At 37.3% G+C, this 237,063-nt stretch overlaps 10 protein-coding genes, 2 long non-coding RNA genes and 1 pseudogene across 32 annotated transcripts; 12 read left to right on the top strand and 1 right to left on the bottom strand.

The window, feature by feature from the left end:
- Positions 1 to 1,563: 1,563 nt before the first annotated feature.
- Positions 1,564 to 12,744, top strand: LOC109057132 (coiled-coil domain-containing protein 92-like). 2 transcript variants are annotated; one of them, XM_019074344.2, is made up of 5 exons: positions 1,564 to 2,093; positions 3,673 to 3,805; positions 4,716 to 4,763; positions 7,584 to 7,631; positions 9,943 to 12,744. In XM_019074344.2, the coding sequence occupies exons 1-5, from the start codon at positions 2,082 to 2,084 to the stop codon at positions 10,563 to 10,565; spliced, it is 864 nt and encodes a 287-aa protein (XP_018929889.2). In that variant the 5' UTR covers positions 1,564 to 2,081; the 3' UTR covers positions 10,566 to 12,744. The 2 variants fall into 2 exon arrangements, with proteins under 2 accessions (XP_018929889.2, XP_042627163.1); XM_042771229.1 differs by lacking the exon at positions 7,584 to 7,631 and having other exon boundaries at positions 1,565 to 2,093.
- Positions 12,745 to 17,360: 4,616 nt separating this feature from the next.
- Positions 17,361 to 37,038, top strand: LOC109067072 (clustered mitochondria protein homolog). Of its 4 annotated transcripts, XM_042771225.1 has the most exons (27): positions 17,365 to 17,511; positions 17,546 to 17,717; positions 23,580 to 23,764; positions 23,839 to 24,010; positions 24,481 to 24,624; positions 24,714 to 24,841; positions 24,919 to 25,073; positions 25,491 to 25,616; positions 26,252 to 26,399; positions 26,496 to 26,588; positions 26,675 to 27,369; positions 28,493 to 28,935; positions 29,778 to 29,879; positions 29,974 to 30,062; positions 30,262 to 30,414; positions 30,513 to 30,575; positions 31,123 to 31,367; positions 31,454 to 31,538; positions 31,627 to 31,780; positions 31,863 to 32,002; positions 32,777 to 32,857; positions 32,976 to 33,101; positions 33,299 to 33,420; positions 33,502 to 33,595; positions 33,947 to 34,081; positions 34,167 to 34,240; positions 35,459 to 37,038. In XM_042771225.1, the coding sequence occupies exons 2-27, from the start codon at positions 17,588 to 17,590 to the stop codon at positions 35,583 to 35,585; spliced, it is 4,209 nt and encodes a 1,402-aa protein (XP_042627159.1). In that variant the 5' UTR covers positions 17,365 to 17,511; positions 17,546 to 17,587; the 3' UTR covers positions 35,586 to 37,038. The 4 variants fall into 4 exon arrangements, with proteins under 4 accessions (XP_042627160.1, XP_042627158.1, XP_042627159.1 ...); XM_042771226.1 differs by having other exon boundaries at positions 17,361 to 17,717; positions 28,493 to 28,848; XM_042771224.1 differs by having other exon boundaries at positions 17,361 to 17,717.
- Positions 37,039 to 38,963: 1,925 nt separating this feature from the next.
- On the top strand, positions 38,964 to 70,141 carry LOC122133924 (lissencephaly-1 homolog A-like). The gene is made up of 11 exons (XM_042771228.1): positions 38,964 to 39,143; positions 46,175 to 46,416; positions 55,029 to 55,113; positions 56,811 to 56,885; positions 57,093 to 57,299; positions 59,744 to 59,912; positions 62,771 to 62,873; positions 64,222 to 64,450; positions 66,042 to 66,143; positions 66,249 to 66,405; positions 67,306 to 70,141. Exons 2-11 carry the CDS (start codon positions 46,385 to 46,387, stop codon positions 67,377 to 67,379), a joined length of 1,233 nt encoding a protein of 410 aa, XP_042627162.1. The 5' UTR covers positions 38,964 to 39,143; positions 46,175 to 46,384; the 3' UTR covers positions 67,380 to 70,141.
- Positions 70,142 to 70,911: 770 nt separating this feature from the next.
- Positions 70,912 to 95,437, top strand: LOC109067099 (RNA N6-adenosine-methyltransferase mettl16-like). 4 transcript variants are annotated; one of them, XM_019084105.2, is made up of 10 exons: positions 70,912 to 71,052; positions 71,631 to 71,763; positions 82,768 to 82,955; positions 84,734 to 84,874; positions 84,985 to 85,097; positions 85,252 to 85,394; positions 88,581 to 88,650; positions 90,383 to 90,472; positions 93,965 to 94,138; positions 94,669 to 95,437. In XM_019084105.2, the coding sequence occupies exons 1-10, from the start codon at positions 71,001 to 71,003 to the stop codon at positions 95,173 to 95,175; spliced, it is 1,611 nt and encodes a 536-aa protein (XP_018939650.2). In that variant the 5' UTR covers positions 70,912 to 71,000; the 3' UTR covers positions 95,176 to 95,437. The 4 variants fall into 4 exon arrangements, with proteins under 4 accessions (XP_018939650.2, XP_042627156.1, XP_042627155.1 ...); XM_042771222.1 differs by having other exon boundaries at positions 70,939 to 71,143; XM_042771221.1 differs by having other exon boundaries at positions 70,939 to 71,161.
- A 1,914-nt stretch (positions 95,438 to 97,351) lies between these two features.
- On the top strand, positions 97,352 to 114,795 carry LOC109067100 (max-binding protein MNT-like). The gene is made up of 6 exons (XM_019084107.2): positions 97,352 to 97,596; positions 101,490 to 102,048; positions 102,198 to 102,239; positions 102,709 to 102,820; positions 110,486 to 110,678; positions 111,528 to 114,795. Exons 1-6 carry the CDS (start codon positions 97,524 to 97,526, stop codon positions 112,304 to 112,306), a joined length of 1,758 nt encoding a protein of 585 aa, XP_018939652.1. The 5' UTR covers positions 97,352 to 97,523; the 3' UTR covers positions 112,307 to 114,795.
- A 1,777-nt stretch (positions 114,796 to 116,572) lies between these two features.
- On the bottom strand, positions 116,573 to 120,447 carry slc35f2l (info solute carrier family 35 member F2, like). Its single transcript, XM_042771220.1, has 8 exons — positions 119,987 to 120,447; positions 119,135 to 119,310; positions 118,896 to 119,023; positions 118,408 to 118,567; positions 118,166 to 118,322; positions 118,021 to 118,073; positions 117,781 to 117,935; positions 116,573 to 117,134 (listed from the first exon to the last, which is right to left on the bottom strand). The coding sequence occupies exons 1-8, from the start codon at positions 120,061 to 120,063 to the stop codon at positions 116,874 to 116,876; spliced, it is 1,167 nt and encodes a 388-aa protein (XP_042627154.1). The 5' UTR covers positions 120,064 to 120,447; the 3' UTR covers positions 116,573 to 116,873.
- Positions 120,448 to 120,482: 35 nt separating this feature from the next.
- LOC109067074 (vacuolar protein sorting-associated protein 53 homolog) lies at positions 120,483 to 144,512 on the top strand. Of its 3 annotated transcripts, XM_042771215.1 has the most exons (23): positions 120,483 to 120,642; positions 121,581 to 121,661; positions 122,058 to 122,107; positions 122,213 to 122,279; positions 127,001 to 127,087; positions 128,227 to 128,342; positions 128,434 to 128,553; positions 130,668 to 130,746; positions 130,856 to 130,999; positions 131,089 to 131,231; positions 133,366 to 133,507; positions 133,637 to 133,735; positions 135,408 to 135,502; positions 136,318 to 136,560; positions 136,941 to 137,088; positions 137,178 to 137,260; positions 137,361 to 137,439; positions 138,731 to 138,879; positions 138,984 to 139,053; positions 139,136 to 139,273; positions 142,369 to 142,473; positions 143,116 to 143,324; positions 143,446 to 144,512. In XM_042771215.1, the coding sequence occupies exons 1-22, from the start codon at positions 120,556 to 120,558 to the stop codon at positions 143,287 to 143,289; spliced, it is 2,499 nt and encodes an 832-aa protein (XP_042627149.1). In that variant the 5' UTR covers positions 120,483 to 120,555; the 3' UTR covers positions 143,290 to 143,324; positions 143,446 to 144,512. The 3 variants fall into 3 exon arrangements, with proteins under 3 accessions (XP_042627149.1, XP_042627150.1, XP_042627148.1); XM_042771216.1 differs by having other exon boundaries at positions 133,640 to 133,735; positions 143,116 to 144,512; XM_042771214.1 differs by having other exon boundaries at positions 143,116 to 144,512.
- A 149-nt stretch (positions 144,513 to 144,661) lies between these two features.
- LOC109071146 (refilin-B-like) lies at positions 144,662 to 147,261 on the top strand. Its single transcript, XM_019087617.2, has 3 exons — positions 144,662 to 145,406; positions 145,648 to 145,727; positions 145,857 to 147,261. Exons 1-3 carry the CDS (start codon positions 145,218 to 145,220, stop codon positions 146,170 to 146,172), a joined length of 585 nt encoding a protein of 194 aa, XP_018943162.2. The 5' UTR covers positions 144,662 to 145,217; the 3' UTR covers positions 146,173 to 147,261.
- A 124-nt stretch (positions 147,262 to 147,385) lies between these two features.
- On the top strand, positions 147,386 to 177,148 carry LOC109071148 (protein ABHD15). Of its 4 annotated transcripts, none has more exons than XM_042771218.1 (7): positions 147,386 to 148,582; positions 148,791 to 148,878; positions 149,015 to 149,265; positions 149,359 to 149,463; positions 149,539 to 149,711; positions 174,399 to 174,751; positions 175,920 to 177,143. In XM_042771218.1, the coding sequence occupies exons 1-7, from the start codon at positions 148,489 to 148,491 to the stop codon at positions 176,473 to 176,475; spliced, it is 1,620 nt and encodes a 539-aa protein (XP_042627152.1). In that variant the 5' UTR covers positions 147,386 to 148,488; the 3' UTR covers positions 176,476 to 177,143. The 4 variants fall into 4 exon arrangements, with proteins under 4 accessions (XP_042627152.1, XP_042627151.1, XP_042627153.1 ...); XM_042771217.1 differs by having other exon boundaries at positions 149,012 to 149,265; XM_042771219.1 differs by having other exon boundaries at positions 148,478 to 148,582; positions 148,799 to 148,878; positions 149,012 to 149,265.
- A 14,581-nt stretch (positions 177,149 to 191,729) lies between these two features.
- Positions 191,730 to 204,665, top strand: LOC109103253. 9 transcript variants are annotated; one of them, XR_006161762.1, is made up of 5 exons: positions 191,958 to 193,640; positions 193,771 to 193,856; positions 195,683 to 196,092; positions 196,290 to 196,499; positions 203,247 to 204,665. It is a non-coding gene; the product is annotated as an uncharacterized LOC109103253 (long non-coding RNA). The 9 variants fall into 9 exon arrangements; XR_006161761.1 differs by having other exon boundaries at positions 191,730 to 192,101; positions 195,683 to 196,499; XR_006161766.1 differs by lacking the exon at positions 195,683 to 196,092 and having other exon boundaries at positions 191,731 to 192,101.
- Positions 204,666 to 208,011: 3,346 nt separating this feature from the next.
- Positions 208,012 to 216,677, top strand: LOC122147707. The gene is made up of 3 exons (XR_006161758.1): positions 208,012 to 208,200; positions 215,666 to 215,733; positions 216,427 to 216,677. It is a non-coding gene; the product is annotated as an uncharacterized LOC122147707 (long non-coding RNA).
- Positions 216,678 to 217,867: 1,190 nt separating this feature from the next.
- On the top strand, positions 217,868 to 223,727 carry LOC109103557 (annotated as a pseudogene).
- A 1,534-nt stretch (positions 223,728 to 225,261) lies between these two features.
- LOC109103252 (trafficking regulator of GLUT4 1-like) lies at positions 225,262 to 234,903 on the top strand. Its single transcript, XM_019116628.2, has 3 exons — positions 225,262 to 226,199; positions 234,484 to 234,610; positions 234,848 to 234,903. The coding sequence occupies exons 1-3, from the start codon at positions 225,816 to 225,818 to the stop codon at positions 234,856 to 234,858; spliced, it is 522 nt and encodes a 173-aa protein (XP_018972173.1). The 5' UTR covers positions 225,262 to 225,815; the 3' UTR covers positions 234,859 to 234,903.
- Positions 234,904 to 237,063: the final 2,160 nt, after the last annotated feature.

Here is a 237,063-nt window from a genome sequence, read left to right as displayed (position 1 = left end):
GGGACGGTACCTTTACAAACGGTACACTTTTGTAGCTATTAGGTTCTAATATGTACCTTTAAGGTACCAAAATGGACCCTTTAGGTACCTTTTGAAAAGGTAACGTTACTGCCCCAGTGACAGCTGTTGTACCTTTATTTCTGAGAGTGAAAGTGACGTGACATACAGCCAAGTATGGTGACCCATATACAAAGAATTTGTGCTCTGCATTTAACCCATCCAAAGTGTACACACACACACCGTGAACACACACCCGGAGCAGTGGGCAGCCATTTATGCTGCGGCACCCGGGGAGCAGTTGGGGGTTTGGTGCCTTGCTCAAGGGCACCTCAGTCGTGGTATTGTCGGCCCGAGACTCGAACCCACAGCCATAGGGTTAGGAGTTAAACTCTCTAACCCTTAAGGCCACGACTTCCCCACGAGTGTATATGACTTAAAGGGATAGTCCATCCCAAAATGAAAATTTTGTCATTAATCACTTACCCCCATGTCGTTCCAAACCCATAAAAGCTTCGTTCATCTTCAGAACACAATTTAATATATTTTGGATGAAAACCGGGAGGCTTGTGACTGTCCCATAGACTGCCAAGTAAATTACACTGTCAAGGTCCAGAAAAGAATTAAAAGCATCGTCAGAATACTCCATCTGCCATCAGTAGATCAACCATAATGTTATGAAGCGATAAGAATACTTTTTTGTACATGAAGAAAACTAAAATAATGACTTTATTCAACAATTCCTGTCCTCTGTCTCTCCCCACATCAGCGTAGCGCCATTTTGGAGAATTTTTTTTTTTACCGCTCACTTCAACTGAGGAAATTAAAGTGATAGTTCACCCAAAAATGAAAATTCTGTCATCATTTACTCACCCTCATGTCGTTCTAAACCTGGATTGCTGGTAATCAAACAGTTGGCGGTTCCCATTGACTTCCATAGTATTTCTTTTCCTACTATGAAAGTCAATGGGAACCACCAACTGTTTAATTACCAATCTTCAAAATATCTTCTTTTATGTTCAACATAAGAAACAACTCATACAGGTTTGGAACAACATGAGGGTGAGTAAATGATGACAGAATTTTCATTTTTGGGTGTACTATCCCTTTAACAAGCTACGAAAATCGTCTTCGGCCCTTGTGTCCACAATAGTGCGTCAGACATTTGGTTTCTAAAACCATATCGATTATTCCACGTGCATTAAATGACCCGAGAAAACCCATAATACAATAACAGGTTTATTATCACTCCTTTCACGTGTAGTGGAGTATATAGGGGAATAGTAAACAGTTAAATGAGGGGGAGCGATTCCAGACATTCTGGCACGAGACAAACCACCAAACACTCACGCTTTGCTCACGTACAGTACTAGGGTAGAAAAAAATAAAAAAAAAAATAAAAATAACAATTCATTTAAAATAAATTAAGTGAAAACACATACTTTTGGTTCGAGTTATACAAACAGAGAACAGTCCATATGTTAATTAAATATTCTTGGAACGCCGCTCGGCCAATCAAATACGAGGACTGGGACTAAACGTTCTATAATTCAGCTGTACTTCAACTCAGTTTATTGTAATACATGACGCGCCTAAGCTTAATGTAAGACTGCAAAGAAGCACTAGAGATGCATGAATGAGCTGGGATGTGCAGTGGAGAGTTCCTCAGAGCATCGATGTTTCTCCAGCAGTCGCATCATTGCCCTGGTGCTAAAGGAGCCGCTTCCTGCCGTCTGTCATCGCGATGATGAGGATGATGCCGTTCAGCAGACGCAGGACGCACGAGCACTCTTGTGCCAACTAAAACGTCGGGATCACTTTAATCGATCGTGACATTGTGGGATACAACAATTGTACGCTGGCCAAGATAACGAAGGATTGAAATCTGAAATTTCTCGCGAAACCTCTCCCGTTATTCTGGGGCAGTCTCCCTTTGAGATGCGTATTGATCTTTTTTAAAGATGTCGTCATCCTATATGTTCATGGGTCGGTTCTTTGAAGGGCAGAGATGTGGAAGTGAAGGAGCACCTTCATTCTCTTCATTATAACGCCTCATTTCTTGGATACCAATATAAGCCACGCTAATGGAAAATTCGGTGAGTGCTGGATAATATGTGCAGTGTTATCAAAGGCTTTTATGGCCATGTTATATGGGAAAGAGTGACTAATCAGGAGCTTACTTATTACATTTAAATGTTTTACAATGGGATGTAGCAGTAGCTATTACACAACGTGTCTGTTTCACATCAGTTTTACATCTGTGGGTGTTTATAATAAGCACAATAACGCTGAGAAGTTTCGTTTAACATTTTATCACTTAAGATCACGCTAAAATAAAAAGGAATCCATAAAAATACAAAAATGTTTTAAATGATATTGTGAAAATCATAAAATTAATATAATTTGTTAAAAAAAAAAAAAAAAAAAGTACAGATATCTAAAATGTGTTTAACACCAAAATAATTGGTTTTATTCAAGTAAAAAATATTATTTATTATGAATGAATCAATGTGACTCACACCAACGAATTGTCAACAGAACTACGCAAAAATGACGTTTTTTTTAAAGATAAATTCTTTGATCTTTGATGTAAAATTCTTAAATTTAAAGAATTTATCCAAACAAATTCTCTATTGAGTCATACTGTTACCTATAAAATTAAATTGCTTCAACTCACATGTGATTATTTGTTTAACCGACTTGGGCCTAGAATAATATAATAGGGTTATTGGAATATATTATTAGATACTGTAAAATAAAATAAAATAAATAAAATAAAACAAACAAATATATAAATAAATAAAAGCAGAATTGTTGCACCACAATTTATAATTTTAGTAATATTTAGTAATAGTAATATTACATTTATGTACCAAATGAGAAGGTTCCCATAGTTTACAGCATTAGATGATTTTTTCCCATTTTTTTCCCACTGAGATTTTTCCTAGAAAAACTGACGTGCACCTGAAATATTTACACATTTATCAAAATCAGATTACATTTTATGATACCATATACCGTAAAACTGTGATATTTTCTGAGATGGTTATCATACAGTGAAAATATTTTATCACATGTATAGATCAGTGGTTGAAATGGTATAATATTTTCACTGTATGATAACCATCTCAGAAAATATCACAATATTATGATCATAATTCACACAAGGTATTTTTTCATAAGAACTTGTCTTCATGAATGATAGCATTCATAAATAATGAACAGGTTAAGCAAATAAGCTACTTTCTAGTGTTCTTTCTTGCTAACTAACAAACTATGAACATCGGTCATCTTTCCTGAGGTACATATAACATTAAGTCTTTTATTAAATGTTTTATTCATACCTTAACTGAAACTGTAGCGGGTTGATGCATGGAAGAGGAGAGGCAGGATCCAAATGCTAGCAGTGTGAGGTTTAATAAAACAAGAGGTAATCCATCCAGGGCACAAATAGGAAACAAGAACACAGGAAGAACAAGGCAAAGGAAAACACGCTACAACATAGCAAAGACAACAACTGACAAAGACTAAGGCCAACACGGGGGTATATATACACACAGGTTAACAAGATAACAAAGGGATGGAGCTAATCTATTACCTAGACATCTAACAAGGGGGAACAATGGAGACCAACGGTTATATACTGTAAATATCCCTGTGTTTCGTTTGGTGAAGGGCTCACAGGTGGTCTCGCTGGAGCAGCAGGTGGAGAGTGTGGAGAGGAGCATTGTGTTCCTTAGACAGGAGCAGCTGTCTCTGCTGCATGGACTACATCTGGAGATCCTGTCCCTCCAGAAACGCTGTACAGGTTTGTGTCATGACCATTCACAGTCACCTGCATTTGAATTTTGAGTAGTTGCACACACATTAAACAACGCACATAATTGAATTTAGAAGCATTTCATTTATCATAAATCACATCTATTTGGATGTCATTCCAAATATAATGTTAGCACGCAATTTAATTGTGTTGCCATGCCCTAGATGCACAGATCCAGTGCAGAGGAGAGCAGGGTTATGTTGCTCTTGTTGGTGGCACAGGCTCCACAGAGAGAACCATGGGTCAATATCTTCCTGTCAGTGCAGGGTTTGTGTTTTCCCTCTCAGTAATATAGGACATGGCCTTTCTACCTGAACATCGCTGGAAATGTGCTGAGCCAGCTAGCGCAGAAAAACCAGCACACTGCATATTCATCTATTTGCTCTTTTGCCCTGTAGAGCAACCAGTCATGCTACAGGAAATCATTTTTTTGTTTGCAACCCTTTGACATATTCTTATTTGACATAAGAAAACAGCATTTATTTGAAAGAACATTTTTGCATCATTATAAGTATATTTAATGTCAGTTTTGATCAATTGAATGCATAATTGCTAAATAAAAGTATTAATTTCTTTAAAAAAAAATTCTGCCCCCAAACTTTTGAATGGTATGGTAAATTATATTGTTTAATTTAAATGAATTGGCTTTGTTATTGCTTTATTTTACTTTTTATTGCTTTTACCTCCGTAATCTGACCCATGTCCAAATGAAATATAAAATGTAAGGCGGGACATTTTATGCACTAAACAATTAATTGAATCATATAAATGCTGAATCGAATCAGTACTAATTTAGAACTTATGGCATGATCTATAATGATTCTGGAATGTATCATTTTTAAAATGTAAAAAAAAAAAAAAACTCAGAAATAAGAGTGTATCTGTGTGTTACTTACAGAACTTACACAGGAACTCAACATGAAGCCCCCAGGCAGGAGTGAAGCAGGTGAGCACTGTTGCTGTCCAAAAAATGTTGTTTCATTTTCATGTGTTTGTGAATGGAGTTTTTGTATTTTTAGCACAGGTGTTCAGTTGAGTGCACGGCAACAAGAACAACAGCTGTAGGTCTGTTTAATACAACAGCATCTAGTATTAAGGTTATATGCAGGTAGATATTGATATTTGTTACTATATCACATTTGAAAGACTTTGGCAAACATGAAAACATATTGACTCTGATAATAAATAAAATTATCCACTAGACACTTCTTTCGTTGTAACAATTCCATATAATCAGCTAAATTCTAGTGATTAAATTCAATGCAAAAATAGTGTTTTTAATGACCATGTCTTATTAATGTAATAATAATTTATCTAAAATGCAAACCAATCGTACATTAAGAGGCCACACAATGTACAAGCAGGAGACGACTTCTCTCCGTACTGCAGGTCATCCCTCTCTCCTCCAGCCTGACGCAGCCTCATCCTCCCACAAATTGATCCTGCCTGCATTTTTGTCTACTCTTGCCACACGTTCCCAGTGGGGGTGTCCAATTGCAGCTTGTTTTTTGCTGAGACAAAGTTGGGCAAGGAGACAGAGAGGAATAGCACAAGAAAACTGAGAATAGGAAAGAAAATTATTAGTCATTTGTATCTTTTTGTACAAATGACTAATAATTTAGTAATCATGGAATAAATACCTTTATTTTAATGTCTTCTCTACTGCAACAAAGCTGTGGCCTTATTGCAAAGTTTCCAGAATCAAGGTTGTTAGAGTGATATTTCTGTATTTCTGATATTTGTGTAACGTATATTTAATCTCATGTTGATAAAGTTCCCAGAATTCTGCAATGTCTATTTTAAAATCATATAACGTAATGAATTAGGTCTCTGCATTATTCCAGAGATGGCTCTAGGATAACTGGAGAATTAGCCTACTTCTAATTTGGCCAAAGAAAACTTGTGCATTTTGAAAATGTTTGTTAAAGGTGCTAAAAGTCATAAACAAAAAACTAAAAAGAAGTCAATATTTTACTTTTTACAGGCAGCATTTTGTGTGTACGGTTCTAATTTTGGTTAAAAAAAACCCCGAATGGACACAAAAGTACACGGACCCAGTGATTTACTTATGTCGCCACCTACTGACCTAACAATGTATCCTACAGTCACTGTAAAATACACATTGCCAGTGCACGTAATAATAGTAAGTTCAGAACGCGGATACACAGACAAATGTGAAAGAGTGAAAGATTTAATGCTGAAAAAATAAATAAAATAATTTTATTTCTCACGGAGAGGAAAAATAAACTCCTGAAGTAATTCTGCGGTGCATCAAAAATAGAAACAGGGCGTGTTAACTGATGCTGCGTTGTGACTACCGAAGCCTGTTTACAATGTAATACTTCTTTGCTGTGAATGATTATTCATCTGAGATCAAACATCAGCATGTTGTGGATGTGTTAGTTTAGTCTTCAAAGAAACCCAAAGGAAAAAACACTGTTTGATGATGGAAATGATTTAATAATTTACAAGCATATTGCTTGCACAATGTGAATATTAAATGAACAATAGTTTTCTTTTTTGGATGTCTGTCACTTCTTATCTGCATAAATGCCTTTGTCAACTGATTGTTGTCGACGTCTCAGTTTCATTACACATTCTATTAAAGAGTTTTGAGGCAGCAAAAAGTGAACTCAATGAGGAACAGTGGCGAGATCAGATTTAGGGATCAGATAACACAGCATTTTCTGTAGTCACATCATGAGTTCATCTCAGTCTGGATGCATGGGGTGGGACTAATAGGCTGGCTGTGAAATCAGGACAATCTGGATAAACTGATGTGCTAGTATAGTGCAATAAAATAGAAGAAAAAAAAACACAAGCGAGACAAAAAATAGGGAAAGATGTTGAGCTCACAGCAAAAGGTGATCAGGTTCATGTGGATCAGGTGTAGAATGTCTGACACTGATTCCAATAACTCATTTTTGGTTTACTTATCCTGTCATTTTATCTGAAAGATATTACATTAATGTGAGGATAAAGACGCCTTCAACTGGAAAATCCCTGTTTTATCCTTCATTTGTTTATTTATAGTTAAATGACATCAAACTAATTCTATGACACATTTTCTCACTCATAATTTACAGTATATAGTGTCAGATACATGGAATTTACAGTAATATGAGTGACATAAGATTTGTTAATAGTGCAGTATACTTTTACTTTTATCAATTTAGCACAAACCTTTTTCCAAGGTGACTTTCTAAAGAGAATAAAATGATTTACTTCACATTTGCTCTATGCTTTGAGGGCACAGTAGTCAAGCACGCTTAGGGAGGTCTTGTCCTAGACATTTAATGTGTCTGATAACCCTGAACAGATGGCACAGCATGCCAGTAGCCAGACCAGAGTTGGGATTAGTTGATTTGGATTTGGTCAGTGAGTCCCGTAATCCTTGGGCACAGAAGAGCCTTTTGTCTACTTTCCTCTCCCACATCCACTTACCTTTAAGATCGCAGATTATTTAGGAATTTGGTTTTAAGGTTAAATCTGATTTTATACTGAGGGCTTGTTCATATTATCCATGCCTGTTTCAAATCACAAGGTAGTGTATACATGATACTTCTGAGTCTTCACTTTTTTTTGGTTTATGTTTACGCTGCATGTAAAACATGGGCTAAACTCTACATGTGAATTACAGGGGGTTTGATTCCCCTGCTTAAGGCTTTCATGTCAGGAAATATACACTAAACAGAGAATATATGAATCCAGAAACAACTTTTTGGAGTATTGATGACGAATGGAACAGTCCTGCTTTGTCTTACAGATGGCGATAGAGACGGACAAGCACACACCTCAACAATGGTACCCGCAGGTAAATAGTAACTTGAGATATCGTCGAGAACAGACATAGGAGTACCGGGAATCTTCACAGGTAAGTGCAGAGTATATGTTGGTGAGTGTTTATTTGTTTAAGGAAACAATTTGGTAAGGGCTGAGGTGTTTGCTTTAATAGTGTGCTGATGACATTGTAATTGTTGACAGGTGCGGGTAGTTAATGTTCGGGTGATTGTGAGCACTGGGTAGTGGAGGTGAGAGAGTCTGGTCGATCTGTGACATTACCCCCCTCTCCATGATCCGCTCCAGCGGACCGAGGACCCCGACGTCATGGTGGCCGACCCCATACTCGAGGAGCTGGACGATGAGGATGTTGTTGATGGAATTCTGTGAGAAGAGCCGGATCTAGAATGTCATCTCGAGGTACCCAGCATCTTTCCTCTGGGCCATAATTCTCCCAGTCAACCAGATATTCCAAATGGCCACCATGGGGTCGGGAGTCCAGAATTTCCTTGACGGGATCCTCGCTGATCTGAGGCGCAGGGGGCTCGTCACTGGGGCCAGGCTCTGTGGAAGAAGCAGATTCAGGTGGATGGTAAGGTTTTATCAGGGAGACATGAAAGAATGGATGAATCTTATACTATTAGGGGAGCTTGAGTTCATATGTGACAGGATTATTGGAATGGACCAATGTATTTGTGACTTAGCTTACGACAAGGTGGGCGCAGACTAATGGTACCTCCGATGGTTCACTTGACCACAGGAACAACAGGGGCTGGTTGCCAAGTATACACTGGAATGGTGTAAGGCCGTTGAAGGTTGTCATCAATTTACACATTCGCAAATTGTTTCAGGAAGTGCCGGAGTACCTTGTTCATGAAATTCTGGAATACAATGGGGCTGTTGATCAGGCCATACAGCATAACCCGGTTTCATAGTGTCCAGCTGGAGTAATAAAGGCAGCCTTCCACTCGTCCTCCTCATGTATCCGAATGAGGTTATAGGTGCTTCGGAGCTCCAACTTGGTGTAAATGGAGGCACCCCAAAGTTGCTCCAAAGCAGCTGGGATGAGGGGAAGAGGATATTGGAACTTTGGGGTGATCTTGTTGAGTGCCCGGTAGTCAATGTTAAGCTTCAAGCCTCCATCCTTTTTGCCACAAAGAAGAAACTGGAAGCAGCAGGAGAAGTGGAAGGACATATGTGACCTTGCATGAGAGCCTCGTCTATGTATCCCTCCATGGCCTTCTGTTCGGGTATGGATAGGGGATAGACACATCCACGGGGTACTGACTCACCTGGTTCCAGGTCGATGGCACAGTCCCATGGTCGATGAGGTGGTAACTTGGTGGTTTGCTTCAGGTAGAAGACATCTGCGAATGGGGCATAACAGGTAGGGATATCCACGGATTGTTTATCTACTGGACTCTCAGTGGACGTGGTGTTCACAGGGACAATCAAGGGTGACTGAAGAAGTCATGGGAAACAGGTAGGAAAGCATGTTGGACCATACACAGGTTCAAAAATGTAAGAGTTTTTAAAAGTACATATTCCAAATGTTTTAATCACACATATCACACATGTTTGTATTTTCAGCAATTTACTTTACATTTGCTCTATGCTTTGTGGGCACAGTAGTCAGGGAGGTCTTGTCCTAGACATTTAATGTGTCTGATAACCCTGAACAAATAAATTAATACTTTTATTCAGCACGAGTGCATTAAATTAATCAAAAGTGACAGTAAAGACGTTTATAATGTTACAAGATTTCCATTTAAAATAAATGTTGTTCTTTTGATCTTAATATGCATCACAGAATCCTGATGAAGAAAAAAAAGTATCAGTTTCCACAAAAATATTAAGCAGCACAACTGTTTTCAATATTAATAATAAAAACAATAAATGTTTGGAGTAATGATGCTGAACATTCAGCTTGGCCATCACAGGAATAAATTACATTTTAAAATATATTAAAATAAAAAACAGTTACTATTTCACAATATTACTTTGTGTGAATAATAGACCACTTTCAAAAACATGTACAAATCTTACAGACAGTATTTAATGAACAGTTCAACAATGTATTTAAAGTTACAAGTGAAGTTTACAAGTCAAATTGTTGTAGAATAAACTTGACAAAATGGTCATAAAACATTGATTACAGATCACAAGTATGTCACAATATTTTAATATAATTTAAAAAAAAAGTATGTTTATAAAATATGATATATTGTATTATACTCCAATATATTTGTACAATAAATTATTGATACAATATAATATACTTTTATTCAGAATGTCTTACATCACATTTTATTACAATAAACGTTTCTGTTCTATATGTCTTCCAGAGGTGAAGGAGGAAGAGGAGCAGCTGGAAGCCCGTTGTCAGGAGGTGGAGGGGCATCTGCAGGAGCAGCAGCAGATCCAGAGTGATCTCCGATGGGAGCTGAGTCAGAAGTCCGTCCTAGTGGGTACTTTCCGCACCAGTCTGAAGGAAAAGGAGCGCCGTTTCCTGGAGGAATTAAAACACCGCAGCCACAGGACCACTGTGCTCAACACCGAGCTGCAGAAGCAGACAGAGGCGGCTGCGTACCTGTCCTTCCAGCTGCATTCAGCCAAGCAGAAACTCCATCAGCAGAGGCAGCAGCAGCACAGAAGGCCGGCCCAGTCTGGGCGACGGAGCTCAAGCCGGCCTTCCTCGCACATCCACACCGAACGCGCCAGGGAGTGCGTGCCGCGCGAGAGGGTGATGGGCCCCGAGGAGCCTATGGCTATGCCTGACCCCGCCGTCTTCTTCTACCCCTACAGACACAGATCCCGGCTCCGCCCACCACACAGACATGCCCTGCAGGAGGCGGAGGGGGAGGAGTCAGAGGAGCTCGATCAGGGAGCTTCTGTGAGCAGACTGGCAACAACAGTAGCTAAAGCCACCGCGACCACTGCATCCACCACAGAGAACAACGCTGAATGAGCGTTTCTTTTACAGTTCAACCTGCTTGTTTTTATGATATTTCAACCTGAATTGCACCTTGAGCCCCTTGGGAGAACCTTTGCATTGTGACAGTGACAGAAATGTTTATATTTGCAATACGGTTTGCTTTTTTTACAGTTTGCACATGCAGTGATTATTAGACTGAGAAGGGATTTTTGCTTACGTTCTTGTTGAACCAAAATCGACTCATGTTTATGTTACTGTAAAGCATTTTTATAATCAAAAATTACCCTGAGGGCCTCAATACATGAACATTAAGTGCTTCATAAGGCCTGTTTTATGCGTCCTGTATCTGAGGTGTGTAGTTTGTTCTCTTGCTGTATTAACAGGTTACAGCATTCACACTGACATTTGTGCTGCTCATACATTAACTGCTGTTCTTTTTATACTATACAACTGTCTGTTGTCGCTGATATCATTTCTATTCAAAATACATTTCACTCTGCAAGAGACAGGTATAGATAGGGGACAGATATGGTAACCTAGTGTAATGAGTTATTGAAATAGAAAAAAATGTAGGGCGGGGACTTGGTTCTAGTGGTCAGTTGCTGATTGGATTTTAAAATGTGGGCGTTGCACTCAAAAATAAATGCAAGCTTGCAGTCAGTTTTGGATAGGCGGCATTTAAATGGATGAAATGAATGGAGAAGTCTGTCGTTTTCAAAAAAAAAAATCATAAGAAAAATCATTCACACTATAACATGCATTTACAAAAAAAAAAAAAAAAAAGAAAATAAAAAAAAAAAAATACCAAGAGATGATTTTTCTTTATCTGATACTTATTCATCTTAATATCTCTTGGACATCTGCACACCACTGGGATTGTGTATTTGAAAATTCAAGGATGGAGATTGTCACTTCTAACATCGATCGGATTTTGGCAATCTCAACAAGATCCCATTAGAAAAGGGAACTGATTTGCATTTTGTGCGTGTAAATGCAATCGGAACCCTGATCACACTGGACACACACTCAAATGAAGGTGTAAATGCAATTTAGTTTAGATCCGGATACGAAACATGTTCATGCCAGATCACACAGCACAAAACATATTTAAAATGCAGGATGAATATTTTTACTGACACAATATTTAGCAGTATAGCCATTTATAAAGCATCATAATAATGTTTTTTATGTATAAAAGATGTCTGGCATTGTTTATGTTCAGTGAATCTGAATCAGAACAGTTACACTTCAAAGGTATTTTTGTTTCATGCAAATTACCGTTTGTATGTAAATGCAGTCACCTCTTCATTTAAAGTAATAATACTCAATTGCACACTTCCAATAACCATTTCAAATGTTTTAGTCTTAATTAAAAGTTACCCAGAAATCACTTTTCGAGCTGCCGAAGTGCTGTCAGTGTGAAAGCACGACACTGCTGTTTACTTGCTGCAGACTCAGGATGTGCATAACAGGCTGAAGTCAGTGTCCTTGTGAACTTGTTACTGCTGAGTATTGTTTTACTGGTTTATTTTATTTTTTGTTGTCGTTTTTAAATCTGTGTGCCCTTATTGAGGAATAGCTCATCTCAGATATTTCTGAATGATCAGGTTGTCTGTCTGGTGTCACCATAAGTGCACTCTTTCAGCCCTCCAGATATGATGGAGATTTTATCACCTAAATACTCATTTAGTCAGATGAGATCTATACAGCCTGAATCATTTGCTCAAGTGCTTTATCTGGTGTACAGTGTGTTTATGTGTGGGCTTGTTGATTAGAAGAGAGTGGGTTCAAGGGTCAACGCACCATTGTTCTGCCATCATTAATTGAGCCAGTGATGCCCAAAGGACGGATTAGTTTTAAGATGCTTATGCTGTAATGCTTTAGTCTGATGTTGCAGATAACATGTTTGCATATGTGCCATTAGAATCAGAATGCTGTTTGTTTTATAATTCTATGTGGCCAGGTATGTGTGCATATACCTTGAGCTTTAGTGATTTGATGACTAATAGCAATGTGATACATATTGCAAACATATTAAGTGTTTGAATAGCAAAAGCTTACCTTTCTTGACAACTAACAGACACGTTTAAAGGAATAGTTCTCTCAAAAATGAAAATTTGCTGATATTGTTCTCAACCTCAGGCCATCCAAGATGTAGATTGTTTCTTCATCAAAACAGATTTGGAGAAATTTAGCATTACATCACTTTCAAACAGATGGATACTCTGAAGTGAATGGGTGCCATCAGAATGAGAGTCCAAACAGCTGATAAAAACACCACAATAATCCACAAGTGATCCACATGAATCCAGCCCATCAATTAACATCCATCATCCATTCACTGCAGAGGATCCATTGGTGAGCAAGTTAAGTAGTGCTAGATTTCTCTCAAATTTTTCTCAGATTTTTGGGTGAACTATTCCTTTAATAACAGGGTCTAATAAGAGGACCGCAGTGCCACAGGGCTAAGGACAATATTCCTGCTTTTAAGCCTGTGACAACATCATTTTGCAAAATAACGTGACAGTAAAAGATTTAGTAGCAGCAGCTATTTACAAACTTTTCTAAAGATATTTACAATTGTATATGTGGTATTTCTCTTTGCTTTATTAGATCAGATGATAATTTTGCTTTGAATATTGAATATAAGGTTGTTAAAAATCCAAATATGAAAAGCAGCCCTCACAGGGTTGTTACTGAATGCATAAAATGTTTTCCTTTCATCTTAAAATTGTGTCTAATTTGACACAGCCCTAACAAAGTGATATTTGCTTCACTCAGGGTCTGAAACCTTATTTTGTAAATGTATACGCATATGCCTGACACTATTAAAAAGGCCTATAACCAGTTTTTGTATTGTATCAGTGTAGAAATAGGGAGGATTTAGAGTGCAGGTATGTTGAATTAGTTTGTGTGATACATCATATAATCACGTCCACTAGTTAATTAATAGATTTCTGTTTTCAATTTAATGATTCATCTTGGAATATTTTTGCTTATGAAATGCTTAAGTGCTTTATAATTGTGATGTTAAAGAGATAAGCAATACTGCCTCACAAGATGACTTCTACATAATCATATTTACAACATACATTTTTGAACATTGTGGTGAATTTGAAACAATTATCCATAGATACAGTACATGCAATATCTGTTTTGTTTTCTGTCTGATGTAATTTTGTAGTCCCCATTCCATGAGATGAACAGTGTGCTAAATAAGGGTCTTATGTTGATTTCATTTGAATTTTTTTGTCCTTTAATATGGAATAATCTGTCTTCCCTTAAACTGACTGTTATGTGGTAGAGGTTTTAAAACCACTATTTGGTTGTCTCGTTTTTAAAGGAGAGGGATGAGACAAGTGATTTGAACTAAATTTCATGGGAAACTACAGTAATGTTAACACACTGTATGCGCATATTTGGCCAATACCAGACATCAGTGTCCTGTTTCACAAACATTTGGAATGTTTTGAAATGTACACAGTGATTCAAATCTCTGACGACCCACATAATAATGTGTCGCAATAAATAATCCACTGTGTACTCTATATTATATGATTAAAGGGGTTTATTAAATCACTGTGTCAGTCCTTGTTCATGGTTAGTCAACATGTCAACATCATTGACTTTAGAGAATAAAAATGTATTGTTGCTAATGTTATTGAGTTCCTCAACTCTACAAATGTGTCCTATACAATATTTCAGGGGGACAAAATTCTAATCACTCAGATATGTAAACCCATACTCTAAATTACATCTAAAACAATTTTATAACCAAATAGCAGAGAAAATACTGGAAATACTGTATGTTGATGACTCATGTTGATTTCTTTGTATTCATTTGTGAAATTTACTAGAAATTTCCTAGTGATTTTTTTAAATACTTTTTTTTAAAGGCAATATATTTCCAAAATGACTCAATCATAGTTGCAACAAACCAAAATAAACACCCTTATTAGTAAAACTCTTTAAAAAAAAAAAAAAAAAATTGATAGACAGAGATATGTTCCTATAAATAACTTCAAGGTTAGAATATGCCACGCTGAGATTTCAGGAACAGATGGCACAATCACAACATAGTTTTTTTTGTTTGTTTTTGTTTTGTTTTGTTTTTAAATTAAACATGAAAAAGCAAAATAAACATTAATAATTGAATTCATAAGTGTGAATAAATAATTAATAAAGCAAGGCATACCAATAAAATTTGGGAGAAAATGTACAAATGAACAAAGATGGATCTTTTCAGTCATCTTCCAGTAAATTAAAGTCTCTAATCATTCTAGAATATGTGCAGGCCTGTTTACTCTTAGACTGGAATTAATTCACAATAGTTACACATAAAATACAGAGGTTTTATCATCATACACTTACATTTATAAAGAATTTACCTAGAATCAACATTAAATTAACAAAATAAATCTGACATCCAACAAACGGTATCCAAATACAATAGAGTGCCGAAGTTATGACGTCACTTTGTAGGACAACCCGGAAGTTAGCGGCGCATGGGTTCCCTCGTCGAAAAGCCTATGCATTTTCCCCATAGACTTTTGGAAAATCGCAAAAAATAAGATCTGTGTTCAACAAAGAGTTAGTGACCCTTACACGTTTTGTCTATCAAGATAATCTTTACAAGTTAATCCAAAATGTATACATTTTGAAGCCTAAATAAAGCCGTCAGATATAAAATGCTAACGGTAGGCTATAAACGGACTACAGCACACCATGGTCGCGGATCAACGTCATCATCAAACTTTATTTAAAAAACACGCTCGCTCATTATGATCTGCGCTGTGTATTAACACTTATCCACTTTTTCATGAGAAATATTGCCCATTCGTTTTTTCAAAAAATGTTAGAAACTAATTTTGTTTATGCGTGCCTCTCTGATATTTTTGATCTTGTGTTAATGTTTTATTAATTCGTTTATTTTGTTAGTTTATATAAACCTTAATATTATTTTCTTTGTGATAAAGATCATTATGCCTGATCATTGTGCCCCAAATAAACTTTAAAGATTATCTTTCACTGTATTATGTTTGATTGTATGTTTGCATACCATTTGCTAATTCGCCAGAAAAAAAACCGCGCTAGTGTTCTATGTATAAAGATAACTATACAAACAATCTCTGAACAAGCATAACACAGTTTAATTCCAAACATTTAATATAATAGTTGTATATAATTATATATGTTGAATTTAAAGAGAATTGTCCAATAGCATCAACAAATGCTTATTATAATATATTATAATTAAACCATATATGTTCCTTAAATAAACCATGTATACACATTTTGTTCACATTTTCTATATATTTTTACCTGGTAATCCACAAACCCCAATGTGAGAGCCAGTGTAGTAAATTTTATCTCACATTCAAGTTACAATAAGAGTCAATAAATTCTCTTATTATTTTGAATATTTTAATTAAACACATTTCTCGACGTAACGTTAGCCTTTAATAAAACTGCAGCGGATCTAATCTATTAAACAGTGGCAAAGTAAACAAGCTTTTAGATATTTTAAGAGAAAGACAAAGGTATTTAATCTGTTGATTTGGTTATGAAAAACATTTATTCTTTTCTAGCCTTTTCAACTCCATCTGACCGTCAAAGTAACATTAGCGTGTTAAGAAACATGCACCATTAAAGTTTCGTCGTGGCCAAATTAAGGCAGTAAATACGGTGTTCACATGGAAATCATCGATGTGTGAGCTTACTTTACCGCACGAACCCAGAGTCTCCGCTGGGTAACATCGGACGGAAAACGGTAAAACGAGCATCTTTCATTCGGCGACTTGAACACCATTGTCGACCTACAGTCTCTCCACAGAAATAAAGAACTGGTAATCGGTTACCTTAATATCACAGAATTCTGTGTACAGCAATATTTGGAAAAACTACAGTTAGACTAAATATAATATATAATTATTTATTATAATAATAATAATAATAATAATATATATATATATATATATATATATATATATATATATATATATATATATATATATATATATATATATATATATATATATATATATATATTAACGTTATGTATATTAACTGAAAGGTAGACTTCTAAGAACGTGAGGCTGAAACGCAGGCTAGTGAGAGATTTCATGTTTGTCATGATGACGTCTAAAGTCCCCGCCAAAGGATGTAGTCCCTTTTAGCAACTTGTTAGCAACCACCGTTTTTAAGACACAATAAAGTTTTAAAAAATCACAAACAGGTTATAACTGGTTTGTTTTATGTTATAGATCAAAACGTGAAAATATTTAGAGGCTCTGTTAACCACAGACCTTATTTCAGGCGATTTAGCAAAAACCCATTCAAAAAACCCATAGACTTTAGGGCGAGGGAACCGGAGGTGCTAAAATGCTAACTCACTTCCGCGTTTTGGCCTACAAAGTGACGTCATAACTTCGGCACTCTATATGGATAAAAAATAAATAAATAAAATAAATAAAAATCAAATTGCTGCTTTCAAACTCAATTCACTTAAAGGATATATAGGTCTGCCATTAATATTTTAAAATGAGTTTAATTTTTGTAAAAATTATTACTAAATCGTTTTAAACCGGATCTTTGAAAAGAATTGCTCGAAAGAACCGAATTTCAGAAGTGAGTCGGACCTCCCATTTTTATATGCAGATCCTTTTATGCACAGCCAGGAATTTCAAATCTGGTTCACATAACATATTTTAATAAACTGTGTTAAATAAAGAATAATAATAATAATAAAAATAAATCAAAAAGAATCCAACGTTAAATCGAGTCAGTAAAATGCGCTTCTCCGAATGGAGCTATCGGGTTGCCGTAGCCGTGTGTTTGGTGGGTGGGACAAATACAAAGGCAAGCAGGTCAAGAGGAGGATAAACCACGTGTGACATCCAGGCTGAGAACTGTCCTTTGCAAGTTAAGTTGTTTTTTTGTAATATCTTTGCATGTAACCAGGCAGCCATCCCGTCTGACGTAGAAGGCCATTCAGCAGCGGACTGAAGGTTGCTTAACTCCGAAACCAAAAAAGTCTTCTGGGAAACAAACGAATCATGGTTAGCAAGACGGATGACATCCCAGGATCAGTTCCGAGCTGTAACCCCGTTGATCTTACCCGGGAAGGCGAGATCGCAAACAGCAAAGACACCAGCAAGACAGCCTCGAAGGATCCATGTGCCTGCGGTAAGAGAGCTTTACACTGTAGCATGCAGAAGTCATTCTGCTCTTACTGATCCTGATGTGTTTCAACAAAAGCCCATTGCAGTAAATCAGTGTTGAGGTCTGTTGTGTGATTGACAGGATAGAGGTCTAAGTGAAGTAGGTATCAAAGGACATAAACAGGCAAAGTGCTGCAGGGGTGTCTGCTTAACACCCATAAACAACATTATGTTTCTGAAAGGGAAGTTGGTGCACAACCTTGTACAGGCCATTCATTTTTATATCTTGCCTAATGCATTTCTTGATCTGGATCTTAGATAAACTCATTCACATGGTATTTCTCAGGAGATTAATTTCTAAAAGAAGGTGTGATTAGGCTTCTCTTTCTGATTTTTTCAGTCATTCGTTATTACTGGAGGAGAAATATTTAAATGATCTTGTAGTGGTTGAAGCATTCCTATCAAATGTTTTTGTGTGATTTTAATACTTATTTATGGTAATGGGATGGTAAACAATAGCAAAGGTGAATGTAAGCAGATGTTTGTTTACTCATGCATTATTATTTTGCATGAATTACACACATAGCAGTGACAAAAATAAAATTAAAAAGTGTTTATTGTAATTTCATGTGTCCCAGTTCAGTTTTTTCCAGTCATTGAGGACTGTAGCCTAATTTGCAATTTCATGAAACAATACTACAATCAATTTGAATATTATGTTTGAATTAGAAAACGTTAATTGCAATATAACACAAAACAGAAGACAACAGAATGACAAATATTTACTGGATGCGTGCTGTAGCAAATTAAACAAGTGCAGATCTGGGACAACCACCTAAAGCTCTTAAATATGAACGTTAGAGATCAACCGGGACGGTTTAGTTGTTAGTTACAGGGTAACTTTCATTATCAACAGTGTAAAGTGTTGTCAGTAGCCTAGCTGTGTGTGAAATCCTGACGCACATGTTGCGCGTGAGCACCGATGAACTGAAGGTCACCTTCAGTAGGACGGAACTATTGAGCGAGAGAAGGGAGAGCGTGCTTTTACTACGGTCTGATCTTTAGGTGACTCTGGATTGAATCGTTTAAATGGCCAAAAGAGCCTATTACATCGAAAGACTTATATAAATTACTTTAAAAAATATATCGTATTAGTAATGAATAGCTTGTTTAAACGCGCGCCTGTCAATCGGCCCCCCTCTTGTTTTCATTCAGGAAAAGTGTTGCGCTCCTCGACCAGGAAGCGGAAGTAGCCACACATGGAAAGTCATGGTGCATGTATGCCGATAGAAGGTTATTGCTACCAGTTAAATATAGAGGGATCTGTTTGGTAAGTGCTGGGGTTACACAGTTTGCCTACCACGTAGGAGTGATCCTGTAATTTGCGAATCATTGTCGAGCTACAAGCTGTCATTAGATCCGTTTTAAAGCACATAGCCGGGTGTTGTGCGCACTGTTAGTTGGCGAGCTGCTGCAATTCGTGTAACATTTATGGAGACCTTGGAAGAGACTGAATGGGTCACTCTCTGACAGCCTTTGACTGTGTTTAATATGCTGGATCTGATGCTTGAGATGATGACTGATGTGATCTCTTCATGAGCTGTGAAAGTAGATGTCTTTGTGCGTTTGACATGATTTGTATGCAGTTGCATTATGATTATATACGTAATAAATGTTTAATAAAGCTATGTAGGAAGCTGGTTAGACCGTTTTTGTTGCACAGAAATTATACTGTAATATTTATTGCCAGTTATTCTGTTTAATCATGGCTGACTGTGAAAAAAAAATGTGCACCTTTTGCACAGCTTAAATTACAAGAATCTGTTCCTGCAGCTTTTGTATTACTAGTGCCAAATGTTCAACACCATGCACTGTTGTCCCAACACAGGGGACCTGTAGAAGCTGCAGACTCGTTTGCATCTCATGTAGGCCACCATGATCTCAGCTGTGATAAAGTTTGGCAAGGGACTAAAGGTTGAACTGCCAAGTTTACTTGGTTTTTCAGATTTGTTGTTGAAGCATTATTTTTTTCACAATGGGACTTTGCACTTGCCTTTTATCATTGATAAAATTCACTTTATTGTAGGGAAAACAATAAGTTTGCCTGGTTAAGAGTGTAAAAGTGTAATATTTCTGTACTGAACACTGAATGATTTACCTGCATAAGGTTGCAAATTAACTGTTAGGGTTTTATTTTTTATTCTGAACTGTTCTGAACTTCTGCAGCAGTGCCAAATGTGATGCTTGTGTTAATTTATTAAATTCACACTGTGTTAACACACTTTATAGATTGCGATGGGCTTAAAGGATAAAGGTTGGAGTAAAGTCTTAGAACATGCTCGGCTTTACTGTCATAGGGAGATTAGCATATCAGTATAGTTTAATTTAAACTGGTTTCATCTGATCCTCCAGCTTTCAGATTCACTAAATGTGGCGTATCTGGACTTCACCCAGATGAGAGAGCACTGAAGGACATGGGGATTGACTTTAGGGTCGTGCAATGCCGAGGCAGAAACCTCATACACCCTTTGATCTATTTAAAAGCCAGCCGTTGTTGTGATGCAATTCAATGGAATGGCTGGTTTGAAATTGTTTTAGAGAAGTGGTTCTCAACAGGTGGCCTCAGCAAACTTGCATAGGGAACTTAAGATGACTTGAAATGATTTTAAAAGAAACAAAAATGACTAATATACAGGTGCATCACAATAAATTAGAATACTTCATAAGACCAAAAAAAAAAACATTTTTAGTGAATTGTTGGCCTTCTGGAAGGTATGTTAACTTACTGTACATGTCATGTACTCAATACTTGGTAGGGGCTCCTTTTACTTTAATTACTGCCTCAATTCGGCGTGGCATGGAGGTGATCAGTTTGTGGCACTGCTGAGGTGGTGTGGAAGCCCAGGTTTCTTTGACAGTGGCCTTCAGCTCATCTGCATTGTTTGGTCTCTTGTTTCTTATTTTCCTCTTGACAATACCCCATAGATTCTCTTTCCTGGCCAGTCAAGCACACCAACACCATGGTCATTTAACCAACTTTTGGTGCTTTTGGCAGTGTGGACAGGTGCCAAATCCTGCTGGAAAATGAAATCAGCATCTTCAAAAAGCTGGTCAGCAGAAGGAAGCATGAAGTGCTCCAAAATTTCTTGGTAAACGGGTGCAGTGACTTTGGTTTTCAAAAAACACAATGGACCACCACCAGCAGATGACATTGCACCCCAAATCATCACAGAGTGTGGAGACTTGGACTTCAAGCAACTTTGGCTATGAGCTTCTCCACCCTTCCTCCAGACTCTAGGACCTTGGTTTCCAAATTAAATACAAAACTTGCCCTCATCTGAAAAGAGGACTTTGGCAACTTTGGGCAACAGTCCAGTTCTTTTTCTCCTTAGCCCAGGTAAGATGTCTCTGACGTTGTCTGTGGTTCAGGAGTGGCTTAACAAGAGGAATACGACAACTGTAGCCAAATTCAGCCTCAGTCCATTCCATGTGAAGTTCACTCAAATTCTTGAATCGATTTTGATTGACAGTCCTCATAAGGCTGCAGTTCTCTCAGTTGGTTGTGCATCTTTTTCTTCCACACTTTTTCCTTCCACTCAACTTTCTATTAACATGCTTGGATACAGCACTCTGTGAACAGCCAGCTTTTTTGGCAATGAATGTTTGTGGCTTACCCTCCTTGTGAATACTGTAGCAGGCAGAACAAGATCACTGTTCATGATGTGCGAAATGTAGGAAGAAAATCCAAATATTGAATTTTATATGACTGTGTTTCTGAAGGGAACGGAACTGACTGTTTTCAGAAAAGGCATTTTCTTTTTATTTTGTCTAGGTATAATGCATTTAAATGAGTATTAATAAGCTCAGGGCTGCTGTGTTTACAGCGGTAACCAAGGAAACGCTGTATTACTGTTCCATAAGCGCCGCCTGCTGGCAGAGAGTGAATCTTCAGTTCATCTGCTGTTTCTGTTTCATACAGATGTTTCATGTAGCAGAATATCGCAAAGCTGAAGTCAGGTTATTCTGTTTTTGCTTCAGATTTTGAAATTATACAGTCTAATATAAATCAAACATTGCACTTTTTTTTCCAATTCATCATTAAAATGCAGTGGTTGCCTCTAATTTCAAACGGCAAACAAAAAATCAAGGTGCAACCCAGTGGAGAATATGCAAATGTTATTTTATGTTATTTTTCAATTTCTGTACCTAAACATCTACAAACATAACCTAAAGCATCATTTCATTTCTATTTTTGTGCTATAGGCCTATATGCTATTAATTGTTAATTGTTCTATTACTTGTGATTTGCTCATTTGTTCTTATTTACTGACTGTCACTTGTCTTTAATGATGTTTAAACTTTATTTTTGGCTAGTGATTTTTGCTCTGGTATCGAAATTGAAATAGAGAATTGTAAAATTTAATTAGTATCTAAAATATTGGTGTCTCATAAGCTTATTTATTAGAATACAAGATAATAGATCAAAAACAATGATAACAGCAACTATTTTATTTTTTTGTGGCAGGGCCAGTGAAAATGTTGGCAGGGCAAGTAGAAAAAAATAATCCTTAGCATTGATCCCTGCATATGGTGCCGCTAGGTCTGAAGAAACACATCAGTTTCACTTTAAACTAATGATGGCTGCTGTAACTGACTGAAGGGGAGCTCAACCTCCACATTCCTTTTACACAGTGACAATAAGTTATGCATTACATGCCATTTACTGTGTATAATACTTAAATCATGCTTTTAAGTGATTTTATATGGGGATTGGGGTTTTTGTATCCTCTGTTGTGAAATCAGTTTGATCTGCCTCCCCTGTGGCCCTCGGTGTCTGTAGTGTGAGACCAGCTTCTTGTTGCTATAGCCGTGACCATTGAGGAGAGCCAAGGACATGCTCCAGTTGTCTAAAGCAAACAGTGTATTTTAGCTGAGAGTTACAGCCGAGACAGCTGTGGACTCTGAAAACATGCCTGCCTTAGCAGGGATTTCAAGTCTTTGTCTTCTTATTCAATTCAGTGTGTAGCAAAACATGCAGCCTCAGCAGATCTGTGTGAGTGATCACTCCGTAAGGCAGATGGGACCTCCTCAGACAATTGAGTCAGATGATATTGCACCCGCATTGGTCTGGCAGCATTCATTCGGAGAACTTGTCGGGAATGATTGCCCCCCCGAGACCCAGGACTTAAACTGTTGCCGTGGAGATCTCCATGGCAGCTCGGCATTGCGCTGTGGGAGCTGTATTGTGTACAGTGTGTGAAGTGTCACAGGCCCTCAGAAGCTGACCTAGTTGTAAAAATACACTAACTCCTTCAGGCTAAGCAGTGCCTGATAAATGACAAGCTAAGTGATTAGTGAGGTCTGTATTGTGAGTAGAGATCAACTAATACAACTTTTATTGAAACAATGTTATTTATATACTATTATATTATTATTATTATTACTAAAATGCTATTATTTTTATATTTTAAGTTTTAATTTAAATTTTAGGTTTAGTTATTATTATTTTTTTTGTAGTTTTAATTTATTTTTGTTTCAGTCTTAGTAATTCAGTAACTTATTTCAGTTGCCAGTTTTTGTCTTTAAATTCCTAAAGTTTTTCATCTAAAATTTATATTTTGTTTCAGCTTTAAATTACTGAAAACTTTAATTTTATGTTCAGTTAACTCTAACAACACTGTATTGGAATGTTTAATTTGACTGTACAAACCAATTAATCAGTGCTTTGGGTTCAACAAAATTACTAGGAAGCCATTGGCTTCCTAAAATTAAACATTTCAGATCCAGGAATCTTTTTAAAAGTCAGACATAAATGACTCTTGAGCTCTGTAACTGCTGTGAGTAGTTTAAATTAATGTCACATTTATTTATTTTTTTCTACCCACAGGGCACCGTGGTGAGACCGCAGTGATGAATGGTGTAGCAGGTCATGATCAGGCTGAGGAGGCCGACTCCAAGCAGGACGGCAGTGCCGACGCAGAAGATGCTAACGAACAGGAAGTGATTGTAATTCAAGACACTGGCTTCACTGTGAAGATCCAAGCACCAGGAACTGAACCCTTTGACCTTCAGGTGAGTCTTGATCTTGCACTGACTTCTCATTACACAGACAAAATATAGTAACAAAATCTGTGGTTCCTACTCAGGTGTCACCACAAGAGATGGTGCAAGAGATCCACCAAGTTCTGATGGACCGCGAGGACACCTGCCACCGCACCTGCTTCTCCTTGCAGCTCGACGGCAATGTACTCGACAACTTTGCCGAGCTCAAGTCCATTGAAGGCCTGCAGGAAGGCTCCCTTCTCAAAGTGGTCGAAGGTACAATTTAACACCTTCCATCTTAAGTAGGGATGTCAACAATTAATTGACGATTGATTAACTGTTGAAAAAAGTTTAATATTTCGCAATTCTGAGAAAAAAGAAAGGTTCAATAAGTGTGCGGCACAGTCCCACATGTCATTTGGGATCATTTTATTTTAAATGGCTATAATGTCAATTGCAAACATTGAGATTGTGTTGTAAAATACAACAACGAGCACCATGAAACCATTTTATCAAATAATCGTAATCGCATCTATTCATTTTACAATTCTGCTACCAGCCTTTTATTTAGACTAAAAACGTTTTACGCATTTTGCAGTATTATGGTTAACGATTAATCAATTAATTGATCGTTAATTTAAACGACGATCGATCATGGAAATGATCGAAAATGGTCATCCCTAGTCTCAAGTATACGTCTCAGTTGAAGGTACTGAGCATTTAATGTTTTTGTTTTCTTCCTGTAGAGCCCTACACAGTACGTGAAGCTCGCATTCACGTCCGTCACATCAGAGACCTGCTGAAGAGCCTAGATCCATCAGACGCTTATAATGGAGTGGACTGCAACTCCCTCTCGTTCCTCAGTGTCTTCACAGATGGAGACCTTGGAGGTCTGTGACCGGAAGGTTTAGAGGTCTTGAGTTGTTTCTAGCAGGTTGATGGCTAGTATTCATTGACCTGTTTGTTCTTACCTACGCAGATACTGGAAAACGCAAAAAGAAGGGCAATGAACTTGAGCAGATTGATTGCACACCGCCTGAACACATTCTGCCAGGCAGCAAAGAGCGTCCTTTAGTTCCCCTTCAGCCACAGAACAAAGATTGGAAGGTGGGAGCAGATTACAGATTTTGACTCTTTAGTGATGTTTTGCTTTTGTTTACTTTCGTCTTGTCCTCTGTCTGCAGCCAATGCAGTGCTTGAAGGTCTTGACCATGAGTGGCTGGAACCCACCGCCTGGCAACAGGAAGATGCACGGAGACCTCATGTATCTGTACATTGTGACCGTTGAGGACAGACACGTCAGCATCACTGCCTCCACCCGTGGATTCTACCTCAATCAGTAAGTGATTGCACTGCTCTCTAGAGTACTTGATTCTGATTTCTCAGGCTGGCATTCTGCGGTCAGTGATAGAGCGCACCATTTCTGGAAATAAAAATCCTGTTCAATTTGCCCATAAGGGAATTGATTTTTAATGAAAAATGCTAAAGCTTTAAAGACTGCCCTATTGTGAGCTTGGTTGTTCGGGTTCGGTACTCCAGTGTGCACCCACGTTCACATGACCGCTTTCACACTAGCCAAATGTACCGAACTCTGACGTCAGTCGAACCCAGGTGCGCACCAAACAATTTCAGTTGTAAAAAGAGTAATAATTTAACAATGCTCTTAAAAGTAATGTTTAGCAAATCTCTAAATAGTACAGAAATGTATTGCTGGCCTTTTCTGCAATTGGTCATAACATGAAAATAATCATTGCAGGTCCACTACTTATACCTTCAACCCCAAGCCAGCCAACCCCAGCTTCCTCAGCCACTCTCTAGTGGAGCTACTGAGCCAGATTAGTGCTGCCTTCAAGAAGAACTTCACCACTCTGCAAAAGAAGAGGTAATATACTATTATTATTAATACATATTTAAAGAACTCTTTGAAGCAGTCTGCTCTAGCCTGCTTTAGGAATCGTGGCCCATTTTATCTCCGCTAGGCCACATTTGCATTTAGTATTAACATTCTACTCAGGAGTGAGATAAGAGGATATCTAGGAGCAGCAGTATGCCAACTTACTTTTTTGTAAGTTGGCCTGCAAGGAAATCTTCTGTAATTATAACAAAGCTGCTGGCTTTAAAAAAAAATTATTAGCAGAAACTGGGAGTATTTATGTTTTAAATTTATTTTGTAATTCCAGACGGTTCAAGAACTGTATGTTCGTCCAAAAAAAAAAAAAAAAACTGCTGGGGGGGAAAAGAAATATGTATTGTTTAAATCTTAATTGTATGTTTTTAAAAAAAAAAAAAAACTGCTGGGGGGGAAAAAGAAATAAAAAAAAAATATATATATATATATATATAATATATATATATATATATATATATATATATATATATATATATATATATATATATATATATATATATATATATTAATTTAAATACTTGTTAATTATTTACATTTTTGTGTGTGACAGTTTTAGAAACATTTTCTGGTTGTATCATTTTATTTTATTGATAATGATCTTGCATCAGGGTTCAAAGACATCCATTTGAGAGAATAGCCACTCCCTTCCAAGTGTACAGCTGGACTGCACCACAGATTGATCATGCCATGGACTGTGTGAGAGCAGAGGATGCCTACACCTCCCGTCTGGGCTACGAGGAGCATATACCTGGCCAAGTATGTCCTAAAGTCATTCTTTCTTCAATTTTCAGTGGACTTTTTGTTTTGTTTTTTTAAATAGTGCTATTAAAGTTTCTTTGTATTCTGTGATAGACTAGAGACTGGAACGAGGAGCTTCAGACAACCAGAGAACTTTCTCGTAAGAACCTCCCTGAGCGCCTGCTGAGAGAACGAGCCATATTCAAGGTGAACATACCAACACTGGCTTTAGAACATTTACGGTTTCATTTGATCAGCAATGTGAAGCTCACAAACTCACTTCTGTTTCTTAGGTTCATAGTGACTTTGCCGGTGCGGCGACGCGTGGCTCAATGGCGGTGATCGATGGCAATGTAATGGCGATCAACCCTGGAGAAGAGACGCGCATGCAGATGTTCATCTGGAACAACATTTTCTTCAGCTTGGGTTTTGATGTACGTGACCACTACAGGGAGCTGGGCGGAGACGCTGCTGCTCATGTGGCCCCCACTAACGACCTGAATGGGGTGAGGGCATACAGTGCCGTGGACGTGGAGGGGCTCTACACCCTGGGCACGGTGGTGGTGGACTACAGAGGTTACCGTGTAACCGCACAGTCCATCATTCCTGGAATCTTGGAGCGGGAACAGGAACAGAGCGTTATCTATGGCTCCATTGACTTTGGGAAGACCGTAGTCTCCCACCCCAAGTATCTGGAGCTTCTGGAGAAGACCAGCCGCCCGCTGAAGGTGCAGCGCCATGCTGTGCTCAATGAGAAAGATACCGCTGTAGAGCTTTGCTCCTCTGTGGAGTGTAAGGGTATCATTGGCAATGACGGCCGCCATTACATCCTGGACCTTTTGCGCACCTTCCCTCCTGACCTCAATTTCCTGCCGGTGGAGGGCGAAGAGCTCGCCCCCGAGAGCCAGAAGCTGGGTTTCCCCCGCCAGCATCGCCATCGCCTGGCCTGCTTGCGCCAGGAGCTTATTGAGGCCTTTGTAGAGCACAGGTGAGTTCATGCTACTTAGTAAACATGCTCATTCAAATCTGAGTAAAGTTACTCTCCCTTTTGTTGTCTAATGAAGGATTTACTAGCAGTGGACTTCAGGTTCCAAAAAGACACCATGAAAGTAGCTCATATGACTGAATGTGTATATTGAAAGTCTTCTGAAGCCATATGACAGCTTTGTAAAAGAAACAAACCAGAATTTTAGGATGTTATCATAGCTGTCCATCACAAGTAGGTCTTTGTTTAAATCGCAAGCAGTTCTTTGAATATATACGAGGGCAATGTGTTTACAAAATTAGTCAAGGTCTTTTTGCACTCCATAAGGTTGTTGTTGATTATGAGATGTATATCTGAAATATTTTTTTATAATAATAATTATAATAATAATAATAATAAAAATAATAGTAATAATAATTGTAATTTTTCATTTTATTGTCATAATTGTTAATATTATTTGTAATTTTTTGATTCTGTAAACTTGAATAATATTTGCATATTTTACTTTTGTACTAATTACTATTTCTACTACTACTACTACTTTTTATTCTTAATGCTATTACTTTTACTTTTAAATATTGTTAATATTTGTATTTTTTAGTAATTATTACAAAAATGTAAGTTATATATACATACATGTATATAATATTTATTTAAAATAAATATTTACATAATTAAATTTGTACTTCTTTATTAATAAATAGTAATAATAATATTACCTAGACAAAAAAAGTTAATTAAGACAACCTTTAGATTGTTAATGTTTTTATTAATTTTATTATTACAATTATTTTATTTATTTATTTTTATGTATTTAAAATTATGTAAATAAAAATAATTATTATAACATAATTATTATTGTTGTAATTATTATTTTGTTAATATTAGTAATATTTTTATTATTTGTAATTATTACAAAAAATAACATAACGTATATGTAAATAACAAACAATTAAATATATATTTAAAACTAATATTTACATGTATTTTAGTTTTGTTTTTGTTTAGTTACTACAAATAAAATACTACTACTTATTAGTAGTAGTAGTAACTATTACTTCTCTTAAATTATATTAATCTTCTCTGAAAGTCCTGAAGGCTAGTTTGTCATCCTCTTGTGCCTCAGATATCTCCTCTTCATGAAGATGGCAGCACTCCAGCTAATGCAGCAGAAAGCAAGCAAAGACAAGACTGCAGCCCTGCATGACACAAACACTGCAGATGCGGAGTCTGAAAGCAAACCTCAGGCTCTTGAAGCATCTGAGCAGGTTCCTGATGGCATGCCAACCTCTCCAACATCCTCTGAATCTACTCTAACCCCTGATGACTTGGAGGCAACGACTATGTCTGAAAAGTCTGTTCCTGAAAACCAGGAAGCCCCAGCAGATCTGAAATCTGAGGTTCCTACGGCAAACACCAATGGTACTCATGAGCCTTCAGCTGCAGAGAGGCAGAATGGAGGGTGTGATAGTCCCTTGGAGGGTAAGGAAGCTGATGAAAATATTCCTGGACTTGCCCAAGCTAAAGAGCTGGCTGAGTCTTTAGCAGCAGAAGATGGATCCGGGATTGGTACGTCCTGTGAGCGACCGAAAAGAGCATCAGAGGAAACAAGAGCAAGAGCTGGCAGAGACATGCACACATACTTTTTTTTTTTTTTTTTGCTTTTTGCTTTTTGCTTTTTCTTATCTTAGCGCCATCTGAGTTCAACTCATTAGATGTCCTGCTGTTGTCTTTTTCACTTGCTCTCTGTGTTCTTTCAGTGCATCTCTCCTCTGTGCTGTTTGCTCCTGTTCTCTCTGAGGCTCACTGAAGGAGACCTGGATCTCCTAGATTGGCTTTGTGATAATCTGGCTCCACTGGGTGGAGATTTTAGGTTTTAATAATAATTAACAATTAAACCCAGGGTTTTTCAAACTTTTTCATGTGAAGGACTCGAAAATATGAAATTATTTAATTTTGTACAAAGTGTATATATATATATATATATATATATATATATATATATATATATATATATATATATAAATAATATTTTAAAAAAATATATATAATATTTTTAATATTGTTGTTATTTGTATTTTTATTGTCACTATTACATCAAAAATAAAATATAAGTAATATTTGTTTAAAATAAATATTTTCATATTTTACTTTTTATTTGTACTAGTTACCAATATTATTATTGTTATTTTTAAAATTATAAGTATTATTTTTTTATTGGTAGTAACTGTTCCCTGGACCCAGTTTGAAAACCCCTGACTCAACCAAACACCATATCATAAAATTTTATTTTTTTTTTTTTTGTTTTTAGTTTGTTTTTTTTTTTTTTTATTATACATTTTTTTTTTTGTGGTTTATTTTGTTGTTTTTTTGTTGAATTCATTTTGACATTTTGTGGAACATTTTCACAGACCCCAAAAGTCGAGAGGTGGTCCTCAACGCCTGTAAAGCTGTGGGCTCCATCAGCAACACCTCGTTCGACATCCGCTTCAACCCAGATATCTTCTCTCCAGGTATGATATATATTATATTTTGTATGTGGATAGTGATTAGCCTTTTTGATAATATAGGCAGTGTTGGTCACATGACCTCATCCATCACTTACAGGCGTACGCTTCCCTGATGACATCCAGAAACAGAAGCAGCTCCTCAAAGATGCTGCAGCCTTCCTAGTGTCCTGCCAGATCCCCTCTTTTGTGAGTCACTAAACACCTGCCTTCTCACATAGGTTTATTAACCATTAGAAAATTTAATAATCCATGAGAGGCTGTGGTAGAGTTATTCTAATGCACTGCCTTGTGGTTTATCGCTATTATAAAATGACGGCTACAGAAAAATGATAATAGATAAACCAGCTTTTCAATAAATATTTAAATTTATGAATAATATTCACAGGTAAAAGACTGTTTAGATCACAGCTCTTTGCCTATGGATGGAGCAACGATGACAGAAGCCCTTCATCAGCGTGGCATTAATGTGCGTTATCTTGGAAATGTGCTGGAGTTTGTGGACAACATGCCTGCAAAAGCACAACTTGAACATATCTACGTAAGTAAAGAATCAATTTATATATTACAAAAATCATATTTTTTGAACATTACAATAATAAAGACTATGCATTTAATTTGTTGTGTTTGTACATGTAGAGAATTGGAATCGGAGAGCTGATCACCAGATGTGCAAAGCATATCTTCAAAACATATCTTCAGGTAAGTTACTGCTGTGGTACATTGAGAGTTATGCAATGGTACATACACACAACCAATCAAAGGTCAGTATTAGGGTCAGTAAGATTTGTTCTTGTTGTTTTTGAAAGAAACTTCAAGAAACATTTCTTATTATTATCAATGTTTAAAACCATTGTGCTGCTTAATATGTGGAAACTGTGAAACAGTATTTTCAGGGTCCTTTAATGGATAGGAAGTTCAAAAGAACAGCATTCATATTAAATAAATATTATAATGTTTTTTTAAATATTATAAATGTGTTTACTGTCACTTTTGATCAATTTAATGCATCCTTGCTGAATAAAAAATGATTTTCTTTCTTACTGACCCAAACTTATTGTACCTTTCTATGGAAATGAATGGTTCCCATATCTATTTACCATGGTATTATTTAGATGGTTGTATAGCCATTAAACATTTCCAAAAAGAAAACATTTGGCAATACCTTTATACTTTTACTTTTTAGTAGCTGTTGATAGTTTTAATAGAGGCATTAACATTTGTTAATGATTGTGCTTGTGATTTGCAGGGTGTGGAGCTCTCTGCTTTATCCGCTGCCGTGAGCCACTTCCTGAACTGCCTCTTGAGCTCTTTCCCAGATGCCGTGGCTCACCTCCCTGTGGATGAGCTGGTGTCCCGCAGAAAGAACCGCAAGAGACGTAACCGGGTCCCAGGTGGAGGGGACAACACAGCATGGGCCAGTCTGACACCTAGTGAGCTGTGGAAGAACATTAACTCTGAGGCACAGAGCTACTATCACTTCAGTCTACAATGGTGAGAACCAGTTCAAACAAGCTCCAAGCATTTCATTAACCTGGTGTGTCTGGGGACTAATGGTGTTGTGCTTTTATGTTTCACAGTGAAAGTGTGGACCAAGCAGTGGAGAAGTACGGCTTGCAGAAGATCACCCTGCTGAGGGAGATCTCAATCAAGACGGGTGTTCAGGTAGTGCTCTTATCGATCTCGCTTCTCGTCACTGAGGTGCTTTGTAAGGCCTGTATCGACAAGGCTTTCCTTTCTGCTTCCCCTGCAGATCTTGATAAAGGAGTACAACTTCGATAGCCGCCATAAGCCGGCTTTCACCGAGGAGGACATCCTGAACATCTTCCCCGTCGTTAAGCACGTCAACCCCAAAGCCTCTGATGCCTTCCATTTCTTCCAAAGCGGGCAGGCCAAGGTTCAGCAAGGTACATTTAAAACACATCCCTATCAATGAATTTTCAAATATGATGGTTTTGGAATGCTGATTGATGTGTGCTCCGTTCAAAGGCTTTCTAAAGGAGGGCTGTGAGCTCATCAACGAGGCCTTGAACCTCTTCAACAATGTGTATGGAGCCATGCATGTGGAGATCTGTGCCTGTCTGCGGCTTCTTGCCCGGCTCAACTACATCATGGGTGATCATCCTGAGGTACATCCTAAAAACTGTCAAATGTTTGGATACAAGTGACTAAATTTGTTTCTAATTATTTTAAAAACCTTTTGATCCTTACGCTTTAGTTAAATTATTGGTTTGACGAATATATGCTATTGTCCAGAAGTCTGGCGCCAGTAAGATTTTTTTTTTTTTTTCAAGAAATCAATACATTTTTATTCAGCACAGAAATTGATTAAAAGTGATAGTAAAGACATTTATAATGTTACAAAAGATTTCCTTTTCAAATTTCCTTTTTCTAAATGCTCTTCTCTTCTCTTTGTATTCAAAGAATTAAAAAAAAAAAAAAAAAAAAAGTCACAGCTTCCACAAAAATATTAAGCAGCACAACAAATTTCAACATTGATAATAATTAATAATGTTTCTTGAGTACTCAATCAGCATATTAGAATGATGTCTGAAGGATCATGTGACACTTAAGACTGGAGTTATGGCTGATGAAAATTCAGGGTTTCATCATAGGAATAAATTACATTTTAAAAATATATTAAAATAGAAAAAAAAAACGTTATTTTAAATAACTATTTTACAGTATTACTGTTTTACTGTATATTTAACTGTATTTTTTGATCAAATAAATATCCTTGAGACTAGTTGCTAAAACATTAAAGCATATTTTTAAAAAAATGTAAACCACAAAACTAAATGTAATTATTTTGAAATATGTGAACTACTTTTTTTCTCCTCACTGTATAATTTTCATACTACTTCCATTTATTTCATCACAAGATTTTTTCCCCCTCTTTTCAAGCTCTGAGCAATCAGCAGAAGGCTGTCCTGATGAGTGAGAGAGTGCTGGGTATTGAACACCCCAACACTATTCAAGAATATGTAAGCATCTACATCATTTTCTGCTGCCTGCTCAGAAAATGTACAAAAATTCCACTATAAATGAAAATACTAAATGAACTTCAAACTAGTTTCTATGAACTGTAAATCTTCTCTACAGATGCACTTGGCTCTGTACTGCTTTGCCAATGGCCACCTGTCCACTGCCCTGAAACTGCTGTACCGCGCTCGCTACCTCCTGCTCGTGGTGTGTGGGGAGGACCATCCAGAAATGGCTCTGCTCGATGTAAGTCTTTGATGCACAGCCTACACTCATCCTTAGTTTTGGAAATAACTAAACACTGTGTATCTGAGTATCACTGATTATCACGTTGATGTAAACCCTGAAAGGCTGACGAGAGGAAATTGAATTCCTGTAGTCACTTAAGTTGAGGTTTGTGGAGTAAAGCCAACCTCTCACTGTGATCTTTCTCTCTGACGTAGAGCAATATTGGTCTGGTGCTTCATGGTGTGATGGAGTATGACCTGTCTCTGCGGTTCCTGGAAAACGCCCTGGCCATCAATTCCAAATACCATGGGCCACGATCCCTGAAAGTAGCTCTCAGGTACATACCCCTGACTACACACTAATCATTGGTGTCGTATGCAGTCAAAATAAGTAGTAACATTCATCTGTTCTTCTGCAGTCATCACCTGGTGGCCAGAGTATATGAGAGCAAGGCTGAGTTCCGCTCTGCCCTGCATCATGAGAAGGAGGGTTATACCATATACAAGAACCAGGTACAGCCAACCCTTCTTGTATATCGGATTTGCTATTCAATATAGATTGAACCTGGTAAAATGTTAAATGATACATTAAGTTACTGTCGTCAATAGTGCAACGTTGTATGAAGTCACTTTCAAATTGAAAAGCTTCTGTTGGTCAGTGTGGCAAATTCATGTGATCAGCTTGAACCCCATGCGAAATCCCTCACACAAAATTTCGGATTGCATGTAGTCCCGTGAAATATACAAATACAAAGGCTTTATATATAAATACAAGGCTGATTTTAATAATGAGATTGTAGTACACTAATGTATAGAATAGTATTATAATAAGTGTTAATGCAAACAAAATGTACTTGTGTTCAAGTTGGTGAAGCTCATGAGAAGACGAAGGAGAGCTCAGAGTACCTGAAGTACCTCACGCAGCAGGCTGTGGCTCTACAGAGAACCATGAATGAGATCTACAAGAACGGATCCAACGCTAGCATAATGCCCCTCAAGGTCAGTCACACCTCAGCTGTCCTGAAGATGTTGTTACATGATCTCGCCAGGATGTGTGTTGATGGCTTATTTTGTTTGTCTCTAGTTTACGGCACCAAGCATGGCCAGTGTTCTGGAACAGCTTAATATCATCAATGGCATCATCTTTATTCCCCTCAGGTGAGCAAAGGTTTACACCAATTTGTTTTAGCCAAAATGATATTTTTTGTCTTTTGGTTAAATATTTTGTCATGTCAGTTCTTTAATTGAATGTTTTATTTTACCAGGATTGGCATGGCATGTCATTTTATTTGACAAAAACCTTTGAACTTTAACTAACCATTTTTTTCCCCCTTTTAAATAAGTAAACATAAAATATTCACCAGTATAACTAAAGCACGATATGTGAATTAACTGTCCTTGTTAAGCAATTAATGTGAAAACCTGGGCTTACTAAATAAATATAAGTATAGATAATGAAGAATTAGCTACTTTAAAAAAAAAAATAAAATAATAATAATATTAGATTAGATTTTGTACGTAGTATAATATGCAAAAATATAGCATTGCATATTACATAAATAGGTTACTCTGCTTATGTGTCTTACAAACTCTTGCAATTAAAGACAAAATAATATTTATGTAAAAATACAAGCCTGATTTATTAATAAGACATGTGGTTAATACTTTATATACTTATAATGAAGTATTACCTACATATATTGTATTATATATATATATATAAACAGACATATACATATGTCTGTATATATATATATGTATATGTATATGTATGTATATATGTATATATATGTATATGTATATGTATGTGTATGTGTATATATATATGTATGTGTATGTATATGTATATATATATATGTATGTATGTGTATATGGTGTGTGTATATATATGTGCGTGTGTATATATATATATATATATATATATATATATATATATATATATATATATATATATATATATATATGTATATATATAATATGTATGTATGTATATATATGTGTGTGTGAGTACAGACCAAAAGTTTGGAAACATTACTATTTTTAATGTTTTTGAAAGAAGTTTCTTCTGCTCATCAAGCCTGCATTTATTTGATCAAAAATACAGAAAAAAAATGTAATATTGTGATATATTATTATATATATATGATAGGTAAAAATTTATAGCCCGAATGCACTGTAAGTCGCTTTGTGTAATTGAGTATGGTAAATATTTTATTTTAATTGTGGACTTCAATAGGGGCCATAGTGTAAGTCGCTTTTGATTATATATTTTTATATATATATATAATATTTATTATGTGTTTGTGTATAACAATTATGATATGATTCGGCTGTAAGTTGTAAAAACTAAATTCACACTATTGATTCTTCACACAGCCAAAAGGACCTGGAGAATCTGAAGGCCGAGGTGCAGAGACGGCAGCTGATGCAGAATACTGGGAAACTGGAGGAACAGCAGGCCGGTCAGTTAGAGCTGGATGACAACCTGCCTGTGGATGATTAACAACTCCATCCATGCAGCCCCTCTCCAAACGAGGAGGACACAATGCAGCTGCCTTCTGTTTGAACCTGTGGACCTGAGAACTGAGCTGTCTGATCTAACCAGTTCACTTTGAATATAATGCGGAGGGGAGAACCAGGAACAGGGGACAGTACAGAGTGTAGTTTGTAGCTATAAAGAGAATGAAAGCAGTTTTACATGTGCTATTCAACAACACGACTCCTCGAGGTCTACCAGAGGAAGCAGATAGAATGTGAGTTTGCACAGATGAGGCTGGAGATGACCATGACATTTTATACCAGAGCCTTATCCATCCATCATCCCCATCTGTTTCCTTCTCATCTGAGCCCAGGCTAACCACAATCCGTCCCAAACCAACCCACGTGTGTCGAGAGATCCTAAAAACACACCTCCCTATCTGAAACTCAGGTGATTTCTACACTGCGCACCAGAAGAGAAATGTTCACCGTTCAGTTCAACAGAGATAGACATATAAGAATCTTGGGCTTAAGAATGTAAACTCTAAAGGTCTAGTCTCAGGACCGAATGTTAGTATTGTGTCCCATACGTTTTTTTCTGTGCTCGCCGTGGCTGCTGCCTTTAGACAAAACCAGATTGATGCAACTTCACAGATGCGAGTTCTCAACCAATCATTTTAGATCGGTGGCGTCTGTAAAACAAGGAATCTTTTTGTAAAAGAACATGAGAAGCCATTTGATCTTTCATGTAAACGTTAATTTAAGCCATGTCTGTTTTATAGAAATACATTGGGAAGCTGTATAAAGCTTTGTCACTGGGGTTACACAGGTAGTTGATTAATTTTGATTGAAATACTGATTTGAATTAGACTGTTGTGTTAACTCTTTTTCACTTTAAAAGTGTGTATGTGTGCGTGTTTATGTATGTATGTCTCTTTATGGTTGTCCATGCTAGTGCAGAAATGCATTCAGAGGTTTCCTCTAAAGCTGCTGTAACAGAACAATATCATAATGATATTTTTATACATCATCATCGATAACAGATGGACTCGTACAACCTGTTAGGATGATGATGGTGAAAATGTGCTACTTATATTGTGCTTTTCAAGACCTGATTGATACTTTCTCCAGAATATTTTAGCACAAGGTTCAGAAACTCGTGAGACTTGTGTTTTGTTCCTCTCTAGCTGTATTTTTTTTTTTTTGCACTTCCCAGTGCCGGGTTTTTGTATGGGCTCATATAGGACCACCAAAAGAGAAATAAGATGGGCTGCTTCGCTGTAACTTACCAAAAAAAAAAAAAAAAGGTCAAGGATGATGTGTTTGCTTGTGTACATGCTTTGTGTGTCCTGCAAATGTTGTGCTCAAACTGTATGAAGCCATATACTGAAACTAAGTGCACCTTGGATTATGAACATGGATGCAACAAAACTGCAAGCCTGGCTGTATTTCCCTATAAAACAAAAACTTTTTGAAAATTGGTTTGTCTATGAAAATTGGTGGGTAAAAAGCGATGCAACCGGTAATTGATATTTATGAACAAGAATATGTAATTATGTGTGAGATTTGTGCCTATTTAAGCTTATGTAAGTCATAAGATTGGGCAACTGTATTTCTTTTATATCTGCGTAATCACTTCTTGATGGATTTTGCAATCAGAAAGCTTGGATGTTGGACAGAAGTCCTTGAATATCTACTTCAGTACCCTTAGGTGCCACGTGGGTGTGCTGTAGTCAATATATTAACAAATTGAAAATGGACATTTTTGCGTTCGAATATATGAACTAGGTTTGAATCAAAACATTGAAACTGGAGTTCAATAGGATATTAAGTATTTACCAACAGGATGCCATAGTAACTTATTAGGAATATGCCTAATATGCTGGTGGTAGCTTAATGGTTAAATAACGGATAACAGATGCATCACAAGTTCAATGTCAAGTAAGCGTGACCTTTGGACTGAAGGGTTAATGAGAAAAGCCTGTCTCTAGTTTGTCCTTGAGCCAGACACTTAACCTCAGGTTTCTCCTGGGCTGTGATATATAAATATATATATATATATATATATATATATATATATATATATATATATATATATATATATATAAAAATAAGTAACCAATCTGCAGTTAAGAATGTTAAATATGATCTCAATTGAATATATTCAAGCTTTCATAGTTGCACATCTCATAGTGAACAAACCAGTGGATTCAAACAGTGTTTTAAATTTAACCACAAAAGGTCATTTTCATAATTAATAACGTTCACCAAATCTGTGACGTGTTCATGTTATGTAGCAAAGGAACACGTCAATTCAAGATTTCAATAACTGCATGATGAACCAATTTGATGTAATCTAGATGTGTAGTATTTTAGAAAGGTTTGGGTTTTATTGACAACAGAGACAAATAAATTAGCAGATATTTTTGTTAATTTTTTTCTTTTTTTGGATTATAATCTTTAATTTGAAGTGTCTTGAATGTCTTCCTGGGTATACTATTCTTCAAATCACAGTTTAATCGCCAATGTGAATGTTTCTGTGTAAAAAGACAAAGAAATTGATTTTTTTAATTTTAAAATTGTCAGGAAAAAAAAGCGAGTGGACATATAAAAAAGTAATTTTGCCCATTTAAACACACTCGTAATTTAAATATCACAATTAAGACACCCGTTACCTTCAGTTTGCAGCACATTGTTACATTTGCTCTAATATATACATAGAGCAATATACAGTGCTCAGTCTCAGTGTCATAAACATATAACTTTGCATATCTGTAGATTTCTTCTTTCATTTTTTGTGATTATTCTGTTTTTGACATGAATACTTGTTATGCCCTTTGTGAGTCTGTTTTTGTTTCTTTAATGAGTGGAACCTTAATGTAAATTCTTCTAAACAGTCTAATTATTTTTGGTCCGAGTATCCTTTTTTATTAAAATGAATAAAGAAACTAGAAAACAACATGTGATTACGTTCATTTAAATAGTGTCTACACTATGTCTAAACAGAACATTTACACTTTGTTTTCAAAAAGTAAACAAATGTACTCATTATCTACAGTTTTAGAGGAGCTAAAGTTTTTAATTATGTGTAATAAACTTGATGAAGACTATAACAACCTATAGATTTAATTATTTAGCTTCAGGTTAATAAAAAGTTACACTCAGAGCCTGAAAATGTAAACTGATTTGTGCACCTGGCATTGTTTTGATTCTAGCTGAGACTCTCACAAATAGAGGTCACGCGCTCTGGTTGTACCCACATTAAAGTCATTGATATGGCTCTTGTTCGAAATAATTTTTCACGGTCCGTTTTTGTAGTTAACCGCGATACTAGGTGTTGAGGTGAATATTTATTCAAGGAACGCCCACAGTATTTGAAAGGAGGGCGTGAGATTGAAGGGCGTGCGCGCCTCCGCCTGCTGAAGTCAGCTCATGCGCGCTCCCGTGCCGTGTAGAGGCGAATGCGGCGCTGCAAGGAGGCAGACCCCGAGACTTCAGCCCCCCTTTTCAACTCGAAAATAACACTTATTTAGTTCCTTACCAGCGTCTTCTGAGGAATAACATACAGTGCTGACTCTGTAGGGTAAGAACAGCCCACTTGTGTCTCTCTTTTCGGTTATGTTAGATAAAAATCGCCGGTCGAAGTGTTGCTGTAGCTGTAATTTTTGCGCCTCCGTTTCTCCGTGTCTCAAAATGGCGGACGCGGCCGTTGGAGAAATACTTCAGCTTGTTTTCTCTCCTTTAGTCGTTAATATGTCGACGGCACCACGGGTGTGTACTCTGTGAACGCCATCTCTATAAATACGCGAAACGACCCCGCTCCGGTCTGTAGTTTTCGCGGTTCGTTAGAGGTGTATGTTGTCGGCGATTCAACACGTCGTTTCGTCAGTGTCTCGTTAGCTAGCAACAGTTGGCTAACGCCCGTGTCAACACATACCTCTATTTAACCACATGTAGTTAACGTTACATGTTATATCCAAGGCTGACCTTGCCGTGTGCAGTTCCTTTTGGGTAAATACAGAATAATTAAACCATTCAAATGGTCGTTTTTGCAGCATACCGGTTTAGAATAAGGCTAATGATGGCTGTGTTTCAAAACCTAACGTTAGTGAACTTCCTAACTTTCCTAGACAGCATATTCTGAGTTAAATATAATCGATAACTAGTAATCGGACATGTTTAGTATTTAAACGAGCTTCAGAATAGTCAGACAACTTGGTTGTTTCTCAAAAACACGATGATGGCTAGACCTGGACAGCGTATTTTGTTCGTTTACGTCAAGGTTATGAAACATAACCGAGGTTTTTGACAGTTATAAAGCTCGTTTGCATATAAAACACGATGTCATAAGCGACGAGGTGAAGATTTGGAGCAGTCGGGCAGGTACCTGTGCCGAGCTGGTCTCAGATGTAACGTTAGGTCAGCTGATTGTTTGCATGCAGACCCGATCCTTCTCTGATCGTTGGACTCTGTGATGATCTGTCATGATGTGATTATCACTGCAGTAAATGTGGCCGTCTATTTCCAGCCCAACGACGTAGCCAGCAATTAATGCATTAATTTAATGACTGCTCACTGCATAACTAACAGCATCGTGCATGTAAATGTTTTGAAAAGGCAAGCGCGTGCATGTTGCTTATCAAGGTGCGAATGCTTTGAATAAATGTGGTACCTTGTGTGCTTTGGACGTTCTCTAATCGTTATGGTTTAAGGTATTGTGCCAAGTTTGCTGTACACTCCCTCTCTAGTTTGACAGGCTTCATGGATGGTTGCTGATGATTGCAAGCATGTTATAGATGGGATTCAGTGAACAGCATAATTTATCTACATTAAGACTTTTGAATGCTGGTAACATTAAAATCTCTTATGCCAAATTTAAATTGCAAAGATAAAAGTGCATCCGAAGTGGCATTTAGGTGTCTTTACACAGACTGTGTAATGCTGCTTGGAGGTGGCTTAAATGCATTCGCACACCAATTACAACTGCGTACTTTGTCACTGGGAGCTGAGGTGTGTCTGAGCAGGCATAATTTAGTCTGGCATTAATGCAGTGTTTTGAGAAGGCATAGAGCAGTCAGCTGTGTAAAGATGCCTTAATTCTCATAAGGTCTGCATTTGTTTGATCGAAATACAGTAAAGATGATGATGATGATGCAGGTTAAAATACCAGTTTTCTATTTGAATCTATTTTTAAAATGTACTTTATTCCTGTGTTGCCATAGTTTCATTTTCAGCAGTCACATGATCCTTCAGAAATCCTTCTAATGTGTGGTTTTGGTGGTCAGGAAACCATTATTATCAATGTTGAAAACGGTTGTGCTGCTTAATATTTATGTGGAAACCATGATACATTTTTTTTCTGAACTCTCTGAATAGGACATTAGAAATAAACAACATTTGTTTGAAAATTAAATATCTTTTTTTTTTTAAATGACACATTTTACATGGCATAACACATCATGCTTTTTAATAATGTGCTGCTACATTGTGATCTCAAGTTAGTGAAATGCAGCTCACCTCTTCTGATCTTTTAAACTCTCTGCCATTCAGATGAGCTGCTACTCAGCGTTCTTGAGGTGGAAATGTACCGCGATGGTATTCTTGGCAATTCCATCAAGGGAATGAGAAAAGTGATTTTTAGTCCAAGCTTTATTGGCCGGCTGTCTTTACCAGCTTGCACAATTCCACAAAGAGGGATGTTTCCTTTTGCCATCTTTCTTAAACTAAAGAAACTATTAAAATGGCTGGACTGTTTTTGGGTTTGAGGTGCATGGGGAATGCTGGAAACACTTCAATCAACATTCTATAATTATCAGTCTAGGTCCTTGTTGAATATCTCTCATTATCTTTATAATGATAAACAAACAGTGAAGACCACCAGAATACAGCAGTTGATGCTAGATTTCTTTGTTTCATTCTTTGTCTTAATCACATGCTCTTGTTAGTGCTCAGCGTTGGTCTTTTTATAGCAGTAACAGATAATCACTACTGGACTGTTTTTGCCTCAGTTGTGTGGTTCAGCTGCACACAGACGGTTGCTAGACCCCTCCAAACCTTTGGCTGAAATAACGCAGGATAATTGTGTGTTTGTGGAGTTCCAGCAGGCAGTTTGTGATGACTGGGATAGAGGTGGTTTGGTTTGCGCACTGGATGTGTGTCTGCAGAGAAGAGGTCATAATGTGTTTCAGTGCCAGTGGGGATCAGTAATGCTTTCACCATGGCAACTAAAAGCTCTGATGTTTTGATGTGTGAAATGTAGATTTCAAGATGGTGGATCAATAACATCTTGTCATTGTTTTTGATTCGTTTTGTTTACATGCTTAAATGGCCAGGATTATACGTTACAGCTCAGTTTGGTACGAACTTCTAAGTGACTTAGGCCTGCATGTTTGAGAAGGCATATAAATGCAAGAGCTCATTATGCTCTTTGTGGTCTGAACTCGCTTTTTTGACTATAATCTAATTTTCAAAGATTCCAGTTAGTGTTGCAGAAGTCCCAAAGCACATTCTCATATGAAATTGTAACTTGAAGCAACAAATATAGTGGCATTGGTAAATTGGGTCTGCTTGAATTGGATTCCCTCAGCAGCTGTTAATGTTTTGCATGGCAAAGACTGAAAGAGCTACATTGCTGTCATTATAGGTCCCATTTCAATAAAACCTTCAAAAGCAAAGAAGGAATGAGATGGAGGGTAAAGAGCTCTTCTTGCTCTTTGCATATCATTCACATTCCTGGCATTGTCTCCTGCTGCCCTTGCTGTTAAAACATCCAGTTAAAAGGGGAAAAGAGGTCTGGTGCACATCACATGTAACGCTGCTGGGATTGGCAAGCCTACTGAGGATGTCATGACATGGTCGTACAGATGACGGAATGTATCATTTGCACGTGCTTTTGAGTCTTACAGTTTTAAACATTCAAGTGCTCAATTCAGTACTTGCACGCTCTGTGACTGTGACTGTGAGCCGCCTCACACCCAAAGCATGCACACATAGAGACGCATCGGCCAAATACATACAAAAATATGTCAAAGTGCCCGTCTTGATGAGTATTCATGTAAACAGTCGATTTATACTAAACATTGTCGGTATACAGGATATTAAGGGAATGTAAACAGTTGAGAAACAAAACATATGTGTAACAGTTTGATCCGTGCATGAGGTCTTAAAGACACAACAACCTAGATAAACCTGCTGCTGTCTGTCAGCAATGTTTATTTATACGTGGAAGACTAACCAGTGTTTTTTTTTAAATAGATGATTTTGTTTCTGTGGTATTTCTGTACCTGAATATTACTGTTAAACCTTCCTGAAAAACTTAAAGCACAGTTAATTTTAGTTGTATCTTGTTATTGTATTTGTTTGTGCCATTGCTTTTCATTAATCTATTTTTATTTTATTAATGACTGTTTACTTGTCTTTTTTAGTTAAAATAAATTTGATTCCGAGTGTGAATGTTTTTTTTATTTTTTTTTTTTTTTTAAGTTTCTTCCTCACAATATAAATATGAATCAACAACATTGTAAATTATAAAACACAAATACACTGGGTGACGAAACATTTTGGTTGGATGTAGTTTAAAAATATGCATAAAAAATACCCTAACTCCCCCCTCAAATTAACCCCCCCTCCAATAAGAGCCACCTAAAAGGGGAATTTCCCCCCATTTTCCAAAACGACATTCAGGCCCTGTGCTGCTCCATCTGAAACCATGTGAAAATACCACATTTAATAACATGTTTTTACTCCAAACTCACTTCATAACGTCAGACGAGTGTTTGACAAATCCTGCTGTGAGATGATGTGGCTTCTTACACAGAATAAGGCACACAACATATTTCATAGTATTCTAAGCAGTGATAAAGGCTATGTTGATTAGCATTGCATTATTATATACTTTATTTATAAGAAAAAGTATAATAAGACGAATTTCGATAAACCATATATTGTCGTAGTCGTGTGTTTATTAGTCGCGTTGAATCAATGAAAGCAGTTAAATCTTCTGTTTATTCAGCTGTATGGATTTCTTCTGCAGAGTGTATTTGGGGTTTCTGTGTGAGAGCGCCATCTGGCTTTTGGATGGAGATTTACTACTGATCACAGAACAGTGCTTCCCTGACAAGATGCGCATGACAATCACATTTTTTTGCGATTTAAACTCGATTAATCGTGCAGCCCTAAATTCTATCTAATTAATATTAGGGCCTTATTGTTCCATCATATTTATTTTTCCGCGGTTTTACAGTGTTTTGTGTTATAACCAAACACACGATTCCGTTGAGTTTATGAATGCAATGGCCTTTGAGGCGTTCAGTCATTGCTGAAACACTGGAGTTTTGTTGTCCAGTGCATGCACTCGCTGACTGAATTCTGCTCGCTCACAAATTCTTTCATCATTTACAAAAAAGTGCAGATGTACGTGTGATGTAATTATAAGAGATTTAATCATCATACCGCTTCACTGCTTATAACGGGAGTGTTTTTTACAGTGCATAAACTCGCGCTAGACTGAAGTCATGTTCTTTTTGATAATGTAAATGTTCTCTGTAGTAACTGTGGGAATGTAAGCATTATAATTATTAACTTACAATGCTTAAATAAAAAATTAAGTCATATTAATATATTTTATGACATGACGTCCTAACATTAGGCTGCTTTTAGCCTTACCCTGTAAATAATTAAGTGAATTAGCATGATATTGTGTATCAGCGATCTTCCTAATGATGGGATGATATGACTATGGAGCAGATTGCTCAACACTACAGGCCTGTCAGCATATCAGAGCCTCTCTGGTTGTTCATAGTTCAAGTGGTGCTCATGATCTGGCAATTTACAGATAAACGTCTTAACCAGCAGGTCAATTGCTGATAAAGGTTGTTCTGATTCTTATTAATAATATCTGGTTTGAAAGCACGTTAACTCACTTAACTGCTGTTTTTGGTCTCCTTGTCCTGTGGGTCAGTGCTGAACCTGTCAGATTTATGTGTGGGTAAATATGTGGAGTGCTCAAAGCTCGGGTGAGGAATGTGGTATGCTTACCTCTTGTTCTTCATGAGTAGTGCCAAAGACCCCCATAGCAAGATGCAGGTCTCTAAGAGGCTTATAGTGTTTCCCCTCACACGTCTCAGAGAGCACTGATTCTAATGGCTGGATTAGTTGCTTATTAGTCAGGCTGTTTGTTTCCTGGATGATATTCTTAATTCCACAATGTGATTTCCTGAACAGCGTAGAGTAATGCTGTATCATAAAGCTACCCACTATGGTCGTCTCAATACCAAAATTTTAGTAATTTGTATCAGTGCCAATTAATTTACTGATTCTTGATACTGATTTTAAACGACATGTAATAGCAACTTATATAATTTTGAACACACAACTTTATTTATTTAAAGATATATATATATATTAAGCTAAGTATTAACAAATTAAATGAGAATAATGGCACGTAGCTTTGAAGTAATTCTTAATTAAGTGAACAGTCAATAAAGAAGCAAATTAGCAGTAAGTGGTTTTCTGTTTTTCTTTTTTAATACTGTCATTTAAATAACATCTGGCTGCATTTACACTGGAAGGTGTAGGACGTGTTCACCCAAAACTGAAAATTTGCTGAAAATGTACTCACCCTCATGCCATCCAAGATTTAGATGCATTTGTTTCTTCATCTGAACAGATTGGGAGAAATTTAGCTTTACATCACTTGATCCTCTGCAGTGAATGGGTGCCTTCAGAATGAGAGTCTAAACAGCTGATTAAAAACATCCCAATAACCCACAAGTGATCCACGTGAATCCAGCCCATCAGTTCACATCTTAAGTGAAAAGCTGCATGCTTGTAAGAAACAAATCCATCATGAGACGTTTTTAAACATGTCATATTAGCTTCCAGCTAAAATACAAGTCCTACGAGTAAGTGAAATAAGATTTTGGCTGTATCGTCCACCCCTTGCCCAATCCGTTTATATTTTACTCAAAGAAAATGGACTGTTTACACTTTAATACATCAATACATTAATCGTACTGTTAGATATGTATCATGTAGCAGGTAGCGGATGATACCCAGCCCTGGATGGGGATGGGGATGACCTGTGGTTGTGATGCTTGTGGTTTTTGTTTGTGTTTGGTTTTATTGTAATATGGCCTCTCTCTCTCTAGCCTATATATATAGTCTTGTTGTAAAGTAGCAGTACTTTTGCCATCCCGACTACATAGTGATCTTTCTTTTAGCAGAGAGAAATTCAGAGTTCTGCTTGTTGCCTTCAAACTGTGTATCTCACTGGAGTGCAGAAGTAGGTTGATGCTAAAATCTGGGTCATCGGTCCCTTTTACCCATGTTCAGAGCTCCCGACAGGGGCAGCAGGAGTCTGTAACAAAACTGAATACAGGACTGAATACAGGCTAGAATGAGATGTGTGCTGGGGGAAATAGAGCAGATGGAGCACCTGATGAAATGTGTGTTAGCCCCCAAAGCTACTGTCAGAGGAACGGGGTCAGTTGCATATTTCCACTGTTGCCTTAAGCCTGTGTGACCACTACTCATCTGCACTGGGATATTTTGCATTCCGATTCCATCCAGGTGGTCTGTTATTGTAAATGACGAATGTGTCCTTTTCCTCCACAGATGCAGGGACTGTCTGGCTGGTAGATGCCTGCAGGCTGTCGATGTGTGGTGTTCCTGGAGACAGTCGTTAAGGAGAAGTGTTTGGGGTGAGCTGCTGACCGCCCTGCAAGCCGGACCCGGTGTCCTATCTCTGATCTCCTGCCAAGGAGATAGCAGTTGCTGCACACTCTACACCTGACCCCCAGCCCCGCCCCGCCCCGTCCCGTCACCATGGTGCTGTCACAGAGACAACGTGACGAGCTGTAAGTTCGCAAATCCACATAGCGCTGTGTAAGGCAAACAATAGAAAATATATTGGTGAATCTGTATGTGTAATAGACATAATCATAATCTCATCCCTCATTAAACCTTTGACCACAGTGAAGTACAGTATGGGTTTATCAGGGAGTTTGACAGCTGAAAAGATCACTGGTTCTCTCTCATGAGTAATCAATGGGGAGATGTCTACAGGAGGTCTAGACAAAGCCTAGACATAAACAACCCTTTTGTGTCCCGTCAGGATAGATGTCATTGTAATGGGCTCAAGAGTGTTTATAGCCACTGTGCAAAATTTTTTAACTGTACTAAATGACATCTTTGCACTTGATTTATAAATGCTTTGTTTTGTGAATTTTCTGTTGGAAAGTTGAATGTTACTTGAAAAATGACTGTTGGTAATGTTGAAAGGATGTTAACTTCCCACTCCACATAGATTCACTAACATGAATGTGAATTGTCCTGCTAGACTGGCAGCAAATGCTGGGCAGTTTTTGTGAATACTGGTAGAATACCAGGGGGCATCTTGAAGCATAACTACTGGATTCATTAGGACAATAGTAGAGGAAGATTGGAGGCAGTGACAAGCTGACCGCCTGCCTCAACAGTTTATTTTCCTCTTTGGCAGATTTTGTACAGAGGACATGAATTGAATCTGTGTTGTTTTGAGTTATTCAGGCTTTTCTCAATGCATAGAGCTCAGCTGCTGGCCATACAGAAATGATACTAAAATCTTTTCTGGGGCACGTAAAGAGGTTTTGCTCTCTTTGGCCCGCTCTTTGTGTTTGATTTATTCATGAACTTTAAAATTTACTTTGTCTTGCCTGGCTAGTTTTTTTTTTTTTAAATTGATTATATTTATTTTAGATTAATTTTGTTAATTTACAGCACAGTGTAACTAACCTTCATCACACGTCTAAGAGTAATGCCTGTTTCATTTATTTAAAAAAACTGTGTCAGGATTCCTGGTGATGTTTATCTTGGTCACATGGTTGCACAGCATCTTACAAAGGCTATATATAGTTACAAAGGCATAATAGATTCACTCATACAAGAGCACATTGTGTTTATGCACTGAACGCTTGGCAGATTGAAGTCTGCGAGGGTTTTTTGTAAAAATAAACACACGGCATATTACACAGAACGAGCTGTTCTTCTTGGTGAATAAAGTGTCATAAATAAGTGTCCCGTTATTATAAAACTCCCCTTTCACTCAGCGTCTGTGAAGTGGAGCAGTACAACGTCCCACCAGTCCTTGTTTAAGATTATCATCCACAGATGACCGGTTTTTGTTTTTTGTTTATGAAGTAAGCAGCACAGCACAACAGTTCATGTGCTAGTCGTCACCTAATTAGGACACGAAGTAGATAAATATCAAGTGTGCTTTTTAAAATGGTATGTGACAACAGCGGGAAGCTCTGTATATTCATGCAGCCTGCGCATGTCAAAAGAGTAAATCCGATCAGAAGCTTGTGACATATCAACCTGATAACTTTATTTAGCGTTCATGTAAACACTACGTTTGGATTCGTCAATCAGAATGAATTAATTCAAATGGAAGCAAAAAGTGTCCATGTAAACGTACCTAGTGTGAGCTCATAGGTCAGGTAGCTCTTCCTATATAGGAGCTAAATATTGCTGTTGACTCTGCAGTTGAGATAAAATGTGCTCTCAGCTTGCTGTAGGCTGTCTATATTTGATTGTAGGGCTTGTATCTCTTTATAGATCTTACCTTCTTTGGCTTTAGGATTTTATTCTAATTAAACAGATTTGCAAGTTAATTGAGAAATGCATTATCTACACGTAGCTGATGTCTAAATATTGCTCATTCTTAGCTTGGACAGCAACTTCAAAATCACCTTAGCACTGTAATCTATCTCTCAAACAAGGTTCAGCAGGGCCTTAAGCGATTACTTGAATGTGTCCATGTAATTTGCATATCATGCATTATGAATGTAATGCATTCTCTGTTCACTTTTTTACATTCAAGTAATTCCAAACATTTTTGGTAATTACAGTAGGAGATGACAGCATTTATCTGTGTTTGAAATATTAAAAAACAACAATAATAAAAATATAATACTTTAGAATTTGGTCAAAAAAGCTTTTAGTGATTAAAGTTTTACCTTTTATATTATTTCTATTATTATTATTATTATTATTTTTATTATTATTTTTATTGCTGTTATTAATTTATTCCAAAAAATAAACTGTCTGCACACTTGAATCCTTAAAGTAAATTTAATCACCAAGCTTTCGGTCAAACGACCATCCTCAGGGCATGTTATTAATTTATTGAAATAGTATATTCAGTTTAGCTGGGTTTTACGCAATTTGAATAAAACACCTACTTATACATACATCATTCTGCCCTGTGAATAACACCTGACTTTCAGTCGTCATCTGATATTTCATCATGACAGCTGTGGTTTAGCGTTGTGCTGTAGGTGTGGCAGGTGTGTGCAGGCCTGGGCTCTGGAGACCACCTCTCTGCCTCATTCTAAAACGTAACTGCTTTGCCAGCCCCTGGTGAGCTCTGATGGAGCTGCCGCCAGCCAGTCAGCAGGAATCCCATCAGCAGTATGGATTTAATCTGCAGACTGGCACACGGAGGAGGTGACGGCCCTTCTGCTGCTTTTAGGGGCCTCAATCCTTTGACTTAGATGCTATCTCAGCATCCCTAGAATCAGTCTAGACTTCAGCCTGAGATTTATTCTATTATTGTGGAGGGCTGAAATAGGGTAATTGAAATTGCAGAAATTTGACATGTTATGAAAAGTTTCCAACATTAGGTGGCATTTGAATGGTAATTTTGTGGTTGTGTAGTTGTTTATGCTTAAGAGGTTCCCGAGGAGGAGCTGAGCAAAGCTTTACACGCATAATACTTGCATTAGTGCCACATGCAGTCAGAGATTACTGTGCCAGCTGCCACTCCTTCATACCGGCGAGGGAATGTGAATGTGTAATCTAAAATTCCCCTCAAAAGAGTGTGGGATCCCTTTGCTCCTGCCTGCTTGTCGTGTGTGTGTGCTTGTGCATACATGAGATTGCGCCATGGCTCAGGACCTTAGTCAAATGACTGTAAACAAAAACATAGCATTAGTGCTAAGAACCCGCTCTGCTAGTCGTCTTAAGGGGTGTGGCCTCTGAGGAGCAGCCCAAATCTCATTAACTCTTCTGTCAAAGGGACTACGCGTGTGTATGTGAGACAGCTGGCTCAACACTCCCATGCTGTGCACACACACGCACATCCAATTGCATGTGCCCTTTACACACACAAACTCAAGGTCTGCTGTCTCTGAACTGCCAGAACACAGAGCATTTGCAATTAACCTACATTCATCATATCACTAAAATAAGATCTGTATGCTTCACTTAACTATTTGGGTGGCTTTCTTTCTGTAGTGTCAAATTTTTCAGGGTGTTGCAATTTAGTTTTCTTGTGCCTGAACTGTCTAGCATTGAATGATTTTAGAATAGACTAACATTCAAGGTGTTCTGAGTGCTTTAGCATGTTCCTATGCAGCTGCGTGAGTGATTTAGTTTGTGGCAAAAACATTGCTAGGTGGTTGCTAGGGTGTTATTATAAATTATTTTATAGTCATATTGATATATTCACCTTTTATGGTAAAATTGTGCAGCCCTACAATCAAGCACAGCACACCTGCAGATTTTATTTATTTTAAAAATCATGTAAAATAGCAATCAGAATTTTTATCAGGAAAAATCTCAATAAATAGATTGCTATTTCTTTGCTTTGATCATCATGGAGTCATTACATGCTCTCTTTTTCATTTAGAACGTTCCCTTTCATATTACATGCATTGTTGACCTATGCAGTGTGCTGTAGTGAGGATGTGAAATAATGAGGCTCTTTGAGAACTGATAAGGTCAGAGTGCTAGATATGCTGTGGTTTCTGCATTATTTCAGTGGGTTCACTAGTTTTAGAGTCATCAGTTTTGAGAACTCATTTGTTCTGTTTGGACATTGAGTGAAAAGGTATGTCTAACTGGTTCTTACTGGAAACTAGTGTAAAGTCCACTTGGATGCTCAGAGAACACATCGTGTGCGCTTAGTCAGCAGAACTGCAGCAACCTCTGCTCAGGTGCCTTTTGTCAGGGAATAATCAGCTTTCCTGTAGAATCCCTGGATAGAGGCGCAAAGAGAGAGTGCTGGCTTTGATGAAAGCCTCTTTCTGTTGGCCGTGTTGTTTTATGTACAGGCTAGCTGCAGGGAATATCAGTTTGTACAAAGGTTACCATCTCCCAAAGCCTGGAAAGGGACTCATTCTGCAGTCCTGTGATGCCATGTTCTGATTCATGATGGCAGCTGGATAATAAGCAAAGCAAATCCACATGCCAGAGGCAGTCAGACAAGATATACCCACAGGGGCTCATCGCAGTCTGATAAGACAGTGTTTGTTTACTGAGAAGAGATGCACAGGGTTTGTGGGTCGAGGTGGGAGGGGTGCGGGATGCTGTCTGGCTGGCAGTGGTGATGTGGATCCGGAAGCAAGCACTTAGCGGAAATGATGTTAGAGCGAGATGAGTCTCCTCCAGAAAGAATGAGGTAATGCTCCTCATCTCTTCTACTGCAGCCACTCTCATGAGCACACATCGCACACACATACTGCCACCACCCTGCTTTAGTGCTTTAGATTTAGTTTGACATGCTCTTCAGCTGCAGATTCAGTCATGTGGTCCTGAAGCATACTGTAATTAAAAATCAAATTCTTGATTAAATTAACTATTAGATATGTTATGAAACCCATTTTATTTTTCCCAGATTCCATTTGATCTTTTCCCAAATTCTGTTTTCTGTTTAAATTTTTAACATTTCAGTTAAAAATAATTTAAGATTTGCAGTTTGAATTGCAACATGGGTGAAAAATTGTGATATTGTAAGATGTTTTAATAAGCTTTATTATTATTGTTAACAAATACATTCTACTGTACAATATATTTCTGTCAATCCTTTTTTTATTTTGGTGGGTTGTAGTGAAGACCTTTGTTTCAGAGTGTAACTGATGGTGGTTTTATTAAATTAAATGGTGAAATGTCTTTAAAGTGAACTTTTAGAGCATCTTAAGATAAAGCTCTTGTTGAGCGTCCTTGTGTAGTTGACAAATGCAGTTAACACCAAAAGCGGACCTTCATCTCATTCTAAATAAACCTAAATTATTTTTCCTTACTATTACCTTATTATATCTAGCTGATATTGTTAAATTAATCAAAAAGCTTTATACAGATCTTGGGATAAGTGGATTTCCTTGTTGAAGTCAAGTGCAAGTGTAGATGAGACACATGCAGACTTCATATTTAAATTGCAGTCATTTTGCTGTTTAATGTTCATAGACACTAGTCTGTGAATTAAAGTGTATGGCCTATTTTTGATTTTGTTCATCTACTTTTTGCCAAATTCCGCAACATTCCACGTTAAACAGTAAATTGCATTTTAATGACTGAATTCCGTAATTCTGTCCACATTTTCTGCATTATGAAAATCTTATGGCCTTATGTACCTGGCAGGTGTCAGATATTATGAAGACTCATTTTCTCAGATGAATGGGTTTACATCTACGTTTAATAAACAAAATATGTTACCAGGTTGTTGCAAAAACATATTTCCAGCGTATCATCATAGACTCCCTTGGTGCTCACTGTGTTTGCACATTCAGATGTTCCCATGTTGCCCACAAATGCTGTCTAGAAAGGCAGCTCTGCTGATTTTGAGACAGTCTCTGGTTCGTTTGAGGAAGCCCTTCCTTAATGAAGAGTTTCTTTTGTTTCTTGTTTTCAGCATCTCTGCCCACTCAGGTTCATTGCAGCTTCGCTTCCCTGCCTGCTCCATGGTTTCCATGGAGACCAGCCCAAAGCTATGAGCACTCATTTGTTTGTTCACAATGTTTTCTTTTCCTTGCCATCTTTGCTACTGCATGTCCTTTCTTAGAAAACAGTTTTGGAGAGCTGGAAGGGTTTTTATAGCTTGCAGAGTTTTCCACTTTTTATTATTTGGATTGTGACTGCAGCTAGCAATATCACAAAAAATAGCAATTGTGGCTGGCTGTAATTGTGATCTGGGTTTTGGTGAATTCAGCAGTGGGTGTGCAGGGCTAGCATGAGGGGGAGATGCATCTGAAGGTCTAAATGTCATGGCACTTTACCTCATAATGGGAACTAATTGAAGGTGATTTGTTATTGTTGGGAGACACTGCTTGCTTGTTTGCTTGTGCCAACACTGATCTTTGGTCTTTGTCAACACATCATCCAGGATGAATCGCTGGAACATCATCTTGATGGTAATCTGAAGGTAGATTCAAAAAGGACTCTGATTTCTGCCCTGAGATTAAATTCACTGTTGTCACATACACACTACAGTTAAATATAGTTGTCATTTGTCTTTGTAGTTGGTAATCTCGTGGTTTTCTTTAAGCTTTTTATTAAATGTTTCTAAGAAGCTCATATGCACTGTTTCATGTGGACTGCGTTTGTTTTTTTCGACAGGTTTCATTTGCTGTTTAATCTTCACAATTTTTTTTTTCTACAGCACATAACTTGCATTTCACGGTTATATTCTTGTCTGTAAATTATGAATTGTTATGAGTTTCTGTTCTGCAGACAGGCTTTTTCTAACAGCAAGCAAGTTGCTTTAAACTTTCAAAGACTTCACTGAGTGAACAAGCTTGCATGCATGCCAGCCAGAGTGTGATAATTGTGATTAAAATATTCATTATAATACAATATTTGTTGTTGGGCATTACATTTAACCAACCAAAAATTACAAAATGCCTTCATTTCTTACCCTCATGCCATTCCAAACCCGTGTAGTTTATTTTGTGAAGCATAAAATAAGATATTTTGAAAAACGTTTGGAACCAGACTCCATTGATGTCCAATTGTATAGAAAAATACAAAAGACAGATTTTTATAAATATACTCTGTGTTCTGCAAAAGAAAGAAGCTCATAATTTTGGATATGAGAGTGAGAATTTTTGTTTTTGGATGAATTAAAAATTTACCTCATTTAATTGCAATCTAAAATATAACAGTAGTAATAATAATGTTTTAATGCTACATATAGACTGAGGAAATAATTAATTACTCCGATTTTTGGTTATTACTGAATGCATTTAAAGATTTTGAACTGTTGTCGTTCACATTTATTGTTAACAGCAGTGCAATAGCAAAATGTGACTTTGCTTATCATCATTAAACAAATGTGAGTCCTGTATACAATATGCACACAGAATGCTTCAGAATTCAAGGTATTTCCAGGATGTACATTGCCATAATATCAGAGTTTTGTTTTGCTGAACTGCTCTGTTTGACTCATAAAGAAGCATTGTTATTGAGCTGTATCTTCAGTAAGGTATCTGTCGAGCATGTCCCACTCAAAGCAGAGTAGAGTCACACACATATGTTCCCTCCAGCATGAAGCAGTGTGTAGTTCATTCCTGTCGCCTGTCACATGAGAGATAGCCTCGTGCTGACCTTGACTTTAAACAGAGCACCCTCACTGTCACAGGCTGCAGTAGATATGGTGCCAGAGCTTGGTCACTTCATTGTCTGCTCCTTGGTGAACTGGCCCATCCACAAAAGACACACTGTATATATAATCATATCATTTATCTCTAACCATGCCACACCCAGAGTTTTTCCTCTCCCTGTGTGTGCTGTTAGACTCTTTGTTGTCTGGTCTATAGATATTTAAATTCTTTTTATCTATCTTGATTTTGATCTTGATTTAAGAGTATATGTGAACAATGTGGCTGTCTCGCTGAAATAGCATTTCCATATTGGGCTCCTTGTTTCCTCGCGGCTGTGGATCCTTCTGCCATCACAATGCCAGGAAGAGTTTGGACAGCAGAGCGGCGTCTCTGACAGCCTTCTTTGTCTTCACTATCAATGAATATCTTCCGCTCACCACAGTCTTGCTGACTTCTCAGCAGCTCAAAATGTGTTGAAAACAGAGGTGGAGGCTTCCTTCAAAGAACTGACATATTCCTTCCCTATTTAAGCAGAAAGCATTTGTAAAATTGTTCTTTGTGAATGTGCACACATTTTATTTTAGCTTTAAATTATTTTTTTTCCCTAGCACACTTTGAAATAGCAAGGCTTTGGTTCTGTCATTGACATGGAAATAAAACCGTGGAGCATTATTATTATTATTATTACTATTATTATTGTCTTTCTTTAAAATACATATGCTTGTCTAATATTATTACTATTATTGGTACAAAATGCATTATAAAAACTCATCCTTTACTAGTAGATATATCTAAGATACTTGTACACTAATGATTACTTTCAGGTTTTCCTGCTAATCTAATAAACTACCTTCATGGATTGGATTTTTTTTTCACACCCTCTTTTTATCAGGCCTGATTCTCTATGTATGCTTAAGCAGTTTTACATGATTAACTGTTTTGTCTACTAGAATGAAATACCAGTACCAAAGCATACCAGTGTCTGAATATGTATTCAAGACACACATGTTCTTTCAGTTGTGTCAAAAGCTCTTACCACAGCTCTTTTCTTAATCCACAATCATAAAGCCTGGTTATCAAGAGAACTAATTAGGCTTTTCTTTGTTTTTCAGAAACCGAGCGATAGCTGATTACCTTCGTTCCAACGGATATGAAGAGGCATATTCAGTTTTCAAAAAGGAGGCGGAATTAGACGTGGTGAGTGTGGGAACCCCCCTCCATTCATACCCCAGTCAAACCAATATTTCTTAATTTGAAGTATTCCCCATTTAATTGGCGCCTCTGTATGAGGTTGTGACTGACGGCACACGTGCTGAATTAAGGCAGTGCAGAGATAATTATGATGTGTGGCAGATGTAAAGCCCGACGCTCCCTGTTGTCTCAGCGATGGTTCACATTGATAAAGGGACATACTAAATTGTGTCTCTCCATTATCACAGGGTAGACCAGGAGAATTACTCCCAATTCAGCAGAAAATGCCTTGCCGTAATGTGTCGTCTGGAAATGTGAGAGATCTTGGCACATGCAGAAGCTCTTGTTTAAGAACACTCCTGGTTGGACAGAATATAAACTGTTTATTTCCTTTGTACAGGGAAGAAAGAGCATGAATTATCGCTCAGATTTGTGAACAGAGAGGTTTTCTAAGGTGCTAAAAGCACTCTTTAATTAAACAAAATGGTATTAACACAGCTTCATTTAGGAGAAGAGATTTCATCATTGATCCTTCCTGCTGTTAAGATATTCTGAGAGGGGGCAGGGGTTTGTGACTTTAGGCATAACTGTAGGGAGGGAGCTGATGGACTGTCAGACGTCAGTCCAGAGGCTGGCACGGCTAATGGGACTGGTATTTAGCCATTGGCCAACACACATAGCAGAGGGTCCAAGCAGATGGTGGATCAGTCCTCTGTAGAGGCTTTAAATGCCCCTCTCCCTCAGAGACGCATGACACGACCTCTCTTACTCCACTTCTCATCACACAGACAGCACCTGTTCTGCTGGACATCTCTGATATTACTGCAGAAGAGCCTCTCTCCTTTTCTTCTCTTTGTCTGCCACATCCTTTTTTTTCCATTACCCATAGATCTGGAAGCTGTTGTTATGCTTTTGCATTTTTGATGGTTAGAGACCAGTCTAGTGAAAATGACGTGTACACTTCTTTCAGAAAACACAACCTTCAGATTGCTTTCCGGCTGAGACTGTGAGCTTGCATATTTATAAGCACAACCATAGAAATGTCTTCTGTCAGGGATTGGAAATGTGAGGGTTTAGTCTTGTTGAATTCTCATACTTCGGAATTAGACTGAAAGCATGAGAATGAATTGCAGATGTGAATGAAGGTAATGGTGTGTGTGTGTGTGTGTGTGTGTGTGTGTGTGTGTTTGTCAGTGTGTGTGTGTGTATATATATATATATATATATATATATATATATATATATATATATATATATATATATATATAGTGTGTGTGTGTGTGTGTATGTGTGTATGTATGTGTATATGTATATGTGTGTGTATGTATGTATGTATGTTATTATATTGTATTAATTTATTATACATTTACCCCCCCCCCCCCCAAAAAAAGACATAAGTAGTACTGTAGTTATTGTCAGCTTTTGCTACTTGATGTTTTTAGAGAATGCCAATGGCAATCATTTATCTCTCATTTTGAGAACTAAATGAAAGGTCTAGTTAGTGCTAGGCACCCTAAAGTTGATTTTTCACAGTGCGGTGTTTGTGTAATTGTAATCTTGGTAATTTTTGGATTTCAGAGGGAATTTACAGTTGCCACTAGGGGTGATGGTATATGCCTTCTTTTTTACTTTAGGCATATGTAATTCTTGATTTTTTTTTTAAAGGTGTAAGGTGTAATTCTTTTGTCATCTTATGTCACCAGAATGAGGAACTGGATAAGAAGTATGCAGGTCTTTTGGAAAAGAAATGGACCTCTGTCATCAGATTACAGAAAAAGGTTTGTGCATTTCATATTTAATGCAAATCCTATTAAGAACCATTGAGGCAGCCTTGTCTCATTGACTATTCATGGTCTGAAATGCAGCAGTTCTAAACCCTAAATTTTGGCATTTCAACTACTGGAACTATAATCCAAAAATGTAATTTTTACTCATTTTATTTGATGTGTGTGATGATGAGTCATACCCATTATGTCTTCTGCTAGGTGATGGAATTAGAGTCAAAACTGAATGAGGCAAAAGAGGAGATTAATATAGGTGGGCCAGTTGGACAGAAGCGAGACCCCAAAGAATGGATTCCCCGTCCTCCTGAGAGATACGCCCTGAGTGGCCACAGGAGTCCTGTCACCAGAGTCATTTTCCATCCTGTTTTCAGCGTCATGGTCTCTGCCTCAGAGGATGCAACAATAAAGGTGAGGTCTCCTCTGTCTTTTGTGGGTTATCAAGCACTTTGTCTGCATGATGTACGTCTCATACCCTCTAAAACTGATCTCATGTTTCTGTTAACTTGGTGTAATCAAATTGTGATTTTCAGATTTACAGTATGAAAATGGCCCATCAAATTTAGGCCGACCTGCCTTGCTAGCTGATATAATTATAGTGTCTTGCTTTGAATAAGCTGTAAATTTGACTGCAGGCTGCCACTGTCTTTTTGCTTTTTGTCTCTTTTTGCTGTTTTGATCATAGAGGGGCTCTTGAGACACACAAAATACACAAGTCTGCACAAGCAGTGTGACATTCCCATGGTAATAAGCCGAAAGCACATTGAGTCTAAACCTATTACGGGGTTTTTGACTGTTTTTAAAGTAAAGAGGAAAGCTTTTTATTTTTTAGATCAGCCAAACAATTCAGAGCTATAGTATATGCAAGGTACCCCCTTTGTTATGTTGTATTTTATTTGGAATCAGTCCTACAGAGGGTTCTTCTATTTTCCCGAACTCTTGCTTTTTGAGTGATTCAATGCCGGCAGCTACGGCCACCAACCTGAGTCTGTGCCCCCTCCTCCTGTGCCCTAGTTTTGTACTCTATGCTATTAACCCCTTCCCTAAAATACCCAGCCCTCCCAATCTTAACATGGGCAGCCCTCAACCAGACATCTAGAGCTGGTCCAAATATATTCTGCACCATTCTCTCCATCCACATATTCATAGCTATAATTGTCAGGAAGCCTGAAGCTTTGCAGCCAGATGCTTTTTTTTCTCACTTCTGTTTAGTGTAATGTAGATGTGTTAAGACGGCTATGGCAGACCTTTTTTTTCTTTTTAGCTTAAACATTTTCTTCTTTTTATGTTAATCAGCAGTTTGACAGCCACTTGACAATACAGTTCTCCTTCTGCTTAGCCTTGTTATTGAATCAGCTGAAGGGTTTGCTGTTCAGTTTCATGCACAAGTATGGTTTTTTTTTTTCTCTTCTCTCCAGACTGTGATATTTTATGCATGTGCATGAACATATGACGTGTGTTGAAACATGCAGGAAAATCTTTCATCTCCACAATTTGTCTGAAATGTCAAAACTCTAGTCTAAAATAAGCCCATTTGGTTTATGCAGCACTATGCAGTTGATTTTTTAGCAAGCTCTCTTATTTTTCCTTTCCCTTGCTTTTGAAGCCTGGTTATATACACTCTTGGTTCAGGCTGTTTTTCAGATAAAAATTAACTGATTTTTAGGGATGCACGATATACCGGACCGTGTTAGTTATTGGCAAATTTTGCTTGTTTGTTTGTTTGTTTGTTTGTCTATCTATTCAGTTAATCTGTTTATTAAATTATTCTTTCCTTTATCCAAAATAAACCAAAAATATATGAATTGTGCATGCAAGTTTTCTTTTTTACATTTACATAGCCTTAACTTTACAACAAAAGGTAAAACTTTAGTTAATCTTTAAATGAATACCCCCCTTTTTTTCTTTTTTTTATAACTAATGTACATTATAATGTTTTGAGGCCTAAATCTACTTGGTGCATTTAAAAATATTTAGTTTTAGTGTTTATCTTTAATATATTTCTAGGCCAAATAGCATATAATTTCAGTATTGGCCATTTATTGTTATCTGCCAAAACATGAAAATAATTATCGCCACTGGTATCAGCCAGAATTTTAGCTCGAGTTTGCTGTGGTTCTACAATTCTCCTTTTTTATTTACTTTGTTTTGATTTGTGTTGTAAAGGTGAGTAAGTTGATGATCAGGTGCATAAAGACAGATCAATGAGGGCAGATATAAGTAGTATACACTCTGTGTAATAGTATTGCAGTCTCAGCTACATGGTTAAAGCTTACTTGCATGACTAACCCAGGTGTGCCACATCAGGCTTTTCATGTGCATGTTTTCTATCAGAACACGACTTGTTGGGTTCTGTCTCCCTTTTTGGAAGCAGGAGACCGATAGAAGGGTAGCAGGTAGAAGGGCTTCTGTCACCGGCCCCCTGTGCAGAAGACAGCTTATCCTTGTGTGTCTGCCACCTAGAAACTGCTGAAACCTGATCTTCACATTAAGCCTTGAGGCTGTTTATCATACTGCTGCATCCACGCGAACAAGCAGATAACATTCAGCTCACTTCACAGAAATGCTTTAATGATAAAGAAAATAATGAAAACTGAATTTTAGGGAAAACACCATGTCAAAATATTCTGGATGAAATGTTCAGATTATATCCAGGGGGCAGTCTGGCATCTTAGATGGTGTTTAAAATCTGGCTTTATGACAGATGTTTCACTGAATATATAATAGCAGCTACAAGCCCAGACCTGCCTTTTATGCTTTACCTTATCATAACTAGTTGCCAAACAAGTTAATGGCTTTTTTTATTGGAAAGATGCTCATTTTGGGCTAAAATGTGTTTTTTGTGTCTGATCCAGGTATGGGACTATGAAACAGGTGACTTTGAGCGGACCCTCAAGGGCCACACAGACTCGGTGCAGGACATTTCCTTTGACCATACTGGAAAGCTGCTAGCCTCCTGTTCAGCGGACATGACCATAAAGCTCTGGGACTTCCAGGGCTTTGAGTGTATCAGGACCATGCACGGTGAGCATGGTGTCATATGTTGTCATTGGTTCCAGGAGCTGTTATGAGCGGGGGGGCGTCTCAGGGGGGAATAGAGTGTCAGGAGGCAGGTTTTGAATGTAGCTCATTAATATGCCAGCTTGCCAAAAATCCATAAGAGAGATTCTTTCTGTGTTAGAAGGCATCCTTTAACACATTTTCTCAAATATTACTGTGCTGTTTAGGAACGTTTTTTTTTGTTTTTGTTTGTTTTTGTTTGTTTTTTATTTTTATTTTTTTTATTATTATATTACATCAAATTACAAAAAAGTTAATGCTGCTGTAAGGCTTTATCTAATTTGTCACCTATAGGAGTGATGGTAAACTTGACATTGTTCTCTCTTCTGGCTGCTGTTACCAGTTTCTCTATATTTTCTTCCTCTTTTTGAAAGTTGTGAAAACAGCATCTTGGTGTTTTTCTTTTGCTATTTAAGCAAATGATAACTCAAAAAAATATGTTTGCGGTAGTCTCCCATTCACTGCTATAGAAGTTTACCCAACTGAGAAACCCAGAAATAGAGCTCCATTATATAATTAAAATATAATATATATATATATATATATATAATATACTGTAATAATGTATTACACTTTCCTAAAATTAAGATTTATTTTTAGAGCATTTTATCAATTTTTCCCCCACTCTACGAAAGTGGGATCCTGTCCTTGCTCTCAGAATGTATTTCTGAAGATGTGCCCATGTTTAAAATCCTAATTGCTTGGTAAATTTGAATAGCTTTGGAAATGTGAGCCTTCAGGCTTTTCTAATGGGAGACTACAGCTCCAGTGAATTTGCATTTTGTCTTACAGGTTCTTTATTATGTCAACATATCTTCCCCTGTGTTAGATGGATAGTTAACACTTTAAGTGTCATGAAATCCCCCATTTCAGTTTGGGTAAGATCTCACCACAGGTTTGGAAAAGCGCAAAAACAGCTGGTGTGAAAAGCTGTGAAGAGAAGGGGGATGGGGGCATAATTCTCTGCCATCCAGCCACATACATTCCACTAATTATGAGGTTCAAACCGTATCAAAACCTCACTAATGCACACTGCAATTCACAGTTACATGCAAAAAAAAAAAAGCTCAAATATTTAAACAGTTTTGTAAGCTCAGTGATCTGCGTTTGCACATATATGTGCTTTTGCATTGATTCAGGAATGCATCAGCTGGTTGGTTAACAGTAATGATCAACCCTCTACAATGCAAGTAAATCACTCATATATGTGACTAAATCTTCACTCTTGGTGTCTAAATGATGTCTAACATTAGCCATTGGCTAATAAATTCTTAGATTTTACTCGCCAGTGTATGAGTTGGAGGCTAAGTATAAGTTTAGCACAGAGATATTTTCACTCGCCTTACAGGCTGACTTAGCCCTTCAGAGTTTAACTCTCCGTCAAGCGATCTGTGCTATTTTTCAATTCATCTCAATGGATGTGTAGCGTACCTGTATTTGATGTACCGTAAATTGTAGTGTGAAGGCGCATGACTCGCTGTCACTTTGCTGAGAGCGCCGTGTTTCTCACACACATGCAGAGAGCGAGAGAGTTTTACATACCATGCAGAATTGACATGCTACATGTAAACAATATTCCTTGTTGTATTTTCCTGTCAAAATTACGGAGTTCATTTGGAATTCTTCAGCTTTTAAGAATAACCATAAGATACTACTGGTTTCTCTGGTAATGGGCGGAACTAATGCACCAAAAGGCAATCTCATTGGATGGCGCTCACCTATTATCATTAGTTTATCAATCTGGCAAGTAGAATTTAGAAAAATTTACCAATGTGTGCATAGAGGGTTGAATGATGGATAGTGTCGGTTCAATGTTGCTTGTGAAGTTGAAAAATCTAGTAAAAAATCTTTTGACTTTCACAATTTATAAATGTTTGTTAAATTCATAAAAAAACATCTTTTTATGTGTCATGACGAAAACAAATTAAGTGTTCTCAGAGTTTTCCTCAAGTCATTTGTAATCCATATCAAAAATGGTGGTGGTGATAATCCAAATAACGTGTGTACCAGCTTGTAATATCCAAAAATCCAAAGGCTTGTAATTTACACCCATCACTAAAGCTGGCATGTTTCCCTGAGACAAGGGTAGACCGTTCTAGCACAGATTTGAAGAGGTGGCAAAGGGACCCCCCCTTCCTTCTGTTTGCAAGTCCCCCTTCTGCTCCAGCTCTCGCTCACTCACTCTCTCTCTCTCTCTCTCTCTCTCTCTCTCTCTCTCTCTCTCTCTCTCTCTCTCTCTCTCCTCTCTCTTCTCTCTCTCTCTCTCTCTCTCTCTCTCTCTCTCTCTCTCTCTTATCTCTCTCTCTCTCTCTCTCTCTCTCTCTCTCTCTCTCTCTCTCTCTCTCTCTCTCCCCATCTCGCTTCATGGGTCGGCTGCTTTAGCGGAAGATTAGGAGATTTGGACAGCAGTTTAATTATCCTCTTCGAGACGAGATAACATTTTGTGGTTCTCCTCCCATATTTAAGACTGCTTTTTCTAGGCTACTTAGTTTCATCATCTATTCAGGAGCTTAAAAATTGTGTTCTATGTAATTAGCTCATCCCTTTCTCCGAACACTGTGAGAACAAAGCAGCCCAAGGCAAATTAGCAGCTTCTTATTCTCCATTAAATTGTTCAATATGTTTTAAAGCTTAACCACTCATTGTCAGATCCTAATGTGCATGACTGTTTGATTTGTATGGTAGAAATGTGTATATTATGTGCTGAATCCAAAAATGAATTCAGTGTATCCATCTCCGACATTGTTGGTTCTTCTTTAGATGACAATTTCAGGACAATCTGAAATATTTAATACTTAATTCTTTTCTTTATTTTTTTTCAGGGCATGACCATAATGTTTCATCTGTAGCTATTATGCCCAATGGAGATCACATAGTTTCTGCCTCAAGGGATAAAACCATTAAAATGTGGGAGGTGGCCACTGGGTAAGTCATTTAGCAAATGCTGTATGCAGGTTTCATCCTTTTAACTTGAAATTTCTTAAAATGTACTTATTGGATAAAGTCCTGGGCTGGCAAAACAAAGCTTGGTGATCTTAATGTACCCCAACCATAGCTTGCTACAACAAAACTGTCCAACAATACAGTTACTGTATTGAGTTCTTCAGCTGAAAAGCACATGTGTAAATGTTTAACAAGTAACAAAGTGAAATTTTTGTTGTTATAATCAAATGGGGCATTCACATACATTTTTTTCAGTTAAAAATATTAACGCAAATAACACCGGTGTGGAGCTAGGGTTGGCCACCCCACTCACAACTGCTGCTTCTGTCTCCTTTTTTTCTTGACAAGAATTGCATTTATTTAGATGCAGACCGTCTTTATCACCACATCAACTGAGAGACTTTTCAAACGTGCACTAGTCAAACAAGCGCAGAAACAGCACAGGAGACGGGAGCTTCAGTAGAACAACAGAGATGAAATGTTGTCAGGCCATATGCCAGTATAAACTAATTTTCCTGTCCTGTCAGCCATTATACTATGCTCTTCAGTTGCACGCACAAATGCGGCGGCAGCGCTTTAGCTTGTATCATTTCATATTAAAGTGCAAAAGAAAATACGAGCATGCATTGTCAGAGAGAGAGTCTAAATGTCTGCTTTTAATGAAGATGATCGCGTGTTGAGCATCTGCATTTTATTTTCGGTTTCATTTGCAGCATTTTGCACTTCAGCTTTCTAAAGAGAGATACTCATCTGCGGAGATATGTGTTGCATTAGTGCTGTCATATCTGACTATAAAGGCCCCGATATACTTCAAATGAAGTTCTTTTTCGTTCTTCGTTTAAAGGTAAAAAGAAGTTTGAAAAGGCTAAACGACGGTATACTGTTTTCGAACATTCCGACACCCCCGCGCTGGTGGAGGCGGGGTTGTTTACGTGTCACGCCGCCCGTGTGTAGCCCCTAAACACAACGATGGCGGCTGTGAGAGAAGAACAGTTTCGTAAACATCTGGCCGTAGCATTGATCTATTCAATGGCAAAGAAAAAGAATGAGAACAAGCGACTTAGATGTTATGTGCGTCCACTTAACGAAAACAGAAAGAATGATGGCGAGTTTGCCCTTTTTATTCAATAAATGCGGAGCACAGATGAGGAAGTGCATTTTTCATACTTCAGAATGTGTGCCGTGCGGTTTGTCGATCTCTTGAAAAGGGTATCGCCATGTGTAAAACATGCAAAAATGCACAGGATTGACAGCACTATATTTTATAATAGAAATGTTCTTGACAATGATAATTGTGGTTAAATCTGTGTTTGTTGGCATTCGTAAACAGGTACTGTGTCAAAACATTCACCGGCCACAGAGAGTGGGTGCGCATGGTGCGACCCAACCAAGATGGGACCCTGATCGCCAGTTGTTCTAATGATCAGACGGTGCGCGTTTGGGTGGTGGCCACAAAAGAATGCAAGGCGGAGCTGCGCGAGCACGAGCATGTTGTGGAGTGCATTTCTTGGGCCCCTGAAAGTGCCCATCCCACCATCCTAGAGGCAACTGGCTCAGAGGTGAGAGCACACAGTGAAAATAACATTTTTAATGGGAAATATTTATGCCATTCAATATGTTCAATATTTTTTGATGCTTTCTAAAACTGCTTTAACAGCGATTCCTAAATAAGCAGATTCTTTACAATGAACCCATTTCACTCTTGCCAATAGACAATGGATCTTTTTTGTCCACAAAACTGTACCTTAATGCAGAATTTTAGTATTGATTATTGTAAATGAAAATCATATTTAGGTTTGCACTTTTACTCTGTGTATTTGTGATGTGTAATTTGTTCACTACTGGTAATAAGTAATAGTAACATGTAATATGCACAAAATGAATACAGTAAAATACCAGGTAAAAAAAAAATTCTAAAAGAAGTCTACAAAGAGGCATTAAGAAACCAGTTCTCAGATGCTGCTACAGGTCAACCGGGCATTTTTTCCACTTCTTTTAACCTTGCATTAAAAATAAAAGGTTTGAATCAATGGATCTTTGTTTGTGTAAATAATCAGTGCATTATCGTTTGAAATTATTATTGGTCTCTACTTTGCTGTGTCCTTTAAACACATTTTGATGGGTCCTTTGATTTTCAACTGATCATCTAAATTTATGTACAATGGTTTGAAATAGACTGTTAAATGACATAGGTGGTATTAGCACTTGATGGCCTAAGGTGAAGAACGTACCATTTGGATTTTTTTGCCGGTCTTATGATCAACTGTGTCCAATTTCATCTTTATCTGATGAACCATTATCCTTCACAGCATGTGGAATACAGCCTTGAACCTTCACAGTAATTACTATTGTTATGTAGAGGAAACTTTCTCCTCTGTTAAAAAGTGAACATATTTAGTCAGTCATCTTTGATCGTGTAAAACCTGTTCAGGTGGAATTAAAACGTAAATCTCTTGACATCAGTAACAATGTTACAGATGTTAATTACAAAGCCTTGTATGTCATTACAGCAGCTCTGTCCAAAGGTTTAAATGTGCCTGAACACACTTGTCTGAGCATGCCAGCCTCTCGGCAAGAGCAATTTTGATTTTAATGTGTCTGTTCGCACTCCCCCTCTAGCAGAGTTGGCCTTTTATGGAGGTAGAGTAATAGATAAGGCCTTGAATGTAATGACCATCCATACTTTGCAGAGCTATCTAAATGAATTATCACCCCAAACACCTCTGCTCTTGTTATATCCCCCTTTTCATTGACTGCATGAGATGTGTAATGGCTCTCAGTACTAAGGTGTGGTATTCAAAGTGTTATGACTGGATGTCTGATATATGCGCCTCTGCTAGAGTCTCAGCCACCTCTAATGATGCTGTTTGTAGTGCATCAGTCTTAATAAAGCGGTTTCAGTAACCTTGTTGTGGGATAAAGACTTACCCAAACACTATTGCATTTTCCTTCTAGGAAGAACTGTAAATATGTATCTATACACACTTGCCGATGTTATAAATCAGTGTTGGGGAAGCTGCTTTAATAATATCTTTGACACAAAAACCATGTTTATTTTAGAATGAATGTTTTCAAACCGACACTAAATATAACCAGAATGTAGAAGGTTCAAATGCTCAGTATTTTTTCATGTTTTTTTTTTCCTGCTAGACCAAGAAGAGCGGGAAACCTGGTCCTTTCCTGTTGTCTGGTTCCAGAGACAAAACTATCAAGATGTGGGATGTGAGCACTGGCATGTGCCTTATGACACTGGTGAGTCTGTGTTATAATATTACTCTGATTCTCTGAAGTGTGATTATTTGAGAAGCTTTATGCTTTTGTCCAAATCTGAAAAATTTAGTTTGGTGTCGTCTTCAGGTTGGCCATGATAACTGGGTGCGTGGGGTTCTTGTGCACCCTGGAGGAAAGTTCATCGTGAGCTGCGCTGATGACAAGACTTTGAGGATCTGGGACTACAAAAACAAGCGCTGCATGAAGACCTTGAGTGCCCATGAACATTTTGTTACCTCTCTGGGTAAGCAGTCGTATAAACACTCATCTTCTCTCACAGGTTTCTGATGTTGTTTGAAATGCATATCAGTTGGAAGGGTAAAGATGCCTTTTAGAAGTGTACAGTGCATCCTCGCTTCCCCAAAGAGGGATTTCTCAGGTTAAGATTGAGTTTGTTACTATACAAAAGGTAGTCCTTTCAGCCGTTGGCAGCATAACGCATGACGCTGAACCCTCTAGTCTTTCAACTGCCTGAGTCCAGATCTTTTCAGTGAATCAAGGCACTGAAGCTCTCTTGAGATACTTGATGTTATTCAGCCAGCTCCCCTGCAGGCTCCTGTGAAGCTTCAAACTTGCTTTTAAAAGCACTTCAGTACGCAGCACTCGTCTTCCAGACTATTGATTTGAAACAATGGTTTTGGTGTGAGTAGAGAACTGAGTGTTTGTTTGAGGCTTCAGGTCTCTCGACAGTGGTTGAGCTTGTGAATCCTGCTATTTGAAGTCTTTTATGTTTGTTTTAAAAGTTGAAATGTGTCATTTCTGTGGCATAAGCGTCACCAAATGGAACTGGTACAGTTAGGATTTTCAAACAAGATATTTCCCTCCTCCTCCATTGGTCAAATGATTTTAAATCATGCCATTGACTGAGCTAATGCTACCATGTTGGACTGATCACAGTTTGAGGAAAAATATTACATTTATGTTACATATTCATTATATCAACCAAAATTTGGCATTTTTTAAATCATTGTAATTCGGGTGATGAGAAGTGTTGGAAGTGGGACCTTTATTTTGACAGCGCTAAGAATGACAGGGCCTCGATACACGCCATCAGAAAATGCATATTGGTTGATCACTAATCTTAATATCATTTTTGAGCTCAAGTCTGTGTTCCTAAAGTACAGTGTCTCTAATCTCTCCGCAGATTTCCACAAGTCAGCTCCGTACGTCGTCACCGGGAGCGTAGATCAAACAGTAAAAGTGTGGGAGTGTCGCTGATCATACCCCCAGGACCCCTCAAAGCACCTACTGCTCTCCTCCACCCCCCCGGACCCATTCCACTTCCCCCTCAGCTTCCTCCTGCTCTTCTGGATGCACTCGAACACCACGGTTATCACCCACTGAGCTCCAGTTCAATAACGTGTCCTTTTATGTAAATTATTCTGGATGTAGATCGAGCTATTAAATGAAAAAAAAAAAAAAAAAAAGAAAAAAGTATTCTTGCATGTTGAATCCAAAACTGTATACTGTAAATTTACATGATGTTGTCTAGAAGTACCATAGGTTTAACACAGGCTGATCTTTCACTCAGCCTGACCTACCGAAGGCAGAAGCTGACTGGGTTAAATGTAGGGCACTAAACTGATAATTTAATGACAGTGTCTGATTTATTTTGTCAATATTTGTTTTCTATTTTTTTGTTTTGTTTTGTTTTCTTCCACTGTCTTAGTCTGTTTGTGCCTAGCTTGGAGACCTTTTAAGGGGCAAAGGCTACAGAACGAACCTATAATGCTGAGGTGGAGAGTTGATCTGATCATCTATGCGGCTTGTTATCAGAGTTATTCTGTAGCTTTTTTACATCACTTCTGGAGTGTACTTACCATTCTCTTCTTGTGGATTTAGATAACATTTAATGGTTGCATCTAAGAACGTTTCATGTGTTTTTGTCTGGAAACCTTTGGGAATAAATCTTTGTACGCTTGTCATGACACGTCCTACTGAGAAATACAATCCCAGAGACATGACTTTACACTGTAAGAAAGAATTGTGCTTAATTATAGGAGTGAATTTGTATGAAACTCCTGCATCCAAAAAGCCATGCTGAATAGTGGGCGGCAAGAGTATTTTTTTTCTTTTTCTTTTTTTTTATGATTAATAGGTGGTTTTTTTAGTGATTATTATTTTTTTGTCATTGGTGAGTTGAATCTGTCATTTAGGAGCACTTCAAACTTACAAGCATCATAACCGTTGCCTCTACGAAGCACTTGATTTGACCCTTGATGTTTGTTGTTAAAGTCGCATTCTAATGAAGATGTCCTGATTCTTTGTTGTTTAATGATCTTGTTGCCCCATGGCAGTTGCACTGAGATTTGAGTTCACAAAAGACATTTGATGCAGAAACCGCAACCCTCAGTTTGGACCTAAGGTGCAAAGCATGACAAGGGCTCAAAGTTTCCTCTCATCAGAGGGATGTGCAAAAATCAGTCCTAAAAGACTTGGTGCAACGCTTTCCATGGTGAAAAAATGGAACTATGAGCTTATGATGAAATAAATCTACACTCAATACTGTGGGAAGCTCAATCTTATAATAAACCAGTGAGTTGTGGAGCTACAAACTAATGATCTGCCTGTTCTCTCTGTGGAGACCCTTAATGGTGACTCCAATTGTAAAGGGATCTTGAAACTGTGGACCATAGCTGAATATCCCTAAAATAACCACAGGTGCTCAAGCAATTACTATGGAGTGATGAGTGGCACATTCTCTGCTATATCTCTTAATAAATATACAAATAAATACACAGTGGGAAATGATTTGATAAAACCTTAAACATGGAGATAAACCATTCCATATCTTTTAAGGAGAATATATGCCTTTTGACTTTGTGCGAAGACAAAAGGAATTCAGTTAAATTGCACATCCCTGCTATTGTTAGATCTTTGGTCACATCGGACTGAAGGTTTACATGATGTAAGACTTCAAAATGCATAAACCGATATAATTTTAATTAGCCTTTTCATTCCAATGCAATTATATAATAAAGAATTCACTGCTTAACCATGCTATTATCAAGCGATTTCCTGTTGTGTGTGTACTGGATGTACCTACTGCTGCTGAAAATCTGATGGTGACTAGTCTGAGATCTGTACCTGTCCACGTAGCACTGCTGCATGTAACCGTACTGAGGATTGAGCTGTCTGGTGGGGAACCATTGGCCGCATTTGATGTCTGACCATCCATGTCAAAGTGACATATCTTTTGAAAATATATACATAAATATGTTGCGCCATGATTAATGGTTAATAAAGCTAGACACCCTACCAGATAGGTCTCCTGGCATGCTAGGGCCGCTCAGTACGTGGTTGTAGAGGCTGATCTGTGTGTGCTTGTAAGAAGGAAGATGACTTTATTTCGCTATGGGATTGTGGCAGACTGAGCAAGCCAAGGGAGAATTGCCCATAACAAGAAAAGCACCAATGATGCCTCCTTTAGTGTCTTGATTTTGATGCTGGTGGAGACGATTAACATTGGTTCTACAGTCACTTGACTGTTACACAGCACAGAAATAGATTCAGAAGTACTGGAGCTGTAAACCTAAACCAAAAAAAAGTGGATAATTTTGGTCAATTGCGATTTAAACATGCATTTACATTGTCCAGAGTTTATTATCCCCATAAGCAGTGCTGCTCCCTTATAATTGGCTTTCCTCAAGACCTTAAAGGTCTTGGTTTGACAATGATGATGTCCTGTTTATACGTGTCCAGAGAGAAAGTTTGCCATTCGCAGGTCCCAAGCAATCCCACTGCTGCACACGCTGGATGGGTTCATGTACAGACAGACTTGTGAGGGTCCTGTCTGTAGGTCCATCCTCCAGCCACAGGTCTATCATCAGCTATTACTTTGTGAATAGACTGGAGGCTTCAGACTTCACAGCTTGAATGGGACTCTTTGCTTTTTATGGTATCACTGTTCACACAGCCAATTGTTAACAATATATCTGGATGTTATTGTTTGCAGCAGAATTAAAGAAAAAAAATATGAATGTTTTGTCTGTTGGTAGTGATGCTGTATGAATGGAGTCAAACAGGGAAGTGACAATGGTTACCAATGGTTCCAGTTTATTACAATACTTCAGATATTGCACTTCAAAATTTGGTTTATAGGTTACAAAACAGGAAAGAAAAACTTTCACTACTTATTCAAACATATAGTTTCATTTTCAAGCCAAGAAACACATTTTGATAATTATACTATCTAAAAATTGGTTGGCCAATAAACAAATACATAAAATTATTAACATGTAAATAAAACAATAAAAAAATGGGAAAAAATCTAAAAAAAATATCATGCAATAAAGTTCTAAGTAGTTTTAAACTAAATGCAAGAGGTGACATTTAGGTCTCATTAGCAATTTTAGTTTGTGAATATAATATTTGTATGTGGAATATAAAGTTTAAATCGCCTTACTATTATTAGAGAATAATTTGTATTATAGGAAATAGCTTTTCTATAATACGTTGTATGTGTTAGTCTTTTTTTTTTTCATTTATAAATAGGGAAATATAAAAACAATAATCAACAGTTGAAAAAACAGCCATGGGAAAAGAAAAATTATAATGAATTAAAAAAAAAAGTATAATAGTAAATGACATAAAATGAAATATATATATATATATATATATATATATATATATATATATATATATATATGCTAATGGTGAATCTCCAAATGATTCCTGTCTAATATCAAATATATTGTTAAATAAACCGATTCAGGTTTGCCAACCGCCAATAAACACCAAGGAAGAAGAAGAAGAAGAATAAACCGATTCCATGACGCCGTATGTGTGCGCCACGGAATCCTGGAACAAACACGAACGTTGGCACAACGTGATTCGCCAATGACAGCCGAGAGTGCTGCACACAAGAAACTACCGAAGTTTTCGTTCATCGGTATTTATCTATTCTTCCGATCTATCGAAACGAGTGTCGCGTGTGCTGTTCGTTACAGATGCATGTTTGCAGTGTGCTGTCCGGTGAATCAGTTACGTTAGCTGTTTGGGTACTTACTCTCTTAACATAACTCAAGAGAATTAGCCCTGAACACTTACTTGTGTTTTTAGATCATTTATTACATAAGACACAGACAGTATGTTTCCTCTTTAAATAGTCTGTATCGCACTAATTCATTCATTCACATGGAAAACAAGACTTAAAGCAACAGTTGACCCAAAAATCAAACTTCTGTCTTCATTTTCCAAACCGTTATGACTTTACTGTCTAATCATGTTATGCACTATTGACTTTCATAGCATCTTGTTGTTGTTGTTGTTTTTTCACACAATGAAAGTGAATGGTGACTGTTCAATGGTGAGCGGACATTCAGCCTAATATCACTATTTGGACATGTTCATACATAACAACGAGTGTGAATAAATAATTACAGGATTTTAATTAGGGGCTTTTGAAACGGTTTATGACTTTGTTTGGATTGCTGTTTGTGGTGTCATGTGCAGTCTGTCTTGTTGCAGAAAGAATGGCGCTGAATAAATCCATGCATCCTCGAAACCGTTATAAGGATAAACCTCCAGACTTTGTGTATCTGGCCTCTAAATACCCAGAATTCCAGAAGCACGTGCAGACCACACTGACCGGCAGAGTGACGTAAGTCCTGTTGTTGTTGTTTTTAGCATTTTTTAAAGGTGTCATATGACTTGCTAGAGGAATTATGACATAAACCATAAAGTGTTGTTCTGTTCTAGCATTTGTGAAGGAAAGAAAGAAACTGATCTGTCTCAAATGACGCTATTTTTTTTTTTTTTATTTGTGATTTGCACATATTTGCCTTTTAGTACAACATGATATTAATTTACAGATCTCTGACTAAACAATCCCTCAGACATATTTATTTATTTATATTTTATATGGATTTTAAATGTTTTTGAAAGAAGTCACCAAGACTGCAGCTATTTGATCAAAAACAGTAATATTGTGAAATATTATCACAATTAAAAATGTCTGTTTTCTGTTTTTATATATTTTACATTTATTTCTGTGATGTCAAAGCTGAATTTTCAGCATCATTACTTCAGTCTTCAATGTCACATGATCCTTCAGAAATCCTTCTAATATGCTGATTTGCTGCTCAAGAAACATTTCTTATTATTATAAATGTTGAAAGCAGTTGTGCTGCATAACATTTTTGTGGAAAGCTTGATACATTTTTTCCAGATTCTTTGAGGATAAATCTTTTTTTGTTGTTGTTGTTTTTTTCCAGACACTACATTTGCCAAAAGTAAAGATTTAACACATTTATAATATTTGTAAAAATTATTTTTCATTAATGATTAATCCTATTCCACATTTTTTTATACTATGACTTTAAACTGGCATAGAAGAAAATATGTTAATATTAATAACATTACAAACCTCATCTTTCTTTAAAATCACACTTTATCTCCCACAAACAGGCACTCTGTCACTAAGAAATTCATTAATATAAATTTTAGATCATACTTAATGCCCACAAATTGGTATGTGATGTCTTGCATTGTAGTCTCAGAGGAGTCAGTCAGCAGACTTCTGCTTTGGCTTTGTAAAGGGAGATGAGTTATTTGTGGATCAATAATCACATTGGCGCAGTATTTTAGGTCTGTCCCATTGAAGCGGCTGCTATGATTGGATGAGCTTCCTGCTGTGACTGTCGATACACAGCAGCGCATCCAGGGCTCCAGGGGAGGGACGGAGCTCGTGCTGTTGTCAGAAAATGAACTTGACAAGCAGCACTCCTTTCTGGGAAAATTGCCTGTCCCCCTCCTCCCCTCCTTATCGTCTTTCTTTTTTTTTTTTTAGCCCCACTTGCAAGATTAGTTTTCGGTCTAATGGGAATCATCTTGAGCAAACGCCCTAAAGTCATGTCTGAGGCTGAACATCTTGCTTTTTTTTTTGCCAAGTCTCCATATTTCCAGTCAGTCCCACTTGGTTGTGCACCGTTACTGTTGACCTTGCCAAGAGGTGTGTGGTTCTCTCTCTACTGAGCGAAACGTCCCAAAGGTTTCAGAGGTAGTGCATGCAAATCAGCCACTGTGCCTACAGGGTTTCAGTTTAAAGAAACAGCCGATGTTCAGCTCAGTGAAGTCTTGACTGGAGCAAAGTTCTCAGCCTCTGGGAGTTTAGCGCTTGAGGTGCCAGAGGGCAGTATTTTAGATCTCTTGGGTATTCTTTCTTTTTGCCCCAGCCCAGTTCTCTGGAAACTCTCCACAGTCTTAGCCAAGCCTGAGGATTTGTATCACGCACAAAAGTTTACACTGACTCAGCTCCATCGTTATTTTACAGATAGTTTTGGACTCGTTTTGGCAGCTGAAAGAAAGACTGCCGTGATTATGCATGCATGAGAGGAAGCAGGAATCTCGGATGCTCCTTTTCTTTACTGGGCTGTTTCCTGCCCATATCTATGGGAAAGCACTGCAGATGTGCACTACAGAGCTGTAGAGTAGCAGGTGGAAAGGGGAACAAAAGCATCCTGGAGTGGAAGAAAGCCTCAAGTGTTTGAGGGCTGAAGGGCAGGAGCTTGTAATTGGGACACAGAAATATGAAATATGTCAGGCGTTGTGTGTGGGAGTGACGGTGACTGTGTTTCAGAGTATTGTGTCTGATCGTTGACTTTTGATCATCGTGGAACTGAGAAATGACATTGAATAGTTGCTAACCAATAGGGTTTTTTCAATAGGGCAGATGTCTGCATCTGGAGATCAAGGTGGATGATGTAAAACTGATAAAACTAGTTCACCCAAAAATTGGGAAATTAATTTACTCACCCAAGTTGGTCCAAACTTGTATGAGTTTCATTCTTCTGTTGAACACAAAAGAAGATACTTTGAAGAATGTTTGCATCGAAGCATTTGATGGTAGCCATTGACTTCCACAGTATTTTTTTCTATACTGTGGAAGTCAATGGCTGCCGTCAACTGTAGCCAGTGTAATTTATTCCTGTGATGCAAAGCTGAATTTTCAGCATCATTTCTCCAGTCTTCAGTGTCACATGATCCTTCAGAAATCATTCATATATGCTGATTTGCTGCTCGAGAAACATTTTGTGTTATTATCAATGTTTAAATCAGCTAAAATTTTCAATTAACATTTTCTTGGAAACGATGATACATTTTTTTCAGGATTCTTTGATGAATAGAAAGTTCAAAAGAACAATATTTATTCGAAATAAATATTAATTTTTTGCAGTACTGTAATTAAAAAAAAACTTGCTGACCACTGAACATTTAAATGGTAGTGTATGTTATCAGACAATTTAATTTAAAGACATATTTAATGTTTAAATTAACATTTATATGTAACATGCACCACATTGCTGCAAGAAAGTAAAAATATAATTGATTTTTAAAATCTTATAAAATATTTTGGAACAATATGAACAAATATATTAAAAACAATACTTTAGAGAGCAGCTATTCCTTGATTTTATTCTGTAATACTTTTATATTTTCTTAAAGTAATTTAGGTTTTCTGGCTTTGAATGAGGCATGAGACTCTATGGTGTTTTGTTTGTGCTGTGTTATATAGTCTTTTTGGTATTGTTGCATATAATAATATCACAAGGAGAGCTGCAGTTGGCCTGTCTTCCCTCGCCCACAGCGCTGATCCTGTCTGGTCACGTCACATTTGCTCAGCAGGAGAAGTCATTATAGCGTGACACAGAGAGAGAGAGAGAGAAATGTGTGCTTCAGAGAAGCAGAGGAACAAAAGAGATCTGGGCTATAGAGTCATGTGTTCACAGCCCCAGACAGTATTGACGTCTGTGCACCTGGAGAGGCTCAGTTAGTGTGTCCATCTTTCTGCTGGCTTTTCTCTCAGGTGTGCTGTCAGGTCTGGCCGTGGAGCCTCTTTTTGAAGATGTGGCTTGAAAAGAGCCCCGTGTTTCCTCACCCTTTGATTTCTAATGATGGTTTTGAAAATTCTAACAACACCCCTGGAGCTGTTCGCCTCTGTGGTCTAATTAGCAGGGCTGGCCAGCCTGTCCACCACAAACTCCCTCCTCTGTTAGCGTTGTTTCTTCTTCTGGTCTACAAATCTGTGCTTTGTCCTTTTGCTAGTGCACATAAAGAGCAAATCTCTCTTTAACTTTTGAAATCTGTGTTGCCATATGAATGATTTTTGATTACAGATGATTATTTATTGTTTATCATTCTATATTGGATATTATATATTATCTGATATTGGATATTTAAATGTGCCTAATTATTTTTACTATTTTTACATTTGATTACTTTAGTAAATTTAACAGTGTTAAATGTAATCTTTAGCAAATCTATAAATGAACATATATTTGGTGTACTCCTAAATTATAACAATAATTTAGTTAATATAACAATTTTTTTAATAAAAAAACACTAAAATTTATGAATCAAAACATTTATAATTTGATTTGATTTGTTTTGTTAATTCATAAATATAGTTCTGAATAGAAGCTCAGAACTAAAATAAAATATTCTTTTTGCAGTGGTGCTGCAGATTCAGCTGAATAGTGGTGTTTTTTGGACCAGTGGTCTGTGGTCATGAAATGTGCTGCATAAACGCCTGACCAGCTCAGATCCTCATTTGTTCCTCATGACTTATGCATGATTGATCGCTTTGATCGAGCCAACATCAGCCACGTTCATCCAGGTGGATTTAGTTTAGAACACAGATCTGGGTCAGATGCAACCAAAATAAGCACATCGTCTTATCTGTGAAAGAGGCTTTGTTCAGTTACATTTAAATAAAATGTACAGTTTGACATTCATTTCCTTTTTTTATATATCTTGGCATTGATTGCTAAAGAATTGTGTTACATTCAGGATTTCTGCACTAGATTCTGTTTTTATGAATCATCTGGATATTTCATCTGCACTATATTTAAGTCAGGTGAGCCGTGTCCAGAACAGATGTCTGGAGTTGTTTATGGCTTGTGTGTATGCACATACATGTGTGTTTATGTGGTCTCAAGTATCAACTGGAGAAAACAACATTATTTTAATGTAAATGAATTCTGCAGCAGGTGTTAGTTTGACACATATTTGCATGTTTGGTTTTATATTTATATATATATATATATGTGTTAGTTTGACACATAATATATATATATATATATATATATAATATATATATATATATATATATATTTGACACATATTTGCATGTTTGGTTTTAATCTTTCTGCCATCTGCAGCAGGTGTTTGTTACAGCACACTTACCATTCAAAACTGTCCCAGACCACATGCTCCTCATCTCTCTCTTTCTCTCATTCACACATACACTCTCTCTTGCTCACTCTTTCTGTCTGATTATGCTCTGAATGCCGTACTAGCTTACTGAATTCTGCATAGTAAAACATGGTATATTGCATACTAATAGAAACTAATATTAAAATTAGTATGTGAAATCATTTAAACATTAAAAATTGCATCAATTTGCATATTTAATTTAGTAGGTGCATCAAGATAATATTTAAAATATATATATATATATGTAATATAATGTGGTCTATTTAAATAATGAGATATTATCTCTGACTGATTCGTCACGTATCAAACACATTGTTGGATATAGTATTTTTAGAGAACTAAATGAAAGTCAGTTTGCATAATGTGCACAGAATTGCAGAAATAGAGTGGTATATTAATATCATATTCCGTCTCTTTCTCTTTTTCCTACATTACGCTTCGAGAGTTGCCTAAAACCTAACTGATCTGGTATTTAACCAAAACTTCACCAGTTAGTCCTGCAAGTTAAGATGTGGGATTTGCTGAAATATTAAGTCTTTTATATATATGAATTATAATTAGCTTCTACTTTTCGTCATTCCAGACTCCAAACATTCCTGTGCTGTAAGATAAGCTTCCTTCCATTTCTTTCCTAAGTCTGTCATGCCACAGTTTTGAGGATAGGGTTAATCTGGAAAGAGACACTTAATGAGAGGGATGTGGGTATGACAAGGAATCCTCTCCCCCATCATTTTTCCTCTGCTGCCACTGGAGGAGAAAGATATGAAAGGAGAGGAAAGATTTGGGGCGCAGAGAGAGATGGGATTAGAAGGCATGAACCAGAGAGACGGCGTCCGTCAGTGGCTCGTGGATGACCTGGAAGAAACTAGGGAGCATTAAAAAATTCAGAATATAGTATGACATTGTGAAACCCTAAAATGAAAATTCTGTTAATATTTACCCACTCGTGTTGTTCCAAACCTATACTTTTGTTTAGAAGTTTGATTGGTAGGACTGGTTTAAGGTGGTGTTTTTTTTTTTAAGTTCTTTATATAGATTTAAATATAAATGGGTCCATATGACTGGTGTTCTTTTCTGAAGTTGTTCGAAAACTTTGTCCAATGAACAGACCAAAATTTTAGTTCACTGGTAGTCTTCAGTTCTAATGTAGATCTTAAATATGGTGTCTTGTCCTTCTTGTCTGATATTTAGTTTGATAGCTGCAGCAATGATGAAGTAATTGACTAACAACTTAAACTTAGCTTTTATCCTCATACAAAACTATAGTATGGCTTCAGAAGACTTCAGTGCACAAGTCGTATGGACCATTTTTATGCTGCATTCATAGAATTTTATATAGAGATTCTAAGAAATTGTTTTTGTGTATGTTTGATTTAAAAGACTAAGAGCATAGAGGTTTAAAATGACATGAGGTTGAGTAAAACATGACAGAATATTTTTGGTGCAAACTACATATTTCAATTGGAAGTGAAAGAAGACTAAATGATTTTTGTGTAGTTTCTAGCTGCAGTAAAAGTAGCATTAATCTCTGCAGCCTGGCAGACAGTGAATTGATTCATTACTGATGCAGCGGAGGGCTGTCCTGACTCCTGGGTGAGGGTCCTCTGCTGAAATGTCAGCCATAATTGTGGGGTTCAGCCTCAGCTCACTTACAAATGAGATGCGGGGACATGGTGGGGGGCATCTCACATCACTCATCCTCTCTGCTGCCTGCTACAGGACTAATCTTGATTTTAAACCCTCACTCCCCTAGTTGGGGTGTCAGTTTTTGACACATGACAGCATTAGCCATCAGCTTGTCTTAAAGGAATAGAACAGCCAAAAATGTAATTTCCGTCATCATTTATTCACCCTTATTTCATTATAAACTAATTCTGTGAAACATAAAAGGAGAAATTTAGCAGAATGTCCAAGCTGCTCTTTCCCATACAGTGAAAGTGAATGGAGACCACAATTGTTAAAGGGATAGTTCACCCAAGAATGAAAATAATTTCATAATTTAATAACCTCCATGTCATTCTAAACCTGCATAACTTCTCTGGAACACAAGATATTTTGAAGAATGTTGGCAACTAAACCATTCCGGTTCCCATTGACTTATAGACAAAAAAATACAATGGGAACTGAAACTATTTGATTATCAGCATTCTTTAAAATAATATCTTTTGTGTTCTGCAGAGAGGTTTCCTGGACGACTAGAGATTTGACGTGCTGACAAAACCAAAGAAAACCTGACAGTTGGTGGAACATCAGTCCTCACAAGACTGCTTGGCTCTCTGTTATCTTATTAAAAATGCACTGCTAGATTCTTTGTTCTCACAGAACACAATAAAAAGCTGTGAAGCATGTTCAGCATCCATGCTTTGTTTGCTAATGGTTGGGTTTGGACGTGTTTGAGTTCGGGGGATTAAAACATAGCTAAACGGAGCTCTAGAGGTGACCTTGCAGTGATGTTGATGGTGCTGATGGGTAGACTCATGCTGTGCCGTTGTGTTAGTCTGATTGGTTAGAGCAGTGCTTTTGTTTAAGGACTCAGATTTCACATCATTTGTACATCAAACGGCAACCCTAAAACTTCCATTTGCAGCATAAAGCACTTTTTTCTCAATTTAGAGTTGTTCGTTCCTTTTCATGTCCTTGAGTCAGAGGGTTTCAGTTTCTGATTTTCTCATCCTGGCTCTAATCTGCCCATATACAGTACACACCCACCTCACGTCAGCATCACTGTCTTCTCACACACTAACACACATCCACAGCGCTCGTGCTCCACTAACACACACTCCTCTGCGGGGCGGGTGAGCTGCTCATGTACTGTAGCGGTTACTGTGGAGACGGCTGGGCTGCGGCACTTGGTCTTCGTCCTGTGAGCTGAGCGATTCAAACAGAGGCTAAAAATAGAGGGCAGGATAACAGCTCTCGTGGCCTCATCCCCTACACACTGATTATGACCCGACGCTTACAAAGTCAGCCACAGTCACGCAGGATCACGCAGGATCACTCTGTGAGGACTAGATGAGCTGCTGGGTCTCCATTGTGTCATATTTGGCTTCCTCTGTAAAATCCATACCTGATTCTTTACAGAGCTTTGTTTTATTTAATGTTGGCATTTGTGCTTTATTATTGTAGGTAATCATGTTAAGCGGTAACCATGGAAACCTTCTATGACATCCATCCACAGGGCTATTGTGTAAATAAATTATAAAGAGAGAGGTGTGTTGGATTTTTCACATGAACGGCTGCTGCAGAAATTTTTCCTCTCGTGTTGTGTTAGAATAAAGTAAAAGAGACAATGTTGTCTCCTCTTTCTCCGTGCTTTATTGTAGGAATGCTGTTATTTGGATGGTGAGCTGGATTAGATTTCTGCCAGACATATTGTCTGGTGTTGAGGCCAAATAATTCAATTTTAGTCTCATCTGCCTCAGAATCTTCAAGGTGTGTTTTAGCAAAGCTCAGTCGTGAGTGCATGTGGCCTTTCTTGAGGAGTGTCTTTTTTCTTGTAACCCTCCCATACAAGCCACATTTGTGGAGAATGTTTTATATTGTTGTCACATGCACACAATGACCACTCTTTGTCATAAACTCCTGTAACTGCTTCAGAGTTGCTGTATGCCTCTTGGTCGCCTCTCTGAGCAGTTTCCTCCTGGCTCTTTCAGTTTGGAGTGGTGTTCTGATCCAGGGAGGGTCTGTGTTGAACCAAATACATTCCACTTCTTAATAATAGGCTTCACTGTGCTTCTAGGCATTGATAAGGATTGTATTCATCTCCTAACTTGTGCCTGTCCACAACTTTATCCTGGAGATCTTTTGACAGTGCCTTGCCTCCCATAGTTTGCTTCAGTTGCACTACCAAGGACTGAAATCCTGCGAAAGCTCTTTTCATGCTGAGCTAATCAAAATGGCCACATGCAACTGATCACAGTTGAAAGTTAAATGGCTTTGTTTGGCATTGGGCCTGTTTACACCTGGTTATTTCATGCGTTTTCACTGATTGGATATCTCTCTGATTTGTTAAAATGTTTACATTTATACTGATCTTCAATTTTCACTGTATATTTCCATTTAAGGGAGTTAACAAAATCAAAAGATAGGCGCTGCATTTTATTAATTATCAGCTTATTTCAAGCCCGCAATAGGAGACCACGCGGCATCAGCACTGGAAAGATAGGTAAGTCACACTACTTTTAATGAAGATGATTGTGTGTTGAGCATCTGTGTCTTACGGCAGTTTGAGCGTCGCTTGCTGAAGAGATGCTCAGCTACTCATCCGCGGTGATGCGTGTTGCATTAGCACTGTCAAATCTGACTATTATGTCATATAGCCTATAACACGCTCACACGTTTATTATTTTAACATTTTGGGAGGAGTAAAATTTGCATATGTGGTTTCAACAACCAGATGCGTTTACACTTGTCCAGTTTCATCTGGAATGTGTCCCAGACCACCTCCTGAAGTGGTTTGAGCGATCAGATTTATATCCATCTCAAATGCGTTTCAGAGGGCATTTACACCGGGTCTTTTCACGACCATTTACACCTTTTTTCCAGCTCAGTGATTCTGTTTTTTATTTTTTTCTGACATGTTGCTGTTATATCTTTCACTTGGATGTTATAAGTTGCACTGAGTAAATACAGCTGGATAAAACAAAAATCACATCCGTCCTCGTTTCAGGCTGCAAAGCAACAAAATGTGATTCATTTTAAAGAGGGTGATTCTTTTCTATACCCACTGTATATGTACATTGTACTACTAGTTAAAATACTTTTTATTACCGCTTATTCTATGTTTTATTTTATTAGATTATATTTTAGCAAACAATTTGAGCACTACTCTTCAAAAGGTTACAGTTAGTCAGAATTATTTTAAAGAAATTAATACTTTTATTCAGCAAGGATACATACATTTGATCAAAAGTAACAGTAAAGGCATTTGTATTGTTACAAAAGATTTCTATTTAAAAAAAAATGCTTTTCCTTTGAACTTTCTATTTATCAAAGAATCCTGAAAAAAATGTTGTATCATGGTTTCCACAAAAAATATTTAGCAGCACAACAGCAGAGTTCTGAAGGATCATGTGACACTGAAGACTGGAGTAATGGCTGCTGAAAATTAAGCTTCACCGTCAAAGGAATAAATAACATAAATATAAAGAGTTATTTTAAATTGTAATAATATCTTAAAATATCTTTTTACTGTATTTTTAATCAGTAGCATATATTTTTAATTTTGTAAAATATTTTCGATCTATTTAAATGTTTCTTCATTATAAGTTGTAATGTTTGTTTGCTTATTTTTTTAATCTTTAAATATTCTGTGTATTTTCGTAATCTGGTATGAGTAGATTACGTGTTTGCATTATAATTGTACACTTTGATAGGATTTATAATGCTTGTTGATTTTATAGCCACAGTTGTCAGCCAGTGCTATTAACCTGTCAGTAGTTTTAGGTTAGTTTAACTTCAGACCTGACTGCCATATCATAGAATCTCCACCTACAGCAGAAAACACAAAACCTTATTGTCTGAAGCATCCTATTCCACAATATGAAAAACCACTCCTCTGCTCTGCTTCTTGACCAGGGTCTAACCATTTTATAACTAGACTGCTGACTCCCTCTGGCCTACTATCATACATTACCCAGAGCTACCAAAATGCTATTCAAATGGCAGATTTGCTGTTTTTTTTTTTTTTGCACATTGTCTTGCATTTTCCCTCCTTAGCATATTAACACCTCAAATGTAATATCACAATCATTAGGCTGTTTTGGGCTGAAGCACATCCTTTCTAAATTGATAATGCTTCCTTGAAACCCAGTAAAGCCATTACGTAAAGAGCACATTCTGTCATTAATGTCACACAGCCCTTTTGTGAGGATCTCTTATGCTTAAGGTGGGGTGCAGGTGTTTTTAAAGGCTCTGCAAAATAGCATTTCACACACCATGGCTCCGTTCCACAGTGTCCTGTCCGTGCGGCTCACATGCACATCTTGCTTCCCTTTGGAGGTGCCAGACATGGTCTGCAGCATGGAGCGTTTAATTACATCTGTAGGGGTGTGAACGTACAAAGGAACCCTAATTACACCTGTCTCACCTTCCTCACTTTTAGAACCGCAGAAATGTGACATTACTGTGGCTGAATGCTTTAAGATGTACAGTAAGGATTTTGAGAGAAAAGGGAAGATGATTATGAAAGCGTTTCTTCCATTAATACATTTTTTCAAATGCAAACCAGCGACAGCTGCTGCTTCATTGTGTTTCTCGGCATGGATGTTTTTATGATGAGCACTAATGAATTGAGGAGAGTGTATGTGGTGTGTTTTTAAAGATGGCTATTAGCTGATTCCTTTCTGTTTTTCTGTCTATTACCCCCCACTGAACCTCATCCCTCCCACAGGCTCAACTTTAAGGACCCCGAGGCTGTTCGGGCTCTCACATGCACCCTGCTGAAAGAGGATTTTGGCCTAACCATCGAGATCCCCCTGGAACGGCTCATCTCCACCGTGCCGCTCCGCCTTAACTACATCCACTGGGTGGAGGACCTGACTGGGGGGCAGGGGAACCCGCGGAGGGGCATCGACATCGGTATACTGGCTCACACTAACTGGTGTTATCCTGTTAAAGCTATTTGCGGTCCCTCAGGCTGGTGGCACAGAGTTTGGCAAGACACACACACACACACACACACACACAGAGGCTGGTGGAGAATAAGACAGTGTTGGCAGTCACATGCCACCAGATCCTCGGGATTAAAATATCCCACTCCACCACCATCACATCATGACCATCCTCAGCCAGCATTTCTGTCCTGTCTCTCTCTAAATACCTAAACAACTGTCCATGTTTATGGATTTTATCAGGGATGGGTCAAAATTGTCGAAAGATGCAAATATAATATAGTTTGAATATTTTAATTTGTATTATATATTTTATGTTCGTATATATTAGAATCATATATATATTTTTTTTTGATACATGTGTATTTATTTTTATAAACAATTAGTTCTGCTCCTTGATTATGATTGGACAAGATATTTCACTAGTCGCAGCTCTGCAACTTCACATTGCTTGTATCACTTTGCTTTGTCTCTGTGCATTTTATAAAAAATGCAACATAAAAAAATTTTGTTTCTATTATATATATATATATATATATATATATATATATATATATATATATATATATATATATATATATATATATATATATATATATATATATATATTGATACATATATTTGAAAAAAAAAGCTAAAATTATTGGATTATGTATTGTTTGTAATTATTTGTTAATGTTTTATTTTTTAGATTTTTAGTGGCGGTGCTTTGATTAGCATGCAGTCTTTTAATTTAGTCTTTTAGACCGTTTTCAGATTAAAACCAGGAAAGTCTTGGGAAAAGTTGTGTGTTTATTTCATCTCCACTGGTGATCATGCATATACTTTCAGATGGTCCTCTGTAGCTGTTGCGTCAGATTTTGTGTGGGATATAGTTGTGGCTCTTCTGATTGGGTTAGATTGCAGATTTGCGACCTTTGCCAGCTCTAGGATGAGATTAGCGGTGTTAGTGTCACACACATGATGAATAGCTCTAAATCTCTTTTATTCAGACCTTATGGGGATCATCTTTGTTTAGTTCTGCTAAATCTCAGTCCATTTTAAGGCTGCCTGACTGGATAATGGATGGCCAGAGCTGTCCTGCCTCAGTCTAACAACATTATAGTCATGTGTCACTCTGTCAGGCAGTTGCTTGCACTTCATATTTTCATACTAATACTTACTCAAGAGTTGATTGAGTCATTTGGTGTTAAAATTATGTTTAATTAACAATTGCATTTAGAATTAAAATACTATTTTTTACTATTGCGTATATTGTGTGTTGAAAATAGCAAAAATCTAGCATAAATATTTGGAATGGCATACAAAGTTGTCGTGAATTTTGTTTGTATTTATTTGAAATGTAATTAGAACAGGTATTTCAGGTATTCAGTTCATTTAGTTTAGTCTAGTCAAATTTCTATGGACCTGTGAAATTCACACATTCTTCTAATTTCAATAGCCAATATCTGAAATATAGATAGGAGCTTTCATTTAACATTTACATTTAGTTAAATTTAGTCATATTACAAGGTCAGTTTTCCTCCCTGTTCACTAGACTCTGATCATTCATTCCGTGCTCAGTTTAGATACAAAATATCTGAAATTGACACAATAATATCATAAATTATTCATGATTCTTTGAACCACACTGTTGATCTGAAGTATTGTCACCACATGAAGCCTGTGTTTAGGTAAAGGCTTGGAGGCAGATCATATTTCATTTGTATTTAAGCTTGTGAAGTGACAGGTTTTGGCTTTGTGCAGGTACTGGTGCTTCCTGTATTTACCCCTTGCTGGGAGCCACTATGAATGGCTGGTTCTTCCTCGCCACAGAAGTGGATGACATCTGCTTTAATTATGCAAAGAAGAACGTTGAGCAAAACCACCTGGCAGAGCTCATTAAAGGTAGGTGTTGTGTGTGTGTGTGTGTGTGTGTGTGTGTGTGTGTGCAGAAAGATAGCTTGACAGTTTTATATGTAATTTAACCCACTGAACCGCACACATGTGTGTTACAGTGGTAAAGGTGCCCCAGAAGACTCTGCTGATGGATGCGCTAAAGGAACAGTCCATTGTTTACGATTTCTGCATGTGCAATCCTCCTTTCTTTGCCAACCAGTTAGAAGCAAAGGTACATTCAGCTCCAGTGTTTGAACAGATGCTCCAAACGAGCTGTAAAACCCCCAGGCTGTTTCCTAGCAGTATCTGTCTCTTTGTGCACATGACAATAGCTGTTATCCGTTCTTTTTTCCGCTTCTTCCCCTCTTTTCTGTGTCCTCCGTCAGGGGGTGAATTCGAGGAACTCTCGCAGGCCTCCACCCAGCTCCATCAACACCGGGGGGGTCACTGAGATCATGGCTGAGGGTGGGGAACTGGAGTTCGTGAAAAGGATCATCCATGACAGCCTGCAACTAAAGAAGAGGCTTAGGTCTTACAAACACTCAAAACATTGCATTAAGGACCAACCCAAGTTAATTTATGTAAATTTATGTATTTATGTTTTCAGGAATTTGTAAGGCAACTAGTTAACAACCACTAACCAACTAGTTGTTCAATAACCTGTAGTGATACCTCGAAAGCAGAGTGGTATATATATTGTATCTAAACATACACATATGCTTATCAATTAATGAATAATATAATATAATATAATATAGTATAATAAATATAATATAATACTACATGGAATATTTGTAAATGTTTTAAATTTATATCTATCTATCTATCTATCTATCTATCTATCTATCTATCTATCTATCTATATATATAATATATAATTGATGAAATACATTATATATAATATTATATAATTTAAAATATAAATAAACATAAATGATAATATAATAATACAATAGGACATTTTTAAAAGTTTTTTTAACAATTAAACAATTATATTATATTATATTATATTTAAAATTATATTCCATGTTGTAAATTAATATGAACTCATTAAAGCTTCATGCATAATATAAAAGAATATTTAAAATTATGTTTAAAATTAAGTATATTTATTTATTTTACACAAAATAATTTAGAAATTTTGAAAATGGGAAATGTACACTATGAAACTCTAGACTGATAAGTTATCGGTTGATGCCGAAACTCTCAAAGTTAACACCTAAGATGCTGTGAGGAGTGTAAAAAGAAGGGAGTAAACAGCCGCCTGTGTCCAGGTCTGCAGAGGAGATGTTTTCTTCTGACAGAGTCAAAGAGGGGAAGAGGCCATGCTGATGAAAGGGGCAGGGCAGATGGATGCTGGGATGGATCTGTCATACAGAGTTTATGTAATTAATTGACAGGCTAAGTAAATAATTACCCGAGGCTTTATCCGGGCCGCTCAACGGGAGCAGCTGTGTGTGTGACTGGGGCAGACGGCGAGCCCCTCCCGTGCCAGGACTTTCAGTGGAGCGCTGGAGTGAAGTGGCAGAGCAACCAACATTAGGCCCGATTAACCATGTCATGAGCTGAACCCCACAAGGAACATGGCCATGCCTGTGTGTGCATAGAAAAGTTGATCGGCAAGTTGTAAAGTTGAAGGGGATCTTTTCATTTTCACTGTTTGGATGTAATATCAGATGTAGTTTTAAACCTTTGAGTGTTTTTGTGTGTCTCTTGCTTGTGTTGAGAATTGACTGGTGTCCGCAGGGGAAGCTGGGCACTCTTCCACCTCACTGTGTTACCAGCTCCCCCTCTCATGGGTCCAGACTACGCAAGCAGACTGTCATAAAATCAGTGTGTGTGTGTGTGCGTCGGCAGGTGTCCGTAGAGTCAGCCAGGCATTCTGATTGGCCCTCTGAGATGCTTCTTCCTCTCCAGCCCCTCAGATCTGTAATTACTGCCAGTCTTCCTCCAGTCTCACTTACATACTAAATACAACTGTGATTTTGCCAAACAATCTGTGCTATTGAAATCGTAATTGTTACTACTTCCTCCTCAGGGCCTGATAACTAAAGTGAATGAATAAACATCCCCTTTCCAAGGCCTGATAGATGCTGGAGTACCCCGTTATTAGACGAGTGTGCCGGGGTGCTACACAGCCTCCCTCCGCTCTACTTCAGAGAACATGTGTGGATATTAGGGCTCTTTAATATTTCATTCCACAAAATGAAACGATTGTCAGGCCCCTTAGGCTCCATATGCAGTGTAATGTGTGTTCATCTACATTCCCTCGTTCTTGTGGTAGATTGATAATAACCCCAAACCACTGCCCAGCAAAAATCACTCTACAGCAGAGAGTCCATACATGACTGTCTGTTAGTTGTTAAGGTCAGCATGGAGTCAGAATTGGTCTGTGTATTTTTTAAGTCTAATTGTGCACGATTGATTTGGTTATTTTCTGAAGAAAAAATGTTTGTAGTTGTAACTTGCTCTGCCTCTGTTTTTGACTTTTCAATGACATCAGGCCAAACATATGATTTAATCATCATTTAATATGTTGCCCAAAAACGTTTATATTTTTAAAACACAATTTAAATCCTTCTGCAATATGAAATTTTTTATTGCAAATATTCAAATTAGTCTCAAATGTAATAAGTGCATGTATAATTATTAAAAAATGAATGCTGTTTTAGGATTATAAATAATATAATTAGAAAAGCAAATAAAAATTTAAATAGCTATTTAGGAATTATTGTAGGCTACTGTTGTAGGTAATACAGTCTTTTCTTTTTTAATGTTGCTAAAATATTTTTTTCATTAAAATAGCTCAAATCAGCAGTAATATAATACAAAGGTTAATAATAATGTTACAGTATAATCAAGATTTTAATTACTAAAAATTATATTTATTATAAAATTATATGTATATAATTGAAATATCAGATACAATATATTTAATTTAAAATGGTCTTTATATGTTACATGCATAATAAATATAAAATAATTATATGTTCAGTAATCTCATGTAATTTGTATATAGTGTATATAATGCCAGTTGATGGTGATGTAAAAATTTTTTTTTATAGCAATTAATGATGGATTTGAAAAAGAAATGTTACCATTGGGATACATCAAAATGCTCTTAAAAAAAGTGAACTTGACCTTCACCCACTACATTCTGCTCACAAATCCTCAATAAAAATGGCTTCCGCCATAACGAATAAATTTGTGTTTGCATCAGACTATATACCACAATCCAGTTGGTGGATAAAATTAAGTCTTGCCCTACATTTATTTATTAAATTTACAAAGTTTGACTCAAATACGTCACATTTTGGAGATAAAATGCATTGTGAACATGCTTCATGCTGACCTTTATGATATTCCTCAGTGATTAAAAGCAAGATTCTGTCAATTTAGAAACCAAAAGAACGAGAAAATTAAGAGTTGAGCACCAATCATTTATGCATAAACCTTGTTATCCTCCCACTCTCTGTGGGCACTGGCTGATGAAGCCTCATCTTTTCTGTCTCATGCACAGTTTCAAAGCTCCCTGTCAAAGTGGGTTTTTTAATGAAACATCGAGCCTCATATCTTAAGAGTAGCCCAACTGACCGTTCCCACAGAGCGAGCCCATATTCAACACACGGCTCTGCTTCCTGCAGTTTATTTGACGTGCTCTCATGGATCAGGTCTCCAGGCTGGTGGTTTCACAAACCCTTTTTTCTGTGTACAGGTGGTACAGTTGCATGCTGGGAAAGAAGTGTAGCCTGGCACCTTTGAAAGATGAGCTACTGAAACAAGGGGTGAGTTTTGCTTAGACCACTGCGTGCATGTGTGTGTGTGTGTGTTTTACCTCAGATCTTTATAGATAAATGAGTGGGCGTTTCCTCAAGACTTCAGGTTAATTGATCTTAATGAGTTTCACTAGCGTGGCCTAAAAACGTACCACGACAGGGAGCGCTAATGGAGTAGATTTCATTAGTTCATTAGGCATCATTAGCTCTCGTGTCACCCCTCCAGCCCTCTCGATTAACTCTGTCTGTTTCTGTACAGTCAGAACGCTGGGATATCTGTGAATGAAAGCTCACAGGTTATTAGTCTGGTGTCAGTCAGTCTGCTCCGCTCAGGCCTGATGTGTGGTTTGATTCACCCGAAGGTGTCAGAGTCCTGTCACCCCTCATTAGAGTCATTGTTCTCCTGGCCAACGTCCAGCAGACGGGGCCGCTTCCTCCTCTCGCCACTGTGGCTGTAATTAATATGCTAATGAGGTTCTTTCTCTCGTTCTCATTCACCCTCTCACTTTCACCTCTTCTTTTGCTCTGCTTTTATCTGTTGTTTGAATGCCCTCTGCTCGCAAAGGTCAAACCCGAGTGGTGTTTTTTTAGTGAGGAGCAGTGGGATTTGATTTCGCCCTACAGTTCACCCCTAACACCCACATATACGTGTTAAAACACAACTCCCCACTGTGTAATGGCAGGTCTGTAATTCTCTGTTGAAGCCTTTGGGGATAGGGGGTCTGGTGTCGGTCATACATTATGCACATATACGTGTTTATATTGTTTTATTTAAGTTATTTTATACAACTCCTTTTCAGTTCTACCATTTTTTTGAGACATTTTGCAAGCATATTTATCCTTCTCTGCCAAACATCTATCATCTACTGTAATGTAAAATGTATCTTATTACTACAATGCAATTTAAATAAATAATTTTGAAAATATAAATATTATATAAATAAATATTTATTCAAATTTATATAAATATTTTTGGAAGAACTGATATTAAAATTAAAATGTAATGTCTAATAAATGTCCAATATTAAAATTCTATATTATTTTACAAAAATATTTTTTTATTCTTCAATTTTAAATGTCACCAGCAAATTTAGCCATCACTACATTATACAGTATGAAAATGTATTTTCGTTTTGGTATTTGCAAATTTTAATTACATTAAAACCCCATTAATTTCAAAGTTTATTTTTTATTATTTTTATTATGAGTGAGCATTAAATTATGGCAAAGGTAATCTAAAATATGATCTAAAAATATGTGAAATGATTATGAACATTTAAATATCAAATATCCATAATACTTATAAATTAAAAGAATCTTTAACATCAGCAGATAACTGATATCAAACAGATATTGTGCAACCCTAATTGTAAAGAACAATTATAGATATATATCATAGTAGTATTTGTTGTACTGAATTATGCCTGTTGTAAATAAATTCTGCAAATAAAAATTAATTGCTAATAAAGATTTACATTTTTAAAAGGTCATTGTGTCTGGACAGAAAGTATTATAGAAGACAGTGAAGTTATTTTGCTTTACAGTAATGCGAATTTGGGAGGGAAATGTGCTTCATTGTCATGAAAATGTCACAATGCAGTCCTAAAAATGATCCTTTCTTTGTGCCAAATATATATTTCATATAACCAGATTTCTCTTGACAGTTTTAGTACGATTCACTGCCTATTTTGTGTTTGAATCACCATTAATGAGATCCTCATCCTCTTTTGTTCTTTCACAGGTACCCAAAGTAACACACACCGAGTTCTGTCAAGGTCGGACCATGCGCTGGGCCCTGGCTTGGAGTTTCTATGATGATGTACCTGTGCCTGTAAGCTCTGAGCAATTCCTGCATTCATTTATATTCAGTAGAGAGTGTTTGCCTCAGTTCAGAATCTGCCAGTCCTCACATAGCCCATGCACCCAGTCTGTTTGAGCATTTGTGTGTGTGGGAAAGCAACACCTGCTGAATATTCACTGGGCTCAGCCCTCTGTTTAATAATGCATCTCTAGCCCATTCCATCAGATACACTTGACCTGCTTCCTAAGGCACAGCGCAGCTCCTTCTTAGCAACAGTTGCCCAGACAGGGTGACTGTGCTATATAGTCATGCACTTCAGAAGGGAAAAAAGGTGAAGGGAATGGTGAAGGGGATGGCAGGATGATTTGTTATGGTCTTTCAGGAGAATTCCCAAAGTCCCAGGTGCCTTTTTCCCTCACAAGCACTTGAGCAGAAAGATTGGCCTAGATATCTGTCTGCGAGCCGCTCCACATCGGACAAGTCTAGATCTGGATGGCACCCGCAGCCTTCTGTGCTTTATTCGCTCTCTCCACCATTCGTGCCGTCTTCGGTTTTTCCACTTCCTGTGTCCATTCTTCTTCTCTGAAGCCAGCTGAGCCCCATTAGCAGTGTGCACAGAAGCCACATCAGTCTCTTTGACAGTTAGATCTTAAATCCAGACGTGAAATGTATTGCACGAGAGGTAGGGGGTACAGCGAAGACTCTGACACAAAAGGTAGGGTTTGAAAAGCATCCTGCTGTGTTGAAAGCGTGCCTAGGATATGAGGCTGTTGAAGCAGTGGATTTACAGTGGGTCAAAGGTCACCAGGCAGGAAGAAAGAAATGGAGGAAGTATGAAGTGGGACAGAATGAGCCCGGTTATCAGTGTCTGTGGATAACCACTGATCTGCTTGTGTTCAATAACTGATTAATGACCTTTCAGCTCAATCTCAGTGCGGTTAAAATCCCATGGGTCCTGATTTTTTTTTTTTTTTTTTTGCACGTTTAAGAGCGAAGCCACTCCAGACACATCAAGAGGCTCAGTGTTGAGATCGGGAGGATCTACTCAACCTGCTTAGAGCGAATGTGTGGTGGATAAATAATGGACTGAGTGGAGAGGGTTATAATTCACGGTGAAGAGGGGATAAAAGAAGTGCATCGCACTGATTAAGACTGATAGAAATTAATTAAGAGGGATCTTGTGGATCGATGCGCGTGTCCGTCTGTTTTCATTCATTATGTGCTCGTCACAGATGGGTAGAGGTGCTCTGAGCCATGTTTTTGCACTTTTTGACAATGTGTAAAATATCACGCTTAGTACATCTGAGACAAAACACTGTAGATGCTGCTAGTCTGATCATATTTAGATTCATCGCAGTAGAATTTAGTCACAGAGAATTACTGCGGCCAGAGTGTTCTTTAATATTCATGTGAATTTTTGGTCTGCTTTTGTTCATAGATTTTGCTTACTGGGATGTGATTTTGTCATGCTTAGTAGAGTTTGACAAGTTAAAGTCAGGAAATGGCGCCCCCTTGTGTTGTAGAAGGATGCTGGACTGCATGTGGAACCGCCTTAATCTTAAAATCTTAAAATCTGGCAAGATATCCGCTAAGGACAAAAAAAAAAAAACCTTTCAATATGATGTTGATGATGATAATAATTACATTTAATAATTATTATATTTTATTATTATTCAGATTTTTATTTGATTTATTTATTTAATATTTATTTTATTTTATTATTTTTAATTTTTTTATTTGTTTTATAATAAAGCTTCTCTTTTGTTGACAACAGATTTAGTACAAAAAAACATCCCTATAAAGTTTTTTTATTTAATTATGTACCTTGTTTGCTGGACCCCGTCCTCCAGTTTTTAGAAAGCAGAATGAAGCTTTCATAATGTCAAATTAATGCATTAAACATATATATACATATTTAATTTCTTAATTAACTTTGACAGTCTTTTCTACCAAAGTGTTTTAATACTAGGGCTTGGGGAACATCCTCCTGGTTGTGGCCCTGTGTGAAACCATCATTTAAGTGCTGTCTGCTGAGACGTGACAAATTTGACAAATGGCAGAAGCAGCAACTTCAGCACTGGGAGTTATTCAGAAACTATAACTAGCTGACTGTACCTAAATCCAATTAGCTTAATGTAGTTAATCTTATATGAGGAAGATGTGTGGTCTAGTGTGTGCTAAATGTGTTACTAATTCCGACAGGACAGAAGCAGTGGGGTGTTGAATAGAGTAAGATCCTGTGCTGGACGTGCCGTGCTATGTCTCATATTATGATTAGCAGTCACCGAAGACGATGACACTGTTGGTCCATCTGAAAGCCGCCCATGACGGCCCACAGGAGGAATACATACAAGACGTGTGTCACTGATGGAGAGCAGGAGTAGATGATGGGTGTGGTGTGTTTTTCTGTACTGTTGGCTTGTGATGAGTCATGTTGTCCATTTATCTGCTCTAACAACAGATGCTCTGTTAGAGGAGCAGAGAGACATGTGACTGATGCAGTGCTCATGAATCTACTACGAGGAGAGCTGAAAAAGTCAAATATGACTGCTTTGTCTCAGTAGGACATGATTCATTGATTACATTAGATCATAAATCACTCCTCAGGTTCTCAGACTCATTATTAGTTTCTGTGGGCAGTTTTGTTGTTGACACTTGTTCACTGCATTCACTCATGAGTATATTCTTTAGCAACAGAAATGCTATGGTAATGGTAACACTCATATTAAAATGGCAAATGAAGCAGAAATATTTATAGAGACTGGAACCCAGCTATCTTTAAAGTGGAAGCCAATTTGCTTAATTTTTAAAGAGAAATCTGCGCTTCATTTTTGTTATGTAATATTTTCAACTTTAATTATGAGTAATTAAAAGTTCAGCAAAGAACTATATAAAACAGTGTTATTTTAGTATTATTTATATACCATTAATGAAGATTTTGAATGAGCTTTTTTATATTTTTAGCTTGCATTTTAGGTTTAAAATTCGTTTTAAATATTTTTTCAAAGTAATTGTAAATAATACCTAAATGTTTTTAAAACATATTTGTAATTTTATTATGTGCTTTTGTCATTTAGTTTTAGCTTTATGTATTTCAGTTTTAGTAATTTTAGTAATTCAGCTTAAACTTATTTTAATCTTAGTTGCCATGGCAACAAATTTAATTTAAAGGTTTTATTTATTTTTAAGATTTTATTTGATAAACATGAGTGCCACTAGAACTTCCAGATAGTTCACTGAACCCATTGAAGGCCAAGGTGAACTTTGTGTTTTGCTGCCATCTATTGGCCACCTTTACTTAAACATATTAAGAACTCCTGATTCCTGAATTAAGTTGACCTCCTTGTTCTGTAACAAACGTCCCTCAGTGACATTGGTATGTGAGGTTGCAGCTATTCTTTAAATAAAATTACACTTTTTTTATCTTTACTTTTAAGGGTGCAGACCTCTTATGTGTAAACTGACATGTAAACACTCTAAAGTTAACTAACAAAAACTGATTTCCTTCTAAATTTCTCTCAGTCTCCTCCCTGTAAGAGGCGTAAGCTGGAGAAAGCCCGTAAGGCCCTCACCTTCACTGTACTGAAGCCCACCGTGGCAGAGCTCCAGACGCAGGCGCCCAGCATCGGCTGCACCAACACCAGCCCCACAGATAGTGTGTCTGCCTGGCTGGAGAAGATCCTCACACACCTGAAGGTAAACAGAAAGAGGAACATGGATAGGATTTATTTTCAGACATCAGTGTGTTGATTTTCATTTATTTTATCAGGGATAAGTGGTAAGTTAAGAACAAAAAAAGGATATAATAAATAAATAAATAATAAATTATTATTAGAATATATTATTATTATTGTAATTGTTGTTGTTATTATTAACATTAATAATAATTATTATTATATAACTACCATTAATTATGATAACAGTAATTGTTATATTATTATTTTAGGTTTTGCTTAATATTAATATTATTAAATAATTAACAAAATAAAAATAATTAATGTTAGTTATACAATAATAATTATATTATTAATAATAAAATAATAATTAATAATAATAATATCAGTAACCATTGTTATTATTAGTAGTATTAGTAGTATTGTTGTTGTTGTAAATTTTATTATTTTAATGTTATTTAGCAGACAATCTGTTCCAAAGCGACTTGCTGTAGGCTTAATGTAGGGACAATGGCTGATACAAATGTTCAACATTAAACTTCTCATCTTCAGGTACTTCATAAGCGGGTTCCTTGTGGAGAGGCGGAGCTCAGCCTCTTCCTGACAGCAGTGGAGAACACCTGGATCCATGCGCGGCAGAAGAGACGAGAACAGGGACGACATCTCCGAGAGCTCCCTAGAGCACAACCGACCTCCACCTGTAGCACTGATGCTGCCGCTCCATCTCTCCCTGACACAGACGCTCCAACACCTGCACCAGAGGAACCCACAGCAGAGGGCAGCAACGCGAAGGAGAGAGATGAGCAGCAAGACCTAGAGAAAGGTGCCAACGTCCCAATGGATTCCCCCACCGAACCACAGGAGGCGGCCGTTGGCGATCCTCAAAACCCTGAGACAGTACAGTGCTTTCTCTTCAAGTGCCTGGTGAACGTGAAGGAAGAAGAGAACGATGTGGTGGTGGAGATGCATTGGGTGGAAGGGCAGAATAAAGATCTGATGAACCAGCTCTGCACTTGTTTGAAGAACTCTATCTTTCGACAGGGAGCCAAACCTACCTAACACCACACAGGCTTTAAGCTTTCCTCCCCACCTTCCAACACTTACCACTGTCCAAAGTGCTGTGAACCATACAACTGGTAAAGCTGCAAATTAACCAAAACTCCAGATTGACAGATGTTTTATTAACCACTGATTGATTTTGTGATCAGACCTTTTATAAAGTTTGTAATAAAATATTTTAAACATTTTTTATAGTTAGTGTTTTTGTCACTTTGGTTAAATGCACACTAATGAATCTTATTTAGGATGTTATTATTTGTTTTAGATTAATATATATATATATATATATATTTATATACTGTATATAGTATATTTTAAAGCTTGTCAATTATATATTATAATATTATGACAATTTTCTTAAGGTCACGATGAAATGGAAGTAGTGACAGATCTGTTGATGAATTATTGAAAAAGTAAAAATGTCAGGCACGGACTTGAATCTGTCCATCTGTAATTGATTTGATTCACCGGAAGATTTGCTAAAAATGAAACATGCGTGAATTAATTGTTCACACTGAGATCTGTAATATGCAATTAGAAAATGGGTATATATTTCATCTTATGCTGACTTTTAAGAAATATGAATGGATCCACTGTTTAGATTTTTTTTTACTTTACACAATTTTCTGCTGAACAATATGTTTAGGATTATTATTATTATTATTTACATTTTGCATTTATCGGAAGTTTGATAAAAATGTAAATAAAATATTGACAATATGATACTTTTTTTTTGCTTTCTCAGATGCTTTTGCATTTATTTTATTTTTTTATTATAAAAAATATTATTTAAATATTTAAATACATGTTAAACTATTAATTAATAGTCATTTAATAGTAACTTTTGATTCTGAATTTAACTAACCCAAGCCCAGTTTACCTAAGAGGCAATAGTTTCCTGCATTTACAAATGCTGGACAAAGATTGTCCCCATATATTCCTTAGACAAAATATTTGGAAAGCCAAATAACTCAATAGGTTGTGTTCCTTTGCACTTCCTGTCTCTGGAATGCCTTTTTTGGTTGTTTCACAGGAAGTCTGAGTTAGTATAAACGTCCTGAGAGGAGCAGGCTTTCATAACAGGAAGCAGCGGCGGATAACGTGCGCTGGGAGTCACGTGAGGCTCTCCCAGGGTAAACAAGCTCCTACTCTCATTGCTCCAGGGGCAGATTCTGAAGCTGAACCAGGAGTTTATTCACCATTTCGGTGCATGTGAGAGTCTCATGAAAGTCTGAGGGTAGAGCAGGTTTATGAGTGTATTTGCTTACCCTTTGCTTTGAGCGTCTCAAATGATTAGAAGGAAATGAAAAATGACATGTGCATAGCAGTTACCACAAAGCAACAGGATTTTGGTTCTCATGTGGAAGGCTGTTTCTTCTACCAGAGAGATGTAAACAGAAATTTACTGCTGTTCTTGTAATGTTTTTCCTTTTGAATGAAATGGGATACATTGGTTTGAATACATGGGCAATAGCTAATAGTCATGTGGGAAATTGCAGAGAAGGTTCAGATGAAGTGGCGAAGGCCTTTCGAAATGGTTTACATTTTTCCCCCCATTTCTGGAAATGTCCAGATGTCCTTATTGGGATTATTAGTAATATAAAATGTATTAAAACACCTTTTGAAAAAAATTGCATTTTGATCACAGCCAAATCATGGTACAGTGCACTTTAATGTTTATCGATACTCACCATCTGTTTGAATAGTGACTGAACCATAGGTCGACCTGCAGGTTGCATTTTCATTATTAGTTGGCGTGCAAAACCGCAGAATGACACCCATGTGAGCAGATACCATGCTTTGTGTGTCTGCTTTCCCATTGGCTGCTCTGATCTCATGTTTTATTAATGAACGATGGGCGTGGTATGTGTAGGTGTATTGCGGAAAACATGGATCCGACGTTTATATTTTTTTTAGCGTTCTGCTCAGGAATTTTAACCAACATAGAAGAAACGTGGTGGCACACGTATTACTGACCTTGTGTCCGTTTGTGTTCTATCGTAATTCTTCGAATATCGGCGAGTATTAAAGCACCGCCGTCTCCGTGTTTTGAAAGACCAGCGTGTGGGGGGCGGGGCATGCGCGTGGGGGGCGGGGCATCAGTGCAGAGGGCGGAGTCTAATGGCCCGAGGTGTTGACTGAATAACCCGCGCCATCTTGTTGTGACTCCTCTGTGCTTGGAAGAGTGACTTCAAGGGGGATCCAGTCACGTCTTTCCTTCCCTTTTATTTATTTATTTTTTTATATAGGCGAGAAGATTGGATCCCGGGCAGACGCGTTTGAATCTATCTATTTAGCATTTTTAATTAATTTCCCCCATCGTTTTTGGACCATAAAAAGAAACAGAGATGAGTATCGAGACGCTTTTGGAGGCGGCGAAGTTTTTGGAATTGCAAGCCCTGCAACAACAGAAAGCACGTGGTAAGAAAGGGGAAATATGGGGACGTGAGCCTTTATGACAGGCAGAGGGTCACATTAATGAATCACTGGTGTTCTCTAATGTAGTATCCGGTTGATATGAGACATTGTTGCACGGGATGTCACATGTTACGTGAGAGCAGGAATCAGTGTAGTGTGTGACGTGAAGTATTGTCATGTTATAATTCACCGATAATAAACTGCAGTATAGTATGCTTACGTTTACTTTGTAGTTTCATGGATAGTGACAGCCATGTATTAAAATGCAGATACTGTATGTTTATCAGCTTTGACTGTTGGGATAGTTCGTGATTGAATACTTCATTGCAGTGGCGATGTAGGAAAACATACCTGCTTGCTTGCTTTTAAGGGCGGTGGCTTACAAGTACGTGCGCGAGTGCCAGTTCAGTTGCGCTTTACATAATGACCCTAAGTATCACATTACGCGGCTCTTTTTTACATCCTTTTTATAGACGTGAATGGATATAATGTTGTATTGAGTGTTTTTTTTAGCGCAATAGTGCACGGTTTAGTTATTTCACACTGTTGTTTTCTCTCCCGCGCTCGCTGCGTGCGTCCACTGGCGCTTTCGGAAGCGCCTCGGTGACGTGTCTGTCATGGCCACGCCCTCATGTGAGATCCGCGTGGACAGAACCCGCCCCTTCCCTCCATGTGCGCGCCAGGCGCTGCTCTGTGTAAGGCGGGGGTTTACAACCAGAGGGAAAGTAGGACATTAACCCCCTGCTTGCTTTTCCAAAATGTACTGCAGTTATATAACACACTCTTGCACTTTTGGCTCATCGTGTTGCTCTAACAAAAATACTAGAAGACTGACATTCTCAGGGATAATTTACATGACAAGCTTGTTGACCATGCAATCAGTGGACCAATAAATCAGCTGAGATATTCATATGTCAATTAATAAACTATTTATGAGGATAAATAGAATTAACTATTTGAAATATATACATATATGTATGTATTAATTTGCAAATTGTATACTTGATTTCCTATTTCTCATTGATATATCATGATTTTTTTTTTTTACTAACATGTATTTTACTTCAGTCTAAGCTTGTGACAGAAATCCTCTCGGTCAGTTTCACTTCTGTATATTTCACCACGGCTGACTGTAATTCTACTCGGCATGTGACTCGGTAAAAGCGTTCAGCCAGCGGTTTGCAATGCTGAGCTGTAAATTGCATTTTACACTGGTGGACCGTCATTTCCTGTGTGCAGTTACACCGTTGCCCTCTATAGCCGGTAAATAAGTACACCAAATACTTTAGACAGACAGGTGTTGTCCAGGCAAATTATGTGAGGAAAAATCGGAGGGCTTCTCTTCTCTCGTCTGACACAATCAGAAGTGTTTAAAGAAAAGTGAAACCTTGATATGTGTTTATGCATGTGGGAGGTGTCTTTTCCTCTTACAGATATCAGTAATGTCATTACTCAGCTGTTAACACAGCTCCAGTGTCAGGAAAGAGAGTATTTAAAGGGACTGAGCAGTCACATTTCATTTGAAAGGCTTACTGCTTCATGTGCATTGTGCTTCCTTGTATATTCTGGTAATTGGTTGTTTGGTTCTACAGGAACCCCCCTCCCCCCACCTCTTTTCAGCAGGAGGAAGCGTGCACTGTTCAAATAGCATAGTGGTGACTGGTGGGGGTGGACTGCAGCGCTGTGATAGGCTCAGATTTAGGTTGGAGCACTTTCAACCACCCCCTTCGCTGACACACACGATAAGAATGCCTTAATGTCTTAAAAGTCTCATTATCCTCTGAGTGCACATGATTTGATGCTGTCCGGCTTTTCACCCTAATGAGATTCATGGCCTTCCAGACACACACACACACACACACATACACACACACCCTTGTGAATTCTTGTGACCTCTTTACTACCCCGGGCATTAAGAGGATTTTTTTTTTTTTTTAACTGGTAGCATTACGTTTTGCAATGAATAATTTTTTGAGTGTCATTAATTGGATGATATGAAGCAGGGTTTTCTTCAGTGTTATGTTGGTGACCAATTCAGGTTGTTATACATATCATTAGATGTGTGTTTAAAATAGTTGGAATAGTGAAAGCAGGAATGTAAAGGACTTACTGAAAGCTTTTGGAATTACTTGACTTGGATTAACCATAAAACCGTTGTTCAGGAAAATTCTCCACAACAGTTAGCTAATATCTAATATCTTTAGATAAAATTTAGATAAAATGGCTTAAAGATGTCTAAAGGTGAAGTGTAATTTCTGTCACTATGAACTGAAAAAAAATAGTTTGTATTCATCAAAGAATCCTGAAAAAAAATTATTATTGCTTCTACAAAAATATTCAACATTGATAATTATAAGTGCTTTTTGAGCAGCAAATCAACATATTAGAATGATTCCTGAAGGATCATGTGACACTGTAGACTAGAGTAATGATGCTGAAAATTCAGCTTTGCCATCACAAAATAATTTTTGGTTAAAATAGAAAACCGTTATTTTAAATTGTATTAATATTTCACAATATTACTATTTTGACAGCCTTTGTGAGCATAAGACACTTATTTAAGAAACATTAAAAATAAATGAATTAAAATCGGTTGGTTATTTATTTATTTTTCAATTTCTAAAATTCAGATAAAAAGATTGCTCTGGTACTAACACAAACCCAAGCAAACACAGTAGTGTTGAATATGCCACACAATTGACATTTTTCAGGAAAATCAACCTACAAGTGGGTTACTTTTAGTTGCCTTGGTTTGCACATTAAACTGGGGATAAGCATTTACCTAAAAAATGTGATTGAATGTTTTTCAGCCTGAATTCAGTCTGTGACCGATCCTTTCACCTTAAATAGATGTAGCTTCCTTAACTGCTTTACTATTGAACAGCAGTGGAAGTCCTTTAGTCCATTACGCAGTTCTGTTTCTCCTCTCTGATTGAAAAAGTAGTTTGTGTGTCTCTCCAGTGTCCCTACTATTTCTTAAACAGTGTCAAGTTGGGTTCAACAGCATGTATTATTGATGCTGAGGTTTTGGCAAGGGTCCAGGAGGCCGTCCTGTGGTGTTTTGGAGCAGCCCTGCTTGAAAAAGGGAGTGTGCTAAGAGGGGGACGAGCATCAAATTTCCATTTAGGCCAGAGAAACTTTAGCCTGAAGCCTGTACACCATGTGCTCTAACAGTGTGATCTCTATCCTCCACTGTTAACTAGTAACACTCATTTGTCTGTATGCACACAAAAGCTTCTTTATTAGAGTTCACTCTGAGCTAGATATAATCTCAGGCTGGTTTATATGATTTTATGGCTGCCCCATCTTCATCATTTGCCCCAGTTTAGATGAGATGTCATCACGTCATAGGTTGAAGGTCAAAGGTTACCTGCAGTGTCCCACATATAGTTCAGTCTTCTACATTTCCTTGAACACTGTTCACTGGTTCACACACTGAGAGAGACTGCACACAAAGAGGACATCCATTTTGATTATTTTTGTATCTTTTATTCTTGCTTTGGATGTTAACAAAAAATTTATAAACTGATATATATAAAAAATTTGACCGCCATATTTTATTACCATGTTGGTTATTGGCTTATTTTATATATATATATATAAAATACCATACTATATATAACTAAAACTGTTTAACACTGTCAAAAATGATTTTTGGTCATTTAAAAAAAATATAAGAAAAATATTGGATGTAAAGAAAACTTTTAATTTAATAACACTATTAAATGTAATCTTTAGCAAATCTCTGAATGAGTATCCATTTTTTTTGGTCATTTAAAAAAAATATAAGAAAAATTTTAATATTTATTATGTAAATTTCAATATGAGCCATTGATTAACCAGTAGGTTCTGAATATGGACAAGTAGTGAAAATTTCTCTATATTTCTTTCAACAGAAGAGAATGAACTTCAGGAAAGGCGGCGTCGTGAGCAGGAGACGGAGAAGCGGAGAGCAGAAGTGAACTCTCATACTCAGCTCGTTCGAATTAACCATGTGACCTGGGTGGAGGAGTCTGGACCTGAGCACCGCCACATACCTGCCCCGGCCCAGCCTCCTCCCCCACCCCCCACCATGCCCATCACGGTCATCCCCATTCCGGTGGTGTCCTCCACTCCTGCCGCCCTGCCCCCTCCCCCCACCACAGCTCTCAGCCCGTCAGCAGCACCCCGCCTTACGCCACCCAGAAAAGACACCCATTCACTGCCAAACCAGCAGGCACTGCACCAGTGCCCCCTCATCTCGTCTCAGTTGAAGGCAGAGCCCACGTCACTGTCTCAATCCAATGGCACCAAACCAGCCCAGCAGCTCCAGACCTACCCAGGCTCCATCGTCACAGCTTCCCAGCATGCACTTCTCCCTCAGCCTGGACCTCCTTCAGCCCAACCCAGCCCTGCGGCCAGAGGCAGCCCGCCCGATGACCACCGTAATTTGGACGGCAAGAAGAGACCTGGAGGGTGAGTCAGGATGTGAAGCTGTTATTTATCACCATGTTAACCATTGTTTAAGACTGAATCATGTGAAAACTTTTATAGTTGGTTTTACAGCTGAGTTTGTATTATGCTTGAGAGCTAACTATTAAAGACCATATGAACTGTGTTTACAGGGCAGGAACGAGAGAAGTGCACAATAAGCTTGAAAAAAATAGGTAAGGTCATGCTTGTTTGCTCCTGGTTTACCACTTAAGTGCCTTTCATATTATGTTTTTCCACATACAAATATCGTTCTAAAGGATTTTAACATTTCTTTGAAAGAAGTCTCTTATGCTCCCAAAGGCTGCATTTATTTTATCAAAAATACATTCATAACAGTTATACTTTTAAATATTACTACAAATTCAACTACCTGTTTTCTAGCTGTTGAATATCTAAATTATATATATGTATATTATATAAATTAAATTTATTTGAAACAAATACGTGTTTACTTGTTACATATGTGAACTATATATATATATTGACATATTTAACAATCAAACATGGATGTATAGTACTTTATTATTATGTCTCATAAGTCTATTGTGAAATATAAATGTTTATATAAATCTAATTATAAATGAGTGCTGATACCACATAAACCCTTAATATAATTTTTAATAAACTGTCTCCTTTTCTCAGACGTGCTCACTTAAAGGAGTGTTTTGAGACCCTGAAGAAAACCATCCCTCATGTTGACGAAAAGAAGACCTCCAATCTGAGCGTTCTAAGAAGTGCTTTGAGATACATTCAGGTATGATCAACACTACCTGCGCTGATAGATCTACTATCATTTACATGTTCACTGTCTGCTGTACATCTGTATCTCAGCCCTTGTCATCAGGCTTTGACTTGAGCTGTATATTTGCACATGTAAACTATGCAAGAGCAGGAGGGAACACCACACGCTGAGGGAGTCTTAAGTTTGTTAGTTACAGTTCTTTAATCTGAAGATTGATAAAATGAAAATGAGATATTTCCAGTGTTGCTTTGATTGATCTAAAGGCGTGAGATTAAACAGCACTAATCGAGTTTATTTGCAGAGGGAAAATGCACAGTTGCTCTCCTGCAGTGTGGGCAGAGCACCTTCTCTTAACCATCGGTAAACTGAGATCATAAGCCACGCTCTGATTAAACCAGCGCCTCGTTCACACATGCACACACATATGCACGCCTACAGCCAGACCCTTTAGGAGAAGAAGTAGAAATCCAATCACATCAAAGGATTTGATTTAGCCGAGGCACAAGACGTGCAGGAAACTAGGGCAGTGTGGAAACAGTGCTTTCTGGTGGAAAAAGTCAGTCTTTGAACCAGTTTGTTTACATTTACTCTAAGGGCGAACTATTTCACTAAAATTAATACATTTAAATGATTATGAATGAAATAAAATTACTTAATTGATAATTTAATGGTAATGGTTTGGAGGGCGTTTAATGAATCACTGATTATTTTTGGAACCAGTTTATAGTCCATTTACTGACATCTACGTTTATTAAAATGAATCAGACTTCCTTCATTTGAGAGGACATGTAGGAGTGTGTTTCAAGTATTTTAAAGGCTCGCTGTTACCGTGTGACAAAAACAGAAATGTAGCATTTTGTTACACCACTAGTTGTGCGATGAAGTATCATTTTGCAATAGTGCCTCAACTAGAATTTTTTTTTTTAAGTTAGTAGCGTGGCTAGTTATAGTTAATCACTCTGGATGTTATTATTAATGTCTTTGAATGTTTTTCTTGAAGGAAGTGTGATAACGACCCAAGCAGTCACAAGGAGGATCACTAGTGAAGCTGGGGTCCAAAGGGTTATTTATTTAAGCAGGTGTGCAAAATATGCAAATAAATAGGTATAAGAGCTTAAAACAAAGATTGTAATAAAAACAGTACCAACTCCCCTCTACAACATTGAGGCTGGAGTTTCCTTTGCTTCGCAGCACAACAATCATGTCCAAGCTCTCTATCTGTTCACCCCCAACTTCTAGTGGCGGCCATCTTAAATACACCTTTTTTCCCGCTCTTCCCAAATTGGAACATACCATTTTATAAATAAAAATCTCTTTCCTTTCAACTCTCATTATATGCATGATTTAGAGACAGGTTTAAGTAAATACATAAATACAATTAAAAAGAGAACGAATAAACCAACACATTTGCACTAACATTACCAGTGAAACTCGTGATGGCAGATATTTTCAAAGTCTCTCCATCACAGGAAGCTTGTCTACATTTTATTGAATGTTCATAGAAAAGCTAGTCAGTCAGTGATTTGAGTTGTTTCCCAGTCAATATCTGTCCTAATGTTACTAATGTTAACTAATGTTTACAAAAGGAACCTTATTATAAAGTGTTGCCACTAAAGCTATTAAAATGGTAATTGAAATAAAATAAAATATGAATATTAGATGAAAAAATCTAAATTAAAAAAAAGTAAACAAAATTTGTTGACTTGGCTAGCAAAATTGCTAAAACTAAAATATAAACAAATAATGGAAAATCTAAAAATTAAAGCTAATTCAAATGATTCAGGAAATATTAAAATAGTATAGTAACAATACTAATATATACACTATTACACAAATTCTTTTACACACTAATACTAATCCTAAAAAGCACACTAATATACTGTGAATAGAATATAATAATTTTTTAAGAATCTGAATATTTAGAGAATTTTTATTTTCTTTGAATATTTTGAGGACTTTGCTTTTCGTGGACAGTCCTTGTGGTTTTGACCCACGCTTCATATTGCTTGCAAATGTTGATTTGAAATGCACAAACGTGCTATTAAACTGCAGATCTGGATTCATTTTTCATGCTATACTAGCCTCATTTCATGTCCCATAAAACCAGACTTTACATGTTGTGAATGAATTATGATGACTGTTGCTTTAAATGTTATCCTATGAGTCTCAGGAGTTTCCCAGTTCTGTCTATTAGCTCAGAGCTGCTCCTCCATTTCTCCCTCCCTCTGTGCTTATTCTCCTCCTTCCCCCACTCTCGCGTTCATGTTCCCTGCCACGGCCACATGAGTAGCGAGCACATGGCTAGACAGAGGCGTGTGACGTCACCCCTGGTTACAGCCCCCTCCAGCTGCTGTTCCTGCCGCAGCACGGCACACTCGTCGAGCTCGATCTTAGTTTAGCCACATCCCTGAAACCACCGCATTAGGTGCATAAGCTTGCAGGACCTGTTTTGCTTAGCAAGTTGCAGTGCATTGTGTTCCAGTGACTATTGTGTTGTGTAATCCAGATAATAGTATTGAGATTTTTTTGTTGTTGATGGTTTGTAGTGGATTGTGAAATCTACAAGGTCTGTTTTTTTGTCCTTGGCACAATGTGAAATCTTTGTTGTGGTTGCATAGAGTAAATATCAGTGCACTGAATTACATCCACTGGATTTATGTCGCAATCAGTTCTTGTGTCTCAGTAGGATTGTGATTGATGAGTAAAACCAGAATGAATCCTGTGAGATTCAACTGATTCATTTCCTGTCTTTGAGTAGCAGTGTGTGTCGGCACAAAGGCCTATTTGGGTCAGTTGGTCATCTATATCATGCTCTTCAAACACTAGTGGCTTTTCCTTGTGCGATTGGATCACATGATTCCTATGCATGCTAAAAGACCCATTTGTCTTGTACAAACCACTGCAATTTCAATGTAGTTGATTCAACAAGTATTATTTGGTAAATGTCAACCTCATCCTGATTGACAGACATTTCTACATGTCTAATTTTGGTCTGTCCAATTGAGTCGCACCATCTGTAGACCATTAGTTTTAAATGGAAAATTCTGTTATCGTCTGTCCATCCTCATGTTACTCAGAACTGTTAGAGATTTTTCCATGCTGAAACACAAAGGGAGTTTTTAGCAAAATGACAAAAGTTGCTCTCTTACAACACAAATGGCTGCCTGGTTCAGTGCAATTATAAAATGCTAATTCCGACCTAATGTATATATTTGGCTTAAATTTGAACTCCCTAGTCCTCCTCCTGGCTAATACGTTTTTTATACACTTCCATTTAAAAGTTTGGGTTTGGTAACATTTTATAATGTTTTTGAAAGAAGTCTCTTATAGTGTGGCTGCAGCTTGGCTCTCTTTCTCTCCCTTCTTTGTTCAGAACTGAGTCTGTAAACACAGGACACCCCTTCCCCATTTAACACTGCATGTGACATTGTCAAGTTCATTTTTGGCTCATACAAATCTATCATAAGCATGCACACTTGTATATACATAAATATGATGACACACATTTCACTGCTGGTTATATATGCTCTATATAATCATGTATGTGACAAATAAAAATCTTGAACATGCACACATTTACATGTGCACAGTCATGGGGGGTGGGGCTTAAGTGAGTAACTGATGATAGCAAACCGATGGTGGAGGGTGGGGGTCATGCGCCAACAAACGCTAATCAAAGCTGCTGTCAGCTCATCCCTCGAGTCGACCCTTAGTTTGAGAGCTGCTGTTCCCACAGATGTTCTTCTCTGACCTGATTCTACCTCCATATCCTCCAGAATATGACCACAACAATGATTAACATTCATCTCCTCCTGAAACACCATCCAGATGTTGTTATTACTGTGCAGAAGATGATAACATCTCATATTTAGTCAGGAGCAGGGTTATTATTTTTAACTAAAACTGAAACCATAAAATCCATTTTCATTACTTAAAACAAATATTCACTGAAATAAGATTAAAAAAAAAAAAGTAAACTTATTTTATTTCAGCTAGTTTCCATTTCTCATTTTGTTTTAGTTTAAGTTCAACCACTAAAATAACTAAAAGCTAAATAAACTAAAAGCTACAATTCTACAAAAACACAACTAAATTAATACATTTAAAATCGAATCTAAAATCTCATTTGAAATATTAGCAGAAACTAAAAAATGACACGCGTTTTAGCTGTTCTGGGCGGAAGCAGGAGGGAGTGAAGGGGCCCCAGTCCGTGGATCAGGAGTTCAGTGGGTTGCGGTGTTTGTGGAGCAGGCCAGTGTGTGTGTGTGTGTGTGTGTGTGTGTGTGGGTGTGACTAAGAGAGGCAGGCATGCACACCTGTGGGCTGGAGCTGCTCCTGGTGCAGCATACAGACCAGAGAGCTGTCAACATGCCTCATCAGCGGTGGGAGGTGGTGTCAATGAGGGCCTAGTGGAGACAGCCAGCAAGGAATGCGCCGGACCCCCAGAGGAAGGAGGGCGCGCTAGTAAAAAAAGACCAGGGACAGCTCTTGTGTAACTGTCTTTCACAGTTGAAAATATAATTTTACGAAACACTTGCACTGAGATTCAGGTTTAGATTTGTGTGATGATAGAAATGTGTGCAGATATATGCAGCCTGTGAGCATAAGAGACTTCTTTCAAAAACATACTACAATAGTGTATATTAAAGGGGTCATGAACTGCCTTTTTTTATTAGTTTATACTGTTCTCTGAGGTCTACTTATAATGTTATCAGAACTTTGACATCAGAAAACATAATTTAGAAGTAACAGGCTATTTTCTGTCCCGTCTTGACCTCCTCATTGGAATGCTCCGTTTGAATAGGTGTGGCTGAAAAAGAAGACAGCAGAAGGTAGTATTGGTCAGTAATGTTATAAAATAAAGAGAAGCCTAAGTAAAGGATCGACTGAGGTCACACATTTTCCTGAAGATTGTATTCTACTGTCGTGAGTTTCATTCTGTTAGTGTTGTTACGTAAAGCTTGTGTCCGGCACACCAGACCTATATATGGAGCTGCTGAGAGGTGCTCAATCAAACAGGCTTTATACTGCTGCCCAGTGCAGACAACACATGCTCACACTGTCACACTCTGCTGCCTGCTCACTGTATCTGTTACCATGGCAACTGTGACGGTTCAGGCTGTTGCCTTGACAGCAGTAGAGTACTCCACCATCTAATTTGCTCAGACAAAGACACTGACACCTCTGAGAGGCAAAAGGGCACTCTGAGCTTCGGAAAGGATGAGGCGTGTATCAGTTGGCCCAGTGACCTGTCGTTATACACAAGAGCGCAGCAGAACAGAGACCTAATCGACCCTGAGCCGAGCTTCAAGTCCTCCTTTATCTTCTATTTTGCGATGTACACACATCAAATGACTGGCCTGGATCTTTTTTCCACGCTATTGTTATTTCTTCAGGGCCAAGCTCGTCCAGTGCACGTGGTGTAGGAAAAGAATGAGCTGTGTGATATGTCCATCTGTGACCACTGTCATTGCTCATTGTTGAGGTTAAATGTCAGTAGTGAGTTTCTTTAAGTATATTATATTTTATGTTCATTTATTTTGTTGATTCATATCAAAAGTAATTTGAATGTGTTCTTTATTTGGCCTTTAAGTTTTCTAAAGAGCAAATCATTTGACTAGCTTCATAATCATTTCTACTCTTTATACTCTTTATTCTAAATTGATTTCTATGAATCAATTCAAACTGTCTCTTTCAGTGACTTAACTCAGTGGTTCATTTGCATCATCACTAAAATGTTCACAGAGATTTATTTTAAACCCAAGCTTTTAGAGTTCAGGCTTTAAAAGAATCATATTTGTAATATGTTATTATTGTTGATTTTATTATTAAAATATGTATAATTGTATTTGTAAAAATATATATAAAATATATTTTAAATGCATTATTATTATTATTATTATTATTTGTATTATTGTTTTTGTTAAAATGGGCATGATTTAGTTATTATATTATTAACATTTACATTTAAAAATTTGTATTTTATATTTTATATTTGTAAAATGTGAATAATTTAACATGCTATATATAATTTTAAAGTAAAAATATTTAATACAACTTTAAAGTTCTTTCTATTCCTCTATTAGACATATTACTGATTGCCGTGGGTTTTATTATTATTATTATTATTATTACTAATATATGTGTGTGTGTGTGTGTGTGTGCGTGTATATGTTGACATTAATATATAAAATGTATTTTTGTTATAATAATGATTTATTATTATTATAACTTTGTGTAAAATTGTTGTTTTGTTACTAATTGTATTACCATATTATTGTATTATTATTATTCGCATTGTGGTTGCATCACCACCTCGGTTGTGAATTATTCTCTAATAGTTCAACGGCTCATCGTCAATTATTCCTGTCTTAAACTTAATTTTACAATATATATCTCTGTGCATCATGGTTTTTAGTTAAGTGGAGTTCCCCTTCTTTGTGCACGGACTCTTTAATCTCTCTCTATCCATCCTCTTAAAGGCCTTAGCTGCTGCTGTGTCCTCGATGCCTGTTTGTTTCTCATGCGTCAGCTGACAGTGCAGGGAAACTGGGTCACTTCTGCCCAGCCCAGCGTCTGCAGTGTCTTGCCCTCTGTTCCTCCATTCTCACTCTATCTGTGTCTGGAGTTTCGTGTTTCTCTGATCTACAGTTTACCTCATGTTTGTGAAGCTGGATCAGTATCTGTGTGTTTTTGTGGATATGTAGAGATCTAGTCTTGTTTGGCACGCTTACACTACCCAGATGTCCACATGTGATTGGCCAGGCTTCTGTGTCATGGGCTCCTCCCACTGATGTTACTCCACGTGTGCACTCGTGCACAGCAAGTGAATGCCTTCCCAGAAGTGGGAGGTGCTGTCATCCACGTGTTTGTGTGAGTAAGAGAGAGTGGCAGTGGCAGGGTAAAAACAGACAGTGGGGGAGGTGTGTGCTGGGCCGAGGCATTAAGGAAGAAGCAGAAAATTGCATTTACGCCAGAAGCATGTGACATTTTTTACTTGCAAGTCGAAATTCCTGAATGTCTTCCTTATAAGAAATGACATTAATATAAACGGCCTTGACTGTGTTCTGTCAAGATGTGAGTAAGAGATATTTTTGATCATTGTCACAAAATAAATCCGGACAAGATGACCAGTAATTTTTTATATAGAGAGAGGAATAAAATGACATGAGTAATCAGATTTTATATATTATAAATTATATATTTAATACAATTACATTGGATTACATTGTGATGATTATTTTATATATAAAGCAACATATAAATTATACATGCAAATACATGTATATGACAAATTCTATATACACATATACACACACACACACACACACACACAGTACATACATAGAGAAATAAATTATATAAATGCATATATAATATATATATTATTAAATTGTTACATTGCATTACATTATAATGATAACTATTTTATATATAAAGAAATAATACATATATAAATTAGTATCTTGTAATGATAGTATGTCTCTTTTTACCCATATCAACATCCTCTAAGTGCATGTGAATGCTGGTCTTGTATTTTTGTACCTGCTTTTTGCTGAACAGCCAAACATTTGATTGTTGCAGCCGTGCCTTTTTGCAGACTGTAGACTTTAAATGCACCCTGCCAGCTCTTAGCCAATGTGGAAAATTTTATTTATTTCTCTGTTCCCCTTATAGACTCTGAAGAGGAAGGAGAAGGACTATGAGCATGAGATGGAGCGTTTGGCGCGGGAGAAGATCGCCTTGCAGCAGAGACTTGCCGAGCTCAAGAATGAGCTGAGTCAGCAATTGGACATGATGGAGATCGACCGCATTCTTCGACAGACTGTCCAGCCAGATGATGACCAGGCCTCTACTTCCACTGCCTCGGGTTAGTCTTGCAGAAGGCCCCGTCTGCAGGTTTCCATGCTAATTGACAGCATGCTTTTCGATAGAGCTTATAAACTCCTTGAAATCACTTGATAAATGAATTTATTTTGTCCTGTGATTTTCTTAGTTTAAGTTTAGTACAAACACTCATTCATTCAACTCAGGAGGAGCTGACTAGACAAGAAAAAAAAAACGCTAAAGATAAGTCATCAATATTTTTCAGCCCACAAGAGATATTTTAAATTGCATACACTACCATTCAAAAGTTTAGGACCAGTAAGTAGTTTTTTTCAATAAAAAAATGTATACTTTTATTCAGCAGCAATTTATAAAATTGATCAAAAGTAACAGTAAAGGTGTTTATGATGTTACAAAAGATTTCCATTTCAAATTAATGCAGCTCTTTTGAACTTTCTACACCTCAAAAAATCCTTTGGGCTGAAATAAATGGCATAGCATTTTGTATGTATCACGGTTTCCACAGAAATATTAAGCAACACAAAGAAGAAATGTTTTTTGAGCAGCAAATCAGCATATTATCATTTAAAAATAATAAGTGAAAGAAAGAAATAAAGGGAAAAAAAAGAAAATAATAATATTCAAATTCAACCATATTATTGTTTTGCTATATTTAGAGGAAAAGGACATTTAAATTAACATTAAAAAAAAAAATCTTACCAAGGCCAAACTTTTAAACAGTACTGTATATATCCTAAAAATTGTAAAAAGTACACTAAATGGCTTCGAAGCTAATGAAAATGGACTAAAAGCCACAAAAGCTCTTACTTTGATCTTGTTTTTAACTTCAAACAATCCAATTAATGGTTTTGTTTTGGCTTTGTATCTACAGAAGGTGAAGACAACATTGATGAAGATATCGAAGACGAGATCTTATCCGCCATGCCCAGCGCCTTACCCAAAGTGCCTGCTGCACTTCAGCCAGACTTAAAGAAGTCCCATCCTGTGTCATCCCTCATAACACAGCACATGCCCATCCCACACAAACTGTCTAAGGCTTTACCCCCCATTCCCTCAGCTCAACTATCCCCTGTCGCTGCCGCAGCCCCGATCACAGCACCCGCTTTGACCTCAACCACAGCACATGCTCCTAACAGCATAGCATCCGCTCCTGCCACCCAGGTGGTGACCCTGCAGACACTACCTCCAGCCCAGACCCATATAGTGACCACGGCCAGCCTGCAGCCTTCCGTCATCGCCCATGCGGGATCGGCGTCACACCCCTCAGTCATCCAAACCGTCAACCGGGTGATCCAGCCGGGTTCCAAGCATGTGGCCCACATCGCCCCTCCCTCCTCGAGCTCGGTGCAGCTGGCCCCCGGACCTCAATCCATAAGCCACATCACTGTCGCACATCTTCCGGCAATATACTCTCAGCCTGTCACAGTCACACAGCCGGCCGTCATGAGCCACATCGCGCAAACGCTCTCTCACGGCCAGATGAATGGCACTTCGGCGACCAGCGCACAAGCCACCGTGGTGGGCAAGCAGACGCCAGTGAGCGCTCAGATGGTTACCCGTCACCCTCAACTGGTGGGCCAGACCGTCCTCAACCCTGTCACCATGGTGACCATGCCCTCCTTCCCAGTCAGCACGCTAAAGCTGGCCTGAAGCGCTGACATACACACCCACAGAGTATTGACACTTATAGACTGGCCCACCTTGTCCGCCCCGTTTGAGACTGCAGCCACATGCAGCATTGCACTCAAACAAACTATAAAGCTAAAGGACACAGTACATTCCAAATGAAAAGAAAGCATATAAAGACTCAAAAAGAAATTTATTGAATGTCTAATACTATATAATGATATATAATAAAAGAGATGTTTTATCTTAATGTGTGGGAAAAGGCAAAGTCTAGAGTGCTTGTGTGCTGCTCTAGTGTATTTAAGGCTCTAGTGAAGTGTATTATGATGAAACTGTGGTGCGATCCCAGCCTAGATTGACTCTCAGCCAGCCTAATATGTGTGACTACTAGTTTAAATGACTTTGTGAACAGGCAGCCCCCATAATACCTCACACTAAGTCCTCAACTAACAGGACACCTCATGTGAAGACTCTTCTCAGCTCCGCTAGACCAGGTTTAATGTACTGTGTTGTGACTGTCGTAATTCCTGAACTAGTTCTTGAAGTCCCTACAGTCCTTAAAGAGATAGTTTATGTCATTACAACCTGTATGACTTTCTTTCTTCTGCAAAACACGAACATGAAGAACTGTTTTTGTCAGTACAATAGAAGTCAGTGGGGGTCAAAACAACACAGACCCTGGACAAAAACACTTCAAAATAGATTTATTTTTGTGTTCTGCAGAATAAAGAAAGTCATAAAAGTTTGGAACAACTTAATGAGTAAATAATGACAGAATTGTCTCTTTTTTTGTTGTTGTTGAACTGTCGATTTAAAATCAATTTTACAGGTCAGTTTGGCGTTACCACTATAGTTGATGCAAGAGCGTCATCATTACACTGGAGAAATGATTTTCTTAACATTTATAAATTCTTAAAGCAAGATACATTCAATTAAGAAGGAAGATGAATTAAGATATTAAAAATTAAGTGAGTTTATGCTTTAAACAAAACAAAAAAATCTGTAGGAGTAAGAAAAATAATCTTTTCCATTTTAATGAAGTTGATTGTTCTTTCCCTACTGAAGCATAAACTCAATAAATTTTGATATTTTTATTCAGAAAACAAGACTTAATATCTCAAGTCATTTTGTTTTGCAAGTGTATAAGTGTCTGTTGATTTAAAAATGTTAGGTTTTACTGGAAATCAAGACAGAAATACGGAGTAAGAAAATCATTTTTGCAGTGTACAATAGTGAATCATGTAGTTGACATACATTTAGACACCAGGAGCGTATGTGAGATGTTTCCATAAGAAATACAGAGTTTTTGCAGAGTTTACATGATTTATCCGTAGTGCTCTAGCTGGTATAGACACTATTGTTGTGTGACTGTCACATGAGTCATTGGGAATCTGACAGCAGTGCCTTTTAACGTCAATCTGGAGTCCTGTTCAATGCTGCCCCCTATTGTTCTCCTGCTGCAACTGCACTCTATAAGTTATTCACTAACAAAGCCACCTACTTACATCCAGCTCAGAGGTGTATGAATTCAGCTCCACTGAGGAGAACCATCTTAAACAGCCATTAGTTTGCAACAGCGCAAACTTTGTTCTGGATGTCATTGTGAATGTATTCCAACACATTCAATGCCTTCATCTTGCCACTGGTGATAAATGTTGGTTATTATATGTGCAGGAAATAACTGCATGGTTATTTCTTCAAGTAGCAGAGTGTTAAATTTACATGCATCTGTGTGTGTGTCAAGTGAATGTGTTTCTCAGAGGCTTTGTGCTAGTGTTTTTGTGACCAATAATGTTGCAGTTGAAAGGTGGATGGATGTCACCTTGTGTTCCTTAAATGAACATATTTTAGGCTTCAGGAAAGTTGTAAGAGTCAGAGAGATGCTGAAGGATTCATGGACTGGAGAAAGTCTGTATTGAGCCGCACTGACCGCTACAAATTTCTGCAGGTAAAGCACAGCCTGTATGTACAAAGAGATTTGATTTAAAACTAACACTGTGATCCCTGTCGGTTGTTCCAGCAAGAGCAAGCCATGTTTACCAATCACATAGTGTTATGTTGCGCAAGAGTCCCTGCATTTGTTTTGCTTTTGTAAGCATTTGAGAGAGAACACATTGAACTTTTTTTATTTTGGTTGTCAGGTTTTACCTTTGTGTATTCGCACTCTGTAGCATGTACACATTCTTAGACTAATTGATGTGGCTGTTTTTGCATGTAGATGGATGTTTCTTGTCTCAGTGCTAATTTATATATATAAAATGTGTGTGTTATTTTCAATTTCTGGGACCATGTACAGTTATATATATGTTGGGGCAACTTTTCAGACCTCTTTCCACACTGATATTATATATATATATATCCGTATATATAGTGTGTTTTCCCTATGGAGAAAGTTCAAGTTGTATATAGCCTGTAAATTTGGGGCTGCATATAGATCTAACTGTCCATTATGTTATAAGAGAAGCAAAAATGAATTAAAAATGTTCAATAAAAAATACTTCTTGATATATTTACCTATTGTTTAGTAGTCATTTTTGGACACTTGACAGTCAAATAGAGAACTTAGTTTACCCAAAAATTAAACTCTTGTCATTTACTTGCACTCATGTTGTTTTAAAACTATGATTTTTTTTTTTCTGCAGAACACAAAAGATATTTTGAAGAATGCTGGGAATCAAACAACATGCCTTTTGAATTCCATTGTATGGACAAAGAATAAATAAATAATCTTTTGTGTTTCAGAAGAACCAAATGGTTTGGAGAGAATGAGTAAATGATGACAAATTTAAATTTTTGTGTGAACTATCTCTTTAAATTCATAAGTGGCCTGTACAATATTTCTTAAACCTTTAACAGAATCTTTAGCAAACCACTTAAAGTTGGCAGTTTGAGTAAAGCCATATAGTTAACATGAAAAAGAAAACTGATTATTTTTGTTCAGTAGTCGACAAATCAACCCAACCATTGATGTTTCTGTATAAAAATGAGGTTTTAGCTCCCACCCTGATCAAACTCGCCTGAACCAACTAAACAAAAATTGCAAGCTGGTGTGTTGAACTGAACACTAATGAACTAAATGTAAAAATGAGGTGAGGGGGAATAATGACCTATTGCTTGTTCTGATAATGTGCATTAGTACATTGGACTGTCGAGTTATACACACAATAAATCGATGAAAATAGCCTATATGGTGCTTACAGTTATAAATCATTTAAAAAATATATATGCACTTCTTATTTGTAACATTTAATTGCTGTATGTTGTGGTGGCTGCTTTGTACTTCTTCAGACTTTTTTTCTGATTCTTCAAATCAGATTAAAGTGACAACCACTGGGCCATAAATATCAGTTTGTTTGCCAATGCAGGTGCATCTCAATGAATTAGAATGTCATGGAAAAGTTCATTTATTTCAGTAATTCATCTCAAATTGTGAAACTCGTGTATTAAATGAATTCAATGCACACAGACTTCTGAAAAGTATGTTCATGTACTCGACATGTACTCAATATGTGTTAGGGGCTCCTTTTGCTTTAATTACTGCCTCAATTCGGCGTGGCATGGAGGTGATCAGTTTGTGGCACTGCTGAGGTGGTATGGAAGCCCAGGTTTCTTTGACAGTGGGCTTCAGCTTATCTGCGTTTTTTGGTCTGTTGTTTCTCATTTACCTCTTGACAATACCCCATAGATTCTCTATGGGGTTCAGGTCTGGTGAGTTTGCTGGCCAGTCAAGCACACCAACACCATGGTCATTTAACCAACTTTTGGTGGTTTTGGCAGTGTGGACAGGTGCCAAATCCTGCTGGAAAATGAAATCAGCATCTTCAAAAAACTGGTCAGCAGAAGGAAGCATGAAGTGCTCCAAAATTTCTTGGTAAACGGGTGCAGTGATTTTGGTTTTCAAAAAAACACAATGGACCAGCACCAGCAGATGACATTGCACCCCAAATCATCACAGAGTGTGGAAACTTGGACTTCAAGCAACTTGGGCTATGAGCTTCTCCACCCTTCCTCCAGACTCTAGGACCTTGGTTTCCAAATGAAATACAAAACTTGCTCTCATCTGAAAAGAGGACTTTGGACCACTGGGCAACAGTCCAGTTCTTCTTCTCCTTAGCCCAGGTAAGATGCCTCAGGAGTGGCTTAACAAGAGGAATACTACAACTGTAACCAAATTCCTTGACATGTCTGTGTGTGGTGACTCTTAATGCCTTGACCCCAGTATCAGTCCAAATGTGAGCCAAAATCATCACAATTAAAAAAACCAAAGACTTAAACTACTTCAGTCTGTGTGCATTGCATTTATTTAATACATGAGTTTCACAATTTGAGTTGAATTACTGAAATAAATGAACTTTTCCATGACATTCTAATTTATTGAGATGCACCTGTATATCACTGTTGTCAAACAAACTGATATTTATTATTCAGTTATCTGATGTCATGAGATAAGAACATTTATGTCATATACTCTTAACAATTACTTCCTTGAAACACAAATACAGTTTATTAATTTGATGTATCAACATAAACCACTATTAAAATATAATAACAAAAAACTAAGTTCTGTTCTGTTTTAACAGATTTAACAAAACTACATTTTAACACTGTTTATAACAACACATGAAGTCTGCCTTTCATTCACTTGGCTCTTGATTTGGTCTTGCTCTGCTTGTGCACAGGTTATCTCATCCACACAGCCTTGAGTGCTGTCCTTATCAAACTCAGCGGCGTGATTGTCCCACCCTTCCTCATCAGATGCCGGGGCAAGAGCTGGGTTCAGGGTAGGGACGGTGTTAAACATGATGAAACCAACGAGGATCACCACCAATGACACAATATACAGTCCTGAGAACTGAAAAAGAACAAATAAGTGGACTGAAATACCTAAATTAAATAGTCAATTTAAATATAAAAACAGTTAGAGTTAAATGAAGTGTGTAGTGCATTCAGTATATAAATGAATTACTAAGATGTTTTTGTTTTTTTGGGGGAGGAAGGTCAAAGAGTAAGCAGAGGACATGGTAATCAAAAACCTTCACACATTAAGAAAATATAAAACTCCATGTCACAATGACCCAGAACATCTGAGATAAGATACTACTGCGACTTGTGCTAAAAATTGCACACTTATGCTTTTTATTTTATTTTATAATTTATTTTTCATTTATAGACATTACCGTTCAAATGTGTGAGGCCAGTAAAATCTTTTGTTTTTGAAAAGAAATTAATACTTTCATGCAGCAATCATCCATTGATTGAAAGTTACAGTAAAGACATTAATAATGTTAAAAAAAGAGAGAGAAAGATTTCTATTTCAAATAAATCTGTTCTTTGGAAGATTCTATTCATTAAAGAATCCTAAACAAAATTTGGTTTCCACAAAAAAAGTGTTTTAACATATATAATCATAAGAAATGTTTCTTGCAAATCACCAAATTACATAAAAAATTTAGTATTATAGATAATAATATTTATAACTAATGAAGTATTTTACTCACAGCATATTGGAACAAAAAGAGCCCACAAAACAGGCTGAAGAGGTCTCCAGTGAGTAAGGAAAGATTGACCGCTGTGGCACTGCTCATCTTTATCACCACAGGCATGAAGCTATAGAAGCCGTACATGCAGAGCGCATATCCAACCAGGATAAGAGCTAAGAAGAGAGGCCAAAAATCAAGCGTCAGATGACATCATTGACTTAACTGAAAAGGTTTTTATTCTGCATTGCTGTACTTTACCAATTTCCCATGTCCACTGAATTTTAGACACTTCATTATGTTCAAGAATCGCTCTGTAGGTGACAAAATAAAACAGTGCAGATGATGTGGAACTGACTTTCAGCAACCGGTCTACTGTTTTTTGTGATTCGTGAACAAATCTTACAGTTGTATTGCACTGATGATTGACCCGAAGAGGCCGACCATGCCCAAAAACTCCACCCTGCTCAGATTCTTCACTGTGTATTCCTGGCACACATTAGAGATGGCATACAGAGTGGCACTGACTAGAACCAGACCGTCACCGAGGAGAATGTCACTTGCTGTCGAGACAGGAATGAATAATGTTAACATTTTCACTTAGGTTTTCTGTTCAATAGTATTCTGGAGAAGCAGGTTGCTCCTCACAAGATCCCTGGTCCTGGCCAGCGAGGATGTCCGCTCCCACCATGGCTCCCACCCCAGCCAGACAAATACACACTGCTACATAGTGAATGATCCTATAGCGGGTCTTCAGGAAGAACCAGGACAAGATCATCAAAACCGGGATAATAAAGCAGTCCAGCAGCTGAAATGCAGACAATAGGGTCAGTTAGTCAAACAACAACTTGCATTGAGAATTTAAATCAGATTCTTCTTTTGTCAATTATTACAAGAGACACGTTTTCAAATGCAAATCCATAACCTTCGCTTCAGTTCAAAAGTTTGGGGTCAGTAAATTTAAGATCCAAAATCACAGGAATAAATTATATTTTAAAAGCAGTTATTTAAAATTGTAACAATATTTCACAATAAAGGTGTTTTTATTGTATTTTTAATCAAATAAATGCAGCCACTCACTTTTGAGTGGTAGTGTAAGCACTGTTTATATCATCACATCCAGAAAAAGCTGTCACCTGTATGCTGGTTAATGTGGTGTACTGATATGCTTTCACCACTGCGTAATTTGCCTCCACATCTGTCAGTCCTAACAATAGATACTTCCACCATTTTGTCTTTAATATTTGTAAAATATTGCCATCACCTACAATAAAAGAAAGGTATCCTTAATATTACATGCCAAAAAAAAAATGGATACCAGTAGCAGATAATTGAAAAACATTAATGATTGGACAAGAATGAAACACATGAGTACCTCGTCTGAAGATCAGTGCAGTGGTGTAAGTGATGCCCAGAAGGATGTAATTAATAAGGCTCTGCAGCATGGGTGTATTCAGATAGTAAACGGACGCCAGATACTGAGATGTTACAGCAGTCCCACAGATCAGTGCTGAGAGGCCTTGTCCCATCAGCAGAGTTTTAAACAGTTGCCTGCAATGAACATCGGCTGGAATAACTGTGCACCAATTGATGAGGGTTTTTATAGTGGTATGCACTATTCATAAAGTGCTAGAGTCCTCTGAATAGAAAATATATTGTGTTTAATGTGTAAATAATAACAGTATACTTTTATACATTTAATGTTAACATTTCTCATTACACATTATGTTAACGGCATAACAATAAGTAAAAGTTTCACTGAAAAATAAAACCTGACAGTGTTGCTATTGTTAACTAAAACTATTAAGAATAGTCAATTTCCTGTTCAGTTATTGAAATAAAGCTGAAATAAAATAATATATAAATATTAGATAAAAACCCGAGGTTAAAAAAATAATAATTAAATGGCACTTAACTGAAATAAGTCTAAATTGAAGTTCTTAAATGACTGAAATAAAATTAGAACAATGTAGATAAAAAAGCATATAACAATTAAAAACCTAACTTAAAAAAAACTTTAAATAAAAGAGTAAAAAATAAAAGCTCATTCAAAATATTAATAAATACTACAATAGTACATAAATAATACTAAAACACTAAACCCTGACGATCACGTTATAGCCTACAGCATTACTTCAGATCCAAAGAGCAAAGGAAAAAGACAACAGATTTTCAGTGTGGTCTGAAACTTACAGAAATCACTGTATGGAAATCTGCATCCACTCACCATGTGAAAATATCCCTCCATTTAGTCAGTCCTTCTCTTATTCTATAGCAGAGAGTCCTGTCCTGCTCCTGAGGCATCTTGCGTCTCGTCTGTGGACTGATTCATGTCTGAGCCTTGAGACAGAATCTCAGTGAGTAATCAATAATTTACAGTTTGGGAAACAAAGTACACAGCAGCAGGGATCTTGAAGTCACAGTGAGCTAATCTTGAACTTTAAGATAGGGTGCCACTGACCCTCCTCCCTCCACATCTCCATCTCAGACTGATGAATGAATGAATGAATGAATGAACTAGGAAACGTCCCCCACTTTCCTAAAATATGATCTAATATTACAGCGTCACGTGAGTTTAAGGTGATTCGCCATTGACCAATATCAAGAAAATAGTTAAACACTACTTTTTAATAAATATGATCCAAAGTGAAAATGATTAGCCAGCATCACGTGGTTCGCGTCGCGCCTCCAGCGCCACAGATGGCGCTAATGAATGATATTTTTCCCTGCGCATCGACACGGTAAAGAAGCATTCACGTCAGCGCAGGGAAATAAAACGACTGTTTACTGTTCACAATGATGGAGGACGAAGAATTAGAGTTTGTGGAAGATTTGGAGGCGATATTACACCTTACTCCAGAAGTGCAGCTGGCCATTGAGCAGGTAACTCAGATGAACTGGCGTTGTGTCTGTTTTTATTGCAGTGTCAGAGAGAGAACAGACTAGCTGTCAGCTGTTACCTTCTCCTGAGATGCTAATAGCCAGTTTGAAACATCTCCATTAATGCTCACAGTTTTAGTTATGTCTTGTTTATTTATCATGCTAGTTAGTTAGTTTACGTCGATAGCTGTTGTGAAAACCGACTTCAGTTTTAAAGCCACAGACCAGCAAACGCTAATTAGTCAGTGCTAGCTTGTGATTCGAAGGCAGGTGTCAAAACAGGAGGCACCTTGACATATCCAGGGTTTTCAACAAGGGAGTACGTGTAGAAGATGGAGAAAAATCGTAAAATGGACTAATGTTAGTCTGTGTACTTAATGAAAGATAGTATAACAAATGCTACTAAGAAAATTTAGCTTCTTATGTTTATACCCCGATTCAAGGGCTTGCCGATTGTCTAGAAATATTGAAAACCTTTGAAATGGTCAACAGTTTTATCTCTAATATCAATAGATTTATCTCTAAAAGAGTTCTGGCTTAATATATAGTTAAAGCGACTATTGACTACTTTTTAAACAGATATGTCTGTTGGCAGATCTGTTTAAAGTAATGTTTACAGTACAGTGAGGGAAAAGACTGACTGAAGCATCAAAGTTGGAGATCTTGTGCAGAATTGTTTAATAATATAATGGCAAATGTCAAGCCATAGTCATTCTTCCGCTGCCTTCAGTGTGTAGTCCGGTATAAGATCGGTAATACAGCTGGATCTCTTCATCTATTTGTTAAGGTGCCACCTGAACAGATCGCAGTGTAGAAAAGCTTGATGGTCACTTCAGACTCACAGAACATCTTTAGAAAACTTGTGGACACCTGATTCTCATTCAGCAGAGCCTGCTTTTCTGGTCTTGGCCATATCAAATGTTATCTGCTCGTTTTTGTAGGTTTTCCCCAGCCAGGACCCTTTGGATCGAGCCGACTTCAATGCCGTTGAATACATTAATACCTTGTTTCCAACAGAACAGGTGAGCCTGAATTAGAATATTGAGCAATGGTCAGCGCGATGAATGTGTGCCTTAATTCAAAACCTTTTATGTGTATTTAAGCTCTAGTTCTAAGCAGCAATACTCTTATATTCAATAATGCAAATAAATAATAAACCTAATTTAACACCTGTGTTACAGTCACCTATATTGATGCTACTAGTACTTATGCTTTCCTTTACATTACTGCAGAAATTCTTCTCTATTGAATGTCTATATTTTTTGGCCACTAGAGAGCACTGCTCTCTCCGAGCAAGAAGACGTGACTAATAACATGTTGATTATTAAAAGAGATACAATTTAAGGATAGCTGATATATTTCAGTAGAGATGTTTTTCCCTCCAAATCTTGACCTTAAATCTTTTTTTTTTTTTTTAATCTTTGGCGAATATAGATGAAGTGGTGAATAACATTCGATTTAAAATCAGGTGAGTTTTTAATATTTAGACCCTGATATTGTCTGCATTTATATAGAGAGGTTCTTTAGGTTTTCATCTTATTAAATTGCTATTGTAAATAATTATTTTAATCAGACGCCTGGATGACAACATCAGGACAGTGGTGAGGGGACAGACTAATGTGGGGCAGGATGGCAGACAGGTGAGTCTTTTGGTTCCACGTTCATAATGTCATTAACATTATGCCACATGGGGTTCCAGAGTCATTTTCTATGATTTTCTTTCTTCTGTGGAACACAAAAGAAGATATTTTGAAGGACATTTGTTCATACAATGAAGGTCAAACAACATTGGACTCCACTGACTTTCATTATGTGGACAAAAAGCCTTACATTTTAATATAGCTTCTATTGTATTCCACAGAAATAAGTAAATCATACAGTTTTGGAACAACATAAGGGTGAACAAACAATGATAGAGTTTTCATTTTTGGGTAAACCACTCTGTCTACTTCACAACGCCTTTCAGCACCATCGTTGTCTTGTGCATCTCTTCCATCTCACGTCTCTGGAAATGACCGAGGCTCTTCAGAGTCCCAGACGCGCTCTCTTCCTGGAATGGAAGGCACACTTTACTCTGAATTTCCCTGTTCTCAGCAGCAATTCCATTCCACATTGTGGTTTAGTGTCCTGCTATTTCTTGGACCAGGCTGGAAATGTTGATTCAACACAGATCTGTTCTTAATCAGAGTGGCAGGCTGAGGTGAAATGCAACCCCTTTATTGAGATGTAGTGAGGCAGCATGGTTGAGACGTGCGATGCAGGGTTCAGCTGTTCCTGAATTAACAGCATGCACCGCTAGTGGAAATTGGTTGTGTCTGAATGGATCACCGTTAACGCCGGGCCACGAGTCTCACGGCCTGTAACCTTCTGAGTTGTTTCCACAGAGCAGAGGAAAAATCCTTCCCCAGATGGAACGGCGGGGAAGTGTGGATTATATAGCTCAAGGCTGAGAGTAATGGTGGAGACCGAGGGAGAGGACTGGAAAGACCCGCTGCAGCCTTTTTTTGTTTAGTCTGTACAGTATTTATCAGTGAGATGGAGACATCCGTGTCTGGAGCGGGATTCCAGGGGTCTGCTTGATGACATTTCTAGCTGTGTGGAGGAGGTGGACGGATGTGCTAGTGTTAAGCTAGTATTTCACGTACTTCCCTGTGGTATAGAAAATGCTAAAGTTAGAACTGGTCATTGGGGGCCTTATTTGCAACTGAGTCAGGGCTCTTTGAAGTTTGGATGAAGCTGAGGGCCTGATAAATAGTATCTGAGACAGTCATGACACAGATTTAAAATCTCAAACTCCTCTCTGGTATTGTTATTGTATGAATGTGGTGTGGATCAGTGTTGTTTTAGTATCATTGAGATACTATTATATTTAATTCATATTTTGAGTTAGTTTTTATTTTTATATTTTACATTTTCATTTTGCAGGGTTTTCGCAGGTCTTAAATCAGAAAAGAACTTCTTAAATTCATAAAGTCATTGCATTAAATGATGCATGCACTACAAAAAAATGAATATCTTCCTCTGTATGTTTGTCTTTTTTCAATAGAGATATCTAAACATTCCTAAATCAAGATACTTTTACTTGAGTTTCTTGTTTTAATCATAAACTCACTACATTTTAAGAAATTTCTCAGAAGACAAGAAGACCTAGGAAAAAAATACTGAGGAAGATTCTTTTTTTTGGATCTGTTGGTCATAAACTCACTACATTTTAAGAAATTTCTCAGAAGACAAGAAGGTTTTGTCTGTTGGAAATTGTTTAAATTCTAGTGTTGACATTATATGTACATTATATGTCCTTTATATTTTTTTGCTTAGTCTTAAATTTACCTTATACCATAAAACCTACAGAAACCCTGGTTTTAATTTTTTAGTTCTAGAATTTTTTTTGTAATTTCTATAATTTCTATAATCTATCTCTGATGTGGATTCAGTGGAATAATCAGCTGTTCACCACACTTTATTCTGTTTATTCAAGGAAAAAATGTACTCAGTGTCTTTGCTTTTCCTAAACAATATTTTTTGTGGTTCTTATCAGAACATTTACAGTGTGTGGAAAGTATTATTCTGGACTATTGTTAGCTGACAACAATGTATTTGGAAACGTTTTCTGAATTGGAAAAGCAGTTGACAATGTGGGGAAACTTGTTAGATGTGTGATATCATTCATAAAGGAAAGTCAACAGTGGGCCAAAGCATTTGGTGCGAATTAATTGAGGACAACCCATGCTTTGCCTTCCCCTTTGTCTCACGCAGGGTTTGTGCTAATATACATTATTTTTCTCAGTGCTGCAGAAAGTTCCATATAAAAAAAAATTGCCATGTTGTTGTTCCCAGATGGAGCATTCAGATGAGAGGTTTATAGCTGTCAGGGAGCCAGTTGGGATCAGGGATGTCTCTTGTAGTTTTTGGCATCTGGAGCTGCTTATTAGGAATGCCGAGAAGGAGCCTCCCCAAGAATGTAGTATAAATATTTAATCTAAACACAGGATGGAAAGTTTACTGCATGTGTGTTTTTCTATCAGTCGTTATAGTCTGATCCCTGTCTGTCCCTTTGGAGTTGTTTTAGTCTTTTTTTTTTTTTATGCATAAATAAATGCAACACTTGTTTTATTGATTTAATGCCTGGGTTTTAACCCTCTATTGTACACATTACAAGAGCAGAGTGGAGAATTAAAGTGGACTTTAATAAATGGTTAATATAAAAAACACCATGACTGTAACAGGTAGCTAACATACCTGTTCCACACCAATGCTGCATCATTTGATCAAAATACAGTATGACAGTAATATTGTGAAATATTACAATTTAAAATTGTTTTCTATTCTAATATATTTAAAATGTAATTTATTCCTCTGTTGGAAAAGCTGAATTTTCAGCAGCCATTACTCTTCAGTCTTCAGTGTCACATGATACTTCAGAAATCATTCTAATATGTGATCTGATATGTTATCATGTTGAAAGCAGTTGTGCTGCTTCATATTTTTGTGGAAACTGAAAAAACAAAAACAAAAAAAACAGGTTTCTTTGAATAGAAAGTTAAATGAACAGCATTTTTTTTGCAGATTGATTGCAATAAACTGCTAATTATGCTATTCATTAGAACTGCAAATTAAATTAAAATAATTTTTTTTTTTTATGAATTTCATCCTTGCGGAATAAAAGTATTAATTTCTTTGAAAAAATGATTGCTGACCCCAAACTTTTTAACGGTAATGTACATCCATTCAGTGTTGCTTCTAAGCAATATTTAAGCAATTCCTTCTAAAAATATTCTTTATGTCTGCAGATGTTTTAATATGAAAGTTACTCACTAACAAATGTGAATCATAATTTGGTGGGTTAAATTTAAGGGCAGTTCTGCAAAACAAAAATGTGCATCCTCCACATGGCAGAAAAAGATTTTAAAATGACCATAGCCTTTAAAAATAGCCATTTTATTATGAACCAACATGCTTCATAGTTTACATAACAAAGAAAATTGTAACTCTGAGATAATATTGTACAGTAGATGGTTAAACTTAAAAGGGGACAACCAGACTCTTTACTTCATAATATTTTCTGCATTTTGGGAAATAATTACATGCAGAATAATTACCACTAATGCATGTGTGGAATGCTGTACATGATTGACAACAGTCTCATTCCTGCCTGTCAGCAGCTGTTAAACTGTCCTAATGACCAACATGTTTCTTTCTCAACACTTCTACATATTCTTCAGTCGAGTCACAACACTTCAGGGAAATGCATCCATTACCAGCATCCATGTCGTTCTATAGTTTGTGGCCTGCCTAAACCATCTGGGGGGGAAACATCCTGAAACTGCAAATAGAGTCCACATGTGTAGCAGCTGCTCTCCTTCTTGCCAGATCCAAATAAACCTCTTTCTCATTCTCCTGATCAGCAGTATAAGGAGGAAACGCAGGGACTGTCCTCCAACAAGCAGTCCATCTTTCTTACTTTCAGATATCAGCATGATTCAAATTTTGGAATTAAAAGTATGGTTTGTTGTATAGTATGTTGTAATGTTGGATGAAGTTTTTGTGTGCTTGTGTGTGTTGGTTGGTTCAAAGCATCTCTGTTTTTTTGAGGTGGCTTGTAAAAATGGTAAATTCCAGGGGGCAGCTGGTGCCGGCTGTTAGCATTCCATTTGCCTGTGAAGGAGCGAGGCAAAAGACACGGTCAAACTCTCTCTGCTTTCAGCCCAGGCACGTCTCTCTAAGTACACTGGCAACGGCCAGTACTTCCAGTCATCCAGTGCTGCAGCTGCTCTTGAAAGAAGTAGTAATTATGCATTGTCAGAGTCCAAACACTGGCAGTGTGGCTGCAGTGGGAGGTGCACCACTGGCCGTGACTGTGCATTCGAGTGGCCAGGAAGATCAGATCCCATCAGAGCCGAGCCAGGAGCCTTGTGATGTGGTGGCATCAGGTGGGGCAGCTTGTGGAAGGGCCAACAGTGCAACTGCTGCAGTCTTTGCCTGCGAGAATGTCAAGTAAAAACTGGTTTCATCAGGCCGTGTGGTTTGGTCCCCACCCTGTTGAAGTGCAGAGATCTTCCCGCTAAAAATAATATAGTGGCTGGAAGGTCAGGCAGGCAGGAAGCATGTTCATTAAAACACCATTCAGCCTGTATTTTCATATTAAATATGAGTTCATTATTAATTGCTTTTGATGTGGCGGAAAGATTTAGATTGAGTGTCTGTTTTTCTAATCCCCTAACCAGCCCAACACAAACTCAGCTCATGCCAGTGAACTTCAGGTTGCTGTTTCATGGAAAACATCAAACTGACAGTGAGCTGTAAGAAAATGCTACCATGTTGCTGTTTTGGGTCATCTTAGATCTTTTGTCTCCTCTTCCAGGCGTTGGAGGAGGCCCAGAAAGCCATCCAGCAACTCTTTGGCAAAATCAAAGACATCAAAGACAAAGCAGAGAAATCGGAGCAAATGGTGAGTAAAAATAAGCCCTCCAGACAGGATCCTAGTCATTTAAGGCCTGAAAGAGTAAATAGCCATTTACCACTCACCCACCCCAACAGACTGGGTAACCGAGGCACAAGAAACTGTGACATCCTGTGGTTTTTGTCCACAGCACTCTTTTTGAGCCCAAGGTAACACTGGCCATCTGTGAATGTAATGAAGGGCAAGGGGAGGAATGCAGGAGAACAATAGCACAGCTCTGTCCCCGTGTCCTCAATATGGTGAAGCAATATAAAGGAATGCATGATATGTTGAAACCATATAGGTTATTGGCTGATATTAAAATGTTTTTAGTATTGAATAAATATTGATAATAAATAGGTTTTATTTTTGAAATAATAGTAATTGACATGTGCATGTTTATTTCTTCTAGTTTTACTTTCGGGTTACCTTTGCCAACATGTATAATATGTACTCAACAAATGTAATTATTAGCAAATCTTAAAATGAACATCCATTTTTACACTGTATATTACTGTGATGACTAAATTAACTTGTAACATTTAAAATGGTTGAAATGGTTAAAAATATTTTATTTGTGTGTTTTATTTTATTTTTCATTTTTATTTAATTTATTTAGAGTTGTATAGAATTATTAATATTGACAATTTATTGGTAATTTATAATTAAATACTACTAATAAAATAACAATAATATATTGTTCAAAAGTTTGTGGGTTGTATGATTTTTACAAAATATGAATTAATACTTTTATTAAACAAGGATGTATTAAATTGTTTTAAAAAAGACGATAAATACATGTAAATGTACAAACGAGTAATGGCTGCTGAAAATTCAGCTTTGACATCACAGGAATAAATTACATTTTTAAAATATAGTAAAATACAATATGATGATTTTTTTTTTTTTTTTAATTTTAACAATATTTCACAATATAACTGTTTTTGCTAGTTTTGATCAAATAATTGCAACCTTGGTAAGCATGAGAGACTTCTTTCGTAAAAATAAAAAACCTTACCGACCACAAACTTTTGATCGGTACTGTATAATATATTTAATCATATAATAAATACAATCATAAATGTAATAATTATCAGCCAAAATTGTAATATCTGTGCATCTGTAATGTATCTAAAAATGTGCTTCAGGTGAAAGAGATCACACGAGATATCAAGCAGCTGGACCACGCAAAGCGTCACCTGACCACTTCTATAACCACCCTCAATCACCTGCACATGCTGGCTGGCGGAGTGGACTCTCTTGAGTATGTTTATTCAAGATACCCTCTCCCATGATTAGTCCATTTACTCCATCCTAACAGTGTGCTTAAAGCTTGTCTAATTGGACCTTTGCAGAGCTATGACTCGAAAGAGGCAGTATGGGGAAGTGGCCAATCTCCTTCAGGGTGTAGTCAACGTGCTCGAGCACTTCCAGAAGTACATGGGCATCCCCCAGATTCGCCAGCTCTCAGAAAGGTAAGAGCACAAGCCTCGAGGACAAAAGCCTCACTCACACACTGTTTATTTGACTAAATCATGGTGCTGTGAGTCTGTAGATCCTGTTTATGTTTACTGAAGATACAGCAGAGGAAGGAAATCTGCTTTACGGTGTCTCATTATTTACGTTTTTTTCCACTTTGGCTCTCTGTTTTGAGCCTTTCCCAGAGGAGGTGCTCTCTCTGGTTTGGGTGGTGCAGTCCCTGTCCCCTGCAGGCTCAGAGACTGGGCCTTTTGTTATGAAAGAAATAGGTCTCAGGTCCCTATGATTCTGCGGTTCGCTTTGCTTGTTTATGTTGGATGCTCTGATAAAGCTGTTCATAAGCAGATGGCAAGGAAGGGTGTGTTTGATGTGGAAAAACACTTCCCCTGATTGTTCCAGGTTCTAAATGTTTCTCTGGAAAAGCATGTATATGCAGTTCCTTTTCGGTGCCCCTGTAGTCATGTTTACCCCATTGGTTCATAAGACCTTTCACAGATGTTAAATGCCATCCTTGAGTGATGATGAGAGTTTGTTTGGTTGAGCATGCATTTATACATCAAGCGAATCCAGTGTTTTGTTAAAACAGCATTTAAGTTTGCCAGAGTACATCAGTGGTTTCTGACCGCTGCGTGACTCTTGGTTTTTTCTCATGTGTTTCTTTTGTGTTGTAGAAAGAGATTATATTTGATGAGGGTGGGGACTGTGCTTAGGAATTTACCATGTAAATAATATTAGCCCCCTTTTGGTGATCAGATGGACTGATTTTAGCGCTGTTGTTTTGAACTACACAAGCTTACCACATATTATGTGGACAAAAAAGTCTTGAGGAAATTCTTGTGAAGTCTAATTGGATTTTTGTGATGCTTTAATATTAGTTCATGCCAAATATAGAGAAACCGAGATGCTTTCGTTCTGAGCCCGACTGACCCTAAATGGAGATGTCTGGTTGGTTTTGAGGTGTGGCAGAGATGTTTGATCAGGGGCGGCAGCTGAGGGATGTGCTGTGGTTCAGACAGTGTCGAGGTCTTTATGGAGCTGGTGAGAGAGCAAATTGGCAGCCATGTGCCACGTTGAAGACTGGTGTCTGACTGGCAAGCACATGTGTCTCCATCGCTCTCTCCCTCTGAATATCTTGTTGTTTATTTTGGATGAAACTTGTGTTGAGTCTGCTAAAGCCAGCAAATAATCCAGAAACTAAAAGAGCATCTTCTAATCATCAAGTCATGGTTCATTCAAACCCTCATTCAAAAGACTTTGGTCCAAAGTACAGTTTGGCTTATTAGTTAATACAATTTTGAATTTACATCTGTTTTCTTACAAGTAGCTGATATTTCTGTCTCTGTTCCATTTATTTCCCCAGTGCCAGTTATTCTAAAAGCTGCCATCATTTAGAGGGATCTAGGTAGTAGCTGTTCACATTGCCCTAATAGAGACTGGTACATAGGGATAGACCATGACTAGGGATGTCAAAACTTCTGGTATTTAGTTACAAAGTTCAATGTAAAAAAGATGTAGTGAATGAAAGCATTTGTTTGTATGCTCTGCAAGGAAAGCTTTGTAGTGACGTGACTACACAAGGTCAGCTGGCATATCTTGGTCAAATTGCCTGTTTTGACGAAGTAAACGCAGTGGATTTATGAAAGTAAACAAGCAAAACAAAATGTTTCTCAAAACATGGGATCTATGCATTAGGGCTGACAGTGTAAATGTAGTAGACCTGCCAATTATCATTGATATTAATCAAACAATATTTGCAAGAAAAGGAGAAACATGTCCTTAACTTATTCCACTCACTGCTCTTAATCTTCTTTTTTAATTTCATTGTTGTCATTGTTAAACTTTTAATGAAATTTGAGTTTTCTTTTTTTATATTAATTTTTTTATTTCAATTAGTGTGTTCAGTATTATATATGTTAGCTACTATGGAGTATATTTATATTTGTTCTAACAGAATAAGTGTGAAGTATTGTAAAATTTAATTTGTATTGCTCTAGATTCTCACATTTTGGTATTATGAATTTATTGCTTTTAAAATTCATTAGACACCAGGGAGTCCTAAGACCACCAGGTGTCTTGTAAACACTCACCCATCTGTTTTGCTCCTCCTCAGAGTTAAAGCTGCACAGAGCGAGCTTGGCACGCAGATACTGGCCGACTTCGAAGAGACTTTTCCTGCCCAGGGGTCAAAGGTACAGATGCAGTGCTCTGATGAAAAGATTGTAAATAATCACCTCTCAGTATTAGTGCATAGCCAGTCTCTGTATCATTCCTGTGACACATTTAGTTTGATATTTACAGAAATCTGGAGGTCCTAGCATTGTTCTCAGAGATGCCTGCTTGGTAGCAAATGTCCTGGATCCTCGGATTAAGCAGGAGATCATCAAAAAGTTCATCAGGCAGCACCTTTCAGAATACCTAGTGCTCTTCCAAGAAAACCAGGATGTAAGTGTGACCTTGTGCGTTCTGAACATACTGAAATTTTGCTATACCATCACACTTATGGTCTGTTCTGCTGTTTGTCCTGAGTACAGGTGGCGTGGCTCGACAAGATAGACCGGCGCTATGCGTGGATCAAGCGTCAGCTTGTGGACTATGAAGAAAAGTATGGGCGAATGTTTCCTGAGGAGTGGTGCATGACCGAACGCATCGCTGTAGAGTTCTGTCATATCACCAGGTAACGATCGAACACCTCACACTAATGCTGCATTCACTTAATATTGGTTCTTCATAAGTTCTTGACTTGTGAAAACCATCCATGTCATTAGTCAGATTTCCATCCACATTTTATGCAAATATTGGGATATCGAATGTTCGGTGTAAATAAAATTTCCATTATGCTATTAAAATATTGCTCACTCGAGGTGGATGATTTCTTTTTTGGCAACAAGACATTCACATATTCATAAAAAGTAATTTACATTTGCACATGGGATATATTTTTAATTGTTTTTGGAATTATTTATATTTTAATGCAAGAAATGTACAACTTGAATGGAAAAAATATATAAGTCGATCTTCTAATTACATGTAAACATTCTATTAAAGCTTCAGTTTCTCAAACTTGTTTGTGTTATGTGATGTTGGATACAAATATCCTTTGTATAGTTATAAATATCTTTATAACTAAAGATGGTTACACTTCCACTTCCATTCAAGTTTGAGTGCAGTAAGATTTTTATTTTTGTCTGAAAGAAATTAAAGGGATACCACCCCAAAATGAAAATTTTGTCATTAATCACTTACCCCCATGTCTTTCCAAACCTGTAAAAGCTCCTTTCTACTTCGGAAAACCTGGTTGCCTGTGACTCTCCCATAGACTGCCAAGTAAATAACAGTGTCAAGGTCCATAAAAGGTATAAAAGTCATCTTCAGAATACTCCATCTGCCATCAGATGTGCAATCTGTGTTATATGAAGTGACAGGAACACTTTTTGTAAGCGAAGAAAACAAAAATAACGACTTTATTCAACAATTCCTTTGTCAACAGTCTCCTCTGTGTCTCTCCATATCACCGTATGCTACGTATGCTCTTCTGTATCATCCGCGCCACAGGGATGCGCTGTTTCTGCGTGTATTTCAGAAGAGCATACTTCGCTTCATATAACCCAGATTGCACGTCTGATGGCAGATGACTTTTATACCTTTTATGGACCTTGACACTGTTATTTACTTGGCAGTCTATGGGACAGTCACAGGCCTCCCGGTTTTCATCCAAAATATCTTAAATTGTGTTCCGAAGACGATGAAGCTTTTACGAGTTTGGAACGACAATGGGGTAAGTGATTAATGACAAAATTTTCATTTTGGGGTGGAGTATCCCTTTAAAACTATAATAATTGTAATAATATTTCAGTATTTCAGTAATACAATATCGTTGCTTTACTGTGTTTTTGATTAAATAAATGCATCCTTCCTGAGAATAAGAGACGTCTTTCATAGACATTTAAAAACTGTGCTGACCCCAAACTTTTGAACAGTAGTGTATGTAGCTAACTGTACATTTTTTTGTGAACTATTTCATGTAATTTTACGTTTTTTCAAAGTTTGAAAAGAGAATACACAGGTCTAGCATTTATAGTGATTATGTATATTTTGCTGTATTCAATAACAATGCCAGACATGGATACGATGTAGCGTAATGAGTGTTGCCATAGAAACAAATAATTTTTGAGTCTGGAGACATGAGCACTTCTGGGAAGAGTTGTAATTACCGTAATACTGACATGAAAAATCCACATTATCTCCATAACCCTATTGAGAAAATACACTGGGTTGGAAGACTAGACATTAGACAGCACACAACTATGGCATGATTTAGCAAAAGACATAATTGTGCACAGTATGACATGAATGATTAGATGGAAAGGAACTGGTTACATGTCTGGGATTTCAGTAGTGGTATTGACAGTTTAAAGTAGGCTGTGTGTGTGTATGTGTGTTCCTCTCAAGAGAGTCATTACAAAACCCTCAGTGCCTGGAAAGAACGTTTGAGGTCCACTGTAATCCAATCTAATATATTTCTTTTTTTTTGACAAAACTTTATGTAAGAATGGATACACCACACAACCATCTTCTCCCTATGTAGACTTATTTTCTTCTCACAAAACGATTCTTTTTCAAGCTGACAGTAACTGGATCTTTTCTTTTGAATACAACACTGATTCACTGTGGTTTCCTTTAACAGCCAAACCATGCTTCTGCACACACTGGCTTATAAAAGCAGTGACCTGAAGCCTTAGTCCTACTTGGCACGTTATGTTTCACTGACAACCTTGTGTCTAAGTCTGTTTTTTTTGTATGCTCATCAGAACCGAGCTGGCCAAGCTGATGCGAGCCCGTGCCAGGGAGATCGAGGTCAAGCTTTTGCTCTTCGCTATTCAGAGGACCACCAATTTTGAAGGACTGCTAGCTAAGCGCTTCTCAGGCTGCACCTTAAACAACGGGCCTGGGGTGAGACCTCGCTTTCACTGTTTTGGATGCCATGCCTGTTTGGTGCCAAGCACAAAAACGTTTTACTGGGGCGTGAACATGCTGCTAATCTGGTTGTTGTGTGATGTTTCTTCTCCTTTGCTCTCTCAGCAGAAAAAACCTGAGACCCCTCTAGAACCAACAAACCCCTTTTTGGAAGATGAGTCAGGAGAGGACAATGTATCAGAAAAGGATGAAGATTTGGATAGAGTGAGGCTGCTTAACTTTATTTGCACTCTATTATGCAGCAACGACCACATGTTTACCACATGCAGTCCACTCCACCCATCTTCTGATAGAAACTGATACCGCATTTGGTGCCATTCCAACATGCAATTTACATTTCTCTATAAAACACTAATAATGTAGTTTGATTTGACTCACATCTGAACTATGGCTTGAATCAGGCGCATATTCTCTGGAATTGACGTGAAAACATTCAAAGCACCGTCAAGGCACCGTGTGTTTAGAAGTCTTTATATTGCCGTCTATTTATCAAACTCTTAAAGTGTACTTTAATATAACAGCTTTACTTGGGCTCAGATCCTTTATTTATTGCATACTTATTTCCTTTTATATTCAAATTGGCAATGATGTTTTCAGTATCAGGAGTTATAAGAACATTTCTGGTGATTTGGATTCTTTAGAAGTTCACTGTTATCACTGTGATGTTTTCGCAATACGATTTCCTCCCACTTTTTGGTGTCAGTGCAGCACACAGCTCAAATAGAACTAATATCAAACTGAATGAAATAAAAACTAATAAATACAATTAAATAAAAACTAAACAAACTTTTTTTGTTTACATCCAACTTAAACCAATTTATTTTATCTAGTTGCAAAGGCAACATTTCTAATTTTTATTGTTTAACTTGATGTACTAAAATAACTATAATTAAATAAACTAAAAATAATAAATGTATATTAATCAAAACTATATATACATATTAAAGTGCCCCATTAATCAATTTTTTTACGGTTTCTAATATTATTTTGGGAGTCTCCTACAATAGGATTACATGCATGCAAGGTCAAAAAACGCTTTCATTTTCTCAAAATATGCATTTAATATCACCTAATTTTCTAGCGATTCTCAAACGATTCGTTCGAAGCAGTTCAAAGTTTCAGTCTCTCTAAACCCCTCCTTTTCTTGAGCCTGCTCTGCTCTGATTGGTCAGATGGCCTAGTCTGTTGTGACTGGTCTACAGCATACAGCGTGTGTCGAAACGTCACTCTACAGAAAATATAAACATCTATTATTTATCATACTTACAGGTTGTGATTCAGTGGAGCAGCTGGTCCAAATAAACAGAATACTTATGGCTTGTTTAGAAGCTACAGTTTTTGTGAATTATTTAAAGTAGCTGGTATTAGTGAAGAGGTTGTAGGTAGAATGATGTGTTTGTGGGCGGGGTCAAGTTGTTCGTGCCCAGCATACGTAGAACATAGGCGCGCATTATGCAAATGTGTTACCCCGTGACATGTAGTCGTCATGGAAGTGGGATTTAAATTACTAACGACTCGTTTCAACTGTACAGAGTCAATTCTTTATTTTGGGAGACAATAACTTTATTTATCGTGCACTTTCAGCTTTACAACTTTGCAGATCGTTTACATTCATATACAGCTACATTACACACTGCATGAAAGGCGATATTGGAAATGGCATAATAGGGTGACTTAAAAAAAAAAAACATGTAATAAAAACAACAAAAACAAAACAAGGTTATTAAAATCTTAACTAAAATTAAAGTAAATATTTTAAAAATCTCATTCAAAATATTAAAAGCTACAACAAAAACAGTAAAATAGTAACTCAATGATACTAAAATAACACACTTTTTAATAAATTCTTGCTTAAGTACTTTTTTGCTGTTCACAGCCAAAGAAGCCCAAGGCTCCAGACAACCCCTTCCATGGCATTGTGTCCAAGTGCTTTGAGCCTCATCTCTACGTTTACATCGAGTCGCAGGATAAGTGAGTGAAATGTGCTTGAACATTGTGCACAATCATATCAGATGAGTCACACAAGTACTCCATTTCAGATGCACTTGTGATCTTCCCTTTCTTGTACCCCCCCTTTTTAGTAGTTCCCTTGTCTGACTCTTTCTGCCTCACCACTGAGGTAAAAAATGGTCCCCATCAGCTGTTCACCACACATGCTGCAGAAAGCCTGAAAACAGCAGCTGATTTCTTTCTTTCCTTGTCTTTTCTTGTTCTTTACCTCTCTTTTTCCTGCTCACCCTCTCTCTAATCCAACGAGGCCCCTAAGAAAAGGGCTTTTTGTAAAGGCCCTTCTCTGGCCCATGTAACCATCCGCTGGCACTGCCTAAAGCAGAATGACCTTTCTGTTAACAATGGCTTGCATTATACCAGTTCACACTGACCTGTCTGGCATGAGAGTATCCAAATTCTTCTCTTGGGGTTAGCATCTAACTGATTACTCGGTGCTGAGAGAGAGGGCCTATTTACTGACCTTACAATACATTGCTGTTCAAAGCAAGTTTAACACATTGTGATTTCAGTCATAGTTAGATACGTGGTGTTGGCTTTCATTTTGTTTTTTAAATAGTTTGCAAATTTGACAATGCTTTCATTTACCATGTTTTTTTTTTATTTAATCTAATCTTAGTTTTGGGAAAATATTTCTAGTAGTTTTTTTTTTTTTTTTTCCAGCAAAACACATTTATCCCCCAAAAACCGTGCAAATATTTTATTTTGTAGCATTTTATTACCAATATAAATCTCATATCTTTTATTCTGTTCATTAATCATTTTGTTTTCTGTTTTAGAAATCTTGGCGAGCTGATCGACCGTTTTGTTGCTGATTTCCGGGCACAGGGTCCCCCTAAATCAGGCACAGATGAGGGAGGTGCTGTGCTCCCCAGCTGTGCAGATCTCTTCGTGTACTACAAGAAGTGTATGGTCCAGTGCTCGCAGCTGAGCACCGGAGAACCCATGATTGCTTTGACCACCATTTTCCAGAAGTATCTACGTGAATATGCCTGGAAGATCCTCTCTGGGAACCTACCAAAGTGAGTCGAGCCACCTGACTGGTCTCACATGAGTTTTTTTTCTCCCTTTTTATTGTTTAAAGTTTGATCCTCCTAGTCACTGGGGCTTTTATTTGGGGTGTAATGCTGTGGTGATGCTGGAGAGGAGAGCGAGTGGTCGTCTCTGTGTGGTCTCATTTGTGGGCTTTCTCTGCACCGCTCTTCAAAGCAAAAAAAAATCCCCACCCGTCGCCTTGTGTGGTTTACCCCGTATTGTCTTTGGAAGTTTCAAAAAAGATCTTTGTTTTGGAGAAGCTGTCTTGTGGTTTCCATGCAGTCTTTCTTGTGTGTCTTTCAGCGGGATGGCAGAAGGGTTGAGTAAGGGTGCTTTGGTAACCATGTTTGTACATGTTTGCATGCAGGACCAGCACCAGTAGTGGTGGTCTGACCATCAGCAGCTTGCTGAAGGAGAAAGAGGGATCAGAAGTGACCAAGTTCACAATGGAAGAGTTGTGTCTTATTTGCAGCATCTTAAGCACGGCTGAATACTGCCTGGCTACCACACAGCAGGTGACCCACTTCACACTCTTCATTCACATTTTACAAATGAATAGGTTTTTTGTTTTTAATGATGCAGATGTCCTATATCATGTCCACAGCTGGAGGAGAAGCTCAAGGAGAAGGTGGACAAGCCCCTAATGGAGAGAATCAACTTAACTGGGGAGATGGACACCTTTAGCACGTAAATACCAGTCACACTTAACTTGATAAAAACATATTTGCCCAAGGAAATTAATTGCTAGCTGTTAAGTAATTTTCCCATGAATCTCTCTGTTTGGCAGGGTTATCTCAAACAGTATCCAGCTCTTGGTTCAGGACCTGGATGCTGCATGTGATCCAGCCCTCACAGCAATGAGCAAGGTACTATATCGTTACCATAGCAGTCATCAGACAATATTAAAAGTTTTTATGGTTTAATTCATCATACCTGCCGATGTTGGATTTTTTTTTTTTTGAGATTCTAATTTCCGAGATTTTTAGATTTAAATGACCTTTGCTGTTATCTAACATTCACTTAAGGTTAATCTATAAAAACACTAATTTTTTTAGTTGGTTGTTAAATTTAAAATGTGTTTTAAATCATTAATTACTCACACTCAAGCCATCCTAGGTGTATATGACTTTCTTCTTTCAGACGAATACAATTAATGTTATATAAAAAAAATGTCCTGGCTCTTCCACGCTTTATAATGGCAGTGAATGGGGGTCCAGATTTTGAAGTCCAATAGAGTATGTCCATCCATCATAGTGCTCCACACTGCTCCTGGGGATTAATAAAGGCTGTGAATCGATGTGTTTGTGTAAGAAAAAAATCCATATTTAAAACTTCATAAACCATAATCTCTATCTTCCATGACAGTTACTTGTATGACAGTTAGCGGAAGCTAGAGATTACAGTTTATAAAGTTTTAAAAATGGATTTTTTTTGGTAACACCTCATTTTTAAGGACCAATTCTCACTATTAACTAACTGCTTATTAGCATGCACATTACTAGTGTATTAGTACTTATAAAGCACATATGAATGCCTTATTCTGCATGACAGTATAGATCTTTAATCCTACACCATACCTAAACTTAACAGCTACCTTACTAACTATTAATAAGCAGCAAATTAGCAGTTTATTGAGGGAAAACTCTTAATTAATAGTAAATATGTGTTCCCCAAGTTTAAAGTGTAGCCTATTTTTCTTACACAAAAGCATTGATTCACTTCAGAAGGCCTTTATTACCACACTGGAGCCTTGTTGAGCACTTTTATAATAGATGGATGTACTATTGGACTTCTGGAGTCTCATTCACTGCCATAAAGTTTGGAAGAGCCAGGACATTTTTTAATATAACTCTGATTGTATTCATCTGAAAGAAGAAAGTCATATACACATAGGATGGCTAGAGGGTGAGTAAATAATAGGGTAATTTTCATTTTTGGGTGAACTATCCTTTAATAACACTGTTGAATGTAAACTTATTTTATTTCATTTAGTTGCCAAGGGAACATTTCTAGTTTTCAGTGTTTTCAATGTGAGTTTTTCATATTTATTTGATTTTATTTCAGTTTGTAAAAGTTTTTGTCAACATTAACAACGTCCAGAGAGTCTTTAGAATATTTATACTAGCCTTGAAGTTGACTTTCTGTATGTTTGTACAGATGCCGTGGCAGAGTGTGGAACATGTGGGAGACCAAAGCCCGTATGTGACCTCTGTAATCATGCACATCAAACAAAATGTGCCCATCATTAGAGACAACCTGGCCTCCACCCGGAAATACTTCACCCAGTTCTGCATTAAGTTCACCAAGTCAGTACCGGAGCCACTCACTAATCAGTGCAACAAAGGCTCTTTCATGACACAGTGTTTGCTAACCTCCTACTGCCTGTTTTACTTTCATCCATACCTTTCAGCTCCTTCATTCCAAAGTTCATCAACCACCTGTTCAGGTGTAAGCCAATCAGCATGGTTGGAGCAGAGCAGGTAGGTAGAGATTTAGACACTGGGATGTTTGGGTTTCATGGACCTTCAGAACATATCTCCTTATTTTCTTTCTTCTGAACAGTTACTCCTGGACACACATTCCCTCAAGACCGTTCTTCTAGACCTCCCTTCCATTGGCTCTCAGGTGGTCCGTAAAGCCCCGGCCAGCTACACCAAAATAGTGGTTAAAGGAATGACTCGAGCAGAGATGATCCTCAAGGTGGGAACCTCACGTGCATTCATGGCCATTAAACATTTGAGAATTCGCTCACCCCGTTCTGTTTTAAACAGGCCTCCCTGATGAGAAGCTCAATACAGGAAAGTCTTTAATGATCAGCTGCTCATAAAGCGCTGCGTGGTGCAGCGCAGTTATTTACTAAGCTGTGTGCATCTGGTTTAATGAGCTCTCTCTGAGAGACAGGAAGTGCTCACATGCCTTAGCTTTCTTGCCTGAAGCTTAGCAGTCCACAGTTTAATAATCGTCACCCATAGATCTCTACTTATATTTACATATAGACTTGTAACATACAATGAGGTTCAAACACTCATATTAAAAAGTTATATTATTAAGAGAGAAATGTTGATTTAAAATTGAATAAGACATGATCAGAACTAAGTGGCAGATTCTTCCCTTACAGTAAAACAGACTGTTCGTGAGCATCACCAAGTTGTAGTTTTATGTTAAAGCAGCATCTCCAGACACATGACCAAAAGTGCAAACCCTATGGATTGCCTATTTTTCTTCTCAATGTGATGGAAAAGAGGTGAGAACACCTCTCCATAAAAGTCTGTTGCATTGATGGTATGCAAATGTTCATGTCTGTCTGAAAAGATGCATTAACATCCATTTAGTCTAAAATGTTCATCGCACCAGATTTTTGCATTGAACATTCGACTTGGTGTGAACACGACTTAAACCCCTTTAAAGATAAAATAATTGTCACCCAAAAAGTGCAGTGATGAATATTGTCATTTTTTTAAAACTGGGGTTGCATGATGATTTCCGACCCAATTATGCACCTTTAGAAGTTCAAACATTAGAAGTATGTCTGCATAAATTCAGAAGCACAATGAAAGTCATGTTTTCCATGATATGTGTACAACTGGAGGAATGGATAGCTTGTGCCTCACCGGTATTTTTTTCATCCCCCTGATCTCCAGACCCACCTTCTTCTCCCTGACCCCTGTCTCTAGCCCTACGCATGCTACATGGGCTTTTATTAGGCTCTCTGGGGCTTTCCTGCTCCTGGTCTTTTAACTGCCTGGAATTCAGCTTTAATCCACCTAATGCTCATACTGGGTTCAGTTCTAATTGTGCAAGATCATAAAGAAAATATTTAAAAGATGAAAAGAATTTAAGAAAACATGGGCCACTTTGATAAAGTCTTACAGGAATATATCATGCTCTCAATGCCATAGTCCAGTATCTCTTAAACAAATTTTATTAAATTGTGCTGGTTTAAGTACACACAGGATTATTACATTACTCAGTAAACAAGTTTGAAAGAAAGTCAACCCTAAATGCTTTGAGTTTTTAGCAAAAGTGAACTTTATATAGGTTTTTAAATTGTTCTTTTATAGTATTTCAACTTGTTACTCGCCATGAAAAAAAGACAAGGAAGCTGGCACGGCTTTAAAAAACTAACCAACCAACTTAAAGGGATAGTTCACCCAAAAATTCTATCTTCAATTATTCACCCTCATCTTGTTCCAAACCCAAAAGACTTCCGTTCATTTTCAAAACACTAATGAACAACACACAAATGACAACGGTAATTTATTTTTGGGTGAACTATCCCTTTAACAGCTGAGTTATCTTTGAACTGACAGCCTGATCTTACCACAACATAAGCAGCCAGATTTCACAATACAAGTGACCAGTGGCCTATCAAAGACACTTGAAGGTCTGCTTAAGAAACCCTTGCATACGTTGGGTCTATAAAATCTGGATGGCATTTAATGATTGGCTATGTTGGGCCCCAGGTGCCTCTTAGGTAATTAACATCTTCATCAGCATTTTGTTCTGAGGTTCCTGGAAGAGCCGTTCATACATCAGAACACTTCTTAACATCAAGGTTTCTGCTGCCATGTGGCCAAACAAAGTATTGGTTATTTCTTGTGTTCTGCTTCATCATTTGCCACCTCAGTCTTGCTTTGTCATCGTTCTTTCTTAATCATTGATGGATAACATCAGTTAAGTGCGACACCCGTTAAGCGGTTTATGGGTGAAATAGGACATCATTGCTGGTGGTGGCTTGGCTTTCCACATGATGCTCATTACAGGGTAACCGTGGAGAGTAATCTGTTAAAGATGTCTTCAATTTTTCTCTCTTTTCTTGGCTGGGAATGGGTTCCTGCCCATCATAGGGCCCAAACCTCAGAGAGATGTGAAGCTGAAAGAGGCAGCGTGAGCCAAGCATGCTGCTGCTGCTGCCTGTGAGACGTGGCTGTTTTCCACAGTCTTCTAGTACTTTTTTTTTTTTGCTTTTCTTTTTTGCCTCTCACTCCTAACCTGCCCCCCACCCCAATGTGGCTCTTTTGGAAATGAACTGAAAGGCAGACTTTCTCCCCCTCCTCTCGTTTTCTCTTTTCTTTCTTTCTTTTTTACAAGGTAACTACAACAAGCCTACTCAAGGCTTTTCCTTGGCCTGTCTCCAGGACGGTCGCTAAGTAAATCACTCTGTGGTAAGGAAGGAACGTTTAGAATTCAAGACCGTCCGAAGTGTTCCGTGTCCCACTTTGATTTGACCCTTATCCGCATATCCTGGCTTATGCCTTCAGGTACTGAGAGTAAAAAGAAATGAAAGAATAATGGGTATTGTATAAAGGGGAATGTTGCACAGGATGCTGATTTAAAATGCAAAAAAAAACCCCCCCCCCCCCCGAGGCGTATCTGTCAGCCATGTGTTCTTCTGCCCTCTTACAGTTTAAATAGTTGCAAGATATACAGTTAAAAAAAAAAATCCCCCTCCCAACCTTGGAGGGAAAAGAAACAATTCAGGCATGTACCCCATTTAACCTCTTTTTACTGCTCAATTGAGACTCTCCCATTGTACCCCACAAAAAAAAATACCGGTGAGGCTAATTCAGCTTCATTCAAGCATAGAGTAATTATGCTGTTAAAAGAGCACCTTAAATAGAAACTTCAAGTTTTTGTCTCTGTTTGGTGTTTTTTTCTGTCAGATCTCTGTATTTTTTGGTCTCCTGTTCCCAGAGTGGCAGGTCTCATGTTATAATGTTAAAAAATGTTAAAACACATGAGAGTTTGGAGAACCCAGCTAGAGTTTAACCGACTTGTTTCTCCTCACCTCTCAGGTGGTCATGGCCCCTCATGAGCCGTCCGTGGTCTTTGTGGACAACTACATCAAGCTCCTTGCTGACAGCAATCCTGAGACGTTCCAAAAGATTCTAGATATGAAGGTGAGTTATTTGCATCAGGGATTTGCATCATCCTCATATTTAATGAGGTCCCACCACCAGTAAATCAGGGATTCCACATAAAAGCAATTTTAAAATGGATAAAATCATGTAATAAGTATTGTATGTAACATTGGGGGAAATAAGTATTCAACACATCAACTTATTATTTTTTTTATTAAACACAGTTCCAATGCAGCAATTCCCATGAAATTTAGACCAGATGTTGCTATTAACACAAGAAATCTATGCAGAAAAAAATATTACAATCCATAAAAAAGTTATGTTTAATAAAGTGGAATGACAGGAAAAAAGTATTGAACACTCTAAGAAAAAGAAGTACGGAAAGACAAGGCAAGACAGCAGCTGATTTCACTAAGTAGTTCTTCCTCTCACCAGTGCAAATTAAAATCAGCTGGGTTAGTGCTTACTCACCTCTGAAAGCAAGTATACAAACATCTCATGATGGGTAGAGGCGAAGAGCTCTTTCCAATAAGATTGTTGTGGTACATAACAACGTTACTGGTTACCGATGGATTTCACAACTACTAAATGAACATCACTCCACCATCAGATAAATTATGGAAAAGATCTTTGAAATTCATTGGTCAAAAGTGTCTACCTCTTTCCCCCCTAAATCTATAGGGCCTGAAACGGAGTGAGCAGAGCACCATGCTGGAGCTTTTCAGACAGAGGTTGCCTAATCCGCCGTCAGGACCAGACGCTGGCCCATCATTGTCCTTCAGTGCCCCCACCCCTGAACAAGAATCTTCCCGTATCCGCAAACTGGAAAAGCTCATCAAAAAGAGGATTCAGTAAATCAGAAGGAACTTTATTCCCATCAGTCTAATAATGTAAGTGCTCTGTCTGGATATTCAGCACGGCCTGGCAACATCTCTCCACTCCAGTTTTGTCATACTGAGAATGGTGTATAAATAGTACTGCTATGTCTTCTGTATTTATGTTCTCTTACAGATCATGGTTTAACTTTGAGGCTTTCATGACTGCATTACTATGAGCTTTATGATTCAAGTCCTTTCCTGAACCTCAACACATAACTGGCATGTATGAGTAATTGTGCCCCCCCGCCCCCCACCTTTTTTTCCCGCCACTTTACAACACTAATACCCATAGTGTCATTTACTTTGCACATTTCTCTGAAATATGCTTGTACTTAAATCAAAACAGAGGGCAGTGTGGCTCAGAAAAGTAACCTGCTGCTATCCTGGCACAAAGTCTTCTGGTCTGGGATTTCAACATCTAAATGATTTAAATCCAGCGTTTTTATAATTGTCCCCCGCTTTAACAATAAACGGCTGTGTGAAACTTGGCTGTTGCTCTGGGTAAAGGTGCCTGTGGAGTAAGAGAGTGAGATTTCAGGTCTCAGGTGCTCCACAACAGAGGAGCTTGGGATTTCCTGTCTCCTGCTGAAATGACAAACCAGTTGTTTTGGCTTTTGAAATACCTTCCCAGGTTGGGGTGAAAAAAGAAACCTATTGTAGATGTTTTATCCCTACAGGAGCTGTAAGCAAGAAATATTTACCACCCACGCTTTCCCATGGTAGACATATTTTCTCCACGAACAATAACTGTGGTTCATGGGAGATTATTGGAATGCAGAAACATTAGTGTGCACACATTCTTTTACTTTGGGTCATCTGCTGTTCACTTGTTTTTGTCTATTGTTTGAAATAACTTATTTTATAGTTCTTTTAATAACTCATTATTTGAACTCTGGAATCTGTTTACTGTAATCTTAATCATTTAATCCATAATCACCCTCTCCTTCGTAATTGTTTATTCTCTGCACATGGCTTGTACCTGTTAATATCAAAGCTAAAATGTTTGCAATGAATGTATGATTTATGAGTCGGATGGGCTACTGTGATGTTTGATTGCAATATTATTTGCATTGATTTCTGCTGTGATTTATACTGTTGATTGCTTATAACGAAAACATTCCTGCCTTCTGTGAATAGGACATATTTTTAATATCAACTGCAGATATTAATTATTGTCAATAAAAAAATCTGTTGACCGTATTGGCTTTGACAAAACTGTGGTCTTCATCATTTTATGTATGATTGATATATGAATAGACAGACAAACTGATGGATGGATGGATAGATGCCAGTTTTCTTTTTTTTTTCTTTACTGATTTGTGTGATTTTTTTTTTTATTTATTTTTTTAACCCGACTTGCTCCTAAGCTTGATGTGAAGTTGGCCAGTGTTTAAAGGGAGGAACTCCTGACTCTCTGTAATTGGGACTCCAATCAGCAGTGGGAGGCAGTTTTAAAGGCGTCTCCCTTCTTGCAGGAGCTTGTAAAACAATGAATGTCTTTGAGTGCGGACAATTTTGAATGCAGGCAGGCTGACAAGCAGGGAAACTTGCGTTACCTTCCCCGGCGATGACCCTCTGACTGAATGTTTCCATTTTGCTCTGAATTTGTATAAAGCCATTTGAACCTGGCAACAACAAACACATTTGCAGCTTCTTCAGATCTGAGTTTCAAAGTCTCGGAGGAAACGGGAGCGGTGAGCCCGCGCCACGAATCGGATTATCGACGATCGTTCACGGCATCATCACACAGCTGGTTTACTTTATGCAAACCACCCGGATCACTGTCAGCCCGGGTTGCACCGCAAGAACAACAGAGAAAGACAATTTTGCGCATAATTCGATTTAACTGCATTATTTGTAGAGCTTGTGGAACTGCCCCGCGAGTGCTGAGCAACTTTAAAAGCAATGGTGGGAAGACTGAACTTGCGGAATGTGTGTGACGATGATCCGCTGGATATGAATTTGAAAGCTGATCGGCCGCTGGACAGTCCTGACTCCGGTCTGCCTCCGAGTCCGAGCCCGAGCGCTTGGTTACTGCAGGGCACCGGGGCTGGTACCCCGATTACAGAAGACGAGAACAGAGGAACCGCCGTGGTATGGGTCCTTAATGCAGAAATATTGGCAAAATATTTGTGCTTTTGTTATTTTTATTAGGTTATTTTAAATATTAGTATTTAGGTTTATTTTAGTTTTCCTGTTATATTTTTGTTTTTGTGTTTTTGTGTGTTAGTTTTTAGTTGAAATATTTATATACATATTTTTAATGTATACTGATTTAAAAAAAATATTTATTAGTTATTTATAAAGCAGTATTTTAAAAAAATCTTAATTACAGGTTCATAATAATCGGCATTTGCATGCATTGTCCTATGGCGAAGGAATTGAACTTGATCCTCTGCCACTGAAAGAAATAAGGTAAAGTGTTTTTTTTTTTTTTTTTTTTTTTTTTTGCTGTGACTATCGCATGATTTTTGGATTTGGCCGATTTGCTCTGGGCAGGTGCAATTCATATGTAGCACTAACTTGTTACACGTGTTCTTACAGATACACGTCTTCAGTGCGTTATGATTCAGATCGGCACTTCATCCAGGACGTGACCCTGCAGCCCAAGGGTTTGGGTCTGGAGATGTGCAGCCAGACGGTGTTGGCCCTGCCTCAGAGCACCTGGAGACATTACAAGACCCAGCTGGAGTTCCAGCCCCGTCATCGGGTGCAGCGCTACCAGAGCACCACCATAGTGTACCCCAAACACACCCGGACCTTCTACACCACCCAGCTCAAGTATGACGGGCACAAGCTGACCAAGCGCTTCTTCTCTGCTGTAGAGATGCAGGCTTCTGATTGCCAGGCTGGTCTTTGAAGACACACGGGCATCTGTGCCTGACGTTACGCCCATATATACCATTTATAAACCACCGCCTGCATTCATTGAGTCCCAAGAGGAAAAAAAGGAAACTCGGACTGAAATTGTTGCCAGTTGGAAAGGGGATCCCTTGACAGATGCGCAGTTTTAGATTGTTTTAGGCTGAAGGAAGTGTAAGCAACTGTGTTTGAAGGTTTGCTTAGGAGCAGCATATGGATATTTGTATGTGTTTTCTCCATTAGTTATCAATGGTAATGTACAACAATGGTTTTTAATTGTATGTAGAAGTGTGGTTGATTATTTAATGGTGAGATTCAATGGTTTGATGGTTAGATTTGATTTTGAAACATAGTTGGCCATAGAGAAATACATGATTTACTAGAGAGCAAACTTTTGCCCCATCATAAAGTGAGTATTAGAATAATACAATGGTGCATTTTAGGTTTGGTTTACAAAGGTGGAGTTTCAGAACATATTTTTCACATGTTTCTATTTAACAGGTTCAATCTCACTGAGCTGTAGAAGGGTAATGTTCATATATTAGGGCCTAAAAAGTGTTTTCTGAAGAAGCAGGGTATGTTAGTGTGTCTTTGCACAAGGGTGTTGAGTGAATCTGGATGAAAACATTAACTCCATCTTAAACTAACATTGTCTGTGTATTTTACTACTGTAATTATCCATTAGGACACTTATGCTGTCATCCATATTTTCTTTATGTAAAGGCTAGATGACTTCCACAGCTCTGCTTGGTTTTAGTAAGTCATTCTCTGTATCGTTACTCATGAAGGAAAATGAGAAGTGGGGTCACATTAGAGCCTGAAACTGCAGACTGAGGCATCTGTAGATAAATAAATTATAATGTAAATAACAGCAATGTTTTTATCAGTGGCATTTTCCCCTATTTATTTCCTGTTCTTGTTTTAATTCTCTTTAATTCTGTGCGCGGTCATTGATCAAGTGTGTGACACAAATGTGCTGGTTTTAAAATCTGTAGCTGTGCTGTGTAAAATTGTTATTCTTTTAACTTGAATTCCTTTTATGATGGTTATTAACAGTTAAAATGAAATAAATACATTTTTAAAGTGACGTGTTTTTTTTTTTTTTTAAATAAAATGTGCATTGTCCTTAATGTTTGCATTTTTTAATCATGCTAGATAACAAGACTTTACTTCAAGTACAACTAGTAAACTTCTCATTTGTTGTTCTTGAGTGCCCCCTAGAGGTGTAAGTAAGTATTATATATATACTATTAGAAATAAGGCCTTAAGGAATGCAATTGTTTTAAAATCTATATAGTGCTATGTATAAGTTTCATTAATACAAGAACTTTACTGGCTGTCAGGGCAGGCCAAGCTCTCCATGAGATCATCTTGAGCAGCCAGATACCGCCTCCTTCTGTTGGTTTTATAAATCTCAGTCCTCTTTTCTTCTTCCACAGGGTTGGCCAGCATTCCCCCCCACCTCAGACTCTCCTGGGACTGGCTCAAGACTGTCTTCGGTGGCATCTTCTTAGAGTGGTTGGGCCCGGCTGCGGAAACCCACAGCTTTTTGTGTTGTCTGCTCCCTTTTTGCTGTTTCTAGGTCTTCTGGGAGCATGTGTGTCCTCCAGGCCTGTTCTTCAGCTCCATGATCTTAGGTGTTGTTTTAGGCTGTATATAGACTCTTGTCTGTTATAGGGGTTTCATCTAGTGTTGTTTTCCGCTGCAGGAAAGGGTCTGGTTAACCCTCTAGTGATACCGGAGTGACAATGTCAAGAGACCTGTGATTTAAATCATTGTGTGGTAATGTTAAATTATTGTGAAGATGCTATAACAGCATCTTTACTATATTCCCGAGTTAAACTACCCCCCTGTATTAATATGGGTCTGATCTGACGTGTGACGTTCTGATCCACAGTTATGTTTCTTGATCGTTGTTTCATTCAAGTGTTCATTTCTATTTTTATTTAAAAACTGGAAACCATTACAACTAACTACAGGAGGTCAAAAACGCCATTACTTTCCGTGCCTCACTGTTGCATTATTTATACCAATCTTCATCGCATTGAAATATACCAAACGTTTCCTAGAAGAAATATAAAGAAGTATGATTGATTTTATTTCGGAAATGTGCCACCGGGTAATTTTATAACAGTGTTTTGCTTTACAGAATTCATAGGAAGCATTTGGCTTGAAGTGGGCGGGGCATATCGCATTAGCCAATCGAATGCATTTAAAGATGTTGAAGGGGGCGTGACATTGTAGGAAAATGTTTGAGCATGTCGTACGCCAAATAATGCAAATGGGTTGAGAGCTTCTTTAGTTTCGTTTTCAGATGGATGCGTCTGGATCACAACAACTGTTCGATGACTGGGATGATATTAGCGACTCAGAATTTCTCAACATCCCTTCTGAGCAACAAAGCATCGGTAAAATATCTTGTAATTTTGGTTAATAGTTGCGATTGTAGTAATACTTTTAATTCTGGAGACAGGATGACACTGTCGTGTTATGAGTGTATCTTTCTGTTAGTAAGTCTATCATCTGTAAATTTTACCAGTCTGTCTTTCAACTGAAAACTTGTACATAGTTTTTTAATGTTTATACATATAAACGAAGTATTGTATGTCTTTCGAGAGCCCCAGTGTCCTCTCAGTAGTGAAACTGATGGTGAACACTCAGTGAACTTTGATAGCCCCTGTGCGTCCACCTCATCTGTACACAAGTAAGTTATTTAGATGATGCTTAGTGGAAAATGGTTACATATTGTGTGCAGACATGGAACCCTAGTTATTCTGCTGAACTGCAGCATTTGATAGTTCTTTGCTTTTGTCACGTGACTGTGCTCTTCTTTTCAGCAGGAATGAAGAGGCTTTGGGACAAGAAACAGTAAAAACAGAAACTGTGAGAGGTTTAAAGAGAAAGAGCCTACATGGAAACAGCTTTAGCCCAATGCAACGCTTCTTCAAGCGGCATCTGAGCGTGACCCTCCTGTGTGAACAGTCTTGGTGTGAGATGAAGACTGTTTACAGTCTTTTAAAGCCATTTGTCAAGAGAAGGGAAATGCAACGTGCTGAGGTGCAGATCGGAAAAGAAATTCATTTATCAAGAGGTGACCACTGATGTTTATAATACACATTTGAATATACTGCAGCATAATATCTTGTTCATGTTCAGTAATCCGATCCATGACTTTCATCTCCAGAAAAGGAGATTCAGGACGTTGTCCCTGTAGATATCTTGACTAGAGAAGATGCAGAAGCCATCAAACTTCTCAATATGTTGCACATGATCCCGCTGTTGGAAGCAGGTGAGTTGACAATGTTAATATTTAGTGTTAGATGTTGTTTTTGTAGTCAGATCATTTTCAAACATCTTGTTTCAGGAGAACGTGTGCGAGAGTTTCCTGTGTTTGGTGTGCTGGAAGGTGTTTTTGTCTTGGGGGTCATTGATGAACTCATGTATAACCAGAAGGGGGAGCTGGTCCTGAACGAGCTCAAGACACGCAAACAGAACTCCTTGCCTAGTTCTGCACAAGATAAAGTCAACTGCTTCCAGGTGAGTTGGGGTTATTCACGCATACAGTAGTAAATCATTGCACTGTGCTTTTGTGAACAGCTGCCTTATTCTCATTAGACTTCATTTCCCCATACATTTGGCCATATAGTTAATTTCTGTTAATTTATTAAAATACATATTTTGAATGCATTTAAAATGATGGGCTCTTAAGAATAACAAATGCAATTCACACATAAAATGACCTGTATACACCTTCTCTATAAAAGCCTTTTTTATTATTTTGGGTGGGCATAAAGTCATAAATGTTAGGGTGTTACAACTATCCTGATATCATAATAAAAAAGCCTCATGAAAGAATGAAATTCTAAACCGTTAAGTAGTTTGGCATAATCGTTTATAATTATATCTTTGAACAATAAAGAAGAATCTGTTTATAGTAAAGTAATAGTTTTAATGAACAATAACAACACTGGTAAAACAATATTTTAACTGCATATTTGAGCAAATTTGTAAAAAAAATTTGAGCACTATATTCAAATGTGTATAAATAAAATTTTAGCAAATTTTATCTGCAAAGTCATGTGGTGCAACCAGCTAAATAGTAAATCATGTGTTGTGACTCCCCAAAAACTAATGATATTAAAGAATTAATAATTGATGATTTTAGGAAAAATACCTTTTGCCATGAAAAATATATTTAAAAATGCTGGAAATGGCATAAAAAGTTTTTGGGAATGATATGAAACCAACATGAATAAAAAAAAAAAAAATTCTGAGTATGTTTTTTGGCACATATTTTTCCTTCCCTTTTCCTTTTCTGTTTTATGGACACCCTAATGTGTCATTGATTCATACTGTATATATTGGATCATTATACCTGTTCTTTAAACTATCCATCTGTTATTCAGGTGGGCCTGTATAAATTACTATTTGATGGACTGGTCAGAGGGGAAGTGAAGAAAGACCATGTTTTAAATCACCTTAAACTGCGTTCAGGTCAAGTACTCGGAGCAGGAGTCCAGGCCCATGCTAAAAGCATTGGGGTCCAGGTGACTACCTTTGAGGAACTGGTTGATGCTCTACTAATAACTGTGTCATGTTCTGATCTTCCATGCATTGACCTGCTTCAGATTGAATACTATCACCAAGGCTCTAGTGGACCCATTGGGACCAGAGTCGCTCCTTTCGATGAAGCTCAACTACGGGCAGAGCTTCAGGGTTATCTGGCCTACTGGACAGGTCAGAGGGAACCCAAAGGGGTGGACATAGAGGAGGCCTGGAAATGTAGATCATGTCTTTACAAACAAACTTGTGATTGGACAAAGAATAGATTGCAAGTATCTGACCAACAAGCAGCTCATGCTAGCTCATGATTTAGCATTTTACAGATTATACAAACATTCGTGTGTAGTGACTACTTTTGTCATATTATTAGTTTTTTACTTCTATACTTTTATCATTGTCTTAGGTGTTCTATTTAAGTCTTTTAGTTTTAAACACGCATATATGATGTGGATGTTATTGTGCAACTCTATAATGACTGTGAGTGAAGTGTTGTGAATTAATAATAATGCATGATATAATTCATAATGCATTTTTTGATAAGAATGGCTTTTTTAATGGAAGCAAGCTGAAAGCTTCCTCACTTTGTGTGCATTAAGAATTTTTGGCCACTTAGCTAGTGGAATGGATATGTGTTTTTCAGTGGACAATATATAATGCATAATGCAATAATACATTTAAACTGAACAAATTGCATATAGAACTTTTTAAATTACAATACATTTGAATACATATATATATATATAAATGGGATTCAGTTTCATTATTAATATGTATTTTAGTAATGTTTGTTTCCCCTATGTTTATCTCCTTAACCTTTTTTTAAGCAGAGATGTGCATCAATAACTATAGCCATTATGTAAAAATAAATAAATTATGAAGTATTTTTTATTTTATTGTTTTTTAATAATGTTTGTCACTAACAAAATATTTTTTTTATGATAAAATGTGTGCCATTAGATGGTGCTATTTTACTATTTCTTATTTACTGAATTGCTGAACGTTTTGAATTTATGTTCAGACATATCTGTAACATGATAATATGATAAACAGTTGTATTGACTGTATTTGACAGTTGCTAAAATTAAATCAGTGATGCGGTGTGCCAAAGACTGGCAATGCCATATTTTGATTAGCAGATCTCTCATAGTGAGAATCTAGTGTTGATACGGAGAGGCTTGTTTATTTGGGCCTGAAATTTCATCTGCACTGTGTGTCGTCACAGAGTGCAGGCCTTGGAGCATGTCCTTGTTATCAATATGACACACTGAGACTATGAATGACACATCTGGCTTTCAAAAGAGGCCACACACTCCCTCCGAGTGCTCACCATCTGAGCCTAAAACACACAAACAGTTTAGTCCATCTTTACATTCAGTGGCTGAATTTGTTCCTAGGCTGTTGGTTAATGTGTGCAGGCACCTTTGCATAGTAAATGGCCATGTATTATAAGCTGTTTTAAATACCCTCTGGAGGCTTGTTTATTTTAATAATGAATACACTCATTCCTTTCCTTCCTGCTTACCTTATAATAAGCAGGCAACTGACTGCAAATCTCAATATAGAAGAAGCTGTGCTCTCATTTGATACCGGTAATGATATTTCCCAGCTTTGGCCATGCTCAGGCATCGAACACCCGTGAGGCTGAGAGCAGCCGTTATTAGATTGTGTTGGTTGAGGTCTGCTCTAATCTGCTAGTCGATAGGCTAAAAGAGCCATTCCCAGTGCTGTGTTTGCTCATGTCTGCATTAAAGCACACCATCTTCCTCAACGCAGCAGCCATAGGAAGCTGCAGTAGCGTCTGGTCTGATGAAGTCACTCAGGCGCTAATGACCCCTCATTCAAAGCTCTTAAAAGCACTACTGCTCACTCAGTCTCTAGTAAAATGCTTCAGCCTTTGTAAACTCGTGTCACCTGGCAGACAGAGGAGCCATGCAACACTAATGTGGCCCATTGGTTCATGCTCTGTTTGTGTTGCTCACTAATTTGCACCAAACTCAATTCCTGCCTCTCTTGATCAATCGGACGCCCAATAAAAGGGGCTCTGAATGGTGATTAAATAAGGGTACAGACAAAAAGAAGCTAAAAGGCTCTGTTCCTCCTTTATCTATCATGTGAGAAAAAGAGTTAAATGATGCGTCAAATTAAGTGCAAACCCGTGGGGTGATGGCCACGTGAGTGTGCTGTGCATGGGAGCAAATGCAGGTATACATTTGTCAGGACTTTGGAATAATTCATTTTGCAGTGTGGTATTTAACATCGATGAATGTCATTACACTGGATTACATCATTCCCTATAGTGCAAATCATTCTTCTAGGATAATACACAGAGTGAATCTCATGGAAAAAGTACAAGATCATTTTTCAAATATTTAATTTGTTTTATAAAATATATTCTGATGCAAAATTTAATCCAATTCAAACGGTTAAGGTGTAATAATATGTAAATTTATTAAAAAGAATATAGAGAACAGAAACCACAAATCATAACTTGGAAATAAAGTTCTGGATAATAATAACAACCTTCAAATATAGAAAATATAAATCCAATGTTAGTACATTTTTAATAACAATCCATTCATGATGGATTGAGCCCGTATTAATCAAAACATTAATAAAATTGTAAGTAAAACATAAACAATTATTCTGTTCAAATCAAAAGTACCAAAATATTAAGTATTAAAATATTAAAATATCAAAGTATCTGAATTTCAAGGTATCTGAATTTGAATAACAACCTGTAAGAGTTCTAAGTCTAGGTCTAAGAGTTGTCGAGTGAAGCCAAAGAAGAGGAAGTGAGCTGAAAAGATAGAGAGACCAGAGTCTCAGAAAGTCAAAACCCCCCCCTATTTTGCAGAGTCTATCTTATATACTGTTGTTCCAGACATAAGTCGTCATCTGGCTATCACTAATAACACCTGACCTTTAAAAATAGTCTAGTCAATGTCTCGATTTTGGACTTCTTCTTCTTTTAGATTCAAAGTATCATACTGATAATTCTAAGAAATATTGATACAAAAGAACAATATGTGCAGTTCAACTTCATATGCAAAACAGACTCAGCTGACTACGCAGTTAGAAATATTGTGAAATTACATATGAAATATACCATAAAGTTTACCCAAAAACATTTTTGAATATAAAAATGAAACCTGTTAATATATATATGAGACAGATCCTTACCATGAAATATTAATTTTTAACATTTGAAATGAAACTTATCATTATGAATAGAACACATTTTGAGTACGTGACTTCTCAGAATCTCTCAACAACACTTGGGTTTAATTTAAATATGTGGACTTCTCAGAATCTCTATCACCATGTGGATTTCTTAGAATCTCCACACACCATATTCTAAAACTGTAAATAATAATTATGTACCATTCAAATCTTAACAAATCTTTAAATGTTAATAAAAGAAGTCTCTTATGCTCACCAGGGTTGCATTTATTTGATAAAAAATACAGTAATAATTATAGTATTGTGAAATTTTGTTACAATAAAATAACCGTTGTGATATATTTTAAAATGTAATTTATTCTTGTGATGGAAATTTTCAGTAGCCATTACTGCAGTCGTCAGTATCACATGATCCTTCAGAAATCATTCTAGTATGATTTAGAATAAATATGAAACTTTTTATTTTATTATTCATTCTTACCATTCTTTTTGAAAAGAGTTGTGAATTATAGAATTGTTGGGGAAAATTATTCAGGATTCGATGAACAGAAAGTAAAAAAAAAAAACAGCATTATTTTTGTAACAATGAAATGGTCTTTACTGTCACTTTTGATTAATTTATTGCTACATTTACTGGCTAGCAGTAAAAACAATTTGACTGAGATGTAAAAATACTTTAAAATAAATAAATATAATAAATCTATTTGCATTACAGTAAGAAGCATCTTTGTTTGGATTATGATAATTAAAATATGGCAATAGGGTAATTATCATGAAAACATGCAAAATATGCTGCTTCATCTGTTAAGAAATTATTAAGTGATGGTTAACTTCTCTGTTAAGAAAAGGATGGTTTACTTTATGATGCATTTTCATAAGGAAATTAAAAAATAAGACAAAGAAATAATGCATGGTAGACTAAAAACTATGCAGTAAATCCATTAAAAGTGTAAGCCTGTGACGCAGATCTCATTACAGATTGACAACGGTGTGCTTGCTGCAATAATGCAACCGATTCAGAATTCAGCTCCACCCTGCCCAGTGTGGAGATCCCCACACAGTCAAATGAAGGAGCAATTAAAACCCACAGGCCTCTTTACCAAGCCGAAGCAAAACATGAGGAAGTTCTTGGACTCAACCAGCTGTTCACAACCCCAATCTCACTGTCATCATTAGTCAACTGACGAACACACCACCCTCTCCAGTTCAGACTCTTTAATGCTGTTTAACTAGAATCTGCTGCAAGTGATCACAGAAACAGTGCAAAGGGCCAATAGCACTGACCTCATCATTTTGAAAATATAATGGAAGTATCAGTATACTTTTGGATTAACGCAGAAGATGGAGGAAGGGAGATGGTTGTGAGAAAAATTACGCTTCATTACACAGTCCAAACAGCTGATAAAAACATCTCAATAATCCACACAACTCTAATCCATCAATTAACTTCTTGTGAAGCGAAAAGATGTGTGTTTGTAAGAAACAAATCCATCATGACGTTTTTTTAACTTAAAATCGTCTAAATGCGAATCCATAATCCATAAAAATGCTACAGTGAAAAAGTAGTCATCTGAATCAGAGAAATATGCACAAATCAAGCACCATTTACAAGCAAAAACAGTTCTTAACAAAAATGTCAGTGGGTTTCGATGTGAGAGGACAACAGGGGATTGACTTTCTCACTGGGGGAAGTGTTATTATGGATTATGAACTGGCATTTTCACCAGAAGTGACCATTTGCAGTTAAAATGTCTTGATGGATTTGTTTCAAATGGACAGCTTCTTGCGTCACAAGATGTTAACTGATAGACTCGAGTTGTTTTTGTATAACTTGTGGATTATTGTGATGTTTTTATCAGCTGTTTGGACTCTCATTCTGACGGCACCCATTCACTGCAGAGGATCCATTGGTGAGTTAGTGATGTAATGCTAAATTTCTCCAAATCTGTTCTGATGAAGAAACAAACCCATCTACTTCTTGGATGGCCTGTGGGTAAGTAAACTGTTCCTTTAATGTGATGAACTGATGCAACTGGTTAGAAGTAACTCAGAATGTATCCTGAAAAATGTAAGTTACATTTTGGAGAAAAAAAGTATAGCATATAATATTTTGCTGTCCAAAGCAATGAATTTCATACATTTTTAGGTGTGGCCAAATGTATACATTTTTGGTGCCAAAGGTAACTTGTGAAATGCCTAAGTGTCTCAGAAAAATAAGAAAAGCTCTTTTTCACTCAGCTCTGCTCTTGTGGACACCTAAGAGGAATTTTGAATGCATTCAGGTCATTTGATACCAGCCCCTTTGTTTTGCCGTAAAGCACGTCTTAATTCACTCTTCTACATTTTTGGCAGAGCACAAGGCATTAGTGCATTTCTGCCTTGAAGGTTCACACAAACCACCTTAAAACATTGCAGATCTTATTGCATTCACATTTTGTCCTAATAGAGTAATTGTCCTCTAGTCCTGGAAAGTGAAAAAAGGGAAGTCTCATTTTTCATTTTGTTCTGTGGGAGGGAGGGAGTGAGAGAACCGCACACAGTCAGCGGCCTCCGGGAAAGACTCTAAAGTATCCTTTAGCGAAGACACATATAACTACAACTGAAACAAATTAAAGCACGAGATCCAGGGGCTGAGATAAGAGTTGGCATTGTTTATGAGAATGTGAGTGCAGTTGTGTGGGTTTGTTTAAGGGGAAATAGCATGTGCATATTAATGGCACAAGTGCGCTTGTGTACATGAGAGATTAATTGAATAGTTCATAAATGTGATGGGTTAATGAAATGGCAGTTGACAGTGACTGTGCCACACAGGAAGTGCAGGGCTTTATCTCTGTCACGCAGCACAGAAAGAAACTCTGCTCCGTAGGTCACAAGTCAATTTGATAACTTACTTTTTTTGAGGCGATAAAGTACTACTCTAAAGAAGGGTCAGGAAGGACAGATCTCTAATATGAAAAGTTAATGAACAGCCACTGTAATATATAATTGCAATAAATATATATTTTGCAATATATATATATGTTTTAGATTAGTGACTTTTTGCAGTACAGTGTCAAGGGCTGTTTGCCCAAACACACACTCACACAACACACGTTTTGCTTATTCACGCAAGACATGAATTCATGTGCTATTTTAGTCTGCTCATAGTGAGTCTGCTTGCTTTGGAAAAGCAGAGGACATTTGGCAATTCAAGCAGAGAACACATTTGACAAATCATGTAGAAAAGGCAGACAAACCAATGTAGAAGAACAAATCATGCACATTAAAAATATGTTCTCACAGGACTTACTCATTTTACTTGAGCTGTTGCTTAGCTGAAGCACTTAAATCATGTAAAATTGTAAACTTTATTGCGTACATTAAAAATTATTTACTCACCCACTGTTGGAAGTGTTATTCTATGGAAGAATTTTCTGGACTGTTTTCAAAAGGAATTGCAAATTGTATTTTTTATTTTCCATATGTCTATGCATAAAATGTGACGTAATCCAAACGCACTTGCAAATCTTGCATTACTACTTGCGTTGTCGTGTGCGAACAGTGATTGCCAAATTTCAAATGGAAAAGCAAAGTCCATTTGCAACTCTATTTCCCATGTCTTATGTGTTATGAGCCTGTCATATTTAAATAGCAATATTAATTACCACATTTGCTTTTTCACTCTCTCTGCAACATTCATGTAACCTGCCAAAACTCATTATTTACAGTATAGAAAAAAATTACATAAAAACTCTCCTGTAAAAAATGCAGGCTTTTCAAATAACACAGATGGCTACTATTTCACAGTGAATCAGTGTTTGTGCTTTAGATGCCAGTTTTGCTCGGAACACTAATGAATTTCAATGAAATGTTTGTAAATCTGCCTTGAAAACAAGCATCGGGAGCTGCTGTCATATTGGTGGGTAAATCTGTGCCTTATTGTTCATTCAGTTTGCTTCCCAACAGCTGGATTCGAATCTGCATGTAAACATGACTTTAGCTGAGATTGCTGGGAAGTGACTTCACAACATGTCTCTATATGTGGTTTTATAGTGCATTATGACAGCATGAATTACTGCCAGCAGCGCTCATGCAATTACTGCCATGATCGAATGTACTGTCCTCTTGCCACATAGTGCCCCCTGAGTGGAACAAAACAAGCTATCGAGCTATCATCTGTCTAGCAGAAGGGTCCTGTAACACTAATTACACATAATGTTCTTCTTGGTTGTGATTAAAACAAAAAAAGAAAAAAAATCACCTGGCTTGTTTTTCTCTGTGGTGGCACATGTAAAGTAGCATGTTTCTGTGATGAAGCGGCTTTTGTCTGTCACTCTGTCCCAGCAGTGCGGGGGTGTAGAGCTTGCTATTCCCAGAATAGGAATATACAGGAAGCTAGAAAAACAGAGGGTGTTTTGTGCTAATGAGCCCTAACACAATTCACCTGTTAGTATCTGAGTGCTGATTGGTGGGACGTCAGGAGAAGCTATTAGTGGCCTGGTGAGAGTTCTTTAACACCTATGATGTCATACATGGATCCTGTTTTAAATTTAGAGTGTGCCATGCAAAGTTTCCTATAACATCTTTTACCAGAAAGATCTGGGTTTCCTGCTTACATCACTGGGAAAATACTGGACTTTGGGAGAATAGTATGTTAAATTGAGGTTGAAAAGTTTTTTTTTTTTTTTGCTTTGTGAGTTGATGTTTTCATATTGTGTTTGAATAATCTGAAATGATTAATAAATGCAGCATATGCTACACTGTGTCTTTCATAAGTCTGTGGTCGGTAAAGTTTGTCGAAAGAGGTCTATTTTGTTCACAAATAATGCATTTATTTGATTTAAAAAAATACAGTAAAATAGTAATATTGTGAAAAATTATTACACTTTTTTATTTAATGTAAATTATTTTAGTGATGTCAAAGCTACATTTTCGGTAGCCATTACTCTGTCTTCGGTGTCAGAAGATCATTCAGAAATCCTTTTAATATACTGACATGATGCTCAAAAACACATTTATTAATATGACAGGTGAAACTTTTATTTTTCATGATTATTTGACGGATAGAAAGTTCAAAAGAGCAGCATTTATTTAAAAAAGAATTATTTTGTAACAACATACAAGTCTTGTATACAAATTCATCCTTGCTGACCCCAAACTTTTGAGTGCTTGTGTATGTTTAAGCAATATTTATCTTATAGATACAGTATTGCCTTACTCAATTTTGCTCTGCCAACAAATAAACCAACAACATTATCAACTGCTGCATGTCTCAAAGCAGTTTCATTCCTGAACGAATCAGTTGAGTGAATGATTCAGTGATTTGCTTTAAAAGACTTGTTGAGTTCCTAAATTAATCGAAGAATGAATCGATGAACTGAAGTTTCTAAATGAATCGACGAATTGATTTTTAAAAGAAATTGTTTAAAGGAATCAGTGGCTCACTGATAAAGACTTGTCTAAAGAATCAATGAAAAAAGCCCAACACTACCGACACTGCAGAAGATGTATTGTATCTTAAATTTAAGTGTATTTTTGTTTTAACTTGTTTATACTTCAGAAAATATACCATCAGACAACATTCATTTGACACACTTGCTCATGTTTGCCTCATGTATAAGTGTTACTAGGCTATAACAAAAAGGGAAAGCCTTACTGTGAGCATCCCATGGGACTTTGTTTCTCTTGGCTTGTCACCAGATAGAGTAGCATGTGACTCTTGGGACAGAGAGTGTTTCATTTACATGGGAAAGTCGTGCAGCACAAGAAAGTACAAAAGTCAAATCCCACAAAAAGTATTTAGAAAACAAACTAATCACTTCATGACAGCATAATATAAATTCAGTGATGAAATGACGTGGGAGGCTCTACGTCAGTTCAAGAATCACTCACGAGAGCCATATATTGTTTTTCATTCCCTTCATCTGTGCGTCACTGAACCACGAGGTTTCGAGTTGTGCTGTGGATGTCTACGTGAGTGCATGACTGCACCATGAAATCATTTTAGGAAAAAAGAGAGCAGACAACTCACATGTTCACTGGCACGTTTAAGGTTTTTCTGTTATTTGTGGCTGTGATTTGATCTCGGTCATTGTGTTTTGGAAAGAATGGGGAGTGGATGTGTTATTCATTCTGTCTCACACTGAATCATCCCTTTAAGCAAACGCTTCCATGCCTTCTTTCTTTTTGCTTTGATATGCAGAAGTCCCAGTGCTTGTGATATTTTCATCACTGTAATAATTCCCTATGAAGCAGAAAGAGAGAGATAGTGTGTGCAGGGAGATTCTTTGCTGAGCAAAAGAACAGCTGACTCAAAAGAATGTGATTATATAATTCAGCTCACGTTGAGGTTTTTGATCATGCATAGGCATTTGCAAACTGTAACAAATGAATGTCCAAGCATCTCCTTTCCATACAACAAAAATCCATGGTTATTATAATGCCAAGCTCCCAAAAGTATGATAAAAGTGGTTAATACAGCTTTTGTACTCCTTTCAAAGTCTTTTGAAGTGATATGATAGCTTTGACAGACCAAATTGAAGTTTTTATTCACTGAAAATCACGATTTAGAACTATGTTGGAGGGGAAGACTTTAATTTTGGCCTGTCGTATGACCTTAGAAGACCTGGAATATAATGCATGAGATACTTTTGTGGTAATTTTGTGTTTAATTCTATATAACTTTTTGTCATTTTGGAGCTCGCAATTATTATTTTCAATTAAATAATAGCATAAAATAAAAAATAATTTAACACAAGGAAATACTATTTAGGTCTTTGAGTGAAATTTTATTTTTTCACCAATTTCTTTCCAGTGTATATAATTTTTTTTTATCGGAATTTATAGCAACTAAGTTGTATATATACACAGATTTTTTTTTTTTTTTTTTTTTTTACTTTTTACAAGAAAATTCATTTGAAATTCACTCTTATGAAATATTCTGAACACAGAAATTATCCAATATCAATCGACTAGGTTGCTAAATTAAATTAAATGATAAATTATAATAAAAATATTAAAAAAAAAATAATATAAAGAATTTAAATATTGGATGAAAAACACTAATTCCACTTTGACCAACTACAGGCCCTAATGTACTCAAACCCACTCTGATAAACTCAGAAGAAGCAGGTCATGGTGAAATAAGTCTTGTTTAAAGAGCAGAGTTTCCATAAGCCAGCTAGACGGCAGTATTTATTTGAGGTTGTGGAGCTGAGCACACATGCACACGCCACGCGCAATCATTCACAGCTCATTTCAGCTCCCTTTATCAGTCTGCACACATTTTATAACTGATGTTGAAGTGCAGACGGATTTGTTTCAGCTTTCCACACAGAGAAATAGATCTCTTGACTCAACAGAATTTGTGAGACTTTTTAATACTGTACCCCTGCAAAAGTTCCAAAACACACTCTGAGGCAGAGAAAAGAGAGACACACAGTGATCAGAGAGCTTGTGTTAAGTCAGCTTTAATTTATTGGCTCTCATAACACTTTGTTTTCATTTTTTCTCCCTTATGTTCGAGTCTAGGGTTGATCTGAGATATCCCACAATGCATTCACAAAGAGACAGGAAGATCAAAGAGAAGAAAGAAAGTTTGTGTTGCATGTTGGGTTTGGGTTATTCAGCAACTCTCTCGTGTGCTACATTGAGACAAACAACCATCAGAGCAGAAGTTGAGGATTCTGCTTTGGTGAAATATGATCTACTACAACACTGCAGGGAATGGATGCTTTGCTGGAACATTTACTTCAGGATGACAACAGGCCCAGAGATCTGGCACAGAGTTTTCTTTTCAGTTAATACATTTTCAGTTTAAAGATCCTCTGCTTTGGTTCTGTGTGTACTGTATATGCAGATCACAAATGAACTCTGTGTATTAGTTTTGTGATCAAAAATACAGAGTCATGATTCTCTAATTTTTCTAGTTTTAGTTTTCAGTGTCTTGGAAGAACAAATGCAAACACAAAGACATCAGTGGAAATAGAGGTGACCTTTTTGTCTCTGTCCCTCCTTTTGGATCACTTGGCCAGAATTGTACAACAAACAGTAACCTTTTCAACCCAGTCATTCACTGTGTACTTGCCCACAGTGTTCTGTTTACCACACATTCACAGCACACAAAGACCACTGACAGGAAGAATGGATGCACACATCTTTGCAGTTTTGTTGAGCTAGTAGTTTTTTGAAAGATGAACTTTAGCAACAAAAAACAAACAAACTAGGTTTCGTTCTGTGATGGATGTTTGTTATGTTTATGTGATCCATCGGTCTCTTTCTCATATTTTTCTCCTCTAACCCATAAACAGCTGCAGCCGTGTGGTTGAAGTCAATTCCCTGTGAGGGGTGTCGAGTCCCTGGGGGGTGGGGGGCTGATCTGTGGCTTGTTGCTCCATGGCTCATCAGACGCATTCATCACTCTGGTGTGTATTAATCTTCTCTTCATGAACAGAGACTCAGAATGAGAGAGAGAGCGAAAGAGAGAACCAGAAAGAGTGTGTCATGAGGCATGAATATCTTCATAACACATTTTCACACGTCCCCAAAAAACACAACCAATTATTTTCATGCATGACAGGCTAAAGAAATAACTTTCACCAATCACCAGTGGTTGACACTAATAAAGTACTTTCAAAATATGTATTTTATCAGGATATTTTTATTTTGGGATTTCATTTTATCTTATATTACAAATTCATTTTGAAAGTGAATTACTACAGTAACAATAGTTTTTTTTTATTAATAATTATTAAATGAAATAAATATTATTATATTAAGTTAAATGTACATTTATTAATATTGAATCTTTATATTTAGTAGTAATGATTAAAAATACTAATTATTCATTATATCTTTTTTACAGCATTCATTCACTTTCCACCTTTTATTACCACTTATTCTCAAATGTAATTTAATTTGATTTAATTTAATGTTCTTGCCATCAATTTTCCATAAAGAAAACACATTGAGGATTTAATCATGTGATTGCTTGCAATAAATGTGGCCTTGCAGCTGACAGAAAATAACTTAAAAAAATAATGAAGTATAGTCTTTTGACATTTAAGTACACTCAATGTAACTTTCATAGTTAAGTGCACTCAACGTAAGTACTTGTGTACTTTTACTCAACTTGAATGTAATCATGATATCAGACACCATGACAGCTGACATTTTGTGACTGTATAAATCCCCCATGAATGCCAGCAAGTGAAACCATCCGCTCTGCTTTTGTTGCTGCTAAAGGTCTTTGGTCGCCATGGAGATCTGAACCACAGTACCTTTACAAAGCAGCTGCCTGCAGTGCTCTGCTAACATTGCTAGAGGTAAGACAGTTTCAGTAAGATCCAGAGCATGTCACCTTCAATAGGTATTTATTTAGTACTTCAAAACCTCATGCTGTTTGCGCAATAAAATCTCCATTTAATCTCCATTTTAAAGTATAACCTGCATTTCTTTAATGTCTGTTTATTGAAGCTCAGGCAGGATCTACAGAAGCCCATGGTCATTAGATTCTGTGCACGTCTTTAACAAAAGTGCAGCTGGAGGAATACAGACACTAAGGCCTGAAAATATTCTGACAGTAACTCTGCTCTGTATGTGCAGATGGGGTTATGAGACTCCATTCAAACCAAATACTGCAAAAGTGTGTGGCAAAAACATTTTTTTTTTGTTTTTTTTGTTACTGCACTTTATTTGGAAAAAGTTTACATTCTTGACATCACACCCACACACTGAGATTATTATGGATTTCTGTTTTCACCACAGAATAAAAAAATATTTGTGACTTTTACACCTCACAAATCTACGGTCTATTCCGATTCTACATCAAACAGTGACAAAAACTAGAAGAAGAGAACAGTTTTTATTATTATTATTTTGTTGTTGTTTTTATTGTTTTAAAATCAGCAGCCTAAACAACACTAACAAAAGTGACTTTGCCTGTGATTTTGACAAAAATACCACAGCAAAAACAACTAGACTAATAAAGATTTCAAACATTATTAAAAACAAGTAAACAGTCAGTAATAAAATAAGTACAAACAAACGATCTAACAATAACTCAAATAAATGTAACTGAACAATTTTCAGGTACAGAAATTGAAATCAAATGTAAAGTAACACTGCATAAATTTTCAAATATGGCTTAATCTTTAGTCAAGGTCAGCAGTTTTCTTTTTCTTTTGTTCTTTTATTAACATTAATGACATAGATGGCAACAGGTTTATTAGGCTGCTGCCCCTTTAAGACCGAATACACAAATCCTTTATACTGTTACACATGCATTTCCTTTCTCAACTGTTTACTTTCACTTAAGACAAAACAGACTGTGTTTATGAGGATATTTTGACGTAATTTTGTGTGCATTTGTCCACTCAAGCACAAGAAGACGGGGAAGTGTACTCAATTTAGTATTCGGACATTATATACATTGTACATGTGCATTGGATGTGTGGCAGCAGAGAGGGGCATAACCAGACCTTTGCTCTCACAGACAGTTTGATGAGAGCTGGCAGCATCACTGTATTCTAAACATTTCTGTAACCTTCACTCAGAACAAGGCCTATGGAGTGGTGGGTCAGAATGGATTATTGTACTTATCATCTGGAGATGTTTGTTTACATTCCTCTAAAGCAGGCATGTGCGTCTGATGGTTGACGTCACAGTGCCTTTTATCAGTGGGGTTCAGAACGGCAACGGCCAGACCAAGACGACAGATGTATATCCTATCTTTTCTGCTAATATATGAGCTTCTTCAGCTCTTCATAACATGTATAAACAGTTGTGGCATGCTGGCTGTGTTATATATAAGAGGAAGAATGAAGATAACTCATTGTTTACTGTAATGATGGAGCTTAGACACTTTTCCTGGCAATTAGATGATTTATGGAATGTGCATGTGCTGTTTACTAGTAATGTCAGGGGGTTTGGGTTATCATGGTGAAGATTAATCCTGTTTTCTATTTTATTATTTATTGTCTAAATCATTTATCTGTTAATGTATCTGTTGTTATTATTATAATTATTATTATCTATTTTAACTTTATCTATTATTTTAGATGTTAACTTCTTTTTATCTATTATTTATTTATGTTTTATTTTATTTTATTTATTTATTTTATTATTCATTCATTTATTATCTGGATTGTCTAAAATTAGTACATAAAATAATAAAATATTGCTTGGTTGAATCCAAATTGAAACTTCTCTTCTTCTAGTTTTTATTTTATTCTTTGTTCATTTCTTTATTAATTTCACCTTATTTATTTTTAGATTGTTTAAAAATTAAATTAAATTAAATTAAATTAAATTAAATTAAATTAAATTAAATTAAATTAAATTAAATTAAATTAAATTAAATTAAATTAAATTAAAATTATAATTATATGGCACTGCTTGGTTAAATGCAAACTGAAACTCTTTTCCCGAAATTACTCTTTCATTTTGTCAAAGCGCTGTGCAGTAAAGCAAACATTTCTGTTGCCTCTGTACAAATTTTAATTTCATTTTAGTTTAAAGAGGAAAGATTGAATGCTTTTTTCAGTTCAGGTTCAACTCACTGTGAATTAAATCTGCATGACTTTGCTGAACGATCAGCTGCCTGTGCAGGAGATTTCTCATTCATAATGTATGTGGTGGTATTGCTCTATAATTCAAGCCATTATGTAGGCTAAGATTCAATTTTAGTATTTCAGTTGAAATCAGCATTAATGGGCAGCAGCAGTGCAAAAAGATTAGTATAGAAGGCTTTCATCATATTTATATGGCCCAGTGAATGCAGGTGTGTGTTATCGCAATCACATACAAAGGAGATCTGAATCATAAAGGAGGGCCAGGGCACAAAGGAGAATGTGATACAGCTGGGCCTCTACAAAGTGATCAGACAGTTGGATTTGTGCCCTGAAGGTCATGGCTATTGAAAAACCTTTCCCCTATTTGTCATTTGGATCCTTTGTTTCCTCACTGTCCACCCAAGGCAATCAGAGGCAGTCTTTTCTTTTTCAAAGATTATTCTGAGACATTTCCTGCATAACAAAAGTACACTTTCATTGTCATTGAATCCTGAGTGGGTGTGACATTAGCGGAAAACATGTATAATATAGCTGCATTCCCAAAATACAATGTTTTTGTACATCCTGCCAGATTCCCAGAGGTCTATACCACAGATGCAGTTTTCATGTTGGAAATACATAGTACCAAAATTGTTTATCATACAAAAGGTACATAAAGGTTTAAATATGTATATACAGTTGACTTCATATTACCCTATAAGCCTACTGTATCATATTTAATAAATTTCTAAGACCTCTAAATTATCAAACTTTTCTTAAAAACCTGTAGTATACAATCTACATGCCTTTCGTCGTCTGATTGATAGTTTATACTTTTTCAGCAAGTAAAAGGCTAAAAGTCCCTTTTCAAGTTGTGGCACACATATCTTTTTGCTGTGAAATCTTAACAGATGACTTTTATGAATCAACAAATGATTAACATTTATATGGTTAGTAATATTTCAAGATAAACACTTACTGGACTGAAGCAAGGTTTACTTGATTACCCATACATCATTTTTTAGAAAAATGATCAAATATGATCCATGTATTTCACTGCGTCATATGTTTTGCCCATCACATTAAAAACTATAGCTTTGATCATAAAACTAAGCATTTGATCTTACTAAGATATATGATTGGGAGATATATAGTGACAACTGTTATTTATTTATTTATTTATTTATTTTTGCATCTATGTAAAGTAGTCTGCTGTACTGTTATAAAGATCTCATGTAACATTACAAGCTATCAAGCTATTTTCCTTATCAAGCACCAAGTTTTTTTCTTCTGACTATTAATTCATGTCAGGCTTTAAAATCAAACCGCAAAATGTATTATAATTATGGTGCATTTTCATAAATATATAAAATTAGCAAAACTGGAAATGTGATCATTTTGCACAGATGGAGCAAACACTGGGTTAAATATTGTATCAGTATTAGTCATATTAACAAAGTGACAAGTGAATTTATGCCAAAGTAGTAGAATTTAATTAGATGCACAGTCTTTGACTGCAAAAAAAAAAAAAAAAAAAAAAAAAAAAAAAAAAAAAAAAAATATATATATATATATAGCAAGTGCATATAGTAAATAGTGCATTATTTAATAAAAAAAATCCCCACAAAATACAGAATATTAGGAAAAAATATTACTGACCTAAATGTAGTATATTTAATTAATTGAAGTTACAATCAAAGTATTCAGTAACTTTTGAACGTGAAGAATTTGAGTGTAACCCCTAAAAAAGGAGCACCAGAGGGTTAAATAAATGAAGGGTTTGTTAGACAGCAATAATCCAACACCTTTACACAATCTCTCCATTTTGTAACAATCCCACACACAATACAATGTAATCCCCAATCCATATTTCCTCTGTTCTACATGAAAGCAGGAATCATGCTGGAGTGACCAGGTTAAATGTGAAAGGAAACCGATTTTGTTGCGTGTAGAAACCCAGCTCAAGTCTTAATGTCAAACAAACAAAGCTTAAAGGGTTAGTTCACCCAAATATTAAAATTATGTCATTAATGACTCACCCTCATGTCGTTCCAAACCCGTAAGACCTCCGTTCATCTTCGGAACACAGTATAAGATATTTTAGATTTAGTCCGAGAGCTTTCAGTCCCTCCATTGAGAATGTATGTACGGTATACTGTCAACGTCCAGAAAGGTAATAAAAACATCTTCAAAGTAGTTCATGTGACATCAGAGGGTCAGTTAGAATTTTTTGAAGCATCGAAAATACATTTTGGTCCAAAAATAGCAAAAACTACGACTTTATTCAGCGTTGTCTTCTCTCCCGGGTCTGTTGTGAGCGCGTTCACAACACTAGTTTAGTGATATCCGGTTCGCGAACGAATCACTCGATGTAACCGGATCTTCTTGAACCAGTTCACCAAATCGAACTGAATCGTTTGAAACGGTTCGCGTCTCCAATAAGCATTAATCCACAAATGACTTAAGCTGTTAACTTTTTTAACATGGCTGACACTCACTCTGAGTCAAAATAAACCAATATCCCGGAGTAATCCATTTACTCAAACAGTACACTGACTGAACTGCTGTGAAGAGAGAACTGAAGATGAACACCGAGCCGAGCCAGATAACGAACGAAAGATTGGATAATTTCTTGTTTGTGGGTCAGTTTCTGTCGGACGCGTCCGGTTCGAGAACCGAGGAGCTGATGATACTGCGCATGCGTGATTCAGCGTGAAGCAGACTGACACACAGCGCGTCTGAACCGAACTGGTTCTTTTGATGATTGATTCTGAACTGATTCTGTACTAATGTTATGAGCGTGGGTAAACCGAAGGCTTGAATCAAGGGCAATCATCGCCAATGAAGTCATTACGTCGAGCGCAAAAGAACTGGTGAGCAGTTTTCTTCAACCGGTTTATTGAATCAAACTGTCCGAAAGAACCGGTTCGCGGAAAAGAACCGAACTTTCCATCACTACCGGTGATCCGAAAACCTATGCAACCGGTTCTTGACTCGAGAACGAGTCAATGTTTCGTTCGTTATCTGGCTCGGCTCGGTGTTCATCTTCAGTTCTCTCTTCACAGCAGTTCAGTCAGTGTACTGTTTGAAACGCGAACCATTTCAAACGATTCAGTTCGATTTGGTGAACTGGTTCAAGAAGATCTGGTTACATCGAGTGATTCGTTCGCGAACCGGATATCACTAAACTGCAGTGCTGTGAAACGCGCTCATAACAGACACGGAAGAGAAGACAACGCTGAATAAAGTCGTAGTTTTTGCTATTTTTGGACCAAAATGTATTTTCGATGCTTCAAAAAATTCTAACGGACCCTCTGATGTCACATGTACTACTTTGAAGATGTTTTTATTACCTTTCTGGACGTGGACAGTATACCGTACATACATTCTCAATGGAGGGACAGAAAGCTCTCGGACTAAATCTAAAATATCTTATACTGTGTTCCGAAGATGAACGGAGGTCTTACGGGTTTGGAACGACATGAGGGTGAGTCATTAATAACATAATTTTAATATTTGGGTGAACTAACCCTTTAATGTCACATGTAATCCTGATGGTTTGCAGCTCTAAAAAAAACATAGCTGGCATTAATGGGACCTTTTCAGTGTCTATTCTGAAGGCATTAAGAATAAACTGAGAACAGTAGCTAAAGTGGTGCCAGCACCGACTAGGCAACACACAAAACTGGAGTTTTAATTAAAAAATCTAACCTAACAGCTGGGTTAGTCCATCTTTGACCCAAAGTTGGGTTGAAACAACCCAGCATTTTTTAGAGTGTATATAGGCTTTGTTTATTGCATTACAAGCCCCCACTCATTCAGCCATAATGCATTTAGAAAAATTTAACTCTGCTTTTATTTTTTATTATTATTTTTTTTTAAAGAAGGATCAGTTGTTTAAACACATTAGAGGGTCACATAATTTTAATATTTTGTTAATGATGGTTTTTTTAATATGTACTTTGGGTCAAATATGGACTAACCCAACCGTTGGTTTAAATTTTTACATTAATTTTTTTATATAGTGTAATATAAATATAAGGTTATTCTGTGGCTATGAACTAAATTAAAGCAATTTGCCACCTACTTCCAATCTGTCAAAACTTTTCATAACTCTAAAACTAGTAAACTACCCTATTTTTATCTTAGCAAAACTGTAAGCAATGATTGAAATAAAATTCAAAAAGGCTATTTGTATTTTTTGTGTACTTCTAACTTGTGTGCGGTTTATAGGTTTAGTGAATTACATTATGTTTTTTTTTTCTTAAAGGTGCACTCTGTACATTCTGTATTCATCCCATAATATTTATTTATTTATTTTTAACTGGTTGGTCATTAACTTGCTAAGCTGTGACTGTCATGTGTTTGTTTACCTTCAACATTTGATGTCACATCATTTGTCCTTTATTTGTGAACTGGAGCAGTTTGTTGTCACTCAATGGTGTGACCATGTACATTGTTTAGTTTGTTAATAAATTAGCTTGTTTTATTTACATGTTTATGCTCTGTTAAACAGTTTAACATTGTCGTAACGTGCTTTCTAAAAATGAAACGTATATTATCATTAGTAATAGCTGTAGCTTAGTCAACTGTGCAACACGGCTGGTCATGTGACATAAACAGCAACACCCATGAGGGGGCGACCCGCTCCATGTAAAGTTGGCTTTAGAACACCAGTATATATTGGTTTCAGCTCATTTGAGCAGGCTATATATAATTTTAATAATATTTCTAAAAATGTGCTGTTCATTTTTATGTGATAAACTTACCCAACCAGAGTTGAATTTACTTTAAATACAAGTAATCCGAGTATTTAGGCTAATCAACAACAGCTGTTAGGAAACACGATTAAAAGAGGGACAAGTCCGATTTATTACTGCATCAGCCGAAAAGTATTGCAGATGAATAATATCTTCTGGAGAGGGCGTTCCTTCTCTATAACAGGGGTGATTCACGGGCTCGAGCCAGTGTGTGTGATGCGACTCCACACAGAAAACTATCTGACAATCATTCATTACAAAAGCTGCTCTGTGGCAGACCACTGAATTGAGCACAAAAATGCCACAAGACTGCATGAGTCTGACAAGCGGATGCAGGTGAAGTGTTGACTGCGAAAGACAATCTACTGCATAATCTGACGGAGCACAACGAGAGGCAGCGATGGGCGCTTCATTTTGAACTATGGCAGCAACACACCACATTATTCTGACATACATATTGATTATGGGAAAACGTGCCATATTGTAGAACAGCGACGAATTACTGGACATGAGGATAACCATCCAGCCTCAAAACTTTGAAGTTTATTTAGTCGCTACCCGAGGGTGCATTCATTTTTAGGCTGCTACCTGTGCCAAACTGACTCGCTTATGTCATTTGGTAGGGTTTTTAAACCAACATAGGAAGCTTTTGGAGGTAGGCTATTTGTTTGTGCAGGTTTCTCAACTGCAGTCTTAGAAGCCGTTCAAATGCTGGAATGGATTGGTGCTGCTTGTTTTATGGGTTTAATTGCCATACTCTGGCCAGTGGTGAAGTGTTTTGGAGTGGAGAGTCACTCCACGCTGCTAATTCCACGGCGCGAGCGCAAAAGATCCACGGAGAGATGCGACTCGAATCCAGAGGGACAAGGTGAATCAGACGCGCTTGCCTTGATATGCAAACCCTCTGCACTGGCAAACTACCTTCTCAAACATTGCATGAGTTTTTGCAAGTCTCTGTCGATACCAAAATGGAACTGGCGAATGAGTTCGTCTTTACAAACTGTTTTCGGCGCTTTGTGGCCGTTTGACTGTCCTGTGCATTTCATCCGAGATCACTTGCAGTTGAGTGATGATGGGCTCGTGGCGTTGGACTGGGCTGTTGTTGGTGCAGCACATCACAAGAGGCGCAGGACGTCCAGTAATTCCACAAGTCCAGTTCTGCTCATCATTCCCAACTCTTTTGGGAAAATCACCAGGAATGTGCTAAAGGTACTTGTCTTTTTTTTTTTTTTTTTTTTTTTAAATGTCCCCCTTTTAGGCGTAAAGAGCTCGGTGCACTGTAAACTGTAAATACCATAAAGTTTATATTGATAACAGGCTTTGTAACATTTTCTGCGAGTATCGCAACACACAAAAGCTTAGTAATAAAAATAATGCAATTTTATCAATTCAATCTATTTTATTTTGTCTATTTATGTCATCCATCCAGCCATTCATCCATACACACGTGTTCTCTTTGACCCATATACAGAAGATCAAAAGAACCAGTTATTATCTTTTACCTTTGGTCTTTTTACACATGATAGATGAATACATATAGACGCATAGATGGATATTGATATAATGTTTAAATAAGCATCCCCTCGGAGTCGGACCCATATTCAAAAGATCAAAAGGACTGGTTATGACCTTTTAACCTTTGGCATTTCAGTCTTAGGCTGCTTACCAAATTCATGACTCAAATTTGGCTGAAACATTTATTTTATATTTTCACTATTATAGTGTATTGTCAAGCTGAAGAACCTTTTGGTGTAATTTTCATTTAAAACACTACATCGCTATCAAAATGTTTACAGCAGTTTCCTAAACACCTGTATAGAGATTTTCTGTTGTGGTATCAAGTTGTTTGCCAATCCAGATGTTCAAAATGAGCAGCTTTAGATTTAAGGAGTCAAAATAAAGTCTGTGGCTAACAGTAATTGTGCACACACACACACACACACACACACAAACACAAAAGGTGTTTTTCAGTCTGGTCCAGATATTGTGCATGTACACGTGATGTCTCTATAAAAATGAGACTGGCTCACATGTGAAACCGTTTTATTGTCCACATATATCGTCTAGGATAAATGGGGTTATATGGGGTTGAGTTATATTTAATAGACATGACAAACATTGTTACTGTACTGAAAAAGTTCAATAAATGTGCTTTGAATGAGGCTGCATTATGCATAGTCTGAATTTAAAACTGAAGCAATTAACAGAAAACAATACATTACAATCAAATTTACAGGTATTAATCCTCATGAGCAAGTAGCGAATTAATATTGAGGATACAGTATGAAACTGGGGTACAGTATAGGTGAAGTCAATCTATTCTGTTTGACTGTTGTGCATTAAAAAAAGAAAATGCTGCATGACTTTTTCATTATTTCAATTATAGCATGCATGATAAAGCCCCTCTCTGACTCTTGCAGCAGAGTCAGAAGTGAGTCATTCCTCCTCACCCAATTTGGAGCTCACTCCATAATCCAGACCTAAAGCTCCAGGCATCTTTAAGTAAAGTCATTAGCTTTCACACTCCATCATAGATGATTCCCAGAGAAATGTACTCTGTGCTCACCGGAACTTTGTTAGCTGTGCATTGTGGAGAATATAATTAGTGTGTCAGCAGGCTCCTCTGCTGGTTCTTTTTGTGCGGGGCATGACTGAGAGCACTGATGGTGAATGTATCTTTGTAGACAGATGACATATAAGATGCAATTGTTGTAAGTCAAATGCCAAGTAGTGAGATATTTGCTCTACCACGGTTTTCTTTTTTCTTTTTTGTGGAAAAACTATTTGTGACACAGGGCTATGATTAGACTGACTAAAAATTTGTAGAGACCCAACTTCTTTTTTTTTTTTTTTTTTTTTTTTTATAGCACAATGAAGTAATGCATATGGTTCCCTTTCAGTTTTATAGGTTTGGCAGGGTCTGTTTCAAGGCCTGTATGTATGTTCAAATAGACACATTTTAAGGTGTTAGTTGGGGTTGAGTTCTACTGTAGTCCACTCCAGTTTCCTTGTGTTTCAGATGAATGTTATTTACAAGGTGATCACTGCATGCTAGGCGAGAGGCTGCACCAAATTTGCACATCGCAAAGCAACACTGTGCTGCAGTAAGAGCTAGTGTGTTTCCTGGCTGTTGAGGTCATTGACGTAAGTAAGGGATTTGAAAATACTGTGGTGAGAGGCAGATCCTGTTTCTACATGAAGTCATATTCATTTGCATCTTGGAACAATTAGACATTTTTCATCACGAATAGAGTAGAAGAATTACTGTGCTTTTTCATATTAGTTTTTTAGTCTTTTTATTATTGTACCCCTAATAAGAGCATATTAGGATGACAGAAAATAATAGAGTGAATAGGAATAAGATGGGCATGTGTTTCAAGCCAGATTTTAAACCTTATTTATCATATGAGCACCACAACTCACCACAAGTAATAATTTACTAACAGTATTAAATGTAATCTTTAGCAAATCTCAGAATATTTATTTTTCATAACTGTACATTGTGATTTAATTTATAAATCTCTAATTTTTAAAAATATCTAGTTTTTTTTTAAGGTATACAATTTTATCTTCAGTCAATACTTCAGCTACACTTCATTGTACTTCTATGTATTAATTATTCAAATTCATCTTATATTTTCCCTGATCTCACTTTAAGGTTATAGGAAATTGTGATATTTTGCACTCTGTTGGATTGTTTATTTATAAGGATTCTTCAGACTTGTGAAGCTTGTGGAATTTGGCAGCGGTGTTGCTGGTTCTTCCATCAAGGAACAGAATGTAGCACAACCCTGATGTTAACACAATTCAGTGACAAAGAAAACTACTGACCACATTATGGTAGCAAAATATACAATTACGTATGTATATGTGTGTGTGTGTGTGTGTGTGTGTGTGTGTGTGTGTGTGTGTATATATATATATATATATATATATATATATATATATATATATATATATATATATATATATTTATTTATTTATTTATTTATTTTTAACAAAGTTTTATGGCTGCATCCTGCTTCAAAATGAACTGAAATGTGTATATGTTAAAATATTTATTTTTACATTAACCCAAGACTGCTTATTACAGGTGTGGATGAGATTCAAGCAAAACATCTCTGTTTATATGCACAAGTATGACCCCTGTGTGCTGTATCTGGCATGTGACGGTTTCTGTTTTTTCTCCTCAGCTCTGTGAGGCAGCTCTGAGTCACGGTTACCTCCCTGTGATCTTCAACCGCCGGAGTCAAAACGGGACGCCACTGTGTACTGTGAAGCTGCAGCAGTTTGGTGACCCGACTGACCTGAGGGAAGCGGTGCGCTACATTCGGTACCGACAGCCAGCAGGCCAGATCTATGCCGTGAGTGAGAGCACCGGTTCAGGACTCTTGCTGTCCTATTTGGGGGAGTGCGGCTCCTCCAGCTATGTGACTGCTGCAGCCTGCCTGTCTCCTGTTTTTCGCTGCCAGAGCTGGTTTGAAAGTGGCCCGACCTGGCTGTTCCACTGGGCTCTCCTGCTTTACCAAAAAATCTGCCTCAGCAGGTAGGGTTATAGGAAGGATTCTGTTTTTCTCACTTTTCATTTGTTTATGTTTTTGTGTTTTTGTATATTTATTATTGGTGTATACAGATGGATGATGAAACATTTCAGTTTTGTCAAGATAAATGTTAAAGGCTCAAGTAGGATTTTAGAAAGTTATGTCATCTACTTTTTTAAGGCCCTGATATACTCACGGTGAGGTTCTGTTTCGATCTTCATTTAAGGTTAAAAAAAAGAAGCTTGAAATAACTGGTGGGTATTCCTAAAAGCAGGTTATGTGACATACCCGGGTATGTTTGAGGATAAGCGTGCGAATAACCTCAGCTTTCGGTTCCAAAATCGGAGGACTGAAAATTCTAATATGGTTATTATTTATTTTATTGGCATATACTGTATAAGTTATCTGTATAAATTATAAAACACTATGACAAGGTAATGTTTAATTTATTATATTATATTTATTTATTACATTTTATATTATCATCTCACACATGGATCGGCATTTTCTATAAATTTCTATAAATTCTTAATCAAAATGCATATCTGATATGTCTTAATGGAACGACATGAGGGTGAGTAAATGATGATAGAATTTTCATTATTGGGTGAACTATCCCTTTAAGAGAGCATCTGATCAGATATGTTTGCTTGAGCTCTACAATTCAGCACTCCAGTCAAGTCCTATTTATTTATATCACACTTAATACAATATATTGCTTTAAAACAAGCAGCTTTACAGTATTAACATTTAAAAAAAAACAGTGCAGAAGAGCCACAGGGCACACCTATCTATTATACAGTCACCATGGACTAGAGGTGGTTTAGAAGTGTTTAACAGCTGGGGCAAACTTTCCCAGAAAGTTCAAAGTTTGCAAGCTGTTTTGAATTCCTGGGGGAAAAAAAGATTAGACTTAAAGTTGTGTTTGTCATTTTCATAAGGATTGGTCACAATCAGGTGTTTCTGAAATCAACTCAGGGTGATCCAAATTAAAATAAAATACTGTTGCCATAGCAACTAGCGATGCGTATCCAGTGCTATTGATTTCTGCGATCTGTCTAAACAGGTTGCCTGCTTAGTTGTAACTTGAATCAATGATGATAACAAAATGCTTCCGTTGCTGCTCTTCTCTATAATGATTATACTCGATATTGTGTTAAATCCCATCTGCAGGTATAAAACGGTGCTCGGGGAGCTTGTCCACACAGACAACTTATTCTCCAGCTGCTCTTTGAAGGCAATGGAGGAGGCACTGTTCTGTCATTCAGGTTTAAAAGGGACGACGACGGAGGGAGCAGGTAGCTGGGAGGTGTATTGGGAACATAACGACCCACTGAGGGACATAGATGAAGTGGCCATTCCTGTGCTGTGTGTGTGCAGCCAGGACGACCCCATCCGTGGGGACCCTCATGCCACGCTTCCGTTAGAGCTTTTTGAGAGCAACCCACATTTCTTCCTGCTTTTGACTAACCACGGAGGCCACTGCGGCTTCTCCACATCAGACGAGGGCCCGATTGTCTGGAGCCACCAGGCTGTACTGGAGTTCTTTCGGGCCACCACCGATTTCTTTGCTGCGGAGGAGCGCGCCAAACTGGCAGCCCGACGGAGGGGTCTAAGTGGTGCTGGCAAGACTTTCCGCCATCGCAGCGTCAGCACATGCAAAAGACTGCCCGTCTGCACGCATAACATTCACACCATTTACAACTGGCAGAGGTCCTACACCAGATGATGCTGTGCTCAGAGGGTCCCCAATTTCTTTGGAATTATGGAGAGACTGAAATAGCAAAGAACACTGCCAGAAAAGGTTAAATTAGAAAGCATTGTCTGACCTGTAGTTTGTTGCAGCCAAGAAACCAGCAGTCGAGTCAAAATATCTGTTTACATTTAGGACTATTCAGAATTTGGACTACCACTGTCAACAGACGGACAGTGCCTGTCTTTGAGGATGTTAAAACGCTAGATTTTCTGTCACAAAAATAAATAAAACAAATTTAAAAGCTGAAGTAGAACATTAGAAAGGTAAAGTTACTGAATCATGGTTTCAAAATTACATATTCAGTGGCAAAAAAAACTTTTTGATCAGTATTTTTGGTATAAAAAATCATTTTTTTGTCTTTTTTGGTTTTAGATAATAAGACTTAGACATGTCAAATTTCTTACCAGACTGGCAGTTTTTGGCTAATTTTTTTTTATTATTTATGGTTAAAACAAGAAAATAACAGTTTGCTAGTTTAGTAAGAAAACTAAAAACAATTTGATTTAGATAACTTGAAATAAATTTCCTAGTCCACTGGAATTTTTATTTTTGTAAGATTTGTGGTTAAAACAACAGTTTGCCCGTGGAAAAAAGTAAAAAAAAAGAAAAAAACATAGTTCAAGATATATTTTCTGAAAACAAGTTTAGATTTTTTATGATAAAAATTCTGATTTTTATATACATACATACATATACATATATATAAAGTAAAACAAAGAAAAAAACATAGTTCAAGATACTGTCAAATGATTAATCATGATTAATCACATCCAAAATAAAAAGTTTTGTTTACATAATATATGTGTGCAATACTGTGTATATTTAATATGCATATATAAATACACACACATGCATGTATATATTTAAGAAGAATATGTTATGTTTATATATTAAATATATTTTTATATATATATAAAAATATAAGAATATAAATATATAAATTTATATACATGTAAATATTTTCTAAATATATAATTTATGTGTGTGTATTTATATATACATAATAAATATACCCTGTACACATACATATATTATGTAAACAAAACTTTTATTTTGGATGTGATTAATCGTGATTAATCATTTGACAGCCCTAAAAAATATATATATATATATATATATATATATATATATTTATATATATATATGTGTGTGTGTGTGTGTGATTTTTTATGATAAAAATTCTGATTTTTATATACATACATACATTTACATTTTTTTGAATAGCCTTAAAGTTTAGTTTGTCTTTCTCAAAGAGACTGGTCCAAATGCTTGTTCTGCACCTCATGAATGTTTTATTATACTTCATTCCAAAATTTAGAGAATATTAAAACAGCTAGTGGCTACATAGTGGCCTCTCCTTTTGATACTTTTTGCCCCATCTGCTTTAGTACATTCTCTGCATATGATAATGAAAAGTGACATTCTGTAATTTTCTCTGTGCAGTACTGTTTTACTCAGAGATTGCTAGTTTATTTAGACTCGTCTCGGCCATAAGAGGAGCCTGTAAAGAGTCAGTCAGCACTGCTGGGGTTTCACATGACGTCATTTTGAGGTTTCAGGGAAAGCTTGTCTCCCATTGACATGGGTGGAGCTCCAACACTGATTTATTTCCCCCCCGTTTTTCTTTTCTGCCTTTTCTATCTCCATCTCAAAAATGTGTAATGTCTTTCTGGTGTCAAAGTGATTTGTTTGTGTGTTAAATTATCTGTGAACACAGTTGTTTTAATTAAAGGGTTTCGGCTGAACACATTCATGTATGCGAGTCAGGTTTTGTTAGTAAACGGGGTGTCAGAATTATAGGTTATGCAAAAGACTGCATGAAACTGAAATGGGGATTCATTTACTCCCACAACTGTTCCTGAGGGCAGATTTATAAAAAAAGACAACAAAACTGAAGCATTTATTAGCATGTGCATTTACTGTAGTCACAAAACTCCATGCTATCTGATCACACAGTTCATTGGATGCATGATCACACTTTTACTGGGCAGCCCCAAATATAGCTTCAGCCTGAAGCCTGAGCTCAGAGAGAGGAGGTATGATTAGAAGAGACAGTCTCTGCAGACTCCGGCTCCGACGCTCACGCTGACGGTTAGCACTACGTCAAGCTATATGCGGTTTGAAATGGTCTCTTCCACTAGCTTTTCTCTTCATAATAAACCTATACACCAAATCATGTCAATATTCCAGTCAGTATCATTCTGGAATTTTTTTTTAATATACAGTCTTGGCATATGTTCTGTAATGAATGTTTATGATAGTACTATGACTCTATGGGCATCTACAGAACCGTTCAAATGTTTGGGGTTGGAATTTTTTTTTTCTCACCCAGACTGCATTTATCTGCATCTATTCTGCAAAATACAGTAAAAACTGTAATGTGAAATATTACCATTTATATTTTAATATATTTAAAATGGAATTTATTCCTGTGATGGCTGAATTTTCAGCAGTCATTATTGCAGCTTTAAGTGTCACATGATTCTTCATTAACCATTCTAATGTGCTGATTGGGTTCTCAAGAAACATTTCCTGTTGTTATCATTGTTGAAATTAGTTGTGGTGTTTCATACTTCTGTTGAAACCATGATACATGTGTCCCAGGATTGTTTGATGAATAGGAAGTTCAAAAGGACAGCAGTTATTTGAAAAATAAATCATAAAAGGCTTTACAGTCACTGCTGAATAAAAGTATACATTTCTTAAACTTACTGAACCTAAACCGTTTAACAGTAGTGTATCTTCATTTCCCTTGAGATGTCCAAAAACTGCCCTTTACATTTAACACTATAATTTGATTTCTTTTGAATTGCCCTTTTGTGTTTCTAAACATTTGTTTTGATAATCGATAATCTATGCCTTAATCAGTTTTAATAATCGTTAAGGTTAATAACATAAGAGCCTAATATGACTTGATTGCTTACCTTGTTTACCATTGCCACCACAATCCGAACAGTCAACTTCAAACAGTAAATTGAATATTTTGTTATATTTAGTATCAAACAACTTTTATTATAGATATAGCAAGAATGTTTGCTGAAGTAATAGTCAATATCTGTTGCTGCTCTTGACAACTACTTGCGCATTGATAAATTCAAGCATTTTCACAGAAGTGCCTTATGGTGCCATCTAGTGGGTAATAGTTGAAAACAGGGCAGTAACCACTATTTATTTCGATTAATGTTCCCCCAATATGGGTGTTCATTGGTAGGTTCTTAAAACTATTACAATTGGACTTTTTACAGTCCTGTCCATATTTTGTCACAGAAAGTATGAATAATATGCATAGGCTACCTAACTGTTTATGGCCTCTCGTTGTGAGCAGGGGCATTATTATGTTATGTAATTTTGTGGGTCTTGCCTCAGTGACAAGTTAAGTGTTAGCAAGTGTTTGGTACTATAATTTATTACAATGTAAAAAGATTGTATAGCTGTACACTTGATTTTATGTACTTTTTATTAGTGATGTGTGAAGCCGAGACCTGTAAATTAGAGTGGATTATCTAAACACTTTTGGCCATATAGTGTGTCACAGTGTTATTTTAATATTATTTATATACTTTTATATTATTTATATTTTCAGTTTTCATTGTAATTATAGTTTAAGTTTAGTAATTTTAGTAATTGTTTTGTCATTCCTACAGGTTTTAAATATTTCTGTTTAGTTTTAAATTTATTTCACCTAAATTATTTCAGATAGTTGCCAAGTTTATTACGTTTTATATTTTATTTCTGATTTATTTCAATGAATGAAAACTATTTTTTTTGTCGTTTTAGTTAACAACAACATATATGTCAATAAATGAACTAGCAGTATTTTTGAGGTAATCAACAAATTAGATGAAATGATCTTAAAGTAATAAGTGAATATGATATTTTTATTGACATTTTTTTTTCCAGTGATTTTTGCAGTTTTATCCACAATTCACATGCAATATAATTCTACAGGCTTATCCTATACATTTTTTTTTTGTTTGTTTGTTTTTTGTGTAATTGGTAATGTCTGAAGATCTTGATGTTCCATGCGTACTTGTGCACAATGCTTCACAAGTGTGTCCCAGCAGCAGATGGCAGTATGGAAAAGCCCGAGACTATGGAAAAGCAGTGCAGGCATGAGTGACAGTTACCGTGACGCAGAGCTCACTCGTTTTGGCTCGGAAAGCAAGTTTATATTTAGCACCTATTTTTAACCTGAAACATGACACAGGTAGCCTAAATAATTCCGCTTCGAAATTCATACAATGCTTTTGTCCTGGCGTGCATAAAAGAATGGGGTTTCACAGAACGTGTTAATAGTTCAGCAAAGTTCTCCAACAGCAGTACAGTGAATGCATTACAAGGGTGAATTGAATTAGCAGCGCGGTAGGGATGCACATCATTAGTGGGTCATCAGTGGGCAATGTTGAGCCGTCATTGGGTGATGTAAGAAAGGCCAAATCTGCACACCTTGTTCCGCATTAATGAAATGCATTGAATACCTCTTGTTTTTGGATAGATTTATTCCAGGTGAGCTTAAAGTAGAAGGTTGAAACAAAGACCACATGCTTCCGGCTGATGTTTTGTTTGTTTTCTTGATGTATTCTCTGGACTCCGCAGGAGTACAGCACCTGTGTTATTTGACCTGCCCTTTGTTGCTGCAACCCAGGTGTGACCATTTCCCAACTCAAGCAGCAAATATTTGCAGAAGCCTTCGGCAAATTCTTCGCATGTGCATGACGCAGATGTACTAGGTGGGGTGAACTCTCACTCTCTAACACGTATTGTGTATCTTTCTTGCTCTATTTTTTTTCTTTCTCTCTCTTCCCATACCTAAATCTGCTTTAATCTTTCAATATCTTTGGCTGTGACTTGGAGAAGAGCTGGTTAACGCCTGTCCCCTGGGCAGAGACATGAGGAGGATTGATGGCAGGAGATCTAATGTAGGGTGACAGGTTGCCTGGCTTGTCTGAAGGGGGCCAGATCAGGACCTCACATTCTTGCAACTTTGATTTAGCCGTGGTTCGCATTCTTTGCAATCTTTATGGCTGGTTGAGGAGGAAGAAGGAGAAGCTGGCCACATTTGCCGGTGGCTATGTGGTGGTATTGCCCACTCTGGTGGAGACTTGCATCAGGTTTTTTTTTTTCCATTGTGCAACTTCACGCCTGTGTAGCATGATCTGCAAGCACTTGACTGCTGACTGTCATCAGATATACGAGGCACAGGCCAAAAGAGAAGGGACGTTAGTTTCCACTGTTACAGTCAAGGGTTGTTCAAAAGAGATAGGATTAAACAACTAAAGTATTAACACATCAAATTTGAATGGTGTCTTAGTATATATGACTATTGTAAGCTTTTTAATGAAGGAGGAAATAATTTTCTATTTCCTTCATCGCGTGATTGAACAACACTGCAAATAGGGAACACATTGCACATGGTTATTTAATGCACTTTACATAATCAGAAAATCAAACAAAATTTCAGCCTTCTTTTTACGGCTCACTGGAATAATTAACTCTGTTCGGTCACCGCCTTCATCTGGTGCTTCACGTGGACTTGCGCTCTCGTGCTTCTCTCAAAGTTATGAACAAATGTTCAAAGTTATTTGATCTGTAATAACTTTCTCTAAAAAGTTAGTTATACATTGTATAATGTAAGCAGCATAATTTGCATTACCTCTGTACATTATCAGTGAGTCAGTGAGTGTAAGTCATGTTTTTGTATGGAAGGTATTACACTGTGTTAATGCACACTGCCAATTATAGTGCTGTCCTCTTTTTAGATGCGGACCTGAAGCACTCACATGCCTGGCTCCGTAATTAATCTGTCTGATTTATTGGAAACACGCAGGGACTGCGCAGCTCCTGGCTCCTGTCCTTGGGATGTCAGCCTCTGGCTGTAGAGGATATGGGGGAGGGTGGCCGGGTACCCTGGATACATCAGACATCTGTGTCTTCTGTCCGCAGGGCAGCACCTTTCCGCTTCTCTTACTCATAACAAAGCAATGAAGTGGGCTGGGGTGGGCCGGGCCCCTCACTCGCATGGCCATTGGGGCATTAGACCTGGAAAAGTACAGCACTTTTCCCCCAGCTTATTAGATGCTGTGTTTCATTACCTCCACATGAAATGGCCTTGGCTGGTTGTCTCACAGCCCCATTCCTGTCTCTCTCATATCTTATGAAAAATCCTCCAGAAAAAAAGCTCTGCTTTTGGCACAGAGGTTAGAAGATGCCCTTGCAATTATTTATTAATTTATTTGTTTGTTTATTATAGCATGTTATATTAGCCTATAATGTCCTTTAAAAGAAGAGGGCAACTGCAAGGTCAAACATGTTATGAATTATAGAGAGGGCGTCAGCTGAGGCTTAAATCCATCCATAGGAACTCAAAGTAAAAAAAAAATCTTTAGAAAAGCTGAAGCTTGACTAGCTGTGCTAGATATGTCAAAAATGTGGGTTGCCTGAGATGTATGGAGTACTTGTGCCACTTTAAAATTAAGGAATCAATTATCTATGCATTAATTCAGAAAAAAAAATGTAAATAAATAAACTGACAAACAAAACATTCAAAAATGCTGATTTAATTCATGTTTAAAAATGTAGTTATTGTAACAAATAAAATATTGGATTAATAAATCACTTTACAAATAGAAAAATAAATATACATTTAATGTTTTAATTATTTTAAATTAAATGTGTATTTATTTGAAGTAGCTTTGAAACATTTAAAAAAAGTTGTTAATAAAATAATACATTAAATGATTTTTTTAAAGAGTTGTAAATATGTCTAAGTAAGTTAATTATTGAAAGTAATTGCTTATGTTCATTTTTATTTTTGAATCAATATGCTAATATAAGTTATTATTTCATTTTATTTGTGGCCCTCCTGGCCCTCTGTAGAAATTAACCTCATCAGATTGCTCTCTAAAAATAACCAATGGAGAATTGACCTTTGACCCACTGTATAATTCACACACTGCTTACAAGAAAAAACAAGCATTAGTGGATCCCTTTATCTACATACTGTCTAGAAACAGTACTTCCACCCATGTCCATATGGGTGTGACGTAAACTTTTGATGAAAAAATCTAAGCCATTTTTTTTTTTCATAAAATTAGTTCCATTCGTACAAACACAAGTGCTTTTCATTCCTCAATTCCCTACAGTCTTTATTTGCTGGGCCATATGTGTTCATGTCAAATTCAGCATTCATCTTTGAAGGGCCTGTACTGATATCCGAACTAAACAAGTCCAAATGACATGTGCAATCCTGACCACAGTGTTATAGATGAAACCAGTACGTATAATGTGTTTCAACAAACTCACATGATGTGACTCAGCAAATATTTCACGCTTGACATAAATGGAAAGAACAGGATGTGACAATTCAAATTAGACCTGCACATCAGCATATCTGTGAGAAATTATTCACATTCCTCCACAAATGGAAAATTCCCACAGCATCCAGGAAGCGGTTCTCTCGCTCACCACACTTACAACAGAGGTGCACTGCAGCAGATATTACAGGTTACTGCTATGAAGATTAAAAGGATTGCCCTGGATATGAATGAGAGCTGCTCTGTCACGAGGTCAACAGGGCACATGGGAATTCTCAGGTGTCTTTGCTGTTTTCAGGGTGAGGTATGGTGGGGTGGTGCAGTGTCACCGTTCGGCGATGTGGCACTTCCTTCCCAGCCTGCCAGGTTATGTAAATGTGCAGTGCTGAGCAGAGCACTGTGCTAAAGTTGGAACACCGGGCTCTATTTGTGGAAAATCAGCTGGGCGAACTGCTGGATCTGTGTCAGACTATAAGATTGGCGTATAGCTGCTTTTTTAGACAGGTGCTCGTGTGTATTAGGGACAGGCTGAGCTCTTTACCCTTCTGGGAGAGACGCCTTACTAGAATATAGGCTTGAATATATGTGCGCACAACAAACAGTGTTGTCGGTTGACACAATCGCTTGTGACACATTTCCAAGGTCATCTAGGATCTAAGAGTCAGTCGTAAGTGATTTTTGTTTGCTCATATTAAATAACGATGATTATTAAGGACAGAATTTTGGGAATTCAAAAGAAAAAAACTATATTGTGCACAGCATGACATGGGTGACCTAGTGGGCAAAGGCTGCTGGGAAGTGAATGTGGGTCACGCACACCCAAATCACTGTCACATGCTTAACTAACTCATATCACACCTCCAGCCATCAGGGCCATTACATAACCTGCTGTTGATTCCATGGTACTCTCAAAAACACTGTGCTGGTTCATTAATTGCCAGCATTGCAGTGATGCAACAACTCCAAGTTATAAAATGACCTTAGCATTTCGGAGCTGGACTCTAATTTCGAAACGCATTCATTTATACTGTAAAATTTTATTCAGGGTAGATCAGTCGCTAAACTCGATGGATTAGTGATGCAATGGCGCACTTTAACTTCATCTGGCTTGGCACGTCAAGTTCAACTCCTCTCTTGCAAGGCTGCACCTCGGTTTCCACGGCGTGTTGTCAGATTTTGTATTGGTTACAATCCTTTTGTTGTCTGGGTTGTCTTGATTAGTGAACATTAAGCTTGAACATTCCCTGATAAAGAAATCAAGGCGAGAGGTTTGGGAGAATTTACGTTTGCTAACTTGAACTGCTTTCAAACGGAGTTTGGCTGTTTTGAAACTCAGCTTGTCAAGGAGAGTGTGTTCCGTTGCATGAACAAGGCTAATCATATCTGTATTTAGGCCTTGGCCTTGCTTTTGGAAAGGGAGATAAATTCCTATCAAACTTTCATTGCTGGACAGGCCAGTTCACATGTACAGGACCAGAGTCCACCAGGCATGGTCAATAGAACATAAGTAGGGCAGATGTGATGATAAAACACTTGTACAGTATTGTACGGTAAACAGAACAGCAGAAAACATGTTTAAGGGGTCAAACGATGTGAAAACACTAGCAAACTCTACCCTAAAAAACTGCCAATAACGACTCCGAATCACATCATATTTAGTATGAGCCTGTAACCTTTGCAGTAACATAAAACCATAAAGATGCAAGGAATAATAAAATACTTGGGTCAATGACGTGATGCTCATTCTTTATCCCATAATTTATTCAAAAATAGATACAAAATTTAATTTATACATATGATGACTGGAATATACCTCTGCTATGATTATTTATATATATATATAACATAATCAGACAGTACACACTGAAAAACAGGTGTATGTATAATAACTCATTTAAAAATCATCTCCTTTTACAATTTTTGTGAAATGGTTTCATACATTTGATCATATTTTTAGCAATGAATAAATCAGTTTTATGAATACGTGTAATGGAATTAACGCTGCTTACATAATCCTTTTGATTAATGATTCATTTTTCTGTAAGTAGCGTATCAAACCCCCTCGTTTTGATTTTCTGTGAACTATAGGGACTAATACAGTTTGCCCTTGAATACTGTGGTTCAGCATTCCTGTATGTAGTCCTGACCATGTGCTGCGCTATAGGTCTTGCTGTGTTTCATGGTAAGGAAGGCTGACAGAATGCTGAATAATTCAGTTTAATTAAAATCAGGTCACACTGTTCGTTTCTTTAGCCGTGGCTTGATCGTAAGATCACATACCAAAACTATCATTTTAAAATGTGTTGGTGATTCATCACACCTCCAATCCCGAAGTATTTTCACTCTGAGTTCCCCGTTGTTAAAAGGATTCCCTGTAAACATCATTTTAGCATGTTAAAGGGTGGAAAAACATGATAATGCTATGCGTGTTTGCTCTAAATGCTGATTTTACGCCGGGTGCTCCGGTTTCCTCCCACAGCCCAAAGACATGCAGGTTAGGTTAATTGAGCAGTCTAAATTGTCTCTGGACGTGTGTGTAAAGACAAGATTTGTGTATGGATTAAATGGTTCTTGCCATGAATATAGCCATAGATGCTGGATTGGCGTTAAGAAAGAAATAAACAAACAAACTCTAAATGCTGATCACAGTTGGTTCTACTTTTCATGTTTCGATGTTAAATTAATATGCTCATGACATATTCTGTTTTTACACTGTAAATTAATATGAGCGTGCTTAATCTTTTCATAATAGATGGTGAAATGTGTGTATCATTCAAACAACTAACAAATAGCACTTCTCATAACATCCTGTGAGATCAGGAACCTGTAAAGTCCAGCCCTAACGTTACCTGTTTGTTCTAGAACTCCTGCCGTCAGCTTGAGAAGTATGTACTCTGAGGTTAACAGCACATGATGTAAATATAGCTGTTGCCTTGTTACTGAGGTATTGCCTTTCTGGCTGTTTTAGAACAACATTCAGGATGTGGCTCAGATCCCCACATATTCATTCATCTGAAAATGAAAGAGCTTTGTCTTTTGCCTGTCCTGTGATTGTTTGAATATTTATGGTGATGTGAAACAAACAAGAGATTTATATTTCGCTGAGCAGCAGACAGTTGTCGTGTTCGAGGTTCCTGCCTTTGTGCAGCACCATCATAAACCATTATTTTTGTTTTTATTTTTGTCATTGCCAGTCATGTGCGGTTATGTGACATGATGGCCTGTGCTGAGTCATGCTGCGTCTATCATGAGTGTGTAGGTGTGGTCCTTTCAGAAAATAGCAAAAAACTGAAAGTTGTGCTCAGCCGTGTCACTTTGAACAACGTTCACAGTCCTGCTCGCAGGGAGGAGAACAGCTGCTGTGCGTCTTTTACCCTCACCTACTTTTGCATGGTGAGCACTGGCTCTTTAAATTGCTGTTAAGTGTCATCTCGCACGCACTTGCCTTTGCTGAGTCATTGGGTTCAGGCTGGTTTTGTAACCTCCGCCCAGCAGGACTTCTCATTGGCTTGAGTCTTCACTCAGCCGCTTGTGTGGTTGGCTGCCAGGACCACTAATCAGTTATCTTTTGCAAAAGGCAGCTCTTAAAGTTACAGTGGCTTTACTCTGATTCTACTGGGTGCTGTTTCACAGTAACAAGGTGGGGCCTGTCAAAAGTTGGGGTATCTTGATAAGTAAAAAATTATATAAAATTAAACATTATATTAAATTACATTTCCTCTAGGGTGAGTTACAAAGAAAAAGCCTGATGCTGACAAATACCTATAAAAGGTTTAAATAAACCGGAACATATTTTAAATATTGAATGGCAGTTGATTAAATGAGTATTAGGTATGGATAAATGCAAATTTGATGTGTTGGTGGGAACTGTTTGATTATTAGGTCTGTGAGAAGAGTCCTAAAAGCCAATCACACCCATGGGAAGTCCTAAAGCAAACATGTGATGAAATGTCACCTGCATATTTTCACAAGCTGAATACTAGAATGCACAATGTCTGCAAAACTATCATGCCTGCAAGTTGAGAATTTGCTGGTGAAAGTTTAAAGAATACAGTACAAGAATACAAAAATTTTAACATTTGAAATGTGTTTACTGTAGTTTTTTCCCATGAAATGCAACTTTGTTTAATAAAATTATAGTTTAAAAAATTATTATGTTTAACATTGAAATAAATAAAATTATATTAAAACTATAACAATAATGACTGAATGTTAGATAGTGCTTTTTAACAGTGACAATGTCTTTGTATTTTTTATTGTAGTGTATGTATATATATATATATATATAACATTGAAATAAATAAAATTTATATACATATATATATATATACATACACTACTGTTCAAAAGTTTGGGATCAGAAAGATTTTTAATCTTTTTAAAGGAGTTTCTTATGCTCATCAAGGCTGCATTTATTTGATCAAAAATACAAGAAAAAAATGTACGTTGTAAAATATTATTACGATGTAAAATAAAAATTTTCTACTTTAATATACATTAAAATCAAATGTATTCCTGTGATGCAAAGCTGAATTTTCAGCATCATTACTTCAGTCTTCTGTGTCACATGATACTTCAGAAATCATTCTAATAAGCTGATTTATTATGAGTGCTGGAAACTGTTGTGCTGCTTAATATTTTTTTGGAACCTATGATACTTTTTCAGGATTATTTGATGAATAAAAAGTTAAAAAGAAGAGCATTTATTTAAAATATAAATCTTTTCTAACAATATACACTACCATTCAAAAGTTTGGGGTGAGTAAATTTTTATTCTTGCTTAAATTAAAACTTTTATTCAGCAAGGATGTTAAATTGATAAGAAGTGATATCAAAGATTTTTATTGTTAGAAAAGATTTATATTTTAAATGCTGTTCTTTTTAACTTTTTATTCATCAAAGAATCCTGAAAAAGTATAACAGTTTCCCAAAAAATATTTGACAGCACAACTGTTGCCAACATTGTTAATTCTAATAATAATTCGGCATATTAGAATGATTTCTGAAAGATCATGTGACACTTTATACTGGAGTAATGGCTGATGGAAATTCAGCTTTGCATCACAGAAATAAATTATATTTTAAAGGATATTAAAATAGAAACCATTATTTTATATTGTAATAACATTTTGCAAGATTACTGCTTTTTTTCTGTATTTTTGATCAAATTTTTGATCAAATAAATGCAGCCTTGATGAGCATAAGAGACCTTTTTAAAAAACAAACATGTCTTACTGATCCCAAATTTTTGAACAGTAGTATATATATATATATATATATGTATATATATATATACACACACACACAGTATATATTATATATATATATATATATATATATATATATATATTTTTATTTTTTTTATATTTAGTTTTTATTGTATTTTTTTTTTTTAAATTTTATTTTTTTAGATATAAATAAAAAGTATAACAATAATGTTAGTATATTGATGGATACTATTACTATTAAGCTTTTTTATTATTATTATTGTTACTGTTATTGAACTATGAAAAGATTATCAATGCACAATTACCATAGACATAAGAAATTTTCTTGGGAAAAATAATGCCACATTTCTATTATTAAATTTTTTTTTTTATAAATTGATATTATATATTAAGAAAGGATGAAACAGGATCCTCTTCAGGAGGAGATCATTTACATAATATGTTCTCATCATGTATCGCTGTACTCATGCAGGAAGGCACTTGCCTGGGAGTGGGCCGATAGATTCCTGGAATCCATTTAAGGGCTGGATTAATGTGTTCTAGCAGATCGGTTCTTTGCACAGGGTATATTAATGCAACATTAACTATAAAAGTAACATAACATGTTCCCAAATTGTGTATATATTGTCGCATGGGGACATACTGAGTGACATTTAATAAATAAATTGAAAAGGTCCCTTAACATTGTGATGTCTTATAGATAGGAACATGTCCAGACAGTGGGCCAGAGCTCTCATTAATGTATTTGACCTAATCAGGATCAGGGAGAGAAAGTGCCCTCAAAGAAACCCAGATATACTTAATGTCTGCAGTCCCTTAAGTAACAGGATGTAGGATGTCTCACAGATAGCACCTGTGGAGATAAAGCACATTTGTATGACATTTAAATTTGGAATATTGTGACTGGGTTGTACTGACCTTTCTACCAAAGTTGCTATCACTTTGTTTATATAAATTATCAATAGATTTTCAGGAAATGTTAACCATGTGGGAATAGGACAGGAAACTACTTTGCCAAGGTGTTTATGTCACCATCTCCAACACAGTATCTAACCAAAGAGTCTCCAATCAGATCTGAACGCATCAACTTCAGTAAGTATTTCCTTCTTTTACTACAACTCTAGGTAACCTCTAAAATTATAGCTTACGTTGTTCAGTTAATAATTTTTGATAAAGTATATTAATTCCTCAAATGAATTTGAGTCAAATGAGTTGCTGGACTTGATCCCAGAGTTAGACTGATGGTATTTGATACTGATGAACTTTTTGAGCAATTTTGCCGGGCAATTTTTTGAGCAATGTTGCTAGGGCACTTTCCCATTGAAGATGGGAAACAAATTTCTATCTGAATACTTTAGATTGGTTGTGTGTCTCACCTGGTTGCCCGTTGACGGCAACATTGCGCAAAGTTGTCCAGCAACATTGCTCAGAAAGTTGCCCCATGTATCATCAGCCTTTGTGGTGTGGGAATGTGGAATGAAGTGGAATGAAATGAGGCACTGCCCTTATAACAGTGACCGGGCAGTTGGACTTTAGTCATGCGAGAAAAGACCCTCTCAAGCCCTCAGTCATGATGTATATGATCAAATGCATGCACTTATTAGTACTTTTTGAACTGACTGTGCAGTACAAGAATTATGAATGGAATGGCATTTAAATTCTTGAGTTACTGCACATGAGGAAACAACATTTTATTCTTGAGTTACTGCACATGAGGAAACAACATTTTTTTGGTTACACACAAGCAAGCATTTAAGTTTACTTGCTGTGATTATTTACTGAGGATACAATGAAGTTACTGATGATGTTTTTGAGTTTCTGAAACCCACGTCTACAATAACACTAAATAATAATTCTAATTATCCTTCTCCTGAATTCCATACAACACAATGTTCCTTATTTCTCCCCCATTATCCTATTTTTGTAGCCAAAATCAAAGGATAACAAGGTCTACAATTCTGATTGTAGAATAAAAGCCTGTATTTTTCTATGGTTTTCTCTCCATCAGTGGCAGGAATTTGCATTTTTTGCTCAAAAATCCCTCTAGATTCAGCAAGCCACCAATTAAGGTTTCTGTCCACAAAACGAGCAATAGCATAAATGGCAGTCAGCTTTAAATTTCACCAGAAACCTCAGGAATCATTTTTATAGAAAATGAAATGCAGCATTTTTCCTTACTGAGTTTTTCACCTGACTGCTGTAGGCAGTTCTGCATTTCTTGAATTCATTCTCATTCATTCTATTTAGGCCTATTCTACTTTAATGCCATTGTAGAAATTGGCATCGAGCCATGTTAAACAATTCCGCAAATATCGGATAATAGGTGGATTACAGAAATAAAGGGGACATTCGCTAGTCATGTGACCTCAACATGGTGGCCACCAGAAGCAAACCCTCCTTGTAAACTAAAACAGCTTTTATAATATAAGGCTTATAAATATTTTTATTTTTAGCCTAGTATAAATATAAATCTTATGTGAGTGTAGCATACATAATTTTTAATTTCTTTGTGTAAAACCCTTTTGATGAGGAAAGATTACAGAGTGCGGCCTTAACAAGACAGAAAATAATGTGGACATGAATATGGACCTATTAAAAAGCATTAGCAAACAAGAGTAAAACAACGTCTGTGGAAATGTTTAAAGACATTACGCACGAGTCTGAATTGTATCAAAGTGAAGTAAGATTTAATAGGAGTCTGAAAACAGTTATCCAGTCCTGGTTACGGAGGTGCTCAGTCATTTGCTCATTAGAAGAGCTGTGAAACGCCAGTCGGGGAGAGATCGCGTCATTGGACAGTGTGCTTTACACCCGTCTGAGTCAGAGCATGGCATTGGTGTGCAGGCCTGTCATTCATGATTGGTCATAAGTGGGCGTTACTTCTGTTCGTTTGACGTTAGGGTTTGATTGGTCAGCTGTTGCTCTTGGCGTCACTGCGCTGCCAGCTGATCGGGAGGAGAAGCCGGTATGAGGGGAGTTGAAGCGGAGACTGAGGACGCAGCAATACGTGGGCTAGATTGTGAAATTTAGGACGCAAGACTAATGGTGTCGTTTTCAAGTTGAGTAATTATATTGTTAATGATTTCTGTAACACTGTTGAGTTGTCTTGAGTAGGTTAGGATTAGATATTTTAGCTGAGTCGCGCTTTAGCTCTTTGATGTCAGGAGTGATTTGAGGTTAAGGTGTGGCTTTCAGCTAAAGGACGAATTACTTAAATTGTAGCAGATCTTATAATTAATTCTTCGACATTTAGCCTTTATTTACAGTTAGAGTGAGACATTAAAGTGGGCGAGAGAGACTGGAAATGGGATTGGGACATGACCCAGGTCAGAATCGAACTTGAGTTCCCAATGAGCTTTTAAATGTCGTATGTGCGCTGCCTTGTGCGCCAGAACTGAATCATGAGGGTTTTAATGGTTTTCGCGAGGATTTGATACGCGTGTCACCGGGGAGATATTTAAATCCAGGAAGCGTTCGGTTACACAACGGAGGCCAATCGTTCGATGACCGTTGCAACATTCGTTCTAACTTTTCGGAAGTGTGTGAACCCACTTTAGAACAAATGGAATCTGTTACGTTCCATTGAAAGAGATCGCGAGAGCGCTCGGTTCAGAGTTGAGCCTCACAGGGCGTCAGCCGTACGTTAGTAGACAGTCTATAGGCAGAATGAGGAAAAAAAAAAAATAACCCATTGCGAAAATAAAGGATGTTACGCCAGATTTATGTGATGTCTGGGATTCGAACCGCTTTCCAGCGTGACATACGAATCAATCGACGAGAGAAATCGAGAATTCTACCAGTGAAGTAAGTTACGTTAGGTGTTGGACGTTCCTCATTCAGAAGTTTTCGCTTAAAGGTGTTTGTCGAAAAACTCAGTATTGCACAGATATCGATTTGACGCTATTTGTTAAATTCGTCAGACTGAAGCGCTGAGAATTAACACTACTGTAGCCTATTAACACGGACAACTGATATAACAGTGGGCGTTACACTCGTTACATTAAACTCATATCGCCTGACGTATTTCCTTCGTGATTTTTCTTTAGGCTACTTTGCTTGTTTTTATTTGTATTATATTTATGCTAATTTTCAGCGTTATTAAAAGAGGGCAAGGATAATTAAAGGGATAATTAACCTCAAATTAATATTTAGTCATCATTTACTCACCTTCATGATGTTTTAAACCTTTCATTGAATATAGAAAGAATGCGAAGTGAATGGTGACTGACCCTCATATTCAGCCTCACATTTTCTCTATTTATTTATTTTTTTATACAGAGGATAGAAAGTCAAACAGGTTTGTAAAAATATGGGTGTTATTAAAGGACAGATTTTTCACTTTTTGAGTGAACTGTCACTTTAAGATAAACCCTAAAACACGGAGTTTTTAGTCTACGTCTGTTTAAAAGATGAATAGCAGGGGCAACAGGACATTCTGCTGTAGCCTGCGAGAGAAGGCGAAGATCAAAATATTAGTTTTGGTAGCTGGATAGTAGTGTATAAAACATGGTTTTGGCCATGACACAACGCTTATACATCGTCTCTGATTCCTGTGAGGCGAGAGCATGGCAAATTCCTCAAGACCCCACCCTGTACGGTGCGATACTGTATATACGAGTTTTGTCCTCTTTTTTTTTTTTTTTTTTTTTTTTCTCCCCCCTTTAGGTGACTTGTTTACTTCTTGTCTGTGTGTCTGCTTTATCTCACTTTTCCCTTTTCACACACAGCCTAACATCTGGAGTGGAGACCTCCGTTTCAACAGTACGTCGTTATGGATTTCTTCTTACATCTGAATGACGTCCGACTGCTGAAGGTAAGTTATGAAATATGACTGTTACCGGTGGTGAGAGTGATGTGTCAGAACTGATATCAAATCATCTTTTCAGCTTCTACAATTTTATTATAAATTATATCTTGGATGGGATTAAGCAATCAAGTGTTGAGAAACATCCTTAACTCATGTTTATGCAACTGATTTAATGGATTTCCTTCATAATTGTTTCAAGTAAAATACAACATTTTAAATCATGAAGTAAGGTTATGAAATGTTAAAAACAGATTTTCCTTTTAGTCATCTTTAATCTACACCACATGATTACCAAATTTAAAGATTTATTATTATTATTTTAAGAAGGTCTTTGGCCTTTTAATGTTAGTTTAAGAGCATTATTTCCTTGATTGATGTTGCTTATGAACTTAGAGCTGATTATGAAATCTTATTGATTTACTGAGACTAGCAAAAAAAAAAAAAGTCACATGACTGAATATGATATTCATATTTGTGTCAGGTTTTTAATACATTTGTTTAAATGTACTGAAACTACATTTAAGAAATGGAGTTTTGCTCAAATTTTTAATTTTTTTTTTTTTTTTTTATAAATCAGTGTTTTATAAATCACTGTATTCAGAATTAATAAATTCCAGAAGTTTAAGTGGTAAGTTGTTCTGTCTACACGCCTTATTTAGGGTAGATGCCATATTGAATATTTCCTAAAATGAAAACGAGGCTATAAGGAGGTCCGTTTAATGTGTTGTTTTGTAGCTCAGTCTCGATCATTCAGCTGATGCAACATTGTTTGTCTCTAAACAAACTCTGAAAAAATGTTATGAACTTGATGTATGAGCTTAAAACAATAGTCTATAAATATTTTCCTTGCAGCCTTGTTTTCATTTGTGAAAATTTAAATGGCGTCTACCCTGAATAAATTCATTATGTCTGAATAAATTAAGGGCTGTTAAATGACGTACATGTAATTTGTATACACTGTTAAATAAGCAAGTTCAGATTGAAATAGCTCATTAAAGAAGCAGCGCAGTGCAGTTTTTGGAAAAAAAGGAACATTTGTTCTCCTGCCCAGGATAATCACCATCTGTAGAAAGGTTTGACATCTCAGATCAATGCGTACAGGTCTAATTTTCTTGCAATCTTATCAATGAAATGAATTCAGTAAGAGCAACTCTTATTCCCTGATTCAAGTGTCTGTGGAGCTAAAGGTGGGAGTGCAGGAGTCTTTTTGCAAGAAAATATTTGTTTTGTGAACCTATTGTCTGGTCTTGCACTCGGTGTTCGCTGCTAAATGAGTTTATTCATCATCCAAGCGTGGCTGGAAAGATACCGAAATATAACAGAGGAGTTTGAAACTAACTGGACAGTCTGTACACTGAATGGAGAAATCACTAAGAAGGAGGCTTAATTGATATTCAAGGTATCTGCCGTTCAAATACTTCCTCTGTTTAGTTTTTGACATTTATTGGCTTTACTGTGAGGCCATTATAAAACATTGAACTTTTCTAAGTTCATATTTTTGCTGCTTCTTTAATGTTGGGCCCTCATGGAGTTGCATGAATAGATCTGTGTGGAGAAAAAACCATAGCATGGAACTCAGACAACTGCATTCGTGGACATGAGAAATCTCATATCACGGAGAATTTTGGAACCACACCCTTAGCATTACACATTTTCACTGTTCTGCAGGCCTCTTTGACGTTTAGATTTTTTTACACTCTCATTTGTGGAGGTTTGAGAGTTTTTAAGTGTTTTTTTTCTGGAGTCTTGGCATACATTCCACTGTTGCCTCCGTAATTGGTGCAGTATCGTGCCGCACAGACTGTGAGTGGGTTTTTTTTTTTTTTTTGCAGATGAAGCTCGGCTGTGACAGTGATTTGCCTGTTTGGCAGGTGGCTGTAGTTGTCTTGAGTGTGGGAGGGGAGGATCTCAGAAGAAGGTCTGCTGTTGTCTCAAGGACAGCGGAGCTTCCCGTCTGTGCAGCCCCACAGTCCTGTGGGACCAAATGCTGGACGCACAGGCGGGTTTGTGCTACAAGGTTTCAGGAAGTGAGCCTGCAGAGCTTCTGTCCACATTTACATCTCCAGTAACGTTACGCAGTTAGATTCCTAGCAATACCTTTTCGCTGCCGTAGCGAGGCGATGATTCGGCACTGTCAGAGACAGACTTCTAGAGTGAGTTTGCTTCTGCTGTCTACCCTGAGGGACCTGCATAATCTCCCTTTGATTAAATGGGCTGCAGGCTTTGTGCTCCTCACCGCCATGTAAGTGACCCAGTTTGGGGTTTTGTGCTATTGTTCTTCATTGAATTTCTGTCCTCGACATACAAGGCGGCACACACATACGATGCCCCAAACTCTAAATAGCGAGCTCATTCATTCTATACAGAGAAAAACGGGTTTGTTTAAAACCTGTTGACTTCACTTGTGGACTATTTCTCTGTCTCTTTCTCTCTTTTAAGGCAGCCAAGCTAGTTCACCTCAGCAGTACAGAGTGTGAGCTGGCCCAGCTCTGTGGAAGGGTGGAGTCAGTCCAGCACGGCGTATCTCAGAAAGCATGGAGGGCCTCTGCAGACAGAATGGAATTTATACCATATGTACCAGGCATCCCAAGAATGCATGGCACAGAGACTTGACCAACGGAAAGAACCGCAGAAAGTGCAATGGAAAGGGTGAGAGACAGAGAAAAGGGGCGGGAGGGCAAGCTGCAGAAATGAACCTGTTGGGTATAATTCCATCAGTGTTTCCTAAGGAAATAATTAGTCCTTGGGTAAGTGCTAGATGGACTGTAGTTTTCATATCTGTATATTTTAGCTATTTAACTGAAATATAAAACATTAGGTAAATACAGTTCAGAAGTTTGGGGTCGGTAAGATTTTTTTCTTTATAATTTTTTTTAAAGAAATTAATACTTTTATTTAGCAAAGGTGCATTAAATTGACAGTGAATTTTGTTCATCAAAGAATCCTGAAAAAAATTATTACCGTTTGCACAAAAATATTAAGCAGCTGTTTTCAACATGGATAATAAGAAGTGTTTCTTGAGACCAAATCAGACTATTAGATTGGTTTCTGAAGGACCATGTGACACTGAAGATTGGAATTCTGACTGCTGAAAATTCAGCTTTGCTATCACAGGAATTAATTACATTTTAAAATATATAACTGAAATTGTAATTTTACAGTGTCACTGTTTTTACTGTATGTTTGATCAACTGTGTGCAGCCTTGGTGAGCATAAAGGGCTTCTATTATTACCAAAAAAACTTACTTCCCCCAAACTATTGAATGGTAAAATGGAGATATTTGAATGGATTAGCAGGATATATGCGTGACGTCTGTGTCCCAGACGAGCCCTTGGTAAGTCTTTCTGTTTACCTCGTTGACTTCACAAACAAATGAATGTCATTGGAAAGCCTTTTGGGTACAGGTGCATATCTATATAACTTTGTGTCATTTTCAATCGCAGTACTACATACTCTTGCCAGATCAGTTGCTCTCAGTCAGTAAGTAATTTTGGCTGAGTCATTCGCCGTGCCATGGCACAGTATTAAAAGTATAATTTGAGTCAAATCAAAGCTTTTGCTTCCTTTGCTGTGCTGGGAGAGGCAGCTGCCACTCTGATTGCTGCTAACATTGATTCAGAGTTCGGCGGGTGGGGTGGGGTGAGAACAGGCAATGCTTTGTCATTACAACAACCAACATTATGAAAGAAGCTTCATTTGAGTTACTGCCTATTCATGGTATACCAGCTGCCATCAGCTTCCTTTTGCATGGACTGCTAATACAGAATGCTCTTCTGTAGAATGTAGTCCAGTGTAACTACATTGAAGAGAAGCAGGGAGGAGGCCTGGACTTGCTAAAGCTATGTACTCATGCACACACGCGTACAAGCAGCAGGGCTGTAGAGCTCCTTAAGCAATGATATGCCAGATCTCACCCTTTTTTTTTTTTTTTTTTTTTTAACTGAACCTAAATCATCAGGTTTATAGAACAGGGTTTAAATGGGTATTTGGCTGTGCCACAAGCTGTGTTTCACAAAATAACGAGAAGTTGTTGAAGCCTCGTTTTTAATCTTGGCCAGATGTTCTGCATTCTTTGGTGCTGCAATCTGCATTTCAGAGGAACCAGCTAAAAAAAAAGCACAGTTACCTCGAAGTTCTAAACTTCCCTGTTTTTCTCAAGGCAGTACCCTGCAGTATGTGGCAGTCATTGCAGTTCACATATGCACGTGTCTGTGATTTTTAGTGTTGTATAAGTGTGCTCCATTCATGCCAGCAAGTTGTGACCCCCTTTCTAACACTTGGCAGTGTGAATATGTGTGGGATGCTCATCACACTCTTAAAGGCTCTGACCACTTCCTCTGGCTACATGTGGGCTTCAGGAGCTCTTGTTCGAGATTTACAGAAACCCCACCCCTTAGTCCTGATGATTAGCAGGAGATTACATGAATTCCTGAAATGGCTTCACCACTTCCGCGTTGTCCCACAGTCATTTCCATTGTATAACCCAGCTGGAATTTCCTCTTTAATATCAAACTGTTTTGCCTGCATGTTTTTCTGTTTGTCAAGTGTCTGGAGGAAGCTGTTTAGAGCGGTCCGTCTTGGATGTCAGAGGCACGAATAGTAGGCAGCTCTTTCTGAGTCCTTGCACAACAGTCATCTTCATTCTGGGGAAGCAGTGACAGGGTGGGGGTGCTGGGATGCAAATGCACACTTAAATGTGCCACACCCCTTTTCCTTTGGGGTTCCTCAGGTGATTTCTCGTGGTCTTCCTACATAAGATCAGGCTTTGGCTAGACATTTCAGATTAAGACTAAGATTACCTTCCTTGAGCACTTTAGACTTTCTGTGGCCATGACTTGGCCGTGACGTGAAGATTTGTGTTTATCTGAGCTATATATAGACTTTTTTTTTTGTGTGTTGCCCTCTACGCACAAGCACTACCGTGCTCACAAGTCTGGGAGCTGAGAGGAGGAGCAGGATATATGCATGACGTCTGTGTTCCGGACGAGCCCTTGGTAAGTCTTCCTGTTTACCTTGTTGACTTCACAAACAAACGAACGTCATTGGAAAGCCCTTTGGGTACAGGTGCATTTTTCTCTATAAAGGTTCATTCCGATCTCTTCCCCTTCCTGGTGTCTGCCGGTTGTTTTAGTCTTTTCATCTGTGCATTAGTGAATGGCATCCATTTATCAATGTCTGCACTTCTCCATTTCTCACTGTTGCCTGCCCGCCGGTTGACTCATGCCGTGATTCATGGCAGAATTACTGAAGCCGCCTCAGCATTAGAAGCATCGCTGTTGGAACGGTGATTGCCTGGCCTCTTCAAAGGGCTTGATGTAGGGAAAACGATGCATGATTAAGGATGGAGCTGAAATGCAAGTGGTCATTCCATTCTGTGCAAATGTAAAGGCTGGTGAATAATGCACAAGACCTGCGTGACATGGAGGAGAATGGGTAATTGAGTGGAAGGGGTAGGATGAGCTCAGACATCTGCCCTAAAGTCACATAAAAACAGCTTTGGACACTCAGATATTAGGACCAGATGGAAACTCTGGAGTCCTCTCTTTCAGAAAAACGCGAGTTAAAATGTGGTGTGTGTTTGTGGAGGCATTTGTTTCAAAAGTTCTGCAGCCACTGACTTCCGGTTGTACAGAAACGGCCGTTTTTTTCCCCCACATGCAGATGATCTGCTTGCATGCTGTGTCATTTCATAACTAAAATGGATTCTCATATCCCTCAGGGATTTAGCGGTTTCCTTCCAGAGATTCTTACTGCATTCTGCCAGTTTATGGTTCCAACCTCGCATTTTTCCACAGTAGCAGAAAGACAAGAGACTTTTAACTGCTGGGTGTGGTTCTCTCTCTCTCCTCTCATTTTCTCTACTGTACTCCCTGTGAGAGCCCCTGCTTGACGGGACAAGCATGACAGGAATGTAACATCTCCACCATTGGCCTCGTCTCTGATGAACAGCGAGCTTGCGCCTTTCAAAGCTGGTTTCCATTAATAATCATTATCTCGGCTCAGAAATGACCTTGCGCTGCTTCTATTCAGATGAATGCGGGATTTCACTTTAATTAAAGATCCCCCCCCTTCTTCACCCACCCCACTTGGTTACTTCCTGATTATTCATCTGGAAGCTGAACAGAATGACTAATGCGTTGATCCATAGCTCATTTTGGTAACAATTTCTGTGGGCGTTGAAGAATGTAACGACTAATGGCTAAATCAAGTAGGTGAACGTGTATTCGTTTAGACAGAGGGTGTAACAGTGCTTGCTTTGAAAAATCTGACTTGTGACCTCTTCCCACTGTCTTCCAGATGTTGGGCAAGCCCATTTGACCCTATACCACCATCTTTGCCAGCTGGATTGAAGTGCACCTTTGTCTTTAACCTGCTGTTCAGTGTCTCCTGGTGATGTGAGCAAGCTGTCAGTTTTGGTTTTTAATTAGTAAATTTGAAATGGTTTCCCAGAGGTAGGAAAGGGCTATAGGGAGGAAAATGTGAGCAGACACTGCAGAGAGCCGGAGAAGGGCACATACTTCTACATTTCCCATTGCCTTGCAGAGCAGCCTGACTGTAGTTGTTTGGGAAGCTTCCACAGCTTTACAAATAAATCACTACTTGGGAACACTGTGTTCTGTCCGACAGGATTTGTAGGCATTGTGTGTTTGTATATGTCGGTGAGTCATAGTGAGTGTGTGTGTGTTTGAGAGAGACAGTAAGAGTTTAAACATGCTCCATTGTGTCCGGTGCTGACTACTTGTATCCAGTGGCTCTCTGAGTGTCTTGACTGGGTGGGGACATCAAAGACCTTGCAATGGACCAGTGAAAATACATGTTTCTTCCCCCTAGAAGTGGGTTGGAGAGAAGTGTCTGGCTTTTCCATAACTGCATGTTATCCAGCTCCATTTTGTCTGTGCCGCCCATTCTGTGGGGTTAAATCCATGGGTGTCATGATTTTAGAGAGCACATTATAGTGTGACTCTTGACAGTGGTGTGTGTGAACATAATGTTCAAGTCTTGTAACCGAAGCTGACGGCCCTCCCTGCCTGCAGTGTCCTGGACATAGAAGGATCTTATCTCCCCCTTCAGACAAAGGACGATTCAACCGCCCCGGTGTCTGATAACAACAGACTTATGACCCAGCGGAAGGGTGGCGCTGCAGCCGAATGTGATTTCCGTCACTGAAAGCAAAATAGATGCAGTGAGCATTCATTTCTTCTCTGGCTTTTAGACTTAATGTTCTAATATTCTAATCTAATATTGCATGTTATATCTATAGAATATTGGTTATCATCAGCTGATATTGGATATTTATGGTTATTTATTTTAGAATGCCTTTGCAAACACTCACATAAAGTTAATCTTAAAAATTTAATAATACTTCTAAATTAAAATCTCAAAATTAATTTCCATGTTTCATACTGTACATTGTAATGTTGTGATGCCTATAGTCACTTGTAGCATTTACAGTAAAATAACTGATTTTACTTTTCAGTGTTTTTAGGTTAGTGTTTTTTTTTTAAATAAAATTGTATTTTAATATTGGTGATTTAAGTATCGAACATAAAAAAAAAATCTTGATTTTACCAGTATCGAGCAGAATGTACTGTGCATCCCTAGTCACATACATGTAGTTTAAAATCTGATTAGAGTGTGTGTGTGTGTGTGTGTATAATAATAAGATAAATGTATTCTTTTTTCCAATTCATTTATCTATATATGGAATGCAATTGGAAAGTTTTTGTAATGTTCTCTACAGGAGTATCCAAAATGAATGCTAATGTGCACTACGTCACATTCTCTACAGTATATAGTGAAAGAGTGAACAAGACAGCTGTTTTGAACACATGAAATTAATGAATGCATAACATGTCTGTCTCGCCCCAAAACCAAACCGTATTTGTGCAGTGTGAACGCCCTGTGAATTTGTTTCTCCATCAGGCAGCTCAATGAGTATGGGCAAATCATCCGTGCTGTTTGGCAGGAGTTGGCATTTCCGAGTTGTGGGTGAGAACGTGTGTGTGGAAGAGACCGAGGGAGCAAAGCTGAATGTGTGTGGGAGTGCCAGACTAGGGCCAGTCGGTGCTTTGCAAACTGGACCTTTTTCTGTGGTTCAGTGAGATCAGTGGGTTCATAGAGGCCCTGCCCATCCAGCACTCGTCCTTGAACTGCAGCAAAAGCAGAGCTTTACAGCCTCCTTTAGCACTGTGCAAGAGCTATGGGAGAGTGAGGCCCAGAGACGGACTGTCTCTGAGAGAAAAAAGTCAGAAAGGAAATGAAACCATACTTCATGAGCTTCCCTGAGAGAAGAGTGAATGGCCTGATTTTTGGCTGCTTACAGGAGATTCTTTGGTTAAATGAAGCAGACTTAAGTCAATTGGATGAAGAGAGACTTTTAATTTGGTGTGAGTGTTAGATGGTCTCCTTGCAGAACAGTTTGAGCGTGATCAAATGCTTGGGTCCTGCACATAGGCAGCTGATCTATCTGTACTCAATTAAAGGCAGGAGCTGAACTGAGTGAATGAATGCTGAAGCAGTAGCAGGCCTGCAATACCTCAGGGGCAAAGAACACATGACTAGACCGCTGCTCTTCCTCTCTCTCTTTCTGTCTCTATCGAGAGAACCCTGAAAGAGAATGTTAAATGCTCTTAATTTATTTCTTTGCTTACTGAATGAATTAAGATTTAGTTTTTATATTTTTATAATTTAATTTATTCTTTATTGCTTGATTGATTGAAGCAATGTTTTCTAAACTGGGATAATGAAGCTAAAAAATTTTTTTTATTAAATATAGATAAAATGTTTTAATCAATATTGATAATTTTTTAATTAAAATGTTGAATAGCATATTAGATTTTTGGTTTCAAGACAGTGTCACTGGTTTTGGTATTGGCGACTGAATTTTACCTTACCTTAAAGGGTTAGTTCACCCAACAATGAAAAATAGTCCATAAATTACTCACCGTCAAGTCATCCTAGGTGTATATGACTTTCTTCTTTCAGATGAATCCAGTCTGGTTCCAATGAGTTATATTAAAAATTGTCTTTGATCTTTCAAGCTGTTTAATGGCACTCAGCTTGTGTTTCATGCATCAGTCCAAAAGGAGTTAAATAAAAAGCGCCCATCCATAAAAAGTGTCTTGGATGTCAGACAACAAAGTCCACCTGTAGCAAATCAATGCATTTTTGTAAGAAAAATATCCATATTAAAAACATAATAATTACTTTAATGTAGCTTGCGCTCACTGTTGTACACGGAAGCAGTTCCGGGTGGATGAAGTACGAGGTCGGCTTTGCACATAAATATTTTTATAAATATTTTACTGTCTTATTTTTTTATATTATAGCTAACTTGTAATTATTGTCTTATCTTATTTCTCCTCAAACTGTCCTTTCTTTATTTGCCTCTGCAGATCCTGCCACGCCCTATTCCCACGTTTTCTTCGGAATATCAGGGACAGACTCTGGGAAGCCCACTGGCTGACCTGCAGCAGTTCTTCACTGGCAAGCTTTATGTCCTTGTGTACCAGCTAAAGCTGCCAGCTGAAGAACTGTTGTGGTTGGCTCTTTCCTGGCACGTCAGCACAGAGATGGTGATGCAGAAGTAACAGCATCATTCCAGACAGTCGATGAGGCCGTCTCAGCCAATCCTGGATCAGACGGATCCCATTTTTTTCTCTCCCTCCAGCAGCCAGCTCACGTGACCTGCCTGAGCTTGGCTGTTCGTTATTCTCAGGCATAAACAAAGGCTACCATACGGGGTCCATGCTGACTCAGCCACATTCCTGGCCCGGTGAGGGTCCCTTGCCCTTATTTGGGTGTGGAGCAGGACAGGAGTGGCATTCTGTGCTCTCAACCAAGCTGACAGAGGTGGCCATCTTGCTCTTCTGATGTAGCAAATGGTGGATCTGATGTTTAGTGGGCGGAAACATCAAGTACTACTGAAAGTAGTGTTCTTATAGATGTTTCCATGCATTCTGGAGACATGCCCAGGCATTGACGTGTTTGTGTGTTGAAAGTTGCAGAGATCCTCCAGGGAACAAATGATGAAAGACTGCAGAGCGTATGTAACTTCCTCTTTCCCTTTCAAGGCCATTCTATGGCGTAAATATGATTTTTTTTTATTTTTTTTTGTGTGTGTTTGTTTGTTTATGTGCTTGTGTATGTACGCATCTAACCTTTGTCACACACACAGATCTGCCTATATACACATCCTCATCACGTCAACTGACCTTACACAAGCCGTAAATTCCTCAAGGCCGACTTCTTCAGCACAGAAAACAGGATATGAAAATGCATCCCTCTAAATCCTCCCAGCCAGATGAAAACTGAGAATATTCTAGGTATTTAGCAGACCCAGATGCCGCGTGCTGGAAATGTGCTCTCGGTTCCTCTCCCTCCAAACGTCTTCAAGATCATGCCACTCTCTCACCAAGTTCTCATACGTCACACAGTTTTGCACATGTAACTGTACCTTCTCTCAAGGGCTTCTTCAGGTCATGGGCGACGATCGCCTTCGTGATCCGCTCTAGTCTAATGTCAATCTGTCCACAAGTGCATTAAAAGATTGTTGAGGGTCGTCGTCTCAGCTGCTCTTAAAGAAACGGCACACATAAGAAGCTCGGCCTGTCTGTGTTGCAGGTGTACTTAGGCCGTGGATAGTACAGTGTGCTACTGTCAGAACCTCCTGCTTTAACCCTCTTTAAAGTCAGACGGTAAGGGTTAACAGCTACATTTAGATTAGATTACTATGAAGGTCCTAATGAACATACTTTCAGTATGGACAAAGTGTGACTGAATGATGTGATTCTCAAATAAAGAAGTAAAATGGCTTTGGGGAAGACTTGCCTTGTTTATTTTTACTTAAACGTGTGACATATTTTGTTGTGGTTCTAAATTCTTTATGAATGTGAACATGATTTCTACTTCCTAGTTTTTCATGAGTTGTATTTTTGAAAGCTTTACAAGGTTGAGATTCAATTTAATGTAGTAGGTAATGGTTAATCTTCTTATGTTGGAGCCGTTTTACAGCTAGGCCTTTCAAGGCTCTTTCCCACCATTTAATACAGTGGTACTAATTGATTTCACTTCTAACTGTGAAACAAAACACTTAAATCTAAATATTATTATTCAGGGAAATATTTTTCATTGAATCGTGCCTGTCAAAGCATTCTTTAAAGGGACAAGCCAAATGGCAACATCTGTTGCACGCTACGATCCCCCATAAACTAACTTCTGACTAGATATGTCAATGCTGTTTGTTTTTGTTTGGTTGTTTCCTCAAGATACAAATTAAAAAAAATTTACAGACATCTTGTGTTGAACTGGAACATACCTTGAATATGAGACAGGTCACAGAGCCCTTTTTGTTTAATTAAGCTTGAGCTTGAAAGGTCTTCACAAGTTCAAAATAATCCCAAATGGCAAAGGTCAGATACCTCACAGTTACTTTGCACCAGGGTGAAGGGTGCTCAGATCACCTGCCAGGGATCTTCCATGTACTTTCAACTCTTTAGATAATGTTCAAACTGAACACATTTTGTACAATGGACAGTTTTCCATTCAGGAGGAGTCCGATGTCTCCTTTATAAAGATTTACAATGTTCTTAAATTTGAACATACAATAGTTTCCAAAGTGTTCTTATGAACGTCTCTATGCACAAGAAAAAAAAAAAGAAAAAGACAGTCTGGTTTCTGTGCATGTGCAGGCATACACTAGTAGGATTATTATTATTATTTTCAGAAGATCAGTTTTGTCAAATAAATGTGATAAAATTCATGAAAATTTTGGATCAAGTCCAGCTGTATGTGTTTTATAAATGAGGCCCTTGAAGTTATTCTATATTTTTTTTCTTATGGTTTGTTTTTTTTTCACTAAGGGTAAGTAGTTGCATCTGGAACAAGTTGTTCAGACTTTAATTTAAACTGGAATGAACATAGGAATTTGAGATTCATTGGTACTCCATGTTTCACACGCCATGTTCCACACTCATTCACACTAAATCTGTTCATGAAATGAAATCCATTTGGGTGGACTGATGAAACATTTATCTCCACATGGACTGCTTGGACACAAGCGAGAGAGAACAGATCCAGACTTGGTGCAAAGGGGTTTTACAACTCGTCTAAATTCCCCCCGTCCCGTGGTTAAAGCTGCTTAACCAGATTACCTTGAGTTCCAGGCAAGCCGGAGATCATTCACCTGACGAAACATCCGTGTCGCAACACTGTTCCAGCATCCCGCTATCCTGCCTGACCTTTGCCCTTAGGCAAGTGGCATGCCGGTGGCTTTTTGCTTTTACTCGGTCAATGTACCGCAGTCTGCCTGTTGCACAGCGGGTGTCATGTAACCTGTGTGACTGACAAGTGGCACAATGTGTAACTCAGTACCGTACAATGGCCTCAAGAGACTGAAGGTGATTCATGGTAACTGTTCAGTATTATAGCCAGAAAGAAAACCAGGAAGAGTCACATGGAATGTAGGGCTGTCATTCTCATTTATACACTACAGGGCTCCATATTTACATATCTTTACAGCACATGTCATTGACACTCACTGCAGGAATGGCCTTTGGCCCAGATTTCCAGCCTCTAAATGTTCCTCATTTGTTTAAATCAATGCTGACGCACATGACCTCTCCTTTTACTTCTTGTCAGTGTGCATTAAAGGGATAGTTCACCCAAAAATCATTTACTCAACTGAATGTATGACTTTATATTTTTCATTTGATCAGTCAGAATCCTAGAATGTGTTTTATTATATATCATGCGAGTAATATGTGTAATTTGTGATTAACATGTTTATGGGTTCTGTGTTAATAACTTGACACAAATAAATGCATATTTGAGCACTATTTGAGCATAACCTCACCTTTCTTCCTGTAAATGGGGACATTTGTAGGGGCTTCAACTCCCAGTCAAAAACAAGTGGCACTCTCACCAGGTCTATGTTCAGGCGCTGTGCTTACAGCCGCTCCCCACAGTCTGGTGAATTCATTAGATGCTGCTGGAAAATCCCATATGCAGGGTGTCTGTTGGCTGGATGACTCAGAGTATATGTACACCCACCAATGTATGAGTAAGTAACTGGCCTCCCTGTTAAATGGAGCAGTGTGATACATATATAGCAGCACACAGCCGGCAGATCCAGAAATAGCCAGGGGAGAGACCCTATTAGGAATATCCTAGAATGAAAAGGTGAAAAAGTTGATTAAAGGAGTACATTTCTGAGTAGTAAGTAGGAGAATGGATGGAGAACAGGAAGAACAAAAATGTAGGAAAAAATAAGAGGCAGTTAAAATTAATTTTGAATCATTAATCTGTCATCTCTGTACCTAATCCCAGCTGTGACGTCATCACAGGACCTGTCCACCAGATGATGATTCCCTTCTCTGTGTAAAGACTGGTTATGTAATTCCATGGAAAGTCTGACCAAGGGAACTACACGGGCTAGACAATCTCATTAAAGGGACATGATGCCTCGTCGTCCGTGTCCCTCAACAATCTCCCTCTCTCACAACTGAGCTATTTTAATATCACTATTACTTGCTTTTGGGCACATTTCTGATATGTAGTTGCTTGATTATTAATGACACTGTTCATACAGTATCCTGCTTTAAATTCTCTGACCTCATTGTGTGATTTTCTCTGGTACTGGTCTGTCAGGCCTTCTCTGTTCTGAAAGAGATGAACTGTGTCTGCCAGGTGACAAAACGTTGGATTGTTTTGGGCAAACCGGACAACCTGACAATGTTGATCCTCTTTTAAGACTTGAGTCTATAAGTATGCGCACTCAGCTTTTGTTTAGCTTGAAAGGGCTAATATAATATATATTTGTGTGTGTATACGTATATTTATATTATAATTATATCTAAATGTGTATAAAAAAATTATACTTTTATTTTGACTTTAAATCGAAAGATCTGCAGAAACTGGAAAATTGAGAAAAATAATTGTGCAATTGTTTGCAAATTGCATTTTCAAAGATGTAATTTTTTTTTTTGGGGGGGGGGGGGGTTGCATTTAAAACACACTTGGCTATGTAAAATATATGTTAAATGTCTTTAAAGTATCATGTGGGACAGTTTAAATACCAGCCATCATTCCACCACGTCACTGACATGCAGAGACAATAAATATAAAGCTGTTTTGCAGTGCGGTTTGAGGAATGTATGTAGTTCCTGTTTCCTCGTGAGGAGTACAGTGTGTTCATGTGAACAGGGTGACATGACATCCAACAGCAGCATGGCATGGGGCCTCGTGCTATTGTTTAATGAAAAAGGAACAGTGGCGTTTCCCACACTGGCTCATTGTTGCTCTCAGCTGATCTGTCTCAACGGGCTGAGGCCTGTCAAACGCTGCATTTAGGTAAGTAAAGCTATTTAAGCAATAACATATGAGGAAGAATGCTGTTAGGCACGAGGCTGTTTTACAATACTGCTGATAGAACAAAAAGACGATTGCAAGATATTGCTGCATTTCAACAAATTAATATTGAGTAACTTACATTTTACAGATGGTATTGCCAGTTATTTTGTCTATATTTGTTAAAGGTGTCATATGGTTGCGATTTTAATTTTTCCTTTCTCTTTGGAGTGTTACAAGCTCTTGGTGCATAAAGAAGATCTGTAAAGTTGCAAAGACTAAAGTCTCAAATACAAAGAGATATTCTTTATAAAAGTTATAAGTCAACCACGCCTACCTAAAACGGCTCATTCTAACAAGCCCCCATATGTCTACGTCACAATGTGGGAAGATTTGCATAACGCCGCCAAAATTTTCGCGCAAAGAAAGAAGACATAACTTTTATTCTTGCTGTTGCCTCGGCCGCCATGTTGTCGAGACAATGTGTGTTTTTCTTGTGAAAGCAAAACTACTTTGTTTGGCCTTCCAAAAGAGGACACAATTAGAAATCAGTGGTTAAGTTGTATTTACAAAACTGTTCCAGAGCAATTAAACCCAAATATTCAGATGTGTGCAGCGCGTTTTATGGAGGACTGTTTCCTGATCCTGGGAGAGAAGACTACAATTCAGCTGTTCTGACTCACAAACTGTAAATACGTTTACATATTTAAAGGATTTGCCACTGATGATTCAAATGCGAGTTTTGAGCAGTGTAGAGAAGCACTTGTTGTTTGTCGTTTCTCTGATCACAAATGCAGACATGGTTTTATGTTTATGTGGTGCGATGCAACACAACACGTAAAAAGACAGTAGTATTGTCATTATAATCCTTAATTATGTCCCCACTGGATGCAACAAATGCCTCGTTTATAATGGGTTTTAATGTTTTTGTCTCAGGACTCCGGAACACACGGCATCACAGTATAGTAAGGGGCATAACATTTCCGTCACACGTTTGAGGTATTCGGCCAATCACAACGCACTGGATAGCTGGCAAATCACAGCACACCTCACTTTTCAGGCCGATGAGCTTTGTAAAAATCAATTCCTTTTAGAAAGGCGGGGCATAGAGGAGAAACAATAATGTACATTATGTGGAAAATAATGTGTTTTTTGAAACTTAAACCGCATAAACCCATTTCATTACACCAAATACACAAAATAATGTTCTTTTTAGAAACATCATATGACCCCTTTAAACAAAATAGTTCCTAACAAGCGACAACAATGAGTCAGTGTTTATGAATGAATCAGTTGATTATTGATTCAGTGACTCACTCATAAAGACAACACGTTTTGTGAAGGGAGAAACAAACCTTTTCAAAGCTTCAAATCAATTGAACCAATTGCTTCGCAAAATGATTTACCTTCGAAGAACTCAAAATGCAACAAAAACTGAGGCCAAAACAGGCATAAAAACAGCTTTTACAAACCCATTGCAATTATTTTAAATGTTTTTTTATTATTATTATTGTTATTATTAATTGTAAGGATTGTTTTCGTTTTATGGAGAGCTTGTCTAAACAGGCCAGTAAGACTACTACTACTACTCATCTTTTTAATACACAAATGTCTCATTAAAAATGTCTACAAATTAATAAAACTGATCCAAGACCTGATACAAGAACTGATACAAGAACAATGATTTACAGGTTTACAGAGATTGCCTCCCCCCCCCCCCCCCCCCCAATGGCAAACCATTGACATTTTGAAATGTTTTGAAACAGTTCTGTCGTAAAGAATACTTGTTTACTGAAATCACATGACTTTGGCAGTTTCAAACCACTGTTTCGAAACAAATGATTTGCAGATGTTTCAAAGCTTCATGAAGCAGCGCTTCGAAAGCACCATTCAGTAGTATTGTGTTCCTAGATGAATCAGCATTTTGAATGAAAGTGAAAGTCTTGACATTTGCCAAGTATGGTAACCCATATTTGGAATTGGTGCTCTGCATTTAACCCATCCAAGTGCACACACACAGCAGTGAGAAGTGAACACACCTTGAACACACACCCGGAGCAGTGGGCAGCTATATCCAGCACCCAGGGAGCAACTGGGGGTTCAGTGCCTTGCTCAAGGGCCCTTCAGCCATGGGTATTGAGGGTGGAAGAGAGCGCTGTACATTCACGCCCTTCCACCTACAACTCCTGCCAGCAGACTCAAACCTGCGACTTTCTGGTTACAAGTCCAATTCTCTAACCATTAGGCCACAGCTGTGCCTATTTAAGCAATAACATATGAGAAAGAATGCTGTTTGAATGAATCGGTTGAATGAAAGATTCAGTGACAAACTCTTTGAGTAGGTAATTTTTAGTAATTACTTCACAAAAGTTAAAAAGTGTATTACATATTGTATGATTGTGTTGAAGGATTTTTTTTTTAATTCGCCATGTTGTGAAAGTGACGTGACATTCAGCCAAGTATGGTGACTCATACTCAGAATTCATGCTCTGCATTTAACCCATCCGAAGTGAACACACACAGAGCAGTGAACACACACACACTGTGAACACACACCCGGAGCAGTGGGCAGCCATTTTATGCTGCGGCGCCCGGGGAGCAGTTGGGGGTTCGATGCCTTGCTCAAGGGCACCCAAGTAATGGTATTGAAGGTGGAGAGAGAACTGTACATGCACTCCCCCCACCCACAATTCCTGCCGGCCCGAGACTCGAACTCACAACCCTTCGATTGTGAGTCCGACTCTCTAACCATTAGGCCACGACTTCCCAGTCGTTATTTGGACTGTCTGATTATTTTGCGTTGATTTACTGGTTTTGGCATAAATTTTTTTATTGTGTCTTGTTGTAGTAAAGTGAATTAATCAGTGTTTTTAAACAAATCCGTTGAATGAATGATTCAGTGATTTTTGAATAAAGTGTTTCTATTTTAGTCAGTTATTTGCATAATAATGTAATGTGCAGTGATTATAAAGTAAAATCTCTACCACTAATGTATATTCTGACAATCTGTCTGGAAAACACAGACAACTCAGCCAATCAAATTCAAGGACGATACTGGAAATGACAAAATCAAGGACTGTTGTATAATGGGCTATGATGTTAGCTGACTGTGGCAAATACCATTGAACATCCAAGTTTTAGAGCCAGAATGAGCCCTGGACTTGCATATTTGAAGAAACTGTTGATAGCTGTATGTTAATGCATAATAGATTGCAACAAAGCTTGTTTTCTTCATTTTTTAAAACTCACTGGCATTCCGACAAGCACACTCCATCAAACTCTCTCATGCTTTTTCTCTTTCTTGTGGCTAATTGACCCATTTTTCCAGGGGAGAGGTTTGCCTTTGATTCAGGGGAGGTCAGTGAGTGCGTTTGGGTAGGTCTGCAGTCTAAGATGTTGGTATAAACTCTCTGAGGTCCTCACCTGAGACCTTCGCATGTATAATGGATGTCCATGGGATGTTTATATTTATTTTGATGTTATTTATAGCCATTCCTGTGAACCACGACAAGTATACATGCCTTTGTTCACCTGTGAAAACTTACCTGACAGGAACATAGCCACTGGGGCACAGGAATGTTCAGTATGAGGCACAACTCTTTGAGAAACTCCACTAATCCAGGTCCTGACCTCTGATTATTCCCAAGAACATGGATTTCTGCCACACCCTCATGTGGTTAAGCAACAATGGGGTTGAATTTGATATTACATCATTAAACTGAGTTGTCCACCTATTTGTTTTTCATTCAGGGGATCTTAAGGTGGAGTTGATGTGTTCAGATGACTCCAGAATCACATGACTCAAATTCCTTAGAAAAATTTCTACATAAACACAGAAGATGTGTTTTTCCACAGCTTCCCTGCTGCCTGCATTCTTGCGAGAGGACTGTTTAGTGGACCTTTTGCTCTGGTTCTCTGCATGGAGGAATGTGATAATTCATCCCAGCTTTGGCTTAGCCCTGCGGCTGGCCGCCTCGGTCTTTGGCTTCCCAACACGTGTCTGGCTCTGACTCTGCTCCGGCCGACCTGCGGGACCCGAGAACACCACACACTGTGCACTACCCCGAGAGAAATCCTTCTCCAGCGTCACACTAGCAACACGTTTAACGACAGCTGTATCACTCATGTGACCAAATGTCAAAGGCCTGGGCGAGCGGCATGTGTCAGTGAGGTGGGGTCTATGATGGAATATCCGTGAGGTTACAAAGTTCAGGTTTTGAGGCCGGACACGTTAAATGAGATTTATGTGAAGAGGATTTGCTGGCCCGGTCTATTGAATTCAGCATCTTAAGAGGGCTTCAAAGATGCTACTGTAGGACTTAACTGAAGCATACTTTGTAAAACATTGGTATTACACTGCAACAGTACCATACAGTAAATGGTTTTGGTTTCATTGAAAATGAAAGCAGGAAATGCAATATTTTTCTTCCTATTGTTGCTTTTTTTCACATTAACAGTGGAATTACACTACTTTTTCTATTTCAGAAGATTCTATTATTTTATCCAGGGCTTAGCTACCTGATGATTTTGGAATAAATTACATAAAATGCAGATGATCATAGTTTATCAAGAATTCAAATTACATGTGTCATAATAACACCTCTCTACCATAAAGAGATTTGCCGAAAAAGGACAGTTTGTGCAACAGTTCAGTAAATCTTAGCTGTGTCCCAATTCAGAGGCTGCATCCTTCGAAGTCTGCAATGGTAGAACCAAACTATAAAATCAAATCTTAGTAAGATGTAGGTCAACATCTTTGAACATTTTTAAGTCAAACAGCTTTAAAGTTTTGTGTTGTGTTTTGTTTCAGTTTTTTTTTTTTACATTTGTACATTTGTATTATTGGATATTTGACTATGTTTAAAGCTGCAGTCCATAACTTTTTTTGGTTTAAAATGATCCGAAATCAATATTTGAGCAAGTACATAACCTGCTAGTGTTCAAAACTATCACCTTTCTTTACCCTGATTCACAACGATAATGTTATTATTGCATGTTATTATAATTTGAGTGGTACGGGTAGGTTTTCGCAGGAAATTCGAGCATGGCACTGCGTCATTGTCACTTCTGTAAACATAAAGAAGTTGTCCCGGCTACTAGGCTATCGCATGTGAGGGTCCTGCAGGTGGCAGATCGTTTATAGCCTTTTCTCACAGCAGCTAGAATAATTAAATTTATCATTTTGATGGCGGATTGTAATCCAGAAAGGATTATTTGTTTATGAAACAAATGTGAATGAAATTAAATTACATTCCAGTTTTAAATGTGCATCTGATTACAGATACCCTTAGATTACACAAGATTTGTATTTTAAAGACAACCAGTTCGAAGGGAGTATAATTTGCTTTTTGGGTTAAAAGAATTTCTTAATATGAAATTCGAATTGATAATTAGAGATTAGACCGTACAGAAATTGAAATCTACACGCTAATACACACTATATACACAAAGTCATGCAATGCTGATATTGTTAATATTTTATTGTTATAAATTAATTATATTTGAGAATAAAGTATAACAATAATACTAATTTGTACGGTTTGATGTGATATGAGCTAACTGATCTTTAGATTTAATCATCATTGGTAGCGTGATTTATTGTAATGCTTTTTTCTTCAGTTGGTCAGAACAAATGTGGCAGACTTGTTACGTACTTGTTCAGAGGACAATATCCGGTGAAAATTCTTATTTGGGTCATATATTCCAAGATGTAGACTAGAATCTGTGATTGCAAAGTACAGTAAATATCCACACTGCTGCAACACATACTCCTCAAAACATTAGATTCATCCGTGCTGGTTTTCAAACAGAGATGGCGACAAAGAGGCAAATTTTTCGGACTGCAGCTTTAAACCCAATACTAAAATATAAAACTGTAATCCAGCATTTTCTCTCAAAAAGTCCTGTCATCATTGGCGCAATGAATCTCGGGATAGTCTGGGCCACAAAGTATCCATTAGTTGTATCCTTCATTGCCTGGGAAATGAAGGATGCAGTTCAAGGCCGCATTTGAAGGAGTCTTCAAATTGGGATGGCCTTTGTCGTGCCAGTTGATGGAATTTGTTTTCAAATTCTGAATTGGGACAGAGCTCTTGACGGAGAAAATGGCAGATGGTAAACGAAGCTTCTCAATGCAGCAGTTTGATTGGCTATTTGAGCTATCACTCATTTATCTGTCGTAAGGAGAATTTTAAGTCAAAGACCAAAATCGACTAAATTTAGTTTCAATAACATTTAAAAAACTGAAATAAAGTATGATAAGTATACTTCACTTGTCCATGTTTTGCTCTTGCTCGCAGACAGTCTACGTTACATAATTTCCGCCATTAGTTCTTGTCTGTGCACATCACCCATGTGCAGAGTAATTTTTGCATCCATTTGAAATTGTGTGCAGACAACCATGCATGTAAGAGTGTTTTGAATGGTCAAAAACAAAGGTCCGTTAAGCCCAAAAAATACTTTCATTTGATGCAAACGCTTAGCAGTATATGCTAGTATAACAGCTAGTATATGGCACCCTGCAAAATGACACCTGTGCACAGATCAATGTGGGTGTTTTGGCAGTACAGAGGAGGGTGACCTGTCTGTGTGTTAAGTAATGCTGTGCTTAGAGAGTATTATGACCAGACTCTTTAGCGATAATGCTTTGGCCCGTGGAGTGTCTGTGCTGTCTGTCATAGATGCAGGTCTCTAAAGTCCGAAGAGGTTAAAGAGCATTTAGGGTTAAGAGTTGGGCCGTCTGATTCTATGGCCATCCCAGAATATCCTGGTCAGCTGGTCTCCCTGAGTGACAGAGCTTATAGAATAGCTCATCCCACATGATGGTGGGAAGGTGGCTGTGTCAGCAGGCACTCAGTGTGAGAGTGTGCGCTCATGTGCCCTTTGTACTGCCTGCTATGCGCGGTGGTATGTATCTAAAGGTCGAGGGGAGGTACATGAGGCTCCATCGGGGAGATATTGGGCCACTCGTTGCCCTGGATCCCAAAGGCCAACATGACACTGTCAACTCTGAATTCATTATCCTGTCAGGAGTTTGTATCTCACAGTATTATATCAGGGAACTCAGATTAGTGTCATATCAAGTTTTCTTGTATATATGATCGCATAAAATTGACTTTTAAGTGAGTTACCGTTTAGTGACAGATGGCATACTATTTAGAGAGGCATTCTGGGGTTAAGTGAGTTGCTCAAGGGAGCAATACTCACAGATCAGGTTTGTGATCCAAATAACTCTCCAGTCACCCTTATTTAGGAAATCTTGGTTGTTTTAGGCTACCACAACCTTCATCTTTGGATATAGGTCTTTATTTTTGGGTCATGGGATCCTGATTTATAGATCACTGACACTCTTTTTAAAGACACTTATGACTCATTTACTGAATGGGCATAAGGTTTGGATAGTGCTGACTGTAGAACATCTATGAGGAATAGAGCAGTGTTTGGTTTTACAGGTGTGTCTGTTTTGCAGGTCCAGGCAGCTCTGATCAACTCAGAACAAAGTGGAACAAACAGACACCCTCCTGCTGGAGCTTACAGGTATTACACACACTCACTTCACTTCTTGGTATCTATCTATCTATCTATCTATCTATCTATCTATCTATCTATCTATCTATCTATCTATCTATCTATCTATCTATCTATCTATCTATCTATCTATCTATCTATCTATCTATCTATCTATCTATCTATCTATCTATCTATCTATCTATCATCTGTCTGTCTGTCTGTCTGTCTGTCTGTCTGTCCATCTTTCGTTTTGTCATTCTATCTATCGTTCTATACATCTGTCTATCTAAGAGTTCCTAACACACATGTCCTGTCGGCTGAAAGCAGAGCACAGGATGTGTGAAAAGGCCACAGAAAATGGGCTCCCTGAAGGGGAATGGCATCTCAGATACTACTTCCTCTCCTAACACAGGATGTTTTCTACAGTTTCATGTAGTGTCAGGCCAGCACAGTGGGTCACATTATGACAAGGCTGGATGAGAGTAACACACACACACACACACACACACACACACACACACACACACGCACACACTGCCATGGCTTAACGCTGACAGACCAGTCACCTGTCTGTTCCTGGGTGCTCTCCTCATCTCTTTATGAATACAGGATTACAGCTTAATTCTGAGCCCAGCAGTGAGTGTCACATTACATCAGCGGATTGCTGATACATTTTCAATATTCAGGTTTTCGTTTGTTCATAGAATTGTTTTGATGTAGGTTCTCTACGTGGCCGCACACGCACAACGCAGCATGCGTGGGTGAACTTACGCAGTCTCCATGACTCACTCTGACACCAAACCTCACTTACAGCATCATTAATGTCCTTCTGCATCTGTGGCAGGTGAGCAAATCACAGAGCTGCACAGATCAGACCCGCTTACAGCCGCTCCACTGCAGGATTCTTTAAACAGCAATGAAGAGCTTGAGAAATCAACTGATCTTAGCTTTTTTCCCTTAACTTTTTATTTTTTTAAAACAAAAATGTAATTGTTTTTTAATGAAAGTTACTTTAACATGTAAATTTTAACCTGCTCCAGAAACACACAATATGACCGTGCTTTATAGTCATAAATAACCATTTTAGCCATAAAAACTATTAAATATTTATATATAATAGTTAATAGTTATCTGTAGTCCATTTCAATTTCAGCATCAAGTAAATTATTTTTAATATTATTTTCCTAGTAGTAGTAGTAGTAGTATTTTTTCTAATTATCTAATAGCAAAAATAATAATAATAATAATAATAATAATAAAAAATGATATACCTTGATTGAGGTAAACTTTAAAACCTCCAAATTATGGCATATTTTCTGTTCTGCCACAGGCTGTAAATTAAAAAGTTGTTTGGGAAACACCAAATGTCATAAATCATAAAACACCACAAAAGAGTGAAGCCATTGGAAAAAAAATACAAGGTCTAAAGGTCTTTCATAAACAGTAAACTGTGTAATATAGGTTCTGTCATTAACATTTGATTAAACTGAACATAACACCACTTTCAGGAAAACAAACAACACTATAATGCTTTTATGCTAGATTCTGGCCTGTACCCATGGCAACATCCTGATAATTCAGCTTTTGGAAGCCTTTTGAGAGAAGAAGATTACAATTTTCATCTTTGATTATGAAGAGCATTCAGAATAATCCTCAGACATGTCTAGTACCAGACACAGACTACTGTTAAAAACTTTTGCTGTCAGTAAGAATAATAATAAAAAATTATACTTTTATTCAGGAAGGATGCATTAAATTGATTAAAAGTGACAGTAAAACATTTATTTACAAAAAGCTTACATTTACAAAAAAATATATATTTCAAATAAATGCTGTTCTTTTGAACTTTCTATTCATTACATAATCCTGAAAAAAAGTATCATAGTTCCACAAAATATTAAAGTGCACAATTTTTTTTTTAACATTAATTAAAAATTGTTTGTTCTGCACCAAATCATCATATTACAATGATTTCTAAAGGGGTGTTGTGACACTGAAGACTGAATTAACGACTGCTGAAAATTAAGCTTTGCAATCAAATGTCTTTTTTATTTTATTTTTTTAATTAAAAAATATATTAACAATATTTCACAATAATTAGGTTTTTTTTTTTTTTCTCAAATAAGTACAGCCTTGGTAAACAGAAAAAAATATTTACAAATCTTACAGACTCCAAACTTTTGAATGGTGGTCTACGTAGTACTTCTGGAAGCCCGTTTGGTTAGGAAAACTTCAGTATTACTTCTGCAAGATGATATAAGCTAGCTTAGCTACTGTACAACTACAGAGCCTTATTGAATAGTATATACATTTATTACTGCTTTTTAACTAAACATACACAATAAATCGAATATAATTATTAAGCATTTACTTAAACATTTTTTATTTTGATATAAGGAATAGACATGGGCAGAGACAGTGAAATTCTGAATCTGAAAAGAGTCCTAAATTAACCAAATAAAGATCTCAAAGTGCACATTGTGGCCAGCAGAGGGCGATACTCGGTTTTTTAAATAGACTTGGATGGCAGCATCCAATTTTAAACAAAAATACCGCGCTACAGCATTGACCACGTGAATTCAGGAATGTAAACTTCAGTATATTCTATTATTGTTAAAGGAAATGTACAGTAAACTCTTAACTTGCACTAAAGCATCTGTAAGAACTCAGCCACGGCCAATATATATCAGATGGCTACAGAATGTGTAACCTTTTTAACAGATCTTATTAATGGCAGATAAACATCCTGTGTTAACCATAAAATGTGTTTTACACTTTTGAATGTACAGTTTGATATTTAGTCCCATCCTGATTGTTTTGTCCAGCGAATCCACTGCTTACTAATATTGCAGTATCTAACAAGGGTTCAGATATGCGATTGGCTGGTACACAGTGTTCAAGCATGGCTTGTAAAAACCATAATTGCATCTAATTTAGTGTCTAATCCAGGACAGTCTTACAAAATGGCATAATGCAGATAGGTTGTTCCAAACTTTTGTCTCAGCAGGGGCTCGGCACCGACAGTGCTGCAACATGCTCGTTGCGATCCAGCTGTTGGCCACATGTGTGTGATGGGGTCGTTAAGTCCATACCCAGCTCTACATCATATCCTTTCTTTCAGAGTTCCTATGGACTACCATGTTGGGATCAACAGCAGGCAGCTGAAGAACCTCTGCTTTGTCCAGAAGGTTCTAAGCTCTTCTGGTTGTGGATGCAGTGTGAAAATGCTGAGGGAAGCCCTTCTGTGGATGAGAAGGTGGGGCTGCTGGCCTAATCCTGTTATCCCGACCTTCTTAATCCAGATCCAGTCAGTCTTTACACCTCTTCAGTTACACAAATACACACACTTCCAATACAAATACATCACAGACATCATGGAGGGCAGCATGATGATGGCTGTTGAAGGGATCAAGAAAACCATCTTGCACGGAGGGACCGGTGAGAAGCCTAAATTTGTCACAGGAACTAAGGTACAGCTTTACAGTCATATTTTATACATGTATATGGCAGGAGCGTCATTGCATGTATAACACTAGAAACTATTCCAGGATGTGAGTCTTTGATCATTACACAAGTAACAGGTTGTTTTATGGGATTATATAATCAGTTTCAGAGTAGACAAAGTAGATGTCTTGTCTCTTTAATGTCATAGGAAGTTGATTGCGTCACTTGTAGGGAGTGTGTGGGTTCAAATAAGCAAAAACTATAAGGTCTCACGAGGTATACAGAGATTTTTAGTGCTGAGTACTAGGATTTTATTTATTTATTTTTTGGTAAATTTAACCCAAAATAACAAAATATGCGACTAAAGCATTCAATCCCTTCCATGTTTCTTTCAGGTGACGTTTCATTTCTGAACTCAGCTCTGCAATGATGAGCGTACAGTGATAGATGACAGTAAGAAGGCAGGTATGCCCATGGAAATGGTGATCGGGAACTTGTTTAAATTGGATGTCTGGGAGACTCTGAACATATTATGTATTTTTATGCTTTAGTAGAGTCAGAACCTTACATACAGCACCTTTAAGTTACTTATCTATTATTTGTAGTTAAAAACTAGTTACAATTATGTGAATTTCCTTGAATTTTATTCCATTTTAATACAAGGCCTACTTCCTCAAATATATATATATATATATATATAACTAGTTACAATTATGTGAATTTCCTTATATATATATATATATATATATATATATATATATATTTTTTTTTTTTTTTTTTTTTCAGTTTTACATCCTCTTGGCTCCCTCAGATTCAGTTAAATTGCAATTAAAAGCCATTCTCTTTTCCATTCTCAATGATGCTGAACTTAAATAATTAATACATGTAATATCATATACATGTACCTTACTGTTTAAAGCTTGGGGTCAGTAAAGTTTTTAATGTTTTTGAAAGAAGTGTCTTGTGCTCACCAGGGCTGTACAGTAAAACCAGTAATATTGTGTAATATTATTACAGTTTAAAATAAACACTATCTTTTTGAATATATTTTAAAATATAGTTTATTCCTGTGATGACAATGCTGAATTTTCAGCAGAAATCATTCTAATATGTTGATTTGGTTCTCATAACATTTCTTATTATTATCAATGTTGAAAACAGTTGTGCTGCTTAAAGTGATAGTTCACCCAAAAATGAAAATTTATTATTTATCTGCTTACACACAGGGCATCCAAGATGTAGGTGACTTTGTTTCTTCAGTAGAACGCAAATTATGATTTTTAGCTTCAGGCGTTGCAGTCTCTCAGCAGTACAATGCTTGTCAATGGTCACAGAATCTATGAGAGAAAAAAAACATGCACAGAAAAATCCAAATTAATGTATTGACGATACATTGATGTGTAAAGACACAAAACAATCGGTCCGTGCAAGAAACTGAACAGTATTTATATTGTTATTTTTACCTCTGATTCACGCAATGTCCGAACTGTTAGAACTCTTGTGAACGCGCTTCACAGCAGCCTGCATCATCTTCTTCTACAGTTCAGTTTCTTGCACAGATCGATCATTTTGTGTCTTTACACATCAATGTATCGTCACAAGCCACAGGGTTTAATTTGGATTTTTCTGTGCATGTTTCTTTTCTCTAATAGATTCTGTGACCATTGACAAACATTGTACTGCTGAGAGACTGCAACGCCTGAAGCTAAAAATCATAATTTGTGTTCTACTGAAGAAACAAAGTCACCTACATCTTGGATGCCCTGGGGATAAGCAGATAAACATCAAATTTTAATTTTTGGGTGAACTATCCCTTAAATATTTTTGTGGAAACCGTGATACATTTTTTAGGATTCTTTGATGAATAGAATGTTCAAAACAACAGCATTTGATTGAAACTGAAATTTTTACTTTGTACTTTGAACAGTAGAAAATGATCTTAAAAAATTATTCACACCTCATGTTTGAGTGAAGGCCAAATTGTAAACTGATATCATAAACTGATAACTCTTTACACAGTAAATATGTTCAGATGAGACATTGTGATTGACTTCAGTCAGTGGCCTTTATGGTTAGCTACAAAGTTGTAGAATACCACAGTTCCAGACTGGAGTGTGTCATATGTTAGCCTGACAGAAAGCTTAAATCCTTACATGTGTTCTACATGGCATGATCATCATTTACAGCTGCCATCCCAGCTCCAGCACCTGAGATACAGTACTGTGGCTCTAACAGGCTCTAGCATTATGAGAATGCCAAGATTGTTAATACAAACACAGTCATGGACACATAAACACACACTTCTAAGCTTTAGAAATGGTTTTTAAAACACTAGTTGGAAATTGAATTATTTGCACTAACTCCAATAAATGTAGCTTTTACCCTGAAAAATTATTTATTTTAGGGATTATAAGTAAGTATTAGTGTTTTCAGTGTTTTATGTTCTTTCCTCTATGGCCGATCAGCACACCGGTTTGTATCCAATAGTGGCAAAGAGTCTGCGGCGTATCGCAGTGGGGAAAGATCCAGTGGACTGGCACATTCACACCTGCGGCATGGCCAACATGTTTGCCTACCACAGCCTGGGCTATGATGATTTGGATGAGCTTCAGAAAGAACCACAGCCTCTTTACTTTGTAATGGAACTTCTGAAGGTCTGGACTTTCAGTCACATTGAGAAAAATATTTGCATTCATTTGTAAATGAGCAGATATTTGCGTAAACATACTTTCATATTTAATGTGACTTTTACTTGTACTTTTACTTTACATGAAGAACAGATCCCACACACTACTTTAGCTTGCAAAGAAGGCTTGATTTTTCATCACTGCAAGGTTTTATTCTAAAGACCTTCGCCAGGAATTTAGAAAGATCGAAAAGCTTTAGTGCTCACAAATATTCTTTGAATTGAATTATTCTTTGCAAGCTACGACAGTGTGCAGGACTTTGTCTTCTTTAATAACATACTTCCCATATATGCACCAGCTGTAACTTTTCATGGCTTTTTATTTATTTATCTATCTGCTATATTATATTAAGTGAAATACATTATTCAGCTTGCGGCCTTCAGTAGATCTATGCCAGACCTCTGACCACGGTGGTTTAATTCACAAGCGCAGTGCACAAAATAACCACTAGGAAGAGCTATGGGATCATTTTCAAACCTGTTTAAGCTGTGACATTAACTGAAAATTAATTTTATGTGTGAAACTCACTGCAGTAATCAATAATGGGTTCAGGTACAGCAGCCCAGTGAGTATGACAGAGAGTCCTGGGCTCTGAATGATGAGGAGAGGCTGAAAACGGTACCTATGCTCCATGGTCAAGGGAACAAGCTCTTCAAACAGGGCCGATATGATGACGCCACACTGAAATATAAGGAAGCCATTATGTGCATCAAGAATGTGCAGACAAAGGTAACAGTACACCTCTGTAACAGGTTTTAATACATTCAGTAGTAAAAATCTCCATGTTTTGGTCATGAAAGGATAGAATAATAATACCACTAATATAATATTAATGAGGCATGTCTCATTTAACTGAAATGTGTCTGTTTCTTCAGGAAAAGGCATGGGAAGCTCCCTGGCTGAGATTGGAGAAGATGGTCAACACACTCACTTTAAACTACTGTCAGTGTCTGCTGCGTATGGAGGAGTACTATGAGGTCATCGAACACACAACTGACATCATCAATCAGCACCCTGGTGAGTAACAGGAAATTGTCAATTCTCCCCCCATTTACTGACCAATCACAAACACAGACAAACGGCAACAGACAAGTTTGATGAGTTTTGCCTCATCAGCGTGTTAGACCTGTTGATGTCTGCCAGCACTAGTTTGCACCGATTGCTCATGTTGAATCTATGTTTGCCAGGTCTTGGAATGCCTGAGAAGAACTGATGTACTGTAATCGGTTGACTGTCACCATTGGTCTGCGTCTGTTGATGCGGTGTAACTAGGCCTTAAAACAAGAAGATGTGTTTCCTGATGTCAAATGCACCAGTTGAAAGCATTCTCTGTATTTGCAGGGGCAATGAAAGCCTTCTATCTGAGTGGAAAAGCCAACATGGAGGTGTGGAATGAAGCTGAGGCCAGAGATGATTTCTTGAGAGTCCTTGATCTGGACCCAGGCATGAAAAAGACAATCAAGAAAGAGCTTGCAGTTCTCAAAATGAGAATGGAGTTAAAAAATGAGGAGGACAGACTGAAATACAAGGGCATGTTCACAAAAATGGCGAGAGAGCAAGAGTCTCTAGAGCTGGAGAATCCAGATCAAGAGATTTCAGAGCAAACATCTCCAGAACAAGAAACAAATCAAGGAAAACAAATTCAACGCAAACATCTCCAGAGCAAATAACTTCAGCACAAGAAGTTACACAAGACATTGTTTCACAAGAAGAAACAGCTACTGCACTCAAGTTCTGATCGTGAGAAACCAGAACTATCCACTACTCAGAATGTGACTCCAGAACGAACTACCACAGAAGAAGCTACTCCAGAACAGTTAGACGCAGCAGAAATGTTTCAGGAGCAATTAGTTTCTGAATAATAATAATAATAATAATAAATTTATTTTGTATAGCGTTTCAGGAGCAATTAGTTTCTGAATAATAATAATAACTTTAAGGCGCTGTCCAAAACTACACAAGAAAAAAAAACAATAAAATAGATATTATACAAAGCAATAATGCAAAAGAAGATAGAGTACAAAACAATCAAATAAAAGCTTCCCTAAAAAAGAATGTTTTAAGCAAGATTTTAAAAACAGCTAAAGAATTAGCAACCCTTATGTCAGTTGGGAGAGAGTTCCACAGTTTTGGGGCATATGAACAAAAGGCCCTGTCACCCCTGGATCGTAGCCTTGTTTTGGGGACGCGTAAACTGCGAGTTGGCGTGTAAGATGTCAAAAGATCTGCCAAGTACCATCACCGGAACATACAACTCCAGATCCAACCTCTCCAGAACAAGCAGACCAAGATCTTGTATCTTCAGGACAAATGACTCCAGCTCAAAAAACACCAGTCAATGAGTCTTAATCATAGCAACATTTTCAAGAGAGGTGCAACAATGATGATGTGGGATAAAGTTGAACCCCTTTGACTTTTTACATCTGTGATGCTTCATCTGCTGCTTTTCTTCATGTATTCTACATTATAATGTAAGATTTAGCTTTACAATAGTGATTGTAGTTTTGCCGAATCATCCAATAAAAGTACTCAATCATGTTGTGGTGGGTAATTGAATAATGAATAATTTATTCATGGTAACTCTACATGTCCCACTCTTTATGCACAGACATAGAAAACAGCCCTATAATGAATTAAAATATTAAAAATAAAATTTATAATGTTTATCATGTTCATAAATTAATCATGTTTGAGTGATTTCAATATTTTAACCAAGTAATTAAAACTAATTATTTGAGGTCTTCTGGATTTCTTGATTGCCAAATATTACTATAAGATTGTTATTGCCATTTCAGGAGTGAGAACTGAGTAAATTCTAAATAAATCTTGCATTTTTATGATTACAATTTTTAGTTTTTCATCAATTCATGACCCCCACAATGATATCAGTTGAGGAACAGACTAGATCAATGTCATTACATCATAAGATTATTATTATTTTAAGGGGATTCCCTTGTGCTTCTGTCTACAGTTTCCCAGCATATTTACATTCTCCTCATGAAACCAGGCTTGTCATTGAGTGGGGACAACATTGTGAAAGACTAATTATTAGTTATGATTAAATGAGGAACAGCACAGAAAATTCAAACACTATCCACTAGTTTGATTAATGAGAGATAACTGAGGTTTTGAGTTGATAAAAATAAAAAATAATAGGTGTTCAAGTCTCATGTTATTTTTCCAGATATCCTTCTTTTATACTTAGCAAAATATGTGGACTACTTTCTCTCGCTCTCTCTGTAACCTCCTTCTGACCACTTCAATCTTTGACTATTTGGCTAAGTAATAAAATAATACGAAAATAGTATACTGTAAGTAATGCTTGTTTATGGTATAAAATGTTTTAAAAGGCTCGCAAAAACACGGGGAGGTATTGCAGCATCACCAGGGGATGAACATTGGGAGTATTGCATAGAAAGACCAGCGCACCCTCATCATTGATGCAGAGGAGGTGAGAGAGGAACATCACTGCACTTGCTGCTGCTGCTGTGCAACTACTTTAACCTGCTGTTCTTCCGCTATAACATCACAAAGGCAAACTTCTTTCTTTCTACGCCTTTTAAGACGTTTGGGTAGCCTAATATTGCTGTGCTGTGGAAATGCTGAAGTCCAGATGAGTCGCGTCTCTGTGGTTTAGTTGAGTGTGTGGGCAGAGGAGATTGTCTTCCGATCTGGATTAAACTGAGCGGAACTGAATCCATTAAACACAGAGAGGATGACCATATCGAAATGGGAGGATAAAGTCACAACGCCTCTTTGACTTGTTTTAATTAGTTTCTAAAATCTGCGAGAGAAAAAAATCTGGACATATTTTTTCTACGTTGAGTCACATTAACCGTATGAATACAATCAAACGCGTCATTTGAAGTTGAAAAATCGTAAACAATGGGAAATTAGCGTCGTCTGAGAACTTTGATAATATTTCATATCCGCCAAAAGGTTTTTTTCTTTCAGAAACATTAACTTTGGATTTCCACAATGGCAATAAACACAGATACGGAGTTTGCGAAATCGAATCTGGGGGAGAGCGGCGGAACGCGACCAGCCGAGACCGAGAAACTCCTCGTGACCACCGAGCCCACCGGGGTGAAGACCTCCAGCTCTTTCACGGTCAGTGTCGGGGGTGACAAGGCTTCCGACGGGGATCAGAACGGCCACAGACTGTCGCTGAGATCCGGATCAGTGGTGCAGCTCGGGGCGGCTCCTCTCTCCCCGTCCAGAGGGAGCATGAGCCGCGCTTCATCGACCGGTAATTCCGTCCAAGAGCAGCAGAAACCCAAAGACTACCTCATACTGGTCATTTTGTCCTGCTTTTGTCCCGTGTGGCCACTAAGCATCGTTGCATTGGTCTATTCAATTATGGTGAGTGTCAATAAGTTATAACTGAAATAATTAAATTGTTTCCTAATTCAGACAAGCAGTCCCACATTGTACTGTAAATATTTCTGTATGGCACAAAATTGTGCTGAAAGTCCTTTCAAGTCAATAAACAGTGTATCTGTTGTATGACAAGCCTTTTATAGGTATTCCTTAAACTAATGTTACTTGTAGGCTACTTTAAAGTTGAATATTCTGTAGTCACTAGTATCTTTTTCCATATTTACTAGTAACAATTCATTAGATTCTTATTCCAACAGTTATTGCATCAATTAGTCACTTATTCAATGCATACTAATTTAGTTAATTGTTCAAATAGTTAAAATTTTTCCCCCAGTTTTCTTAGTACATTAGTATTTATTTTAGACGAGTGTGCATTCCATTTGTTACTTTTTTCTTTTTTATTACTCGTTACTGTGGTAAGATTTTTTTAAATTGAATTATTAAAACTAGTCATTTATATATATGGCAAAAGACAATCGTAGCTAATGAGCAACATACTAGTGACTTAAAAATACTTTCCAGGCACTTACCAATACATAACCAAATGATGTAATAAAAAAATGATGTAATAAAATAGATACTAGTTAGATACTAGTTAGATACTAGTTAGTTTTAATAGTACTAGTTTAGTTTTAATTTGATACTAGTGAGCATAATTGCTAAAATGACCTGACGTACTCTTGCAAATCATATGCAAAAGCGCAGGAGCTGCATTGAGAGAGCAGAGAACAGATCCACTGACAGATGTGATTTACAGCCCTGCATATGCTCGCAGTAAACGGACCTGACTGCGTGCTGGGGAGCTATTCGCCAGAAAATTGGTGCAGACTATCTTCACCGCACATCAAGCACCTGCACAGCACAAACTCTAGGGACTGTGGAGCAAAACATTCAATTAGGAAGCATAAATATGGTGCAGAATGTTCTTAAAAAGCCAGAAAATGAAAGCAAGCCTCATTTTGACCGAAAGCATTGTTATTTTTGAACAAGCTTTTGGTTCATACAGTTGAGGCTACCAAGGCAAACATGTTTACAAAGCATAGATACAAATATCATTTTTTATCCCAAAAATATGCCAAATAACGTCTTCATTTCCATCCATGTAACTTAGAGGATCAGACTGTGAGAGAGCTTATATGTAGGGTGTGGTACCATTTATCTGTATTTAATGAAGATGTAGAAGAGATTGTGTTCATGACATGTCTAGGAAATATTTAGCACGATCCTGCATTTTATAGATGTAGGATGACATTCTTTTTTTTTTTTTTGTCCCTCTGCAAAAGATATACTTGTTATCAGATAACAGTATGCCATTTTTATAATCAAAGATGAGTGCTTTTGTGTTCACTTTTTCATCCCCTCGCTCTGAAAGAACAGCGAATCAGCATCGTATAACCTCAACTGAGACTTTCCAGAGTCACAGGAGAGCAGTTTTTGAACACATAATTTCAGTAAATTTAATAAGAAATCAAATTCAGCCTTAAGTGAATTTTGAACCATTGTTTTCTTAGTGCTCATTACAACTTTCTAAGTGTTTCAGTGGGACATGCACTTTTAGAGAAACACAAATTAGAGCATTAAATTCTCATCAGTGGAAAGGCGCCATACAAATGTGCTCCAGTTTCTTGTAAAGATCAAAATCCTATATAGATTTACAGTACAGAATGATCCCTGCTGTGCCACTATCAAAATCCATTCCAGTGGGATCTCATGCCTTTCACAGAGCCTTTATGTTATGACAGTTTGGATATTTAGAGTCCTATAGACGCTCAGCATGAATCTGATCCAGTTTAAGTTTTTGAGGATGCATTGAAAGCTACCAATATTGTTTTGCAAACACCTGTACTACTGACCATACTCATGCAAATAGAGGCTCTCAGCCTCATCTGTCCACACAAATACAAATAACCCTCTTATCCAACCAACAGAGCTGAAACCAGAGCTGGAAGGACCCTTCTGCATAATTTTGGGTCATAATTCTTAACCCTTTTGCTCCATAATCAAAAATGAAATAAACTTAATAAATAAATAAATGATAAAATAAAATAAAATAATCTAAAAGGAATGTGTACAGGATTTTTATTAGAATTTGGATCATAACTCTTATTTAAAGATTAATCTAGAAACTGCATCCAAATGAAATCTAAAGAGAGTTTTTTAGATGTAACACTATTGCGCATTGCAAATATACTGTATACAATTCAGAAAATTTATTCTTTTTTATTATAAACTTTATGTTTAACTCAAAAAACAACAACAACAAGTCATTTAGAAGAGTGCTAGAGACACAGAGGCATGTTATTGTACATCTCATATCGTTAGTTTAAAACATTAACACTGACATTTCAAAAAGTGGAAAAATATTTATGAATGTATCACAAACGTTTATGATATAGTATTTTACATTAATGCTACTCTTTAAACAGGACATTACACATTAATTTTACAGAAAATTGTGTTAACTCTAAAACACAATGCAATATAGTGTAAAATTCAAAATACTGGTAAAACACCTGTAAAAACAAAAATATGGAAAATTTCTAATACAGTACATTGTCCCCTATTTTTACAGATTTTTAGATTGTACTATTCACTAAGGATATCTGAGACGAGCACAACAAAAATAGCCACGACACAGTCATCTGATCTGAATTGGAAATCACACCGCATATTTTCATTAATATGGGTTCGCCAGTATTCGATATTCCAAAAGTTATTATTTGTGCCTTTCTGAATAAATTGTTTGACTTCAGCACATCCCTCAAGACAAAAGGGTATTGAAGCACAAAAATAAGAACACAAAATAAGAGCACAAAGATAGAGAATATAGACAAAATGAGACTTAAGGTGTGCAACAAACTGCGTAGGCTACTTATGCGCTATTCAATGGCACTTTATTAACCAAAAAACAAAGTATAGATTGTAGGACACTTCATGCACTCAACTGTCACAGCTTTAATTATGTAACGGAGGGGGGGGGGGGGGGGGCTATCAGACTATTACGTAACGGAGGGGAGGGGGGCTATCAGACTTCAATTTTGGATGATATATATAAGTGCATAGTGTATACTGCGTCATTTGGGATACAACTTTAGTGGCCTCCTCTGGTCAAAAGAGGAAGCCTAAAAAAAAACCTGAGATGCTACAAACAGATTTAGTTTTTGTGTTGTGTTGTAAGGCTATATGAAAACTCCCATTAGGTTGATACCAGACGCATGCACCCATTGCCACAGACATGGAAACAGTCCCTCTCAGCCAAGATCTAGAAAGCAAGCAGGTTTTGTACTGTAGGTATGCATCAGAAACTCTGAAATCAATGAGCTTACAGAGGCAGTACAGTGACCAATAAGATGTTATGGTGAGCTGAAGCTCATGGAAGCTGAAAGGAGTCATTTGGCTTGACATGGGGAGGTGGGGTGGATTTTCTTGGCCAATCTCAGTGCAATGGGAGGACCAGTAAAGCAGTTACTGCATACGCTGCAGCTTCTGCTGGTGAAATATGGTAAGCAGAGTTGCTGAATGGCTTTGTTTCTGTGTCCGATAAACTATAACAGAAATTTGAGACTACGATGGGATGCCATTTTCTGCTTTTCCGGCTTTACAAAAAGCTCATATAGAATAGCTATGGAAAATATTGACGCATTAAGCAGCTTGTTGCTTGTGTCTCAGTCTCAAACTAGCCCTATACTGTAATATGGTGTCATCATGTTCTCACAATGCTGAGTGAAACATTACATTATGAAAGCAAACAGCCTGTGAGATCGTGTTTCTAGTGCACCTGCTCATGTACTGACAACAGAAGCTTACTTTCCATGGGCTAAATAAAGAGGCTGGAGGCAAATAAATACAAATAAACTAAATAAATGTGTAAAAAACAGAATAAGGAAAAAATAGAATAAAAACAGTACAAAAATAAAAATTAATAATGAAGAAAGTAATGAGTAATGAGATATTCAAAGATATTAACATTATGGCAGATACCAGTAAGTGCAGAGTTGTTTTCACATGAATTCAGATAACCAATAAATGGCAGATTTAAAAATTCTATAGTAAATTCTAAATAAAACTTCTTTATTTGCATTTATATCCATGCACGTGCATTGCACAAAAGGCACATTATAGTGAAAAATGTTCTTCACACTAAGTTCTTTTAAGAACAGTTTTTTGGGGAGCGAAAAATGGTTCTTCTACACCATTACGGCGAAAACCTCTTTTTGAAACCGTTATTTTTAAGACTGTAGTGTAGACTATAGATCAGCACTTTGTAGAAACAATTTAAAAATAAAACAAAACTAAAACCAATTGTTATTAATGCTAATTTAGGGATCACAACATTTTTAATGTACAATATAAAAATAGAGATATTACTTTTAAAATGTGATAAAGAATTTAACCATAATATTTAACAGTTGTTGGTAGCCTTTGACTTCAATTGTATTTTTATTTTCCAAACTACGGAAGTCAATGGCTACCAGCAGCTGTTTGGTTACCAACATTCTTCAAAATATCATGTTCAACAGAAGAAAGAAACTCATACAGGTTTGGAACAACTTGAGGGTGAGTAAATGATGACAGACTTTTCATTTTTGGGTGGATTCCCAAAGCTAATCTAAATTTAAAAGAAAGTGGTTATTAATAATTATAGCTGCAGTAAAAAAAAATAAAAATAAAAAATAAAATATATATATATGTTTATTATATAATGTGGTTTATTACTCTGTCTAGTCAAATTAAAACAAAAATATTACAGTATTGGTTTTGTGTTGAAAATAAATTTATTTCGCACAAAGAGCACCTTTCCACTGGTGTGTTCGCTGTGCACCATTGTGCAGATTTCTACAATCATTCCTCCTCAGCCGTTGGCATAGCTGTTTATAATTAATGGCTCAGGCTTGTGAGGGAAAGCTAAGAGCTCCTTTTCAGTCCCAGGCTGCAGCAGGAGTGGGTTGAGAGGGGGGAGGGGAGGGGACCGTTCCTGTGTGTTTATGTGACATACAATGAAAGAGAGAAAGTGAGGAGAAAAGGGGGTCATCGAATCAGCCCAGAAGAATTGGCAAAGTCTTTTCAAGAGAAATATATCGCAGGCCAGAGCTCCTGGGGAATCAATGTTATCCATTTGCCGTGTCATGGGACACACCCCTCCTCTACTCGGAAAAGCCGCACACATCCTATTACAATCCACTGGCGTTTCTGAGCATTCTCTAAACCGCAGTCAGGCAAAATGCGCCTCAAAACACAAGGAGCCAGAAGCCATTTGCGCAGCTGCATCACGATGGCACACGACACGTACTGCACTGTCATCACACTAAATGAAAGCGGGTGTGAGATTGAAAAGCAAAAACGGCAGATGGCATTTTACTACACAGTATTTTCAAAAGACTTTTACTGATTGAAAGCACTGATACGGCTTTTCGCAGTGATTAGACTTGGGAATCAATAACGTTGTGCTGTTCCAGCCACATATTATACCCCTGCTAGAATGTCAGTCAGTCTGCAGTATTTGAACTGAGAGACGATGGGCAGGTTAACAGAGAGGGAAGCGTACAGGTCCTGCCTTAAAGTGCCATATGAGGTTATCTACATCTGATAAACAGATATTCAAGTATATTCAATGTTGTTGTTTGAAGGCTTTTGGTTGTCTTGAGTGTTACATCTGGACATCAACACTGAGGCATATGGTTGAGAACTCATTCAAACTGTCCTTGATGCTCAAGAAGGAAATATTAAGACCCAATCATTTCCTCTGTGTATACCTTTCAAAAGTTTGGGGTCAGTAAGTTTTTTAATGCTTTTATTCAGGAAGGATGCATTCAATTGTTGAAAAAATGACAGTAAATATATTTGTTACAAAAAATATTATATTTCAAATAAATGCTTTTCTTTTTAACTTTCTATTCAGCGAATAATCCACGAAATATAATTTCACCACTGATAAGTAATGTTTCTTGAGCATCAAATCAGCATATTATATAAATGTCAAATTATAAAAAAGCTTCTTTTTTTTTTCTCTCAATGCTTTCTTAAAAAGACAAACATTCAGATTCTGTAAGTGGTGTGAGCAGAAATGAATACTGTGGTTCCAAAGGCAACAAGTAAACTGCAGCATGACATTGTGGAAGCAGAGCCTCCCTGTGGGTGAGGGAAGAGTATGTGTATGTGATGGGGGAAGCTCCTCAGTTTCTCCAACAAAACCAAGTTGAGAGAGCTGTAATCCTATCTGCTATTGTCCCACCAAATGCTGTAAGTGAATGCTTAAGACATGATTAAGAGTATAATGATTCCACAGTCTGCCTTTCATACTTTTTTTGTGTTCATTCATCATGGATGAATGCGATGAATAATGAATGTGAAGGCCGCTTCCCACTGTGTTTAGTACTGTTCATTTAACATTATGGAGCTTTAAGGATTTCTGAGCCACACTGTGTTTTGCTGTTTCCCCATTGGCAGTATTTTCTGTTTGTATCTCTTTTTTCTGTTATGGCAGAAAGCTTGGAGGCTCTTGAATATTTATTTTCTTAACTTGACAAAGATCATCATAAAGGGATAGTGCACCCAAAAAGGATAATTCTGTCATCATTTACTCACCCTATTGTAGATCCAAGCAATTCTATATAATCTGAAGAAGGTTGGGAAACAAACAACATTGGAGACTACTGACTTTTGAGAAAAAAAAAAAAACATGTCATGTCTTATGCTCCACAGAAGAAAGACAGTCATAAAGGTTTGGAAAAACATGAGAGTAAGTAACTAATTTCAGAATTTTTCATTTTTGAGCGAACTACCCCTTTTACTTTTGGACACACGTGATTACTATTTGTGTGGTAGCACATCAATGAGCTGTCAAGTACGAAGGTGCTGAACTAAGGCTGGAAAACACATGATATTATCATAGATAAAAAATAGACTATAGCATACATCAGTTGCAGTTAGTTAGTTAGGCTCAACTAGGGCCACAGAAAGTTTTAACTTACTGTTTGACAGGGAAATTCAGACCTATTACCTGACATGGCAATAGAAAACAAATGCTAGCTCACATTTTAGAGAAACCAAATCAATTCCCCATTATCCACAAAAGATAAACAGTAGAGAAAATCAAGTTGGGATTTTCAAAATGTATCTAATTTAACAATAATTAAAATGCATTAATCAGGGTTATTATAGTTAACTAAAACTAAAAAAAAAAGTGTTACTTGAAATAAATATTGGCTGAAAAATATATATGTATTTCAGCTAAATGAAAAGACAACACTTCTCATTTTCATTTATTTCATTTATGACATCCTAGCAGGGGTATAATATGTGGCTGGAACAGCACAACGTTCTTGATTCCCAAGTCTAATCACTGCGAAAAGCCGTATCAGTGCTTTCAATCAGTAAAATTATTTTAACTTATGAACTAAAATAAACTAAAACTAAATTACAAATGTATAAAAACTATTAATAAAAACAAAAATGACAAAAACACACTTAACTAATTACTAACTAAAATTACTGAAATGGTTACTAAAATTTAAAAGAATATGTAAAATATAAAAATAAATAATTCAAAATAACAATAATAATAAAAAACTATAATATTATCTTAATAAATGTTGTATTAATATCATTTGTCTCCCTTCATCTGATAAATTGTGTGTGTGTGTGTGGGGGGGGGGGGGTTGCTCTTACACCCTACTTACATAGTAATGCTTTTGGGAATTGTGCCGTACAGATTAAGTTCAGCTTACTTGCTACTTCAGTTCTAGTGCTTTGGGAAGCTTATCAAAGTCCATTCAGCACCCTGGACAGCAGCATCAGTCCCAAGACTCCTGACTTTCTTTTATGATAATGTGAGATTACTTCAGATCACAAGACGAAAAACCACGCTGACAAGATGGAGAATGGAATTAGCATTTGAGTGTGGGGAGATTGGTTGGCCACTGTCAGAGGCTTTTTCCTGCACAATCTATTGCTTGGTATTGATTACTTTAATGCAGTCTACTGGAGAGGCTCTCCCTAGGGTACTCTGACCATCTAATGTGTGGCTGTGGCATAGGGCTGCACTAATAAGGAAACATGCTTATCAGCTCACCTCATCCTGTATCCAAATCACCTGAACAATTCAAAGAGTCACCTCTGACCTTATGCTTCCAAGCATACTGAATTTCAACCAAAGGCTTATATGGAAAAAGAGCACACCGCCTGTTATAACAGATCATACTGCACATATCTGAAGCTTATTGTAATGAGATTTGTATGACATTCTGTCTTTTTTGTCTTGTTGCAGTCCAGAAACAGTCTACAGCAGGGGGATATGGATGGGGCAAGACGACTGGGACGCTTGGCTCGCATGCTTAGCATCGTGGCCATCATCGTGGGCCTCCTTAGCATCATAATCTATGTGGTGGTTGCAGGTATGTCTCAGTACAAGCATTTATTGCATCATCTAGCTACAATTAAACAAAATAGATGTGACACGCTTTATGATCTTCAGTCGGAATGAGTTGCAAAAATACAATTATAAGCAAAACACTTGTATGTTACAGTAAGTTATTTTGATCACATCATATAGTTTGATAAGTTGCATGTATTTCCATACTCTGTGTTGCTGTTATGATTCCATATGCTCTCTTTTTCTGTTCTATCCTCAGTAATTGGATAGAGGGCATAGTAAGGACGAGAAACCCATCTACAGCACTACTGCAAAATCCTCACCCATGATGTAATTAAAATAAGATCTCTCTCTTAACAATAATGCCACACAAGTTAAGATAAAAAGAAATGAGGACTGTAGCAATTAAATAAGATAGCTAAAATGCATGCAGTAGGTTAGCATGCTTAGTGAAAAAAATCCCATACGTTAAAAAGAATGGTGATGGCTTGCATTATGTAAATGAGAAACATTGCTGTTTCGGCAAGAACTCGCCTGAGGATGACACAAAGGACAGGGGGAGTTTTTTTCAAAGATGGTGTTTGAAAAAGCTGCATTTTAACCTTATATTACTCCTGGTTGATCTTGCATTTGAAAATTATGCACAGAAATATTTGCAACATAACTACTGATGTATGTTTTATAAAAAGATTTATTAGTGGAGTTTAAGAGACGGGAATGAACTAGGGATGACAAAACTGTAAGAAATGGTAATTGGGGTTGTAGATTTCATTTTTATTTATTTTGTATGTTTTGATTATTAAAAATTGACCAAAATGACCACACGCATGCCTGATCCCGTATGTGAATAACTGTCAGCATTTTTCATTACTATGTTTTTTATCTGTAAGAGTAGAGGGTATTTAAAGATGGGAATGTACATCACTGTCCAGTGTATGAAATGCTATATTCTCTCAAAGGCACAATGTTCATGGAGAGCTCTGCCTTTAGCCATGAGGTTCCACTACACGTCTCATACTAGTATAGATTCTCTCAGAGAGGTAAGACTGTATCGTTACGCATGCCAGCCCTCTCTTCCCTAACAAAAACTGCTGGAGCATGGACATTCATCTAGAGGCATGCAACGCCCAGCACCATTCTGTGCCAAGACCTTTATATCAGTATGCTAAACAAATCACAGGACTATTCATCTTTACCTAGGGTTCTTTCCCTGTAATAAATCTCCCTACTTATCCCTTATTAATATGATATATATATATTAATATATATTATATATATCAATATATATAAATATTTAGGCATGCTGTGGGTTTTTAATCTTCACCTAGAATGAGCTTATGTGTACAGGACTTTGCTTTGACACGTCTCACAGTGTTTATTGCATCTCTGTGATTGCTAATTTATCGATCAGCTGATCTTGATATGTGAAAATTACAGATTGTAAAATCAGAGGTACATATACTTTACAGCACTTATCTGGCTAGTTAGTTAGACGGAGAAGAAGAGAAATGTTTCGCAGCTCTGTCTATTGATCTGCTTCATTCATACTGAATTTAATATTTTACTGCCCTGTCATAGATTTCAAAGCACTTTATCACTTACTTTTCATCAATACTCTCATGTCCTGTCAAAACTTTTGTATCCTAAAAGTATGAATTTCCTGTATAATCTCCTAAAAATAGACTGTCAGTACCTATTTCATTCATAGGCTTTATGCTGAATAACGTACTGTTTTGTGAATTCATGTGATCTAATGCTCTTACTTTCTTCTTCTCATGACTCTTTTGTTCACTATAAGCAATTATGTTACTGTGTTGTTCATAAAACCCATTATGCCAGTATGAATGAGATGCAAAAACGCTGCTGTCTTTTAATTCTGTGATTTATTATATACAACTTTGGATTCTTGGTTCACTTGTATATCTGTTTTTCTATGTTAGGTTACTGTGTACCTTTGCAAGTGTGAAATAAACATTAACGTGCATGGTCCACAACTTGCTTGCAGTTATTGATTGTGTACAGCACAGTTGCAAAGAAACATCAGCAAGGAAATTGTTGCATTAGCAAAAAGTTCAGCTTACCACACAAAGAAACACAGCAAGACAACAGCTTTCAAAGCACATACATACACAAGCTTCATTTTTCATGCCACTGACTATTGCTGTTGTAAATAATGCATGGCTAAGGAAATGGCACAAGGTCCACTGGCTGATTTTGCACTTCCCTGGTTCTCTGATCTCTAAGTACGGCCTCACTCCAGCACTCAGCACTAACAGCCTTCTCTCACTCACAGTGACACAAAGTGTTTAAGTACTCACAGATCTAGCCACCAGCTTAAATGAGACTAAAATGCCATTATTAGTCATCTAGCATCATATTCCAAAATGGTTTTATTTGCAAGGAGAAGAAACGACAAAAACAGAGCTTTTTGTCAGTGGCACCCCAAGGAGCTAAATTGTTTAAAAATCAACATAT

Source organism: Cyprinus carpio, chromosome A15 (genome assembly GCF_018340385.1).
Source record: "Cyprinus carpio isolate SPL01 chromosome A15, ASM1834038v1, whole genome shotgun sequence".
NCBI lineage: Eukaryota > Metazoa > Chordata > Actinopteri > Cypriniformes > Cyprinidae > Cyprinus > Cyprinus carpio.
This window is presented reverse-complemented; position numbering and strand designations above follow the sequence as displayed.

Coding starts and splice junctions, on each gene's coding strand:
- LOC109057132 (XM_019074344.2), top strand. Junction 3,806..4,715: donor CCTCCAGAAACGCTGTACAG/GTTTGTGTCATG, acceptor TGTTACTTACAG/AACTTACACAGGAACTCAAC. Junction 4,764..7,583: donor CCCAGGCAGGAGTGAAGCAG/GTGAGCACTGTT, acceptor TTTGTCTTACAG/ATGGCGATAGAGACGGACAA.
- LOC109067072 (XM_042771224.1), top strand. CDS start 17,588: ATGGTTAGCAAGACGGATGACATCCCAGGATCAGTTCCGAGCTGTAAC. Junction 25,617..26,251: donor ACCACTCTGCAAAAGAAGAG/GTAATATACTAT, acceptor ATCTTGCATCAG/GGTTCAAAGACATCCATTTG. Junction 30,576..31,122: donor TCTTCAAAACATATCTTCAG/GTAAGTTACTGC, acceptor TGTGATTTGCAG/GGTGTGGAGCTCTCTGCTTT.
- LOC122133924 (XM_042771228.1), top strand. CDS start 46,385: ATGGTGCTGTCACAGAGACAACGTGACGAGCT. Junction 56,886..57,092: donor TCATCAGATTACAGAAAAAG/GTTTGTGCATTT, acceptor GTCTTCTGCTAG/GTGATGGAATTAGAGTCAAA. Junction 62,874..64,221: donor ATGTGGGAGGTGGCCACTGG/GTAAGTCATTTA, acceptor ATTCGTAAACAG/GTACTGTGTCAAAACATTCA.
- LOC109067099 (XM_019084105.2), top strand. CDS start 71,001: ATGACAGCCGAGAGTGCTGCACACAAGAAACTACCGAAGTTTTCGTTC. Junction 71,053..71,630: donor ACCGAAGTTTTCGTTCATCG/GTATTTATCTAT, acceptor GTCTTGTTGCAG/AAAGAATGGCGCTGAATAAA. Junction 82,956..84,733: donor GCGGAGGGGCATCGACATCG/GTATACTGGCTC, acceptor GGCTTTGTGCAG/GTACTGGTGCTTCCTGTATT.
- LOC109067100 (XM_019084107.2), top strand. CDS start 97,524: ATGAGTATCGAGACGCTTTTGGAGGCGGCGAAGTTTTTGGAATTGCAA. Junction 97,597..101,489: donor GCAACAACAGAAAGCACGTG/GTAAGAAAGGGG, acceptor TTCTTTCAACAG/AAGAGAATGAACTTCAGGAA. Junction 102,821..110,485: donor GTGCTTTGAGATACATTCAG/GTATGATCAACA, acceptor TTCCCCTTATAG/ACTCTGAAGAGGAAGGAGAA.
- slc35f2l (XM_042771220.1), bottom strand. CDS start 120,063: ATGCCTCAGGAGCAGGACAGGACTCTCTGCTATAGAATAAGAGAAGGA. Junction 117,936..118,020: donor TCAGTGGACATGGGAAATTG/GTAAAGTACAGC, acceptor CTCTCTTCTTAG/CTCTTATCCTGGTTGGATAT. Junction 117,135..117,780: donor TCTTTTTGTTCCAATATGCT/GTGAGTAAAATA, acceptor GTTCTTTTTCAG/TTCTCAGGACTGTATATTGT.
- LOC109067074 (XM_042771215.1), top strand. CDS start 120,556: ATGATGGAGGACGAAGAATTAGAGTTTGTGGAAGATTTGGAGGCGATA. Junction 133,508..133,636: donor CCTTAAACAACGGGCCTGGG/GTGAGACCTCGC, acceptor TTGCTCTCTCAG/CAGAAAAAACCTGAGACCCC. Junction 139,054..139,135: donor GCATGGTTGGAGCAGAGCAG/GTAGGTAGAGAT, acceptor TCTTCTGAACAG/TTACTCCTGGACACACATTC.
- LOC109071146 (XM_019087617.2), top strand. CDS start 145,218: ATGGTGGGAAGACTGAACTTGCGGAATGTGTGTGACGATGATCCGCTG. Junction 145,407..145,647: donor AGAACAGAGGAACCGCCGTG/GTATGGGTCCTT, acceptor TCTTAATTACAG/GTTCATAATAATCGGCATTT. Junction 145,728..145,856: donor CTGCCACTGAAAGAAATAAG/GTAAAGTGTTTT, acceptor GTGTTCTTACAG/ATACACGTCTTCAGTGCGTT.
- LOC109071148 (XM_042771217.1), top strand. CDS start 148,489: ATGGATGCGTCTGGATCACAACAACTGTTCGATGACTGGGATGATATT. Junction 148,879..149,011: donor TCCACCTCATCTGTACACAA/GTAAGTTATTTA, acceptor TCTTCTTTTCAG/CAGGAATGAAGAGGCTTTGG. Junction 149,712..174,398: donor ATAAAGTCAACTGCTTCCAG/GTGAGTTGGGGT, acceptor TTTTCTCCTCAG/CTCTGTGAGGCAGCTCTGAG.
- LOC109103252 (XM_019116628.2), top strand. CDS start 225,816: ATGGCAATAAACACAGATACGGAGTTTGCGAAATCGAATCTGGGGGAG. Junction 226,200..234,483: donor CATTGGTCTATTCAATTATG/GTGAGTGTCAAT, acceptor GTCTTGTTGCAG/TCCAGAAACAGTCTACAGCA.